Below are 288,358 nucleotides of genomic sequence, written 5' to 3'. Positions count from 1 at the left end.
GGGAGATTTTCAGACTGGGTTAATACTTTGTAAGGACAAGGTTATTTGGGTTGCCAACCTTAAGATTCATGATAATAATTTCTCTCCCATTGATATCCTAAGAAATACACTGTTAAGAGTCATTAACCCACCCTCTCTATTTGGCCTTTTCAATATATTGTTCTTTTGAGAACAATCCAGGAAATCCAAGTTCCCAGTGGCTCCGTTTTGCTGTGGCTTATGCATGAAGTACTTTAGAATCATACAATCATAGAATAGTTAGGGTGGAAAGGAACTTAAGATCATCTAGTTCCAATCCCCCTACCATAGGCAGGGACACCTCACACTAAACTGTGTCACCCAAGGCTTTGTCCAACCTGGCCTTGAAAACCACCAGGGATGGAGCATTCACAACCTCCCTGGGCAACCCATTCCAGTGCCTCACCACTTTCTTTTTCTTTAAAGAGAAAGTCATTACAAGTTGTTTTCTCCTGATTTTAAAGTACCTTCTGTTTTAAAAACATGCCTTTTCATGGCCAAGTAATTACACCATTAAGAAACCTGTATTCTTTTTCTTCCACTATTCCAGCCTAGAATGGTGATCCTTCAGAGAACTGACTTTCTTAGAAATGGTCTTGAACAAGTTTGTGTTATCGCAGATGCCATTATATGTACAGAGAACAGACCACCCTACTATAGTGCCCTTCAACATCCATGGAATAAACTTTATTAAAGTTTGAATAAGGGCACAGGCTTAAACCATAAACTCAGAAATAATGTGGCAATTCTAATTCAGGATGCTAAAATCTTTATCCATCGTCTTTCACCTCTGCTAATATATATGAAGATGTTTGGAACCCATAAAGGTTCCAAACCTAATTTAGCCAGAGATCCCAGAGTTGCCACTAAATCTGTAGCATAAAATTTTATTGAAGAACTGTGAATTGCATGCTCTTTCAATCCATCTCTTGCCTGCCACAAGAGAACCACATCCACACTCAAACAAGATGAGCTGAGAGCAGGAGTTGCACATACAGGGCAATTTTAAAGCTTTTATGGAAGAATTAAAGGTTAATTTGAAATATTAATTTGGGGGGTCTTGTGTGAATCATTAAGGCTGTGGGTCTGGGAGGAGAATGGTCAGATCAAGGCAAAGCATAAGACTTCTAAAAGGCACAAAGGACATGGATTTTTCCATCTTGCACATCTGTAATTAGTACTTACTTGGCATAGCTTTCTTCATGTGCAGTAAATGAGACACTGCCTATTTCCATTCAGGTCGATGCTTGCTGGCCTTGGTAACTTGCTGGCTTCCATCTGCTTTGCATTCTTTACTGCTGGGAGCCAGAGGATGACTGCTCTTGCTACAATACAGAGTACTCTTGAATGGAAAAAAAGAGAGGAAATATAGGTGAAAAACAGTGTTATGCAGGAGATGGAGTGTGGAGAAAACTGATGAAATAATCTGATTATTTTGTGTGATTTTTTTTTTATGTGGAGAAGTTGTCCTTCTGTTTGATAATAATATTGAACCTTGGGCATTGGCTGCATAGTTATGTATTACTAGTACAGAAAAATGTGGATTGTTATCCTCAGTGTACACCCATAATTTCAGTTTCTGCAGCTTCATATGTTCAACATTTTGTCAGATCTGGCACATGAATGCATTGATACATGAGTATAAGCTAGTTTATATTCCTAGATGAGGTTCTTATTTGCAGAATCCCAGGATAAGAGTTCTACAAAATGTCCAAGATTTTAATTTCCCTGTTATATGTGTCCTTGCCAAGGACATATCAGAAGCCACATAAGAGCATTCAACAATATATTACAGCTCCAAGGCTTTGAACTAAGATAAATCAAAGATAGATTTTAAATTTGAAAGTAATAAGTCCTTGTATTTGGCAAGTACGTGATACTTGGCAAGTGTAATATGTTGGGTGTTTTTCATTGGAGTGGGAGAGGACTGCATGTTTTTTCTGAAATCAGAATGCACTGTATATTGCTTCACTTAGAACAAATGAACTTTTTTTCCTGTTTAGCATCTTCAGAATTTGTTCCAATTCAGGAAGGTGCTCAAAGTTAAGCCTAGGAGTAAGAACATGAAGTCAGTAGAACTGCTTGTGTCCTCCAGCTAAGGAGCATGCTCAGGCATAATGATGAATTCAGACTTAAGTAAGCCTTAATTAGTTTCTAATACTGCTAACCACTTCCTAAGACAAGGAAGATTGAGTGCACTTTGGCTGGAAAGTTTCAAACTCAGCAGGAGCCAGGGTTATCTTGGCCTAGCCATGAATGTGCTAAGTAATTAGCCAGTTTCATGATGAAAGTTATTTATGTATTTATTTTGTATTTATTTATGTATTAATAATAATTTATTATTATCTTGCTTTAAATAAGGAGAGGAACAAGACTCCCAAGTTTGGAGTTACCCTGACATTGCTAATAGTACAAAATAAATTGTGAAGAAAAACAAAACGAGGAAAACCCCTTGTCCTGGGTTCAGCAGTAGCTGTCATTTTTCTCCTTCTTAGTAGCTGGTGCAGTGCTGTGTTTTTGACTTTCAGACTGGGAACAACGCTGATAACACCCATGTTTTTAGTTGTTGCCCAGTAATGTTTACTCTGACCAAGGACTTTCTGACTGTCATGATCTGCCAGGGAGGACTGGAAGCTGGGAGGAAGCAGAGACAGAACACCTGACCCAAACTAGCCAAAGAGGTATTCCATACCACAGCACGTCATGCCCAGTATATAAACTGGGGGCAGTTACCCAGAAAGGTTAGATCACAGCTCAGGTTGGGCTGGGTATCAGTCAGTAGGGGTGAGCGGTTGTATTCTCTTCCCTTGTTATTTTCCTTATCATTAGTGGTTTTGTGTTATACCTTAGTTACTGGACTGTTATCTCAACCCATGGGAATTACATTCTTCCGATTCTCCTCCCTATCCCTCCAGGAGGGGGGGAAGGAAAGGAAGGGAGTGAGTGAGCGGCTGCATGGTTCTGGGTTGCCAGCTGGGCTTAAACCACAACACCCCTAAAAGCAATGCAACCACATCAGCAGAAAGAATGAAGTAGCTTCCTTGTTGGTGAAGAATTCATTTAGGTCATCACATTATGCCTCTCTATCTATTTTTCTTGCAGATTAAACTGAATCAGTAGTTTAAATTCTGATTACTTAATGGAGGGAGTCGCTACATTTGTTTAGTGGAAAGGTGACGGAGACGGGAGGATGGGTTAACTTGGTTTTATCGACTTTGTTAATCATGTTTAGACAGTGTTGTAAATACACTACTGACACTAGTAGGAAATCAGGAAATGCAGAAAGTGGAGCCCTCTGCCTGCACAACTCCAGGACAGAGAAATTCTTTGTCTACACATGTAAAACTACACATGGAGAGAGGAGGCAATTTCAATGAATGGAAGGAGCAGAAAAATGGAAGATAATGACTGTGAATTTTAAGAACAACCTTCTAAGCAATTTTTTAACTGGATGCCAAACTAATTAAAAGTTAATGAAATAGTTTTTTATTAAAACATACCTATTTTTGCATGCTGAAGTCATTGCTTACTGAAGTCTTCTTTGCCATCTCCTCATTTTTCATTCTACAGGCTGGTAGGCAAACTGTAAGACCTCTGGCAGCTGCAAGCAGGCATGATACTTCTTGATTCTCGTCCACTTTATTCCTCTGCTATTGGGTTGTGCATTTTGTTGCTTTCAATATTCTCAAATACTTCCCCTAATAACGAAAACAAGAGTCAGAAAACCACTGAAATAAAAAATTCATTGACAAAAATTAATGTAAGTGAATAAAGTAAGGTAAAAATACAGTGCTACATAGACTTTAAATACAGAAGAAAGCAGCTGTCTAATGAATTTGCTTTGCCAAAGCCATTTAGCTTGTGTTTAAGAAGAGAGACAAACAATAAAAATAATTAATAGAAATAGATATTACTGGGGCTACTTAAGTAACAAAAACTAATGTGAATAAGTATTTGAGGGCATACAACATTTAATAATGGATACTTAAAGGGAACTTTATGTGTTCCAAGAGCTGCACTTACAGCAATTAATCCTTAGGACACCCCAGGGAGACAACTTGGTAAGAAGTAGTCTCCTGCTTGGTTTGCAGAAGGGGTTACAAGTCTGGGAACAAGCTGTCATTGTAATATGTTCAAGACTAAATAGCATTTTGATAGGAACAGCAGGGCAAGAACTCCTGAGGTTCTAGATTTCTGTTCTTCTTTCACATCATCAAAAGGGGCAGAACCAGAGTGAATGGGAGACAAGCACACACACTAGTCTTGTGTGCGTGCCTGGGCATTCTGTTGCCTGAGAGTATATCTCACACACTGAAGTAATATGGAAAAATGTCTTAAAAAATATTGGTATAACTGTCAGGCTGGAAATCCATAGTTTTTCTTCATGACTTTCAATGTGATGACCAATGGAAATTTAGGTAGATTTCACAAAGTAAAAAAAAAAAAAAAAAGTTAAATTATTTTCACAAATAAGAGAGAAGAGTCTTTGTTTGCTTACAAGAGTTGGCATGAATTGAAAACATCTCATATTTCCCCCTGGGCTTTAAGTATCAGTGTTTCATCAGAGCAATAGAGGATGGAAACAAAATAGAGAGAATGTGAAAAAGGACAAAAGAGAATACAATCAGAAAGGAGAGAAAAAGTAATTTAGCTAGTAATTTAAAATTCCCGTATCACATATATTCAAAATGCTCTCTGTTTTCCCCCAATGGACTCATATAAACAAGTCTTCATCTGCCTTACCAAGGTTACTGCCTTCACACAATAATTTTCTTTCCTTCAATTTAAAAACATTTTATTGGACACCCCAGTTATAGACAATTATTTTTATTATTATCATCAGGTAGGAGTAATAGACCAACGTGCCATTATAAAGACAACAACAAAATCATTCCTCCTTCAAACAACTTACATATTCTTTTTAATGGGATGTGTAAAATGTTATAATGATAATCATTTTGTATTACAGTGATTTTTCTGATTGAATGGTGGCAAGTACAGAATCTTCAAAGACAAGTTTTTTCTTCTAATTCTTACGTCTAAAATAACTAGAATTTTAAGGCAAGCTTAGTAGAGAACTAATATAGGTATAGTCATTTTTATTCAGTGACAATTAGTAGCATTTTTGTAAACTATTTTGTAAAATAGCTTATTTTGTAAAAATTATTTATTTTGTGAACAAAAACAAAAAAAGAGTTCTAGGACAAGTAAAAAGGAAAAATCTGATTTTGATACAGCTGAGCATCCTGAATACTAAAATCTAAATTATCCTGCTATGAATGTCAGTGGCATAAGCCCATGGACTTCAGCTTGCGCACTCATGTTGATTAAAATGATGCTTTACTGTTCCTGCACAGGAGTGATGGATTACAGGTTTTCTTGGGCAATATTCTTTATCAGATATGCTCAGACATTGCTTTTTGTATTCTGCCATTCCAGCTGATAATCCATTCCTGCAAGAAGGACAGAAAAAAGACCAACCATACTGTGAAGGCAAGAAGTGACTTTTGAAATCCAATAATGATTTAAAATATGGCCACTCACCACACTTTCCTCCTTAAAAAGAAAATATTATTATGGTTCCTGTCAGGCTATGGGCTACATGCAGCTTGAATCTATTCTGTAGTTCTATGGCTACTTCCCCTAGTTTACATTTCTACTAGTTTATGCTGCAAACCTTCTCATAGGAAGAAGCCAGTCATGATTTGCCCATATTAGCTCACAATTTACAATGCTACACATTACAGTGACAAGACCTTTGCCAGACAGATGGGGGAAAAGAAAAAAAAAAAAAAAAGAAGGACTCAAAGACTCAGAATGTCAGATTTTTCATAGCTTTAAAATAATTTTCAGAAAGAGAAACCAGAAAAACTAGTTAAGGAACACAGTATCTGTGTGAGGTGGCTTCAATTCTGATTAACTAGAGGCGAATTTGGGGGAGAAGAAGGGAAGAAATCTAACCCTTAGTAGTAAGGGATGAGAAACCCTCCTGCTTACTACAAATGTCCAAGTAGCCACCCTTGTGAGGAAGTAACTTCACAGATACATTTAAGAAAACCAAGAAGGAAAGTCTGCTGAGAGCAGAGAGAAACTCCTTCTAGGGAGACTATAGTTTTAATAAAGCTCAAAAAAGGTCCTATAGAAAGAGCTGCTTAAAAAAAACCCAGCCAACCAACCAACCAAACCAAAACCACCAAACAAAATAACAAATGAATAAAAAGTCTTATGAGGAAGAATGGGGTAGTCCCTCAGCACTCATCCTACCTGTGAGGCTAAGGCAGTGAAAGAGGGAGCTTTAGCAGAATTCATCCTTAACAAAGGAACAAAGAGGACCTATAAAAGGCAAAGACCCAAGAGCACATGGTATTGAGAGCAGCTGTACTAGCTGCTGTGTCCCCACACCGGGTAATTTGGAGCAAGCAGGAAGTTCTTGCAGTGCCAAGACTGATGCAGAACTGCATTTGTTTTGGCTTTTGTTTCAGGGTGAGGTTTTTGTGTTGGGTTTTTTTCTTCTTTTGGTTTGGTTTGGTTTGGTTTGGTTGGAGGTTTTGGGGTTTTTTGTTGGTTTTCTTTAATTTTGAGGTGCTTTTGGTGGTAAATGGGTCATGTGTGATTTTGTTTGGGTGTTTCTTTGGTGTTTTTTTTCTAACTTTTATGTTTTTAAATTCATATTTCAAGAAACTTATCTCATTTTCAGCCTGAACTGAATGTGATGATGAACACCCTCAGGTTGCTCATCTGAAATGCCTAGGGCTCATCACTAAGAAATTAGCCTGACTGCTTTCTTCCTTATGAAGCAACGCATCAAAATACAGTGAGGACTCAGGGGAGAAAGCATGGCTGAGAGAAGAGTTCCTGGAAGTGAGTATTCCCAGCAATCACTGGGATTTGTGGTTCACATCAAAAATATCCTGAAGAAGTGTGCAAGATTATAGACCTGCCTTCAGCAAGCAGAAACTAAGGAGAACTTTAATGTCTCTCTTTTTTTTGGGAGGGGGGAGAGGGTTCTTTTGATCCCAGCACTAATTCCTCTTGGTGAAGGGGCTAGATTTGTTGGGAAGTGTCAGAGCCATGAATCTTTGTAAATCTTTTTTTTTACCGGACTTCTTGTACCTCCAAGACAAATAAAATTCCTAAATAACGTGCTTAGTGCTGGTGTTAGCAACAGAAGTTCTAATCCTCCACTCACGTAAAGCTAAGTAAAAATAAGCTCAGCATGAGCAGGCCTGGGGGAGAGCTTATAGTGCTCCTGCATAAAACCTAGGCCCAGAGCTTCACATTCACTGTCGTTAGTTTCTGCAGCACTTCAGCAACATGTAATTCCTTATCCTGCAGGTGAAAGATATCTCTGGTGCCATTGCTGCTCTGTGGGTGATAAATCTCCACTCAAATATAATCCTGGGTCATGCCATATGACAGCTTCTTTACTTATTTGCATCACTGTAAGGCAGCCTGGCAATTACACAGAAAGTGTGTTTCCATGGCAACACAGGGAAACTGCAGCATCTAAAAAAAATTAAGACCGCAGAATTACTTAACATTTTATTCCCCAAAGACTTCAGTATTCTGAGTTTAAACTTTGAACGGAAAATCATAACAAATGGTGCCTATTTCATAAATAGTGCTTCCTACGCTTTTAGAAGTAATTGCTTCTTTTCATCAAAGCATTTTATATTTTCATCTTTGTGGAATTATTGAGTAGAGTTTAATGAGCAAAATACTCCTCTAATCCCCTGTCCAGATTATTTCTTTTTTTTGGCAACAAATACCACTTGATTATTACTCAAGTCAAATACAGTAATTACTTCAACACGGTTAATGCATAAGTCCCCTCACACACCTCCCACACAAATGACTGCAGGCAGCTCTGACAGCTCCTGCATCCTGGTAAAGCTCTGGAACAGTACAAAAGAATAGCTGAGATTTTACTTTTCATAGGATGGGAAGAGCCAAGCAGCCTGAAGGATGAGAAGGGACACAAAAAGGTGAGACAGATACAACCATCTAAGGCCCGACTCACAGGCTGCTACCCACTAACTCAAGAAAAAAAACACTCTGGCTTCTAGCATAAATCACAAGATTCCTTCTGGCTTAGTGGCTCGTTCAGAACTGAGGCTTAGCTATTCAAAGATGGCTTTATCACCCAGGCCATCCAGCTGCACTGCTTGTTAATGTTACGTGTCGCATGATTTGTGCTTTTAAACCTTCTAGTCGCATGTTGGTGATCAGGAAAGCAATGGACACTGTACTGTCTTCCATATCAATCTGCTACTTCAGATAATCTTGTAAATCTGGGGTTTGTTATAATTTAGTGTAAAGCCATTTCTGACATATCATTGCTATAAATAGTGACAGTACAATGAAGTAGACGTACAATATTAATGCAATTCAAACAGAAAACCAAGTATCACTATATGCAAGAGCATTTTCTCTTGTGCTATTACTTGTAAATTATTTCATCTCATGAACATGGTGTTGTGCCATGTAAAGACAAAAAATGTTTAGTGGCCTAAGAATGTTATATGCTTCTTTGAACAGAAATAATTATAAAGATATATGAAGCAAAGTTTTGTGACAGCTTTCTCAAAGAGGGTAGCCAGAGAGCTCAGTCTGAGCCTTTTTTTGACAAAAAAAAAAAAAAAAGGAAATATGTGACACAGATACAAAATTTTAGAGAAGTCCCTTAATGTAGAACTAATGCTCTATACCAAGGTAAATAGTCTGGGTTCAATTATGTTCTAAATTATTCAACACTGCTAGCAGGCTACTTTAAAATCTGATTTTGAAATTCATCCCTTCCACCTGTCCATCGGCATCGTCACCAGAAAAGCACACAACAGAAGTGCACTTCGGAAGATTAGGGTTTGAAAAATAAAAGTCTTGCTGTTCAGTGTCTCTGATCCACATTCCACACTAATTAACCTATATCTTTCAATTAAAACTAGACCTTGGCTCCTTGAGAAGAAGTTTAATTATGTTACTTATATTGCATTTTGAAATAGGTGATAGTCTTAAATTTACATTTTTGTTAACATCACTAACCAATATGATTTGCAGAGATATGGTTAGGAACAGAAATTTTAAAAATGTGAAAAGCATTTGCACAAATGAAAAATACAGAATTTAGCCATTGGGGCCCACCCAGTATTATCTGTTGCCTTAATATGTATGATAAATATTGAATACAAGAATTCAAAATAGTCCAACAGTGTTGAGTAAAATTCTAGAGCTTGAGGCCAAAAATACAATGGGAAATAAAGTACATCAGTAAAAAGTCAGAAATAAAATCAGATTATTTTATTAAAAAAAAATCAGGAAATGCTGGTTTTTATTCCAAACAATAGTTGCAATAAATAAGGACCAGAATACCAAGCATATCAAAAAGCAGAAGCAGCAGGAGGAAGAGTGATAGCACAAGGAGATACTTGATGTTGTCAGGGATTCTACTGACATATCAACTGAAGCAACAAACTGAGAGCTGTGAAAAGAAAGTGGTAAACAAGAAGCAGCAGCTCAATCATCAAGAAGCAGCAGCCAGCTAAATGGAAAAGACATACAGCTATCAGGAAGTCAACTGCTTGGAATAAAACAACTGCAAAAGAAAGTTGACCACCTGGAAGCAACAGCCAGTTGCATATACTTATTAAGTGGAAAAACCAGCAAGAGGGGAAGCCTGAAATGAAAGCTGTAGGAAGGTCTTGACCATGCTGCAGATATTACATTCACTAATTTAATTTTGACTACAGCCTCACATAGTTGCAATGGAGCTTTCACGATGAAATGGAACTGATTTTCAGGTGCTGAAACAGCTGTGTTCCTACTGGAGAAAATTAAGTATCGTCATAGGAACAGGATTACTTACCTCTCCTAGCTGCTTACCAATTTCTTATAAAAATGCTTAATTGAGTGATACTTCTCTTCATGGGACAGGATTCCTTTCACTCTATGGTAGTATTTCCCATCATGCCAAGCCCCAGATACAACTGGATGTCTAACTAAAGAGGAAGAGGAAGGAAATATGATGCAGTATCATTGGCATGGGACATGAGAAATCAAGCAGGTTCAATTCCCTGCCCTGTCACATACTTCTAAAGTAAACTTTTATAAGCTACTTTAGGCAAGTCTGCTCTTTCCAGCAGACCATGGCATGGCTTTCCTTTCCGCTGGGCTCTGCTAGTAACACACAAGCCTGCACTGGGATGCACACATGCTCCTGCAGTCACGTTGGAAGCTTTTCTACCTGTGAAATGAAAATAACGATCTTCCCTGTTCTATAAAGACATGATTTGTACAAAGATACAGATGGCAAAGACCTAGTTAAATATTAGGTCTGAATATCCTCTTTATTCACAGTGTGCAAGCTGTCTAGTTAAAAATCTAGAGGATATAGGTTGAAAGCCACCTCTACAGAAAACATAAGGCTGAATTCAGACTTGGTATAAACATAAGTTTCACACAATTTCTTTTCCTCCTTTTCATTTCACACCTTTTCAATAGCTGCAAACTATCATCAAAGCCCATCACAGCCAAAGTCATCTCTGAAGCCAAGCTATGCATTTTTTAACACCATTTTATCCTTTTCCATATGTCACTCCTTCTATTTCTGTTTCTCCTCCTCACCTGTAAGCCAATTATATATCTGGTAATTTGCTCTCCAGTAAAGTCTGACTCATCTGTAACTGCGTAAGGACAGAATCCATGATGAAATCTTTAGGCAAACCTGTTCAGAGGAAGAAAACTTCATATTTTCCTAAAGATATTTTTCCAAAGTGTTCCACTTCTAGGAAAAACCTCTCTAAATCCTGTGAAATTAACATAATAAATAATACAGCCCCTAATGCCAAACTTGCGTGTAAAGAAGCCTGTTTCTTGGCAGGTTTTCTTTCATGCAATATTCCCCTATGCACTTTGCTCCTTTTTAAAGGCACTCATGAGAGTGGTATGTTATATTTTACCATGTCTACAGTAACTACAGAATTATCTCTCTCATTTTAACATCCATCTTTCCACATTGGAGCCCTCATATTTTATTTTATTTTTTGTCTGTAAATCCAGTCTTTGACTCTAAATCAGTGTTCTCTCTGCCATTTACTTTGCCTGTTTGAAACTCATGAATATGCTTTACCTTTGCCATATGTTAACTTTAGCTGCTGAATTATTAGTCCCTAAAACAGCTTATTAAACATCTCCCACCTTGTTTGACATATTGTTATTTTTAATACATCTGGTAGTCTTTCAGCCCTTTTTCTGGAATAAGAGGCACTACTTTTGTTCAAGTAAATGTGAATTAATTTTTGTCAGCTGATTTCATAAGATGAGATAAAATTCTGAAATTAAATCCCAAGACATATGATGTGTTGCAGACTGTACGGTTTTCTGTTGAACTTCCAACACAGAAGGACAATTCAAAACATGCCTGATAAAAAACTTTTCTAAGAATCATGAGACTTCCTGCTCAAAATGGGTATACATATGTTTAGAGACGTTTTCCTTTACTATTCTATTATGCTTCTAGAAGCAGAAGTTAAATGTAAGAAAGTCACAGAGTGACTATCTCCCCTCCCCCTCTCCCTTTCCTCTCTATTCCCAAGTCACAAATCAGTACAGCTAGATGTGCTTTTTCTCCCACTTTTAACCAAGTGACAAGGGGCTGCTGCACCTTCTCCTGGCTGCAGAGTCTCTTCACTCCCTTACTCTGGGATCCCAGTGCCACATGCAAGCAGTGTCTGGTGTGCTCGTTCCTACAGTAGGAAGCAACAGATGCAGCTACTGAGGCAGAAAAAGAGGGAGAGATCAACACAAGCAGTTCATGCTCAGTCCACAACTTCAGTGTCTGAGGGTCACTTAAGGGCTCCTCAGAAACGGCTCAATACATATATTTGGTTAAGTGTTCCCTCAAAAACTGCATGCCATACATTCTCCAGAGCAGTATCTACCCCAGGTTCTGTCACTTCAAGTGTTTCCTCACTTGCTCCCTTGCCCTCACCTGCAGTAATTTCTCTTCTAATTTGCGTGTGCACATATGACAGTGAAATTTTGCAGGGAATCTCAATCTTTGCCATTTTCAATTCATAAATAATTCACTCCTTTTCATTTATTAATGAATTAATTTCTTGCTAAGGTTAAAGTTACATAAAAAGGAAAAAGACATAACTTTTCCCAGTGCATGAAGACCTCACATATGTCAATAAAGCAGCATGTTTTGGTGTCCTGCTGCCTAGAAGAGTCCAGAAACCATGACAATGAATAACGGAATCCACACATTTAAGGAAGTGAAGTGGGACCTGGCATTTGCTTTGGATTTTGTGTTTGCCTGTTATTTCTAAGCCCTGTAAGTCTGATTAGACTCTTTAGGGGAAAACAAAACCAAACCCCTCAACCATTCTTCTATAATCATCCTCAGAGAAAATCTTTTTCACAGCTTCTGAAGATGTGCCTCCCACCTTCACATCTGGGGATATTAAGTTATTTTCTGAGAACCATGAAAGGAATCATTTGCATTTGAATACGGAATACCTTTTATGATTGTTAACATCCTGAAACAGGGAACTCAGGATTTCAGGGGTCTAATTCAGCAATTACAAAAAGCCAAAGCAGACTGTATATCCCAGTGCAACTTCTCCCATGTTGGAGCAGCACGACTGTACAGGTTTAGCTCACTGAAATGCAGAGAAGAATCTGAATTCTTCCCTGTACTGTCACATCATTATGCTGAGCTACCTCGCTTCCTACACGTGACACATTGCAAGGTGAGGGGAAACGTGGATAAGTGAAGATAATCTGTCCATACTACTTGGAGAGAAGTTTTTGAATATTGCATGTTACTATGCACAGCTGCTAGATTATGATGGCTCCTGTTCTCCCTGCTCTCTTCTGCAACGACTGCATGTTACACTCCAAGTTCAGATTAGGCTCTCACTCTCCTTTCACTAACATTATGTTCTCATTTCTATGTTCTCTTAGAAAATAGGTCTTTAGCTCACTCGAATATGTGGCATGCACATTTCTAAAACAAAAAATAAGGTCAACCAAGGTCACCATTACTAATGGAGCCTATTCTAAAATTATGTAGCCCAGATGTTTCTTTTTATTTTTTTTTTTTTTAACAAATGTAGGGCAAGAATAAAGAGTACTTGAATTGACACATTAATATAGGAGGAAGACTATATGAACATGGAGTCAAAGTTATAATCAAAGCCTACTGCATAAGAGCAGACTGCTGCAGCAATGTTCAGAGTAGAGTATGATTCAAGCTGTGTATCCACATTTTGATTTCTTCGTTGGTTTGTTACTGAAGGCTTACATTGTATTTCGATATACAGACACACACATTAAGTTGTAAGGGAGACATCGCAGTCACTGTTGGTAAGGGAACAAGTTACTGGGTGCTGAAGTCCACATTTAAAATTAGAATTATATTAATATTTGAGGCAATTCATACTTATAATTGTCAATGAGTCTTTATTTGTATCTATGTAGATCAGGAAATCATTAACTGTGCCAAGATATTTGAAAGGAACTTAGTTATTCCAGTAGTGTTGAACTCAAGAAAGAATATAAGAAATAAATCGCTGTACGAAAGTCAACCACATAAAATTGCTATACCTTGTTTCCTACAACTTTTAGTAATTTGGGGGGAACCAACACACGTACAGCCAGCATTTTTTGCTAGTTTCCATGAAATTAGTATAGTGCAAAAATGTTTACAAATATGTAAAGGGTAGGTGTCAGGATGATGGAGCTAGGCTTTTTTCAGTGATATCCAGTGATAGGACAAGGGGCAATGGGTGTAAACTGGAACATAGGAAGTTCCACATTAACATCAGGAAGAACTTCTTTACTGTAAGAGTGACAGAGCACTGGAACAGGTTGCCCAGGGGGGTTGTGGAGTCTCCTACACTGGAGATATTCAAGGCCCGCCTGGACAAGTTCCTGTGTGATGTACTGTAGGTTACCCTGCTCTTGCGGGGGGGTTGGACTAGATGATCTTTTGAGGTCCCTTCCAACCCTTGGGATTCTGTGATTCTGTGATTCTGTAATAGACTGCATTAGAATATAGTTTCATGAGCAGGTTGCCTTCCCATATTTGCTGTCCAGAAAGAAAACAACTGAAGTTCTCTTTCCTTATATTCTTGTTCATGTCATACTCACATGCAGCCTCCTTGTAGCCTTCTGCTGAGGTACCTCTAGTTTTGTTCAGTCATTGCAACTGATTCAGCACCTTTATTTCATCTTGTATTTTAGGACAAGGCAAAAAAGGAGGCATGGAAATATCCACTGTCTGTATAGACCTAGCAGCAAAACCAAAAGGAAAAGTTAATACTTATGGCTCTTCTGAGAGCTTAAAAAAAACAGTCAAGAAGGCACAGCCTTTGTGTACCACATATCACTTAGGGTAATGGCAGCATTTTCCTGCCAAGTACTGTTTGTTACCAAAACAAAGTACAAGTACATAGTAGTTAAACAAATTTTATTGTTCCTAGATAGAAAGATTCCAATTCAAACTGAACAGTAGTGCTTTATCAGTTGTTACTGAAGCAATATTTTAATTTTTCTTCCATATATCAATTAAAAAGATTCCGTAGTGATTACTTAAAATGTTACTAGTTTATGTGGAAGCATTAAATGTGAAAATATGAAGTGTTAGCAGTTGAAGTGATAAGTAGAACAAGTCAGCATTTTATGTTTTCCACATATAAATCGTTTTATTGCATATATCTAATTAAGGCACTGTATCTGAAGAAACTATAATACATTTCCCATCCTGTTTTCATGGTAAGGCTGGTATACACTGGGAATGTAACATCTTTGCTTGAACCACTTCAGGGAGTTGCATGCATGCTGTATAACGAGAATAAAACATCATGTCAGATTTTGAAAATGACATTTATTTATGGCTTCACAATTCCAGGTCATTTACAGGGATCATTACTTCCACTTATCCTGCCAATTCTTTCGATAGTTTGATAGTCAATTAACAAGATTTCCAAAAGTATTAAAGCACAAGCTGTCTTAGTTTAAAATAGATGCCCATTTAAATACATTGATTAATTAAAAAAAAAAAAATAAAAAAAAAGAAAAAAATAAAAACCCAAACAAAAACCAATATGTATTTTAGTAGGGTTCATATTATAAAACTCAAGTGTATATTATTAACTTAGGATCGTGAGCTTTTTTTGTAAATAAATTCTCATATTCCTGGAATAACTATTAAATTCTATGAGAAAAAAGGGTTCTTCTAACTTAATAATCCTTATAATTTTAAGCTCAAATACCTTTGTTTGTTTGTTTGTATTTTGAAATAATGAACTGGAAGAGATACTTGGGAACAAAATATTAAACTCTAATACCTGCAGGAAGATGGGTCTAAATCTCTTGGACATTTTTCAGACAGCAGCTTGTCAAGAATTTTGTCATGAGCTTTATTTCATCTGAATAGCAGGAAAATTCATACAAGTTACCTTCATTTGCTTTGCATAGTTATTGGCTAGTTTAAAAAATTGACTTATTAGAGAGTTTTCCATCTTTAGGGACAAATTTTCCCTCTTTACAGCAATATGTGCAGAGCTGCTCTACTACAAGTATTAACCTTTCAGCATCTTCAGTCATGATACATTTTCCTACTCTTTTCCCAATAAGAATAATTCAGATTTTGAGTACTTTAATTAGTACTTACTTTCTCAGTACTAATGACTCTTAATTCAAGTGTAACTAAGAGCACTGAATTATCAGTACTAATAAACCCATATAAGTCTAACAGTGAAACTATCTCACATCATGTACTGCTCAGTGCTGTGCATTTTATTATTTAATCTGCATATGTCTACGAAAAGACTTATTTGCCTACAATGATCAAGAGGAACAAATGATGGTTCAAGATCATTAAACATATACAACTTTTTTTAGTAACTAGTAGTAAGAAAGACATATAAAGGGTAAATACCTGTATATGAATGTAAATTCAGGCAATGGTTACATTTTGGTTACCATCTTCCTGCAAAGTCAGGCAGAAGTGAAGTACTATTAATAACATCCTACCTTCTGTTACGTTCGCCACATGAGCTTAGAAAATCTTAGTTATGTTCAGGGTGGTTCTTTGTTAAAGGTGCCTCACATCCTAATGACTGGTATTTACCCCAGTCATGTTCTCAAGGAACTTCAAAGTACCAAACACAGTCCATTTCAAATGGAAATAGTTGGCTTTTTGAGAAATATCTTTGAAGTTTATCAGACTGCATTCATCCCAGAATCCCAGGTCTTTATAAACACTACTGAACATAGTACAGTGCTTTGTCAGGGCACAGAGGTATGGACAAATGAACCAAATACATCAATATCTCACACAAGTTTTCTTGTGAAAGGCCAAGAAGGGCTTTCTTCTGTTCTAGCCAGAGGACCAGAGTTTTGGTGACTGTTATAGTTAACTTTTATTCTTAGCTATTGTAATTATAAAAGACCGCTCTTTCATTCCTTCTGCACTGCCAGTTAGTAAAACAAGTAACCTCTCACTTGCATTTCTCTGAACAGGTTTCAAAAGCAGAATCTAGAGCCATGTGTTTGGCACCCCCATGGGAAGAGGACAATATCCAGGCCTGCTGTGCTCGGGAGGCACAGGCAGAAGGATGGGTGTCTGAACAGGCTGAGGAAAAGAGGTTCTTGTTGAATCTCCAGTAGTCAACAGAGGCATGGGATTTTGTGCTATTGGTGAGAAATCAAGCAACAGGAAGCCAAATGTTTAATCAAATAGCTAAACTGTATTCCAGCCCTGTAGGTACTCTTTATTTATTGCTTACTTTGAACCCCTTTCCTGATCCTTCTGAAAATTCCCTTCTACTCTGCTGTTGAGCTCACTCTGTTCTCAGTACACCTGTCACAGTAAGCAGTTGCTCTATTTGTGAAGGATAATTTCAGTTCATATTGGTGCATCTGGGAGAGATGATGCCCCAGACTCAAAGCTACAGAAGCATTTGCTGGGCATTGCATTGTGGAGGCATTTGTACGCATAGTGTTTTCCTCTTTCAACCAACTCCAAATCAGAAAAAGGGACTATTTCTGAAAAACAATAAAGCAAAAAAAGAAAACAAACTAAAAACAAAAAAAAACACCCCCCCCAAAAAAAAAAAAACAAAACCAACCAAAACCCAACAACCCCTAACTTACAAAACTGTATAAATTAATTTTAAGTCAAAGCCCTTTTGTGTCCCCAAAGTCTAGGCAACAACACTAGCATCTACTGTAACTAGGTCTGCAGTGAGTAGTTCAAGGGATTGAGGGGGACTGACAGCTCACTCTGGGCTAACGACCACTGAAGCTGAGTCTTTTTTTTCTACAACTGAAGCATTCCTATGGAAGCTCAAAATAACTGCACAAACTTTTGTCTTTTCTCCACTTGAAAAATATTTATTATTTGTTTAGAGCCCTCCAGGGCACTTTTGTGCTTTCTAAGATTTCAGTAGCATGCCATCATCAGCACAATGAGGCATATGTCATCCTCATAACAGATTTCCTTGCATTTGTGTTCCATTTAGGTAATTTATAACACAGTAAAAACAAAAAATCATATATGGTATGAGACTTCGAAAAAACAAAAAGACTTTGTTTAGACACAAGAGCAGTTCCCAAGATCTGAAGGACATTTCCAAATTAGTGGGTGCTTCTCTGTTCCAAAATCTGGCTATATTTTCACACATTGCCTAACTGATTCATAAGATGATAGTCACTAAGTTGATGAAATAGCCCTGAGTGATTAAAAAAGATCATACCAATTTTGTTAGCTAAAACACTGGCAACACTAAAATCATCAAAACTATTACATGCTTTGGAAAACAAATTTGTTTAAGCCTAAACCAGATTGCATATTCTATGATAATATAGTACTTTATGAGACAGTTGACTCCTTTCTCTCTTTACAATAAGCTCTAGGCTAAAAAGCTATTCTTCCACCATCCAATTTGTCCACACTCTTTCGTCACAAAAATAATCTTTCTTCTAGCAGTACATGTTAACTTTAATGCAAAGCATCTTACTGAGAAGAAATGCACTAACGTCTGATGGAATTTGGTACTCAATGTATATAGTACTAGGATGTACTCCTCTTTAGACACCTCTAAATTTGCTTATTTCAACATTCACAACATAATTTGAAAACATTAGTCACAGAATTATTTTTGTAGCTCTTCCATGAACTCTACTACTGTTTTAATATCACAGCAATACAAATCTGCGTTCCTAAACTTATGGGAACATATTCTTCATTGTATCACAAACTAGACTAACCTTAAAAGTCAGTGGTTTTGCATGATTTACATCACCACATCTGTGCTCCAACTACATTAGTGCTCAAAGTAGAGACAGACAGACAGCTGTGCAATTGCTCCATCAGCAGCACAAATCTTTTAAACTCAACACACTAAAATGGGTGTTTAAAGGCATGTTAAACTATTCAGTGGTGAATAGAATACTGAACGGAATGGGAGCGGCTGTTTGCTGATTAATGATGGGTGAGAGATAATATCCTATCCATGAAAACAGATGAATTTTTTAGGACTTGCATTGTTGTACTACTGCATCCTAATTCACAGCACCCAGCATTGCATTCAAAAAATCCCAAAACAACAACAACAATAAAAAAAAACCCAACGAAAACATAACTAGGCTGAATTCTGTAGGCCTTTGTCAGGCAAAAGCCATTGCTCAATTAAGGAGCACAGAATCTGGCACACAGACCTTGATAATTTGTCTCATACAGAACAGTGTATGGCTATCTAAAAAAAGAAAACTTGAAACTAACTAATTTTATTTTGTCTTCCTGTCTTGTAAAAAAGTGGCAGTATGAATGTTTGTATCCCTTCTATAAGTTCCACTTCTAATGTAAGTGTAAATATTGTGAAGAGACATAGAAAAGTTTGACTTTTTTGGAGTCCTGCTTACCATCTGTCTGCAATGATATCTCAAGGCAATGCATGATAGAGGCTAATTATGCACTGCAAAAATTATGCATTTTTTTTTTTACTAAGCTTCATGTTCAATTGATTGAATGTTCTCTTGCTGTCAGCATCAAGGAACTGTGGACATAAAAGAGCAAGAGACCCCATGAAACTATCTAGATTAATCTGCCTCTCAGAAATACATACGTACCACTTATCCTCCACTAGAATGACTCCACAGTCTGACTTTTCAGTTTCAAGATACATACAGTGAACAAACTACACTTGCTAATTTGATAAGCATTACATATTGCCTATTAAGCTTATTATTGCAAAAGTGGGCCATTACAGTAAATGGACAATTTACTTCTCTTTACAACATCAGCAGTGCCATTCCATGATTCCTGACTGTCATTAAACATAATTTCTAATTCTGATTTTAACATCTTTAAAGTCATAACCATAAATCTTCCTTAGGGAAAAATTCCTACTACTTGTAGACAAACCCAGATTTTTTTTTTTTTTTTGCTGGCTTTTATAGAAAAGAATGCCAGAAGAACAAGATTGTCTTCAAGTGAGAAAAAACTTCCCAGAAAAATCCCTGATGAGACATTAAATAAGGCAAAACCTAACAGATTATGAGCTTAAGCATAGCCTCATTTTAATATGAGATGGCCTTTTGATCAAAGTGGATTTGCTAGATCAAAACCCATTTAACTCCAGGGAGGTGCTAACTTTTTTTACTTATCTAACAAGATGAGCAAGCCCTGAGTTAGCAGAAAAGGTTGAGCTGATTTCTGCATACTTTGTACTGAAGCAAAATGAAGTCTGTAGCAAAATCACAGCTCTTGCAGGAGCAAGTTTCATAGTCTGACACCATTCATTAAGTCAGACCAATACCCATACCCAGAACTTTATCGTAGTGATAGCCTCATCACTCAGACCATTTCCAGCCTTTCACTATCAAATCTATCTGCCCCCTTAACAGTCTCTCTGAGCAATGCACAACAACAGTCACCTCCAATGAAACTCATTGCTACTTAGCTGCTGATAACATATATGTATTCTATTTTGTTCTTAAGTTTTCCAGTGAATCTATTCAGCTTGTAGATGATGGCCATGACCAAAATGGTGGATTATACACATGGATGAGGAAAATATAAAAATCCAAGTATTTTGGTCAAAGTTTGGAAACACTGCTGTAGCTTTTCTAGGAAAATTTCTGCACTTGTTCTTTAGCTATCTTTTGCAGGTCAGTCTCTTCTGAGAAAAGCACCTATTTTGATACAAAAGTTAGTCAAAAAGCACTTTTGCAGTGAGAGTGCTCAAGTGTAATTTTCCATCAACCATAATACTAACAAAACAAAACGGTTGAGGCTGAAATTCAAATTCCTGTTAGTGTGTACATTTTCTAGTTTGTTCTTTTACATTCTACTCTCTAAACCACTTTTACATGAAAGGCTGCATTTCAAGGATATAGTTGATGCAGGGGAGCTTAAAGTAAAAACTATTTACAAGCAAGGCTAAATCAGTCCTTACCTCATTAAAGGTCTGCTTCTGCAGCTGTTATGAAGTATCAGGGAAGGAAATCTTACACACTACATGAGGTACAATACTTCAGCACAAAAATGAGAAATGTTTGGTGGAGTCTTACTCCTGCATTTCCAATGTTTAATCAGACTTTTGATGTTAGTTTAGCATATTTTTCCTCTGCAATCCTTTTTGGTGCTTAATTACACCATCTAAAAATTGGTTGCATAATTTCATAGGTGAAATAACACCTTCAACAGAAAACAAACCTCAGAACTTCACTTTCATTGTTCACTGAAGTATGCCGATGAGAAAGGACAATATTCTGTTAGAACAGCAAGCCCATTTTTTGAGTGCGCTTCTCTTAGCTGGAACAATGTCCCAATAAACAGCAATAGATGTGAAGTCATTCTGGGATAGTTTTCTTCCCCATGTCAAATGAGCTATATAAATACTCATGGAGTGTTTCCACACATTCTTCAAGCCATAGTAATTTTTACAGAACTAAAGAAGTTTATCCAAAGACTCTAACAAGAAGATTGACTGGTTTCTCTTATTTCATACTAGATAGGGGGAAAAAAACAAAACAAGCCCACAACAAAACCACCAAACCACCAGGATTCATATTCTCTACTCTTGCACTAAATCACAGCTTCTCCTGTATTTTCTTGTCTCTCAGGCAATAAACATTTCCCAATGCCTTCACCAATACACACTACAGCTATGTTAAAAACTGAGCCCTTAAGATCAAAAATGGTTCAGTACTGTTTTTTTTTTTTCTACAAAATGTCAAGAAATGAAATGAGTTTGTTTCAGAAAGTAATTTTTCATCGCTCTCTAAGAATATTAATGGGAGTATTTGAAAAAATGTCACAATTCTTTTCTTGAATTTTCTTACCACTAACAATTCTGGTTTGGTTATCTGTGCCCAAGTCTCTTGCAATGGCATGGAAGGCAATGAAGAAGACTGAAATAGGGGTAGAAAGAAACCAAGTAATAAAAATGTAAGTGACTAAACAGAATACAGAAAGAAAACTTCAATTTCACACCATGTTCACAGAGCTTAAACAAAGAGGAAGCCACTACATTATCTACACCTAGGGTCTGGCCTTCAGGTCACTGCTGATCTACAGCTTACTAAACAACAAAATGTACAAGTCTTTTTCTTTTTTTTTTTTTTTTTATGACTTTCATAGTAGAGTACAAATAAATCTAAAGCTTCACAGTGATGCATGTGTGTTCAGAGCTTGGGTAACCACTGTCACGGATCATCGTAATTTCCTGCAGACACATCTATACTGAGCCTTGTCACTTGAGTCATGCAGAAATTTTACACTCCTTAGATTAATACATAAATAGATTTTATATTTTTTTCAGGCAAGAAAACAAAGATCAATGCCTAAGCGGGGGGAACTAAGTCAGCTACCCAGATGCTTGTGAAGGTTGCTGTGACCCTGAACGTAGAAGGGCACTAAGTAGAGGTTTCTCAGTAATATTTAGCAACATGAATACGACCTCCCTAATTTACCCTATCATCTGACCAAATTTTGAAGGTTCAGATAAATAAATAAACTGTGTAAATTCCTCCAGGCAACGAGCTGACACTGGAAATTCAAGTGAAGCTGGAGATTCAGTTCTACTTACTGCTTTGTGTTATGTTGCTGCAAATGTTAAAAACATGCTGAGTGCAGTGCACATTTTACCTGGGGATCTAAAAAAATGCCAAACCAAAGCCAAAACAACAAACCACAACAAAAACAACAGAATTCATAAACCCATGGATTTTAAAGTAATATATATATATATATATATATAAAATGATCTAGGCCAGCAGAAAATAAATGGTTTTAGAAAATACTTCATCTCCTTTTTAAGGTTTCAGAAAGTGAAGCAGTATCATACCTCCAATGCTACTCTTTTGAAACACTGAATTATGCTCATGTGAATGACACTCCTTGAAACTGGAGGTTTCTAACTTCAGCCTACATCTCCTGGATTCTGATGGAGACAGGACTGGAGAAGTGAACACTTTTGGTCTTGGAGCCCCTTTGATGGAGATTGGGATAATATTCTCAGCAATTTTATGTTTTCCTTTCTTCTTGGTCAGGTCACAGGCATTATTGAATTTTGCGTTGGGGGGGGAATACTTGTTTGTTTGGTGTTTGGGTTTTTTTGGCTTTGTTTGTTTGTTTGTGTTATATTACCCAGATGTATTGTTTTAACACTGTCATGGGTTTGTGGCTGAAGAAAAGTAGGTTAGAATTGAAAATACATATATATATGTTTACTGAGTCCCTTTAAAATGCCTAAATATATTCTGTCAAAACCTGTAAATTTGAAAACACTTAATTTTAACAGATAATTATAATAACACTTAATTTTAATAGATAATTCCTCACTTCTCTCTTTGCTACAATTGGTAACTTACCACACCATAAACAATGTAGATACCAATCATCCTGCTTCAGAATAGTGTTGGCTATTGAACCACTTGCCTCTGCATTATCATTTATAACCAATATTTAATAATAGCCATGTCTCTGACTGAAGCTCTTTTACTTCTCAGATATATCAGAGAATCTTTTGGTGTTTTTTAATCAAAGTAACCATTACCAGTACTTTATTATTTCTTTAAACAATGTCATCAGGCATCTATATGATCAACATTTACTATATATTCTATTGCAGTTATCATTTGCTTTCCATTATCTATGCAACATAAATAACCAGATCTCCTTTAGGTAGAATGTATTGTTTCCCAGTCTAAATTCCCATTCCCTAACTCTTTTTAAGGGTTTAGGAATGTCTCCGGGTGGTGTGCTTCACCACAGATGTGCTCATAGCTCTTTGGACTGGTCCCTACAAGGAAGCTGCATGCAGTTTCGTTACTTGGGTTTTGCTCATTTTTCCCAGAGGCAAACCAAAGAAAAACAAACAAACACAAAAAATATCCCCAAAGCAGCAGTGTCACCTTTCATGAAGCAGGAGTGGAGTTTCCCAGCTCCAGGCAATTAGATACCACTTCGGTGCTCCACCTCAGTACAAACAAAAGAAAGGATAGCAACAGCAAAGACCTCAGTAGGCCTTTTACCTAAAACTTCCCATTAAAGCACAGCTCTTCTGAGAGTCTGCTGTTTTGCTAATCCGTACAACACACATCAAGGCAGCATGACTGTAGGAGATAAAGGAAAGGATGCATGCAGTTAATCCTTATAATCAGAAAGGATATAAAGAACATTTTTCTTAGTTTGCTCTCAGACTTCTGGAGTGCTTAATGGCTCCTGTCTGGCAGACATACTAACTTTGAAATTATTGAGACAGATCTGACATTAATGTATAAAAGCATAATATTCTACCAAGGCAACCATATCAGTATAAATAGCTGTAAGGTAAGAAAAAAAAAAAACCTCATATTAACTTCAGTAGTGGATTATTTGGCTGTCTAAAATTGCTGTATTCAATCTTTGTACGTTACTTTCCTTACATTTTCTAGGGTAATGCAGCAATGAAAACAAGTATTCCCATGTAGAAAAACTACTCCATTTAAGACATGTAAGGAAATACTTCATTTTGTGGCATAAGTGTGGCAAAACTGTGGCATGTAAGAGGGAGGCAAGCTATTTTGCTCTGCTCCCTGGCTCAAGTCACATCAGGTAACAGTGAGTGCATGTACCACATGTCTGAGTTAATAGTTGTAATACCCTAAGAGCCCCAGTACATCTGTGTCTTCCTAATGTTGCCTTTCTATAACAGGCATCTGTTTTTGAAGGGATACTTACATGGCATGTAGAGCTATTGGTCTTAACATTAAGTATTGGCATTTGGAAAGGGCAAAAAACATTCGAATAGAGAGAGAGCAACTTAGAGAACACTTTAAGAAAAAAAGGAAGCTAAAAAGTATGAGTGTTGTGAACAATGAAATCTAGTGGGTAAGTCAGCATTTTCCACAAGTGATAAACAGTAATCAAGGAGTTAATAGTAAGTACAAAGTGTGTTATTTTCTGAAAGTATCCAATCAGCAGACTTCAATATTGATACCAAAAGTGATTATTTTGTTCATACAATTCCCATTATTTTGATCCCAATTTTGCCTTTACATTCAGTTGTAAGAAACCTTCCGGTGAATTTCATGGCTATAACACTTGAAGAGCAGCTGCTTTTCAAGCAATTATATTTTGATTGTTTTCTTAGTGACAAGAAATATTTAAACTAAATAAGGAAATTTATATATAATCTTTTTTCTGCTAACAGAAGCATACACCCTCTAAATCATGAACCCAAGTGTACTCAGTCTGAAGGAATACAAATGATCCTGGAAGGAGGTTTTGTAAATTTTGTACTGCTTTGAATCCTATACTTTTTTAAACAAGGTATTTTTTACTAAACACAAGGATGTGCAAAAAGCAGTACTATGAGTCATACCAAGTATGGAACATTTAGTAGAAGTTCTGTTACAACCAGTCTAGAAATGGTTATAAATCTAAAAGCTATTTGGTCAAAACACAATACAAGAATCATGTCTTCTCACATGACACATCACTCTCATGAAGGGAAGAGCAAGTTAGAGAAATAACTTGTCAAAAAATAGACTCATGCTTACACTTTAGAGGGGGAGCTGCCTGTATAAAAGGAGAATACTGTACAGATAGTAATCACAGAAACAGAAATGATACTGACGGTATATTTTATGAGCTATGTCATTTGGCTTTCTCATATTCATCCTTCTGGCTAAAAAAAAAAAAAAAAAAAAAAAACAAAAAAACCCCAAAAAACCCTGAACCATCAAATTATCTCACCTAGAATTTATCTCACAAGTCTACCTGCAGATACTTCGACTCTAAAAAACAAACCTTCATATAATTGCATAAACCCTTGGCTACATAAGTAGTAAAATATTGTATATACTAGTATAATGAGTCATAATTTATTGACAGGTTGTTCTCAATTATAAAGACTACTTCAGAATCACCTATGTTTTTAAAAACAGGCAGCGTGACAAATAAATAACTTTTTAAAAAGTAAAATTAAACCAGAAGTAAAACCAGAATTTTGTTACAGTGAATGAAGGTCATCTGTAAATGAGGGATAAATTCACACCCGAATTTATTTATTTTTTTAAGATCATGTATCGAGAAAGATAAAGAATAGATAAAAATGCAGAATAACTGAAATTTAATATTTCTGGTTAGGTTTCAAGAGTTTGTCTTACAGTAAATGTTTTTCCTCTCATTTTATGCAAAGTTCTTCCAGAAGTTGAGGAATCTATTTCACTGTGAGAAACCATTCCAATGGACAGTCACTTTTTAATAAGAATCTTTACTTATTTCAAGTTTTAGTAATTCTTCTTTCACAAGTCAGATACTGAACATCTATCAAAGTTTGCTGTAACTGCTATAAATAGACTTTTCAGCCCTTAAATTTCTCTTTGATAAGTTAAATAGACTGAGATTCTTCAGGAACTCATTAAAGGCCTATTTTCTAATTATTCTCTCCCTCTTTGTTTCTTTTCTGAACCTTCTCCAATATATTTTTTTCTTTTTGTAAATTACATACTTCAGAACTAAACACAGCGTTCTTTCAGTAATCTCATCAACACCAAATACAAAGGGAATATAGATATTAGCAAAAAGAAATAGTGCCAGCATCAAACACCATCATCCTGACACTGGTCCTCAAGCTCATGTATAGATTGTCAGTCGATGATGCACCCTGAAAAAACAATTTGACATACTTCCTATTTTTATTTTCCAAAACTTCTCCATAGATCTCAGCTCTCAGCACAACCTTTCCGTGCTGTCGTGCTCCCCAGTGCAGTTGCTGACCCTTCAAGTTGTCACTGACATCCCCTAGAGTACATTTTTGAAAACCACATGCTCTTCCCCTCCACGACCCTTTCATTCTTTCTCCCTGCTTTCCAGGAAAAGTTCATCTTTAGGGAGGAGTTGGCACAATTTAAGGGAAAAAAAAAAAAAAAACATGACAAAGCAATCTTAAAAATTAGATCTCTCTTATTGTACAACAGCTGCTTGCTTTTGCTAATCTGAGTCAAATGGACCACCAAGTGAAATGTTTTATGGATTGACTCACTTGAATAAGGAGCTATGACAACTGGGTATCAGTGGTGACACTGTTGAACAGTGAGAGGCGGACCATCAGAGCAATTTACTACCACTAGGCTGAGAATGCCAGCATGAAAGGAGATACCTCAGCAGCACCTTGCTCATTTCACCAGGTCAGAGGCAGCCTAAGTGTTCCCCAGCAAGAAGGACACATCATGCCTACACAAAGATGGTTGGTGCAGGAGAGTAAGCCAGGTCACCAGCAGCATGAATTTCCAGATGAAGTATGCAAGAGTGAGGACAGCCAGCAAATAACCACCTGAGACATCCACTGAAGTGGCCAAAAGGCCTGGAAATGTAGTCACCCGGTCAAAACTGTGTCCTTACAAGTTCACCAAAGAACACTCATATGTTTTGATGAGACCACCATAGACAATTCAAAGGCTGCACTCATTCTGGCGGCCAGCATTTCTGACGCTGGGGCTCTGTGAGGTCAGACAGACATACACACACTGTTACTCATCATGAGCAGCAGCAACTGTATTTTGGCAAAGTGTGTTCTTCAGCAGCTAACTTAGTACAATGGAGCAGTTATGGGACTCCTGCTTTGAGAAACCATATGCTTCTAATAAGCAGACACTACAAAGTACCAGAAATAAACCCTAGATTATTTTTTGAGAGAGATCTTTTTTCTTGCATTCATTTTTATTGATAACAAACACAATCTGTACAACATTTAGTACTGCTCTACCCCAGTGACCTGTGCAAGAATTAAAATGGCATTAATATTCTCCTTTTCCAGATGTAGAATACAGATTGCGAGGATCTTTTAAATTACATTTAAAAATATTCAAAAACTCTGTAAGAGAAAACTGCGCTTGGCTCACATAAACATTGTATCAGTTTTAGATTTTTTTAAGCTAGAACTTTTCTCTGTAGCAATTCCATATTGTCTGATTTTAGCATTTTCACATTAATATTAAATTACTAGCAAGAAATTCACACTTAATGTTTATATAACATCTTTTAATTTAGTATGGTGGCACTTGAACCCTTAACTGGTGTTTGCCAGCAAAGATGGTATGGATCAAATATCTATTGATTCCTTCTACACACCAGAGACAGAAGCTTTGGAGACACCCTGAAATTTAAGGGAAAATGTCATAAAACCTCCTGCAAGCGGAACCCTTCTGTGTATGAAACAAAAGCTTCTACAGAAAAGAAAAATAAATTTTACATCAATTCAGGGAATTAAACACCAATAAATCAGAGGTATTTGCATAAAAAATGAAGCACACACTTCCACAGCTTCAGCATTCTGAGTCTTCTGACTCAGTTTCCCTATTTATTGATGTGAATGTTCGGTACTGAAGGCCTCTTTAGTCCCATGATTCCCTCCCAGTTTCCAGAGATCCCCTGCACAATAGACATGGTCAGTGAAGCTACAGACCCTGGCACAACCTTACGTATGCTGCTTTTACCTCTCAGGGACTTGCTCTGTCACGAAGAGGTACCTTTATGTTGCTATGTGCCTGACTGTGTCACTGCCTGGCTGTGTCACTTGCTCCTGCACACTGTGCTTCTCACTTGTGGTCCTCTACCTTTAATACAGCCCTGGAAAGGCATTTTCATGCTCTCCAACTGTCTAGCAATCATTGCTTTACAAGCACTATTAACTCTGTGTCAACTCTTTTAACTCTTACTGCAATTCACTATGAATTTCATTCTGTCAAAAGCCCCAGAGCCTCTTTACCCGTCTCTGCATGTCCCTGCAGCACCTAACTCCCGTGCTCAGCAGTCCACGGCTGAGATTTGGTAATACAGAAACCTCACTCTCCCTGTATCAAATTCAAGTCATTTGTTGCTTATTCAGTCAGTAAGGTTACAACACCTCATTATCTCCATAAACAGAGATTAAAAACCGGTATTAACCAGATCAGCCGAGGCGTTTGCAGAGGCGCAGGGCCACGAGCCGTGCCAAGGCGGTCTGACTTCAGCTGGTCCCTTCCGCCGCTTTATCAATAGATGGCAGCAAGAAGCTCTTTCTCTCCTGAGCGTCGGAGAAGGAAGATAACACCCCGGTAGAAACACGGGACAAGCTTTCCAACAGAGTTCGGATACTACATGTTATCAGCCATGTACTGTGGCTTCTTCAGGAATGGCTAGTATACTCTGCAGCAGTGCAGAACTATGGAGATGACCCTTTAGTAGTGTCCTGACAGGTTTGCAGTACATCAAAAACATGTCAATGATAGGAATTAAAATACATTTTCCACATGTGCTTGTTTGTATCCTAAATGGTATGGGTTAAAAATCCTAAAATGAAGCATAATAATCAGTGAAAGCAATAGCTAAGTCACGTTAGAACATCATCTGCACAGAAACAAAGGCTGCAGAGGTTGTGAGACTTTGATAACAACTCACTACATAATTTGTCCAGTTTGTGTGTTTAGAAGCAAGATGCAATTTAGACTACATGAAAATTTAGATGTGTATTAAAAACAACATTTCCCTAGCAAAGATGGGTCTTTCGGGAGTCTTAAAATCACTTCATGCTTTCTTCTTGTGCTCAATTTGACTCATTTTTTTCTGGATCAAGCTTCCAACCTCCTGTTTTAACAATTCCTCTACTCAGACTACTACTTTCTGTTCTCAAAATATCTTTTTACTACAAAATAAACTTTCTTTCCCTATACACACCCCCCTTGTGCATCATTCTTTTTTTTTTTTTTCTATTTTCCCCTTCCTTCATTTTACATGACCTTAGAGTGAAAAAAATCTTCCAATAAAAGCATCTGTTTCCAGTCCCACATGTTGTAAATTCATTGCATTGGACAGGTCAGCACAGCTAGGCAACAAACTGGCAACCTCTGAACAATGCTCAAATTGGGAATAAATGTGCTCGAGTCTTTCTACTGCCACACAAAAAGAGGCACTCTATTGGGATTGCTTGGGACACAGTTTTTACTATGATATTTAACTATATCTGCTTGTATGTATAAATATTTAAGCTACAAAACTATTTAAGCAGACCATTAACATTGCTTTTCCACACAGAGGATGTTTCAACATCATTTCCTGAGCAAATAATTATCCAGTAATAAAGGAAACTATACCTTTTTTGAAGCATTCAGACAAAAATGTCTAAGAACATTGAATTTTATTGTTCATTTTCTATATTAAAAGGATTCAGAACATCGACCACAAGACCTTTCATTTCCTGAATCATGCTATACACTTAATAAAAGTAATTTTGCAAAAAGAAGTTGGTATTTTGCTATTCTATTCAGTAGCAGACCTATATCTTCTGCTTTAGGCCTGCCAAGTTCTGGAGCAACTAGCGGTTGCTTGTACAGATGCTGACTAAAAGTTTAAATGCAAAATCCGCAGCATCATTTCTGAATGTCCAAAATCAGCCTTAACATCAGCAACAACAGAGATAGTGCCGTGAACCCAGGAGGTTCACCTGCATACCCTATAAATTTCTCTCAGTCTTCCATATATCTAAACGGAAATGGCTACAAGTGCAGTGGCAGTTAGAACTGCATTAAATTCTAGCTTCTTATCAGTAGTGTCATACTGTCCATGTTAATTGGTACAGTAAGTTGAGCTGGAGGCAGACGGCTAGGTTTTGTGGAGGAAAGGTTGGGAAATACATGTGCTGGTCGGGCTAGGAGTGCCTCAGCACACCACGCAGCTCTCCCAGCAGTTTTAAGGAACCTTTTTCTTCCCTCCCCCTGTCCCCTTCCCTCAAAAATCCTGTTGCTGGGAATCCAGAGAGACGTTCTATCTTTGGGAAAAACCTGCCTTCAACACAGACTATGGCATTTTCACCTGCCAGCTTTATGGCCTCTTTTGACTTTGCTGACCACAATCTCTCAGAAGTCCTTCAGGGATTTTAAGCAAAACCAGGTAGTAACATTGTCATCTAGATTAAATTTATAGACAAGGCATCGGGCGTGTTTTACTTGCAGCCTTTTTGTTTCCAGTCTTTTTTGTAAAAGCCAAATATTCAGATTTACCCCAGAAGTCTTTCTTTGTTTTTATTATTGGCAGAACTAAACAAGTATTTTTGCAGGCATCCCAGAGCATGTTTAGCAAAGCTTCAGGTTGGGGAGCAGTTTCTGCCAAGTTATAAAGAGGCAAAGGATATTCAAGAGCTTAGGTGAAAAAGATTTCCCTGGAAGGGTGAAAAGCCAACATTTTTCCTGCAAAGTTCTGATAACAGAGATAACCCAGGACCCAAGGAGAGGTAAAACTCCCTCCTGCTTGTTGATTTATTCTCCTTTCTAAGGATCAGAGATCACTGCAGAGCGGTATGTCTGAGAAGGGATGGAGTTTTGAAGTTCATTTATGTTGTGCAATTTTATTTCAACTTAGTAAAAACGTGCAGAGGAGGGAAGCGACACCTACACTTTCAGCCAGAGGGTGGCCATAGATCTATTTCTGCTGCACTGGAAACTGCATCCCCCTCTCCTGTCACGATTATTTGCACATCTACTACCCAGTTAAAGTACAGTCACATCCTTGCTGTGTGGCAGCACCAGTCATGGGACTGCAGCATGGGGGAGCAGGCAGAAGAGCCAGCTTCTGAATTCCTTCTTGCAGGTCACAGATGTCACAGGATGCACATATGGTGCGTGTTAAAGAGGCATGCTTTTCACATGACATGGCTGGTCGCAGCAGAGAAAATGCTGCAGAGTGATGGAAAGCTGTCCTGGCAGAAAAGGACCCGGGGGTGTTCGTCAATAACTGGCTGAATATCACCCAGCTTGTGCCTAGGAGGCCAAAGGTGGACAAGACCATCTTGGCTTGTATCAGAAATAGTGCTGCTAACAGCACTAGGGCAGTGATTGTCCACTATATGCAGCACTGCCGAGGCTGCACCTCGAATCCTGTGTCAGTTTTGGGCCCCTCACTACAAGACAGATATTGAGGTGCTGGAGCATGTCCAAAGAAGAGCAATGAAACTGGTGAAGGTTCTAGAGCACAAGTCTTGAGGGAACTGGATTTGTTTAGCCTGGAGAAAAGGAGTCTGAGGGGAAAACTTACTGCTCTCTACAACTACCTAAAGGAGGTTATAGCAAGGTGGTGTCATTCTCTCTCAAGTAACAAGTCATAGAACAAGAAGAAATGGCCTCAAGTTTTACCAGAGGAGGTTTAGATTGAATATTAGGAAAAGCTGCTTCACTGAAAAAGTTGTCAAGCATTGGAACAGGCTGCTCAGGGAAGTGATGGAGTCACCATCCCTGAAGGTATCTAAAAGATGTGTAAATACGGTGCTTAGGGGCACCATTGTGTGGTGGACATGGCAATTCTGGCTTAACAGTTGGACTCGATCTTAAAGGTCTTTGCCAGCCTAAGCAATTTTATGATTCCATGAACTGAAATCTGCTTCTGACTGGCACAGCAGCATTTTGTCTCTGTGACCCCTCCCCAGATGCAAGAGTAGACTATAATCCTGAGCAGCACCCAGACAATGCAACAGGAGCATATTGTAAAGGGGAGGAATTTCCCTCTGAAGTGCATCTGGCACATGGGCCCTATCTCAGCTCATGCTAGTTTGATGAACAAATATTAGGAAAGTGATCTTTTATTTTTAACAGGCAATAGAAAGGAAATCAAAGTAACAGCAATGATGAACACAATGATAAGTCTTATCTGAAAGCTAATGCACTAAATAACATAGAGTTTATATGCTCCAGGAAAATATTTTCCATCATATAAGGTATTTTCTACACAAGTTAAAGACACCATTCTGCAAGCCACTAGCAAGCCCTGTTCTCGCGTACCACCCAGTTAAAAATCATTACATAGATGAAAACTGTTTTGTCATAATTTAAAAGTGGGCATCGGTGAACTATTTTCATTAGCACTTAAATCAAGGTAAATATTAAATGTCTTTACTTAAAAGATTCCATTCATGCAGTGATCTTGAAGCAAAGGATTAATTAATATTTTAAATATTTGTATTAACCAGATCTCATACCCACACAGACCAATCTCAGTACAATTCCCCTGCAAACTGCATCTGACTTTTTGACAGCAGCATTACACCAGATTCCCACTGCTTCTTTTACCTTCTTTCTGCTGTTTGCACTCTCACAGTTATCCACAGGACAATTTAAGGAGATACTGCCGTAAGTAGAAGGCATGGCCTTTCCCTGTGCAGTTCATACACAGCTTATTCCCATTTCACTTCATTTCACCATCAGAAGAGCGAGCACTGTGCCCATGAATCAGTTGGCTGTCACCTTCCATTGCCTCACATGTTTAAGCTATTGTAGCCCTCCCTCACCAAGTTACTGTGGGTCATGTGGCTAGTGATGCTTCCTGGACTCTCCCCATTACTCTGCTAGCATCAACCATGTCTTTTCTGCAGAAAGCCCTTTCAAAGGCTTTCAGAAATAAGAGATTTTATACCTAAATCTATTAATATTCTGTGGTCTTAGTTCCATTACACATTCACTTTTGAGTGTCCTATGGTTTATAAAGCCTTTTTTTTATTATTTAATGTAGAACCAAGAAGTTGTTTTACCATTGCCAGATTCTTCAATTCTTTAACCATGCATTTCAATTGAAAGTGAATAGTTTGGATTTTAAGCTAAATAAATAAATAAATAAATAAATAAATAGGGTTTTAGGCATTACAATGAATTGTATGATATACATAGCTTCCTTTTTCATCAGTTTTTTGCCTGGAGACAGCATGTGCAATTAACTTTGCAGAGTCATACAGGGCAGATATAGGAGGCTTTACAAGTCATCAAGTTTCACTTTATCTTCACTTCAGCTATTTTCACATAGCAATACCATCACATCTTGTTTATTCTGAGTTATGACTCTTTCTACAATTTCATAAATTTGTCTCTGCAAGGAAGCCAGAAAAAGAAAGATGCAATCAGTGGCAAGAGACAGAAGTTGGCTTCTCAGAAACATAGTGAAGATGATAGAAGAGAATGGAATTATCCCTGAAAAGAAAAAAAAAACAAAACAAAACACCCCCCCAAAAAAAAAAAAAACCAAACAAAAAAAAAACAAACAAAAAAAACCACAAACTGAACAACCAAAAAATCAAAAAAAAAAAAAAAAACCAAACCTGTGGAGAAGTGAAAATGTGTGTATCTGATAGATGTTGAAAAAAATTAAAGAAATATTATTAAAACCTCCCTGTTCAAGCAGTGAAGCAGGATCGAAAGGAAAATAATGATATTTTGGATCTATGAAGAAGGAACATTATCTGTGCAACATTCCATGAAGCAGCACAAAAAGGATATATTTACCAGTTCCAAACCACCACGTGACACTTCAAGAAAAAGTGTAAGGTCCTGGGTGAGAGGTAAAATGAGAATTTAGATGTCAAGATGGCAGTTTTATTTTGCAATATACATCTCTATTGACCCTATACAGAAATCCATGAGCGGCCCTGCTCACTGCTGTAATACCTAAAATTTTCCATCCAGTTTAGTGCTCTTAGCAAGACCTGCAGCATTGCTTTTTCTGAAGGCTTTCGGGTCTCTCCAAGATGCAATATTTCATTGCTACCTCTTGTATCCTTTAAAAAGAAGTGTGCACAGTCAATCCTGTTACCATTTTCTCGTTGTTTAGTACGTAACCAAGGTAAGTCTAGTCATTATAGACAGATTTTCCCTAGAACTTTATTCATAATGCTAAGAAAGTCTTATCTTTTTGTTGTGATTTCTTTGCCCTACAATGAGGGTGGATGTAAAACTGTACAATATGACTTCTACAAGGTTTTTCAAGGACCAAGAACATAACAATTACCTTTGCTTCTTGTAGCCCTACAGTAATTTCAACTCCATTATTTGGTTTACAGTAACCTTTTACATACAGAAAAAGCAAGGAAAGAAAAGAAAGAGAACCTTAGCAACTTCACTTTTTCTCCCTCCTTGTCTGGAAACCATAGAAACCAAACTGAAAGTACAGCCAAGAAGTTCGTCATTTGGCTATCTCTGGCTGATCTCCATGGAAACATTTCACTTTTTGTTGAAAGGAAAAATCTTCAAATCAGACAAATGGCCACAGTCTGATGGGTTATGACATCTTTGGGAAAAATTTAAAGAACAATGTCAATTGTTTCTGCTTTACATATTCCTATTACATTTCCATTTTATGCCATTTTTGCCTATTTTTGTTGTTATAATTACGGTGTTTCTTTCAGAGTTGTGTTATCAAATAAGACATTAAATTTGCAAAACAAAGTTATATCCTGCCTACAAACTAGGGTCTATTCACTCTGATATCAAATTTAGGTATCATTTGCTGTAAATTATATAGGTCATCCAGTGTCTTTATTTGCATGCTTTGCCTGGAAAATTGAATAGAGGTGTTGAATACATCATAACAGCTAAGACTGAGAGACAAAAAAACATTCAACACCAGCAAGTCACACCACTCAGACCTATTCTTTCAGGAACCCTGCAGACCCAGGAAGGTATTTCTGCCTGTTTCGCACCCTTTTACCTCTTAGGGTTGATTACAATTAAAATAAGCACTGGATGTCTGGGGGGGGGGGGGGGGGGGAATCTACAGAAGAGACAACTAATATGAGAGGCACTTCCACAGGACTTAAGGATTCTATTGAACCCATGGAAGTACCTGGGCACTTAAAGTACATGCCCATGAGAGGTCTTCTGACAGTGGGTGAAGTGCCTTGAGGCACTCCTACGGAGGCATCAGAGCTCTGGGCACCATCAGAAGGTAAGTGGAAGACTCCGCCTTTATAACTACATTTAGTAGTACATAGGTACCATCTACACTGTAGGTACCACCTACACTGGTAAGGTGTGGATAACCTCCTGAACTACAGATTCAGCAGTGAAAATTAGAAAGCTTTGCTACAAAATGGTCTGAGGTACTAAACCATAATTAAATTTATTGATCCTTAGACAGCCCCAAGTTACTGCTGCAGCCATTCTACTCCCATAAATTTTTATTTGCTTCCTTTGCAGGTAGTACACATGAAGCAGTTGAGAACAGGGTAATTTTTTTCTAACTTGTATACACAGAAGCTCCAGTCCCAGAAAGCATTTAGGCATCAAAGGAAGGAAAAATACTGGTACCATCTTAGCTCATACAGAAAAACTAAAAATCCACAGCCACTCTAACACTGTTAAAGAACTATTCTGTTTATCATTATATACAGCAAAACAAACTACAATATATATGGGATATGATTTGTGGTCTTAGAAAAACCTCTAGGTTTCTGGCTGAAATACAGTGAAAATATAATGAATATTGGTTCAAACATCAGTATTATTGCAGTAAGTGTCATTAGCTAATGCCTAGTTGTGACAGTTAATTATACTGCTCCTATCAGTGGCTTACCTGCAAAGAAATATGATGAATTCAATGGAAATATTACCAGCGATGAACAGACATCATCTGATTTCAGCTGCAGACAAACTGTCACTGAACAAAAGAGTGAAAATGTGCTGATGCTTCCTGAAATTTGAAAGAATGTTGGAAAGATTGTAATGAATTATACAGACAGAAGTAAACAGAGCAGGAAACTCAAAGAAGTCATGAAAGAACATTCATAAGAGAAAATGATAGGCAAGATATGACTCTGCTGAAGATTTTATCAAAGTAAAATAATAGTCCAGAACCAAGAGGAAGAAAAGGGTCACACTGCCTCAGTTAGAAGAAGTTACTTTATGAACATACAAATGAAGACTTGCATGAAAATGAATGGCAGAGTTTGGTCCAGATTATTGAAATCTGTTTAAGATTATTATAAAGATTAGTAAAAAGATTAAGAAGAACTATTGTAAATATTTTGACACCTTCTGGTTTCTCTGTACCTGTACATTTCTACGCTTACCACCTGTGAGATAAGTTGGAAGATGTCCTTTGTAGTAAAATGCCTCTAATATCAGAACACAATAAAGTAGAGCTGTGCAGAAGCAAATGTACAGGACTTGGCAGTATTAGGTTTATGGTTGGACTAATAGAATCACAGAATGGTTTGGGCTGGAAGGAACCTTAAAACTCACCTAGTTCCAACCCCTGCCACAGGCAGGGATACCTTCCACTAGACCAGGTTGCTCAAAGTCCTGCCCAACCTGGCCTTGAACACCTCCAGGGATGGGGAAGATGACACAATTTCTTAGGGCAACCCGTTCCAGTGTCCCACCACCTTCACAGTAAAGAACTTCTTTCTTACATCTAATCTAATCTACCCTGTTTCAGTTTTAAAGCCATTCCTCCTTGTCCTATCATTACCTGCCCCTGTAAAAAGTCCCTCTCCAGCTTTCTTGTAGGCCCCCTTTAGGTACTGGAAGCTGTTCAAAGGTCTCCCCAGAGCCTTCTTTTCTCTGGGCTGAACAAGCCCAACTCACTCAGCCTGTCTTCACAGGGGAGGTGGTCCAGTCCTCTGATCATCGTGGCCCTTCTCTGGGCTTACTCTAACAGCTCCATATCCTTCTTCTGTTGGGGGCCACAGAGCTGAATGCTGTGTTCCAGGTGGGGTCTGACAAGGGCAGAGTAGAGGAGGAGAATCACCTCTATTGACCTGCTGGTCACATAGATCTTAAAAGGTCTTTTACAACCTAAATGATTCCATGATAAAAGCAGATAACAGTGGCATAGGTTTTTGCCTTCACTGCACACAAGTGCGTTATGCTGTCAGTCCTTTACAATACTGCATCTGTAACCATATGGAAAGGTAGGGTGCGTGGTACTTTAACTCAACAGGTGTAAGAGACTTACGATTTCCAGCTTGATTCTGTTGAAGCTGGAGTTCAGCTGGTTGATTTTTAATTCTTTTTTTTAAATTGTTAGGAGTTTTGTGTGGATTTTTATTTCCAGGGTTTGAGGGGGTTTTAGCTTGATTTGGGGTTTGGGGGTTGTTTGTTTTGGTTTTATAACTGATGCTTGAGAACTCAAAATAATCTCAACAAATTTGTGAAATGATTGTGTGTAGGGGAAAAAAAGAAGATGTAATATTTTGTATTTGTGCTTAGAAGGGATCAGCTGCCCAAACACAAGAAAAAGAAGCCTTTCGGCTTAATAGTCCCCAACAATGTCAATCTTGAAAAGCTATCTTTGTGCCCTGAGGTACATTAAAGAAAAAAAATTAAAGGATATTTTGCAAGGCATCCAACATGTTCTTCTCAGTAATTGCAGATACTTAGTTTGGAGAAGAGAAAGCTAGCAGGAGGCTGAGCAGTCTTCTAATATGCAAAAGCTCCTAGTAAGAAGAGACTAATTTGTTTTCCATGACCATTGCAGGAAGGCCAAGGAGTGATGGACTTAAATTGACTCTATGGAGATTTGGGCTAGAGATCAAGAGAGAAATATTTCCAGTGCTAAGCATTGTGGTGGATCTTTGACTAGCAGTGGAGAAACCTCCCTCACCAGCAGCTTTTGAGAGCACATCCCAAACACCTGTCTGGAAATATTTATACATAATTGGTCCTGCTTGGGGCAGAGGAATTGGCCAAATCAGAGTTTTCCTGCTTCACTCTCGAGGCCAGAACCACAGTTCCCCACAGTAGCAACAAAGGCAGAGAGCAAACTCGCTTCCCTTCTTTAACTTGGAAAGCCAGAGAGGAACTTATCAGTTAGATGTAAAGCACTGGACAAATTATTTCTGTTGCAGCAGACTGGACAGCCTCCCCGTGTTCTTTAACCTTGTTTCCTACAGTTTTCAGTTAGAGCCTGAGAAACAGAGCATTTCAACTTTTTAGCATATGACAAAGCAATTACACTTTAAAACTTAAATTCTGATCTCAAAACAAGACTTTCTGGAATCAGATGAAAACTGATTTTGGTTAAACCAATTTAGAGAATCTTTAAGCATCCTACCTGGCCTAACAGTTAGAAAGTTTGGTTGTTGGTTTGGTTTTGGTTCTTTTGTGTTTGGTGGTTTCTTTGGTTGGTTTTTGTTGGTTTTGTTTGTTTGTTTTAAACAAAACCCCGCTCCAACGAAACTTCTTGTAGCAAGAATAAGGCATGCTGGAACATCTGCCAGGCCTTTGCCCATTCCCACCAGCAGAACAGGAGCCTGCACAAGCTCCCAGGACACTGCAAGTCCTTGAAGGCAGTAAATCTTTCTTCAGCAATAAAAAGTGAGGCATCAGAGATATGGGGCAACCATTAATTACTGTGCAATCCAAATAAAACACCCCTTCAAATGCCAATTTTTATAATATTTTATTTTTCTTAAAAGAATATGAATGTTCGTCACTACAGGATAGTTTTAGATAAGTATTTCCTGGATTTCTATATTTAGCAATCACACTTCTATTGGTTTTGCCTCAATCTAGACTACTTCGTGGCTACTAAGACCACCCTCACATTAACAGCTTCTTCTTTGCTTTCACACAAAAATATGAAAATTTCCCCTTGACTTCTCTTGGTGCAGCTTGTAATAGATCTGCATCTGGAAACACTATACCATATTCTTATACTACTTTTATAGCAGGAACTGCTAAGTACTTTGGCTCACTTACAAATTCCTCAATTCACCAAGATATAATTGTGCTGTGATTCATGCTTTTGCTAAATCTATGCAAGTTGTGGGCATGCTTATTAACATCACATTAAACCCTAGAACTAAAAAGATTAGCAAGCAGATTTCTTTTTTCTTGGACATTGACACTTAGCAGATAAATTACACTGTCAAAATGTTTAAAGAAAACAAAGCACAATTATGACAGATATGGTTTTATTTCACATACTGCTCTACTTTTACACAGAATCACAGAATAGTTAGGGTTGGAAAGGACCTTAAGATCATCTAATTCCAACCCCCCTGCCATGGGCAGGGACACCTCACACTAGACCATGTCACCCAAGAAGACTTTTAAGACTTTAGCAATAGCTGGAATTATGCTATATTTTGACATAGAACATTTGTTTATCTGTGGAACAGCATGAGACCAGCATAAATAACATTAAGTGCTCAATTCAGGAATTTATGGTGTTATTTCTTAATTTCAATAGAATTTCACACCCAGCATGTCATAAGCCTCTATAGTGACATATCGTAGCATAAACAGGCCGCAGTATGTCACCTTGCAATTGCTGTGGAGCTTATCGTATCTCTTTGAAGTACAACCACTGGGCCACAAATAAGCCCAGTGGCTTCATTTCAATTTTAAATTTTGCTCAGCTTCAGATTAAAATTACTGCCTTTTCTTCTGCCTTTTTCTGCTGACCGAAATCTCCTCCCAACACAGATATGCATCAGCTATGGTCAAATGGCCATTAGCTACACTGAAAAATGGTGTCCTCTTATTTCTTATTGCTAGGCAGATTTTTTTATTTTTGTTTTTGCACATGTTCAAATAGGTTTCACCCCGCAGATGGCTTTTTTATGCAAATTCTCTAAGGAGTGTCAGGGGGGAAATAGGGAACTCTCAGCCAGGGTAGAAGGGGTGAACTAAATTGGTAACAACACATGCCACTGACTTTAGCAAAACCTTGAAGTGTATTAAAGAGGTAAAGGATTTATCCTGTGCCTGTAGAATACTGTCACTGCAGCCTCTTAGGAATCAGTCCTGAAAACTTCCAGAGGAATTCTAGAGGGGCAGAAAAGTCTAGCAAGAAATAACAGCTTCAACATTCTTAATGGCTAATTTGGTAATGAAAATGTCTTACCAGGCCAGCTGACAGTGACTGTCTTCCTAAATAGCTTTTTTGTTTTGGGGTGTTGTGGTTTTTTTAACATCCTTTCTCAGCAAGATCAGTGCAAACAATTCTGCTGGATAAACTGTGCTTAGGGAAAACATTTTACTATAAGCATCAGCCATCATTAGAAATCTCTGTTAATATGATGACACAAGCCATCTCAGCTAAACAGTCTGTTGCATTTATCATCATTCATTTTATCACACGTATAAAACAGGTAAGAATAACATACTTATATCTAAAGCCAATAAGGAAATCTGCCTTATTAATGGTGCCTTGAGTTTATAATATATGTTAAGTTACTCTTACCTTTTTTACAAGTAAATCATATTACTTGCAATGTAATTAAAACCATCAGTGCTTCTAGTAATTAATCACTCATATTTAAGAGCTTTTTTTGCAGCCATTGATTCTTTTGATTGGTATGCACTGGAATACTTTTCAGATAAAGTGTAATTTAAAAAGTTTCAGCAAAGAACAAAGGAGCTGCAAAATACTTTTTGACATTTTTTTGTCAGAAAACTGTGACATCAAGACAACACAGATTTTCAGTGTCTGGTAGTAGGAACAGATCAAAACTCACAACTAATAAGGCAAAATTATATTGCATTCAGATTTTCAGCATATGTTCAACACATACACAAGAGAGACTTGCAGAGATTTTGGAGCTACCTTGCATAGGAATACAATTCATTTTAAAGTTACTCTGAAATAAGAGAGCTAGATCAGCACACCAAGCCAAAAACACTGAGACAAGTCTGGAGAGACACAGGAGCACATTTTCTGAGTTCCTGACCTGAGCAACCAGATACTATTGCTCACCAAATGCCAAAGGCAGAGGGAAGCCATGGCCACAGTGGTCCATAAGCTCAGACACAGAACCTGGGGCACAGAATCTGGCAGGGGAAAAGCAGGGGGCACAGAGACTAGCATTGAGCAGTGGTTGTTAGTTAAGGGTGAGGGAGACAACACCACACATGAGCTGCTGAAACAGCAAGCCTATCAGTCAGATTTCTGTCAAAGCATCTTTGCTTTCAGAAAGCCATTCATTCCTTTCAATAGCTTACTGCTGGTAAAACCAACAAGCCTAATGCTCAGAGCTGTATTATTCAACGTATGACCAGGATGAATTTCATCATTATAGCCATGGAACAATTCAAATACACTACTTAACAATCAAACTAAGAATTAGTAGGACTATAATGCCTTGATTAGTTTTCAAAAGACTTCAAAAACACAAACCCACATAAAAGTCCCTAGGTAGGTAATCTGCAGTTATCCAACAGCCTCTGCATTAAGAGAGAAACAACCCTTCTCCCCTCACACTCACCCAGTTAAACCTGTTTTTAAGCTAAACCTTACTAAGTAAATATCAAAAGCAAAGCAAAATACTGACCTGCATATTCACTTGCCAGTCAGACTGCATCAGAAGACTCAAAAGCTTCTGAGCAGCAAGTAAAGACAGAAGTCATTAACAGATTAAGAGTGAAAGGTAATTTTGTTTTGATCAAAGACAGATAAGGATGATTACCAACCTTCTGTTTGGGTTTTTCCCTCCCTGAGCAATTTGCCCATCCCAAACATCAGCCTCGTTCATTATGGTAATGGTTGTAATGCTTTGCAACTGTGAACATGGCAGAAGATTTTCATGACTTTTTTATTCTACAAATACTAATGTCAAAGAGGACACAAAAGACAACAATTTCTCGCTTTGTTTGTCACAATTTTCTTGTTAGCTACAGGGCTCAGTTTAATTACAGCTGCAAGCATTGGCTCAGCTGATTTCTTGCCTCTAGTAAGTCTGTAACAGTGTCTTCCTTGATCCAATGCTATCACTGGCAAAAGCACATGGCACTGAACTTGACATCATCATCCAACACCTACCCAAAGAAACCCAAGAAAGAGATTTATCAATGGGGTTTGTTTGATTTAAAAATAATGGCTGTAACCCAGAAGACTGACCTAATAGACTTTCTGAGGGAGTAGCTCATTAGGCTATTAATTAACAAATACACATCTCTCAGTCCCTGTGATTGTTGCAGTACTAGGCAATATGTATGAGCAAAAGAGATAATTAGAGGTGTTTTCTAGATTATCTTTTTAAGGCAGTCTAAACATTATTGCTTATGGAAGGGAGTGTGATACAGAACATGTCAAAACAAGAACTGCAACACCATTTAACCACTGTTTTTTTCTGCTTTCAGTTATTTAGAGTTGAGTTAGAGCTTTTACTTTCCATAAGCAGATAACAGCAAAACTCTGAACCAATAATATATTAATTTCTCCTGTACTGGAAATAATCTTTGCTCCTGTTATGACTCACTGCTAGTGCTGTGCTTTAAACAGATTTGAATAGACAATAAGCAGTTTCCTACATTGGTGAATGCAAATGAAGCACACACAAGGACATGGTACAGTGACTGTGTAAGGGCTATGGTAGCGCAGGTCTACTGTCAGAAGCTCTGTTTTGATCAGGTGTGGATGTAACTGTTGAAATCTAGTCATACCCATCAATCACAGGTAAAATCTGCAGTTATATATGGGCAAGAGAAACAATACTGACGCTTATCACTGCATTACTGATCACACCCACTTTAAAAATCTAGAAGTTATGACCATGATTATGAAGTTCTAATTAGGAATTATTATTATCCTTTATTATCACTTTAGATGTCCATTACTAGGAATGTAACTGATTTAGTCAAGTTTAAATTGACACTATGGTGCAAATATATAAAGTAAAATTATGCCCAGTTTAACACAGTTCATGGGAAAGAAAATAGGATTGGCATGCCTATATTTCTGGCCATAAAAAAAAAGAGGTTTCTGAGCCAGTTTTAGACAAGATGATGTACCTGGGGGAAATAAACTTAGTGGGCATGCATTTCATACCTCTTATAATGATAATATACACAAATGTAGGAGACTATATCTCTCTTGGGTGTTCACAGGGCCTCTTGGCTTTCCTTGAGATACCTTGGTGGGTTGGCCCTAGCTGGACACTAGGAGCCCACCAAAGCCATTCTATCACTCCTCTCCTCTGGTTGGACAGGGGACAGAAAATATAACAAAAGATTAACAGGTTGAGATAAGGACAGGGAGATCACTCACCAATTATCATCACAGGCAAAACAGACACTACTGGGGGAAATTAGTTTAATTTATTACTAATTAATTGAGGGTAGGGTAATAAGACAAATAAAAACATATCCCAAAACACCCTCCCCCATCCCTCCCTTCTTCCTAGGCTTAACTTTGCTTCTGAATTCTCTACCTTCTCCCCATCAACGGCACAGGAGGATGGAGAATGGGTGTTGTGGTCAGTCCATTACCTGCTGTTTCTGCTGCTCCATCCTCCTCAGGTGAAGAACGGCTCATGGTCTTCTCCTGTTCCAGTGTGAGATCCCTCCCACTGGAGACAGTCTGCCTTACCCATACTAATCACCACAGACTGCAGGGGAATCTCTGCTCAGGTGCCTGCAGAACTTCCTTCCCTCCTCCACTGACCTTGGTGTCTGCAGAGACTAGGAGCCACAAGTGGAGAACAAATCATTTCTGAGCAGGACAACTCATGAAATCTGGTTCCTTGTATATGGAGAAAGAAGCAGCCCATGCTTATGTGATTTCTGGGCTACCCCACACTGTACTGACAGATTGGTAAGCCAAAAGCAGGTAAAAGTCTAGAGCTCAGAAGCTACAGACTTTCTGTCAGAGCACTTCTCACCAGTTTCCTTCAAAACTAGGAGCAATTTCATATCTTTGAGATCTCCACCCTTCTTTTATGTCCAGATAAAAATGTTCAGCGGGCTGAAAAGTTACACCACTTTTTGGGAAGGGAGAGGAGAGAGTTACTATTAAAAACATTGTGGAAATGCACAGCTCAGAGTTTGGGCTTCTGGGTTACGAACTGGAACTACCGCCCACTTGGCAAAGAAGGTGAAGGTGATGTAGGTCAATTGCTGTTGGGGAATGCAGCTGAGCCACAGTGATGACAAACAGAGCAGCCCCCAGTGAGGGAAAATGACCACAAGTAACAGAAAAGGCTCAAAATAGTTTCCAGGATTCTACCCAAAACTGGAGTATTTCATGTTAGAGAACTGACACGACCACAGTGAAGCTTAAGGAAAGTATAAAAAAGAGAAGTTGTTCCAATTTGAGGAATAGTCAGCAAGAATCCCAAACTAGCATTAAATATGCCTGAGAACTGATCTAGGGGGAGGAAAAGAACTCTGGAAAAGAGTTACTGCTAAGATTCACCTCAACATCTAGCAAGTTATTTATCTGCAGTGTAAAAAAATGAGATTCCTGAATAGTATCTTAAACTCTAGAATCCATTAGGTTCTTGTTCCCATGTGATATGTAAGAGTAAGTCTTGAATGTTGCTTTTTGGAAGAGTATGGAAAGAGGTTGGAGATGAGAAGAAATAAGGACTAGAGGCTGAATTGTACTTAGCTCAGAGGGAAACCAAGAACAAGGCTTCTTATTTATGTGTCCTGCTGAATGAAGCATTTAAGGTAAAGACACCTGGATAAAAGATTGAAGATACTGCTGTAAAAAGTATTCATTTCCTATTTTCTCTCTTATTGCGTCACATGTCCTAGAAGATTGAAACACCCAGTTTGTTTTATATAGGCTAGCAAGACTCATTACTTTAAGTCGTTATTAACCTGAACCAAATACAATACACTGTCCAAAAGATGAAATTGTATGTGCACATTAATCCTTGAGAAAAGTGGCAGTCAATGATCCATGTTTTAGATTATTCAGAGATGGTGCACTACTCAGTAGTATAGTCACAGTATGTAGATGGTTTAAAATACTCTTAAATTATAAAATTTTGAATGCCTTTCCAAGCTTACTTTCCCTTAGGAGAGGCCAGAAGCTCTAGTACTCACGATTGGGTTGTGGAGCAGTGATATAAAAACTCCCACTTGCCAATGGTGTTCTGGTGCAAAATGGGTTCAGTCAACACAGCATTATCTCCCCTTTGTTTAGCTTGCTTTATGTGTCAGTTTCCTTCCCAGTCAATCCATCTGTTCATCTATCCATCCGTCCATCCATCCATACATCCAACATACATACATACCTTTTCTGAATACTCCTATACATTTTCTGAATACTCCTCAGGCCAGATATTTACAGGATGCAAATATCTCTGTGTGTACACAGCAGTTCAAATCATATCACTGCAGTCTCCCACTGTGTAATCTCAGAGTTAAGTTTATATTGAGTGTTTTCAGCTTGAGAGGGTAACTTTACCAGGCGCAAGGGCAAACCTCACAGCTTCCACCCTCATGCACACCCTGTGTTGTTTGGTCTGGCAACAGACAAAGAGTACTCATTGCAAGCATGTAACTAGGGCCCATGGCTAGCAAAAAAATAAAAAAATGAAATCAAAAAAACCCCAAACCAAATCAAACCAAACCAAAACACCCCCCACAAAATCCAAAACAATGAAAAGGCAATTCACACCAAACGAGACTGGGAAACAAAACTTGAAGGCTTTATTTCTGAAAATGATTTCATTAGGTAAATTGTAAGGTATATTACAATCTTTCAGTCTAATGTAGTTGTGAAATACACAATAAAACTAGGCTTGAATTTCAGAAGATTTTCATTTTTAATGGAAAAAATGTGTGATGATGTAACTATAAATGACATGTTACTATAAATGCTAGGCTTGACTAGCTGATTACATAATAACATTGCTCCAAGTGTTCATTTTGCACATGTATATAATCACAATAAATGCCACTCTGATGCCAAATTTCAAGAGACTAAGTTGCACAAATAAAAAACCAGGGTTTTGTGTCAGGTGGGATATGCAAAACTTATAGCTCTGCCAGAATACTCTACAGAAAAAGAATTTCACCCTATGACTTCACATGCAGAGAGAAAAAGGCACTAGGCATGATCTCAGCTGGAGTACAAGTTATTCACCTGTCCATTGACTGGTATGAAAGGGGAAGAAATGAATCAATAAATTCATGTAGTATAAAAAATAAAGTATGTTGAAGCTCTCTATGAAAATTATTCAATAAAATAAGGAATGTCAGTTGTGTATTCTGAAACACACCAAAAGATATTGCTCCATTTCAAAGGTAAAAGAGAAAACAAGTATACCTGTTAGAACTTCATGTGTCGTTTGAAAAGACCACTGCATCTATGAGTGACAAAGAAAAGCTCTCCCCAGATGTTTACACTGACATCCTGTACTGCAGATATAATAGAAATATGAGGAGTCTTTATAATTTTGACAGGTTACAAATCAACAGTATTCTGAGCAATAAATTAAAACTATGTCACAATTTCCTCTTTTCTGTCACTTGCAGAGAAAGCCTAAAGCAGTATGTCTTTTGAGGACTTCATTGGTTGTTTCTGACATACCCTGATGAGAAGCAATTGCAGGTCCTGTGCCTTCTTTCACAGCACTTTGTACTGTGGTTTTCAAAGTCAGACATTTCAGGGCTCCTCGTTTGTTATCTCTCAGCACCTTCCTGTTCACAGTTGCTGTCATTTCTTGCACACCTGCGGAAGAAGTTATTGAGACAGAAGAAAGAGCCAGCAATGTCCCTGAGAGGAGACTGGACTAAAAGCAACCCAACCCAAACTCATGAGAACCCCAGCATGATGAGGACCTAAGGCGGATTTCATGCATGCAGGTTTTTGTTTGTGTTAACTGCATCAAGTTATCTATAATAGTGTGCAAATTACTGCATATGCTGTGCTTTTGGATACCTCAGAAACTGCAGCTTCCCTGTGCTCCCAGATAGTAGACATGCAACAAAAGCATACTGAAAGTCCCAGGAGTTGGTGTGGCCAGTATTCACTGTGAGGCCTGGGATGTCCCACTGCATGGCTCTATACCTGCAAAAGGGAAGCAGTTGCCCATGCTCAGGAACCATGTCAGAAAAGTCCTGATCCTGAAAAGCCTGATTTTTCCTCAGGAAAGAATAAATCGTACACGTAATTGCAACTCAAAGAAATTTCAGTGGGGCTTATGTTAGGAGATATTTCACTGAGGGGCAAGGATTTTTTTCACTCTAAAATTTAAAGGCAGGGGGGAAACATGCAGGAGCTGGTTTGAGCACAAAAAGCCTCTACATTCTCCACTGAAGCAGTCTAGAAGTCAGACAAAATAAGCTATCAGAATAGGTCTCATGACCCATAAACACCACCCATTTCAGTGACTGGAAGTACAGATGTGACTGCAAGAGCAGACAGGTGGGCCTTTACTGCTCTGCTGTAAAAGAGATTGCATAGAAATCTCTGGCATTTCAGTTGATATAATACCACCTGGATTAAAATTTGATCACTTTACTGCCGATGGAAATATTACAACTAAGTGGTTTCACTGCCACCAATAAATGTGAGGACTTGCTATTTGGCAATAACAATGTTTTGAACCAAAAATGTTCATTTCTGCTGACCAGGAGCATTCAGGATTTCTAACTAAAAGACCATAAAACATAGGACTTGGAAATAACTGCAAAGACATTAAGCTTAACTCACATTTGCCCTTTGATTTCAGTACAGACCATGAGATATTGGGCAGTTTGAGGACAAAGAATATTCTAAACCTTGATACGACCTCCTTAGAAGAGAGAACATTTGCCAGCAATTTGTCTTTCAGATTTATGCTTGATCATATCAGTAGGTTAAACGTTAGTCATTTCATTCCAAGTAGGTGAGTAGTATCACACATTAATAGAGTAGGCGGGTGTGAAGTAAGTGCAGTGGAACAGGTTAATGGCATTGCTGACCTGAGAGAGATTGGAAACTGTCTCTGATACAAACAACAGGATTTCTGAGATATAATCAATTCACTCAAATTCTAAACATTAATGGTATTTTATTAGAAAGAAGCAGCTGAAATTAAACATATAATACTTCAGACAATGGAAATATATACACAGATACAAGTATTCTTAAATGTTAACATGGTTCCTGAGTCATTATGGCATTTCTTTTCCATTAGTCATCAAGAAGAAAATATTAAAAATACCACGGATGGGTATTTATATGGGTGGATTTACCCATCTGTCTAGCTAATCATAAGGAAACCGAGTTTCTCTGAGTCTCTGTAAGTGCGTGAATATACAAATACATATATGTTTTTATGTATGTTTGTCAAGTATTTATGATTGTCAAAGACTTTTCAGTTAGAAGAAGATATGATCAAACAAGTAACAATGGCTTGAAATCTTTGTTGTAACCAAGTGGGTTAAGTGAGGTAGGTAGAGGTTCATATATGCAGTGGTTTCTATAGTTACAGTATCTCTTTCTGTCCCTTTAATGAGGAACAAATCACTTTGTTCTCTGTCCAAGACATCCATATCTTGCTCGTTTGCCTCTTCGCCCACAACAAACAGTATTTCTTCCCCAAGGGAAGGCAGTAATCTACCAATATTCATGTTCCAGAGCAAAAGACTCCTTGACTAGCTAATCCCAAGCCCCTAGGGAAAAGATTTTCACAGAAGTGACAAGTTTACTACTGGGCAGGAATATGGCATGCCATGGCAGTGGATAACACTTCCCACCTCACCACAGCTATAAGAAACCCTAAAAGACTGCCAAGAAGGTACATATTTTACATTAGCACCTGTCATTGAATTAAATATCAGATATATTATTAAAAAAGGACTCAAATTCACAAGTATTGAAGGAACAGCTTGCTGCAAGATCCCAAAACTTAGTCGTTCCTAAGACTAAAGAAAGACACCCATAGGCTCTATAGTGCACACATGGTAGGTAGCTTTTCTCCCCACTCTGAAATTATGTCTTACAGCAGTAGCAGATGAATTGTGACCTAAATCCAGGAAGGGACTGAAGGCCTCACATCCAACAGTTAGGTTGCTGTGCTTCTCAAAATATCTGCCAGCTGCCTTTAGTACCTCCCTTCACAGATCTATCTATCTGGTTCTTTTCTTTAGGTAAAAAAGACAAGATTCAGGGGCATAAACATAGGTGCCAAATGCCCTCTTTGGGCACAGCTGAGTTTCTGAAGCCAAGTCTTGACCTGTCAATATCTCACCTTCCGGGCTGGTAGGCACAAATACCTCAGCACCCTGAGCAAGTGTTCTTCTACTCAAGGACCAACAATGGAAATTTAAGGCTGTCAAAATTTCACAGTACATTTTACCTCTCTAATGAGTAGGACACTCCCCAAAGAGGGGAAGGAGTCTGTTATCAAATGTCATAACTCGTGGGTAAGAGTCACCTGAAGAATCATAGAATGGTTTGGGTTGGAAGGGACCTTAAAGATCATCTAGTTCCAACTCCCTGCCATGACCAGGGACACCTTCCACCATAATGATCACTTTATTAGAATAATACAGTCAGCTAACTATTTAATACCACTTTCTGCTCACTTTCTATCCTGCTGCACTACAATTGATAAACGTCAGTGGCATTAGTCACATTTGACAGCGTATTTTACTGAGCATAAGCACAAGCTAAAACGTAACCCACAAAGGCAAATACAATTTAATGCCCCTAAACATCATGTACATCTATTACTTCTGTAAGCTACAACTTTCAATCTTTTCAGATGAACATGTAGCTAAGCTTAATGTTGAAGGAAATGAGCTATACTAAGCTTTATCATAGATTTTCCTCAATTTAACTGGCAAGCTGAAATTACCCATGCTTGCTCTTTGCCCCGGGTAAATGAGTTTTAAATTCACTGGGGATTCAAGTCTGTGTGTGAATATCTGCACACAGTCTGCATCTCAGAGTGCTCTTCCTGTTTTGAACCCATTGCCAGTTATCAGATAGATCTCAGAGTTGAATGTACTGTCATAAATACCATAAAGATGTTAAGCTATATATTGTTTTAATACCTTAAATATATTCTTAATACCTTTATACTCTTCATTATACCTTAGTATTTTTAATTAAGATTTTCATGAAGATACTGATTTCTTTAAAATATAGGTGTTCAGAAAGAGAAGATGAGTAAGTGCCAAAGTAAAGATTGTGTTGTGATTTCAATTTGTCTGTACAAGAGAATCCAGATACAAGACCTAAAAACTGGATTTCACTGGTTTCAACAACGAGCAACACTTTACTGAAATTCTAAAAAGCAAACAAAAATAAAAGTTATTTTATATTTGACATGGGGAAAGTACGGTTATTGGTTTAGCAAAGGTTTCTGACTTCTTTCAACAACTCCTTCCTATTTGGAGGAATACATTTAAATTTAGCATGCTAGCTCTTGGACATAAGAAATACCACCATAAAACCTGACAAAAACATGACTGAACTGTCATTGCAGAAAGTCATTGCAGTCTATGGGAGTTTTTGCACCCTTTGGGAGCAGCATCACAGGACAGAGCTTCAGGACAGTACACAGCCAAAAAGCTTCTCTCTGGTTTTACCTCCAGTTTTCTCATTCTTTGTTAAAAAAAAAAAACAAACAAACAACAAACACAACCAAACAACAACAACACCACCACCACACACACACAAAATAACCCTTCTCAGTATCATGCAGAACTAATACATATATATGCTAATATTGTGGAGGGTAAACTTAAGATTAGTCAGTTCAGTTTGGAGACCTGCTGATTGGTCCATTTTGGAGTGACAAATAAGATACATACCATAAGGTGTATTATAAATGCTGATGGGAGCTGAGTTGGGGAGACGTGATTGCTACACCTTTTCGGGGGGAGGGGGTTCCTTTTTTTTTATTTGCAAATGGTCTGCTTACATAACATTAAAAGGGAGGAAAGTATCATAGAATCATAGAATCATAGAATAGTTAGGGTTGGAAAGGACCTCAAGATCATCTAGTTCCAACCTCCCTGCCATGGACAGGGACACCTCTCACTAAACCATCCAACACAAGGCTTCATCCAACCTGGCCTTGAACACCGCCAGTGATGGAGCACTCACAACCTCCCTGGGCAACCGATTCCAGTGTCTCACCACCCTAACAGGAAACAATTTCCTCCTTATATCCAAAAAGTAGCTGATGAGAAAGAAATCCTATGCAAACAGGTGACAACTAAGGAGACACTTTGCTCTTTATAGAAATATTCTCTTAAAAGAGCATTTTCCTTTGTTAGCTGAAGATATTTCTTTTTTAGCAAATCAAGAAAATAGGAATGAAGAGTTTTTCAGACCAGCATGTGATATATGCATATTAGCCAAAGAGTGATAGACAGTTGCACAAGCACAAAAAGAAAAGATATTTTAAGAAAATTATAGCCCCATTAATTCCTGAAAAGGTTATTGTCTTTGAATATGCTCTCCCTTGTTCAAAGGCCCTCACTGATAGCTGCAATTACTTAAAACAATAGTAATTATTTTCCACACAAATTGACACAGATAGTGAACATGTTGATAAAGTAAGTGACATCCTTCTTATCCTAGGGTTAAGTTTTCTGTACCTGGTGAATTAGAAATACATTTGGTCCTACAGCAATATCTAAATTGTACCTGCTATTATACCTGTTTCCCTTGATTTTAATTATGTAAGAATATGAAGTCTAAACTGTGATAACAGTTATCTTTGCTACACCCTGCTGATACAAATTCCCCACTCTGGGAAGATGACATTTTGCTGAACGCTATTAACAAGGCAGCTTAGAAGTTCTCCCTCGAGCAGTAAGATACTTTCTAAGACCAGCAGTTGTTTATTTGCATATGAAAGACAAAAAGAAAAAATTTAAATAATCTCCAGAAGATCAATTATTTCATCACTGCAGTTCTACATGTGATTTGTCACATCATGTTAGCTTTTCCATGTTAAAATGTTATGCACAGCATAGCCATTTCTTCCCAACACATCCTTCTGCAAGGCAAAAGAACAAATTGTATATTTTAAACACTTCTGCTCTATTTAAAATAGAAAGTGGGTCACTGGGTTTGCAGATAATTTCATTCAGTTCTCAGTTGTCCTGTACTTCTTGTTATCAAGCTGAACATTAGATGCTACTAAATCAAATGGTATTATTTAATCACAGGTGCTAATGAACAGGCAACTGCATTGCAAGGCAGGCTGCTGGGAACAGCAAAAACTACTCACACCTGGCCCCCCTAACAAGCTAGAAGATTAATACAAATCACAGGCACATGTGGGCTCTTTTCATTCTTCCTTTCCCTGGTGAAAGAACTGTTGGTACAGCTAATCACCACAGCTAAGGTTATCCATTTCAAACACCAGCATTCGCACTCCTCTGACAGCAGGTCCAGAGTCATAGCTGCTAAGGGACAGGGTGACCTCCTCCTTTGTCCCTCTTCTATCCACAGGGACAGTGAGTTCCACAGCAGGGCAGTTAATAAAGACCAGTAGCATCACAGCTCAGAAGCTAGAAGGAAGTCTCCACTCCTATAATGAGCTAGACAGTGTTACAAAAATGGGGGTAATACTTGGTACCAAATTGAATATAGTCATTATTTCCTAAATAATAAGTCCAAGGTAAAGAATTTAGGTTTGTATTCAAACCTGAAAACTTCACAAGCATTGCCTAATATTTGCTGGAGTATCTAGTTTTGCTAGAAAAAGCTATGCCAATATTAGCAAAAAATGCATTAAATTATTCTGTATCAGTTAACTTCTTTTCCTTAGCATAAAAAGAAAAATACAAATTATGAGAATTAATTTGGGTTTAAAACTTACTGTGGGGTGATTTGGGGTTTGGAGGTTTTTGCACAGACATATACATCTTTATGCAAAGCCAGTAGAAATGGTAACTTAGAGTTTATCAGAACAAAAGTATTGTTCTTCAGTTTATTGCTATCTGGGTGTCCTGTGAGGTCATGTTTCTGTGATGTCAATATTGTCCAAGACAGCAATAAACTGGGTAGCTATTATGCTATATCATAGCTTCTTATGAGCTTTATTTTTGGCAATCTCAAACACAGCAAGAGGCTATGCCCAAGATTATTAAACTGAGGCAGGGGCAGTAAGGAGCTGCTAGTATAATAAAGACAGCTTCGTAACTTTACCTTTCAGCAGCTCTGAATGAGGAAAAGAAGTCAAACAAAACAAAACATGAAGCTCTTTCATGCTTGGCCAGATTTGGAATTAGGCGCTTTCATTCCTTTATTGATTCAGCACCTTTACACAATGCTCTTAGTTCAGCCTCAGTTTGTGAATATGTCGTTGGCTTCATAAATATGCAGCATTTTTCTAAAAGACTTTCTTTTTATAGCAAAGAATTTTTACATCATCTTCAAAGCTTACTTCTTCCTTCATTAGTCCTTTTTGTGAAATACTCCTTTTTACTTTCATCAGGATTTAATATAAATTAAAATTCTGTTTCAAATAAGTGCGAACAAGCTTATCTTGTACACAAAGGCCTATCAACTCTCCAGACTGTCTTTAAATTTAATGAGTCCTTACGCTTAATAGTGATTAAAGAAGTCATTTTTCTTTACCATTAGCAATCTGGGAAGATGGCTTTTCCTGCAAGGAAATTGCCTGGTCACTGCCAAACTGTCAGTTCAAGTGACCATAGATATTCTCTCCTCAGATCATTTATGTTGGACCACAGCTGGAATATCTGCTTAGACTGATACATCATATATATTTCACTACTCAAATAATGCTGAAAGGGAATTTTCTGGTGGTTTACATCAAGACAAATAACATTTGCACCTACACATCTTAGGAGACTTGGTTAAAGATCACCTATAGGTGATCTTCACTGCCTTAAGATGAAGCATATCTGAGAAAGCAATTTCATCACCTTTCAATTGTGTCTTTCTTAAAATTCGGAGATTATAGACAAGAAAATTATTTTAGGTAAGAAAATCATTGTCTTCTCTGAAGAACGATTTAAACTAAGGTCATAGTCATTTCCAGAGACTAGCAGAGGTTATGTTCTGCTCTACCTCACATGTAGATCACAGTGAAGCTTACATCAGTGGGGTAACTTTATTTAAACAAAGTCTCTGAATTCCCCTATGAAGAAAAATTTCATCAACTACTTACAGATGCTGCATGAGTTTTGGAGCTGTCCTGGCTTAGGTGGCTGCCAGAGCAAGGATATTCTATATTGCTATTTTTACAGTGGATGCCTCAGTAGATCTCATCTTAATCTTCCTGACAAAAATTTGACTCATTTCATCCAGATTCTCAGGAAGCCATGAATGGTATTATCACAGGAAGAAAGCCAAGTGCTCAGAATGGAGGTGGATCAAGCCAAAGTTAGACAAGAAACACACTTAGCTAGGAATGTAGATCTGCATTTGTCCATCAGGATTAGTCCTGTATTCTTCTGAGCAATATGACATGATTGTATATTTTAACTAAGTTAAACACATTAATTTTAATTATATACCACTGTCAAATGGTATGAAAAGCGATTTGAGGGAAGTGTACATTAGAAAAATAAAGTTTCAGAAGTAATCCTAAAACTGCCCATTACAGCTTCTTTGACTGATTAGCTTGGAGTTGCAGGAGCAATAAATGACCAATTTCCAAATACTCTTATTATTTCAGTCTGAAAAACATGCTTATCAAGCATAGAAAAGAATAGATTTTTATTCATAGTCTGATGTTTAGAGGAGTGTTACTTTCCCTGGGTGCAAACTATTTAAAAGGGGATTAGGGTATTGTTTTTCTGGAATAGGAAAAGTATAGACACCTGACTTTTTACAGGTAGTCTTCTGTTCCATTTACATTTGCTCAATATGAACTGAAATTAGTATTCTCAGTGTAAGCTGCAAACTATAACTTAATAGTGTTTGAAATCTATGACTTTTTTCACATGCTGTGGAGAAAGAAACAGCTCTATACAGTTCAAGGTATAAATAAATAAATAATGATATTATTTACTGACTATTTGCCTACTTTTGTAGAATTTGGAGAAGTTTAAAGAAAGCAAATCTGCGTTTCGTCAGTCATTGAATAGGAATTAAGGAAAAAAAAGAAAATTCATCAAAATCAGGATGAACTGAGTGAAAAATCTCATCAGTCACTTACCTTCTCTTTCATCTGATATTGACTCCTCAATGTATTAGATACTAATACAATTATCATATAGCTGTTATCTTTTAGCTTTGATCTGTCAGGGCCACACCAGCAGAGTTTCTGTCATGAGAAAGGCACTTAGCTCCCTAACTACACTAGTACTTTTACTCGAAATTCATCTTTCCTCACAGTAGGTGACCAAAATCCACTGATCATTCCCCAGGATGAAGTCTGACCACTGTCTCAGAGTGGTGCTATCAATCTCTTCTTATACCTAAACGCATCTAAGAATCAAATAGAACTAGGAGAGCCGACCATATGTTTTAATTTGCTTATCAAAGCTCTGAAAAGTTATTATATCAGCTAGACCACCCAAACAGTTTCTTTATCCATTTAGTACAGTTATGGAGAAGGAAGCTTTGGCACGACATAGTCCCACTCCAGGATGTGTTCCACTGGTACAAACATTTATTAGTCCTGCTTTTATCTGTAATTATCTGTGGCATGCCTAGAATAACAGCTGGTAGGGACTCCACTCTTATCCATTGCCACTCTTTGAAATTTGAGGTTTAGATCCATAAGTACCTTTGTTGGAAGAAACAGGTCCCCTGAATCCTGGAGCTTGCTACATTAGTCAAGCATCAGATTAAGAAACTAACATGAACAAATGAACTGAAGATCAGAACATGGTTTCGGTGGTTGCATACATCCTGACACTTCAGGCTACGTAACCAACATAAATGAGGTATAGTCTCACAGGGAAATGTATGTCTGGAATTATGTATGATTTTTGAGATGTCCCATGATGACATTTCAGCTGCTGAACACAAATTCCACAGTGAGGCTGAAATTATATTCTCACACTTCTTAGAGTTCTTTAATGAAAAAAAAAAACCAGCATTTTAAAGTTCCTAAAATCAGAGGCTGGAATCTCTTCCTGGTGGATGATGCTGACACAGCATAAATTAATACACCACAGCAGTATATAAGCCTATGAGCTTGTCATGAGCTTTTTGTCTTGATGGCTGAACAAGCAATTACTTAGTAGCACTGAAGATGAGATTAACCGAACTAAATTAGAAAAACACTCATATATTTAACTTCCATTCACCACCAATAATTGCCCATTAAATTTAAATTTGTTCGCATTCTGGATGATAAAGTAAAAATGTCCTTAGTGGAAGTATCTGACTACTTATCGGCTCAGAGGAAAAATTAGGCTATTTATGGAATGTTAATGCTCAAACTATCTAAAAAGAAAAGCACATATTAGTCTTTTACATATTAAGATTTCTCCTGTTTTACAAAAATGTGTAAGTTTAAAAGAAGAAAAAAATCTGCAAATGAAAATACCTACTAAATATGTAACAGTTTTATGCGCTAACCTGATCACAAAAGAGAAAAAAGTGATACAGCATTTGAGCTACCTCTATGTGAAGACACAAGGCCTCTAAATATAATTCAGCAATGTCTTTAGTTTTTAAAGTTAAGGATACACAATGAGCAAAAAACCAATTTGCAGTCAATATGCAGCATGTGATACCTGGAGATAAGTAACTAAGTTATAAAGCTATAAATACTCAAAAGCTCAGTAATGGTCTCACCCTAGACATCAAAAAGAGAAGTTCAAATTGCTTATTGCCACAGTGTGGTTTTGATCATGCTGTGATTAATCCAAACTCAGAATGATTTGTGTGACTTAGATGAAGGAGAACATCTACAAACCCAGAAAGAATTTGGAGATTGCTCCATGGAACACAAGGCCTTCTCCAGGCACCTCAAAACTTATTGTTCAAGCAGTGTGCCTGGCTGCTCTGTCAGTGGGTGGGATATTGTTTAGCTCGTTGGCGTGACAGTGGGCCCAACCTAATGAACCCTGACTTTCAGATTACTGAGAAATGAGGCCTTCCATACTCACTGCTTCATGGAACATTTTGTTGACTGTCATTCTCCCCAGGATTTTAGGTATCACATGAGCAAATCTAGTCAAGAACAAGGATTCGAGGGCTGTTCGGAAGGCAAAATGCTATAATGAGACTTAGGATGCTCTTGAATTCATAGAATCATAGAATGGTTTGGGTTGGAAGGGACATTGCAGCTCATCTTAGTTCCAACTCTCTGCCCTGGGCAGGAACACCTTCCCCTACACCAGGTTGCTCAAAGCCCCATCCAACTTGGCCTTGAACACTGTCAGGGGTGGAGCATCCACAGCTTCTCTGGGAAACCAGTTCTAGTGTCTCACCACCTTCATTGGACATGTCTTTTCTAAAGCTAGCCTCAAGAGCCATGAGTATCATGCAACACAAGACAGAAACTCCAGACAGGGACAAATGCAGGTAGTACTGCATTGCCCCAGGCATGCTGCTTTGCTGATATTCCTATAGTCCTCTTGATTCATGTGAGTATCTCTGCTTGGTGCTGCCATGTCACATGCTAGCACCTCTACCCTGGGGATTGAATACCCTGAGGCACAGGGTATTCAATCCCCAAAGGCAGAGATTGCCTTAAAACAGCTGGGATTTTTTAGAAGCACTGGAAGGGTTCAAATTTATATATACACTATATTTCACCAAGTATGACACAGCCACAGTATTTTTCTACTCTCTTCCCGCTATATACTAGTGCTAAGATTTTTTCAAGGGTGGTGAAGTCCATTGCAAATTTCCCATGGTAGGACAGCTTTACACTGGAAAAATTGAAAGCAGAGCATGTGGATCCTCCAAATTTAGCTTTTTAAATTAAAGCAATAAGCCATGACAAGCAGTGAATTTCCTGAATGGTTATTGCAGACTGTGGGGGGCATTAAGAGGTACAAGACAGAAAGCCAAATTGCTTTTTAAGCACTCAAGCACAGTGAAGCTCAACTGGAAATGAATTACCTGGAGTCTGTTATTGCTACTGTAACATGCAATTCAAGCATCTAAGCAAAACAAGACAAACTATGTTTTAAATAACAAATAATCTTAAAGAAACATAAACTAGGAGGAGTTCATAAATGCAAACATTCTGCAGAAGGCAGAAAACTTGCTAAATAGACTGTTCAAAACTACACTGTGCACCTTGGCCATTAGTTTACTGAGTACTGAAGAATGACAAGTGTTTCTAAGTAAAAATGTAAGTGCATATAATACTGGGGGAAAAAAATCATTGTAATTTCACTTAATGATGTATTTAGAAATTTTTTATGGGGCATTACTGATTACACACAAATTTTGTCCAAAGTTTCATGCACTTAAGTCTGGCTACCATTAAAATAACATAAAAACCAAGGTCATGACATTTTTGAAGTTTGCTGCTATATCCAGGCTATTCTTTATCCAAGTGGGTTGATGTTTTTAAGGGCTCTTCCTAGTTTCTAGCATCAAGCTAGGTGCTGCAAAGCCTAATTTCTAGGCAAGTAAGTGCATATTGTATCTTGACCCAAGCAGGTATTGATGTTCACAACCGTGAAGTTACCCAGCCTTTACAGTGACATGCTGAACATCTTGTAATGCTCGCCATGCTAGCACTCTGAAACATTTTTACTTTAGTTTAGAAACCTAAGCCAGCAATATCTAAAGCCACTGTCAGGTGAGTTTAAGTTGAAAGTTAAAGTTGGGAGAGGCCCTACGACCTCTGTGGATGAATAAAGCATCTAGAAGGTGGGAGATCTGTAGCAATTTCACTCTGAAGAGGGCAACTGATTTCTAGAGGAAATACTGCATCCACCAATGGCAGCCTCCTGCCTGGATTTTAGTTGAGCATTTCATTTGCATCCTGGTACACCAACCTCATCATGCATTAAGAAAGTGCATGCATTCTCACCGACAGTGATGGGAAATGGTCTCACCAGCAGAGGACCAGGATGGGGTGCATTGATTAATGACCTTCTTCTTCATGCCCAGGTAGAAACTCACATTCAGAAAGGTACAGTTAACATCTTTTTTGGCACCCTGCTACTGCTTATGAAATGGGGATCAGATCGGGGTTTCAGTGAGCCAGAGTTATCGTGGTATAGAATCATAGAATAGTCAGGGTTGGAAAGGACCTCAAGATCATCTAGTTCCAACCCCCCTGCCATGGACAGGGACACCTCACACTAAACCATCCCACCCAAGGCTTCGTCCAACCTGGCCTTGAACACTGCCAGGGATGGAGCATTCACAACCTCCCTGGCCAACCGATTCCAGTACCTCACCACCCTAACAGGAAAGAATTTCCTCCTTATATCCAATTTAAACTTCCCCTGTTTAAGTTTTAACCCGTTACCCCTTGTCCTGTCACTACAGTCCCTGATGAAGAGTCCCTCCCCAGCATCCCTATAGACCCCCTTCAGATACTGGAAGGCTGCTATGAGGTCTCCACGCAGCCTTCTCTTCTCCAGGCTGAACAGCCCCAACTTTCTCAGCCTGTCTTCATACGGGAGGTGCTCCAGTCCCCTGATCATCCTTGTGGCCCTCCTCTGGACTTGTTCCAGGAGTTCCATGTCCTTTTTATGTTGAGGACACCAGAACTGCACACAGCACTCCAGGTGAGGTCTCACAAGAGCAGAGTAGAGGGGCAGGATCACCTCTTTTGAGGTATACTTTAATATCTTTCTATATCTGAGTAATTGAATTGATTCTGCCCTCAGCACAAAATCTAGGAGTATTTTTCACTCATGTTGAAAATGAAAACAAAAAGGTGCAGAAAGTAAAATACCATTTTAGACTTGCTTTGGATTATATGAAAATAACATCCAAGATAAAAAGGAACTGTGGCTGGTATCTGGATAAAGGCTACTGGCAATCTATACATGAATGAATCTCACAGTTTAAAAAAAAAAACAGAAATGAATAAATCCTGAAATACATGGGAGAATAAAATACTACTCACAGATACGTCCATGCAAAAAGAAGAAACAGATAAAGAAAGGGACTTGCAAGGTTTACAAACCCAAGAGCAACTGAAGAAATGTAATGTCATTTTGCTATAATCTGTCCATTTTATCATATTCTAATTTATGCTATTTCCAGGTTAAAAGAAATAAAAATCACTCATTTAAATTCTTACCACTCTTAGATGAGCACCAAGGTTTTATGTAATCATCACATTAAACCCCTTCCCCCAGAATCAGACGAACAAAAGAAATGAAACCTTGGTTTTTTTTCTATGGAGGCTTTCCAGCAAATCTTCCTTTTAATGCTCTAATTTCAAAAAGAATCAGTTTGGGGAAGAAACAGAGATTAAAATCAGAAAGCCTTGTTTGGAAAAAGGAGAGTACAGCTGACTGACCGCATGCTCCAAAAGAAGTATTAAGAAATCAATTGGCTTTCCAGTTGGCTGAAGTGTGCGGTCATTATTTGTAGTACAAATACTACATTAGCTGAAGAGAGATCAGCAGCAAACTGACCCTAAACACTGGGGACAATTCTTTTTCCTTTCCAGCCAGTTTCTCTTTGCAATAATTAATGACTATCATTAGAGTAAATCCCTTTGGAGGGCAAAATGTGCATCATTTAGAAAAAACAACCAAAACTTTGGATTCTGAATAGGCCTGGCTTCTCAGTGCTCTGGGGTGCATTTCCCCCTCTTATTACTTCTATGTAGAAATGGAGAAGGTCTCAGTATAAGAAATGTGAGATTCAGTTTGTGGGAGATCAAAACTACAGTCTCAATAGAGCTCACCAAGTTCATCACCTGCAGTGTATTAATCATGAGTTCGACAACTGCAAACTGTTGACTTGAAGAATTCCCTAAAGAGTTCAGGTGTCTCCATCATACAAATTAATAGTGAGGGACTAGCTATTTTATTAATCTTCATTCATGTTATGCAGAATTTCTCTGATTGGAGAAAGGAAGACCTTTAACATCAGGAAGAGACAAGAAGACTTAGATGAAAAGTCTTTGTTACAAACTTTTTTTCCTACTTTCTGATAATATATTCAACATTCATCTGCTCTTGAGCTATTTAAAGATGGCAAATTGATAACACATTACAGCTGTAATGGGCCCCGTTTAGGTAAATATCCATGATCAGAGGGAGCCATTCATGCGTAGAAGGTTAATTCATTTCCAGTGCTCTTGGTAAAGATAATTTAGATGAACAGTTCATTCACAAACAGCTTAACTGATACACAAGCTTTGTAAAAACAGAGTGAACCCATTCATCTAGATAGTATTAATCTCTTTAGCAGCAAGTAATTTTGTGGGTATGGGCTAAAGCTGCAGAGTCTTAAGCACCTAATTGTCCTCACTGCTTTAATCAGGAGCATTTGCTTAAGCTGGGGGTGAAAAGCTCTCCACTCTCCATACTGGATTTAGACCTTACACACATTTCACCTTCTAGGAGGCTGCACTGATGTGGGGATGTCAGTCCCCTTTGCTGTAGCAGTTTTCCTGTACCTGGCACATTTGGGCCACCCTGTCCACACCTAGCCACTAGACTTAACAAGGCAATCCACATTTGCTCCCTCTCCTTGTCCCACTGACTAAGCAAAGAAAATGGAAAGCAAAACAAAGCTGTAACCTCTTTACCCCAGAACAACCTGGAACAGTGTCTCCCTGCACACAACAAATTGCGGGATCTGGGCTGCAGTGATTAGATATTTCTTTTATCACCTTCACAATATGATTTAAAAAGAAAAAGAAAAAAAACCAAAGGAAAGAAAAGAAAATGGTAAACACCTTTGAAGTCTTTTCCTGTCTTTTCTCTTAGCATTTGCAGTATCTCATTGCTCGGCAGCTAATTAGCGTCATGCTGGAAAGCAGTGCTGTGAGTCAGAGCTAGTGACAGGGAGGGGAGAGATCGGGAGGCTGGTTCAAGCACAAGCTCACCTTCCTCTGCAGCCTGACCACCTGGGAAGGGGAAGGGAGGAACCCGATTAAGAAAAAGCATCATGATTTCAGATTTATTGGCAGGCTACCGTAGTGATCGTGACACTCTCTGTGTTTCTCTCCCATCTTTTGCAATACTTTGCAAGCATGAATTTGAAGCCGAAATAATTACACAACATAATTAGACATTTATTTTAGCTCTGTGGGCCAACGTGTTGGCTGAGGATTTGCAAATGACGAAAACTGCAGCTGCCATGTTCAGCTTTGGGAGCAGCTCAGCTGCACTGTGTGTCATCAGTTCCCATCCTGCTCTCTTGTTTTAATTAGACTCTCTTGCAGGCAACAAATCAGACTGATATTCTTCCTAAATGCTGCAAGTGCCCAGAGCAAACTGTGAGTACTAAAGGAAAAACAAAGAGACAAACTAGATGTTTGTGCTCTTTAAGATAGAAGAGCTTTACAAACACAGCAAAAGCTATGAAAATAGTCATGTTCAAGAGAGAGGTGGCATACTACTATCACAGTAGTGTTACTTCAAAGTTGTCAGGCAGAGATACTCTCCATTAGATCAGGCTTGGTAGCTGATGCTCCTGGTGCAGGTCCTACCTCCAGTTCCTTTCCTTGACATTTCTTCCCACACCACATGTGTTGCTTGTGGTAACAGCCAGGATAGAAATGGAATGGCGTTAGGAATGTGTTGTCCATGCCTCCTTCCAGTCAGCTCAGAGAGTACCACAATTACTTTAATGTTAAAATCCCCAACTGTCTCCACAATTACTTTAATGTTAAAATCCCCAACTGTCTCAACTTTTCACCAAAAGCAAGGGATCAGGTCAACTGCATTTGGTTAAAGTCAGCATAAGAATATAATTTGCCCTTCTCTAAGTGGCATATACAGCACACTCCAGATTCTTCAAGAGAAACACCCTCCTCTGCTTTTATTCATCCCTCTTCTGCCCTCAAAAAAAACCAAAATCTCCACTAAAATGAAAAACCTGAATCTCTCTTCCTTCTCCAAGCTCATTCTCTTCTAGAAGAGGAAGCTTTTCAAACTTGTGACCTGTTTCCTACCACCTGTACTTTTCTTGTTGGCCAGCGGGATGTTCCGTGTTGTTTGTCAAAGGACCACTGCGCTTTGCAAGTTGCTCACATTTTCACCTTTCGTGATCTTCACCTTCCTGCACTCTCCCCAGCAAAATGCAGAATGCAGAGAGCGCCTTGTGCATGGCTGACCCCAGAGGGGACGGGGTGGAAGAAATGGCTGTAACAAGTAGATGAAAATACAACTTAGTGTGAAGTCCTAGCTCCCGCAATTTCTCATCAGCTGCAGGTGATCTGTAACTGTAGTAGGGAAGGGGAGACCCACAGCCTCCTGAAACCCCACGAAAGTTGAAAAAAGGTATGCTAGTATTACAATACTTGGTTACTTTATGCAATTTTTATGTTAGTACCAATGCTGTCAAAGATTCAAATGACAGCCCCCATCACTAGTAGATACCTGAATGGAGTAAGTCCAGATATCAAATGTAATCATTCCATTCCAGACTGCAGCCAGTATTTATAATTACACTATCAAAATATTTTAAGCACTCTAACAGCTACTTAGCTTCAGAAAGAGTTCCAGACATGATATGAAATGATCTGTTGTAGCTGGTCTCATTCTTTGAAAGAGGTGGAAATCTTTAATATTCTGGTGTTTATAACTTGGTTAAGTCATAAAAAGCACATTCCATTTTTCTCACTATTGTAATGAAAAATTCAAAAATATTCCCCCCCAAAAAAAAACAAAAATGTTTTAAACCATTCACAAATCAGCAGACCATTTTACATAAAGAACTGAACTGCAAGAGCCATACAGTTACAGTTACAGAATGAACTACAGATTTGAAGGACGATTATATAGCTGAGGCCCTGAGTGTGCATATAGAAATATCCTTTAATTTGAAATGAGCTTGATTGTGAAAACCAGCAGAGCAGTAGCATTTCTCCTGAGGTTGTGGAGGTAAACTGTTTTACCGAGGTAGGAATGAACCATGGCAGGGGAATAGGAAAAAGGAGTTAATGAAGATAAGCAAAAGAATGTCTCTGGCATGTCAACACTTGGTTTTAGGTACTCACATGAGTAGGGGCTGCTCATGTAAGTAATATCAATCGCATGATCCTGGCCCTGGAATATTAATATTCTAATATAATCCTAGTAAAGTGTAAAAGGTTGAATAACTATACCATCTGAGCTGGGACTGCCTGGATCTACAGTTGTCAAATTCACCATTATGGACATTCTTCCAATCTCCTTCAGTGAAAGCAAATGAAAAAATTATTCAAGTGTTGGGCCAGGCTAATATAAACTGAGGGAACAAACAGTGCTTGAACAACTGCCTGTTGACACACTGAAAAGCATATGTGTATTTGCCAAGGCAAGCAGCTCCTAGGGATTATGCTTTTCTCTGAATAGCTATCAGCTTGCTGCACATATCTGAGTTTACAGAAAGAGGTTTAAGAAAATGTGTTGAACTGCAAACAAAAATAGTACCAAGTGCAGGCAGAGCTCAAACAGCTGCATTGCAGTAGATGTTTGCTTTGAACATCGTGACAGAACAGCATTCAGCAAAGCTATCTAGTGCGTGTGTTCAAAAAGGATGCCAGGATGTTGTTAGTTCTTGTACTCCCACTGACTGGGATGACAAAGCCATGAACATAATTGTCAGGCACAAAGAAGTAAAGAACTGTGCCGAAGTGCTTCAAACGAAGGAACATAAAGATTTCTATGATCAGTTTACATCTGACTAGACTGGGGTGGAGGGACACAGCACAGGGAAGGGGAAGACAGAGGGAACAGACCAACAAGAGCACTAGAGACACACTGAAAGAGGAAGGACTGGCACTGCAGAAGGGAAAACTGCTGCACAGTAATGAAAATTAAGGATGAGGAATAGCTTATAGAAGAATGAAGAAAAACTAAATGTAAAAACAAATAAATAGAAAAAGCTTGTAAGGCCTTTGGGCCAAAGTGTATCTTTTCATGTATACATTATCAAACATGACTGAGACAGGGTCCCTGGGGTTACAGTTACATGGCACACATTGTCCACACTCCTGGCCCCAGGGTCTACCGGATCTCTTGCCAGACATCCCCTCTACTGAAATTAAGTCTTCTGAAAGAGCTTAGAATTAATCAGGTTGGTTGGTTGTATTTAAGTAAATGCTACAAGCTCAGGTTAACAGGTCATGATGTGTTGGAAATTACTGATCTGAGATGAAGATTAGATGTATTAAAGAAGAGGCAGGCAGGCCCCACAGCAGGATTTAGCCAACCAAATTTTTCCCAACGTAACTGCATTCAACAACTCTCAAAACCTGGAAGTGCTCAAAACCCTTTGGCACCACCTGAAGTCCTCATTGGCAGGTTTCTACTGTTCTGCAGGTCTGCTTCAGTCTGTGTAATTCAGCCTTTAGCTCTGACCCAAGTCTCAAGGGGATGCCAAAGTCTTGAAAAGAGCCCATTTCAACAGGTTTCATAATGCCCATAATTCACTCTGGATCAGCTACACTGCAAATGCTACTGTCTTTGAAACGTGCATGCCAGAGCAAAGCTTTCCAGCAAATGATCACCTTTTCAACATGCAGTTCGTGTTGCAGCAGAGCTTTTAGCTCAGGTACAACATGATCCCAGTGCAATTATACAGCTTCTTGATCAGAGGTGGTGAACATACAAGCAACAATACCTGCCCATTCAATTCTGAACAGGCATGTCTCTGACATTTTACTGGATACAACCTCTAAGCAACCTAAAAAATGCAAAAATATCTTTCTTTTTTTTGTTCTCATTTCTTGATTTTTTTTAATCCCATTTCATTTTTCTTTCAGAAACACTGAAATGAGAAAACTCACAACTTTACTCATATATTTGTGTATTATTTCAGTACAACTCTCTATTACTATTGTTATATTATTTCACTATATTATTTCTGTCTTAATACTGTATTAATACAATATGTAAAGTGTCATTAGCTCATCCTTATTTATTAAGCAAAAAGACCTTTATTTGTTTTAATTCCTTTTCAATGTCTGAGGTTGACTGCTTATAATTTTCTTTACCCACTCATTTTCTGACCTTCACAGTGTATTATTTAAATCATCAGCCTTTCCTCGACTTCTTGAAGGCACTCTAAATACTTCCCAAAATCCTTTCAGAGAGGTTTATGTGGAGATATTTTCTACAATATTTTGAATCCCAAGTTTCGTGATGTTTCCTTTCTTTTCTGAAGGAAATCCCAGGCATTATCTCCATATCAATTTCTGAGCTTCCTAGTTCAATTTGTCTTCAGTTTTCTTCACTCACTGTATTTCATAGTTTAGTCTGCAAATCAAACATCTTAATTATACACCTACTTTTGTTCTCACACAATTTAACTAGAACTGACAAATGTCAACTTAATCTAACAATGTTTTCTACTGCCAGAGCTTTTCTTACGTTTTTAGTGCTTACAATGCTACCTTTCTATACAAATTCATGTTCAACTGGGGACACACTGACTTACAATATTAGGAAACAGAGAGAAGTCAGATGAACAAGCCAGCAACTACCTACCTAGTAAACTCTACTTTCACCAACAGTTAAGATTTAGCACCCACTCCTAAACAAAGAATACACAAACACAACCCTCAGTCATAATAGTCTAAAATAATAAAAACATCCTAACCCAAAATATATACCATTTGTGTAGCAGTTGAACATATTTCCAAGAATACATGATACTAATGCACCAAAACTCTTCTTGTCCCGTATCCTAATACACAGCGATGGCAGTAGTGATGGCAGCAGGTAGTTAACAGCCACAATTCCAGTACCTCGCAGCTGTCGTTTGTTAAGCTAACAGGGTCCAGGTTTTTCCCCACCCCCAAACATTCATACCATTCATATTCATTTTTTACTGTCACACACAGCTTCAGTTAATCCCACTGCAACTTTTGCTTCTTGGCATCATATCTGCCTTGCACCACAACCTGCTCCATCGCTGTACTGCTAAAATAATTCAGAAAGGTGTGCAGGTGGAGGGCAGAACGAGAGAGCAGGACATTTTAACTGCACCTTTGAAAAGAAGAGAGAACATAATTTGAATTGACTAGGTGACATGCAGTTTTGGTCTTACCACTTGCCACTACATTACACATTACTTCAGCAAGGTAAAGCCGAGTTGCAACACAACTAAAAGCTAAAAACAATGTAGAAAATGTCATAGTCTAAGAAAAGCTTTTATAAAATCAGTATTTTTATATGAAAACCAAAATTGATTGGTTTACCTACAAATGACATAACCTCTCTATTTTTACCTAAGAAACTCCAATATACAGAGTCTGAATAGAATTAGAAAAAGTCTAGGCACATAAACTGCCAGTCACCAGACCACACTGTGTGATAAAGACAGTAGCAGGAGTCTTCATAATAAAGATGCAAACTCTTAAGAAAGGAGCTGTATTCAGAAAAATCAAAATAACGACTCAAAATAATATTTGATTCATTAAGGGCAATACATCCTATTTTTTCATCATGAATGGACCTGAAGAGATCAGCTAATCCAGACTCATACCATGGGAGTACTAACAACATTTAAACATTTCTGATACAGGCTTTTTAAGAAGAAAAAGCAATGACAAAAACTCCATGGCAGTCCTGTGCTGGGATACAATAGCAGTTAGCAGGGTTTTCCCAGTGTCAAAAGTCTCCCTCATTGGGTGAATGTCAACCCATAAGTTTGAGTTGGCAGTCACAATGCAGATGACCAAAAGGTAATCTTCTACATAGAGATGACCAAGACAGCATATGAAATCAACAATATGTAAACCCATGCTTAAAATCACTGAAATATATGATGGGGGTGGTTTAGTGTACTGGGCTACAGTATTCTCATAACCTGAACATCCCTGTTTTTCCCCAGTCATAGAAACACGGACCATCTTCTCAATTTTAAAGTTTGATATAAATAAGTTGTTAGTAAAAACACTCACTGATGGACATGGATCAGCAAGCACTGGGCTGTTTGACACTAACACCAAAGTGCCACAAATATTATAGAAGCTGATAAATGTGAAGGGGGTGCAGTAATTTAGGTCAGGGTAAGAGTCTGCTTCTAGTTCTGGCCTTGGAGCAACTTGTTTACTAACCCTATACCTTTTCAATAGTACTATCTTCACATTTCATGTTTTCAGCAGGTGTACACCTTTACTTACTCATTCTCAGTGTTTTAAAGGCCTCACATCAGGGATGTTATACAAGGACTGTCTTTATTGGCAATTGCTGAGCCAGGAAGCCTTCAAACGAAGAAAGGTATTGAGCATTCTTCCTGTAATAGCTTGAAGTCAACAGCATTCAGGGTTTGCTTTTTTTAGCCCTTAACATTTCCTGTTTGAGGATCAGAAAAGCTGTTCTCTCTATGTAATTGTTTCCTTAAATTGCTGTTTTCAATTTGCATAATGTATCATTTAAGTAAAGGTAAAGACGCATTTCATCTTGATAATTTCTGCCACAGCTGAGATTGTAAAATTGCTTCTTGTTAGAAGGAAATTTTTAAAAAGTGCAATCACTGCAACTTTCCAGATGGCAACTAACATATTTTTCAGTGTGCTGCAATAGTATGTTATAGATATGCCTGCTATTCAGTTCAAACTAGGAAGCATTTGCTCCAGCTGAGGTAACATTTTTGGTCATACTTTTCCATACTGTGTCACGCTTCTTGACATGTCATGATTTTTTGATTTCCAAAGCTCTAAACTTTACTTTTATATAAAAAAATCTCCAAAAATTTGGTTTATCTAATTCTAATTTCTTTGCTACTAAAGCTCATTCTTTTCTCCAGCCTCATTTAAGAATGCAATTCAATAGTTACAACGCCATTCTACATTATTAGTCCTTACCTCCTCCTAACTTAAATATTTTTCTACTATTAATAACAGGCATTGATAGTTACAGTATCCTATCCTTTAGGCTTATCCATAAGGTGTGATATACAAAACACCGAATTTCTCCTAAAGCAACATAGAGGTTCATGTCTGATACTTCTCTAAAATTAGTCTTTAATTTTAAAGTTGCTGAAAAAATAAATTTCATTATATTGAATAGTTTTGCACAGGTCAAAAGTCTATAAATATGAAGTTTTTTTGTTTGGGTTTAGTCCTACATTTATCTGAGTTTTTGACTCAGCCAGGCATATATAAGGCTTATAATTCATAAAGTCACTGCTTACCTGCTTAATTTGATTCAGTGCTGGGCAGGACTGGAAAGTTCAACAGCAGAAACAGACATTCAAGTATTTAAATTAAAATAAATAAATAAATAAATAAATCCATGACAAAGAACATACAGAATCATACTGGTTAAAAAATCCTGTTCCTTGACTTAGCTGAAACTGCAAATCAGATCCAGAGGTGTCTCCCTTTTTCTCAGGGAGAAGGAAACACTCTTAGTCACCCTAAAGCTCTTCACCTTCATCAGGAATCATTCTTATTTACCTGAACTCTCCCATTTTCTCTTTGAACTTCAAGGCAAGCAGGGTACATAGCCTTACTGTCTCTGCAATACAGTATCACAGAGCTGTGCAGATGATCAAAAAAAGATTTGTTCTTGATTCAGTCATTTTCCTTTTCTTAAATTTTGAATACTTTCCTTCTCTGTCACCTGTGAGTCTGCAATGCCTCATTTGAAATTCTTTAGACCAAGTTTATTAAAATAGGACATGCCCACCCCTACTCAGTGGTTGGTTTATTAATCCATCTTTTTCTATCAGAACTGGAAAAAATGTTTTTTTCATAGAAAATTGGAAAATCTGGGGTTTGTTGACCTGTAAACTGAGGTGCTTTAAAGATTTATTTTTGATCATTGTCTTTGTTTTTGAAGCTCAACTTTTTAACACTGAAGAACACACAAATCTGTGATTATTTCATTTTTTATTATATCTTTCTTGCTCAAAGAAAGCTCTATGAAGCTTTCCAATGCTTCTCTAACGTTTAATGACAATGACATGAACTCAAGCAACCTGCAAGGCAGCAAAGGCGGCACCTGCATACAAGGCAGCAAAATCAGGCACCTGCATACAAGGGCCAGAAGATTTCCTGTTTACTGTCTGACCTGAAAGACTACAAGTAATGAAGAGATTATCTAGAATATGTGCACTTTGGCCATGTGGTTGATGATTCATAGAGCTGGCACTGTATGTTTCGGTGGAATAAGATGTCGTACGTCTCAGGTATCTATATGCCACTGCTCGGATGTGATCACAGACTGTGAGGTTCACATGAGATTGCACCAGCAAGATCATTTACTTGTGATGTCTGAAACACTAAATGGCTTTATCTGAAAATAAGAGAATGTGTTAAGGTTATTTCCTAGAGAACAGAATGCATTTCCAAAGGATCTAATTGCAGTAATACATGTCAATTCATTTTGAAATACAGGTAATAAGGACATACAATGCACTAATGATAGCTAAATTTGTCCTTCAGCTAGGATTATTACAACCCAATGGGGTTTTCCTCTGCAACTGCTATTTAAAAATTCTGCTTTCAACACAGTTTGCCACATTCCTCCATACAGCTTCCGCTAAATGACCAGGTAAAATGACAGTCTCTTGAGGAACACAAGGACTCTTCTCTATCCCACCGCATTCTGTTGCGCCTATGTAATAGGTTAAACCTCCCCAGGACATTGGCCTTCTGCTGAGGCCAGCTGGCAGTGAACCAAGTAATGCCATTTACTCCTCTTGCCTTCCAGTGAGGGCAACTATGTACTGAGAAAGCTCTCACCGCGAACTCCCAGACTGCATCCAGAAACCTCCTGGCTAGCTGGTGCAAGCTAAAACAACTCCAGAGACTAGTTTAGGTACGTCTAGTACAAACACAATCAGGAAGAAACAAAAGTAAGAAAGAAATAAAACTATGTTTTTGTTTCACTGGCCAAACACTGGACTTCAGAGTATAATTATTGCACTGGGAGGTGACAACAAAAGTTACTAAATTAATATCTAAGTGGGGTTATTTCTTTTCCACACCAGGTATCTGAGCCAGGTTTATGTAGCTGCCTGAACAATTTAGTAATAAAATAATTTTTGACAAAATTAACATGAACAAATTGTTCTTGCATTCATTCATAACTCAGAAAACTCTTCATAAACCTTATTTACTTCACAGACAATTTCAGTCCTGATTAACTAGAGCATCCTTCTTCAGGAGAGCACTTGAGCATGTCTTCAAGTCCCACTGAAGTCAATTATTAGGTTAGTTGAGGAAATCAGTTTTGAAGCAAGATTGGGGAGGAGAGAAACAGAAGCAGGACATGGGAAAAAGCCTAACTGAAAAGAACCAGCAGGATTTGAGATTAAATCTGATGGCCTTGGACTACTGTACTTTGGCCTTTGTAGGCATCTGTACCTCACTTTTCAGTAGCTCCACCACAAATACAGTAGAAAATATCTTCTGTACTTCTCTAATTTCTTTGTAACTCACACAAAAAGTTTTATTCTATACAAGTTTTCCTAGAAAACTCTAAAAATAAAAATGTTAATAACACAACACAAAGTTATATGTAACCTGAACTAACTACGTATGAGGGCCACCTAAATTTAAGTACATAAATGTAATATGTATTAACTGAATACAGAAAAAACACAAAATAATGGTTACAGAGAAACACAACAACAATGTATTTGCAAAGGCATCCCTAATATTCATGGGGAAAATCCATGACAATGAATTAAGTACACAATTAAGTAATGATTTGGTTGATTTGCTCAATTTAGCACACCCCACTCCTATGATAATGGAAGTAAGAGCGGCTCACACTATGAATAGAATTTACTCAATGAATCTGACTTTAATGCGAACAAGGTAATGATAAATCAAGCTGCATGAAACCACAAGACAATGCTTAGGCTCATTCCTTCAACTCTTACTCTGAGCATCTGTAGCCTATGGCTGTCATAGGTCAGTTCTTCCCATCTGACAGAAGAACAAGACCACAGCATCCACTGGGACAGAGGCTGGATACATAACCAAGGATTTAATTTAGAGTTCAGTATAAGTCTTTACATAACCAAATTTAAACATTTTAGCAAGACTTGAATTCCATAGCATAATTGTTAGAGGGAAAAAAAAAATCCATAAAGCAGAGACCGCAAGACCTTAAATTACCTCAGAAAACAATTTTTTTATGTTTTTCAAATTATGTCAATATTATCTGAGAATTGCCTTTCCCTTCCATTCACTGCCCACCTTTACTTCCCTGTCACCTGCCCTTTTCTCTTCCTCCCTACTCCTAGAAAAAAATGCAGGAAGAAAGGCCTTCGCAATGGTATCAGCATGAAACAGAACCTGCTTGGGTTTAATTCAAACTCTATAATAGGTTTGGATGTTGGATTTCACTGAGGGGAACCTAAAAAGCTGTGATGACCAGCACTTAGCCCAGGTTTTTTAATCCAGAACTGTACAGGCACAGACCAATACAGTGTCATAATACAGGTACATAGTCAGGCCAATTTAACTTCTGACTGGCTACCTCTACCTTTACAAACTCTCTTTTTGAGCCAAGTATCAAAACCACCATAGCATTTAGCAACAAAGCTGGGGTGGAGCTCACAGGATGCTTGTGTCACTGGGGAAAAATAATTCTCCTATAGCTTGGTCTGTGTCCATATAACCCACATAACCCTTTGGCCTCATTGAGTCCAGTTCCCATATTTCAAGGCCATAAACTGCTTTATCAGCTGCCATTTTAGCAATATTTAGGGCCAAATCCAGCAACATTGGCAAGCACTGCAACACCTGTCTATTCGCACTCCACGTACAATGTCACCTGGGGCTAAGGCTCTCTGAGCACCTAGGTTCCCCAAACAAGGGATCCTGAAACACTGTGAAAAATGTGTCCAAAATTATCCCCTGAACTAGCAACTGAATTATGCACCTCTGTCACCTCCAGATCCTTGACAGGCTCCTAAAGCAAAACACCTTCTAGTATGCTCCAAGGAACACCATGAGGCTTCTTTGCTATAGTGGCCCACTGATTATGTTTACAGTTACTTTATGCCATCTGGGAACCTGCACCCATATACACCTTATAGGCAGGAGTCCTTGAAGGCCTCTTATGGGCAAGTGCTCTAAACATTAGCCTTGTAAAGAAATTATGTAAGTACCACCTCAGTCAGTAATCAGTTTAAAAATTACCCACCCAGTAGCTACAACACTGGGGAGCCCCAGTCGTTCATGTCATTTTGTCGTGCCTTCCTATGCTGTGAATGACACTTCAGAGTAGCTTTTTATTCAGCCTCTTGTCATCTGAAAAAGAAAATACTTTAATAAATTTTTAATTCATTTTCTGTAGTTCAAAATGAGTTTTTCTCATTTTCTCCACAGAGGAAACAGAAAAAGTCATAAAGGAAATATACCCAAAATTGTAATAAATACTAGTGAATACATTTGGACACATTTCCCAACCTAGAACACCTTTGTAATCTTATCCCTATGGCTTCACATCTGCTAGTTCTCCAGCAAGATTCCTTTCACACCATCCCTCATGGCAGCAACATAATTCCAGTCCAGAGGCTTTCATTAGCATTAAAGCAAGCTCAGCAATACAGATAAAACCTCTACTTTTCTCAAAGACTACCCTTCAGCATCGCTTTCCAACAAAGTTGAAAAACAAGCCTTTGATATATAATTTCTCTAAATCTTGCTGCCTTAATCACTTCAACTCCTACCTTTGTATTCCCTCACCTAATAACATCAGGTTGTCACCAGTTCCTTCCTGCTCCCAAACTGGGGCTACCCTTCACCCTGTCTCTTGAATTTCTCCAGCCTCACTCAGCTGTGCTCTTTCCCAGGGTAAAGTCAATGCAACTGCCTGTCTCTCTGTGCCTGTGCTGGCTGTCATCCTGACATGATACCTGCTAGAATAAGGCACAACAAGCCATGTGAGTTACATCCAGTCTATTCCCAGGTGTTCCTTCACTTATATCTGGAGCTGTCATCTGGTTGGTTTCCTAGATAATTTTACTCTTATCATCTTAGACTATCTAACAGGCTGAGCTGGCTTTACCTTTAATACATTCCAGGTCAGAGTCTGCTCATTAGATGAACAGCAATATTCTCCATTTGGGACCAGGACCTTTTATTCAAATAAGGACATACTTACCTGTTCCTTCTCCAGGATCATTCCAGCAGAGTATCCCAGAATACATTTATGAGACTAAGCCCTGCAGAAAGGAAGGAGGAAAAGGACAGAAGACAGTGGCAGGTAATGAGCCAAAACCTGACTTCCCCAACTGAGTCCTTCTCAATCGTACAGGTCCACAATGAAACTGCTCAGACAGCAAACACAGGCTCAATTTCCTTCTACTCAAACAGAACATATACATACAACAGAACTCTCATGCTGCTAACTACCAGGAACAGATCCTAGTGCTCTCAAGAAATACCAATCAGACCCAAACATATGAAGATGTATGAAAAATGAATTTAGGAGGTGCTTTGCACTAGCATAAAGCAAAATTCCTAGTTGCTTTCAGCATGGGACTATATTCTTTTTACAGGAAGATTTCTGACTTGCATAAAACCTGATTCTAGCATCCACTGAAGCCAATGGCAACTTTCCTTGGATGCTAAACAGGCCTCATGTGTAGCCTAACAGCAGAATTCCCTGCCTAATCAATACAAGTGCCATTAATAAAACATGGGATGTGGGGTAGCATCATGCCATAGAGCATTAAGTGGCAGCAGCAGCACATACGACTAATTTGTGCATCAGGCTTAAAAAGCACAGCCACAGCAGCCAGGAGAAAAGGACATAGAGTCTCCCAAATCTAGGAACTAGCTGTGGCTGTCAAACACAGCAGATTTCTTGGCATCAACATCTGTGCCTGAAGCAAGCAGCAATTACAGCACTTTGCAGTTCTGTAAGCCATTCTGACAGCTCTCATCTCAGCCTGCAAAAAGATTTGATGGTTCCAGCCACACTTAGCAGTAGAGGTGAGGGTGCCCCACTCCTTGTCTTGCACAGGCAACCACACACACCAAAATGATTTTTCCATACATCTCTCTCTACACATATTTATCACTAGGCATTTTTCATCCTTACTGAAACACAGGTTTTGCAAGTCTACGCCTTTAAATGCATGTAAGCTTTACCAGGCCCAAGCACAGAACATTAGAAAATCATTTTAAGTCACATAAAGAACCAGAGCAGCTGACAACTGGCCTGTTGTCAGATAAGGCAAGAAGTGTTGTTACATTACCTCGCAGCAATAAAAAATAAAATAAAATTTAAAAAGAGAATAAAGTGGGCACTGCTAGTATGTGTATTATTTGTTTCTGCTACTGGGAGAGGCATGGCAATTTATTTAGTTTTAAACTTGTTAACGTAACGACACATCTTGGCAATGATATAGCAGTAGACTGGTGTGCCATCTTAATACAATACAATATTATTCATCATATTGCTGATTAAACCCATCCCTTTTTCTGTCTTACATAAAGCATCAGGTTGATTGATTCATTTAGCTAACATCATCAATGTTCCAGCAATAACTGCAGGAGGATCCATCTCGAAGTTTACTATACTCCTTCTTTTTCCTGCTTCAGGCCACAATTAGAAAGACAACTGTTTAAGAACTCTCACGATTGTATTTTATTTGACATCAGCAATATACACTGGAGTATAATAGGAACAATTTTTTGCACAATCTTTCTTGCAAGATGGATTTATTTTCCAAATACATAGATGTTCATAATACAGGAAGGTAACACTTAAGCTGCACAATAGCAAAACAAGTTGACAGCTATCAAACCACCTTTTAAGTTTGTTAGTATAGTCAGGTGACCAGCATTGAATATATGCATTCAGACAATTTAGTTAACCTCTGTTTCTTCCAATCCTCCCAGCCACATTGTTCTATGCAACAAAAATGTGCACGAAGAATAGGGTAAAGAAATTCAACTCCAAGGTTCCCTTTGCTCTGATTTCCCTTCAGATTTTCCCCCATGTATGAGTTAATACGAAGGGATAAACATCAGAATTTAGCGTGGCACAGAAATTCTTGCAACATGCATCTAGGACAGGTCACATATTGCAGAAGTAGTAAGCCACTGACAGAGAAGATAGGGGATTTAGGACTTTTCCAAGAGGGTGTTAAAGAAGCATTTCTACTGTGCTGCCTTAGTGTGCATTTCCTGCATGCCACGGCTTTTACAGAAAACAAAATAAAAAAAATACTTCAAAAAGCTTCATATTTTTCACTGGGAATATTCCTTACAATTTCTTACAGTCTAAGCTTAAACCCAAATGCTTTGGTTGCAATGGACAGGGCTTCAAAGGAAAATAAAAGCTTACAGTCAATTAAAATACCAGTAAATACCATCTTCTTGTTTTATTTACTTTTTTTTTTTTTCCAGCTTAAAAACTCCCTTTTTCTTTTGGCTCCTCAGGTGGTATGGCTATTAAACTTTTAATTAGCACAGAAGTTAGCATCTCCTAGCCTGCCTCTCTGACCACTGGGAGTTCAGAGAGCAAGAAAAAGGATGTTCCACATCATTTGTTAGATGGACTGATTTTAACAGCTCAAAAAAGTTCTTCAGCAATTTGGAATATCAGAACTGGCAGGATTAGCAGAGCTCAAAAGCTGAAGGTGAGGAGAAACAGGAACTTGAGGCAACTATTAGGGAGCTTGTTTATTGTCAGCACGTAAACACTGTGCAGCCAGGTTTTCAACATACTGTTGAGGCTCTGTATTTTTGCTAGTGATGCAACACTCTTCACATGAATCCAAGTCAAATGGTCCCACAGAGTGAGTGGGCACTGCTAGTATACATCCAGAAAATCCAGAAACCAGGAAATCTTTTGTCTGCTCTAAAACTGACTTGTATTTCAAGTATCCAAAGTGTTTCTGACTCTGCGCTAACACAGAAAACTGCTGCTTCAGTACTCCAACCTTATGCATGCTGCACCTCACTGCTTGGCTATCAGGTTTTATCTGCCACCAGCATAGGGACATGCCCTCCCACTGCCCAGGCTCTACTGTCCACCCTGGTGATGCTCAGTGCAGAGAGAGCCTGCAGCCAAGCGCAAGGCATGTGAAACCCTCACCATACCATCCCAGTGGCTGCCACCCCCCACCTCGATGCAAGCTAAAAGAGCAAAGCCAAGAACAGGTCCAGAATGAATCCAAATGGTGCAAAAGTAGCAGGACATGCTGAAGTGTGTTTCTAGATTGTACACTTCAGGGTTTTTAAATAGCTGATGAGCAGCTCTTAAGCCTAATTCAAGTTTCATGTCTTACCTCAGCAGAACGGGTAATGGTCTCCAGCCTCAGCAGTTCTTACCCGCAACTGGGATTACCTTCTTCTGCTGAACAGGTTGCTCCATCAGGACTAAATTTAGACCTACAAAACCACATTCCTAACTCAGCAAGGCCAGCACTTACCAAGTGCCCTCCTGACTCGACTGATGAACTGAACCTAAAAATTCCTAGGTCTTGATGGAAAAGGCATTGCCTTCTGTACTCCCCCGCATGGCACAGCAGAGGGAAAACCTGAAAGTGTATAGGGAAACCGTTAACTCATGTACTTCATAATAACAATTGAAAGTATGAAGATCAAAGGAGGTCTGTTCTTTACTCACGTTTTCTCTTACCTGATTTCACCATATTTATGCATATGATATCCCAGTAGGAAGTGAGAAGTAGCCTTTTTAAATCTCTCTACAAAACTATCCCACCTTGTTTATGCACAATCATCTCATTCTCCAAAGGAAAAAAAAAAACAACCAAAAAACAATCCATATCCTTATGAAATGGCTACTGAATATCACACAACTAAGCACTTTTCTCACAATGGCATATATTAACTAGCTTATTAACTAGAAAACCCACATACACTCATGTCCTACCTTACTAAGTGAAATGGCTACAAATAAAATTCAGTGAAAAATTCAGCTTGATTTTCTCCTTCACAAAGACACAGCAGAATGGATAAATGAGCATCAAAGAGAAAACCCCTTTTCCAATGTTTAAGCTACAGGAGAAGTGGTAAGGGCATAATAACTATACCTACGAAAGACCAGTGACACAGTCTGCTTCTGGGAAGGCCTGCTAACTGCTGGCATGAGACTGTGGGTACTTGCCAGTTAGCAGCACTAAGCATGCTCTTTTTCATTACCACGTGTACTTGTCACTCCCACCACGCTCCATATCAGAAGATTTAACAGACACGCAAAGAGAAGACAAGACTGCAATACACCTTTGTCCTCCTTGGGGATGTTCAGTGTTGTTAGTGGGCATCAGCAGCACTGAGTTGAAGGAAGAGTCAGACTGAAGATCAGCTTCAGTCTGCTCTATTTTGTACTCTAAGAAAGCATTTTTCATCCCACCCCCAGTGACCCAAGGATGCTGACGCCCCATGGTACAGCTTAGATGCACAGCAACGTGGATGCACCCCGGCAGGCAGCAGCTGCTAGCTCACATCTCTCCAGTTTCCTAGTCACCGCATCAGAAACCTTAGGCCAGATTAACTGTGCTGATCCTCAGGCAGGATTCCCAGTTGGTGTTGAATTCCACATTGCACTCAGCTGGTGCCTAAGCTGCCTATTTGAAAAAGAGTTTAGCTGGCATTTTCATAAGTGGCTTAATCCAATTTAAGATCTGCAGTGTGTCTGAAAGAGGCAGTCTCCTCACTCTCCTTCCTCCCCTCTATTTCTGACCATAGATTCCTGCCTTTTCCCACGTCAGCAACATAAAAGCCTTCATGCGCTTAGTGGGTTACAAATGCATCTTTGCCTTTCATGGAATCCACACTGTGCAAGTGCTGATGTTGTGGATGTGCATTTTCAGACATATCTACCATAAATGCAGCTGCAGCCCACAAGCTGTAGTACTGACCAGATTATCAGAAATGCTAGGAAAAAACCTCCCATGAATTCAGGTACAGGAATGAAGTCTTCAGATTTAGTAGGAAGGCATGATACTTCCAAAACTGACTGTTGCTGTAAGGAAAGCTTTTTTCCCACATCTCACCCCCCCCGCCCCAACTGAATTAAAACAGAAGTAGCAATCTCTGTATTCAGTCTTTTAAACACAAAGCAAGTTAAATGCTAAAAGCTCTGAAGTGCTTCATTACTCTGAATATTAAGTTATTGAAACTTAAATATATGGAGTCCAAAAAGATAAAATTGTTACTCTTTACATCTCTGGTTGAGAAATGCTCTGGAACAGCGGGAAACAGTAACACTTGAAAAAACCACAATCTTCTTCCTTTACCATTTTGTCTCCTAATTCTTCTTGGCTGATGATGAAAATATCCTTTTTCAATGAAAACAACTTCAATGGAACACAAATGTTTCTAAGAGGACATTAGCAACTTATTTTCCTTATTACTTTCTCATTATATTTATAATGAAGAAATAATTATTTCTAGGCTGTTTCCTGCCAGATGCTGTTCTAGTACCTCTAATAGGACATATCTTAAAATAACTGCTTGGTAGCAAGAAACTAAATTTTTTGTCCTTACTCATGTTTTCCTTTCTCTTCCTTTTCTCTCTTTTCAAGTAACTTCATTGATTTGGGCTCTTTCATAAATTCTGGCCTGCTTATATTTTTTTCCTGCATTATTTGTTATTGAGGTAATTCATAAAATCACCTCTATGGGGGAAAAGTGACTACAGAGGGCATTGATGTTCAATAAAGGCAGAGAGTACCTCTGTTTTAATGCCAACAGAGCCAGGATGAGAATCCTCAGGCTTTTTCACACCAGCTCAAAACATCACTCCTCACCACTTCCTTTGTACCACCACTAAGACAAGGAACCAGATCAGAGAACTGATCCCGCTGGCAACTAACCAGCCAAAAGACCAGCCAAATCTGGCTTTTTAGCTAGACAAGTTATTTCAGCCAGCTCACCACAATCACACAAATACTTCTCCCCACACAACACAAGACAGCAAGGATGAAGGTGGCAGCACTATATTCAGATTCATCAGTAATATAGTTTTATGGTGGAGTAATCACAGTCTTAAAAAAAGCCCAAACCAGAAAATCCCCCATAGATTCTGCTAGCGATCTGTCTGGAACAGACTGCCTCAGTGGATGGTGGGACATAAGCCAGCTCCAATCCAGAAGCCTCTTAGAGCAACCTTGCCCCGAATCCTGCCCTGCTTAATATGCTTCACGAGCCCTTCAAATAAGGGTTAAGTATGCAAGGTCACAATTTTGCACAAGTGGATTCATTTTCCCATGAATATGCTGCTGGTATTGATTTGCAAAGGCATGCGTCAATGAAACAAAAGGATATTTTCATTGTAATTCTACAAGAACTCCAGTTATCTGAAACTCCTCAAATCTTCACCACAGTTCTGGTGCCAGAGAATGTTGCCAAAAATTAATAAAAAATGGTTCCATGTACCTATGGAATCATCTATTTATAAAAAGTATATTATTCAGTTGACAACCTCGTATATTCAAACTGAAAAAGAGATTTACAACCTTGCAAATGTATAGCAGACTATGAAGTTACTGTTAGTAATAAGGTTAACTATCTCATACTTTGAAAGCACTTTGTAAAAATACCTGTACATGTTCTTGACTTCTGAGTCCTCCATCATTGTGCATCTTTATATACCGTGGAGATGAGTCACCAGCACAAGATGATGAGGCAAAGCACAGCAGTACTCAACTGTATTTTGTAATGCACTGAGTTCAAGTCTGACTGAGTGCTGTCACCTGATTCTTCTATCAACCTCCAATTGAGTTTTTCCCATGGATGAAAACATATTCACAAATAATTATTATTTCCTTAAATTCTTCTCTATGCCATCGGATCATTCATAGAGTGCTATGTCAGTTAACAGCAACATGGATACAACATTCAAAAAAACACAGCACAAAGGTTGAAGGCGCTCAACAACAGCAAGACCACCAGCAGGAAATAACCTAGATTTTTGTGCTAGTTGAGGGTTAATTCAGTAGTTTGGTATTTTTGCTCAGGACCCTTTTCTTGAAAATACAGCTATGAAGATGATAATAAAAAAATAAAAAAATGAAAAAAAACCTACCTTACATGGTGCTTTCCAGCCAAAAAGGAAATCTTCCAAAACAAGACTGTTTGTAACTGCATCTTGAGCCTGCCTCCCTTACAATTCAGGGAATTCATATTACTTGAATGGATACATACATATGCATGCATCCAGGCTGCAATCACATTAGTATTTTAAATGCTAAAACTATGCTATTATATAAAAAGAGCATTCAATAGTTGATGGAAATTTGGATGGTTTTCTAAAAAGGAAATCTCCAAGGCTTTTTATTTTTCCTGCTGTTATTTTTGTTTTAAAGAAGCCATCACACTCTCAGTTTCTCTTGCACAAGAGAAATGAAAATAGAATATAACAAAAAAAAAAATGTAGTGAACTGAAGTGGATAGGGACTGGTTTGCTTTCAAGTCCTTTCTAGTGGAATAATATAAAAAGCATAAGTCTGAGATATATGTAGATGCGCTACGTTACGGTCTAGAAGGCCCTGCTAGTCAATTCTGAAGTAAATGCCTACTGCATTGTCTAATTCATGTGAAAACATGGTATGTTTTACAAATTCTACCAATTTTACAATAACTGCATTTTTCATTCCCTCCAGTTAAAACAACAGTACATAACAGCAAAGAGAGATCTTTATAGAGTCCTCTGTACTTCACACTACTCTCACTTGCTTGGAATGTGGCAAACACTTTCAGTCTGATTTACTCAGAACATGATGAAACTGCTCACCACACGTTTTATCCAAAAAGGCTACATTTTGACTCTGAGGGGAGACCTACAAATTAAGACTGTACAAATTAACGCATATCAGACTTTTCCAAAATGGTGCATTTTTCTGTTCAAAGTGTTCAGACTTCCTGTTCAAAGTGCATTGAAGTCAATGAGAAACACCTACTGATTTCAATGGATACCAGTACACATCCTTATAACAACATAAATATAAGTAACTTTCCTTGAAATCACACAGTGAAAGAAATATAAAGGCTTGGAAAAAATGGTGAGAAAAGATGCTATTGTCATTTAACTGGTTTCTTTTTTTTCCTGGATTTCTTTCTAGTTTTGGGGGATTGGGGATGTGGTTTATACTGACCCCCATGAAGCTATTTAGCTTTTGGATTTTCACTAAATAAGAAATCTTATTTATGGAGTTTTGCTCCTCCAACTTTATGCTGTATCACTTTATTCTTGTCAGGCTATGAAGAGAAGCCCCTCCTGTTCTCCCCACTTTCCGCTGACCTGCACAAACTTACTGCTACATACTTATTCAATGCTTCTACAACTTTGATTATCCTTGGCTTTATCAGAGGATATTATACTTCACCTAGGCTTCTCAACACCTCAGTTGCCATTTTCCTAATCTGTTATTCAATGTTGGGATTAAATAAAACCAAGAGCAAATTTTTGTCAGCTGCCTGTACTGCAATTCACAACAGTCAGTGCTAGCCATACAACACCTACCTATTTTAGTGCAGTCAAGCCTATTGACAAGTCCCAGGAAGACAAGAAAGAACTCAGCAAACCTTCTTTCTTCCTAAAACTTTCGGGTCAAGCAAAAGTTCTGGAGCATGGTGTGCAAAGTCCATCATCTACTCTGCTTTCTAAATAGATCTCTTGGAAGCTTTGGGGATTTGGAGGGTGAGTGTGCTACAGCAGAAACTGTGCTCCAACTTCCACATTGAGCAAGATACTCCTAGGAAATCTCTTGTAGCACCTATGGGAAAATGTCTCAGGTGGCCAATATGGTCATTTCTTCCATTCTGGCCTTCCCTCCGCTTCCAATAGAATAAGGAATATGGGAATGTTAGGCTTTGGATAAACTGGATATATATACACTGTATACTCTGATGTCCTCACATGGCACACAGACACCGTGCTAAAGCATAAGGTATACTTTAGCCAAATGATACAGAGGAGATAAGCAAGAAAATGAAAGGAGACAGAATTTTGTGCATATTGAAAAGCTGAGTTCATCTGCTTTTCTGTAGAAATACTGGTTATATCCAATTAAATACAGTTACTTGGTTTCCCCAATTTTTTTTGCGAGGCCCATCCTGAATGATGAAAATTATAAGATGCCAAAGGGTATGTTTGAACATTCTGTAATCAAACCTTTCAGCTCCTATTAACAGAAAAGCTCTAATCATATTCCTTATTACATTATTTACATCAATCATTGAATTATCTTATGGTCTACTTGCCTGATCACAGGGTAATGTAGACTGGATGACAAAAGAGTCTACAAAGTCTACTTGGTTTTCCCTTAGAAGACACTTGGAAGAAGAAATGTGCTACCAACATCCATTTGATGGAGATGAGCCCATTTTATAGGAGGAAAAACATAATCCAGTTCTGCCAGGTAAACCCATTTTATAGGAGGAGAAACATAATCCAGTTCTTCCAGTGAGCTTGAAGAGCTCAGGTCACCAAGGAGGGCTGGGGTCTAGGCTTGCCACCTTGCTTGGCTTTATATTTTTGTACTTGCAGTGAAAGCTGTTAATAGCAGGCTGATAGAAGTTTGACCTTGCTCACAATTGTCTATAAAATATACTTCAGTTCCCATGAAGGCAATCTCCCTCAACTTAGTTTTTAACTGGTTCTCTCAAATGGTTGTGCTAGTGGTTGGGGCTGCATCACTGCAATCCGTGGGAGTTTTGCTGTTGGTAACAATGTCTCCGAGGAAACAGCAGTCAGTGGAGATCTATCTCTGTTTCCTAGTAAGGTTTTTTGGCTTTCTATCCAGTTTCCTTTCCTGTTGATTGAGATGACTTATCTGAAGGGTTTGGTTAGTTTTAATCACTATGGTACTGTCAAAAAAGATTGTCTGACGTAGGCAATAGCAAATAATAAAAATAGCTCCTGCAGAGTTCATCTCACACAGACCCATCCCTAATTAATCATTTGGACACTGAAATGACACCTGCAACATTCTCCCTTAGGATTTTAGTTAGCAGTGTTGAGTATTTGAGCTACTACATTTAATACAGATTTTGTTTGTGCTTCTGAATGACACAGTATTCAGAACCTGCCAGTTTTACTGCAGGCTTTTCATTGTTTCTGATCACTCTACAAGGAGATTAAATATAATGAAGAGCAACTGTTAACAATAAATTCCTATTCACATTGTCCATAGGTACTTTGGAAAGCTAGTTACAATACTTTTTTTCATGTACTGTAACACAAAAATGTAGCACAGTACAATAAATTAGTCCTAGGCTCATAATTAGATCTTTTTTTCTAAAAGTCTCATTTTGAACATAGGCATTCAAATGTTGGAAGGAACTTCAGAAATAAACTGATGGGTTAAAAATGTATTTTCTTAGTGTCCTATCATTAAAATTTTCTTCCAAAATAGAAGGATATAAATATTTGGAATTTTTATTTTTTAATCCTTTTTTCTTCTTTATAAGTCTTTAAAATGAAATGGGAACTCGAATACAAATAGCACATTGAACCCTGAACCAGTGTTGATCCTACTGAACAATGCACTGAAAAAGCTGATTGTACAATCAGTATACAGGGATGGGTGGAAGGATGAGACAGCTGTTTCTAGTGAGTTGTTTGAAGTTCTGCCTGAGAGAAAGTATACTTGGGTTTTATCATGGAGGAAAACAGAGTCATTTCAGTAACTTAGGGTGCAAACACTAGGTTCAAAACACAGCAGGCCATCATTCTTCACATTAGAAATATTCTCTCATATGTGCAATTAGGATCAATAATTGCCAGACAAGTAGCTTTGTTTCTTCTGGCTCAACAAAATAAACAATCTCTTGTATACTATCTTCTATTCTGACAATCTGAAATAAAGCAATCAAATCAGGAAAGAAGCCTCTATAGCAACTAGAGATACAGCCAAAGATGCAAACTACTGCAATTAGACACCTTGCACAGGTGCTCCATTTTCAGTTCGGTGCTATGGCACGTGTTATGGTTTTCTGAAGAGTGTTGTAATCACAGACTTCTTCTAGATGCAAAACACAAAAAGGAAATGACTATACCTGGCCTTCTGAGAGCATCACTTCAGAGAACAGGCTAAGGTAACTGCTTATACCACTATATCATAATAAAGTCATGTAAGACATTCCCACATCCTTATCATTCTACCATTGACAGCCCAATGCTATACATGAAATAGCAGCCTGGGATCCATACTACATGCTGTAGGACACGTCTTGCAGTGTCTCAGGTCGTGCAAGTTAAAGGTCATATTCTCAGCCATGAACTGGCTAAATGGTTTGGAGAGACAGAAAGAGGCACAAAAATACAGTCACAATTTCATCATTACAGAGTCTTTTCACTCTGATTCTTCTCCCAGCATAGTCTAGGGCAGTCTCATGCATGCCCTCAAGTGCCCCAGATTCTTGTGGCCTCCATCAGTCACTTTATTATTACCTCAGCACAAAAATCACACAACATTTATCTGATCTGCCTCCAACATAAAACTTTGACCATAGGCCACCAACCTGCTATTCCAGGCAACTGAAGCCAAGGATTAGCCCAAACCCTTTAAAGGCACAGCCAAATCACAGCTGAGAATTTGGCCTTTGATTTTTACATGTCACCTGCACAGAAACACTAACTACTTGCCTAGCCAGATGGATCTGTACAAACATTTTCAGGTTTACTCCCAGCATATCTTCCACCCATTCTCATGAAAAGAACATTTCTAATTAGGATTTCTATCAGGTTTAACCAATTCAATTCTTTAATAAAGTTGCCTGCCTGCATATTGCAATTTGAGCCATTAAGAAAAGAACTTACTGATGCCACAGTTTAAGAGAAACAAATGGATCATAAACTTTTTATTCCTCAGGCTCCACCTAAAACCTTTATTTTCATATTTATGTCACAGCATTCCTTCACAAAAAGGTGTCTCTCATTCACTCAAAGATGTGCCATAGCCACGCTCATCAAAGCACAGGAAAATTTGTTTTGCTCGATTTTGAAGCCACTTTTATAAACGTGTTAAAAATTTAACTTCACACAAATATATATAAAGCGGGGGATTGGGGGGAGTGAAGGGAAGACTATGCGTTCAAAGGAAATCAGAGGAATGTGACTGAAAAATGGGGAGGGGGGTGTGATCCTAAACCCCAAAGCATCCAAAGATAGAACAAAAAATTCAAATAAAAAGTTGAACATTGTGGGCCTGGTCCTCATCTACCACAACTGACATAATTTAGGAATAAAGCCACTCAAGCTGGTCAACAAGATCAAAGAAGAATCAACACTTAAGATTACCTTACCAAACCAAAACCTCCAATTGTGAAAATTACATCAGATTTCAGATTTTACAAGGTTCACTCATTCTTATTTTGGAGTGAGAATTTCCCAGGTTGCAATGCAAAATAATGCTTAGTAAAAATATACGGAGCTCTACAACTCCTTTGCATAACTTTTCTGGAGTTGCACTCTCCCAGGCTGGACTCTCTTTTAATTTTCCACTGTTCATTTTCTTCCCCCCCTCCCCCCCCCCCCCCCATTCTGGCAATTTTAATCTAGCAGGGAAAGTCCTTTTTCTATCAAGCACTGTCAAAATATTCAGGACATGCACCTTGCACTCCAAGAATGCAATGCTCTGTCCAGACAGCAGTGCGGGGTGCCTCAGGGATCTGAAATAATCAACATGCGTATTCCTAGCAGTCAAGATGTGTTCCACTGCACAGCTGTGCACCTCTACCTTTTATTTGTTTTGGGTGCACGCTCCTCCCAAAGGCAAGTTCTGTGTAGCCAGAGTAGTCTGAAGAGAGTGATGGTTCACTGCTATCTGAAGGGAGGAAGATAAATCTGTTACCCATTACCCTGGTAGGAGTCAACTAATTATCCCCAATAACTCCAGCCTTTACAATGGGAAAGTAGCACACAGCTTTTATAAATAAGAATTATTGACCTTTTTTTAATAGTTTCAAAAGAAGAAACTCTGCATCAAATGTGAATATAATTTAGGAACTACTACATAGCAGCAAAACTACATTAGACTTTCCGATTTTTCCATGGTATCCTTGGATAGATACACCACCCAGTAGACCATGTTAAATGCTCCGAAGGTAACAGGAAATAAAATGCGTGCATATTTGTCTATCTTACTCGTGCCAGAATGGGAGGCAGGGGGAGCAGGTGGTGTGACAGCAGATGGCTTTGCAGATCCTCCTAACGTATTAGGTGTGGTGGTCTGAATCTGCTCCAGTCTAGATCCAAGCAAGCGCTGAATGGAAGGGGATCCAGCTGTGGCATGCTGGGATACAAATCCAGTTAAAATTGGGGTAGAAGGAGGAGCTGGAGGGGTAGCTCTTGCAGAAGATAATGTCTCTGATGCATTGATTCGTGTGAAAGGGTTGGGACTTGATGCAGAAAGGGAACGGGGTGTAATGTCAGAGGACCCCTGAGCTACAGAGGGAGGCTGGATGGAGCTATGCCTTGTGTCAATTCGGCTCCCACCATCAGCTTCGGACTGTACTGTGGCATTTGTTCTTTTCCTCACATTTGAGTTGGCATCTGTACTCTGCAAAGTTAAAAAACAAACAACCATACTAGTCATTCTTAAAATAAACATACAGAATCAGTGGAAACTTCATAATCAAGCACTATCAGAGTAATACTCACAAATATAACCACTAGCTCGATCCTGAAGCACAAAGATACCGCGTGCTCATGAAAACAGATTTATTAGCATATAAAGTGATAAATAAGAGTTCCTTTTACCTGTGGCTGGAATACCAGGGTGAAGACACCTGATGCATCATATTCCATGTGATGTGGTACCTATGTAAATTCAATATCATGAAGCTAAGGATTCTTGCATTAGAGTCCAGGGTTTTTTTTATTTCCAGGCTTATGCTCAGAACTAAATTCTCTGATGTTTACCTATTTTCTCATGATATAAAAACATTCTAGAGGCAACTTACCACCATGATGGTTTAGTTATGGCTTATATCTCCAGAAAAGAGAACTACCATATATAAGGAACTCCAGCCTGTCTTCTAGAGTAGATGCTATTAAAATGCAAGCATTTATAAAACCAAGTACCACATTGCAGCTCTTTCAGAAATAAAGACAGTGCTTTTTCACATCAAACATAGGTGATAAATTCTTCAGCTGTAATTGATGTAGTGAATAAACCAGTCTTTCAGCAACTACTCCTTTCCATTAATTAAACTAAGAAAAGTAAATTCTCCATCACTTGAGGTCTTCAGGCAAGTCTGGATGTCTTCTGAAAGATATACTTAAGCCAAATAGTACTTATTAAGCTGGATGAGAAACTGAAAGACAGATAAATAAGTACAGATGGAAAATCCATCAGAGTTTAATACTGACTTCTGAGAACGGGACGCAGGCTCTGCCATTCTTCTCTGTATCTAAGAGGAAGCCTATCATCTCTTGAACCTCCTTTTGGAAGGGTACCTGAAAAACACACTTTTGAACCTTTAGCCCTACACCTAAAATATTATATAAAACATATTTTTTTTAAATATAATACTTGAATATATTTTGGGCAAAGACTCACTGCTTTCCAAAAGACAAAGATATAATGCAGATAGAGTACTGTCCAGGTTTCAGCTTTAACCATGACAGATACATATACACAACAGCAGCAATACAGGTCTAAATACAGGGAGAACCAAATAATCACTTGTTATAGATTTAAAAAAAAATAAAAACAATAATAAAAAAAAATCATGTTTTGCACCTCTCTGATGATACCATTCCCAAGTATTGCTCTGCAACACAAGTACTGTGCCTTTGGCTCCCCTTCCTTTCACCCCTACCAGAGAACCCTGCCAAAGCTCACAGCACAAGGGAGAGGAAGTGGGCAATGATTTCTTTTCCCTCCTTCATCCAACAGCAATTCTCTCCAGGTAAGTGCCAGAGCAGTAATTGAGAACAACCCAGGTGTTACTCAAGGTACTAACACCATGAGAAGCGAGTAGTGAGAAGAGTACCAATCAGGTCTGTTTGCTGCATCAGTTGTGCTTTGCTGCTTTGATCAAAGAAACAGAGAGATGGAGCTGAGGAAAAAAATTTAAAAAATGATTTTTTAAAAAAATCAAATCACTTGACATGTCCAGTACTCTCACCATGGCCAGAATGCTGGTCCCAAACCCTGTTAATTGCAGTACAAATCAGTCATTGGCAAAACTGCTGGCCTGAATTTATCTGAAGCTGTCAAAGCTATATGCCAGTTCATGGCTGATGTATTTGCCAGCTCATGGTTGACAGATCAAAGAACCCCTCTTAAGTTTCACTTAGCTTTCCTTCCTGCATAGAAGCGTGTCAATCCCTTTTATTTATTTTTCTGCATCTGCAATCCAAAGAAGCAAAGGACTGGAATAAATGCCAGAGGAAACTGGATTTCCTGAAAGAAACACTAATTGTACTATCTGAAAGAGAAGCCTGAGTCACTCTTTGGGAAGTGCAAAAGTACACACAGGTGTGCAATTTGGATACTTCCACACTAGGGTTGTTCCACACTAGGTTTCAAAACTGCTAAATTGAAATTATAAAGCACAATCAGGACAGGAGTGCATTTACTAGAGACTTGGTAATACCTAGCAGAGTATTACATGTTACTTGAAGGCTTGCAAAGCTAAGCAGGTGCAAGTCATTAACGTTCACTGTCCAAAATAATAGTTCTGTGCTACGGAGAATATGGCACTAGAGTTTTACCTTTTACATGCAGCTCCTTGTTCAATTGGTTTTGCCCAGGTAAGATTCTCCCATCATAAAGTTCTCAAGCAGTGCCTGGTGAGTAAAGTCCTTGGGCTGGGAAAGGGGTTGCAAAGTAGATCTGCACTGTAACTAAGACATGTCTCACTTCCCTCCTGGTCTCTGCCTACATTAGACATGTAGCTTAGAGGAAGTGCCATTGCAGAAAAGTACCACACCTTCAGACACCCCAAGCCTATCCATAAAAAAGTGGTCCCAAGAGCAGAACAGAGAACTGAATGCAGTTCTCAGAGGCACCAATTCAATGCTCCTGCTCACTTGTACTGCGACCTGTTTTCAACAACCATCTCAGTGTATCATCAACCACAGACACTGGTAAGACAGACAGGTAACAGCCATGCTCATTCTCTCATCACAGTCATCTCCACTTCTTTAGTGGTAACTTTTTTCCATTGATAAGTTTGGATAACATTTCCTCTTCCCCCCACTTCGGCCACCATCTAAGTGCCCAAATGAGACCTGTTGCTATATTTAATCCACTACTGATATCCCATTACAGTGCTTATTCTAAAATAAAATTGCATATATATACACACATATACATATATATATTTTTATATATATATATATATATATATCTCACATCAAATGGTCAAAACATGTAACTGTCTAAAACCCTACAGGGCATTCTCTTTCTTGCCACTGATACACAAAGCTTCCAATATTTCAGGAATCTTAAGATTACGGAGAAACCCAGTTTCCTCGTAAGTATTACAGTGTACACATAAAGCCCAAATAGATAACATTGTAAGATAACACAACATACCACTGCATAACATGCCCTAAAAATATGGGTACTTACTTTTTTAATTCTCTTGAAACCACTTTTCATGCACTCAGAACATGGAAATTAGAAATGTTATTTCTAATGTGGTCTACAGAGAACATATCACTGCAACCTGTTTCTTCTTGCCTAATGTAATTGTCATAGCTTGGTTTTGTGTTCTTGAACTGAACCTTGCCCTTGAAACATACTGAAACATATAACACACTGGAAAAAACACATTCCATACAGAGATGCTACATTACGCATAGAAAGGCAGGAGCTTTGGCCAGTGCTATTACCATTAATACTCACTTTAACAGCGCTGGGAGCAACTTTAATATTGGAGATAGAAAATCTCCCGGGTCAGTATTCAGTTTCAATACCTTACACACTCCACAAGGCCCTGTCTAAGGGGAACACATTCAAACTCCCATCCCCAGTAAGTTTTGCAGAATCAGCATGCAGCAGCAAAACAAGAGGCAGTCAGCCTGCCTCACTGCTTCCTTTTTTAACACGGCAGCTGTACTGTTCCCACTGTGAATGGTGAGCACCCAGCTCTGTGCCCTGTCAAAGCTGAGCAGAGTGCACCCTCACTGCCAGGATAGCCTCTCCAGCATATTGCCCACCACCTTCCCTCATATAGCCTTTTCTTGTTCTTGCCTTATTCAAGCCTATATCATGACAATAGCTCACTCTCTGCCTTCAGGTCTCTCTCTTTTTAGGTTTGTCCAGTGAAAAGTTTCTAGCAAAAATTTTTGTCGGTGGTTGTATTCATATGATCCCTATATATTCCTCTATTCCTCTGTTATAAAGATAACTAATTTCTTCCTACATTAGTCTATTCCTTCTCTGTACTAATGCTATTGCACAACTCTACATCATTTGAAGATCAGTGCCAAGGTCACTAACAAAAAATATTAAACAAGTCTGATTCCACGGCCAAGCCTTAACAAACCAAATTCTATTCATATCAGCAGACATCAGGTTAAACAGTACATTGCAAAACATAACATTCAGTTTGTAATAAGCAAAACGTTCCATACGCATTTCAGCAATGCTGCATACCCCTAGTAAAAGGTTATTGTGATAATGGCAATCCAACCAACAAAATTATATGTATGTGTAAAGCACTTGCTGCCTCACAAAATTATTTTAGTCTTTTTAAAACAGCAAGAAACACGAACCTACTGGCTATCAGTAGCTTTTAGTTTGGAGGCACTGTATTGGGTTTGCGTGGCAAGGTTTCGGTAGCAGGGGGGTACAGGGGTGGCTTCTGTGAGAAGCTGCTAGAAGCTTCCCCTATGTGCAACAGAGCCAATGCCAGCTGGCTACAAGACAGACGCACTGCTGGCCAAAGCTGTGCCCATCAGTGGCAGTGGTAGTATCTCTGGGATAAGGTATTTAAAATGGGGAAACATTTACTGCACAAGAGCAACTTCAATCAGAGAGAGGAGTGAGAATGTGTGAGAGGAACAGCTCTGCAGACACCAAGGTCAGTGAAGAAGGAGGGGAGGAGGTGCTCCAGGTGCTGGAGCAGATTCTCCTGCAACCCGTGGTGCAGCCCATGGTGAGTCAGCCTGTGCCCCTGCAGCCATGGAGGTCCATAGTGGAGCAGAAACCCACCTGCAGTCCATGGAGGACCCCATGCCAGAGCAGGGGGACACCCAAAGGAAGCTGTAACCTCATGAGATGCCCATGCTGGCGCAGGTTTGCTGCAGGACTTGTGACACCGCAGAGGACCCATGCTGGAGCAGTCTCTTCCTAAAGGACTGCACCCTGTGGGAGGGATCCCATGCTGGAGCAGTGAAAGAATGTAAGGAGTCCTCCTCCTGAGGAGGAGGAGATAATGTGTGAACTGAACAACCCCCATTCCCCATCCCCCTGCATTGCTGGCAGGTAGGAGGTAGAGAATTAAGGAGTAAAGTTAAGCCTAGGAAGAAGGGAGGGATTTGGGAGGGTGTTTTAAGATTTGCTTTTATTTGTCTCATTGCCCTGCTCTGATTTGATTGGTAATAAATTAATTTCCCCAAGTTGACACTGTTTTGCCCATGGTGGTAATTGGCGACTGATCTCTCCCTGTACTTACCTTGACTCATAAGCTTTTCAGTATATTTTCTCTCCCCTGTCCAACTGAGGAGGGGAGTGATAGAGTGGCTTTGGTGGGCTCCTGGCATCCAGCCAGGGTCAACCCACCATAGGCACAAAACCAAGAAATAAAACATTAAAATCAAGTGGAAGTCAAATTATAGTGCAACCCAAGAAATGAAGGGATTATCCAACTAAAGATTCCTTTCTGAGTACAAGTCAGGAAACCACTCAATTATTCTGAGCCGACAGAGAGCTGCTGTGCTAGTCCAGATGGGACTCCACAGGAAGTACTGAGTCCATGTTTTTTATATTCTCACTCTAGATTGAGAAAGAATCTGATTTTCTGGAGGCATTTCAGTGAGATTTTTGGGAGACATTTAGAATGGTGTGGCTCAGGAATGCAAAATGGGAGCCTGGAAGCTACCGTAAAATGCAGCATATTCCAGCATGCAATGCCAGCCTTAATATATTTGGTAAAGATTGCCTTTCTATAAATACAACAACTTGCTGCTTACGTAAATGACGCCTCACCCTTCCTTTGAAATATCTATCGTTATGACTTGGTCCAACCAACTCCACACTTCACAAACACTACGAAATCAGAAGCTGCAAGTACTTTTCTTTGCTCTACCCTCCTTCAAGTGGAAACCTTGCTATTCATTCTGTTAGGAGACTTCAGCCTCTGAACCTTAACTGGCAGAAATACTATGGATAAAAGTTTCAAAATCCTGGGCAATCTGATGGCACAATTCCTGTCCATGCATAGACAAAGTTCTCAAGAGCTCTGATAATAATTTAAGAATATATTTTTTGCTTTAATTGTAGGACATCATCAGATAAAGCTCTGTGGTTGGTTGGGATATATTAATGCCAAGAATGTACAGCACTGATCTCCTATTTGATTTTTAACAGCCAAAATTTGCAACAGTGAAAGTTAAGTTTCAGCCTCCATGGAACTTTAAACATTTATCACCAAGATTCAGGGACACGGAAAAGTACAATATGCCAGAGGTAGATAGGGGACTGCACTAAGAAAGCCAATGAATTGACCAAACATAGCGAAATGCAGGCTCCAGTCTTTTTCAGAAGAGATTGATAATCCCACCTTCTTTCTATCCAAATTAATATTTCATTAGTCCATATAACTAAAAACAAAACCAAAACAAAACTCAAAAGTGAATACAAGAGATTTAGAAAGCTCTCATCCTATGCACACTTTACTATGGAGGCAGAGGGGGCATGGGATAGGAGGTTGAAAGTCTGTCAGATAAAATTCCATCATACAGCATGCCCTATACAAAACAGCTTTTGAAATATTTACTGTATTACAGAGCACAGAGATCTTTGTTAATTTTTGCATGGGTTTTAGCTTTAGAAGAACTGAAATAGGGAAAGATACATTTAGTACAAATTCTTCTTATTTAAAAAGTCATGATTCAAGATGCCCTTTTGCTAGTCCCAGAGCAGAATGTCCCTTTTATTTGGCATGAAGGTAGGATAACTAAACCAAACTCTTTGCAGGCATGTGTAAAATATAGTAATTAATGATGTATCCTTCCCTTGACAAGTGGATTCACTTTTGCAATTGACCATGTGCAATTGACCATGAATAATACAATGAAAGATGCTGTTACCATACTTCAGGATAAATCTACATGATTTATTGTCAAATACTGTGGCAGATTTGTGAAGCAAGTCTGATGGTCAACTTCTGTGACAGAATGCACAGAACAGAAAAGCCCCTACAATTAATCTATTGCCAAAAATCCATTTATAGATCATATGCTTTTCCATTTAAGCTCAACTTTGATAGATACGGCTGTTTACTACCGCATTAAAGTGATACACAAATATGATTCAATCTAAACTTTTCAATATTTAACAAGGTTTGCACACTATAAACAGCTGCTCACATAATGTGGAAATTCTGAAACTTTCTATAAGCCTATATAAGCTTTGACTTGAGAAACAAAAAATTAGGAACTGGATTGTTTTGTATGTATTACCAGTTTTTGACAAGCAAGCCAATTTTGCACTTCAATGAAGTCAAGACTGCAAATTTAGCAAAGTAGCATGCAGCAGCTGAGCTGAGATTCATAGGAAGGGGATCATCAGCACAGCAATATACAATACTGAACTTACAAAGTCAGTCATCTTGTTACAGAACAGAGAGCTGGTAACAACCACAGTGTGTATTCCCTATGATAAGGCCAACCCAGAATCTGTAAAACAAACAAGTAGCACTATTTAAAAGTCACATGCCAAGTTCTGGGGAGAATGCAGCAATGATAAAAGCGATTACCAGGCATCAGGTAACTTCATCTTAGGACTGTAATTTAAGAACATAAGCACAGCGAACACTGCAAGCTGTGAGAAATTCTTGTGTTGGTACAGACCTGTAGCACTCAATAGCATCTTTCTATAACCTGTTAGTGCTCAACATAACAGCTTTAAATCAGTCTCTGCAATTTTAAATTGCTTCATAGTTTTTATGATGGATACATCCTGTTGGGATGCAATTCAAATAAATGGTTGCTACCGCCTAAGCTAACAGACAGTAACGCTCAGCACTGAAAATCCCCTCCACAAGCTTCCTGGCCACTAGGAAGCTCAGCCATCATCAACTGCTGATAAACAGGTACACATTAAAACTAGAAACATGTATCCGCAATATATTTCAGAGGCATTCTTCTAATCCTCCTCAGCACTCTTTGAAAAATAGTTTGCCAGTCCTGAGATTAGATATATAGATGGTTCTGAAGACCTACACCAGTCTCATCCTGCAACAGACCTTCACAGCAACATTGTGCAAGGTCCAATGGCTGCTTTTGCACCATTTGTTTACTTAAACAGAGAGTTCATTGCTGCAAGTCAATAGATTTTCTAGGTCCTTAGCAGATTTTTGACACAGGATAATCACTAGTGCTCTCTCTCTCTGGGACAGAGGTAGTACAATATTTAAAGCAGTAACTTCTATTTTCTCAAGATAAATTCACAGCAGGATTTACAAGTCATAACACTACCATCTGGTACCAGTCTTAGTGAAAGAGAACTAATGCTTCGACATTCAGCATGCAGCTGTCAAAGCTGGAGACACGTGTCCTGGGAAGGATCACAGCCTAAATTACATGCTTTTGCAGAAGGAGCCATCCAACTGTACCCAGCGCTTTCAGCTCTGAGCTTTTTCCTGAAGCTAGATAGCTAAGTCACACTTTAGAAAGACACAAAAAGACTTTGTCAGTGACCAGGATGGGAACATTGGTTTGGTGATAGGAGACCTCTTCTGAAATCTGCCCTGACTGTCACAGGGATATCAAAAGAGGCGTTCCACATCTTACGCACTTTCCTACCAGGCTACTGGATATTCTACAACAAGCGGTCCTCATTCCTTGTCATAGATGTTGCAATCTGCCCATTTCAATCTCTCCCTCCCACTGCAGTGCATGCATAGACAAGCTTACTCCAAAATCCACTCCTCTCCTTTTCATTGTTAAATAATTTATATGGGGACAAGAGCAGCTTCAACAGGAGCTTAACGTCCCACAGACTACCTAGTAGTCTGGTTACTAACACAATTCTGCAAAACAGAAGGGTCAGGACTCAAGCCTGCTCAGACTCCCCCATAGGGTTTGTGGGAGGCTGTATCTAATAGCCATGCTGGCCATTCAGATGAAACAGCATAAGTATTTATCCACCTAAGATGTGTGGCAAACACTTTGGAAGCAGCAATTCTGTTCTGTAGATGCCTACCCAGGGAAATCTAGTAATGATGCTTTTTAGGTGCCTAATCACCATTTTGGATACTTAACCTCCCTGGGAAGAAAAAAAAAAAGAAAAAAATGAACACACAATCAACCAACCAAAAAACTCCACAACCAACCAAACCTGAAAAGGGTAGGGTACCACAAAGCAGTTTAGTAACTGCACAGAACAATTTTAATTGTTTACTAGAATAATCAAGCCTATAACAAAGAGGTGTTACTATAATGAAATGAAAAGGAAACAGTAAATAAAAAAAATGTATGCTTCAACGTTAATTTTGCAAGACTAAGATTAGAGCTTTCCATGGCAGCACCATTAAACCTACAGCAAGTCACAAGTTAGTACACAGGGAGGTCAGTGATGTGCTCTGTGAAAGCATAGGTTTCTTAAACTGAGAGATCTCAACTAATTCAAACAAAAATTCATGCAAAAATTGGAAGGCTTAAAGCTACCAAAAGTCTGGGATTACTTACTGTTTAGCAGCAACATGAAAATTGTTTGTGTGGTAATCTAGTAATATTTTCCTATTAAACTCTACCATAGCGGTTTTTGTCCTTACCATTCCTTCCGCAGAAAACAGTCTGTTCTTCTGGGAGGACATTAGATAGCCTGCCAAATTCACACCATATGACATTTACCAGGGAAGTAGCATGTTGTCATCAGTATAAATAATGCTGCTTGTCCCAAATCCTACTGAGTCACCATATTGCCGTGCTGCTAGCAAATGCACAAGTTGGAGGAGAAATCTACCATGGTTTACTATTATGCTGTACAGCCAGTCAATCAAAATCTTACTGCAATAGTACTAGAGATTTTGTTTTGCTTTACAGAGCCCTGGCATATGACCAAGTAAAAGCTCCACCTGCCACAAAATACAGAGAATTCTAGTTCATGGCTTCAGCAGTGCAAAGAGCAACGCAGATTACTTGGAGAGAAAGAAATGAGGGGAGAGAAACTATGAGAGCCAGTGCACCATCTGTGCTGCTCATATTGCAATCTGAATCATGCAATAGGAGGTAAGAGCAGCACTCCATTATATATGTTCTACTATTCAACATTTTTATTGATGACATGGACAGCGGGATTGAGTGCACCCACAGCAAGTTTGCCGATGACACCAAGCTGTGTGGTTCGGTTGATACGCTGGAGGGAAGGGATGCCATCCAGAGGAACCTTGACACGCTTGAGAGGTGGGCCACTGCCAACCTCATGAAGTTCAACAAGGCCAAGTGCAAGGTCCTACACCTGGGTCGGGGCAAGCACAATCACAGATACAGGCTGGGCAGAGAACGGATTAAGAGTAGCCCTGAGGAGAAGGACCTGGGGGTATCGGTCAATGAGAAACTGAACATAAGTCAGCTTCAGTGTGCGCTCACAGCCCAGAAAGCCAACCATATCCTGGGCTGCATCAAAAGGAGCGTGACCAGCAGGTTGAAGGAGGTGATCCTGCCCCTCTACTCTGCTCTCGTGAGACTCCACTTGGAGTATTGTGTGCCGTTCTAGGGCCCGAAACATCAAGGACTTGGACCTCTTGGAGCAAATCCAGAGGAAGGCCACAAAGATGCCAGAGGGCTGGAGCATCTCTCCCATGAGGACAGGCTGAGAGAGATGGGCTTGTTCAGCCTGGAGAAGAGAAGACTCTGGGGAGACCTTAGAGCAGCTTCCAGTGCCTAAAGGGGACCTACAGGAAATCTGGGGAGGGACTTTTTACAAGGGCATGTAGTGACAGGACAAGGGGGAATGGCTTTAAGCTGAAAGAGGGTAGATATAGGTTAGATATTAGGAATAAATTCTTTACTGTAAGGGTGCTAAGGCACTGGATCAGATTGTACAGAGAAGCTGGGGTTGCCCCACCCTTGGAAGTGTTCCCAGGTTGGATGGGGAGCGATGTGGTCTAGTAGAAGGTGTCACTGCCCATGGCAGGGGGATTGGAACTAGGCGATCTTTAAGGTCCCTTCCAACCAAATAACATTCTATGATTCTCTGACAGGCCTAAAAGTATACAACGTGAAAGACAAGTGAATTCAAGCTTATTAAAGAGACATAATTAGAAGAACCATTTTTTGAAAACTGGATGACAAATAAACCTATCCACCTGTATGATGCTTAAGAGCCATATGCTTGTATAGGGTTCTTAAGCACTGGTGTGCACAATTCTTGGAGATTTATTTATATCGTGACAACAACGAAAGAGCTGAAAGCAACATTGGGAGAATAAATCTACTACGAGAGGTCATGCGATAATCAGCTGTGGAGGTGCTCTGTCTATGAAAGGAAGAAGAACAGCTGATCAGGGACCAAAACCCTTCATTATTTTCTATATCTTTCAATTTTTGGTGACCTTAAAGCTGTAGTTAATTTTGCTTCAGTGGTTTGCTGAAAATGCCTTGAACACTCATTGCCTCATAGATTTTCCCAAGCCTCTCAATATTTATTTCTTCTGACTCCAGCCTTCCCAGTGTAAAAATGAAATCAGCTAGAAATCTGACACGCAGCTGTGAAACTCAATTGCAATTTGGTGTCATTGGGTTCACTAGTACTGAAAACTCTGTATGGAGGGGAAACAAAACTGAAATCTGAATATAAATACAGAAAAAGGTTTAAGCAGAAAATATGAAGAGCCTCTTACTCGAAGGCATCATTTCATACTAATGATCATAGGGAAAACTATGAACTCCCTGAAAATTTTCATTGTAAGGGATGCTGAGCAATCTGAAAATCTTACCCCTGTCACCATTCAGGTTTGTTCTGAAGTGGTGTTTCTGAAATGCTGCCACATATGTTTTGAGTCCTTAACATTTGCCTCTTAAATAAATAAATACATAATTAGATCAATAGCCCTATTGTAAACCTTGCTACTGACATTAGTATGAAAATAACAAGAACATGTACTGTTTATTCTAAGGACAAAACCATAAGGAATACCGTTTTTTTTGGAGCATGGCGGAGTTTTTTTTTCCAGTAGACCAGCACAACGGCACAGAATGGCATTTAAGCATATATTTAGAATTAAAGACACTAGAGTTTAGTATTTTCTAGAATAACCACATTATTCTAGAAAGCTTGACATTACTGAGCTTTGGTCTTCAAAATAAGAGCCTTATCCTAGCACTATTTAAATTAAGTCTTCCCGCAACTATAGTGAACACTGCCAGCTATTTGAGCATCAGATGAATAACAGCCAGGCATATCCCTCATATTCCCTTGCCTACTATTGTGGTAGCTCATTATAATACTTATAGAAAATTGAAGAGTAAGCAATTACCACACTTCCTAGCAAGGGCTGGAGAAAATAGCAGGATTTTTTGTTTAGTTATAAATCAGGTGTTGAAAATAAACTTCTGGGGTTTTATGCATATTAAAAAAAAACCCAACAAACAAACCAACACCCCAACAGACAAACAGAATCACCCCAAACAAAAAGCATTTCCATTTTCTTATATCAATAAGAAAAAAACCCCTCATTCCCCAACTTTGAACTGCAACACTTTTGTTCATTTTATCAACAGTCAGCCGTTCTTTACCTTCATTATAACTGAATTCTGGAACTCAATGTATTTTATAACGTGGTTGAGTCAGAATCTAATCCCAAACCTAATACTATGTTGCATACTTCCAGTAATTACTCTGCTCACTTTGCAGTAGGCAAATGTTTCTACTTCCAGTGTAAATTTATTCCACAACTCAGCCATGTTAAAGGTAGAGCAATATCGGGTTCTTGGAAAGAGACCAATTTTTTTTAATATAGCACTTTAATTTGTGCTATTTAGAAAGACATACAATGTGAAATATTAAGAAAACCATTGTAAATTGTACACCACACATGTATGCCTCAACTGTATTGTTTGAGCACATATTTAGCTTTATACACTGTGAATAGTGTCACTTGCTGGGTGGAACTGCCGAAGTCTAGAGAACTAAGTTTAAAAAAACCCAATAACAACAAAAAAGCAGCAATCGGGAAAAAAAATGGGAGCTGGGGAGGAAACACAACACAAAACATTGCACCTAGGCATCGTACTTAATAAGATATTTTAAGAACCAGTTTGTATTTATTCTATCTTCAGGTATCCAAACATTCAAAGTTCCCACTAAGTCATTGCCACCTTACCCTACGTAGTTATTAGCTCCCATCTTTCAAATAGCATTCGGTATGAAATGTGCTAGTTGCTTATGACTTGCATCCACTCCCATCCTACCTAACTTGATGCTAGCATATTATGACAGTAAATAATTGATAGCAAAAATGTTGACTAACAGAACAAGTGACAGAAAATTCTTCACATGTCAAAGACATTATTCATATGGCACAGCAGTCTCCCGTTGTATGGTCCTATCCTTACATCTGCATGAACTCTATAAGCATTTCTTGAACCTGAAGTCCTTCATTAGTATCTGAGTTTTAAATGTCACTGCCCTTAAAAAACCTGAACCATAATACCCAAGGCAGTGACGAAGCAGTGAAGCAGCGAAAAATTATTATTATATTTAAAAACGGAAATGTTGTTCCAACAGCAGGACTATTCAAGTCACACAGAGGAGGTAGGCTATGCATCCATATAAGTTCAGTAAGCAGACCATCACCTTGTGGTCCAAGTACCACCATTAAGATCTAGCTGCTCTTCAGGTAACTCCCTCCACATATGAGGGAAGAGTAAGCCCCACTTCTCTATTTGCTGGGACAGAGGAAGCTATTGTTTTACTAGTCCAAGATAGAAGCAAACAAAAAAAAAAAAAAAAAAAAAAGTGGTACTGCTCTAGATCTGGTACATTTATGCACCTCTCCATTACAGAATATGTCTACATAGTCAAAAAGAAGTTTTGGTTCAAAAGTTACTATTTCCACTTTCACTTACAGTCTAAGCGTTAGAAACAAGAGTGTATCTGCTGCTGTTTCAGCATTAATCAATTCTTGGGAGTAAGAACAGAAAAAAAAAGTCCAGCATACACATGCACTAAGAGAAGTATCCAGCCTATAGCCTCTGGATTGTACCCAGCCCATCAGAGCTATTTATCCAGCTGAACCCTTACTCTGGAAGTCAGGAGATGAGGCAGAGAGCTGGGCATGAGCTAGATTAATTGCTCCAGACAGATTACTCTAGACATCTGCTCACCAAAGGATCCCCATTTTCCTCCCCATCAGATCCCCATCAGATCACTTGAGCTCTGTCCATCATATGACCACAAAGCAAGCCACAGAAAATACATCTTGACTACATATAAATGCACATATGCATGTTGCCCACATGAAAATGTTTCTTGTAAATTTGTCAGGTACATGCCAATCACATATCATCCTACTAAGGAGAGGAGTGCACACCTACATGACAGTGAAGTCTGACCCTTCAGTTCCTCCATTAGATGCTATGTGGCTTACTCAAGACAACATGACACTTAACTGTCTTCAGAAAACAGAAGAGAAATTTGAGAGTTACAATCTACTTGTGACTGAGTTTAATGAAATTATTCCATTCAAAAGGGCCTTCTGAGTCTGAACTGTTTTTTTCCAAGTTTCACACTCTGTTAACAAACAGCTGAGGTTGAAGTTCATTTAACAGTGTTTAGGAGCCTGTATTTTGAAGACTACCGTTCAGTAGCATTCTTCATCTCCAAAACTGGGTAGGTATTAACTCTATCCCAGATGAAACCAGGACATCTTTAAAAATAAACTTCATATGAATACAGTGAAAAGGAAAAAGTGCAGAAGCATAAAAATAGACTCAGAAGTCCAATAACAAACTATAAATCATTCATTTCCATCACACACTGACTTGCACGACATTTCTGCTCTTACTAAAGGAAGTAGTTCAGAACATTAGGGACAGGTTCACAGAATCACTAGGGTGGAAGGGAGCTCTGGAGATCATCTAGTCCAACCCCCATGCTAAGGCAGTGCCACCTAGAGCAGGTTACACAGGAACATGTCCAGAAGGCTGTTGAATGTCCCCAGAGAGGGAGACTCCCCAACCTCCCTGGGCAGCCTGTTCCAGTGCTCTGACACCCTCAATGTAAAGAAATTCCTTCTAACCTGAAAGCATTTTAACTTGTTCCAAAGACAATAAAATCACATGAGACCATGGTGCAAGTCGTCTGTCTTGGCTTAGACAGACTCCAGTATGGTCTTACTGTGTGTGACAGAACAGATGAGTGAGGCTGTCAAAGTTCCTTGTGAACTCAAGGCAGACCTAAAGCAAGCTTGGACCCTACTCATGGGATGTCTACTACAGAACTGCACTCTTTATGGCACCATGTTGAATTTGTAGCAGAAAGTTATAGGCAACAAGAAAAAAGTTGAAATGAGGCAGGGAGAGGAGGAGGGTAAAGAGATGTTGAATAAGACCATGACTAAAACCAAATCAAGTGATAGAGGAGGACATCTGCATCTGCAGGTACTACAGGCTTGCTCCTGCCACCCCCAACCCACTAATTTTTTGTTGGAGTTAATACAGTTCAGATTACTTAGCTAGCCTCCAAAATTCATTTAATGCTTACTGTAATCAATACATTGATCCATCACCCATCATGAGGCTTCAAAAAATTAAATACATTACACAAATGAATAACCTAGAAAAGAATATAGTCCACATTTGCTATAGTAAAGATGTACTGGTTGTGATGAATATATAATATGAATTAATACATCCCAAATCATTTGATCATAACAAGAAGAGTTGCCTTTGATCCCAGACAACTGGAAAAGTGTTCCTGATCAAAAAGAAAACACCACAAAAAATTCTAATTAACGTGAGTAATATATGAACTGATTCAGTACAGAAAACCCACTTTAATTCTATGGTCAGAAATCAGTCACATATATTTTAAAAAAAGGACTTCCAATTACGTGCGATTTATTTAACCAGAACGTACTATTAATATACCTAATTTCTAGTACTATAGAACAGTAAAATCCCTATGTTCTATAGGGAAGCCAGTTTCACAGACAAACATGCTCCATCCCAAAAGCCCTCTAGGACAATCCAACCATGTTACTTGAGGAAAAAAAATAAATAAAATTAGAAATCAAGTGCATGTAACCACCCAGTGAATAATGCAGAAACAACAGCCCACAAAATTAAGCCCTTTAAAAGTATACTTTCACCTTGTTTGGTTTCCTTAACAGCCTCAGCTGCTCTGGATGTTTTATGTTTTCAGGGCACCTACACAGACAGGACTTCAACCATGAAAAGCCAGTGCAACCTTCTCTATGCCAGCTCAAGACAGGCAAAAGTACAAGACTACAAGGTGTAAGAGAGGGAGCTCTCCCCCTTCAATTTTAGAAGATCCAAAGCAGGTTGCAAATGGCGAGATATGCACCAGAAAAAAAAGTATGGTGTAGGTATTTGGGCATCTTTTTTCCCAATTTACACACACTTCCCCTGTGGGCTAAGTAAAAATTTTGAATTTTGGAATACTGACAAGTTTACCAGACTACTCGAAGTCTCTCTGAAGTTTCAAGTTTAATATAAAACTTTCCCTTGAGCTCTGGCAATTGTATTGCTAACAGAGTTGCTAATACAATAGTGGCAATGTACTACAGACTGTTTTTTTAAACATAAACTGGGTTAAAATTTCAAACCCTATCATTTAGCTATGGAGATGACACTTGTAAGAAACAATGCTTACAGATTACATGCTACAGGCAGGCTATTGTCCTACATTCTTTGCACCACAAACTCACAGGAAAACTGAGATTCTGTTATCTCTGGTAAATCAGCACAGATTAGACAGTAGATTAGACAGTATTAGTGCAAGTTTAGATTAGACAGTATATTAGACAGTATATGTGCAAGGAAAAAAAAAGTCAGATTCATAATAAGGTATAAGAAAATTCTAGATTAGTCTTTCATAGGCAAAACTAAACATTTTAAGAAAAGGACTATATTATACGTTAGGTTGGAAAGCAGAGACTAACACCCATATAAGCTTCTAACAAATTAGAACAAATTAGCTTCTGTTCTGTGCAGCAGGAGACTGGAACAGAAGTTATCCTTTACTTATGGAAAGGACTGCATGGTAGCTAAGTCATTATAACAGTATCCGTGATCTCACCATGTACTCCTGTCCTGGAACAGCAAAGACTCAAGTCTTAGCATAGGCATAATCGGAGAAAAAGCCATTAAAAAAACCAACAAACAAACCAGAACAAACCAACCATCAAACACACACAAGCATTCAACATAAAATCAACATTATTACTCACTCACATGCTTATAACATTAATGTGTAACCCTTCAAAAAGTAGATTTCTCCCTTGAGGGCTTTCAAAATCCCCAAATCTGTAAGCACATGACTACTTTTATCACAGAATAATTAATTAAGCAGTGGAATAGAACTATTCATTTCTCATTTTGCTAAGCTCTCAATTTGGATGTATTCTGTTGTTAAAAAAAAAAAAAAGAAAGAAAAAAGGGTGGGAGGCGGGGGTAGGGGAAGAAATGGAAAGAAGAGTTTTTCCAAAATATGTGCGCAAGTGGCTAAGCATGACACAAGACTGACACAGCAATTCTGACCATGAATCAAAACAATTTTGTTAAGCCTCTGTAGTTGCTACCTGAGAAAACTACTATTTTTTCCTTTTGTTTTACTCAAATCTTATAAATAAACCTAGGATGAAACTGTTCTTGTGCAATTTATATTCCTATGGACCCAAGTGAAACCTGACTATCACCAAAAGCAGTATTTATTAACCCTCCTCAGGAGTGCATGAGATACTAAACTGCATGCTGTACAATCAAGAAGCTCAACATAAACTAATGGCACTAATACCTCTTTGTACATGGCCAACTCCACGCTACCATAAACATACTTTTTCTTGTTCCCAGAGTGATGAGTTAACACACTCTTCAGGAGCATATCTATGCTTTTAAGCAGAAATGGGAGCTAACAGAACACCACAGCCAGGAGACTGAAAGCAGTAGCACTCTGTGGTAGGACAGCAAAGAAGAGAAAGAAAAATGGAAGTGGGAGGACAGCAGCTGAGCAGCAACAGCAAATGGAAGGGGTGGGAAGGCAAAAAAAAGAGCAGATGAATAGGAAAGGAGACAAATGAGATATGAAAGAGACAGAAGACAAAATTACCAAGAGTCAGTCTAAAACAGCAGTTCTTAAATTATGGCTCAGCCAAAGGAAACTACAAAGTCAGCCTGACAGGAAGAGTAAATTACATTGCTGCTGTCAGCATCTTACTTCTTGAGTGGTGCTGCCAGGAGTCAGCTATGGCTAGGAATTACTAGCCTACCACATGTCAGTGCAGGTGCTGCAGTGACTTTGTTAGCTAGGTGTCTCATGAAGAAAGGAAATTCTGAATATGCAATACACACAATGAAAGGAGAACTGTAATATCTAAGAAAGTGCACCAAGGGTATTACTGCAGTGACTTAGCCTATTTTAATTAGATACATTAGCTATGTAAAATATCATGCTTTCCTTGCAATATGTAATACTTTGGTGTATATAATCAGTCCAATCAGAATCAATGTGCAAAGGGAAAGAAAGTTTTCTAAAGATGCCCATCCTAACAGACCTTTGCTGAAACGCAACTAAATAACAGAAGAGACTGCAAGTATGGATGGACACATCCTTCTTCTCTCCTGAGTCAATCTAATAATGCAAGTAGGAATTAAGTTATGTTTTACAAGTTTTCATCACTTAATACAGTGTAGCATTAGCCTTCCATTAAGCTGACTTACTGCATCATTAGCTCAGAGGGAACCTGGAAGGAAGTTAAAGGCCTGGTTTTACCAAGAAACTGTACCAGAAAGATACAAAAAGTTAACACAGGCTGAAAACCTACCGTGAGTGTCTCTTCTGTACTTCTTTTTCTTTGTAGTGGAGCGACTGGAAATTCAAGAAGGGATTTTACCGTCTTCCTTTTGGCTTTTTCCATTTGAATATTAGTAAAATAGTTGACAGCAGCAAACTCAATAAGAGCAGAGAACACAAAGGCAAAGCAGACTGCTATGAACCAGTCCATGGCAGTAGCATAGGATACTTTTGGCAGTGAATGTCTTGCACTGATGCTCAGTGTCGTCATTGTCAACACTGTAGTTATTCCTTCAAAGAAATAAAGCAAACGCATTGCTGAATATGAGTAAAACAAAGTGAGAAAAGGCAAGCAGCTTCAAACGCTTTTAAATCACTCAGAAATCTCTCTGTTGCTTATGAAGAGTTCATTAGATTTAAGTCATGGCAATAATCACATATCTATAAGCAGCTATGCATACAAAACAGTTAACCAGATTTTTAAAGGAGGCATGGAAAGCCGTGACTTCAGCAGATTATCTACAGTTCAAATGAAGAAAACGTGGAAGCCTTCATTTTGCATCCTTTTTGTGTCAAGTTTGGTAGAATTTCTTAAAACAACTTGTTTTAAGAGATAAAATAACTTATTTTATAAACATCTGAACATAATTTATGTTGTTAAATCATGTCTGTGCTCCTCAGACTGCAACAAAACTATGATTTTTCCTGTAATGGGTTCAGAATGCCACCTATTAGTCTGTGTCTGTTCCTCTGATCTCATTTATAATCTAGGTGCCATTAAGTCATGCCAAATTATTTTGGTGCTAAGGAAAATTAGAATATTATGTTAGTAACTCTGTTAATTAAGAAACTATCACCTTATTTTTTAAACCCTTCTGTTACTACTCAACCAATGAAATTTAATTAGAATTTAATCTTCCAAAAAGAACAACTTTTTAATTAAAGTATACAGGCATGAACACTGAACTCAAAATATGCCCACTTCATGGGAATACTTCAAGTGCAAATACATGCTGTATAAAACCAAGGTATGGGGTGGGATTTTTTTTCCTTTTTCATCCAAATTATCCCATATCATGCAAACGTAATACCAAGAATATAGTGAACACTGCATAAGTCCTACCATGATAATGGCAAGAATGACTGACTACAAATGGAGATGTCTTTACTCTAATGAAAAGACTACTGTATCCAATTTTAATTCAAGATGAAATGCATATGCTCAGAAGAATTAAAAATAATTAAGAGCATGGTTTCCAACAGTATCTTCATATGCCGTATTCCTTAAGCAGTGGCATTGCATATGGGTAATCTAATATGAAAAAGTTTCACTTAGCCACTGCCATACAGAGAGCTGGACACAAAAAAAAACCCAGTCCTTCCTACTGAAGAATTAAAAAAAAAAAAAAGGAAAAAGTAATAGCCAGTTTGTGAAAGCACAAAGAATATCTCAGAGCAAACTCAGAGGGATAAAAACACAGATGCAAGCTCACAAAACCTTCTTCAGTGGGAAGGTGTTGAAAAACACATCACTAAAAATATTTAAGTCTGAGTTAAAAAAAAATAAAAAATGGAAAGTTGTTTTTTTTTTTTTTCTGGAAGAGACCCATTCCTGATTAGCCCTATCCTTACTCCTCCTACCTTTGTCCACTAAGCAAACAGCTTGTCTGAATTGTTTAAAGTCATTTGTTTAATAGATGTAATAAGATGAAGTGACTTGAATGCACAACCATTCCCCAAATAGAAGGAGAAGCAGGCAGGCCATAACAGTATCACAGTTTATTGCCATAGTCTTTATCAGTCAATGATTAAATCATTCTTCTGGGAGACCTACAGTTGCCACTGCAATTGCTCTTTAATATGTGCCACAGGGTTTTACAGGGTAGGAAATCAGACTCTGGTAAAAAAAATACTATATATACACATGAACTGCAAATGTGCAGAGCTAAATACTTGCAAGCTTCTGCAGTATCCGATGGAAAGATCTTTTTCTGGATAGCCTCTTCTCACAGTTCCACTAGAAAGCTGGTACTATAGCAGGTGTTCTGGCTTCACTCCTATCTCTTGCCTATCTTTTCTTCTAAGAAAACCTTTAGAAAACAAGGTCCCTGTTGGAATTTATCAGAAAACTTGAAAGATACTTTTTAGCCATACTTTAAGCCATTTGCTTTCAAAGGCATTTTAGAGAACTATCTGTAACTTAGTGGATGTCCAAACATTATTAATAGTATTTGTTTTCAGTGTGACATATGGATATAAGGATACATATTACATCTATTGCTCTATAATTTGTACATTTTCAATTATCACATTTTGTCTGTAAATACAGATGCTACCTTTCCAGTTCACTGTAATACTCCCTTCAAAAAAAGTTCCATTATTCAACATCCCTGCAAAGGCATGTGAAGTGATATACTACTTTGCCTACTGTAATGCTTGAGTTCTGAGCTAGTATGGTTCTTATTAGGTTTGCAGGTTATTTCTCCTATAACTAATCATTAACCTTGTTAATTTGTGATACTGAGCAGTGCTCTGACTCCACTTATGTTGTTTGAGCTGGCTGTCACGTAGAAACATTAATTCCCATCACTCCTGCCAGTATCTATCTATCTATAGAAAGGCTTTTTGTAGAACATTCTCTTCCTGATTAGTTCTGCTTTAGACTACAGTACATTATAAAGTCAAGACATTGCTCTATAAAGACTCCTTTTAAAATGTTTTTATCCTACTTCATTGTTAGGAATTGTACTTCCATTTAATGTCTTCTGCTTTGTCTTCCATCGAAGCTTTTTTGTTTTCATTTTCAGAGTCACTGTACCATCTCATTCAAGCTGTATTTTGATGAAGGCAATTTTAATATCTTGCTATCATTTTGCTTTTTGAATTCATTTTCATAATGGCAATGGCAGAAAGGAGAGAAAAGCATTAAACACGAAATTACACAAACAGGATCTAAGCCTTACTGATAGCAAGCTTTCATTAACGACACAGATATAAGAAGACAGATACCTCTCGCACACTCCCAATCAAATTGTTTTAAAATAAGCAATTACACTACTGTCCACTGAAGGATAAAATTGTTCTGGATGTGGACTAAGGACTTGACCGTATTACTCAGGTCTTCCCAGTTTTCTGGGATTCTACCCAAGCAGGTAGAATCCCCTGAGATATACAGCCATTTGCCACGGGCAACCATGACACCCCTCAGGTTATATATTCCAAGTTTCTCTTCAAATTCCAAGGATTCACAGAGCAACATCCTTCACACATTGACAGCAAAAATTTCTCTGAATTTATATGATTCCCTTGTTTCTGCACTAGTATGGAGGCAGTATACCCCAATGCACTAAAAAGGCCTATTCCAGTGAAAGTCAATAAAGCAGTACAAGAAAAAAGAAAAAAAGAAATAATTACCAAACACAGTTCTAGCTGGAACAGATTCCTTATTTATCCAAAATGAAACTTGAGAAAGGATCACGGTCATAATACATGGGATATAGGTTTGAATCATAAAATAACCCATTTTCCGTCTGAGGTGGAAGTAAACTGTCATAACAACATATTCACCTAGAAAAAATACGTAAGTAAAAGAAAATATTTTTCTGACTGTGCCGAAAATTTGTGTTCAGAATAACTGTTTCAGATTATCAACTAGTATTGTTTAAGGCGATGATATTCATACCACTTAACATGTACACAAAGATATGTTCCTTAAAGTCAAGAATGAAAGTTTTAAACAAATATCCTGGAAGTAGTAGATCCAGTGGCATTCAGAAGCTGATATCCAAAATACTATAAATGTACAGCTAATATTGGATTACATTTTATAGTATTAGCATGATTTTAAAAATTCTCTTAGCAGCTGTGCATGAAAAGAGCCCAAAGACACAGGCTACCTACCCACCATAGTATCCCTAACATTGTGGTACCTATCCACCAAATAAACAACAAGGATACACATTAAATGTTATGGAAGCATCTCAGCTTTTTACTAGTTTTATATGTCAGCACCACTATGATAATGAAACAAATGCAAAAATCACTGATAAGAATTAAAAATACTGTAACTTCATCTAAAATGTTAACATTCGTATTAAACAAAAAAATAATTGCTGATTCACCATAAACTGAACAAACTGTCTAAATAAAGCACTACAGAATGAGCATCTGGGGAACAGTAAGGAAATTCTGTTGTTAACTCATAATAATCAATATGCTGAGAAGTAAACTGCTAGTGTATTGCAAAATGCTGTTTTATCTTTGAGAAAAACATCCATAGAGCAATACATCAAATAAATTTGTTTTATCTGCTTCATGTTGACCATCTTACAACAGCCAAACTTGCTGATGTTTAGGAAATTATTCCAAATTTTAAAAACATTTTGGGAATATGCTTGTTTATCACCATACTGCTCATCAGTGATACTTCGCTCATTTCAGATGCCTGTAGTTGCCATTTGCTTTACTTCTCACAGCACAAATCAGCAGAAGTATCTATTGTGACTAATGCATTTGTGCCTATCCTTATCTGACTAGAGGGTTTTTATGGCTTTAATAACCCATTCTGTATGCTGTACTTCTATCTCGAGCTGTTTGCACCACCAAACAAAGGAAATCTTTTGCACATAATGTGGATACAGTACTGAGAAATTACTTCCTCACCCAGGCATCCTCTTGACTCTTCAAACTGCATTTTAAGCAGTGATTAAATGCTTATTTTGTCTCTTGGAGTAATGATCTCATTCTAGCTTTCTGAAAGACCATCGCAATCTACTGTAATGAATCTGCAAATGTAGATCTGAAGGACAGAAACCTAATTCAGATTTATGTCCTCAGCCCTTCATCTATATCCTATGACATTCAGTAAAACACCTTACAAGAAGGAAAGAAAGAGACTTTGGGCAATGTTACAGGGTTAGTTTTACCTCAAGTTGATTTTTACTGATGAGATTCCTACCTGTAATAGATTTAATGGTTTCAGTGGATACCGTATGCCCAAGAAGGTCATACTGAACTAAACTGGAAGACTCCTCAGGAACTTCCACTGACTTCTCAGGTCCTTTTGTCCAGGTATAAATCATTTCACTCTTTGGATAAGCATCTACAACACAGCATCAGTTTGTGTAAATAGGAAACTTCTTCTCATACCTTACGAAAAGCCCAATCCAAACCTACTGAAACAGTAAGACTCTCACAAACAACTTTAGAAGATACCCTTCATATTAAGTTAGCCCCAAAAGCTACCCTCAGAGGAGAATAAATATGGTAAATAAAGTCATATGTCAAGTGTCACACACAAATTCACTGTGAATGTGAAGTCTAAACATGAGTTCTTTCTGGATTAGCCCTTATCGGGTATGTAAAGTTTATCATTAAATTACTTCGAAATTTTTATCATTAAAATATACTCATTTATAAATAGAATATGTATAAGGAGGATACATTTTGGAGACTAGGTGCACATTTCTTTACGGAAAAGAATGATTATACTAAATAGTATAATATATTATATACTAAAAAATACAGTATACTAAAAACTTCAATATTTTAAACTTGTGTTTAAAATATTTGTCAGAACCGGAGGTCAGTAAAAAATAAAATCACAATAGCCCAAAAATAAGCACACCCAAAGAAACATTTTACATTTAATACAAAAGACGTAACTTAGGGCTAGCATTCAATCCGTACACAGCCCAAACTCCTGTTACAATTAAATTAAATCAGTCTTGCATTTGAAATGGCTACATCTTTTTTCAAGTTTCACTGAGGAAAATGTCAGGTTAGTGTCAAGCACAATTTCTGCTGGCTGGTGATTCTGCCTGAAGAAATATGCCTGTGGAGAAGCCCCCACTACTGAAGCTACTGTATAGAATAGCTGATACCAAGCCAGATCTGGCAGTGCTTGGTCTTCAGTCTCACCATAAAAGGGATGAAAACCTCATCAGAGCAGTGTATTTAAAGCCCCCTTTTGGTTGACTACCCAGCTGTGTAAGCTAAATTTATGCTAAGGAAATACTATAAGGAGCTTCCAGCCATTTCTAACCTCACCACTCTGGGGTCAAAGAAAACAGACTAATATCTCGGCACTGACCATGTTGGAGTGTAAAGCAGAGGTCCGTGACTGAGGAGGCTTAGAAGAGTGACCAGATAGTTAATGGCCAGATAGTTAATGTAGTGCACTAACCATCCCCAGGCAGTCTCAGAGGTCTCTGCTGTGAATTCAGATTAGGGAATCATAACTACCTTGGTTGTTAAGCAGTATGTCCCAAAATGTTCCTGCTAGTCAAAGTCTGGAGATTGTCCAAAAATCTTTGTCTGTCTTCAAAGCAGAAAAGGAAAGTTACCTGCACTAAGATTCTTCTCACCAATCTAAAAATTATCTAGTCTAAACTTGCCATGCAGAATCCTGTTACAGGCCAGGAGTAAAGATCAAATCTCTGCACATAACCTACATATCTACCATAGGATGTCAGTGCGCCTCCACTAACTGCAGAGAAAACCAAATAACCTCCTTCCCTAGGTGCCTTTCACCTGGCTGTTGTAAGTTGAGATGGATCCACCCTCATTTTCTTCTCCAAAAATCTCACACTTCACTGAATATCTCCCTAAGAACCAAGAACAACTAGGTATTTCAAGCAGCTATGTAGCCAGAATAGTGGGGTAGTAGCTGAATCACTGCCCAGTTTTCAATCCTCTGCCTGGGTTTAATTTTTGAGGCCCTAAATAAAATTCCCAAGGAAGTTAACAGGAGTTTTGTCTGCATAAGGATTGTGTATCAATATTCAGAAAGTTTAGTAATTGCTCAAAATCTATTTCTACTATTTAAATTCTGTAGTTACAAGAAATTTCATAATTGCAACTTACAACTCCCAAATTTGAGAGGACAAGCATGACCATCCATGGGAAAATCCACTAATCTCATGGGACACTCTGCACTTATTGTAAGCCTATAATGGAACAAATTAAATAGTCTCTGGTTGCCATTTTGTCTAGGCAGCATAACTTTTGCATACAATAATTGTAAGAAGCCAAACAAACAGATGAAATACCTCATGGTGTACAGGATGGTGCCATTTCTCATTATTCTGAAGAGTTTATTTGGGGCTGTCATATTATGTGCAACAGACTTTTTCCCATTCCTGAAGAAAGTGTCAGGAGTCCACACCTTCGAAACCATCAAATTGTTAAGTCTTAAAATTTCAATAGGGCCATCATATTTTAATCTTTTGTCTACCCATGTCTGACGGAAGAAGACATCCATTGTATATTCCTGTATTAAATTTGCAGAAAAACAAAGATCACATTTGCTTGTGTTTCCTGTAAATAAAGAAATCCCTCAGAAGCAAAGAAATCAGTAGTAAAGAAAATGCTAAGTCCACCATACAAACATATTTACACCAATTAAAGTGTGCTATGCACTCCTTAATAGCTTAATTTTCCACATTAGTCATATCAATAAATTGTTACACATATTTAATCACTAGGGAATAATTAATTAGGTTGCAGGAAGAGGGCAACTAAATTTGTAGTCAAGCATGTAACCAGAAACAAAATGATGTCTGACAATAAGTGTCAATAAATTCTTAAAAGAAAAGGCATCCGTGGATTTTCTGCTGCTGGCTAAATTAAAAATATCATGACAAACAATTACTTCCATTTTAAATTTAGGAAAGAAAATTTATTTCAACTCATGGAAAGTAAGCTTTTAACTGAGGAAAGCTAAATATTTCCTTTGCCGTGCTCCCAAAACATGGATAATAAATCATATATACTCTTACATATATATACATTGGTTTTAACTACATAAGTATCCCAGTAAATTCCTCAGAAAAGCTTCAAAGAAAACATGCAAACAACAACTACAGAACTGCAGACACAGGCACATCATGGGAAATCATATGTGAATGAATGGACAAAGGAATGCATTTCTCACCTTGGGAAGCTAAAGTATGTCACAAAAAAAAAAGTCATCATGTGGCATAGAAAAACCTTTAACTCCTTTCTAACTTACAGCTGTGATTTTGTTGTTAAGCCAATGTCTTCCGACTTCATTTGAAAATGTTCTGTATGACGTTACCTTTGAAACTACTTGTATGACCATATCTGTTCTCACCATCAAGGAGGAATGTCTACTAATGTAGTGCATCTCAGAATTATGTCTGTCTTCCATGGCTGCACCCCCCACTTTGGTTTACACTTCATCTATGAAAAGTCTTATCTAGTGTCATTTCTTGCTGGTGTAACTCATAAGGAGCAGTTTCTGTTATTAGCTTCTACGTGACAAATTTTGTAATATAAGATTTAAACTGTTTTCATTACACTGGGTACCAAAGTAACCCATCTCTAAAAAGACATTCTGATCATCCCCTGTACCAAGACTGCCACTCTTCACTGTTTCAACAAGTTTCATGAGTGCAGCCACATTCAGATCACATTGGGTCACTAATGGATACATTAACGAAATTACTCTATGATTCTATGATTCCAAAACCAGTTCCTGGATCCCTGACTAGCCTCGGCTGTAAACTTTCCTTTTGTCACTTTCTTACCTACCTTCAGTCCATGTTCTCAGTCCTGCCTTCTTCAATATAACTAATAATTTCCCATGCAGCACCATGTCAAATACTTCAATAAAACCTGAGATGCTGTGCAGCCCCCATTTTAGATTTGAGGCACACATTACTGGATTTCCCTGGGACCAGATTCTTGTACCCCTTGTCACACTGAACAGTATCATACTGTACATGACAACCACTGAAGAAGTAAGATGCATTTCAACATGAGCCTGCTGTCATGAATGTAGCCCTTGGAAAAAAAAATCTCTTCCTATCACATATCTTTCTACATGATAGCACCAAACCAGGTGCACCACAAAGTGCATGACAGTACTGTATGGCAAGAAAGTTACTGCCCCAAAACTGCCTTTCCCTTAAAGAAGTTCTGTTCAGCAGATATGGCTATGTTACTTCCATGGGATTTCTTGGATATTCATAGAAACTACTGTATGATTTAAGGTTATATCACTGGATTATAGAAGCTGATGAGCATTCTGCTGGATTTGACCTCGAATGCAGATGCTATTCAGGCACAAAAAACAGTACATGCAAATGTAACATTTCTGTGACTATTTCATGCATGTCACTTTGATGTTTAATTTCTGCAGACATTTATGAAAACTCTTATCAGTCAAACATTTGCTGAAAGTGATGCTAAAAGAGGCACAAGGTCAACAAAGAGTATTCATCTGAAATGAAAACATCAACAAGTATTTGTGAAATGATGTCATTATTATTCCCCTAAGAATAACACAAGCTTCAGAAAGGAAAAGCAATTTCAAAGATATTACACATTTTCCCCACAGCAGACTGACTTAGATGCTCCCCATAAGGCCTGATTCTGTCTACACCAGTCTGTTTTAAATCCTATGATCTGAATTCCTTAAGCCAACCAAAACTCAGTGAAAGTGTGACCAGAATCAGGCCTGATGTATCTAATTATAACCTGTAAATTAAGCTGTTACTAATCTTGCCTACTTTGCATGATTGACAGAACAGTACAGATGAAGCATCCCCCCCTTAGTGCAGTTAATGGTTTCTCAGAACCAGGAAATGGCATTTTAATCCCAGAAATACATACCATTTCTACATCAGAAACAGGTCCAAAACTGGTGACATATATATCTGTTTTGACTTCAGTAACAGGACCTAATGTATGAAAAGGAAGTGAGCAAGAAAATTTGAATTTTGCAGGTCAACAATTCCCATAAAGGATCCTGATGTGTGAACAGTTACTGCTTTGAGGGTTCTGTGGACAAGCAAGAGCAAAATGCAAACACAAGTCATTTCGGATAAGTCTCTAATAACAAGCACTGCTCAATTACCTTTACCACATGAGTAAATCAAAAGCAGAATTTCCATGCAAATCCCCATCCAGAAAACCAATGTTGACTCAACGGATAAGAAAACAGATGCCAAAGAATTAAAAGGCTCACTGAAAACACCACACTAATTAACAACAAGCACTTAATTCAGGAAATCCAGATTCTCAAAGGCATTTATTACTAACGTTTGGTCCTACTGGTAATAATGGGACTACACATATTAGCATGCCATGCACCGGGCAATTCAGTAATGCAGGATCAAGAATGGCACCCATATACTGAGATGTCCTTAAGAGCTTTAGTATTAACAATATAAATAAAAATTTGATATCTAAGCTTTTTTGAGGGTCTGAACCTAGGTGCACATGCTATTACAAAGCCTGTCATGAAAGAACTGGTGATAACCTCAGACACTGTTAAAAAAGAGTGCTCTGAGCAGTGGCCTTGCACTTTCACAGCTGGATATAGCATAGAAACCATCAGAGAAAGCAGATTCATTTTAACGTATCATTTTGTTTACTACAGGACAAAACACCCTGAAATTTCAGATGGACGTTCACTCTACAGTCCCCCTTAAGCCAAAGAACACATGCACTAACTAATTTCACTGGAATTTAGGTCTGTTCCCAATGTAAAAGGCTAGAAAGCTTCTAATCGTTACCAGTTATTATGATAACTCTGCAATCAAAGCATTAGCTAATGGTTTAGTTCAGATAATTAACTCACATCACAAACATATCTGTTTGGGGAAAAAAAAAAACACGTGATATACAAATTCATAACCACAGTTTCTAAACCCCTACAGCTCAAATTTCTACAGAGAATAATTGGCTTGAGTCTCCTAATTCAGGCATTATCATAGTATTTGCAATCTAAAAATGAAAGAATGACTTAAGACCATTAGTAGCTGTTTCTAAGAAAGAAAAAACAATATGAAAATAAAATACAGTTGACAGATGTCACCAAATCAAATGGTAAAAGAGAAAAAGAAATAAGCAACTGGAAAACAGGGAACCCATGCTTCTTGCACCTAGAACAAGTGTTAAACTGTGAAAAAAAAAAAAAAAGTAAAATAAAGCCATGTAAAATTATTTCAGTAAAAAGTTTGCAAGTTTCATAGAGAAGAACAGCTATGAATTTTTAAGCTAAATGTCAAAAACCAACTTTGCTGGAAGTTAACGGCTTCACAGAAAGACATTTTTATGAGATAAAATCTGAAGGAAATTCACCCACAAGAGTTGATGGCTCAATGGTACCTGGAAAGTCGAACAGCTTGGCATGACTGTCTTGAAGAGGTTTTAAGAAGAAACTCCCAAGTTCCAGATAACACACTTTCATACTGTGCTGTTTGTTTTGCAATGGGTTGCTCTCTAAACATGTCAAACAGAAGCTGTGCTCCTTCTACAAATAATGAAGTGGTCATTAGGTCAGGGAAATCCATGAGTGTTTAGACCACTCATTTTACTGATAACATAGTCCAGTGACATCTCCTGAATATAATTATTTCTGGAGAGCAGAAGAGCTCCAAGAGATTGGAAAAACTCATACTAGAGCAGTCGAGATACCAAAAGTGAAGACATTCTTCTGTATCATTAGAAAATAGGCAAGAAAAGGCCAATCATACTTGTACATAGAGACAGAAAAGATCCAATCATATTTGACCTCCCATAATCACAAGACTGTAATTTATCTAGGGTTGGTTTAAATATATAAATATTGATTTCATAAATATTTCAAGTTCAGATGAAATAAAAATTCTAGAAAAATGAAAAAGTCATTTTCCCATGTAGCTGTAATAAGAAAATGCAGGAATATTGTACTCAGTTCCTGAATCCCTTTCAGAAACTGCTTTATTTGTTAGTTCTAAGAAACTAAATATGAATATTCCTCAAACCTTTAACTGCCTTCCTCTGGCAATATCTTATTTTCTTTAGCTCAGAGAACACTGTGATTTTATAATCATATCAAATTGAGCAATGGGACAGATCTTTCCCACAGGCATGAGCTGCCTCTCCTCAGGCATTAATTTCTTTTGTTTTATTAAATGATTACAGCTTCATGAGTAATAAACGTTCAGAGGCTTTTTGCAAGTTCATTTTTTGGAGTTTCCCAGAAAGAAGGGGAGAGCTAAGATCAAGAAGTTATTTTCCAAACCAGCAAGTCAATAACTTAAATCTATCACAAAGCCTTTAGCAGGAGCACAAGACTAAAACTATGCTTGAGTTAATTCTTCAGTTAACTGCTATTCTGCTCTCAAACCTTTAGTTATTAGTAGGTCCTGTGAGAAAGAAGGAAGCAGGAATTCTCAGACAATAATGAAGCCAAAAAATAAGGTTTTAAAGTTTACTTTTGTTGCTTGCCTGACATGATGGCAGTACAATGACAAAGCTAATGTTAAAATCACAATTTAGGCCACTAGAAAATGGCAGATGAATGAGGATCTAGAAATATTTTGGGCATCATAACAGTTATTCATCTAGTACTGACATGCAAATCCTCACTTTGCATCCAAAACCTTGGTCAAACAGTAAAATGGTAGAAGTGATGACAGCAGCAAGGGACAGTGAAGCCTATTATCTCCCTAATTCTTTTTCTTCAACTGCAGCCCAGTTGTGCTCCACATCTTCCACCTGCATTGTCAGTTCATCACTGTTAAGGCCAAATCTTGTATTTTCTAGCACATCCCAGTACTTAATGCCAACCCAGGAGTACCTATGGCAACACCAAAACCTATCCCTTATCTTCTTGTTCTAGAAGAAAACATAACTCCAGTTGGTAACAATAGCAGGGGTACAAATAGTGAGTCATACTTCTTATTCTTTATCCTTTTTTTAAGTGTTATTAATTGTGGGAATTCCTGTCAACGAGGAGGTGATCTGCAGTCACCTAACCTACTTTTACTGGTGATTTAAGCAGCCCTCCAAAAGGAATGTGTTGCACCACTTAATCAACCCAGGCTCTGCAAGCAGAAGATCCTATTAGAATCCTTAACACTCTATTACTGGCAATAAAATGCAGTGAGTTGTAAGAAGGCCAATTAACTTTAAATATGACCATTTGGGCTTATCCTTCAATGGATGTTCAGAAAGTACCTATCAACCATAAATCTTCAGGAATGCTGAACAACTATTTATAACATGCTGGTGTGTATTTTTATGTCAATGAAATAGGAGGAGAGTCCTACACACTGCAGTGGGAACAGTTAAGTCTGAATCACTGCTTGCAAGATAATACACTTTAAAGAAGATCGGGCAGGATTAAAAGCAACCCCTGCAAAAAGCCAGAATAGTTCAGTGTTAGAGATGTTACATGTGGGCTGAAGAAGCGATGCCAGGCCCTAACCCTGTGAAGAGGTACCTAAGACAGCTCTCCCATGCATTTTATGCCACATAATGGGTTGAACTGCGGCACAGCTCCCAGTGAAAGACTTTGGGCTCCATTATCCCTGCGTCTCCATAGGCAACTGTCACTGCAGAAATCTCCACTGTATGTAAACAGTCAAATCCTGCACAGGCTTCCTCTATATTGCATATTTTGCCATCAAGAGTCACACAACCAATCAGGCACATTAGCAAACAAGCCTATACAAAGCTTTCAACACACGAAGTACAATTTAAATGCTAAGTGCAGTTATTTCTGCTATTATGAGATCAGTCCCAGGATACATAAACTACACAAAATTACATTACATCAGTTCTTACAGCTACATCTAACAACAACAACAACAAAAAAAAAAGTATTTGCTATAGATTTATTTTTTAAATATAACTACATGAGACAGATTTGGTGTTTCCTATTTCCAAATTCTTGTTGCCTGGACAGGATTAATCTCTTCTTTTTTTTTTTTTTTTTTTTTATAATTTTTTTTTCTTTCACTTAAAAAAAAAAAGCCATCATACGCAGTGTGTTCTCATTTCATTCTATCAGAAAGAACAGCTGAGGACACATACTATATGTAAGATTTCTGTTAAGAAGCCAGAACAACTAGATAGGGCATTTTAAAAAACTTAATTCAAACACATGGAATTCAAACATGTGGGCTACATTCTCTACCAAAAGACAAACACAGCAGCACAAAATAGCCTTTTTCTCTACATATGTTCATCCATCAGCATGTATGAACCCTGAAAATAAAAACCATACTTAGAGAAATGAGATTACTGTTCCTTTGCCTGTTCATCATCAATAATCTCTGCTAAGACAGCCAACAAGCTTGATACTGGTGCCAGTTTTCATGATGTGGACACCTGTCTACTAAGAATTGGACTAAGAATATCAAGAAGTTTTATATAGGTCACTGCACAACAGACAGATGGTAATGACTTCAAGCATTACTAACCTGGGCCAAATTCAAATCAGCCAACTACAGGTATCTAACACCATATCCTGTTAAGCCTGAGTCATCTACCCTCACCAGCTGAGGAAGACTGGACAACTGCCTGAAAAAAAGAAACAATCAGCTTCACTTTACAATGCTCACTTCAAGTCCATTTGTAATCTAAAAAAAAAAAAACCAAAATAAATTACAATATCCATTATGCTGGGCAATGGAACCTTGAAGGTCCACATGTATTGCTAATAAGAGCATAGAGTCACATAGATATTTTTATTTTCTCTAAAAACAGAAAATTGCCTTTGCTCTCCAAATTTATTCTGTGTTTATTTTTTGACTAAAGTCACTCCTCCTGCAGTAACAGGAAATGAAACTCTTCAGAAATGCTGTTCATCAGCTGAACGTCACACAGCCCAGAAGGGGCAGAGAACTCCTCTCCTTCCCTTCTTAGGGGAGACAATGGGCAACATATCCAATTCTACCAAGTACTCAGCTGCACTTTCACAAGATTATGAGAAAGAATATGAAAAGAGAAAGAAAAGAAGGAGGAAAATGAATTAACAGTCCTGTTCCTTCTAACTCACAAGCCAGTGTACGTGGCAATTTCAAAACAGAAAGCCATGGAGCTATCCCATTTCACTAACTGATAGTGAGACTTGCAGCTCATATCAGACTCTAGCTCACACAAATAAACAGAACCCAAGAGGACAGAGAATGCCAGCTTTCACCAACTGATGGACAACCACACAAGCAGTAAAATGCTGTGGGTGATACTGTCTGCTTCTTCAGAGCTGTCAGCGGGTTTTGCAGTCAACCTAAGAGTATTGGGCAGGAGGGCAGTCACACACCACCTTCTTTTTTTGGTCTGTCCATACAACTGGCTATTAAAAGCAAGATGCCAGAGATGAGATGTTCTCTAAAAGGCACAGTTCACTGAAATTAGCAGATACACAGCAGCACACAACGATGCTGCCCTCACCAGCTTCAGTCCCCCCATTCCTTCTTACTTCCCTTAGCGCAGGTTGAAGTGTAATGAGTTACTGTATCATGAGAGTTTCAAAGACACCATTACATTTTTTCAAACGACAAAGCTGTACAGGTTTGAATCACATCTCACAGGCCCTTCTTTATGTCAAGAGCTAGCTGCTCAGGTAAAGTCTGAAACTATGCAAGTGTTTAAAATGGCAAATCAGACCCAGGCCCTTTCACTTCAAGTAAATAATGCTAATTTTTATAAGTCTCTGGACTTCTACCACCAATTTGACACTAATCATCAGTAGAAAGGTAAAAATTTTTCAGAGAAAATCCAGGCTTTTGCAACTACCCATAGTTTTCCTTTGCATCATACTCAAAATTTTTAAAGCAGATGAAAACTGGAGCCAGGGTATAACTAGAAATGCTTTTACTTCAGAGTTTTATAGCTGAATCAAAACAGCACTGCAGTAGCACTCTTGAAGTTTTCCAGCAGGTAATGCTTTTAGTTAATTACTGAATCATTTAGGTTGGGAAAAAAACTTCCAAGATCATCCAGTCCAATTGTAAACCACTCTAAATCACACTACAAGTGGCTTCTGTAAACACCCCATTCTTATAAAGTGGTTTAGACCAGTAAACTGACATGCATTACAAATTGCATTCTGAAAGCCAGGATAAAGATATAATGGGGCATACAAGTGCAGGAAATGGAACTGATTTCATTTCCACCACACTAATTTTCAAACATCTTACATTATTACTTTATTCATTAGTCCCTAAATTCCTTCCCTCTACTGAAATTCAAAACTCTTGTGCATTTAAAGTCTTCCTGTCAGCAGCGAAGTTGGTTGTTTGGGGCTTTTTTTCTTCTTTCTTTCCTACAGGAAAATGCCTGTTCTGCTTCATTTCATCAAATTTCTAGGTGAAATCTCTTTGTTTCTCTCTTGCTTCTTTAGATTCTCTCTCCACCTGCCCAAACTTAAGTGGTCTTTAATAACCTGTTTCCTAAATCCTTCCGGATTTGTTTGTAAGACTATCAAAGCTCACAGTGCTTACTAAGTGTCAGCAAGTTCTCAGGTTTTCTTAAGTCCATAAAGTGAGTTTGTAATGCAAGGTGTCAATCCAAGGACACAGAGAACTCCATTCTTCTATTAACCCTCAATATATGCCATGCTTCTGCACGAAAAGTACTAAGACAAGCTTCTGCTGAGGTTCAAAACCCTCCCGAGAGGCCATTTCCATATTTGTAAGCATGCTCAGGTGATTCAACTTCTCTTCAGTAACTACCCAAAATGGTGCCAATTCACGATTGCATGGTGAATTTGGATTCAGTTGTAGGAAATCTCCAAAATCTTCCAAAGTCTTCTACTTCACTCTGCATGCAAAAAACCTTCATGAATTATTATTTGTAGAAACTCTGTAAGATGCCAGCAAAATTCAGAATTTGGCTACTTCCCCAAGTCTGATTTTAAACATCATTTGCGCCAGAATTGGAAATGTTTTCATTAATTTGAAGTTTAAAATCAGCATCAGTCAGACCTCTATGCAGCCTTTTGTTCTTAAAATAAAACCTTCGTTTCATTTCGAGCCACGTGAAAACTAGATGGTGAATCAGCCTCAAGAATAAAACAAAAATAAATATTCTGCTGTTCATCAGAAAGTGATGCAGTTTTAACATTATCAAAACACACTACACTTTCCACTTTTAAATATTCCCATCTCCTCTGATATTTTGTTTCCTATACTGTAAACTACTGAGTGACCCACTTCTAAGATATAAGTCCCATTTGTCATGAAGATTTATCAGGAAAAAAAACGGGAAAACTCGATTTGGATAGTGCATATTTTGATTACCAATCCATAGTCATTACTCTTGAGTTATGCCAAAAAATCAAATCTGACCAATTGCAGAAATGTCTTTCTTTGGTTGATTTTGGTTTGCTTTCTTTAAAAGTTGTTCTTGACAAATCAGGTGAAGGTAACTTTTGTGGTAAAGAGTTAGCGAGGCAAGCATCATTTTCAAAAACAAAGCATTTTTGCCCCACGTTTTACTTAGCAGTTATAAACTCAAAGATGAGTGGAAGAAGCCAGAAAAAACAAAATATCAATTTTGTGAGATATTCACCCAGAATTGTTTTTCCCAGGCTGAAATCTGATTTTTTTTTTTCCGTTCCTCTACCATTTACTTCAATATTCTCGTTATGAAAGTTCAAGGAGATATAATGAACTTTTTCTCCTTGTTAGCATTTTGCTGAAAGCCTGCAATACTTCTTGTGAAAAAGATCTTCTCTTGCAAAATATCCTGCAAAGAACAACTGTATTAAAATAAAAATCAACATAAACTGTAAATCATATTACATATTTAGTAGTTGTTTAATTTTGGAAATCTGATAATGCTCATAAAGCATCTTTGCTAGATGACTAATTAGTTGGCATTCAACCTAAAATAATGCCAAACATAGCACATCTCTTGTACGCTTGCAGAAGTGTCTGTAACCTCTTCACAGAGACTAAATTGCAAAAGGCTACCAGTTCCCAATGATTCCTCTGGGTGCTAATAAATTTAGCTTGCTTCTCACTTAAAGTGTTAGCTAACTTCTAGAAGGCCTCATTCTATACACTCAAAATAATAAAGAAGGTGATCACCAGTGTCAGGTGTTGTCCTTTAACAATCACGATCATGCATGCGAGAACTGTATATGGCATGGGGGAACGTGTTGGCACACATGACAGTGTAGATGGATCACGTGTATGAAGAAGGTACTTCCAGAGGAGGAAGAAAGTATATAGCAGCATAAACCTACACAAGGATCTCATTCAGTCCTGCATAGGAAGCAGTCTATAAAACTATAAGACACTTCATGCATCATAAGAAGGGCTGTAGCATTTGTTTAAATCTTAAAAAACAAACCAAAAAAAAAACAACCCAAAACTAAAACAAAAAAAAAAAAAAAAAAACAACCTCCCCCCCTAAAACCCACTTTTATTTCTGCATGTTTAATATCTCCATTACAGATTAGAAAATAAACTTTTATTTTGTCTAAATCTTAATGACTTTTAGTTTCAAGTCTCTACACAGCAACATCAAACCCAATAAAGAACTTCAAGTCTGGCTGCTTCTTCAGCAGCACAAAACTGCATCTTTACAGCCTGGGGCATGAAAGGGGCTCAACACACCCCCCCGCCCCGCATGCAGAGCATAGCTGAAGGCAAACTCAAGACTCCTAATACAGCAATCAGGTTTACTACTTCTAAATCAAAGAATCCGAGCAACTGCGGTAAAGATCGGTGTGTTCAGGCACCTGACCTCGGTTTTTTCCTAACTAGTGGAACAGAACCCATCAAAGACCTGACCTTTTAGGCTGATAAAAGTACATTTGTTTCTACTAGGACCCTGCCGGTGGCATTCAGGGATCAAAACTGCCAAGAACCAGAAGAACTGGGATGTTAGACAGGTCCCTCCATCTCCGTCAAGCCAACGCGCACCGGCTCCAGGGCTTTCCTATCCCCCAGCGCAGCAACCGTAGCCGCCCGAGCCCGGGCTGTGGGCAGCACAGCGGAGTGGGGGCTGAGGCCGGGACCGCCCCTGCGCGGCCCCCACAGCCGGGGCTGCTCAGCCTCCCCCCGCGCCTTCGGGGCCAGGAGCTGTCTCGCTGCCGGCCCTTCCCTGCCCGCAGGCTGCGAAAAGGGGAACGGGACAGGGGAGGCGACACACACGATTTCGGTCGGCAATGGATCGGTACGAGTGGCGAGTGCTGCACCCCCCCGACCCTGCCAGGCGCAACCCGCCCCTCCGCCGGCACCGCACCGCCACCGTACCCCCGAATCCCGGTCGCAGCCGGTTGTCATAGCCATCCAGGAGGCTGTTCAGGATGCTGGTGAAATTCTCCGGCCACAATTTCTCCTCTTTTTTGATCTGCCCTGGCGGCCCGGTGAGACTGCGAGGCAAAGAGGGAGCGGGTGAACGGAGCAGTCGGGACCCCAGTATCGGCCGCCCCGGGCCCCCCGCCGCTGCCCGGGGTACTCACCACGTCGCCAGGCACAGGTAGTGCAGGAAGGCGATGGAGAGACCCGAGGACATGGCGATGGCTGGCTCCTTGGCAGAAACCATCTTTGCATGCCATACTTCACGCCTGGGCACGTTAAACGCCTTGTCCGGGGCGGGGAAGGGGACGCGGGGGCCCGGTGGGGGTGGGCGGTGGCAGCCCCCGGCGGCCCTACATGCGCGGCGCCCCGGTTGCCAGGCGCCCGGCACGGGCGGAGGAGAGGCGCGTTTCCCCGCTCCGTTAACTCTCTCGGGGCAACAGGCGCCCGTGCCCGCCGCACCCCCCGGCTCGGCTCCGCTCCGCCCCGCCTGTGGACCAGCGCTCCGCCCCGTGGCGGAGGGCGCCCTCCGGGGCGCAAGACCCGCCCGTCCGGGGGCTGCTGGCGGCGCGGTGACCGCGAAGGACGCGTCTTCGTTTGCGCCCGTCATGTCTGCTCCCCGAGATGGGGGGATAGCACCAGGGAGGGGACGCGATTGATGCCCCAGCGAGAGGGGCTCGGGAGCAGGAGGGTCCCTGTGCTTCTCGGTGTGAGAGGAGCTGCGGGCAGAGGGAGGGGACAGGGAAAGAGAGAAGGAAGAGGAAAGGGAGAGGGAATGAAAAAGGGAAAGGGAGAAAAGGAAAAGGAGAGGGAAAGAACGGGGAGAAGAGAGGGGAAGAAAAGGAAAGGGGAGGGAGAAGGGAGAGGAGAGGAAGAGGGAGAGAGAGAGGGAAAGGGAAAGAAGATAGGGAGAGGACAGGGAGAAGAGACGATAAAGAGAGGGAAGGAGAGGAGAGGGAAAGGGAGAGAAAAGGAAGAGGAGAGGGAGGGGGAATAAGAGGAGGAAGGAGAGAAGAGGAAAAGGATTTGAAGAGGGGAGAGGGAGCTCCCAACTTGAAGGTTAAAACACAGCGCACCCAAAATGGATGGGAATGAGTAGGTTATCCCAGGTTTCTAAAAGCTAAAATGCCAGAATAAGGGAATGGTTTCACATTATATATCTTCTTTTTTTTTTTTTTTTTTTTTCATTCCTATAATTAGGAAACAAGATTTGGTGACCCAAATAATTTCCATTATGCAAGGTCCAAGGGATTCTGCAACAGTTACAGAAGTGTTCCTAGTCTGTCACAGCTGTTGGGATGGTTGGGTGGAGCAGGGAAGAGAGGGAAAAAGGAGGAGAAGGGGGGGCATCCCATACGCTATAGGTATTAGCAGTAAACAACTTACTTTTCTGATTGAGAGTGCTGTAGGTACAATTGTTTAGGGTTGGAAATCAATGTGCACATCAGTTTTAACGAGGATGGTGAAGTTCATCGTGCGGGAACACATACAGCTGGTATTGTAATTGACTCCAAGAGTACAGTACTGTCAATGCTGACACAGAAAGGCTTTATTCATTACTTGCTACAGTATCTTCAAGCATGAAAATGCCTGATTATCTCCAAAACTACTGTACACTTGAAGTACTTCAGAGCTTGTTCCAGCTAGGGTGACCTTTGCTGATTCCTTTGAAAAACAGTCAAAGCTGTGCTTGAAATCCATTTAGCTTGCTGATGCTGTTTATCTTTCAAAAACTCTGTCTATGCAGTAAGTTCTGCATCCAATTTTAAAAGCCCTGTTAAGGCCTCTGCAGATTACTAGTCTGCTTCCTGAGGTTTTGACAGGATCCTCATCTCCCAGCTGCCTTACTAGAATGATAAATGCTCTGCTAAAACCTCATGGAGCAGGCAGTCTGTCTAAGGACAGCATCCACAGTCCATGCACTACTTGCAAGCCTGCACAATGCAGATGGTAGGACATCACACCAAGGTCACTTCAGCTTTTGTGATAAGGCTCTGTGAGCAACCTCTTTAACTCCACACACAGGTGAAAACCAGCATGCCAGCGAGACACTACTGCCCTGGCTCCATTAGCAGTCTGATCAGGAGCGAAAGCAGGATGGATCAGCGGCTCTTCAGGAGTCTAATTTCACCACATCAGATAAGTTTGCCTGGGTTAATCAGCCACTTTTGATCTTCTATAACATGATGTAATTTGTTTTTCTGGACCAGTCTTCTGCTATAGCATGGACTATGCCAATGCAATACTGTCCTCCAGTTCTAAGAGTCCTTCTGTCCCTTTCAAGAAAAAGAGTAATGCCTCATTGCAGAACATTGAAAATACTTCTAAGTGAGGTTATCTGATCTAGGGATACCTCAGAAAAATTTTGCTGGCAGAAGCGAAACTCACATAACTAAAGCACGGGGAATAAATGGCAAGTGAGAACTGGGAAGAATCCTGCTGGCTACTCACAGACACAGAGCAAACCGTGGCTCTATAGAACTGCCACTTCTGACAGCTGCTGTGGAAGAAAGCCAACAGCACTCTGGCAGAGCCAGAGACACCTTTCGGTGTAGGTTGTTTTGTTACCTTCTGCATATGTATAGAAACCTGCACAAAATGAAATAGAAAAGTTGGGGGTGTTCAGCAGTAATGATCTCCCCACATGCATGTCGTGTGTTATTACTTGAGCTCCTCTCAAATCCATGCCTGGAGTCAAAAGGAACATGGATGTCATAGACCCATTAGCTCTGCTACAGGTAGAAATCAGATAAACTCACTCAGCCCCCTTCCAGCAATTTTAGGAACTGAGCTGGTGCTTGAATGATTCCTGGATTCTTTAGAAGAATATTATTGATACCTCTTGTCTCTTCAGTGCAGGTACATCAGTAAAGGTAACATCAGGTTACCTAAGAAGATGCTTGTATTGTTTTTTACGAGAAAAGGTAGACATAGTGCCCCTCTGTCACACCCTCCCTGACTTTGTATTGGTGTAGGGTCCAGGTTCCATCTGTGTGCATTTACTCCCTGCAAGTGCTAAAACTAAGTGAGAAATCACTTTTTCTAACTCTAGAAAATGAATTTAAACACTTCTCAAATTTGTCAATGGTTAATATCTCCCTTAGATCCAGACTATCAAGAACTCTGTAAGATTAATACCAAAACCAGAGATTATCATCCTGAAAAGCTGTGTCATTTGTATATTGCTCAAACTTTTACAAAACTAAGATTGAAGGAAGCATAAACCAGTTCAAAAAAGCAGTTACCAGTCCTGAAAGCCAGGTATATCACCTCTACTTGTTTATACATTCTGACGTGTGCATTGCCCTGGCTAATTTCAACATTTTTTGGAATTACATTTTAAGAGATATTCTGCTTCTTTTGTAATGTATTCATAGCATGGACATATACAGAAACTCCCAGGGTGCTTCTGTGTCACCAGCAGATACATGCTGACTATAAATATACCGCTTCATTGGCCTTTGATCACTTCAAAGAATTTCTGGGTTATAACATATCTCTAAAAGAGCCTGATGACTCTAAGAAGGATTTAGTGGTCACAGGCTGGATTGATGGTCCCTAAAAATGTTTGCTGAATTCAGCAGTTTCTCAGCTTCTCCAGCTTTTACCACCAATTCTTTCAAGATTTCTCTGAAGAAATCTCACCCATCGTGAACTATTGTAAGATGGGGACTATTTTTGCCCAGCTCCATATGCTCAGAAAACACTTGAATACCTTAAATAGATTTTCTAATTTATTTTTTTTTTTATTGCCCCTATGCTGGTGTATCCTCCTAATGATTTTTGATGAAGCAGACATTCTGGCCGTGCCTCAAAAGCAGTTTTATCCAAAGCTATGGATTTTCAAGGATAGCTCAATCATTTTTTATTTATCACAACACACAAAGAAGCAGAATTTTTTTCATCATTCTTCCCATTTCCACTTTACCTTCAGATTAAGGCAAAAGAAGGAAGTTGGTACCTTTCTTGTGGAAGGCATTATCTAACTTTTCCAGGTTTTTTTTGTAAACTATAGGGTCCACCAACATTACAGTTTATATGGGTAAATTACATGTTACATCCTTTTCCCCAGCACATTTCATTATTCAGCTGATTTTCACCCAAGTTACTCCTAGCACCAAATTCATGAAGTTAGCCAAGTGTAGATGGAAAAGACTAGGAAAATCTTTAATGCCCAATTATATATTGCATAGTTAAAGGCCTCTAACACTTAGAAAAGGGAAGATAAAACTGGGGTCACTGCCAAGCATCTAATAATGTTTCTTTATGTGACTAGCTAAGTCGTCGATTTCTTGGACTCTTTACGGTTTCTGCCCATATGAACAGAATTTCCTGGAGTCCTGATTAGATGGCTTGTCTTCACATATATCCTTTTTAAAGGTCAGGGGTTGAATATTCATTCTTTGGAAAATGTATACCTCAATCCTATTTTGGGTAGATGACCAAGAAAATATATGAATACCTTTTCTGAACAGCTAAATAGGTCTTTCATTCCCTTCCTTGCAGCCCCTCAAGGGTGCATGGGGTCTTTTGCTCCCTTCCTGCATCCACATGCAATAAAGAATGGTGGGAACCTATTAAAAACCACCACACCTGCCACTGGCTTTATCAAGACTTTGATCTGGAGCTCAGAAGAAGCCTGAACTACCTGTTCAGGGAAGAGCTGCATCAGTGAGGATGCCAGGATACTGTGGGCCTTGACTGAACCTCTAGCAATGTGCTTATGTTTAAGGAGCATAGATTTTGATCTACTGATTGCAGTCTCTCTGGGAGCAGTAAGATAAATGCTTAAGCTCTTTCTGACTCTTCTTCCAGTCCAGCTTTCCCCTCCCACTGTAGTTCCAGTAGTTTTCTTTCCAGCTTCTTATTTCAGTATCTGATTACAAAGTAGTTACCTCCAGGATGCAATTGCATTCACTGAAGCAAATATGTTACCAAACGCACTTCCTTCCTTCAAGAGCTTACAGACTAGATAGATAGACTAAGGACTGAATGCAAGAATAGTACTATTATTTCTGGTTTGCTGGGAACTCATGCAAAAAGCTGAAGTGGCAATACAACACCGTAACACCACATAAGAAATTTACAGCCCAACAGGAGTTTAATTCCAGGCTGCTGTTTCCCAGATCTACTCTCTAATCACCCCCTTAGCTGTCAGTTCAAAGCTCAGCATAAGCTCTGTGTAAAACTGAACCTAAAGCTGGCCCAGCTTTGCTTCACTTGCATGTCTGGAACTCCTACGAAACTGCAGGAACTGAAGCCGACATGCATTTATCTGTGTATTTTTTCCTCTGACATATGGTATTTACAAGACTGTCCTACAGTACCATGGTTATTTTAACACACATGTCATTGATTGCTTGAAATAAGACTAGAAAATCCTTTGAGTACCAAATATATATACATGCACACACATACATATTGCTATTACTGATTGCAATAGGATTCATGTGGATTCTTCTAGTGATTGACACATGGATGTTTAAGGAGGTAAACTGTGAGCTTCATATTTAAGGGGCCCTTGACACACTGCAACGGAAACATGTTTGTGGAAGCACTCACTGCAGAAACTGCCAGTCTGGGGCAAAAACTGTTTTTAGCAAGAAAGCCATAGAGAATTCGTATGTCTCCATGTTTCATTTCTCATCTAACTCTACCACTTCTCTAGTACACACACTCATATAATCAGGCACATCACTGACCCACGTCACACCTGCAGCAGGAGGCTTGTTGGGATGCAAGAGCCATCAGGGCAGATCACAGGCGCTTCCTTGGTAGCAGAGTGGGAAATAAAGCAGATCTCCTGATTTCTGTCTCTAAAATGGGCATCCCCAGGAAAATACTATAAAATCTCTTCATGCAGGGGGGAAATAGAGATTTTTTCTAGAAGCACTACAAGGCTATTTCTGTTTCATTGAGGTGAAGGACATGGAAGCTGGGGCTTTGAGGAGGAATCTGGGAAGCCAGTGACCTTGTACCCTGCCTTCCCCTATCAGGCTCCCAAGTTTAATGCAAAATGTATCAAAACCTTTGGCTGTCTTTGAGCAACAGTAGCAAACCACCTGCAGCTTTCAGAGGAGCCAGCAAGGTGGAGAGAAAGGCAGGGGGCTGAGGCAGGGGCAGTTTGTGGGGGCTGCTGTGGCTCAGAAGGAGGAGGGAGGAAGGCTGGGTGTTCCCATTTGTGGTCTCCCTCAGGTTCCTAATTTCAGGCACAGCCTCCTGCTCTGCCACCTCATTTGAAGACAGCTGCATCCCACTGCTGGCCCCTGCTCCCAGAGGGAACAAGAGAGCAGAAGTACCAACAAACTGCCTCCCTGGAAGGCTTCATGTTCCCGATCATTACATGTCTGTTAATCCCAGAAGTATAGGAGTCATGGGCAGATGCCTGCAGAATGAGTTAAATATGTCATGGGAGCCATAGGTCTGGCTCCCAAAGCACACTGAAGCCGTTGGTATCAGCTCCAGTGATTTTCTGCCTGCTTTCATGGTGCTTGGCTTGCCCAGGTCTTTCAAAGGCAGGAGGAACTTTATTTTTCTCTAAAAGAAGGAGAGTAAGAATTGGAAAGTCTATGGATTGTACAGCGGAGGAGGAAAATCCTGAACAATTGATTTTACAAGGTACTGCATACAGAACCCAATATCATGCAGGCAGCTAAGCAAAACTGAGAGTTCTGAATTTCATGACCCCTGTGGGTTTGACTGTTGATTCTCAAAAGTGTGGGGCTAGCAGTACTGAGGAGGCTTTGTTTACGCAGCTCTAACCTCATATTGCTGTGCTGGGGGGATTGGTGAGACATGCTCAGCACCACCTCTGCACTCACAGTGATGTTCAGTTAGGAAGAGACACTTGGCTTTGATCTGGTTCACTTCGCACCACTGCTCTCTTTGCTGGTGTCAAGCACACACATGAACAGAGAGACCTTCCTCACTACCTTGGGAGAGATATATCCTTTATATCATGACATTTAAGAAATACTAGGGCTCCAGAAGGAGCAAGGCATCCAGTTACCTAAAGGTGTTCTGCATCTACATTCTTACAAGGCATAGCTTGTATAGTTGTACACCAAATGTAGTCAAAAACCTTCTTTATAATGATAACATCTCTGTATTAAATATTAATATCAGCATTTATGTGTTATGTAGAAAATATTCCTTTTAAAACATTTCAGGATAAAACCAATCAGACTTATTTTATATGCAAATAGAGGTGCCAAGCAGACTTTTGCAGCAGCCCGGGGTCTGTAAACAGCTCAACAAATTGGCATTCAGATCTGTACTTGTACACTCTGGTTGTGTGTCTTTTGTGGAGTAAGTGTATAATCACAGTGGCAAATTTTGTCTTTACAAGCAGTCTGCTCTTCATTACCATCTGGTGGTTGTTGGATGGAGTGGCATTACATCTCAGAAAGCTACTGTGGGGAATTTTCGTATGGTCTACAGAGAGGAAAGGGTGCTGTAGCAGCAGCGGGCAGCACAAGGGGCTGGTTTTGTCTTACAGGCATTAATAAAGAAGCATCAGGCCCAGAAAACACTGACAATATGAGCAGGTGGAAAAAGAAAATAAAGAAGCATCTGATGGTACTTTAGCATTTCATCAAGTAATTTAAGGCATACCTAAATATCATTTGCAAGGAGCTGAGAACTGCTTGGAAGCATAGTGCCCTGTTCCGTCCCACTGACAGCAATGGAAGCTGAGACCATTTGGCAAGATATGTTGTTAACCACTGTTAATAACTAGTTCCTAGATCTCCTTCACTACATACCCAGAGAGGCATCTTACAAGTGATAACCGAGCAGGGGCCCTATGTCTTTGGTGGTAAGCAAGAAGATAATCCCTTTCTACAGCTATACAGGGAGCTAGCTCTCCTCTCACCCTGTTCATGCTCTCCACTTTATAGTCTCTTCCCTTCCCACCAAATGGTTTCATCAAAGGGAAACTGTGGGGTGTGATTCAGCTTGGAAGGAACTTTTAGAAGTCATTGGTCCAAGCTCCTGCTGAAAGCACAGCCAGCCTCAAAGTGTGATCTGTTAGCTCAAGACCTCTGAGGAGATCCTTACCCTTTTCAATCTTCTTGGAGTATTTTTAATGAATTCTTATACCAAGTGAAAGAAGTATAACTGATGCAGTACAATACCCTTTTGCTTTCACCTAAGTGTATGGATCAACAGATAATTGTTATACAGTGTCAAGCCCTAAGTATTTTGCAATAGAAATACAACCTCCTGGCCACAGTCACAGAGGGTGCTAGTCTGGATACACCATGTATCCAGGTTAATCTAGTGCAGCTACAATCATAGTGCATAAGACAATCTCCTGTCTTCTGTACTAGACTGAATTTTTCAAGTATAGCATGAAATAAAATAAATTCATTATTCCAATTAAAATATTCACAAAGCATAACAGACTTAAAAAGAGAAATAGTTTTATATCTCAGTTGCTTTTTACCTTGACAGAAGATATACTCTTCAATTCCTTTCTCAGCTCCACCACTGATTTCTGTGACTTTGGATAAGTCGTTTAGGTCTAATCTTCTCAACAAGTGTAGCTAATACTAAGTGCATGAACATATATGAAGGCTTTTACATGTAAGCATGACTCAGATCTTCTGGAGGTCAAATGCCCAAATCTACATTTAAAACTTTGATCTCCAGACCTCTGTGTGCTGTTTCGTAAATTTTAGTGGAGACTTACATATGATGCAGGGATATTTGAAGGTATTTATTAGTTCAAATGCACACAGTGCCTTAAAAATGTAGAGTATATAATTACTAATACTATCAAATAGGTCAGTATTTAACCAATACTCATGTCCTTGTTAGCTTAGACATGTTGTTGATTTTGTGTCTCATTTTGGACATTTAATACATAATCAGCTTTCTAAACATTTCTCTGCTGGACACAGGCATCAGAGTACATGAGATTAATGCTATCTGAGAAATAAACCCTCCTTAGCCAATACACTCTCTAATGCACAGGCCTCCATAGTCACCTCTTTGACCTCTTAGCCCATTTAAACACAAGAAATGAAGGACTTCCACTGCTGATGGTGAAAATGAATGGTGGAAAACCCAGGGGACAAAAAGGAAGCTGAATATTTTACAGAGACAAATACACGATTCCAGGAGGCAGACTTCACAAGATGAATGGTTTTAACAGGATGGATGAGGTCTGCACTCACAAGTGCTCTTTCTTATCTTGTGGAAAAACATCTGTGCCTTCCCTGTCTTATTACTCCAGAGGAATACATGCTCTTTTCCCTGCCGCATGGTTCAGCTCACAGCCCAAAAAGATAAAGTACAAATCTACCCTGACTTATGTACAATTTAGACACCAGGGTCATTTATGTCCTCTTCCAAAGCTCACTGAAGTAAACTAAAAACCTGCCACTCAATCCAGGGATTCTGGATCAGAACCAGAAAGCATTTTTCACTCTAAGTTCCTGACTGGGACTTTCTTGGGGTTTTCTCTATATTTATATTTTGTTTTCTTATAGCCTCATTGTTGTGGTTTGGTTTTTTTAAGTCCTATTATGTTCTAATTCCTCACCACATTCAGACAGGCATGTGATATTTTGCATTCATCAAAGGGGGATGGACAGGAATTTGACTTGGCTACCACTCTTGTGGCTGGCCCCTCAGACTGGTCTAACACAGAGACAATACTGAAACACATTTTGCAGACTCCTTTAAATTAAAACCTTGATAATGTCCAGAAGCAGAAGTAAAAGTTAAGCCCTAATGTGCTAGGTGAAAGGAGAGAAACTCTCTAATCCAAGGAACAAGTCACTTAAGGAGACACTTGGCAAGATGGCAGGGAAATGCTTCCAAATTATAAAATCAAGTATATTTTTTATATTTCTTCTTTTGGCCTCTTCTGCCCATGAAACTAAATCTTCTTTCTACCTCTTTCACTTCTGCCCAGAGCTGGTATTAGAAAATATCTGAAGCTAATACTACTAACCACATAAATGCTTGCAGCTGCCAAGGGGAGCAAGAGGATACTCCCTCATTCTTTATTTCACCTTTTACTGCTTCCTGAGCTTTCTAGTTCTGCTGATTGCCCTAAAAGAGGAGGCAAGATGGTTTTGCCCTCTGAGGTGGGTTTGAAGGCAGCCACAAACAGTTCGGTCTTTTCCAAAGTGCCTTAACAGTGAATAAACCAATACCCCCTGCTGTTCAACAATCCCTCCTGCTGGCCTCTCAAGAGTAGTCATCTCCAAGACAGCCTCTGTGCCCCTGTGTCACTGCAGTGGCAAGAGGTACCGACAGGGGCTAAAAAACTAGTAGCATCCCAGTTTTGTGATCTGGCTGAGGAACCTCTATCTCTACCTCATGTATTTACCAGTTATCTTTCTCTGTGTTCGATTTCTTTCTCTTCCAATTCTTATATTTGCACTTATTTTAGCCTTTATTTTAGGGCTCTTCTTCAACTATCTAAAAACAGCACAAATGATAGGGCGCAATCTATTTCTCAGTTTATGGACTGCTTTCAGTGACTTGCTGCCAGCCCACACAACATATATAAATCATGGATTTTAGACCTGCAGCCCTGCATCAGCTAAAGAGATAAGTAAAATTACTTCTTGTCTTACACCTCCCTGTTGACAAAGTGACTCCCAGCTGAAGAGATTCACCATGTGCTCTTTATTTCAGCAAGCAAGAAACATCCATCTCACTCTTCAAATGTGCTCTTGAGACAAGAAAGGAGTGTGCAAGCAGCTGTTGTGTAGGACTATTCAATTTGTTAAAATCATGCCCACTTTGTTTTCTCCCAGTGTAGGTATGACTATACATGGTGATATATATCTAAGGCTGTCATTTTCATGGCTGTAAATCTACTCAACAGAATTCCAGAGGAAATTGCCATCAGCAAAGAAATCGGCCTGGAAATTTTCAGTCTGGCAGTTGTTATATTTTGCTTGTTTTTGTAATAATCACTTTTAAATGTGAGAGATGAAATATTTTGCAAACATATTCTTGAAATACAATGCAAAATTTCCTCCTTGTCACCTTTGTCCCTGGAGGCAGCAGACAACCTTGATAATGAGTGGAAATACAATATGCCTACCTTTCCTAAGGCAGATGCAACCAGAGGATAAAGAACCATTTCTATATGCGATGACCCTTCTTGGCTCTGTTCTAGATTTTTCTCTTTAGGGCCTCACCATAAACAGGCATAACCTCTTAAAAAACACCATATACAGTCATAACCTCTTAAAAAACAAATACTACCCAATCTTAACCAAAACATCTGTTTCTTTTCTTAATGAACCTGGCTCTTTGAGGAATATGTGATTTGGAAGCTGCATCTCCAATGCACTGAGGATACTTTCAGTTTGATATAATTTTAAAACTGGAAGTACCTGCCAATGGGAAAGGCTCCCATTCAGCACCAGTTTTTATCCCAAATCAGACTTAAGTCAAATCCCAAAACTTGATCCAAAACTAGCTTTGAGGAAAAACTAATTAGGATCTTCAATCTCCCCAGCAATGTAACACAGCATATAAGCAGGGGCTACTGTAAATTACAGTCTCCATGGAAGAAATGCAAATCATAAGTAGGGGCAGAAAGTGATGTTACCACCCTTTAGAGTAACAAGATCACAAAATACTTAAAATTGGAAGGGGATGTTATCTAGCCTACCTCCTGCTCAACTGCAGAGCTGAGTTCCACTCCAGCTCTGAGTTGCACTAACCTCAAAGCTAGATCAGGTTGCTCAGGGCTTTGAAAGAAGTATCTCAATTCTAAATTTCTTGAGAGTAAATAATGCAGAAATCTATCTTTTCTCAAAGAAAAGTTCATTTGGATTGAGCATTTTCCTTCTTCTTCCTGACGATGGAATGCCTTGATCAACACGCTTATATGAAAATATACCCAGAAAAGTTGCTTTTGTGACTGAATTCAGCCATTCTTTCTCTGTTGCTAGAAGCAAACAAGCTAGGCTCTTCTTTGACTCACAGATTTTTAAGTGTACGTAGCAAGTGCATCCCTTCACTGAAATGGGACAAAGAGACACATTGCATTCTAGTGGCTCAGTGTGGTAAAATACTTCTGAGTATGAGCATACTACTCATATTTCTCTAGTCACTACTTTTAAAAGGACTTATTTAACCTGACAATTTAAATAGGGTTTTGCAGTGAGCTGCTTCAGAAAATAATGAAAAGGCAAGGCTGCAGAAAATGAACTCCATTTATCAGAAAAATAATTTCTGGGCCATTCTAGTAACAGTATTTCATTTCGTATGCCAAAAAAACCCCAAACCAAACAAACACACAAATAAAGACAGGACCAGGTCTAAAAAGCATAGAAGCAAAGGTCTCAATCCTGTAAATACATACACAATTTGCAATGGTAGGCATCAGCCTGTTCAAATCAAGGGAGCTGCTTGCAATGGAAAGGTATATTTGGCTTAATTTCTACACAATAATACATCAGGTATTAACTCTTTCTATCCTGCTTCTGACATCCCACCAGCACGGACAAACCTGAGTTGTTAAAAACTATATAAAAGGAAATACCTGAAATATCTTTTAATGGGAATCATAACAATATCACACTTCATGTCTCTGTTCTTAAAATAACTCCTTAAAAGTAGCCTCTGCAGTGCTGTCTACAACTGCCTTCATTTTTTCAGCAACATGTAAGACTACAGAATCCTTGTAGTTAATATGCGTCTATATAAATGCGTGCAAACTAAATGCTGCCTTCACCTTCTTCATGTCTATCCCAACACTTGTTGAATGTCTTCCTAACTGATTCTGGATGGTTTGTTCTCTAAAGCCAGGATTGTCTTTTTGACAATCATCTGTCACAAAGACCTTAATCTTTAACCTCTTGAGCTAGCATCAGAGGGAGAAGGAGCTTGTGAGTCTCCCATACCTGGGTTGAAGAACTCAGATCAGCAAAGCTGCTTCCTGCAGGTAGTGAGGAGGGGGGCAAAGAGAATCTACTGCTGGGGGCTGTCATTAGTCATGCAGTGCTGGACTCACATGCCTTGAGAGGTAGCAAATTCTGTAATGTTAAGAAAGGATGTTGGGTAAGTGGTGTAGACACAAGGCTGGGAGATAAAAAAAGGGATTTCAAATGAGTGTTACAGATGTCTATCTGACATGATTACAGACTCACTAAATTATTCTGGCTGCGGATATTATAGGACAAAAAGAATCCCATAGCTCTTATCATATATTCTCTTCTCACTTTGATTATTAAAGGTGATAACTTCAACTCACAGTTTTGATATTTACAGTTAATTCTTTAAAAGCACTGTCCTAAGTGGTTTACAGGCTCTTGAAAGAAATTAGAACCTGCACTAAGATCTTAATTGACAGCATAAAAAAGAAGGATAAAAATGGGGCACAAGGGCATGAGTTTTGAAGTGTACCTTTTTTATTTCCTGCAGGAAGGGTGAGGGTGCCAAGGCTTACTGAGAAACCTGATGGAAAGCAAAATGGCTGGGAAGATAAGGTGATCTGAGTGTGGGACAGCATCATGCTGCCTACAGATCCCACGACAAAGCACACATTCAGTGTGTTGCTCCACAGCTCTCTCAATCGCTTTTGCAGCTTGCCCAGTGTGCTGAAAGCCCATAAGCACACTATAAGTATCTCCAACTTGCCATTTGCTGCCATCCAAGAAGACTGCTCACAAGCTGTGTCTGAGTCAAGGGATTACTGTAGGTATAAAACAATACCATCATCACTAAGCAGATGAAATATGCTACCTATTTCTTTACCTGCCTCTTTTCTCTAAGTATAAATACTAACAGGGTTGGGTTTTTACCTGCACGGGTAGTCATTTCACAGTTCCTAGGTTTCATTTCATAGCTTTCAAACCCAAATCATTTACCTTAATTTTTAAAAATTTGAAAATTTGATCTAAAATTTCAAATATATCATATCAGTATGGTTATTGCAAATTATCACCTGCTCATTGCCAAGTAAGAAAAAATATACAGCCATCCTAATTCTCCTTTCTTATATTTCCTGGGGTGCATGCAGTATAAAAACTCACACAGCCAAGAAACCAGTGGGGCCCAGATACCTGACAACAAGTAATCCAAAGATCCCAAGCCTGGTTTCCTGTTCTATTATCTGTGCACACTCTTACACTGTAATGGAATTTCACTAAATAATGATGCTGCTTTCACACTTTACCCCAGTCCTGCTCCTGGCCTGTGGCTGGGGTACCTGCTCCTACAGTAGTTTTCCCTAGTGACTGGAAAACTGCAATTACAGTTGGACACTTAGATTAGGAGTATCCTGGGTCTGCAAGTCTCTATTTCAAATTACTCAAAGCAGTCAGTAATACAAGTATCAGCCTTTTCAGTCATCCCCTCCACATACAAAGTGCACAGTGTGAGGCACACAGCTCTCCTTCTCTAAGCATAATAACAAAGACATACCTTCCCCCACTCTAAGAAAGGACAAGTATCACTAGAGAAAGTTTGCAGTCACCACTTTCGCATTTTTCCCCCTAGCTTCATTAAATTTGTTGCCTTCCTTCCTACAGATCCTATCCAATGGAAAACAGGAATAATTCCCCTCCCCCCCCCCCCCCTTCTTTTTTTTTAAGTGATCTTGCTTTCTTTTTAATCATTCAGTATTGTCTGGGCAGGACATTATCCTTGTACTCTGTGCACTTTCTGATTCAAAATGAAAATGAGCACTGTGAAAAAGATCTTTAATAAACTGGAAACATTTCTTTGTGTAAGAAAATAAGGTTCCCTCCAGAAAGTTTATGCATAATGAAGGTGAAAAATTAATATGGAACTGGTCCAGGATGGTTTATGCATCATGCTTTGAGACTGTATTATATGCCTTGCTTCTAGTAAGCATTTGACACACCTCAGAGTATGAAAAAAAAAAAAAAGGAAAAATGAAGTCACGTCTACTATGTTAGAACCAGTGGATTTCAATTGTTTTAGTTTCCTAGTTCTTATAAATGTTTAATCAAGATGAAAATATTCTCAACCCAAAAGGTCTGACTTCCCTAAGACAGCCCAGAAAAAATATTTTTATAATCCTAGTAATAAGATATATGCCTATCTCATAGACCCTATAAATACTAAACCCAGCATAGAAATGAGTGGGAAAAGAATTTGGCATGATCATTAGCAATGTTTTCAAGAAGAGAGACTACTGAATAAGATATGTAAGAAAATAAACACAAGAAAAGAGAGTAAGAGCAAAAAATTGAAGCCACCACAGTGTCTGGTTGTCTTTAAAAATACTGTGAACTAGTGGCAAAAGCGTCCAGATTAACCTTCTAGGCTTTTAGGCACAAAGCAGCCTGACACCCAAAAGTACAAAACAGCACATCTACTTATGTGCCTAAATTCTGGGGTGCTTAGCAAGTCCCAACATGCCTAAAAGTCATGCTGGGTACCCATCAGGTTTCATTCAGCCTGAGAGAGTGAGCAAACACCACTGGAGTGGATGGAAAGACACACTGCTCTATTTTTAATCAAGTTTATTGACTGCAGAAGAAACTGCAGTTCGAACCACATTTGTAAATCACACCACCAGTTGTCTTCACCAACTGTAAAAGCTTTTAGAGAATGTTTATGCGTAATGGTGGTAATATTATGGCTTTGGAAGTTTGCTTCTGCCATGGTCACTCATTTTGGACATCACCTGTTCTTTGTAAAAGGGGTTGTTAAAGAGCTGCCAAAGAAAGAATTGTGTTGCAAGGAGTATTTTTATCGAAATTATGACAAGATTCTTCTGCATTGGTGGCCTGGAAAAGTATGCTATATTTTCCTATAAACAGATCTTCTGCAAAGAAAGCAGAACTTGAAGTTCTTGAACTTCAGATAAAAATACTGAGCATTTTAGTTGGTAACACATGGGAAAGTGGAAGCCCTGCTGGTAATAAGTTATCTTTTTTAGTCCTAGAAGCAACAGAAGACAGGTCCCAGACATGTTTCCACCACCCATCCAACGGAGCAAAAAGGAGCCTTACCACCCCTGCTGTAGCAGTGTAATGTCATGCAGCTCCTCCTTTCTGGGGTTACTACAGTACCATGTAAATCTCTTTGTTTCCAAGCCGCAGCTACTGAGGGACCTTTACAGTATTTGTCTCGACACAGCAGGATACTTGCTGTTTCAAGACCCTAGGTTATGTTAGAGCCCAGATCTCCCTAGTGCTCAAGCTGAACAAAATGGAGTTGGATTTCCACAGTGTGCCACTTTGGGGAAACAGTTATGGCTCAGTAACCATATTTTTAGGATGCTCAGTGGAGGAAGCTTGACACTGGTCTGCAGAAGACAGGACAGCACAGCTGGTAGAGCTCTCAGAAGAACCTGTTTGCTGAGGAGAACATCCTCACCCTCTGTGAAAGTACATATGTTGGGCTGAAGCATCCTGAAGAGCAGGAGACCTCCAGGGCAGGTTTAGCTCATGCCTCTTCCAATCAGATGACAAGCTCCGGAAATGCACCAGGGACAAGACTATACATAGTCCAAACCAAAGCTACCCTGAAATGTACAGAGAATGATGAATTCATATAGAATAAACCCTTGCAATTATGCCTTAAGACACATTTTGGCAAGCCATGGCAGCAGTCTCCATTCCACACAGGCATATCTGATTTTCACATGGATTATGACAAAATTAGAATTACCTACATGATATAATGCTGCATGCCACTAAAACCCAAAAGGAACTCTCACCCCATGGAATATTCTAATCCTGTGCTTCAGAGGAGCCTGGTAACTTTATCATGGCTATGCTTTCTTAAGTGCTATACCATATTATAATTGAAGACTATTAAAATATGCTAATCATGATTAGCAAATTTTAAAAACTCTTCCTAAACAGCAATGCTGAAGTACCATTAGTTGAGCTGGGAGATCACATTTGTCAGCAACTAAGGACTAAAATAGGAAGAAATCAAAGATTTGTTCACTATAAAAGTCCTCAAACCAACTGAAAATATTTATTACACTGCTATAAAACATCAATAAAATAATTCTTTTTATAAACTTGTACTATCATGGTTACGGGAAGTAGCTGTTAGGTTGAAAGACTCCTGTAGGAATGTGCTCCTTCTCCAAAAGGAACAAATCTGCGCAGAAACATGCATTGTTAAAATGATAAAAATTATCATTAGAATTTGTGTCACAAACTATCTATTTCAATACTCCTGCACTTTTCAAATATCATGGGGTATTTCAATCACAAAAGCACCCCCAGAAGTCTGCATGACACTGTAGGAGCCTCAAAACCATCAAATATATATCCCAAGGTCACTGCACTCAGGAGTGTATAGCACAGATGAGATGCGTTGAATTTTAAAGGGATAAATGTTACCTGTGCTGAGCTACTGTGCTGGGAAACAGACCAGCACCAGCAAAGTCATAAATGGCTCAAGGGGCCCCAGACAGTCAGGGTGTACTGCTCAGAGGAGTCAGTCATGGGAAACATGAGGTCAAGCTACATTAGGGCACCAATTCCTAGTCTTTAAAATAAAAAAGTCCCCTTTTGAACGCAAGATCAACTACTTTGGTTATAAAACAGCAACTAAAAAATCTGTTGCTGTCCCCTGCATGTGCCACAGCAGGTATTTGTGGGGCTGCCGCAGAGACAAACCTGCTCAAGCAGCAGCGCTCAGGTCGGTGTGTTAATGAATGGACGTTTGATGGATGGAGGGATGCGCCGTTAAGCCTTCAGAGCTGGACAAAGCATCAAAACGTGAAATTGCTTTCCACTTTGCCAATTCCCCGTCACATTATCGTTAACATCAGAGCCCATGTGTGAATTTTCACAGAGAAGTGTCCTCAATGATCATTTTCGCTTGAGGAGAAGTTCGGGCCCTTGCGGCAGTGGCTGCCCCGGGGACTCCCGGCCAGCCCGGCCAGCCCCTCAGCTTCGCTGCCCGCTGCGGCCCTGCCCTCAGCGCCCGCTCGGGCCCGATCCCGCCGGTGTCACCACACACGGTCAGTGGCGGGCAGCGGTGCGCTCCGCTCCGCGCATGCGTCCTGCAGTAAGGAATTGTTGCTCCGCTCCGCGCCAAGTTGCAGTCCGCGGCTCTTCCCCCGTAAGGCGGCGGCGGCGGGGCCGGAACCGAGATGGGGTGCGCGACGGCGGCGCGGCGGGATGGCTCGTGCACCCTGTTGCTGCCGCTGGTACTGGCTGTGGCGTGCGCGGCGCGCAGGTGAGTGCCGCCGGGCCGCGGAGGGGCGCGGGCATGGGGTTGCCCAGCCGCCTCCCTCACCTGCCTGTGCTCCTTCCGCCAGCGCCGACGGGCCCAGCAACATGTCCTACGTGAAGGAGACGGTGGACAGGCTGCTTCAGGGCTACGACATCCGCCTCCGGCCCGACTTCGGAGGTGAGGCGCCCGCGCTGCCCAGACCCCCACACAGACCCCCGAGCGCGTCCCTCCGCCTAACGGCGCCTCCCGCTCCCCCCGCAGGTCCGCCCGTGGATGTGGGCATGCGGATAGAGATCGCCAGCATCGACGTGGTCTCCGAAGTCAACATGGTAAGTGCTGCCCGCAGCGGCGGAGCCCGCCGCGCCACAGCGCCGCCTGTCGGCCGCGCCGCCCCTCCCCGCCCCTGCGGTGAGCGCCCCCGTGGGTGCGCCCAGCCGCGCCCGCAGCACAGTCCAGCGGGGACCGGCTGCGGAGGGGAAGCGAGCACCGAGCGGCAGCGGCCACCGTGACATAGCCAAGCACAGAGCGGTTGCTAGGAAAAGTTAGTTGAATTGTTGAGATAATGTTTGCATGCCTGAATGGGCACTCCAGAAGCGCTCCCTGCCTTCCTGATCAAAATACCTGCTGCAGGTCTGAGGTTTAGGTGCTGCTAGCAGTGGTTTGCCCTTTGTGTAGTCCACAGCTGTCTTCAGAAATGCTGGAGTTTCTTGAGCTGTATGAGCAGATGGACAGATGTGCTTTTCTTCCTGTTAAATGATTTAAAGAGTTTGACACTTCGCAAACTAGCGGTGTTGAGTAAAAGGTGCAAAAAAAAAAAGAAGAAAAAGCTTCTAGAAAATACTCTTTCTTGTAGAAGGAAAAAACCCCAACACTGCAGATTAAGTCCATGAGGTTGTTGCCTATCCAGCTGTCAAAATCAGAAAAGTCTCCTAGCTACAGGTGTGAAATCTAGCTGCATTTGATGCCAGTTCTGCTGCTGGAGGGAATGCTAACAGACATGCAAGCTTAAAGAGCAAAAATATATCTGTATAGTGTTTGCCTCGTTTGACAGCCTTTTCCCAGAAGAAAACAAACAAACAAAAAATAAATCTGGTACATGTTTGAATATTTACAAAATCATCTTGAATTAGAATGCACCATGGGTGTTTTTCTCTCACTCTCTTACGTTTGGTCTCATGAGGGGAACACCTGTTTAGTTAAAAGTTAGTTAAAAGAAGCTAGAAACCTTACATTTCCATCCCGATCACTTTATTTCACTCAGAAAGAAGTGATACTTGCCCATACAAAGTAATTTACCCTGGAGTGGGGATTTTTCCATGGTATATTAGTTGTCATTAAAACAATCTCATCAGAGGTTGTTCCCATCCTTTTTTTTTTTTTCTGTTTGTTATCTATATACAGTTCCTGTTTGTGTGTAACTGATATATTTGCTTATGAATATGCTTGGCAGGATGGGGAGGAAAGGAGATTTGTCACACTACTGTAGCACACCAGGCTCTGCAGAGTGTTAATACCACACAAGACAACATTTTTTAAGTTTCAGCTCCTGGAGTTCTTGTTACTGTATTGTGCTTTCAGGGAGGCACATGGTAGGGACTGTGCATATGAGGCAGAGAAAACAGAACATTAGACCTTGTCAGAACAGTCGAAGAGCAAACCTCTTCCAACTCCAACCAGTTTCTGCCACCCTGTAATGGGATTGCTGCTTCTACAAAGTGGTACACCCTGGGAAAGCCAAACACAGGAAACACTATTGCAAAAATACCTACCCTGAAATGTCCAGAACTTACCTTGTAAAGTCTCAACACCTGAAACACTGTTAATTTGGAGGAAAATGGGTGTGGGAGTTTCCAATGGCAATGTCACTGCGGGGCATTAACTGCATTGCACCAGCTCACAGCATTTCTGCTAATCTTTGATGGATCCAGCATGCAAATCCCTCCTCCATTCCAGTGCTTTCACAGCCCCTTGGAAACTGTAATTTGAACTTTATGGGTTTTAATCAAGGGAATTTACATGCTAGCTGGATTATTTGGCTAATCTCTGCTTGCAAGGGGCAGCTTGACTAAGACTGGTCAAAAAATACATTTTCTTTTCATAAAATGTCACATCTCTCACAGTGGAACAAAGCAACTATTCCCAGGTACAGGCAATTGAAAAAACATTCTGAATCAGTCTGAAAGGAGCTTTCCTATATTGCAGGTGCTTAGCTGTACATACCCATGTCTAGCATGTTTTTTGTTGCATGGTCTTTATTGTGTTGCTAAAGACTGTTACATAGTCTTTTGGACAACAAACAGTAATTTCATGTCTTTGCAGAAATGGGGGGACTAATATCTCATCTTAAGAAAAAAATTTCTACCTAGTAAAATAATGCTTTATTCTGACTTTTTTTTTTTTTTTTTTCTGAGAATCACAGCCTTGAGATGCTTAATGTTGCAGCAACCTGTGAATCATTCACCTTCTCTCCTTTCATTTTAAACTACTGGCTTGTAGATTACTTTTTGTTTAGTAAAAGCTACCATTCTGTGGCGTCAGAGCCAGAAATGTCTACAAAAAGATGCTGGTTTATAGCTTCTGTTATCTATGGGGCAGTTTTGCTGCTGAAGGAACTTGTAACATGAGCAGAGAGAGCAACACCTTCATACTGGGAGCTCCTCCTGGCAAGAGAGTCTGGTTGGACTCCACCAGAGCTCTGTTAAGTCTTGCCCGAGCAGTATTGGAGGGAGTTGTCTTATCCCTAGGCTCTCCTCAGGCACATGGAACCTTATTTCCAGAATGACAGAGGCAGCTATTCCAATTCCTGGTACCCAGAGGCAGGATTAAATTTTCTACTCACATCTCAGTACTTAAACAAGAGCAAAGATTAAAATAATTATACACACACACACACACACACACATATATATATATATAATACACCTAGCCTATGAAGGAGGTGTACCTCTTTGGTGTATTAGCTGAGAATTTGTAATGTAGGATGTCTGCCAAGTCAACAGGCTGATCTCCATGAGTAAATCCAGTTGAAGTATAGACAGCAGAGCTATTGTGAATTCTGTGAACACCATCAGTAATAACTGCTCATGCAGCTTGTCTGGTTGTAGTGGCTTCTTCAAATATAGTTAAATGTTGTGAAATACTTTACTAATAAATGAATCAAGACTTGCACAGCCTTGAAGTCAACCTTTCTGTTATTGCTCCTGAGTACTTGGCCCTCATCTGTCCAGCTCTTCAAACTGTATTGTTTTATAGCTGCCTGTTAGTTCAATAATACTGTAGTGAGTGGCTATAGCAACTTTTACAGAAGGATTATTTGAAGCTCTCATTATTGTAACTCTCCCATTTGGCATCAGATATATTGTCATATATTGATTTTTTGCAGGTAATAAGCTGAAGAGCTTGTCAGACATCAAACAAGCAGCAGAAGTAGAATGTAAAAGCCCTAATGACCGTTGCCTGGTTCTTACTGTACTTTCTTCTGAATACCATAAATTTTAATCTGTTCCCTTGAGATATTCACATTCTTACTACACTGACTGCAAGCATTCACTTCCAAAAATACAAAATGACCCTTTGCTTTGTCTTAGTTAATGGTTGTTCAGCTACCTTTCATCCAGGACAGGTTTCTTTAGAAGTGTATCAGACATTTACGTGAATATAGAGAGTTCATTAAGAACCATGCTACAACTATTAAGCTGCTGTGATGTGAATTATCTGGTTTACTCTGATACCTTTACGTGGTTAACAGAAGGCGCTGCTTGTGCATCAAGAATAAAGAATATTCATGATTCATGAAAAAGCATGATTCATGGTAACTACTGCCAAGCTTCAGGGCAAGCAAACAAATAGCATATTGGTGCATCTACTAGGAAACAGTCAAGAAGTAGCTGGACTCTGCAAAGAAAATACACATGCAGTACATGAGATAATTTTCTTTAAAATGCTCCTCCTGAGCAGGTGGTCAAACCTTCATACTAGGGAAAAGATAGCTGTACATGTTCTAAAATTTTGAAAACTAGGGTACACGATAAAAAACCTCTTAAAATGCAATTGAAAGAGACACCACTTTTTTTTTTTTTTTTTTTTTTTCAAAAAGCCCGTTATTGTAGAGTGGAAACAGTGTTCCTAACCTACCATACTGATTACGCTGATGATGTACACTTGTTTTGTATGATAGCACATTGAAAGCTTTGTGTCCCAGCAAAAAAGAGGGTAAAGAAAACACAGAATATACAATTCTTCTGTTTCTGTGCACCCCAATTCACTTTTACTCAAGGCTCTTACATTTATCTGATCTCACAAATAAGTCACAAATCTTGCAGAGAAGCAGGATCTCATCTGTTGCCTACTGTTTAAAACTCACTAGCTGGTTCTCAAGATCTCTCCTTAAGTAGTTTCTTATATGCTGCCAACATCCCAACCTGTTGAATAACATCTTTTTGCACCAGAAAAAATTTAGTTTAGCTTAAGGCACTTACTTTCTGTGTCCTTTTGAGAAAACAAATAATTAAACAAGCTGCATAGATTTTTTTTTTGTCCATTTCACATGACACCACCCTCTCAGATTGTGTCTCAATCCTTCTAGCCCATATGATTATATATAAGAAATTGGACATAGAGACAGCCATTATCTTCTGGTGCATCTTTGACACCATGGCTTATGCTGAATGATGAAGTCGTGTTTGAAGCACAGAGTAGAGTTGCATGTCACATTTGATCCTTTACTCTCTCATGACTGCAGATTATTATTGGTTTGGAGAATGAAATTTCTCCCACAGTGCTTAAAGCTCCACTGCCTATGTTATCAGAGACCTTTTTCTACTACACCTGTTTATCTTTACCTGGAAGCAATATAGTATTTCTCTTTTTCCCTTTTTTCTTGCTTCAGGGCTGCTCCCAGGCCTGCTGCTGAAACACTGGCTTACATTACAGGTTGAATCCAAGAGAAATGTGTTTTCTGGTATACTAGAAGTTTACAGATATGTTACTTTATAGACTTACAAACAGTTCCATGTCTGAAGGCTTGCCTATATTAGTTAGTTCAGAGCATCTTTCTTTGTTCAGTTTGGGTAGTGAACAGTTCTGCAAGTGTGGAAAAATGATGAGCAAACCTGTGTTTTCGCACCACATGAGGATTAGACTTTTGTTGGGTTGTATAAACAGTAATAAAGAAGAACGTCTGCATCCACAGCTGCATGAACAGGAGCACAGCCAGTAGGCTGAGGGAGCTGGTTATCTCTATTTAGGACTTGCTAGATGACATCTAGGTTCTGTGTACAGGAGAGAAGCAGAATGCCCAGGGAGGCTCTACAGTCTCCATCCTTGGTGGTCTGCAAGACCTGACTAGATCAAGCTGTGAGCAACCTGGTCTAACTTCATAGCCAAATTTTTCTATTTTATAAAGTAATAATTGGTTAACACATCCAGGAGGCAGAGCTCCCATTAACATTAATAAATATTCACTGATATTCCGCTGTGCCTACTCTCAAGAGTTCCGAGACAGTTACACAAGGTGAATTTGACAGAATAAATACACAGAAAAGTTTTCAAATTTACCTATAAATCCAAAGCAAGGGTATAGATGCCTCCAGGGCCTAAAGGAATAGAAGGGTTTCACCTTACTTTAGGGCTGATGCCAGCCCAGGTGACTGTGGCATCCTGCGCTGGTAGGTTTCTAGTCAAAAAGTTAAATCTGTGGGTTTAAACATTCAGGCTGAGTGAGGCTTAGAACCAAGGCACTGAAAGTTTGCCCATTAATCCTGGCAGGCCAGTGCTCATACATTGGACTCCAATTTTAGGAATGATAGACTTTCATGTATGGGTGCAGGTTACCTTAAGGCACTTTCTGTAGGCTGAGGGAGGCTTAAGATCTTTAAGAGATCTTTTATAGAGTTTCACATTTGTTTTGTTCTTTTTCCCTTGCTGAGAATTTAGCATGGTGGCTGTTGTGAATCTCAGTGTAGGAAACAGTCTGCACTAGGGAACCAAGTCAGCATTATGAACCCCATCGTGTACCCCTTTGCATCAGAGCAGCCAAGTCAATTTTTTTTTTAATCTTAAGTCTGGTTCCTGGAGAATTATAAAGTAAAACTGCTTCAGCTCAGCCAGTGAGGCAATAAAAGTGATTAGGGTAGTCACAATAACAATAAATGGTCCTTGGTCTAAATATATTTGCCTGAAGATATTCATGCAGATTAAACTGATTTTTAAAAGTGACATAAAACTCAATAATTGTTAATAAAAATTTGCTTAGCTGTATTGCAGAAGAAAGAAGTACTTTTCTGTTACATGGAAGCTCTTCTGAAGAGCATGAAGGACATGCAAAAGTACTTGAATTTTAATAAGAATGTTCAGCAACTGATTTTACTTTTTTTCTCAGCAAATACAGAAAAACTAATCAAGCAGTAAAACATAAAGGTCAGATCATTTCATCATTGTCTATTCCAAACAGGAGTAATTATGTTAAAGAGTGAAACACGGAATGAATGTATAAACAGGCAGCTTGAGGTTAAATGATTGGATTGCTGTTACTGGATGTTTTCTTGGGGTTTTTCTCATTGCTCTTCAACAAAATTAACAGGTAGGCAAAAAGAATAAAGCAGTAACTTAAATGTTGTTTGATATGATCCAGAAAGTGGATATATCTTGATTTTTCAAAAGTTAAGAGTAAACTGAGAGTAGCTTCAGGGTTGATAAAAGCTGTAGTCCAGATCTTCCTTTTAGCCTGACAAGCACACTACTTCCCTGATTTCAAGGTTTAAACAAACTAGATATGAATGCCCTTCATAAAAAAGGTGTCATTCTTTTATCTGATGTTAAACTCACAGTTTCCTACAAGGGCAAGCTGACTCCCTCAATTATTTCTCTTTCGAGCCACTGCGGGTGGCTTGCCCTCAATTTCCAGCTTGTCTCAAGAGCTGATAAGCTCAGTTCTGACCTGTGTACTTTACCTTTTAGCCCAGATTTTACACCTGACACCACCGGCCATCCTGACACATCTGTAGTCCAGCCATATAATGTAACTTGTGCAGAGTTTGTATTTCTGAAGACAAGAAATAAAGTGGTCACATTTCCCATTTGTTTAAAATATTTTCTGACAATAGCATGAGATGACAAAGGACAGAAAATGAAGAGTCATTTTAATTTTTAACATAGGGGTTTTTTTGTAAGCTGCTGCTTACCTTCTTGTTTCTCCTGAGCATGGAGTCAAGAAAAGGATCCGAAACAACTGCAGGTCTGAAATATGATGGTATTACTGTGATGAATTGTCAAAAATCTGTTCCACTGGAGTAAGTGACCACCTGCAAAGGAAAAGACCATGTTTTCTTAATCATGCCCTAAACCACTTCCCCAGCCAGGTCTGGTTCCTGAAACCTACAGTTAATTGTATCACTGTGGTAAGCAGTGGTGCATATGAAATGGGAGGGGTGACACCTTCCCCCTGTTTAGTGGAAGCTTTAGCACCCAGTTTGGGGTGTCTGGGGTTTCACTTAAATAAGGAGCATAGCTGTAGTGAGATACGCTTTTCAGTTAGGTGGATGAGAAAATCCAAGGTTTTCCCCAGCTCTGCGTTCTTGTGGACTGGCACCAAACAACATCAACTGCTCTGTTATCACCTTAAACTTGCAGCTTCTGGTCTTCTAGTGTGCACAAACCCCCCGGTTCAATGGCACAAACCTTTTGAAACATTCAGGGTCCCAAATTCTTCAATATTGGAAAAGTCAATGATTCACACAAAAGACCCATTCCCCCAAACTAACTGCATTTGAAATCTATAAAATATAATTTTAATTTCTTCTAGGAACATGAAACATGTTTCTTTTCTTGCGTGTGACAGGGGAAGGGCTTAATTAAAAGCTTTCTCCTTCATTTTCTCCTATTGTATTGCCTTTTTACTTCTGATTCTGGATGGGAGAGAATATCAGAATTTTCCAAACTAAGCATTTTTCTTCATAAAAAGGTTTAAGGAATGCATTTCAAGTGTCTGCAGAACTTGTTTGGGTTTTTTTCTGTTATTTTTTATTTATTTTTTTTTAATCAGCTTTATTTTGTACTCTATAGCCTGAAAAGTATTCCTTAACTCCCCTAGGCTGTGTTTATAAATTCTTTAGCAGCTGCAGTTCAGTACAGACTAGGAGTTGAAGCTGTGCAACCAAGAGTTGCAACAGTCACACCACCAGTTCTCCCTGTAGTGGGAAAAGATCCCAGCCTCAGGGGAGGAACAGTAACAAGCTCCAAAGCTAGTACCAGAAAGACTTGTTCCTGTTCACAGGATGCCAGGTACTCTGGGACAACAGTTGAAACTGTTGAAGCAAACCCAGAGATTGCCATCATTCAGAAGTATCTCCAGCTGATGTGTTTTATTGATCACTGTATTCTAAACAGCAGCTGCCTGGAAGAGTTCTCTGGGGTCTTCCATCCATCTAAGTGTGCTGTATTTTGAAGCATCAGTAAAGCCTGAAAAAAACAACTATAAGGGATTCTAGCAGGTGATGGAAGAGTCCAAGGTGGCTACCAGAAAGATTTTGTACTTTAATGCTCTTTGAGATTCCCTTTTATCCTGTAAAAAAAAAAAAAAAATTCAGGATCTCAATGTACACACTACCATTCTTCTAGAATTCCTCTTCCCCCGTATACAATACTGCCTGTAACTCTGGCAGTGCTCCAGAAAGCATATTAAAATGAAATTATTTCCACCCCAAAGGATAAACTATTGCAAATATGTTCGCAAGGAAATCTGTAGTAGCATTCACTGCATAATCTAGCTTAATAACACCAGATAATGCAGTTTGGTTTATTTTTTTCTTTAAGCAGTAGCTCTGTATTAAGATTTACATGGGCTGAAGAAGGTAGATTAAATTACTTGCCTATCAACATTTATGATGCCCTCTTAAGATTAAAACACTGCTTTTGGCCGAAGCAGTGTCAGACGGAGGTTTGCTCCATCCTCTGCTGGGGTAAATCCTTAAATGTTTCGTGTTATGTCATGAACAAAGGAAAGGTAATTTAAAATGCACAGACAGCTCCTAGAAAGCTGCATTATCACACACGCGTCCACCCTGTAGCGAGATTGAGTTGTAAAGCTTTAAGTGTTCGTGATAGAGTGCGTACTTTCAAAGCAAAAATTAATGATTTTAGACTGCCAAACTTAATTAAAGGTTGGAATAAATGTTCTCCATTAAAATTCATCAATCCATTTGGCTGAGATGGAAGAATTTCAGTCATGTCTTTTTTAATTGCCTGTAGAAAGAACAAGAGATAGCAAAGTTAAAACTGTTGTAACAGATACATGCTGTCTAAATATTATTCAGGAACTTAATCATATTAAAAGAGGAGTGAAATTTATTCCCCAGCATATTTTAAGCTGAAGAGACTTAAGTTTAGCTGAAGTAACGTGAGTAGCAGTCAGCTGCAGGTAGATATGTTCCTGCCTGTGTATTTTGGGAACTTCTAGGCTGTATTAATTCCCACAAAGTGCTGAGGACTCTGGTCCCATGGAAGCAGACTAGATGCTGATAGTCCAGCTGGTTTCAATGAGCCTGTGCGTGGATGAAGTTTCTCACCAGTGAAATTAAGTACATATTAGCTTTATCTGCTCAACAGTTTACTCAGCAGTTTGCAGAAGCAATCCAGCTCTGCGGTTTACATCAGTTTTAAGCCATTGTTTCCTGATAATTTTCTGTCATTACTCACCAGCATGACAGAATAACCAAGGTGGGGGCGATGCCCTCCCAACCTTCCATGATGATTTATCCTTTTTTTAGCCAATTTTTTTTGTAAACTGTTCATTGCTCAAAACAATACACTGGTCAAGGAGAGAAATGGATGCGGTTCAGAGGCTTCATACATATATTGCATTTCACAAGCAGTGCAGCCTTGTCACTAGTTTCTTGTGAAAGAAACAAAACATGGAATTAACAGCCACCTGTAAAGTCTGGGTTTATTTTGTCTGCTGTGCCAGAAACAGCTAGGGGGAAAAAAGTAACCTGCAAAACTTCAATAACATGCTGAGAATCAAATCTGCTATTGCAGACTTCACAGCTTGTTCAATGCTCCATGGATTCTTAAACTAATGGGGAGCAGATACAGTGTCATTATGCTATCAATTGGAAATGAATCTTGAATGTAGATCTTTTCAGTCTCCACTGTCAAGTGAAATGAGTTTGTTTTCCAGAAGCACAATGGGGATATGGATTTCTGAGCTCTTGAGGAGCATTTATATTCCAGATATCCCATTCTTTTTTCTTTTAATTACTCCTGGTAGAAACTCAGAGTAAGCACAGAGCAGAGAATTAGAAGGACTAGCATATTTCAGGAAAATATAAAGATAAACATAATAAAATAGTAACCTTATAACTCACAGGAGTCATCCTGGCGCTTCTCAACAATGTGACATGGTCTAACAGAGCAAGTTGCTCTTTGAGGAAGTTCTTGACCTGGATCAATTCAGTGAGCCAATTTCAAATAGGAAACTAAAAATTCTAGAGTGAGACCTCATTCTGGAGCATCTCATCCAATGGACATTTTATTATGCCAATATTGAAAATATACCATAATGCAATGCTTTCACTGTTCCCTTCCCAGAAACTTACAATCCTAAATGCAGTTTAAACTGTTCTGCCCTTTAGATAACATCAGGGAAATACCACTGCCAGTGACAAAATAGGGAAATGTGGTCCATGACCAGTTCAGCCACTGTCACCCTCTGGATTTGATCTCCTCAATCTCTCACTTGAACATGGATGTTTTGAATCATAGCAGCCCTCCAGTATCTGAGGGGGGCCTATAAGGATGCTGGGGAGGGACTCTTCATTAGAGACTGTTGTGGTAGGGCAAGGAGTAAGGGGTTCAAACTTAAACAGGGGAAGTTCAGATTAGATACAGGGAAAAAGTTCTTTACTGTGAGGGTGGTGAGGCACTGGAATGGGTTGCCCAAGGAATGCTCCCTCCCTGGCGGTGTTCAAGGCTGGGTTGAATGGAGCCTTGGGTGACATGGTTTAGTGCGACGTGCCCCTGCCAATGACAGAGGGGTTGGAACTAAATGATCTTAAGGTCCTTTCTCACCCTAACTGTTCTATGATTCTATACCATCATTGTTGGTCTCTGGCCATTTTACAGTGTGACATTGGTACAATATCATTACACCACTCACTATGAAACACCATGGTTTTTGATTTAGTTTAGTGCCTTCAAAGAACTTGTAAGCGCTCCAGTTAGTTAAAGAACAGACATTAAATACATACCATAAATTACTTATTATGAGGTATTAATATTAATTCTTCATCTCATCATTAAGAGTGAGTGCAGCACTGGCAAAAAGCAGCAGAGCCATCAGTGGTGTCCTCAGTGTCAGGTGTTTACTTTTTACATCTGCAGAAGCCAGAAGCAATTAAAATCGTAGGTCAACTCCTGAACTGCTTTCTTCTCTCGGAGAGTAACACAGAACAAAGGACCATCCAGAAACACTGCTGATTAAGTTGTCCAATTTAAAGGTCGTTTTTCTTTCTCAAAAGGAAAGAGAAAATTGACTTATTTTTGTTTTTTAAATTAGTTTACAAGTCACTTTTTCTCTTGAGGTAATAACACTCCTGTTTATACCTACTGTTCTCCTGCGGCAAGGTAGCTGTTAAGCTACTGTCTTATTGGAAACAAATACATTTTTTTTAAAGATTAAATATTAATCTGCAGATGATTCAAACATGTATTATTCAGGCAAGTTTATTACATGAGTTTATTGCAGGACCTGATGGTTTCAATGACTTCTGCACAGCTTGTATTCAGAAATCCAGGAAACAGTGGAGCTCCAGATCACAGAGAACAGGCACAAAGGGAGCTGCTGACAACAACCTGTTGTGCCAGGAAGCAACGTCAGCACCTGACTCCGCAAGAGAGGACTGCTGGTTCAGCAGGGACCCTGCTGATCTCACTGCTACTCTGCAGGGTCCATCAGGTCAAGCTGCTGTCATGACAAATGGCTAATTCTTATCATCCTATTTAAAGCAGGAATACTGTGGTTTAAATTAGTTTTTATAGGACTACGCAAAACTTTTTACAGTGCAGTCAGCATTTTTTCTAAGTTTCAGGGTTGCTGTATTTCCAAAGATGTTTGATGGGCTAGAAGGGAACTTGAACTAAAGCAGGTAGATATATATTCCTTACTTGTTGCGGATTTTTTTCTCATCCCCATGATTACAGTGATGGAGAGTTCAGTACAACATTGAGGGAAAGGGATTAAAAAGTATTTAGCTCTGTACTTAAAACATTATGAATCCAATAAACTGGTTACAATGCATAATATTGCACTTATTAGTCAGTATTTACATGCCTTTCAGTTACAGAAGTGATCACTATAACACATCGCAATATCCAAGAACTCTGGAGCACAAATCTGGACAAACTTTAGGCAAAAGTAAGCCAAACCTCATTTGGAACCAAGACACTTTGATTGAAATACTTTAGTCTGCTAATACTCAGCTATATCCATGTGCTCCGGAGTCACAGAATCATAGAAATTCTGTAGAAGAAAAACGTTTGAAACCTAGATAGGGAAAAAAGCGTTCCTATTTATTAGTTATTCTTCCACTGAATATTGGCTTCAAGGGGCTCTTCTGGAGTACATGGAGCATAGAAGTGCTCAGCCCACACTGTCCTTTGGTTAGGTTCCACTGCAGTCAGTGAGGATGCATCAGTAATGAATCAAACCAAACTTACTCAAGCTGCAGTAATTGCATTTTCTTGCAAAATGCTACCTGTAACATTAATAAAATCAAAGCAAACCAAACTGTTCTTAACACACAGAGACATCAAGGAAAATCTTTTCAAAATGCTGAATTTTTATGCTAAAGTTTTTGAGATTTCAGTAGCAAAATGCAAACAAAAATGAGCAAGTGAAAAAAAAAAAAAAGAAGCCTGTTACCCTCCCAGGAGTATATTCTCTGTTATTTCAGTCTTGGCTTGCAGACGACTTGGTTTTTCTTACAAGCTTTTCTACAATTTCCCTGCCACTGTATTCGTCCATCCTGCTCTAATGGTTAAATGTTGGTATAAGAAGCTATCAGTCTTTCTGACAGTAATCTGAGATCTCAGTCTCCTTAGTCTACATTGAGCCAGCCTCAGTGGAAACAAAATGAATGTGAACAGCTACTTTTTTGTTATTCACACCCACAGCTATGTTATCAGAATGGATATGAGAATGAATCACTTCTGTGCTCTGTAGGTATGAGTGCTCAGCTACCTTTGATTGTATTTGTATATTTGTCTTTAAATTAAGAAATCAGAATAGGTCCATAATAGGAGCTTTGAATTTTATGCTGAATTGTGGAAATATGTGGGTGTTAGCACTTCTTCCTCACAGCGATCATGACACTCATTGTAGTGGCAGAACAAACCTGCAAGGGGAAGTCCCTTTTCCAAAGGAAAAGGCAGTGATTCAGCTGGCTTGGGGCAAGCTCAGAAAGTGTTTTGGAGGTGGGTACAGAAACCTTAGATTTCACTCTGTGTTCAGTAGGAGATAAGTTCCTGCGGCAGTTCTATATTGTTGCATTATAGAAATTAAAACAAGTCTCAGGGGAGAGATCTGAGGTGGAACCAAGTGGTCAGTTTCTGTTCCTTAAACAAATTTGTTCTTTTTTCTGCATGACTGTAGACACACAGCAATTCCTCTGGCTCTCAGTTCCTCCTGTGTTACAATTCCTACTAGACAGGATATTATGGGAATTAATTGCATTGAATGGGTGCTCATTTGGACAGCGGGCAAATTTCTGCACACTCAGATGGACAGAAAAGGCATAGAGCTTGTAGCTAAAGAAGAGTATATCCCCTGTGACCAGTAATTTCAGCACAGCATCATGGCTTATGACCCAGCTGGTCTGTTCCTACATCTCTACAACAGTATTCCTACAGTACTGACAGGAATTTATTTCTTGCTTATCTAGTGAGAAATCCCAAGACAGCACAAGATGTTGCATGGTAATTACATTTTCCTCAGTGGGATTACTGAATGACATACTGTGATATATCAAGAGGCAACTGTGAATTTGAGTCAGCACCGTAGATTTTGCCCAGTACAGTAGGTTTCCAGATGAACATAGTGTGACTGTAAGAATAAAGGGAAGTTTCTGAATACCTCATAGCATTATGCACACTCTTGTCAGCATTAGCTTTCAAAACACGCATGGTTCTGGGCTGGCTTGGGAAAATTTCATGTATTCATTATTTACTCAGCTTACACATTCACTTTACTATTTAAGGATGTATTGTTTGCAGAATGGATTCAGAAGGTAACAGTGATATTCATTTGTTAGAAGAATCAGTCATGTCAAAATCAAAACTTACTTTCTGTTTACTCTCTGATGACACTAAATGCCTATTTCTTGAGAGTAACAGAACAGGTAAGCAACGTGCATGACTATTCTGTAAACAGGCTATTTAATCGCATTAAATTTCAGATCATTATTTGCCCAGTTTTTGGAACATGAGAACAACATGCAGCAGCAGATTGGCTCTGCTAGTTGTTAAAGAGATGGGCAGATTTTCACTTTTATCCCTCCATGGTTGCATTGCCTTCTGCAAGAAATGGTACTTGGGGAGGAAGAATTGATAGGCACTGACACAAATTCTGTTCTTTGTCTCACATATCTACCAAGGCAGTTAACATGAAATTCCCTTCTGTGGAAAATTTTTCTGTGGAGATAATTTCATTTTAATGTAGGTATTTCTGGACGAGTTTTAGTGCACCATAACAACCTGTAGCCTTCATGCAACGTGTGCAACTTATCAAGTGGAAGAAGTCTTCCCTGACTGGTCATTCCCATTTCTGGAATGGACACCTACTTCACCGAGTTCTCTGTCAGTGCCATGCCCAGTATGCTATTAAAAAAATTAAAAAAATAATTGTCCATAGCAACTCTGCATTGGAGTTTCAGCTCTTTTGGCCTCTTGGTTATGTTTTATGTTGGGAGCAACACTTTTAAAGTGAGTCATCCCTGCAGTGCACAAGAAGACCATAGTCAGCTTTAGTTCCTGGGTAGATGAGCAGGTCACGTACTTCAATTCCAAAACAATGCTGTTGATGTGCTGTAATGAAGGCTGAGTATGGTAGTGGCATATATCTTCAGATGCTATCAGTCTGCTCACCAGGGAGGTAATGCAGGTTGCTTAAAGTACCACAGAGGGAAGTTTCCCTCTACCCTCTAAATACTTTGGTTGAAGAATCCTACTCTCTCTATCCATTAATGCTATCATACATAGCCTATGCAGATATTTCTCCAAGATTAGAAAGACAGGCAGTGTGAAGACCTTGATAAAGATTTTCTATTTTTTTTTTTAGTTCTTGATTTATAATCTGCTACTCCTTAAATTCAAAACAAGGAGCACTTTTCCCCCCAGCAATCCTTAGCCTCTCGCTTCAAGCATCATCAGACCAGTTGCACAAAATAATTTAGATTGTTATGGTGTGGTTTGGAGGGTAAAATTTCTCCTCTCTTGGCCATACCTTTGCTGTAAAGACCCGTCAAAGGCAACAGAAAGTGATATGGCTGGTGTGTGCCAACTAGAAATTTCCATGCATTTGGCAGTAATTCCCTGGATAACTGGGTAAACTGGTGTTACAGCTATATAAAAATATTGCATGAGTAACAAGACCTAAGCTAGGACAAGATATTTAGATCCATTGCAAAAACTGCTACATTTGTTAAGAGAACATTGTAGAAATTAGCATGAAATGAGAGAAGTTACCTTACCTAGTTCATCCACTTGAGTGAGGAGAATCCTATCCTGTATTGTGTATTTTCTGTGCTTACGTCAAACTAGTCTGAAAGACTCCAGGAACAAAAATCAGATCATTTCTGAGCAGTCCTTCCGTATCTCGGTCAGGGTGTTCCACTTGTACATTATTTCTCCTGTATCCACTTTATTACTTCATATCACACTTCCTTGCACATAAAGAAAAGTTATTTTGTGTCTTTTTGTCTTGCATCTCAATCCTTTTTTTTCCTTCAGGTTTCCTCTCAGATAATACCCTTAAACTCAAATAAGCCTTCTCACGGGGGTCACTTACGGAAACACTGGTACATCCTGTCAGTAACCGAGTTTTGTATTACTTCCAGGATACTCAACACCTTGCAAAGTTATGGCATAAATAGCTGTTGAACAACAGTTAAGGGAAGAACAGTAAATGATTTATACTAAATTCCTCTGTGAAAGAGCTAGGAGTGAACAGCTTCAAGATGCTTTAGCACACAAGATGCTTTATTAGCATAAATTATTTCTAATCAAGTTCTTAGATACTCCACCTGAGGCAAGTTTTCAACCAGTTATTGAGATAAGGCTTAAGATACAAGGCTTTGACCACTCATCCTGGGCATTATTACAGACCTGAAACAAACTCCTGGAGAGGTGGTGTATTTCCCACAGTAAGACTTCTAGTAGATAGGCAACTTCTGTATTGCTTCCATATCAGTGCCACAAATGAATTTTCATGCAGGACTGAATGAAAATATGTTACAAGAAGATGAGTAAATGCACATTTTCTAATGTTTTTAATCCAGCTCGTTTTTTCAGGGTTGGATTTTCCATTGAATATGCAGCAGTAGGCAATTACCAAATGATTTTTTATTTTTTTTTCAGATTCAGAATCTTTTGACACATGAGATATACATGATGGGACAGCAAGCTGAGGGTTCACTGGGTGTCTGATTCATTATCATGGAGGTGAGCAAACCAAGCACCTGCATGGCAGATGAGAAGGGAGACTTCTGGCAGACAGTAGGAAGATGCCCAGCTGGAATTTAGTTATAGACTTGCTGAAATTGGCCTGCACTTTGGGAGTCACTTTGGATGGCATTCAGTTGTTTTTAGCTAGTTCCAGGGGGAAAATTATTATATTTTAAAATGGCACTGGAAACAACGAAAGCAAATGGTAAGTAAGCCTTTAGTCCAAACAGCAAGGCATAGCTTAGACCCAGATCAAAACCAGTGCTTAAACTGAAACAAAACAGTCTTCTCTCCAGCATATTTCTCAGTTTTCTGAGGGTGGCTGGTATGTTTCTCTAAAGTGGATTATAAGCATCAATCAAGAACATGTTTCTTACCTTATCAAGGGGTGATACAATATCTTGATAGCAGACATGGGCAATTAATTTCTCAGGGTTTTTGTAGCTTTTATACATCCAGTCTTATTGACAGTTGCATTCACAGAGTCAAATGTTGAAAGCATATCAGAGGATCAGCAAAATGTATTTCAGAAATGATCAACAGAAAACGTATGTACATTTTTGTGGTGGTATTCTTTCTTTATTTCTTTCTGGTTTTGCTTTATTTTCGTATGTATGTAACACTTGTATCTTAAGCCTTATCTCAATGGCTGGTTGAAAACTTGCCTCAGGTGGAGTAACAAACCTAGGGCGGGCCAGAATGGAATACAAATACTAGACAGTGTATTGTCTCCCCGAGGGCCCCGGATTTCTATAGCCCCAGAAGGAGTCAGGACAAAGGAGGAGTTTGCTTTGGTAGATGAGGATTGGGTTAGGGATCAGCTATGCAAACTGGACATCTGTAAATCGATGGGTCCGGATGGAATGCACCCACGGGTGCTGAGGGAGCTGGCGGAGGTCATTGCTAGGCCACTCTCCATCATCTTTGGTAAGTCGTGGGAAACGGGCGAGGTGCCTGAGGATTGGCGGATGGCAAAGGTCACACCAATCTATAAGAAGGGCAAGAAGGAGGACCCGGGTAATTATAGACCGGTCAGCCTTACCTCCATCCCTGGAAAGATGATGGAACAACTTATTCTTGACTCCATCACTAGGTATATCAAGGATGAGGGGGTCATTAAGAACAGCCAACATGGTTTTATGAAGGGGAAGTCATGTATGACCAACCTTATAGCCTTCTATGAGGAAGTGACTAGGTGGAGGGATGATGGTAGAGCGGTAGATGTAATTTTTCTTGATTTCAGTAAGGCATTTGATACTGTCTCCCACAGCATCCTCATAGATAAGCTAAGGAAGTGTGGGCTTGACGATCAAGTAGTGAGGTGGATCGAGAACTGGTTGAAAGGAAGAAGGCAGAGAGTTGTGGTCAATGGCGCAGAATCTAGCTGGAGGTCTGTGACTAGTGGAGTTCCTCAGGGGTCGGTGCTGGGACCGGTGCTGTTTAATATTTTCATCAATGACCTGGATGAGGGAACTGAGTGCACCCTCAGCAAGTTTGCTGATGACACAAAACTGGGAGGAGTGGCTGACACACCAGAGGACTGTGCTGCCATTCAGCGAGACCTGGACAGGCTGGAGAGTTGGGCGGGGAGAAACTTGATGAAATTTAACAAGGGCAAGTGTAGAGTCTTGCATCTGGGGAAGAACAACCCCATGTACCAGTACAGGTTGGGGGTTGACCTGCTGGAAAGTAGTGAAGGGGAAAGGGACCTGGGGGTCCTGGTGGATAGGAGGATGACCATGAGCCAGCAATGTGCTCTTGTGGCCAAGAAGGCAAATGGCATCTTAGGGTGCATTAGAAAGGGAGTGGTTAGTAGGTCAAGAGAGGTTCTCCTCCCCCTCTACTCAGCCTTGGTGAGGCCGCATCTGGAATATTGCGTCCAGTTCTGGGCCCCTCTGTTCAAGAAGGACAGGGAATTGCTTGAAGGAGTCCAGCGCAGAGCCACAAGGATGATTAGGGGAGTGGAACATCTCCCTTATGAGGAGAGGCTGAGGGAGCTGGGTCTCTTTAGCTTGCAAAAGAGGAGACTGAGGGGTGACCTCATCAATGTTTACAAATATGTAAAGGGTAGGTGTCAGGATGATGGAGCTAGGCTTTTTTCAGTGATATCCAGTGATAGGACAAGGGGCAATGGGTGTAAACTGGAACATAGGAAGTTCCACGTTAACATCAGGAAGAACTTCTTTACTGTAAGAGTGACAGAGCACTGGAACAGGTTGCCCAGGGGGGTTGTGGAGTCTCCTGCACTGGAGATATTCAAGGCCCGCCTGGACAAGTTCCTGTGTGATGTACTGTAGGTTACCCTGCTCTTGCAGGGGGGTTGGACTAGATGATCTTTTTAGGTCCCTTCCAACCCTTGGGATTCTGTGATTCTGTGATTCTGTATACAATCTCTCATAGTAAAATCAAAGTTTAAAAAATTAACTACATTTTTCATTGAAGTGAAAGATGGTTTCTGAGCATAGATATCTCTCAGAAGATGCAAAGTTAAAACCTAAATGCAAAACGATGGCCTTTTCATCCATCTCTGTTAACAGATTAAATCTGTATTATGTGGACATCTGCAGGCACAATATAATCTAAAGAGGAATACAAAATGCAGGATCAACTTATGTTAAAAAAAAAAATCTAATTTAAGTTAGTTTTCTTTCCTCACTTCAAGTTGTTTTTACTTTATGAAATGTTTTACTGTCTAATGTTTAGCTGAATGGGAAAGGGTGGCCAAGAAAATTTCCCTTTCAAAAGAGAACATGTCACTGTCTCATGGCTCCCATCTCTTGCTGTATCAGCAAATGATAAAAAGCCAGAACTAGTGTTTCAAAAACTAGTACTGAGGCATTCAGCTCAGGTAGCTTCATAGCCAGGAGGATTTTGGTAGAAGTATGGTGAGGAAAACACCATACCAAAAATGCTGCATATATTCATTCATTTATTTAGTGGTGAGCAGCAACTTAAAAGGTGAACAAAAGGCTTAAATTATTCTGAGGACTGGGGAATGGAATGGGATAATCTAAAGCATCAGTTTATTCTCTATTACTAAATAGATATGGGAAAAGCAAAACTCACAAAAATTGTCCCAGAGATGAGAACCAACGCTGTAGCGCTCCACCATGATTGTGAGCAGATGTTAGCTTTGGAACGGAAACAAATTCACAACTCTATAGCTTTCTTGCTCTAGAAAATCTTTTATAAACAGGCAGTTCCAACTTCTTGTTTTGTAAACCAGAAGGAGCAACAACTGAACACGGTATTAAGCAGAGTGTTACAAGAACTACTCTTGCTTTGCTACTATTTCTACATACAGATACAAGATTAAAAAATAAATGTAAAAGTGACACTAATCAAAGTACTGTGATTCAGTTTCTATCTAATCAAAATACTGTGAACTCGGGTCTTCTTTTGCAGCGTTCATGGTAAAAAACGATGGGATTCCCACTGTGGACTAAATAGCAAATGATGAAGTAATGCAGTATGGAAATCCAAGTTTTGTCCTGCAGGTTTTATATACCACTCTTCCTGTACCTGTGGCAGCCATTGTTTCTTTAGCATGGCTTGAAATGGCTGTTATTAGTTATATCACAGGATCCTCTGAAGCCTTCTTCACTTGGAATTTCCTGCTTACAAACTGTCAGTGTATGAAAATCTGTTGCAAAAAATACTCCAAAACCCATGAATCTATCCCTTGCCTCCCACAATAGCTATTTGCAAATGTAAGAATACAACAGTTGACCAGCAGCAGGAGAACTGAGAGTGCGTTGCACGAATTCCCCAAGCAACACAAACCAAACAAACGGTCTTGAAAAAAAATCACTGCCAAAAGAGCTAAGAATGGCTAGCCACATTATTTAAACATTTGCTTAGACAGAATGATGGGTCAGGCAGAGAAATGTTAGGTCAGAATAAGAAACTGCACAGGACAGCAATCAAGCTGAAAGTTTAGATATTAGGAAAAAATTCTTCACTGTGAGGGTGGTGAGGCAGTGGCACAGGTTGCCCAGAGAAGTTGTGGGTGCCCCATCCCCGGAAGTATTCAAGACCAGGCTGGGTGGGGCTTGGAGCAACCTGGTCTAATGGAAGATGTCCCTGCCCATGGCAGAGGGGTTGAAACTAGATGATCTTTAACATCCCTTCCAATCAAACTATTCTAGGATTCTATTATATGTAAAGTTGTTAGGGATCTTATAAAAGTCAGTATTGTTCTTCCTTGAACAAGGATTAGAATGATGATTGCTCTGTGGGGCATATTTCTACCTCTGTTTATGTTTTGTTAAGTGACTGATTTTCTTCCAATATTTTCAAGTCATGGAAGAGCTTCTTGGCTCATAATTCAAGTTACCAGTCACTAGAGAATTCATTTTTGTTCAAACAGGTTGGGGGGGGGGAAGAAAAAATGATGAAGAGGATTATTTTATGAAGGAAAAACGCCTAATAAAGATGCATTTTTCTATACAAATTTTCTTCTGTCCAGTTGACTATAAGCCTGAGAGAATTATGTTAACAGTATTTACTGGACTTACACACATGAGCAAAAAATTACTTGATTGTTATGGAGCCTTCAAGTCTCTGAATGTTTTGTCTTTTCTCTAAAGTTTATGGAATCTGTAAACCAATTACAGAACAGAAAGAAAACAGTAGGGTTTTTTGTTTTTACTGAGTCCAGCAGATTTGTCAAACCAGTGATATGATTTGCTTCTATGGTAGACTGCAGAGGCAACTGTTTATTATTTTCTTTTCCATTCACTATTCACTTTGGAATGGAACCAGCTGGAAGCAATAGCAAATTAAAAGTGCCTCCTCAATTAGACCAAGGGAAGGCTGTCCAATGTAGGCAGAGAAGAGCAAGATCTGTTGGTAAAGCATTTAGTTACACTGTTGTCTTGCATTTACTGTTCAGTAGGACATTTCCTCTAGCAAGTTCTTCCTGTGTAGACTATTATTTGGTTGCTTCAGAATATTAGAAAGTACAGAATGATGAAAAGCTGGAGGGAAGGGCATGAAACGGATTCAGAATTGCTTATAATTAGTGTAATTTTGGTCATTTCAGAAACACAGGGCCTCCCTATCTCTACATTGGTGTATATCTGTTTCTCCCCCCTCCCCTTTTTATGCTGTTCTTTGTCAAACAGTAGAGAAGGTTTCATCCACTATTTTTGCTCACCTTACAAAAAGCTCTGCCACTCTATTACAGTGGTATTGGAAGGTTAGTTGTAAAGAAAAAACACAATGTTTTTAACTCTTCAGTAGTCCAATAAATGCATAAATATTGCTCTAACTTCAGTTTCTCAGGGACATCAAGGTGATGTATTTGACAGACAAACATACATAGCTCACCAAGAAAATAAATGGTGACCATCTTATGGGGTGCATGTTTTTAAGATTATATAGAGAGATTAAACTTTCCATAAAAAAAGAAGCCTGGTTTTCACCACTGTGTTGAAAGAGCCATGTGTCAGGTTCTCCAGATGCATCATGGTCTCAGGGATGTTCACCTGTGACTGGTGGTTCTTTGCTGTGCAGGATACCATCTGTCAGTAATCATTCCAGAGGGCAGTCATTAGGTTCAACATTTGCTTTGTGTTCATGTCTGAGGAAATAGGTTATTGTCAATAAATTTGCCATTGGCGAAAGAGCACAGAACATATTTTTCAGTATCTGTACAGATCTTCTGAAAACATGTAATCCACCTGCATCAATTCTTCTGGCAAGCAACACACAAGTGCTGTTCTACATTAAAGCCATCAGCATCTTTTAATACCTTTGATAATCAAAGATGGGATTATTAAAAGGTGGCAGTGATCCTTTTCAGTAACTAAACTCGTATGTTAAAAGGTGACAAGGAGCATTTGCTCATGTCTTAGCTGTTTTGCTTTGGGGGCGTGTAGAAGGAACCACTCTCTTCTCTGTTCAGTGTGCTATTCAAAAATAACTAAAAATTTAGCACAAATAGGTGAGAAATGGAAGGACACTGTTTTCTCAACCAATTCAGAGTCTCTGTCACTCACATAGTGTTTGGACTATAGCCCAGACAGAGGGTCGCAACAGCAAAGAATGGATCACAAACAGAAGGAACCGTAATCCCATTCCCAGTCCCATTCCAGTGTTTACAACATCAGCAGGGCTTAATTCTTACACATAAATCAACAATAACTCCACTTACACAAGGGAGTTATACCAAAACCAGAGAAATTCAGATCAGGCTTAAACTCTGTAGTGACAGAATACTGGCTTCTGTAGCATTCTGAGGGCTTACATAGTGCTGATGCTATTGTGATGATGGTGTTTTATCAATACAGCTATTAAACACCAGGAAGAAATGAATAAACTACTTGATAAGCTTGGGACACAGCTTTTCTTTTACTGAAAAGACTTCTAAAGAAGCTATAGAACAGGATCGGTGCTTTAAAATTCATAGCCCAGTTACAATGGCATGACTTAAGGTATTAATCTGTCTGCCCCCCCAAACAGTGATTTCAGGTATATGTCTTAAACCTCAAAAATATCCTTTGTTAAAAAGAGAAGGATTTTTTTTTTTAATTAATCACATTAACCATTCAACTGCATTTCTGAAAACCATTAGAGACTTTAAACAGAAATTTTACGACTGAATGAAAAATAATTTCATACTGCCTTGAATAAAGAGAAAGGCAAAAAAAAGGAAGTGATTAGAGGCTGAAATTTATATTTCAAGTTTTAGTTGGATGTTGGTTGTATTGTAAACGCCTCAGATTCATCATGTTCACACTGCCAAGAATTACTCTAATGTAGTAGATTAGAATTGCTCTGTTACTGTTGGCTGCCAGCAGTAATTCTATTAATTCAAAGAGCTAATGACATTTACTAGTATTGCCATGCTGTTTTATTGCATCTTTGAAAATAGATGGGAATACTTAGTGGTGTGTCATTCTAAACAGGCTAAATTTAGAGCCCTGTTCTGCACTCTTTCCAGTCTATTTTGTGATACCAGTTTGAATAGCAGCTATTTTAGTCTAATTTGCAATGGTGCAGTTGAGTAGGTGAATGGCACCTGCACTCCTGAATTACATGTTTTGCATCATATGTGGAGAATGTGAGGTGTCCGAGATGATACTCCATCACAGGATGAGCCATAAGGTAATCATCAAGCTAATACCTTTCCAGGCTTGCCTTTTCATACCACGAAGATACTGGTTTGAATCTAGAAGCAGGGAAGCCGGATCTTTCAGCATTGTGCCCAAAATAATTAGTCCAGACCCAGTAGCAATGACTAATTTGGGCTTGGCATCCACAAATACAGCTGTACCATTTCTATTTCAGAACATCCATGGGTCAGAAGCAGTTTAAGTTGCCCACACCAAGACCTGCAGCATGACACACATGCACCAAATTAAAGCAGGAGGTCGGCTCACTAAGCAGAATCAGCCTAACCTAGTCAGATGGAAGTCATCATCCTAACTCTGAATGCTCACGGTGTCAGCATCCAAGGAAGATGTTTTTCACAGAAGAGAAAGGCACAGTACTGTTTGCCTTTCACTTGACTGCCTATGGGCAGTCATGCAAAATAGTTTCCCTGTTCCAGAGTAACCAATTTCACACCTTCTTGAGGAGCGATCTAAACAAGGCTGCTGTGATGTGAGGCTAAGTTGCTTCTGTAGAAGCTGTTACATGTTTTTGAGTAAGAAAACATGAGGAGAAACCTATCTGGGGTCCAGCCCTACCCTAGTAAATGCCTAATATTATATACACTGTTTTCAGACAAAAGTATTTGTGTGTGTAGCACTGGTGGGAATTCTCTTTCCCTAGGAGTTAGGCAGAAATCCAGGGAAGTTAGAAAATGGCAATGTATGAAAACTCAAAGTTTAAAAGGTCTGTCTTTACCTCAGCAAGAAACTAGGACAGGACTGATGCTTCTTCCCCTATCTAGAAATCTTACATAGGTCTGTGCACATACCTGTATTACTAATTTTCAGTACAAAGCATTTACATGGCCACATTTTCAACAGAGGCAAGAATAACAGAGAAACTAAATAATAAAGATTTCTTAAAAAATATATGTATAATAATATATTAGTCATCAGGAATCCATACAGTGAACTTTTAAACCCTTGCTAGAAAGAGAAAAGAAACCTGATTACAAGATTGTTTGGGTAGCTGAAATCCCTCTGTACCAAATGTGCACAGACAAACACATTTCACACAACTAATCTCTTAATATGAAGTCCGTCCTCAAACAAAAGTGCTAAAATCTAACAGCAGTACAGCAGTAGCCACCAGGAATGTAAACTGGAACGTGTCTGGCAGTAACCAACTTGTTACCTTTCTCCAGTCTTGTAGCAGATTCATCACTGAAATACACAGCATGTGTAATTCCAGCTGAAATACACACTCAGCAACACTGCATGAGCTGGCTGTACTGGGAATTACAGGCTGGAGCACCTGCAGCATCCTGCTCCTTTGTGGCTGCATGTGCTAAAAAAAAGAGTGGACACAGGAAGTTAGTAACTCCCTCCAAGTCAGGATTCCATAGAAACTGCAACAGGAAATGATTCCCAAGTGTTGGTGCTACGAATGGGAGAATAGCCGTTACTCCCTACTGGCTTGTAGTTCCAAGACAGTGCAGGTTAAAAGAGAGTTTTGAGGGCTACAGTCAGTGATGGTGAAGGCACAAGCGAAATAAGAGATTACCTAAAGTAAGCGAGTGCTGGACACAGCCAATTTGTAGGGGTAAGCACAGGAGGTAAATCCTGTTGGTCTCAAGGCAGTGACCCCAGCTCTGTGCTAGGTTCAGGCTGTCTCTTTAGGGCAGTTCATTCAGGTGCCTTCCTCACCCACCTCTGAATGCGTGTGCCTATTGCAGCACATCCCAGTGCTCGTGCTGAAGGAAAAGGCTGCACATGTAAAGCTGCCTTGGTGGGCAGAATGGGGGGAGGCAGAGGCAGCTGGCTACCTTCTCACCTTCCAACAGACAGCAGGACAAGGGCTAGCTACACGAGCTCAATATTAGCAAGGGAAGCAGCAGCTTTATATGCAACTGAATACACAGACACAGCATCAGGAAAGGGAGCTCCTTCAGCCTTTGCTCCCAGCCCACATAGGTAGATGGTTCCTGACAGAGCCACACTCTTGTGGCTGTGAAACTGAATTTTGTCAAAATGAGGAAGTTATTTTATCTTCTCCTCAAGGCAGTAATATTTAATTGTGCTTGCACAGATACAAAACCTGCAGCCAACTCAGTATGTGGGCAGATGCAAAACAGCTCATGATGCATCTTCCATGTACTTTTCACAGCAGAAGGCTATAGATCTTGACACAGCATGCATTGCCACAAGGAGAATCTGCTTGCTATGTCAAACATTTCCTCCACAATTAACAAGACGTGACTCCAAGGTACTGAACATGTAAGACCAAGGAGCAGTTACGTATCAAATATGCTTAAATATCCTATGCTTAAATTTCCCTACAGCCTACCCTGTAACTCCAGAGGTCTTCTCACACAGTCTTTGGCTGGTATAAGGGTTAGCCCTGAAGGAACAAGAAGCCTGTACAAATACTCTCAAATCCATCCTAGAATAACTTCAGTCTCCCAAAGAGAATGTTGCAAGAGAATCAAGAGCATGAACTGATCTTGCTGTCTGTTATCCCCAGAAAGCAGCATCTCACTGCAGGGTTAGGCTTGGTCTCAAAAAGAGAATTTGCTGCAGCTATTGATGATGTAAAACTAGCCTTATTTTTTAAATAAGCTCTTTTTCATTTTCCTGCTACCTGACAAAACCCTTTCAGATTATCAAAGGGAAATTTTGAAGTCCAAAGATGTATAAACAAAACTACTCACCTACTGTGAGTGTTGTGTTCTACCAAGGTGGAAATTTTCAGGCCAAAGCACTGCCCCCTAGCTGTTAGGAATCTGATCCAAATCAGTAATCTAAGATCACTTGTACTGTCATCAGAGAAAGACATGTCTGACCAGCAGGTTATCAGTTAATTCATCACCATTCTAAAATGTGTAAGATGGCTGTAAAAGTTGTGATGAAAGGTTCTCCTACTGCAAGTGAAACGACAGCTCACATAAAATAAAAGGTGATTTAGTAAAGGGGGGGATTTACATGAGATAATGAGGAAGGGAAAGAAAATGGAATGGAGAATGTACAGCAAAATGTCTCAACAAGCCAGGGTAATTCAGTCAGTCTCAAATGTTACATGACATTTTTTCCCCACTCCCAACTCAAAGCCTATTTGGAGATCCTCTCCAGTTCCGCACTTGTCACCTTGAAATGGCGTGACAGAAACACACTGATGTGCATTTAAACACACACCCACATGCAGAGTGGTCCCACTTACGTAAGAGTGTAAAGCAGTTAAAGCCTCTTGTAAAGAAATAGTGTTATGTATTTCAGATAATTTCATGGCTCCTTGTTCACATCAATAAAGCATCACTAAAGCCATCTTTCATGTGGAGTTTAAAAGATGTTCATATGAATGTAATTAAAATGGACAACATGAGCTTTAGAACAGTTACTGTAAGAACACAGGTGGTATAAAGAGGGTATAAAGATGAATGACCTTCAGGGGTTTTTCCTCATGTGTTAATGCTGACTATATGAAATGCTTGAGCCATCCATATAAAAGCCAATGAAATAATTACTAGTTTTACTACAATAAGCACAGAAGAATTGTTACCAAGCAGATCATTTTCAATAGCCATTAGTTCATCACAGCATCATGGAGCTTACTTCAGATTTCAGTGAACTGTGTTTTCTAAAAGAGATAGGGGAAAAGAGGAGGACAGAGCAATTAATAAACACTGCTCCCGATCTCCCTAGCCCTCATCCTGTTTAAAATGTTACCATTCATTATTAGCTTCTTTATTATCTCTCTTCTATTTATACCCATCCCTCACATCCCTCCTTACAGCCCCAGCCTCAGTGTGCCCAGCCAGACCCATCCTTGTGGTGGGAGGGGGCATTTCATCCCAGGGCCTCAAGTCCCTTTGGCCACATTGCTGCAGCCAGGGGATGGACAGGAGCACAACGTGGTTCCTCCCTGCCCTTAATGCAGGGAGTGCTTTGCATGCACTTGATTTCTCAAGCATGAAAACAGAGTAAAAGGAAGATGGAACAAATCCCACTCATTTCAGGTGTTGTCATGCTTAATTTGTAGACTTTATTTGTGTAATTAAGTCATAGAAGCACTAGGTCTTAAGGGCACCTGGTGCTGTCAGGCTTGCGCTGCTGAGTAAAGAGAAACATAAATCCTGCGTGCATTTCAAATTAAAATTACTGTCAGCTGAAGAAAACTTCCTCATGCATAGCTTATGGGGCTGAAACTTGAAGGAATGGTTGCAGTTAAGAGATCCATCATAGCATGGCTTACAAAAAAAGCAGAAACAACTTTATGTAACAAAACTGCTTATGTCACACAAAAAAAGGATTATATTAATGGCATTATATTTGATAGGTAAAAATGTGCCTTGGTGCTCTCCATACTTAAGTAAATGTTAATGATGCAAGTGGCAGCACTTCATTTTTGTTGATAAGCCTCAAAACAAGGACGTATGGCCATTTCTGCTTGAAAAAGTCTGATTCTCCGAGTCAAGTCTGGCTGGATTGAATAGACTATGTGTGTATGTGTTGTCACAGGGGGTTTCTTTAAAATAGTTTAATCAATGAATTAAGCAGTTTCTAGAGAGAAAACAACAATAAAATTTCCATGTAAGAAACATACAATTTGCTCTGAGCTTGTTTTCTTTTATGTTACCTAGGACTTCATAATGGATTTGACTAGAACTAATACTATTCCAAGAATCTTCTTTAGGTCCATCCATCTGACAGGTCTCTCTCCTTTTTCTGTCAAGATCTTCTGGATGCTCAGCAATGAGTGTTTCTAAGTCACTTTTTAAGGATTTTGCTCTCTTTCAGTATAGTTCACTGGGCCAAAAGAAGCATTTCTAACTAGTTTATCCCTCTCCTGTGAATGAGAGCAGCTTCCCCAAGATGATCATATGTTGTTATCTAACCTTTAGCTAGCAGTGAGGTCACTCTGCCCAAACGGGTTTATCTTGGATCCAGCTTCTGTCCTCAGGTGGAGCAATAACAGCTGATAGACAATGCACGAAAGAAAATCAGATGACAAACCAGGTGTATCCAACTCAAAACAAGTGAGTTCAGCATTTAAAGGCTTCAATTGATGAGCAATGGCTTCAGCCACCTCCCCAGCTTCTTAAATACTTCCTTTTTCTTCTACCATTGCTATGACCCCTCTACCTTCTTTTCCTGCCGTGCCCTCTTTTTTCCTTTTTTCCCCACTATGATGTCCCTTCACAGACAGCTTGGCATCTTGATTCATTTGCACACTGGCTGGCTGGCCAGTATGCTGAAAAGCACAGCGTGCGTCTTAAGCAGCTGACTGCTTTCATATGCCACATATTGTGCATAACATTGCATAAAAGGTAAGATTTATTAAATGTTTAACTGGAAATCAGACAATCAATTAATCAAACTCTGCCATTCAGAGCCATTTCCAGAATGAGTGCTCTGCTTACTTCTTGCCAAGTATTCGAGCTGATTAATTGAGTTGACTGACTAATTAAACTGATCCACTGTCTTAGGTACTCTGATCAAGTGAAGGGCAAGGGAGAAAGTACCAAAGAGAGACCACAGCCTTCTTTATACAGAGCAAAAACGCACGTGCAAGACATAAATCAAACAGTAGGTGGAAGCTCTGACTCAAAGACTTTAGATCACAAGACTTAGTATTTGGATAAAGGAAAAAGTGAGCCAAAAGAAAAGTGTGTGGGAATCCAGCTTGTATGAAAGAGCAGTTTTTTCTGTCAAGTCCCCATCATGCTGGGTACACAATTTAAAATGAGTGGTCTTGATGACAATTTACCACCTGCCATGGCCAGATTGAAAGACTATGTGTCATCATAAAGGGGTTGAAGAAATTGTCTGTAGGAACTCTTCCACAGTTAGAAGAGGTAATAGAATAAAGGGGAAGGAGGGAGTGAGATGACCCCAAAAACAAGGTATCAGCTAAGGATGGCCCTGCAGCTCTGGTAACAGAGGCTGATTTGAATTGTTGAGATCACTCTGTGTGTATTTAGGACACTTTCTTCATATGTTATTGTGAGCTTTTAATGCTGGGATGTTAGGAATTGGCATGGATAGATATTTAGTAATTTAAAATGAAAGTATCAAAAAAATATGTTAACTTTCTTCCTGCCTCTTATCAAGTATTATCCTAACAATAAGATAATGCTGCTATGCATATTCACACAATCCCAGAGGAGCCTAAGAAGGTCACATAATTAATTTCTTTGGATGCTCTAAGTCAGGGTTAGTGGTGGTGAAATGCCTGTGCCACACATTCGCCTAGTGTTCGCCTTCAGTTAGAAACTGCCAGTGCCTGATTCCGTGTAACATCCTGAAGCAACTGATGCAAAACAAAAACAAACAAAACAAAAATGTACCCTTAGTATTAGAAAAGCTTTTCCCTTACTGAAATCTACCTCGCTGCAGGCTAAGCGCATCATGTCTAGACTTAGTCACTGAAGTCAGAAGCAGCCTTTCACGTGTTTGATTTGACTGATACCACACCCCACCTATGTCTTCTGTATACCATGTTAGATACAAGATGTTGAAGATTCTCTTTACACATCTCCACTACACATAAGACCTTTTTTCCTTTCTGCAGCAGACTGACATTAGCCCATATTAATTTTGTGAACCACACACCCTTTTGTTCAGAGCTGTTATCTATTCCCTGTCCCGTATTTTCACGTTCAATATTCCTGTTGCGTACAGAAAGGAATTTGAATGCATCCTTAACTGAATCACGTCCCACTTTTTCAGACTGTTTCTTGAGTTTATCAGGATCTCAACCTAAAGACAGGACAGCTAAAGGAAGAAGACAGAACAGAAATCACTTTCCTTGAAGTGACATACCTTCAACATTGCATGGTCAGGGTAGTTATCCACCATTTTCCTACTCAAAACAGCAACAGCTGTACTCAGAGCCAGTATACTCAAGAATAATCCCATTGATTAAACTGAGAGAAAAAGAATACAACATGTACTTGTCAAAATAGGTTTGAAATCACTTTTACTGGCTTCTGTAGCTTGAGCTGCTTAAAACATGGGCCAAAGTCTGGATGGAACCAAGAAAGGCAACTCACCATAACTGTCCAGGTCATCTGTTTTGGGAAGAACAACTTAACATAATAATTACCTCTCATGATACGAAGTCAAAAATGTTGATTTGTATGCAGCACAGAGTACTGGTCTGGTTTAAACTTCCCAGTCAAGGGGCAGCCTGCAAAATGCATTAATAGTATATCTTTCCTGTCCTTACAGTCATTGCTGCAAAAAGAAGAGGATTACAATTCTTCATCACAAAATGTGTTCAAGGTAGAAATCACTGCTATTGTGACAGGCTTGTGTATCACCCTGTCCATACAACCTTCTTACAGAAGGTGACAATTTCCAGTGAAATTTTCTCTCATAGAAAAAATGCTGAGAACCCACAAAAAAAAAGCCAGAATAGGACCTTAGTCTTCTCAGTGTCTCTTATACTCAGTTTACAAGTTCCAGTTAATATCAAGTCACTTAAGCATGAGCAATTCACAGACCAGAATATTTTACTGCCACAGTTGGTGTCTTCAAAATGCGAAATTCTTTTTTTAATGGCATCTTCTTTTGGGATGTGATGTCTGGGAGCTTCTATAGGGAAAGCTTAGCTTGTTGAACTACTTGAACTATAACGGAACCCAAGAGTCATAGTACATCAAATTGAAGTAACTACTTACTGAAGCAAGAGATGCCACACTCCATCTGCTTATAATAGAATGAATGGAAAGCAATTAAAATGGTAATGAAGGAATCAGCACATAATTTTTTCCGTCTAATATTTAGGATAATCATAGAATCAGAGAATAGTTTGAGTTGGAAAAGACCTTAAGGTCATCCAGTTCCAACCCCCTGCCATGGGCAGGGACATCTCACACTAGAGCAGGTTGCTCCAAGCCCCGTCCAGCCTGGCCTTGAACACTGGCAGGGATGGAGCATTTACCACTTAGCTCTGGGCAACCTGTTCCAGCGCCTCACCACCCTCATGTCCAACTCCCTTTTTACAGTACAACAGTGTACACATCTCTGTCCAGAATCAAATCCCACATCTGAGAACTCTATAGAGGTATAGGAAGGCAGCATTTGTCCAAAATTAAGATTATCTGTACTTAATAATTTTGCTACTGAGCCTGAGTAAAGGTTCTTCACCTTAAGACAGTGAAGTTACAGCTCATAATCATATCTTGAAACTTAAAATGGAAAGCAGCTTTTAGGCATGGGAATATACGAGGATCATTGTCCATTCTTTCTCAATCTATACAAGAACGAAGGAGGAGGGCTGAGTAACAGCTCCCACAGACGCTTCTTCATCTCAGAATCCAAGCAGGTTGGTAACTTAACACAAAGAACTAATCCACTGTCCTTGCCTTGCTGTGCAAGCAGGTAGGGCAAGAATAATCTGGGCTGTCATGATTTAATACCTGCCAAGAATACTACTGCTCAGAAGATATATTTGCAGTACTGCCCAGTGCAAAATTTGTGAAGACCAACCATGGTGTATACATGACATCCACGACAGGATGGATTTGTAAAAGACAGCTCTGAGAAGTTGCTAGGTGACAGTGTCTTGTCCCCACAACTGCTGAGCAGTGATGATCTGTGCTCATGATGCAATGCTGCAGCCTAATGTCCTTGCTCAAAATTTCGGTGTATACAGGGTTTAAACCAAAAACAGATCTGAGCTGATCACTAATTTACAGAATGTCTCCTTTGCCAGCTTTCCAACAGTCTGCCTGATCCATCACTCTCATACCAAACACAGCTGTTCACATTTCTGGGAAATCACCACCTGTTTCTGAATGTCCACTCTTTGTGTGAGACCACAAAGGAAATTTTACAGCTCACCCCTCTGCCTAGCTTCATTAAGAGAAGGCATGACATACAATCTTGCATTCAATGAATCCATTCAGTATGGTGTCAGCTCCCAGTCAAAATAAGTATTACAGCAGCAGATACAGGAAAGTAACTTCAAAGTTTATGGACCATCTGAGAAAAAACTCTGCAACAGAGCTCTCAGAAGACCTGAAACAGCCCAGGGGGAAAAAAAGGTGGTAGCACCAAAACAGATCCAACTAAAAGGCAAATTCCCAACAGCCCATCATAAATAATAAAAAGCACCTGCTGCAGACATAACATCACTTGAGTCTGTATGATTGACTGTGACAGCCAAGGAACTCTGACATTGACAATAGCTTTTCTTGGGCTTTATTTTTTCCTAAGCATGATAACATGGCTTACCCGTTGGCTTGCTTCATTTCACTGTGGCATTTTGTCCTTCCTCTTGTTTTTAAGAGTAGAGTAAGCAATACATTATGTATCATTGTCTTCCCAAGTTAGAATTTCAAGGCTAAGAAGTCACCCTCTGGGGAGTGAGCTGCTATGGGAGCTCCCAGGGCCCTTATGTCAGGGGTTGAAACAAGGTCTCTGAAGGAACAGATCAGCTGCCCCATTGTTCACTGTAATGCTTTATTCTCCAACAGGGCAGGCAAAAGCTATGAAAAACTGGCTGCAAGAGCCAGGGGAAAAGAAATAGCCCTAACTTACTATGCAGAGAACTCTGACAGGCCACATATCTTCGGTCAGATCCATTATAGTGGGAAACAAAACTGTATCTCAGGTTGATACTTAGAGTGATCCCAGACTGCTCGACACTGGTGTCAGCATCCTGCTAGTAGCAGTTTCAGTCTGTTCCAGCCAGAAGTTATTAGCTTAATAAATTCTGTTCAGCCAGAAGCCAAGTGTTCTCAAAAACATAGCTCTTTGGAAGTAAAGTAACCACCCTAATTTTCTGCTGGTGTTTTTCAGTGTATTGCCCTAAGCATTTGTTGTACTATCTAGCTGTAATGGTTCCACACTGAAGATTCTCTAAAGGCCAGCAAAGAGTTTTCAGAGTTACCTTACACCCTTTGCAACAAGTGCTGCAATTCAAATGCATCTGAAACCTCCCGCATTCATCTTACAGACACTCTCCAAGTAGGCCAGAGACTTAATTTTCACCAAGATAAAAACTTCACAGCCATTAGTTGCCATGATTTCATAGAAGCACTCCTCTACCCAGGACACACTGTGCCTGACCCTCTCAAGCCAGAGCCTTGCATCTCTACCAGGATTGTCCTGCTCAGGTAATTCATCACATCCTACTGCTGCTTTGTGAACCTGGTTTATTAAAATCTCTTCATAACAATGAAGTAAAAGGTAATGGCATGTCTGACAGCTACTAAACCATAATATTTCCTTGAAATTTTTGTTAAGTTCCACTTCTTTCAGGCATGAAATTGATTCAGTGACTGGCTAGCCCCTTCCCCCCTGCAAATTCTCTTTTCAGTGCAGTGAATTTCAGCATCTTTCCAAACACACCCAGACATTCATAAATACTCTCTTTACCATGGGATCTCTCCAGTTCTTCAGAGTACACAAGAGCTTTCAACTTTACCAAATGCAGCTTCCTTGGATGTCAGATCTTTACAATCAGCAGCACCCAGTCAAAGTCTTTAAGGACATGCTGAGCTGTTCCTTCACTGCATTATTGTAGCACCACTAACCTGCATAGCACATTCCCCCTTTCCAGTGATCAATACCTTGGTCATCTGTCCACCAAGCATTTGCACACCAACCACACCTTTGCCTCCTAGATGAAATGTAGTATATTTTAAAAGCTCTTATTACATGGCTTAGAAATCTCCTGTCTCTGATGGTGCATGAATCTGTTCCTTCTAGCTACAAAGGATCCTATCTTGACTGAAAAAATACCCTCAACAGATTTTTCTATCTGAACCTTTTTCAGGGGTGATATTGGAGGCAAAAGGAAGAGGTCAAAGAGAACAGGGACTTCTCTTATATCCATCACAGCTGTAGATTTCCTGTGATTCTTGCTGCTGCCATAGTGCTCTTTTTTCATTATTGTATTACATGGACTGTCATCAGCTGCCACTCTTGGGTCAGGTTCAGCTGTGAGCTATTTGAGACACTAGTCTTGAAATGACCTGTATGTAACCAGGTATTTCACTTAACACAGCTGCGCACTGTACTATGCAATTCCCTGTTTCTCTTTTGAAAACTATTCTGTAGACATTTCAAATCCAAAAGAAAATTCCCGTATGTCCTACTGTTCACTAAATGTTACACATTAAAGCCTTCTTCAGTGACCACTACTGGCATCTCTAGACTTTTCTCGTTACACAAAAAGTGATTAAGTAACATCACTTTGATATGACTCGCTTGACTAGTACTAGATTTATTCTTCCTTGTACTCATTTCAATGTCAGACTACTCAGTACAGTTCTTTATTACCACAGATCTTTACCCATTAGCCTTGCTAGAAACCACCACAGACCCAACACTTCAGAATATAAATCATTTGCCTTGCGTATTAACATAATCCACATGGGAAAAAAATGCTACTCATTTCATAATTTTTAATCTGTTTGAAATAACTGTGATGTCTATGATTTTTAAGTAAATAGAAAAATCTAATTAAGCTCCCTTTCAGTATGAGTTGAATTCATATCATACTATTGTTTGGAGCTGTTTGTCTCTGTATCCAATCCACTTCAGAATGAATCACCTAAAGGCTTCCTAGACACATACATAAATGCTTATTTTTAAACAGCCTGTGTTACAAGGCACAGCAACAGAGCATTACTTGCAACAGCCGTCAATACCAGAAACAAAATTGCTATGCAGATTGCAATAATTTCCCCAAACCACAGAGGTCAAAGCAAAGAGGTCAGAACTCTAGGAGCTGCCTTGGCTAGTGAAGCTTCTCACATGCCCAGTGTATTCCCTTCAGTGAATGTCTCTGCCACTGAAATACTGAACTAGAGTCTTCATAAAGTGCAAAAGTGTGCCTGGGGTGGGGAGGGGGGCAGAGGGGAAGGCAAGTCTCACAGGTAGAAATTTCACTGACATTAAACAAACAAAAACACTTGCAAAATAAGGTGTCAGGATTTTCCAGTTCTAAATAATGCATGCCTGAAATTTCCCTTGGTCATAATAGACTCCTGTTAATATCCTATGTGAGACTGCAGTCCCCAGAGCAGGTCACATTCTTGTTCATTTGCCTGCTTTTATCACTTCTCAGCAGGCTGTGATATGAAGAAAAAAGGTGTATGGAATATTACTGTTCACAAGATGTTTCTGCTTTATCCCCTCTCTTTTAAAACTGGTTGTTAGTTCACACATTAACACTAATTGCAGCAGCAAAGGTAGCAGCAGAGGTATCAGATGTGGAAAGCCAATTCTCTACAATAACTAAGTCCCAAAACATTTAGAGCTTTATAGGGTAATAAGGCAGAAAGCAGCTAATGCAGCATGCAGTGTGCTCACAGAATGTGTGAAGCAGTACAGCTTAGATGAACCCATTCAAACCTAATTCACCTTTTGGGTGATCTCAGTAGTAAATGGTTCCATCTACTGCATAAACATGTATTGGTGAAGGGTGATTACGTAAGTCTGAAAGGCCAAATTCCCCTCAGTAGCCAATGTAGCTGCAGAAACATACAGGATTTAAACCACTTAAAAACTGCAGACTTCTAACAGACTATACACTGATAAAAATAACGGAACTGTTGGGGTTGGAAGGCACCTCTGGAGGTTATCCTGTCCAACCTCTCTGCTCAAGCAGGGCCACTGAAAGCACGCTGTGGAGGATCGTGCCCAGATGGTTTGCAAATCTCTCCAAGGATGAAAAGTCTCCGTGACCTCTCTTGGCAATCTGTATGAGGAAAAAAAGTGTTTCTTGATGCTTATGAGGAGCCTCCTGTGTTTCAGTTTGTGCCCATTGACTCTTTTCCTGTCACTGGGCACCACTGAAAAGAACCTGTCTCCATCCTCTTTGCACCCTGTCTTCAGATATTTATATCCATTCATGCGATCTACCTGAGCCTTCTCCAGGCTAAACAGTCTCAGCTGTCATGGTCTTTCCCCACAGGAGAGACGCCCTGTCCCTTTGTCATCTTTGTGGCCCTTTCGATGAGCTCTCTCCAGTAGCTCTATGTACATCTTCTGCTGAGAAGCCCAGAAGAGAACACATGACTCCAGTTATGGTCTCACTAGTGCTGATTAGAGGGGAAGGCTCACCTCCCTCAACCTGCTGGCAATACTTTGTCTAACACAGCCCAAGATACTGTTTGCTGCCTTTGCAACAAGGACACATAGCTGGTTCATGTTCAGCTTGATGTCCACCAGGACACTCAGGTCCTATTCTACCAATCTGCTATTCAGCTGAGTATCCTCCAGCTTATACTGGTGCAGGGGGTTAATCCTCCCAGGTGCAGGTCTTCGCACTTCTCCTCACAGAAGTTAATGAGTCAATTCTCCTCATCCAGCCAATGCTTCATCACTTTCTCTATGAGGATCTTAAGGAAGAATGTCAAGTTTTACCGAAGTCTAGGTAGACAGTATCTACTGCACTTGTCTTATGCTTATTCCCATGTTTCCGATTCCTTCTATGCCAATCTGAGAGCAAAGCATAGACTACCCCCTTAGCTATAGGATAGCTGAACAAAGCCCACAAAAATAATGAGGTAGTCATCACCCAGGGGGTCTACCTGATCACAGTCTTCCAACATCCTTGTCTGTGTTTTCCTTTTGTTACAGTGCAATATGGTACCTCTACATTTTTAGGATTCCTGACACCTTGTTCCTGTTGGCCTCTTAGAATAATGAGCATCCAGGCTTTTCAGACCTTTTGACAACATGTCCTCCTTCTATAGAGGCATTCATCAGTTCAAACCAAAAGGTGTCACTGTCAGTTATCAAAACACATTTATGTGCATATATATATTTCCTTCTGTGATTTGCATTAAGGAACTACAAATTTCTTAACCAAATGTTAATACCCTGCTGCAGGGTAGCTGCAGGGAGTGTTTTAAGTAAAAGATACTAATTGAGAGTAGCTGCTGTATCCAAACTACTTTAAAGGATGAAAACAATCCAAAAAATTGCTTGAGATTGCAAGTGTACCAGAAATCCAAGCAGAAATGTACTAAAACCCTGTGAGCCTTTGGAGAAGCCACATGCTTGCAGATCCCCAGGCAATGACAAATGGAGTTTGCTAAAAAAAAAAGGAACAAACCAAAACCAAGTATTTCAGAAAGGGCAGTGAATACACAGACACCATTTCTAGTACCAAGGGCTATAGCTTTCCAAAGGATTCAGCTGGTATATCATAGTAGGTGGTAGATTATCAGGATGCCTTCAGTATTTGAGTACCAGTCCCTCATTTCTAGGCCAAGGATGCTGAGCAGTGTTCTGCTTTATCTCTGGTTTGCAAAGTCTACACATTCCCACTTGAAACAAGTCTTGCAAAATTAGCAGCAAAGGAAACATTATACTGATTTATTTTTTCGTTTCTGTTCCTTTCTGCTTCTCAAATTGCTGCTGCAAAGAAAGGTAAAAGCACTTTCAAAAGACATATCGCTTCTCACATACAGCTATTTGGACATTTCATTCCTTACACCAATTATAGTGTGACATCTTATATATCACAGTATAATAACAGTAGTTCTTTAAAGACTGCAATCAATTAAGCCTCAGAAGAGCCATGTAAAATAAACAAGATATATTATTTTACAGGTGAGTGAAGCGAGGCATAGAAAAGGTAGGACCAAGAAGAAACATGAGAAATACTTAGTATGAGCACAACACAAATACTGTAAGTGTCCACTTCTTGATTCTAACAGCTTATTGAATTGCAAAAAGATATTCAAAATGTGTAACAGGACCAGTTTTGAATAGTCAGTTATAAAAACCCAAGCCCCCCCCCATTCCCCTTTTTCTCCGCCCTTCAGAGCTTAGTATGTATCTTGAAAGTCTGGGTTTGTAGTGTCTGAAGACACCCGGTATAGATGGCTTCTGAATGAAGGTCATTCAGAAACTAAAAATAATTAATTTCTGAAACTGCTTATAGTAGAGGATGACAGATGGATCAGCCTTACCTGTCACCTGCACAGTTCATCTGAGTATTCTCATGACATATTTTAGCAGCAATACATCTATTCTAAGGCTACCCTGTCTTGCAACACAAGCCACTGAAAGCCGGAAAGGAATCATAATGTTATAAATAAGTACCATGGCAACAAAAATTCTGGTATGGCTAAATAGCACATATAAAGTAGAACAGTAAAACATGGCATGGTGGATGCTGCTACCAGTAAACCATATTTTTTAAAATCCTGACAGCATTTTAGAGCTACAATTATTTTCATAACAGAAGGAATTGAGTTATATTACTTGGCAATAGCATTAGTATAAAGCACAAAAATAAGGGTGGATTTTAATGAAGGTGGTGACCACAGATCCCATATATTTTATGCACAGTGCATCTCGAACTCATGAGTCCAGGATCACTATACCCAAGTTCAAAGGCCACCAACTTAAGTAGAATCATAGAATTGTTAGGGTTGGAAAGGACCTTAAGATCATGTAGTTCCAACCCCCCTGCCATGGGCAGGGACACCTCACACTAAACCATCCCACGCAAGGCTTCGTCCAACCTGGCCTTGAACGCTGCCAGGGATGGAGCACTCACAACTTCCCTGGGCAACCCATTCCAGTGCCTCGCCACCCTAACAGGAAAGAATTTCCTCCTTATATCCAATCTAAACTTCCCTTGTTATGTTTTAATCCTTTACCTCTTGTCCTATCACTACAGTCCCTGACAAAGAGTCCCTCCCCAGCATCCCTATAGGCCCCCTTCAGATACTGGAAGGCTGCTATGAGGTCTCCACGCAGCCTTCTCTTCTCCAGCCTGAACAGCCCCAACTTCCTCAGCCTATTTTCATACGGGAGGTGCTCCAGTCCCCTGATCATCCTCGTGGCCCTCCTCTGCACTTCTTCCAACAGTTCTGTGTCCTTTTTATGTTGAGGACACCAGAACTGCACACAATACTCCAGGTGAGGTCTCACGAGAGCAGAGTAGAGGGGCAGGATCACCTCCTTTGACCTGTTGGTCACGCTCCTTTTGATGCAGCCCAGGATACGGTTGGCTTTCTGGGCTGCGAGTGCACACTGAAGCCGGCTCATGTTCATTTTCTCATCAACAAACACCCCCAAGTCCTTATCCACAGGTCTGCTCTGAATCTCTTCTCTGCCCAACCTGTAGCTGTGCCTGGGATTGCTCCTACCAAGGTCCAGGACCTTGCACTTGGCATGGTTGAACTTCATAAGGTTGGCATCAGCCCACCTTACAAGTGTGTCGAGGTCCCTCTGGATGGCATCCCTTCCCTCCAGCATATCAACCAAACCACACAGCTTGGTGTCATCGGCAAACTTGCTGAGGGCGCACTCAATCCCACTGTCCATGTCTGCGACAAAGATGTTAAACAAGACCGGTCCCAACACCGATCCCTGAGGAACACCATTCATTACTGGTCTCCAGCCGGACATCGAGCCATTGACCACAACTCTTTGTGTGCGGCCGTCCAGCCAGTTCTTTATCCACCGAGTGGTCCATCCATCAAATTGATGTCTCTCCAATTTAGAGACAAGGATGTTGTGTGGGACAGTGTCAAACCCTTTGCACAAGTCCAGGTAGATGACATCAACTGCTTTACCCTTGTCCATCAGTTCTGTAGCCCCATCATAGAAGGCCACCAAATTGGTCAGGCAGGATTTCCCCTTAGTGAAGCCATGCTGGCTGTCACCAAGCACCTTGTTGGTTTTCATGTGCCTTAGCATGCCATCCAGGAGAATCTGCTCCAAGGTTTTGCCAGGCACAGAGGTGAGACTGACTGGTCTGTAGATCCCTGGGTCATCCATTTTCCCCTTCTTGAAAATGGGGGTTATATTTCCCTTTTTCAGTCGTCAGGATCTTCACCTGACTGCCATGATTTTTCAAATACGATGGCCAGTGGCTTAGCAACTTCATTCGCCAGCTCCTTCAGGACCCGCGGATGGATTTCATCAGGTCCCATGGACTTCTATACGTTCATCTTCTTAAGATGGTCTCAGACCAGATCCTCTCCTACAGTGGGCCCAAGGTCTTCATTCTCACACTCCCTGCGTCTGCCTTCCAAGACTTGGGTGGTGCGGTCAGAGCCTTTGCCAGTGAAGACCGAGGCAAAGAAGTCATTCAGAACCTCAGCCTTCTCCAAATCCTGTGTAGCCAGTTCTCCCGAAAGCTTCCTCAGGGGGCCTATTTTGTCCCTAGTCTGTTTTTTGTTTGCTACGTACCTGTAGAATCCCTTCCTGTTATCCTTAACATCCCTTCCTGTTATCCTTAACATCCCTGGCTAGGTTTAATTCTAACTGGGCCTTAGCTTTCCTAACCTGGTCCCTAGCTTCCCCGACAACATCCCTGTATTCTTCCCAGGCCGCCTGTCCTTGCTTCCACTTTTTATAAGCCTCTTTTTTCATTTGAATTTTCCTCAGCAGCTCCTTATCCATCCAAGGAGGTCTCCTGGCCCTCCTGCTGCACTTCCTTGTAGCCCTCACTTGTCAAATATCACAGTTATCACATGGTGTTCCTCTGCCACAGCATCTCAGGCTCCCTCCAGATGAACCTCTTGACAGCTCATTTTCTAAGGAACTCACTAGATCTTTCAACAGACAGCCCATAATCTGGAAACAATGTATTCACCTGTGCCAGTGCCTCCAGTCTGCCTTTGCCAGGCAGCCCAGGCAGAGAATAAGAAAACCTCAAATAGAAGAAAAATATCAGAGTTGGGAAGAAGAAGTGCTCACCATGTTGCACAAAAATGCGTTAACTAACCAATAAAGGAGGAGATAAAGAAGCACTGTAAGAATTCATCATGATACTCAAAGAATATTTTCAACACGTCACATTGACAATAGGTACAACAGATTACCATTAGAAAAATGACATCCCCTAAGGACCAACAGCAGGAAACATTAGTCACCTATTTCAACTTCTCTCTGAACTAATCTTCTCATATGCAATACTTAAGGGCTTTTTATCTGAACCCGTTAGAAAGACTCAGTGTATATTAACTTCTTAAAAATAAGGGTTAACAATAAAAACTTCCAAAATATTGCAGGACCAGTGCAAAGACACACAGCTAAAGCTAGGGAAAAGTAGTTTTGAGAAATAAGAAATTTCCAAAAGCATGACATTTTAGGGAAACATAGCTAGTAACCCACCTTTAGCTGAGTAATACAAGACATTTCCTTAAGTGATCCAATAGGTACCAATATTTTCATTAGCAAGTGCCCAAAATTCTGCTATTCCTGAAATGCTATCACTGGGTTGTCAAATGCCTCCTTGGTTGTCATCTCATGCCTGTGGTCCTTTAAAGGACTCACACACAAGATATTCCCCATTGTTTTGAATGTTCAGGTGGCATGCATCACACCAAACCTCCCTGACAGCTTGAAAGAAGGAAACTGAATCAAGCCTCTAGTATAAGAGATGTTGATTAACAGGTGTGTGCACACTTGAGCACAAACTAAAGGCCTGTGCACATCCCAAAAAATGGTAAGCAGATTGTTCAGAAACAGACTCTAAGGGCTGCCCAACAGGTAAGGTGGAACAGGCAGATAATTCAGTTTCAAGGCTGCCTCACTACAGAAATGGAGAGGCAGCTACCAGATCCACAGTTCCCAGTCAGGAGTCCTCATCATCACTCCACTGGCCTCACAGGACTTAATAAGATGGCTTAATGAGAAGGTACAGAGGGTGTCTGTCTATGGGCTCACCACAAGCTCATTAAATCCTCTCCCCCTGTTTCTCTATTGCGCACACTCTTCAGTCTTAACAAAGCTCAGCCTGTGTGCTAGGGAGCTGCAATGCTAAGCCTATGGAAACCAAAGCACCCAGACAGCAGAGGGTCACCTGAAGAGACTGTTTAGAGAGTTTGTCTTCCTTGATACATCTTGCCACTCACTGTTCTTAGAGAAGATGACACCCTGGCAGCACTGACTGCTCTCAGCACATCTATCTAATTACTGTGGCTGAGTCACCCTTTTTTGGGCCAAGTACCAAATTAAATTACATGCAGTGATTATATAAAACAAAGCAGGGGAGCTTAAATGGAGACTTATTTCTTGCGAAAAATTTTACAGAGTTTTTAAAATCACAGTGAAACGACTTCAGATTCTCACATGTTCTGTTCTCTGTTGAAATAGATGCACAATTTTTCAAAAAGTGCTAGAACCCACAGATCTGCTTTTTAGGACTGTTTCAGAACCTGGCAGGTATCTGGGTCTGTGTATGGCTTTTAAAGTCCTGGGTGGAATTGTAGAATCATTAATGGTCCATGGAGTTAAGGCAAAAATAGCTGATACTGTAGCAAAAGTCTGCACAAAGCCCCATAGTATGTCAATGAAAAGACATTTAAAGAAAACAAATCTCCATCAGGACATTTTTGAGGGATTATTTTTCTACTTTCCTTTTCCAAACCACAGAAGCCTTAGAGAGATTACCCCAGAAGAGATAGCTGGTATCGTGTCAGATTCCTGATGTAATTGCCCAGAGTTTTGTTCTGAAAAGACTCCTTTGTAGAAAGAAATAATGACATCAGTATAACTGGACTGAATCTAAACTAAAAATGCCTGTCTCAGTTGTATGATAATCAAAGGATTAGCAACATCATATGCTGCAAAACAGCCAAATTAAGTGTTCATACTTAGAGTGTGCCAATTTAGTTTTTGTGCATCTTTTTAATTTCCTACTTTTCTGAAAACTATTTCCCCATGTCCTTGGCAGAATGGTTATGAGCCCATTCCAAAGACAGTTATTCACAGGGATTTGACTCAAATCTCTGTAGACAGCTTTAGTGCAGAGCAAAGTTCAGTTACAAAACAGTTGTTTTAACATCTGCCACCATTCAGATGAGGCTGTTGTAAAAGTCTTAACAGTGTCATGTAGCCCTTTTAGACTTTGTCATCTAGTTTTATAGGTGGTCCTTTCTAAACTCCTTCCTATTTGTGTACTTGTTCATTATAGGGCTGAAGTTCATTCTTTCAATGACGCTACCAGGAGTTTGGACAGCACGAGTATAAACCCAAGATTTTAGTGAAGAGGAACATCCCCTTAATCAGTTAATAGTTATCAAAACCTCACCAATGAAGTCCTTGGTGAGTCTAAGTTTCCTTCCAGTAGGCGTGTTCACGAAGAATAGCTTACTACGAGATGAAGTGTACATGTGGTAACACACAGTTCTGATGCCCTTATGTCTTAGTTTCCCAAGAGGACCACATAGCACCTGTCACTACTGCAGGCACGTGGAAGGGCAAATCTCTTGAGTGATGGGGGAAGGACCACCTGTAGATTAACAGCAATTTCTCCCCGTTCTCCTGGAGTTGTAAAGAACCATAGAGAGATAATAAAGTTATCCTTCCATACCAGTCATTGGACCAGAAACAACATGTAAGGTTAATATGCTGAAACTTCTACAGATTGTTCTCACAGGGACTCAGTAACAGCCAGGACTTCTACTTATTTGTCTGTGGCATAGCTGTTTCTTAAAGGCATGCTTCATCTCAGGTGGCTGCATAACTCTCTTATTTCAGGCCTGCTTCCCCCACCTACATACATATATGATTTTAATCAGGCTGTAGGCGAGCAAGGGACAAAAACTTGTCTTTCCTTTGGTGGGTTGTTGAAAATATACATGAAACAGGAAAAAACAGAATTCTCAAGCCATGTAGTTGAAGAGGCAATTTGTCCTACGAGTGCCAGAGGCTGAAGTTAATGAAATGCAAACTAAGGACAATAAATCAAGCTGGCATGTGCTGAACACAAATGAAAAAAACAGTTTGCCATAATAAGCCTTATTATACTCTTTGACTTTAATATAAAAAAACTAAATGACAGCTACTTTTGTAACAATCAGCATCAACACAAGATGGTTTTAACTTTTTAAAGTTCCAGAAAAAGTGCGTACTCTTCTCCCTGAATCTCAGAAAGCATTTGTTGCCCAGCACCACCCCAGCATCCACTGGGATCAAAGTGAAGGAGCAATTACCATAACACTTCCGTGGCTCCCAGACAGCCAACCAAGAAGTCCCTGAAGGAGCACACCAAGAAATAGCTTGGTATAAACTCAACAACAGCAACTGGAAGAAACACGGTACAGAGGTAGAGCTAGCTATCTTGGGCATGTATTTATTAATTGTATTCAGCAGAGGAAGAGTAAGCATGGAGATGTGGAAGTGGTAAAAGCATGATAAAGGAAAAAGTCAACATTTACTACTTTTTTAGCTTATGACTGGATTTTTTCTTAAATAACGGTATTTAAAAAAGAAAATATTACCCACAGAATAATTTGTGTGTTGTCAAAGAAAAGTAGAACCCTTACCCAAAGCTCTGAAACATTACAAAACAAATATGTGATTTGGACTCCTGGAATACCATAGAGAACCTAAAAACCATGAAAACGGTAACTCATTTCCTCCAGGAAACCACAAAGCTGCTCAGTTAGAATAATCTGCTTCCATTACTTATGGTATTCATCAAATATAGATATGTTTGCCCATCTTCTGTTGATCAAAATGCAAAAATACTCAAGACTACTCACATAATGAAGTCCAAGCCTGAAGCTGCTCCCCTCACTGTGACAATGAGACTTTGGGGTGTGCTAGCAAAACAGGCTGGGGTCGTGTCCCTGCACTAAGGGCTGTTCCCAGAGTAACCCTTCTTATAGCACACTCTCCAACAGATCACAGATGTGCCAGTGAGTTGCACAGACCTGCCTGAGGGGCACAGGCACCCCGTTCCTCACCCCGCTTTCCAGACCCACAAATGGGCTTTGCCACCAGCTCATGCTGCAAGAAGATCACGATGACCCACCGCTTCTCCAGCTCACCTGGGGCTTCCTCCGAAAGGAAGCTTGTGGATGTGGGTAAATGAAAGCCACTGGCTGTTCCAGTAGGTCCTATGGCTGGGATGACTGGTAGATCAGGACTAATGAGAGTACAGCAGAAAACACCTGCTTTGTGTAGATTGAACCAGAGACAGTATGGCACAAGTAGGCAAAATTTCAGGTCCCTGCACATTAGGGGTCAGGAGACGAGTACTTGCTCCTCAAGTTTCACCTACAAGTCCACTGGGGACCAGGGCACTTGCTGTGGACTCCGTTATGCATATCCATAATAATGTTTCCTGTTAAGATGACACTGGAATTAAATTAGAAGCACATAAAAAGCAGGGTTAAACATGACATCAATTTGACTTAAGGCAAAATTGATGGAAATAAAATATTTTCTACTTTCATACTCAAGAGAAATTACAATTATCCAGTAAAGCAAACACTCCTAATGAATGTTGGATCCAGGGAGGAAAAGTGAGTTTGGAACATAAACTGGAAACCTCTTGAGGTTCCCTTGAGTTCCGTAAGCTGTTGTGTATTAAGAAAACTAAAACAGTATGTTAAAGTAGTCCTCATACTTTAGAAGTCCAGTCATGTGTCCACTGATGGGAAAGAAATCCTATGTCAAGCTGATCTGGAAGTTTTTGGGTTCAGTGAAGCTTTCATCAGGGAAGGATTAGCTGAATAGCAAAACACTTGCCCTTCTGCTCAATAGAACAAAATAATATTCCTTATGGATTCATTTTAAATGAAGTTAACTTTGACCCATCACTTCTCTGTAGGATTACTTCTTCCTTCATCTTCTAAAACAGCTACTATCAAGTCTGTTCCAAAACAAATTATATAAATGGATTTGTCACAACCTGGATTTTCACACTGGTTATTTCTGTAGTCAGTAGACAATAATGTCTATGATAAAGGAATATTTTTATATTAACATAGTAAAAGGCTGAAAATGCAAGTAAAAGACTATAAGGGAGGAATTTAGGAAAAAATAAAAAGTGAAAATAAAAGGAATTCTGAAGAAATTAAATTCTTAGGGTCAAAAAGGGTAAAGAATCTTTATTTTGGTAGTAATCCTACTACTCATTGCAGAAATATCTGTGGCAAGCATATAATATATTGAGAAAACACTGAAAATTCTCTTTTTCTTCATGTGTGATACACTCTTAAAGAGGGACATTTTTAGTATTTGCACTATGCTTTAGGATAAAATACTATACCACAGTGGAACTGATAAGGTGGGCTGTTGTGGGGTGGGGGAGAAATGCCATTTCACTCCAAAGCAGAGCCCCTCTGAATACTATCTTTGTAAACACTTTCCCATGATGGAAGTTAATTTGAAGTTTTCCTTTGTAAGATAACAGCAGATCCTTCTAGTCTGTCCAGAACCAGTCAGTTCACAAGTGAACTTCATTACATAAAAGGCATCAGTAAATTCCAGGAATTCAGGCCAATGATTTCAAAATTCACGTGATCAGAATAGTCAAAGCAGTATGCACAGGCTTTTTAAGTTACCAGAAATACAGCAAAAGAAACATCAAGAGTATTTCTCTGAATTCTATACAATTCTCCTATTTCCTTTAAAGGTCCTTAAGGGCATAAGTCTGTGCTTACCTCACACAATTTCTCTGGAACAAAACATACAGGAAATTTTGCTTCTTTCATTTTGCATTGTCTGTACGTACAAATTATAAGTTTTCTTTCAGTAGTGCTTGATAACTGGTGAACCTGGACCGCCCACTTTAGAGTGGGCTGATTAACTCTGCCTTGATTGCAAAGTAGGGTTTTGAAAGTTCAATATATACAAAAAGGAGTAGCAAATAAACATATATTTAACTTGCTAGACAAACAGAAACACAGAAAGCTCACAACAATGATCAGGTGGCTAACTTGCATAATCAACAAGATTTAGTGTTGGATTCTCCAATAATATCCCCAAAAGTAGACTTATTTGTGTCTCTCAGCAGGCATTTTCAAAACTGCCTCCTTACTATAGAACAAAGAGCTACATATGGCCACACGCAGTTGAAAGTGGCAGCTAAAGGAAGGATTAGAGGTTCCCTTAATTAAAACATTGATCCAGTCTGGCATCAAAAGCCAAATTTAGATTTCGGCATCTGTGAGATATAAGAGTCGTCTTTATTAGATCAGGAAGGTTGCCTAGAGCTGATATCACCAGCCGTTATAAATTAACGTATTTGTCAGAAAACAACATCGATTTCCAAAGGCGGTCACCACCTGTCCTTACCAGTTTTTCTGTGGAAAGCTGGTACAGTGCTCAAGGATCTGCGTGAATCCCATGTTAAGTCTCTTATACTAATAATTTTCTGGTTTTACTGCTGGCTATATTACATAAATCTTCCCACTGAACTTCAGAGGTTTGCAGACCCCCCCCCAGAGTGGATAAGACAGAGCTCTCTAGCCCAATTCTGCTGGGCATGGTAAAGTTCATAAAGATACTTAGTTACTTGCTCATCAGAAATAGTACCACGTGTCAAGAAAAGGGCCCTGACATAGGTAGCACTGAGTCTAAATTTGGTTAAGGAAAAAAAGGAATAACTTGCTCAGTGGTTTATGATTGAGTGGCAGCAGACAAATGCTTTGTTCTAAATCAAAGCTGAATATTCCTCCAGACAGCAGAGTGTAAAATCAAAAAGAAAGTTACAGACAGTACCTGAAGAAACTCTTGTCAAAGTTCAGTAGATCAAAACGTGTGTTCGTGTCAATGTCCCTGGGGTGCACATTAGAGCTTGCAAAGCTCTGACAGAGCAATTCACTATTTTAGACTAACAGCTTATAAAACCCAAGAGGCTCATAAAAAATTCTCATAAGACACTGACACCTTCCTAAATTTACAATAATTCTTCTGATGTTTCTCCTTTAATTTCTTCTAGATTTTCCCAGGACTGAAATAAGATCTCCCTTTTTTTCTGCAATGCCATCTTCCTCTTTCCCAGCATCTCCATGAGCAGTTTTGCTTCCAATCTGAGTTTTCTCTCTTTGTCCCCATACAAATGTTATATTGACATAACTAACAAACTCTTCTGTAGCCTTTGTCTGCAATCTAATTGTAGAAGCTCTATAAGCCTGTGCAAAAGCTAAGCTGCCCATTGACCTAACCGAAGCAGTGATTGTAGACAAATTCAAGAGGAAGGGTGTATTACATTCAGAATTTGTACAGGTTCCAATTTTACTCCGATTCCTTTAATGGCTTTACAGCATACGTTCAGGAGATGAAGAGAGCTAGGTTTGAACAAAAAGTATCTTGTTAGTTATAGCTACACTAAACAACCACATCAAAGTAAAAAATGATGTTAAAGAATATTGGCAAACAGATGAGAAAGTAATGCAAACAGTATCTTAGTCCCTGTGGTTTCTATAATGATCCTTTATGATAATATCAGAGTGTCATCTACTAGGGAAAGGTGTCCTCTTCATTAAAGAAATATGATACACCTTACACAGGGAAAAGAAAGGGAAATGAGCTAGTATTCCAAAACCAAATGTTAGATCTTCCCCTATCTAAGCTTGCAGATGATTATGAAAATCTTAGCTGGAAGGCAATTCTTACACCAGGATATACACTGAAACATTCCTACAGACTTACTTTATTTCTGTGGTATGTACCTAAACCCTGGCAAGAAAGAAATATTATTCGCAAACGCCAGTTAAATAAAATGCTGAATACATTCTTAGATCTCAGTAAGCAGGCAGGTACAAAACTTAAGTCCAAACATTTCTTTGCTAGAAGCATACTGGCAAAGGATGTTTTTCGTTCCTTCCCCTCCTCTACCCGCCCTTTCCTCCCCAGTTTTGTTCACACTTGGGAATATGACAAGAATCTAAACCAAATTAAAATATGTCTGACTTTTAATAGCTGTTACTCAAAGTGACTCAAAGCTTTCACTATTATTTTCTTAAGAACTTAATCACAGTAAAATGTTCAAAATTAATTCTTTGTGAGGTCTATTCCTGTCATTCATCTACTGAGACATGATGGAATTTCATGGTGAAAGAAATTAATCCTCAGTATTATTTCCCAACTCACCTTAAGGAAAAAAGAAAAATATCATAGAAATACACACATGCTATTACTAGAACGTTACAAGGTAAACTGACAGGGGAGATTTAGATTAGACATTAAGAAGAAATTCTTTACTGTGAGGTGGGCCCAGAGAAGCTGCCCATCTCTGGCAGTGTTCAAGGCCAGGTTGGATGGGGCTTTGAGCAACCTGGTCTACTGGAAGGTGTCCCTGCTCATGTCACAGGGGTTAGAACTGGATGAGCTTCACGGTCCTTTCTAACCCAAACCATTCTGTGATTCTATGAAAATAATCCAGGGGATTATCTCAGAAAAATACTTTATGTGAATGAAAATAATTTTCTGGGTTACCTTTACATGAACGGGATACAGATGTTCTTTACCAGCTGAAGGTTTAAAATCACTGACCCAACCCATGTCTGTGAGACCTTTCCCTTCACCTGTAAATCGCAAAAGCCCTCTGGTACACGTATTTAAAGATAAGCATTTTAGTCAAAATTTCAAGTATAAACTCAGTGGAGCAAAAGATATTTTAGAGAAAATTACAAGACACTTGAAACATTTAACCACAGGTTGTCTTACAGTCACATGTAATTCTACTTTAACAGGATCTAAACACTGAGAAATTTCCTGTTCAAAAAAGAATGTTAAAACATCAAACATAAATATGTAAAAAGGAATTAAAAGTCAGTATCATCATGCAGTATCTATAACAATCAGCTCTAACGAAGTTTTCAATTCAGTACATATGAGCTTTTTGTATTTAACTTACACAGGTCATGGAGATAGGATGAGAGACAGGGAGCACACACTGGTACATGAGAAATGCTGAGAATGTAAGGATAAAGATTTTCCCTGTGGGGGTGATGAAGCACCAGAATAGGTTGCCCAGGGAGATTGTGGAGTTCCCATCCTTGGACATATTCAAAACTCAACTGGAACAGGCTCCACGAAACCTGATCTAGCTGGACATCCTGTCAGCTGGAGGTTTGAACTTGCCTCCAACCTGCATGATTCTGTTATTCTTATGTAAATCCTGCAGGCATAGCTTAGAAAGAGACTGAACATCCGCGTGCTATGAATCATTTAGGTGAAACTCTGGGAAGGTCTCTCAGAACAGAAACATTTGTAAAAGTTATGAATTCTTCTCACATTTACGAGATCCTCAACCTCTCTAGCATCAAATATACAGCATCAGCAGCCTGATAGATTGATTTTTGAGACTGTATTTTAAAGTATGTTCATCTATAGTTATGATAAAATTGTTAAAAAGAATGTGAGGTGTAATTTGCTTAAAAACATTTTAGAGGAATTTTCATTTCATCAAGAAAATCAAAGGGTTTTGGTTAACAAACCAACAAAAAACAGGCAAACCCTGAACACCCTATTCTTCCTTCTGATGCTTTCCAATTCTCTCCCCCCACATCCTGCTGTAGCAAGTGAGCAGCTGTATGGGGCTTAGTTGCCAGCTGGGGTTAAACCACAAAACTGTTCTTGCACCGATTTCCATCTTCTAACCAATTTAAATCACGCAATCAAAGATGTTCTGACAAACAGCAGATAGTTGACATCCACATTTCTTTTATCTAGGAAATCAGTTATTAGAGAATAAATAAGAAGTGACATGGTCTGCTGTTGCTGAGCACATGTTGCATTTTATTGCATCACCAGCTGTTTCTATTTCTGTTCCTTGAGGTCTTACAAAAAGAAAAAACCAAGTAACATCATTTTTAAGGTTCCTCTGAGCAAAACAAAGCAAAAATCTCCAGGGCAAATAAAAAAGGAGTTAACAATTACTCATCTCAGGCCTCAGATACAAATTAAGCTTCATCTTAAAACCATATATCCTTTTGAACATCCTCAGTCTAAAAACAATGGCAGCAGCTGGTTCCTAGTTCATGCAACAAAACAAAACAACCCCAAACAAACAAAAAATACCATGGTAAATACATACCAGCTGCTTGAGATGCAGTTGACTTACAGTCGTAATGTTCAAAGTCTTCCTCTCTGGAGAAAATTCTACATCCAGTATTATATTTATTATATTTGGGGAAAAGAAAAAAAACCCAACAACCTAATTATGAATCATTAAATGGAAGGTTGCTTACAGTAAAACATTATAAGACTGAAATTTCCTCAGATTCAAAAAAAATTAATATCAAAAGAAAAAAATATCATACATCTTTGGGAAAATGTGGTGTGCTGTTGACAGCCATAACATAGAAGAACATTACAATGGGATTTGATTAAAGATTTGATTAAAAATTCTAATTCTCCATTTCATTAAGAAAAAAAAATCTAGAAAACAGGTATTACAGGATAATGAGCCCTTCAAGATTAGCAAGTAGTGCCATTCTGAGAACGTAATAAAGAAACACATTGTCACATTTTCTGATACAGAGTCACTTGATTTGCACTAGTTGTTATACTCATGCTTGAAATTCATTTTCTGGGGAGCTCTAAGCCACCTTTTCCCATCCATTAAGCATAAAGAAAACCTTATACAACCATGTATTGACCTGAAATCCAAAGTGGTCCAGATTAGATATTCCCAATCCAAATTAACTCCTATGCTTGAGCCACAGCTAGAAGAGACATGTGCCAGTATAAAAGCATTATTTTTTCAGATTTTTCCTGTTAGGCTTGGCCCTGAACAGAACCCCCAGTACTGCTCTAACAGCACACAGGCAACTATGTTCCTCTAAACAGCTTCCATTTCAGCAAGAACAGTGGCATTTGAAATCAGCCACAAAATTAAGTGAATTACCAATCATGGCAGGACCAGTAAAAATCAGTGTAGTTTCCAGCCCCACAGAGGTTCAGTAGTTTGAAACAACTGACAATCAAGCACAGATCTGCATTCAGATTTCAGTTCCATGAGAAACTTAAGCCCGAATCTAATTTTGCACACAAGCCACCCTGTTGGAGTCAATTAGTATACTTCATGTCATACAACGGCTGGACGTCTCAGCAAATCTCCCTGCATGATTCTGGTCTTGGGTTGTTAATTTGGCTTATGGATGCATACCTGTCTACTAGAGAAAACTGTGGTAAGTCAGCAATTTTCTGCCATCCATAAACAATTGGTTTGTATTAGTTACTAACTGGGGTGAGAAACCTTAACACAGGAAATGCCAACTATCTGGGCCATAAATTTATCTGCTGTAGGTCTCTGAAACTCTGGTGCTTCACAATGTTCATAGCTCTCAATCTAAAAATGGCCCACAATGATATTTGCAGCTGGGAATGAACCAAGCTTCAATCATTCCCTTTGGCTGACAGTGTTGACACAGGCTGCTAACCAGGTGGTGATTAAATCTTAGATTTCTGACTTTCAAAACACAACAGTGCTTTGAGCTCTGTTTTAAACTAGTGTGTATTCTTTCACTTCTTATGTAAGCAACCAATTTGTAATAGCAGATCACTGTCTTGCAAGAAAAGCTTTGCAATGGAATTATCTAAAACTGTTGATGTCTGCTTTAACAGTTGCAAACATGATCCCAAATGTCTGTAATGTCTCTCCCAAATGTCTGTAGTGTAAATATATATTACATATATATTATGCTATAAGCAGGAAGACTTAAATCTTGGACTCGTGTTAGGACCGGATGCTGTAACTATAGCGATTTCTCCTTAAGCTGCTAGACTTCCACTTGCCATAAAATAGAGAAGGAAAAGCCTTGGGGAGAGATTTAAACATTTCACCCAGTATTGAACTGACACCTACTGCTGAACATACATTGATGTTGTAGAAAATAAGTATGCTTATGACAAGCAATCTTTGCCTACAGAATTTGAAGAACGAATACAGTTTAAATAAAAATAAAAAAACTGACTGAGGATAAAGGAACTGGAATTGTTCCGGTGAATAAAAAAAAAAAAAGAAAAGAGAGAACTAAAAGCAGTCTTCCCACACAGAGCACTTATCTTCCACCTAACAGATTCCCCATCACAGAAAAGCTTTTCCCAAGCACCATGCTGGTGATGTAGGAGAGGGTGTCTGATAAACAAAACCCAAGTGCTGGGCAGGGATTAAGCTTTCTTAGCTGCCCCCCTGAGATGAGACATAAATCAAAAGAGTATTATCCATGCCACAAAACTGTGGCATCTACCTTTACAGCCAGCAACATACAATACTTCACTAAGCCTACCAAATTTCATTTTGCTACAGCCAAAACAAAGCTCTTCTCCCATCCTGCCCCTGCATATTCTCAGTAAGATTACATATGCTGAATTAACTATATCCATGTTTCTTGCAGAAGGTCCAGAGTGCTCTCTCATCTGCAGCTATTTTACTGCTAGATACAGACAAATGTTTGCCCGTTTTGTCGTATCTGTAATCCAGGAGAGACCCGAGAGTTAACATTCATCTGGTTGCCTTAGAGCAACAAAGCTGTCATGCTGCCAAAGACTTGAGGTCCATTTAGACTCTTCTCTCCAGTGATGACCAACATCAGATACTGCATAAAGAGGCACAAAAATCCTCCAGTACACAGAAGTGGAATAATCTCCCCACCGCATTATTTTCCATTCTGACCCACAAGAGGGAAGTTATTTTACCCTGAATCATGCTAGTTTATATTCCTCTCAAGATTTATTTACAACACAGTTTCCTAAGCCTGTTTTAACACATGCAAATTAGGTGTCAGCCTCACTTCTATCATTAAAAATAGCAAACTGAAAAGCATACCAGGAAAGTAATCATTTTCAGTCATTTTAATCTATGAGAAACTACAGGAGATCTCTCTCCCCAGGAACACTTAAGTGGTGGAGTGAGACCTGCTGCTGGTCCTGTGGGGTTCAGAGTAGCTGGGAAAGGAGACAGGACTATCAATTTCTGATGATCTGCTAACACAAATTGCTAGAGCAAGCTGCTCAAGTCCCAGAGTCACTATCTGATTTCCTGTTCCGAAGAAAATGGATTACTGCATCTGGCAAGTTTGCTGTAGGGTGTGTCAGAAAGCCAGTCTGGTGAAAGGAATGAAATACGAGGGTGAGAGTTAGCAAAGAGAGGCAGAGCTGTCCCTAGTTACTTCCTAAACACCATTCTCCACTCCATCCATTTGCTTTATGATGACTGTCTGTGAAGAGTCAATCTCTAGGGAACAGATGCTCATATTATCCTGAGGTACCTAGAGATTTGTAATCAGATGAACGCAAGCAGGAAGATAAATCATTGGTAGTTCAGTTAGTTTATTACTGTAACAAATACAAAAGCCATTCCTGCTATAAATAAATGAAAAATTAAACTTCCACTCAGATACAACTGATGCGTCTGGGAAGCCCTGTGACTAGCCAGAATTTTCTCTCTACACATTCAGTGTCTACTGATGCAAACCTATTAATTCTGTATGTATTTAATCATGGTTTATGTGACTGGATAAGGCAAATAACAGGCAATATATGGAAAAGTTTCATTCCACTAAAGCCATACTTCACTGCATCTACACTATAGAATCATGAACCTTAATTGAAGCCGTTTGCCATATTGCTTCAAAGTTGCTGCCTGGCATGGAGCCACATCCGACTTTGTGCTGGATCATGACATCACCTGTAAGGGCCTTATCCCTGAGTAGAAGTCACCAGGCAGAGACATTTAATCATACTGAAGAGTAGTGAGACTGACCACCATCACCACAAAGAAAGACCTCACTGTCATCTCGATCACTGTGTTCATGCCATGAACAACAGCATTAGTCACCCCTGCCATACACCGGAATTTCCAAACAGCTGGTCTCCTGTCACAGTTCAGTTTCTTACTGTCATTCCCTCCTTGCCAAAAACCATCTTTGTAGGTGGCAGGAGAAGAGCTACATCTGTCCCATAAGAAGTGCTGCTTCACTGGCATTGGTTTCCATTCATGTCCACAAACACCTAATTTATCAGTGTTATTTTCAGAAAAGCCAAGCACCTCTGGACCTCTGCATTTCATTCTCCTCTGATGCTAGTGTCTTGCATTGGTTCTGTAATAAATTAAGCCAATAAATCCTATAAAAAACATAGTTGGAAAAACGTTTTTTTTTTTTAGCTTTAAATGATAGCAGCACAGACCTAGGCTTCACATAGTTTGGCCAGCAGCATGTGGAACATTTCTGATTAAACATAAGTGTATTTTAGTGGAAAATGAGTCATTCTACTCAGTGGAGGTATAAAGGAAAAGTGGCCATATTTTTAGAAGAAGGAATAAATGCACAGGCACAATCTGAAATGCTTGTTTCACTCCTGAAAAGACATTGAATTGCTATTCGTCTATGGGATGGAAATTGTCTGATTTGCAAAGCAGTGAAAACTTACCAGTAACAAGCAGTTGTTTGCTTTTATATCAATTAAAAAAAATCATGAGGACTTTTAGCTGACATGGTTGACACTGCAATGACTCCAGAAATTAAGGCCCTAGAAGAGAACATTGCGGGGCCAGCAAAACCCATGGATTTAAGATCCCTCAGCCCTCAGTAGCCCCTCTAGCCTGTATCATGTTGGCCACTATAAACTAGAGACACACCAACCTATATGCCTTATGTGTCGTTGATCATTACATGCGGGCCTGTGTGAGGTATTTTAATTTCACCCTTCATACTGTGACACAGCTGTCCCTAAAGAACACCAACAGAAGTGGTGTGCAAGGGCGCTGCTACATTTACTTCTGCTGGCATCTCAGGGTGGACCAAGAAAACAAATATTTTAGAAGGAGGGGAGGGGAAAAACCAAAAAAAGACCCAATGAACCAACACCACACTTCTCTCAGTAAGGCTTCCAGTCTGCTCTTCTCAAAGGTCAAGCTTCACAACAGTGCGTCAGTGTTCAGTAGTAAGGTACACAGCTGAAGGGTCATATTGGATTTCCTTGCCTTCTCAAATGTTTTGGATACTATTTCTTTTTTCTTTTTTTTCTCTAGTTAATAAATAAGAGCAAAGAAAGGCAAGATAATACTGAAACAGCTGACTGGCTGCTGAGCTCTTGCTGTGTCTCAGTGCTGTGAGAACACTAATAAACTTACACAGCCAATGTAAGATAGCAGGTAGGCCACTAGATACCAACCCACAGACTTGGTGTCACTGTCATTTGACAAGTGCTGGTTCACTCCCAGCAACAGAATCATAGAATCATAGAATAGTCAGGGTTGGAAAGGACCTTAAGATCATGTAGTTCCAACCCCCCTGCCATGGGCAGGGACACCTCACACTAAACCATCTCACCCAAGGCTTCGTCCAGCCTGGCCTTGAACACCACCAGGGATGGAGCATTCACAGCTTCCCTGGGCAACCGATTCCAGTGTCTCACCACCCTTAGAGTAAAGAACTTCTTCCTTATATCCAATCTAAACTTCCCCTGTTTAAGTTTTAACCCGTTACCCCTTGTCCTATCTCTACAGTCCCTGATGAAGAGTCCCTCCCCAGCATCCCTATAGGCCCCCTTCAGGTACTGGAAGGCTGCTATGAGGTCCCCACGCAGCCTTCTCTTCTCCAGGCTGAACAGCCCCAACTTTCTCAGCCTGTCTTCATACGGGAGGTGCTCCAGTCCCCTGATCATCCTCGTGGCCCTCCTCTGGACTTGTTCCAACAGTTCCATGGCCTTTTTGTGTTGAGGACATCAGAACTGTAGATCTGAGCTGTTTCTTGTCACTCGACCTGAAGCTGTAGAACGGTTTTAGGCACCTAATAAACGAGGTCTCTGCTGTACTGCATGAATGGCACCACACTGCGGACTCATTCTGGTTCATTCTGGCCTTCCACAACTAGCAAACATGAAAAATGCAATGGCATTTGTATTGGTCAAGGATGGTGGTAAGTGTGCTCTATGGAAGTCTTAAGGGCTTCTAGAAGTCCTTTAGTTTTTCTTTCCTGTCCTTTCCTGCCCCAGCTTGAGTAGCCATGGTGGGGATGTGATCAGGGAATTTATATATCTCCAAAACCACCACACCAAAATCGTAATGGGCAGGGTTCATTTCTAACCTAGATTGATTCCCTCCACTTCCTATTTATTCAAATGTGTGCTGGCACACAGGAAGGGATGGAAGTAGTAGCCGTCTTGGACTTCAGTGAGGTGAAAGCCTTCTGAAACTTCAGTCCCAGAGAGAGGTTTTATTGCCATTGTGGGATTTCTTAATATAAAATGTCATTTGCAAGAACATACTTTCCCAGATTTTCAGTATATTGGTGCCAATCTCAACTTTCTGCACTAAGCTACTCAGTTCTCCAAATAATTACTATTTTTATAGTCTCCCTAGTTACATATTTTGTAGGAAAGAGAGCCTGGACTTCCATATCCCAATCAGTCCTCACGAGTATTATTCACATGCCTTCAAACTGACGATTTGCTCTTGCTTGGGTTTTTTTTTTTTTCCATCTCCCATAAAATTCCTACACATACTATAAAATGTTTTGAAATGTGAATTCCCGTGAAACTGGCAATGGCACTGGATTTGTAGGGTTCTAATCAGATTAATCATTTTAAATTGGCAAACTCAATTAGTTATCCAATTGGTTACGGTAATAGTAGGATAAAAATAAAACAGGGTCCTGTATTATCGGCACTCTAAAAATACCCTGGATTCTGGTCTAAGGATTTAGAGTCAATGATCATGAACATGCATCTAAAGGCAAACTGATTCCCCTCAAAAGCCAAAAGCAAGCTTTCCACAGAAAATTTGCATCAGTGTTGCAAATTCATCAACTGTGTTAGACTGTCATGTAAACAGCTTAATATTGAAATTATGCAGCTCATGAGAATTCACATGGGGAAGCTTTTTCTCAAGCTGCCTTTTGTAGAAATATCCAGATGCAAAGCAAGTATTTACAGCATGCTCGGTTTGCAATGACCACGAGATGATAGCGTTCAGGATCTGGAGGACAGCTAGAGAGGTGAGCAGCAGAGTTAGAACTCTGGGCTTTAGGACAGTACAATATAGTGGAAAAGGACCTGGGGGGGCTGACTGACAGATGATTGAATATGAAGCAGCAGTGTGCCAGGTGGCCAAGGCAGCCAGCGCCATCCTGGCTTATATCAGCAATAGTGTGGCCAGCAGGGCCAGGGCAGTGATCATCCCTCTGTACTCGGCACTGGTGAGGCCACATCTCAAATACTGTGTTTAGTTCTGGACCCCTCACTGCAAGAAGGACACTGAGGTGCTGGAGCAGGTTGGTTAAGCAGCAGCAGCTGAATTCAAGCCACCATGTGCACTCTCATCATATTTAAACTTCATGCTAACCTACACTGGTAGGAGTGTGGTCAGCACAGAGGGAAGTTATTGACCTCTTATATTCTGTAATGATATGGCTGCACTTAAAACAGTGTCCTGCATTTCTTTCCTCCCCCTCTTCAAGAGAGATACTGAGAAACTGGAAATGGTCCAGTGGAGAGGTATCAACAAGTCCGGGGCTTAAAGCATGTAACCTATCAGGAGAGACAAGGGAGCTTGCTTTGCTTAGCCTGGCAAAGAGAAGAGGCAAGGGAAAACCCCATTGTAGTCTACATCAGGAGAGACAAGGGAGCTTGCTTTGCTTAGCGGGGCAAAGAGAAGAGGCAAGGGAAAACCCCATTGTAGTCTACAACTGCCTGAAGGGAAGATGACAGTCAGACCACTCCCAGTAGTGGCAGATGATACAATGAAAGGCAACAACTACTAATTGCCCCTTGGGAGGCTCAGGGTGGATGCCAAGACAGACTTTTTCACCAGAAAGGCAGTGCAGCACTGGAAAAGGCTGACCATAGTGGCTGTGGAATTCCCATCCTTGAGGGTCTTTCAAGGTTTGCCAGAGAAAGTGGTGCCTGACTCAAGACAGGGTTGGTGACAGTCCTGCTTCAAACAGGAAACTGGGCTGGAAATTCCTGGAAGACCTTCCAACCCACATGTCAGTAGTTTCATCGCACTATGACAATGTCACTACTGCCCTTAGTGTTACCAGCTCCAAATGCAAAATAATTCCAGTTTGTGAGTTATTATAAAGCAGAAATGTCATGATGCTCCTCTATCCCCGGTTTTCAGATACAGCACAAAACCTTACCATCCTTCACCTGAAAGTACCGGGAGACAGCTTGGCCTTATGATTTATGAGTTAGAATTATGTAAACCAGTCAACAAAAATGCCAATATGGTAAAAATATCTCCAGCCATGTAGCAGTCTTCATCATCATCACCATTTTACACAATGTAATTCAAGCATAAGCATCATGAACAATGAAACAAAGTAGTCCTGAGCAAGTCAGGGAAAAAAAAAAAAAAAAAACAAGAAAAAAAAACAAACCCCCCCCCCCCCAAACCAACACAAAAACACAGACACCACCCAAAACATCCAAACAAAAACCCCCAAACATGAAACAGTAGTTACAGGCAAAGAAAAAAAGCAACCAACAAAAATACCAAATCACAAACAGACAAAAAGTTAAGAAACCCCCAGTGAGGTATACGCCAGTCTAAAGATCTTGCAGCTAAGTTATTACTTTTTCTGTTCCAGGGAGAACCACTGACTCACTGCATGTCACTTTGACCTCCATGTCCTTCTCTCGAAACTAAAGCAAACTGATGCAGTAGAGTGACAACTGAGAACTAGGCAGAAGGAATCAAATAGACGTCAATCACCAGACCCACAGAAATAGAAATAGCTCCTACCTAATCTGTAGTAAATTGTTACAAAATATATTACATATATATGCATGTTAAGGCATGAAAAAATAATAAAAATCAGTAATTACAGTTAGCCTCATATGAAGATATATGTAACTTCCCTCCTACATTTTTTGAGCATCTTCTGGAACAGAGATTGGCCATAGCTTGCTATCTGATTTCTGACTCATAAGGTTTGCTTAACATAAGTGCCTGCACAACACATAATTAAGGGTCATGGGCCTTTTACTGTACATGCTCAGCTAGCTTGTCCTGCAACTCCACTTTTATACTGCTGACATTCTTGTGCTAGTGTTCTCTTCAACTTTCTGCCCAGTGCTTCTTAGGTTCCTGGTACTGTTATCACTTACACAATAGCATTCAAGACAAAATGCAGCAAACTTACGGAATCATAGAATCAGCCAGGTCAGAAAAGACCTTTAAGATCATCCAGTCCAACTATTCCCCCAGTACTGCCAAGGCCACCACTAACCCATGGCACTGAGGGCCTTGTCTACATGGTGTGTGAACACTTACTTGCAGGGACGATGACTCCAGCACTGCCCTGGCCAGCCTGTTCCAATGCCTGATCTCCCTCTGGGGAAGGAATTGTTCCTCATCTCCATCGAAACCTCCTCTGGTGAAGCTTGAGGCCATTTACTCTTGTCCTGTCCCTTGTTCCTTGGGAGCAGAGACCAGCCCCCTTCTGGCTTCATCCTGCTGTCAGGCAGTTGTAGGGCGCGATAAGGTCCCCCCTGAGCCTTCTCTTCTCCAGAATAAACCCCCTCAGGTCCAACTTCTCCATCTGCTCCTAAGCTAGCAATTGGTTCAGCTTCACCTGCAGTGCTGTGCACTGACACCATGAGGAATTCTTCTGAGATCTTAGCACTGTGGTGTTCTCCTTAGACATTCAGTGCGCTTCATAATGGTCTCAAAGTTTACCCCTGCTGAACTAGCTGGGAATTACAAAGTTCAAAAAAAGAAATAATCAAGTGCTTTAGAAACAACCATTCTTAGCAAAAAAAGCTGCTTTGCAATTACCTTGCTTATAGGTTGCAAGGGAAGCGTGGTTTAATTCTCTGCTCTTCCACAATGTTTTGCCTTCACAGGAACTTTCAAGTGCTGCATCCTTCCAATGTATCTTTCTTCTTAGTTTGCCTTACTTCTCTCATTGCATTCAATGTGGTAGACCCTCAGACCTCATCTATGCCCACCTCATTAGGATTCAGTCCTCTAGTCAGTGAGGAGCCACCTCCATGTAGCCCATGCAAGAACCTGGGAAGTAGTTTCCTCCCAAATGCCCAGTCCCAGTCCTGTGCATTGGTGCTTCCAGTCCAAGATGGTTGAAGTGTTTTGAAACATAAGTTAAAGCCCGAAGTTTCTTTTCCTTGTAGTGCTTACTCCACATGCTTTACAGAGAGCATGAGAACAGCACTACTTAGGCACACTATCACAGTACTTAAGTGTCATGCCACCATTCCCTTTCAGACCTGCATATTATCAGACAAGTTTCTTGCACAACTTGCAAGAGGAGAAACCTAGAATATCCTTGACTTTAGCACAAAGCAGCATATAATACGTAGAATACCTTTGCACTGCTACTGCTAATACCTGGATGTGAACACTAACTGGAGTCCTCAGATACAGACAGACAGGTATGGATCACCTGGACAACTTGGGTTTGGTTGGGTTCTTTGTCAAAAACTTGCTTTCAGTTGCTTCACAGAGAGAAGTGTCTAAAGAGAAAACATGTTTGTCTCATTGCTATCTACATTTGCTCTTAAAAGATGTATCTAGACATGGATTAACATATGTTCGTCTGTGGGCTACTTGCCAGAGATAAGCTTTTCTGTTCCTTTGTTTTCCCTTCAGTTACTCTTTAATCAACCCCAGGTACTCTTACTGGAGCCAAAATATAAAAGATGCTTACTTACTGCCTGTAAAAAATATACACACATTGACCACAGTTACCCTTCATACCAGTACATTTGTATTTGTTTACGCCAGCATTCCTTACAATGTCATCTTAAACACATGCCATATTTTTCCTGTTCTCCACTCCTCCCCTCAAGCATCTTTATAGCAGTGTTACCATCTATACCGAAAAGAGAACCAGTTTCAAAAGCAAAATAGAATAGCATGGGAAGGAATAGTTGTCATTCTTATTTCCTACAGGTACAAAAAGCAGTTTACAGATCTTTCATGGAATATGAATCATACCATGAACATGTTCTGGTTCTTACATTGTCAATTAGCATAGCACTTACACCAGACAATAGTATTAACTTGCACTGTGAGCAATGTTATACTGGTGTATTCCATTGCTACCCCAGACTGTGGGTTACATGGCTGGAATTTTTGAGTGCAGCTGGAAATGCTACAGTGGTTTTCAAGCTTTCTGAAAGGAGCTTCTAGCATGCAGTGAGAATAACAACAACATATCCGTAAGGCTGCCTTACCTGCTACCTTACTTTCCTGCTAAGTAAAGTAAGACCACTCCTAATCAAAGCAATCCATGCTAGTATTTAGTATGTTAGTATTTAACAATATCATCTCTTTTCTTCCTATACAAAGGACAAGTGGCACATTGAGACCTCACAGGTTAGCAAGGCTCAAATGAGAGGGGAAAAAAAGCAGAGGGCAACACAATACATTATTGATCCAAAGCTCAGAAGTCCTTACTCTTCTTCTCCCAAAGAGGCAAATTTAAGGATAAAACACAAGATAAAATTGGGATTTTGCCCACCTCTGTGTTAAAGAACACCAAGTCAATGAAACAAAATTATTGTAACCCATTTAAGTGTCAGAAGCAGTAATAAATATTTCTTCTAAACATATGTCCTGGGTTCAGCAGTAGCAGTTATTTTTCTCCTTCTTAGTAGCTAGTGCAGTGCTATGTTTTCATTTTTTGGCCTGGGAAGAGAGCTGATAACGCCGATGTTTTCAGTTGCTGCTCAGATGTTTGGTCTGGCCAAGGACTTTGTGAGTCTCATGCTCTGCTAGGAAGGAGGGGAGGCCAGGAGAAAGCAAAGAGGACACCTGACCTAAACTAGCCAAAGAGGTATTCCATACCACAGCACATCATGCACAGGATGTAACTGGGAGTGACCTGGAAGGGCTGGGAGGACTGCAGGGTTGGACGAGGTATTGGTCGGTACTCCGCTGGGGGGAGTGGGGCAAGTTATCTGTTGGCTGGTGCTGAGGTGTTGTATTCTCTTCTGTTATTATTTCCTTTATCATTATTATTATTGGCGGTAGCAGCAGTGATTTGTGTTATACCTTAGTTACTAAACTGTTCTTATCTCAACCCGTGGGAGTTGCATTCTTTTCGATTCTCCTCTCCGTCCCTCCAGGAGCAGAGGGAGGGCAAGAAGTGGGGGGAGTGAGTGAACGAGCTTTTGTGGTCGGGTTTAAACCACGACAACATAATTACTAAACACCGAACAAGATGCAACAAAACACATAGTATGCTGTTGTAACTGAGAAATGTTTTGCCTTTTGGTTTGTTTTTTCAATAATGATTGAAGACACTGGATGTAATTCTAATCCCACTGCAGTTAAGGGGACTTCTGCCTTGACTGCAAAGAGTAATATTGGATCCCAATACAGTAATGATGAGTGCCTTCATTTCCAAAACGCTTCCCTTATAATGAGTCTAATTTTGTTCCTGGCTATGCTTTAAGCAATAAAGAGTGTCATCAATACAGCTATGCAGGCTCCTGCCAGATCTCTGCTTCTTTCTGTAAGACACAACTGTGATGCCACATAATTGTGAAGTTATAAATGCCAGCAAAGTTTATGAAACATTTCCCTAGAGAATTGTCAGCACATTTCAAAAACAGAAATGCAAGGCACTTCAATAGCAACTGCAGCGACCAAGTAGATCAAACAAAATAATAATACCTTGCACAACTTTTTCTCCTACAGAAATCTCACATCTACAAATTATTTGCAATTTACTGACAGAAAACATGATTTCTGCAAAACTGAAGCTTGCTGTGGGTAAATTTTGTTTCCCCTGACAGAAGTGTAGTTCATGAGAACCACAGCCTCCTGTGAATCAGGCCAGTGCACTGAATAATTTGAGTCCCTCTGCCTGCCACTATTACGCACAGAAGAGGGGAACTGCAGAGCATATGCTGCATCAGTCTTCACTGAAAACAAAGCCAAAATGAACACTGAGCTATATCCATAGAAAGGAAGGCCAATACAGTTCACCCACTAGTGTGCATATCGCTAACTCCCTGGCTTCCTTGCCTGGCTGGACTGCAGACTTAGTGAAGAGATGTAGCTGTCCTGGCATTTTTATAGAAGAGCATAAACAGAACCACTATTTTCTTCCTCCTTAACTTCAGTTACAATATTTTCTCCTAATTTCTGTGCAGTATCTCAAATTCAGCATCAAATGTGTATTCGAAATTACAAAGGATTTAAAAAAAAAAAAAAAAAAAAAAAAAAGAAACCACCCCAAAAAACAAACAAAAATACCCCAAACCGAACCAAAACCCAACAACAAAACCCACGAAAAACAAAGTCCCACAAGCCACAAGCAACCAATCAGAAGGAACTCAATACACACCAGAAACCACAATCTCACACTCAAAAAACCCAAACTGCACATCACCAATTGTATTCTCTTATCTTAAAATTACTCTTTTGCAGGTGAGGGTACAGATCTTCCCAAGAAGTACCAAAAATAGGACAGCTAACTTGCCAAACAAATGCCAACAGCTTCTTCTGATGTATTAGCATGCTTACAACATATGAAGAGGTATTCATCTTTACAGTTTCCAAATTCAGCACTTTCCGTTGTCTCAAAACGCTGCTCTTCCTGTTCTTTTTAGTATCAGATAAACACAGAAAATAACGTTGCCCAATTAATAACAGCTTGCAGTCACAGCAGGATTTATATATATTGCTGTTCTACATTTATGGCCTTATTAGAGTCGATATTAATATTTGCTCCATATTTAATTTTAAATTGCAATTTCAGTTATGTTTGTCTGATTCAGTTATACTCTATTTGAATTGCAGTGTATCTCATTTTCTGCAGCACTGCCAGATATTTGATTATTGGGTGGTTCCCAAGGATATAATTTTAATTTAAGGTCTTTGGGGTAAACAGTATGCATCTCACAACTACCAATATGCACTGTTGTCTATTAGAAGTATACTGTGTTTCACCTATTTGTTTTGCTGCACAGTGCCTTCATGCACAAACTCATCTAGAGATCTAACATTTGACAATGATTTGAACTAGAACAGCTAAATAGTCACAAAATACCCTTCCATTTACTAACTTGCTAAGAACTGAATACACAGGGTTAATTTTTAGGTGGTAAGACTTTTGGCGTGTGCTTTGACGTTGGTTATTACTTAAATATATCACAATGTGCTAAACTGTTTTCAATACATGCAGTGATAGCAGAACTTAGTATAAAACATATACGTCTAGAATTGCAACCGCTAGTGGAGTAGATATGTAAACTCAAGTTTTATGCCACCAGAGTCCATAGTTCAACTGATAAGCATGGTGAAGTACCAGTTCTGTGTATCCTAGAAGGTAGAAGGTTAGATTATAATACAACAAAGTATTCCTCTTTATATTCTGCTGTGCTGGACTTGTAAACCACACAGTGGAAATTACCAGCGAGTCCTAATTATCTTGCTTTTCTAATGCATCTCTGCTGGTTTCAGAGAGCTACAGAGGTTTTGGTGAAGGAGGGGGGGAGGCAAGAATCCTTTACTATCCTCACATCATCTATACATATTGCACAAAAAAGATTAGAGAATAAAATATTTGAAATAAAAATTTAATTTAGTATTGTATGGGAACTCTCCAGTCTGTTACTTACTGGAACTATAAATTGTTCTAACTAAATACAATGTGCATCAGTGATCCATTCATTTATTTCTTTAACTACAAGAAATTTATATTACTCAAGTGAACTGTGAAGCTTGGTACCAATATTTATTTCTGAGACTGCTTAAATTCAGATTAAGAAATAATTTGCCATGTTGAGGAATAATAAGCTAGCTTCTCTTACTCACATTTTCACAGAATCTCTCTTACCTAGGACTAGTGTGTATTAGTTTTCACAACCTAATGCACCATATTACAACACTGGTACACAGATTGGCTTATATATTGTAGAATACATGCTCACTTACACATTTCCAGTTTGATACAAAGAAATAAGAAATTTGCACAATTACTAAGGGAAAAAAAAAACAACATCTCATGCTAACAAATCAGAATTCATCACATTAAAAAAAGAAACAGAAAAAAAAAATCATACACACAAAACTAGCTTTATCAGTGGTTCTCAGACATTTAACACTAGGAAGGTTGACTACGCTCTGGAAAAGCAGGGAGGCACTTGCAGAAAACCTAGACAGCTCTATTAAATCAACTGAAATATCATGATTTTTCAGCAGCATTACAGCTTTTTCCTTTATCATAGGAAGTACAGTTCAGCAAAACAATATTCGGTGTGCTTCTAAAAAAAAAGTAAAATATTTTTAAAACAATGCATTTAAGAGAGCAGTTACCTGCAGAACCAGATTCTCTTTTTAATTTTACACTGGGCCCCGACCTTTTAAGCTCATGATTAGAAATTCTTAAGTACAAAAGTTAAACAGTCTGATTTTTTTTTCATATCTAGACTAATGCTGGAAACCTTGGGAAGCTGCCATAAAAAGCTAAAAATATTCTGTAGCCAATAACTACTATAGATATGAAAGATTTTTCATACACTCTAGAGCTTGAAACTACAAAATCCCCAGCAAATTTTACAGGATTGAAGGCAAGTAGTCATTAAATCTTCATTTCACTCACACCACTGTAAAATATAAACAACATAGTGCAGAACCCTCCAATATGAGACTAGCCGTATGGTTTCCTGGCATCTCATTCTTCACTGATGAAATGTAAAAAAGGTAAGGCTGTACTTCTTTAAAAAAATTCTAAAAATGTGTAACTATATAATTTGGATTATTATAGCTTAGATACATTTGTTTTTCATTAAAATAACCTATAACTATGCTTTTTAAAATAAGCATTTACAGCAACAGGGACTCTCATAATTATGACATACTCTTCATTTGCCTCATTAAAATATTGGATGAGTAACTTCCCCATGTTCTGGGGAATGGGAGAAAACAGTTCATTTTCTGAGTTAAGAAACAGTAAGATTCCTTTAGAATGAAGCTCAGTTTTTTTATCCCCATCACACTTGTCGGTTTGCCACGTAATTCTACATGCTATAGCACAATTGCAAGGAAGGAGATCTCTGTACCATAGCATTACCAACAGCAGTGTTCTGTATATAACAGAACTGGATGAAGTAAAATTTCTTGTGCAAACTACAGTGCTAAAAATAGCAACTCTTTTTTTTTTTTCTAGTAGCCATATCCAACAGACAGAGTTTCTTTTTCTTTCACTTGATCACATCCTCTAAGATCTCCTCTAGCTTTTCTTGCCTAATCTTTAAGAACCATCACATAGGCACCGCTCTCAATTGTTAGCTTTTTTTCCGGGACAACGTGACAGTTCTACAAAAGCAGCTCTCAGACCTAGGGAAAATACAAAAGAAAGCAGGAAGGAAAAAAGATAATTATGTATAATTGGAATTTCTATTCCATCTGTGCAGCAGACAGCATAGGCTCTGCTGAATCAGGTGGATGACGTAGAGGATACCAAGTTAAGCACTGAGGATTTAACTTGTATGAGCCGTGTATGAAAGCTTTTCTACCTGAAGTTGCTTGAAATAAGGCAAGCTAGGACAGAGATACAACATATGAAAACTGCACCAGAATAGTGTTGGTTTGGTTTGGTTTTAATTTGTATTTTTTTCTCATTCATTTCCCATGTGGTCTCAGAGTCTGTATATGTGTAAGAGGAATAAAGGACAGGGATTTAATTTCTGTAAGTGCCTGCTTCTAACCCAACTCTATTCAAATTGTACATTCAAAGGCTTGCCTCCTTGGGTTCATCATTCTCCGTACCGCTATTTAAATTATAAATCACCTATTCAGCAGAGTACAGAATATACCCTATTGCAACACTATGAAGTTCTATGCTTCACCAGCATGGTCTGAAAAGCAAAAGAAGCTGACCTGATCTCCTCCTAGTTACTTGGGTCAGGAAAAAAAACACCAACAAAAACTTATGCCTTTGGCATGCCACCCCTTGGCTCTGTCGTTTGTAACTGTCTTCTTTCAGGCCTGGAAAATGACGTATATGTGAAAACCTTGCAAATCAGTTCTCACAATGGGCATAATTGTCCTATTGTATGTGACCACCGATCAAGTCATGGAATTTCCTCCATACAAAACAACGACTGCAGGTCCAATATTTTCATTAACTTCTTTTACCAATAACTGTATAGTTTATGACTCTGCCAGATGCAACATTTCAGACAAAGTGTTTTTGAAAGGTAACAACTCTGCTTTGATTTCATGGGAACGATTAAGTCTTAAGAGGCCACCGAAGATGAAGAGAGCAAATCACATCAGGCAGCTTTTATGCTCTCTATTTCTTCACAAATTACAGTCCAGGCTAGGATTTTTGAGGATGACTGATGCAAGGCTTTCACATAAAAGAAAATCTTAACCCTAACTAATTCTTTTAATAATATCTATAATTTTGTTGCACTTACACTCTAAAAAATGTGTGACAAAATGACCTACCACTTGAAAAGAAGGCCATGGGAGGACATGGGGAAAACTAATAGTCTGCGTACATTCCAATCATCTTTTAAAAAGTACATCAGCTACAAAGTACATGGGCTTTTCCACTTCAAAAAAACCTGACTACCTTTAGAAATCACCGAATTCCCAGAAAGACAGACATAAGAGAGTAAATCAGGCCAGAAGCCTGTTAGAAAAATTTCTTTTCAGACTAATGAAAGCTGAAGGACTGCACAAATTGTATTTTATCTGAGCTACAGAGTGATAGTCATGAGAAGAGGTTCATTTTCTATGTGGTAACATCTGATTGCTAAGGACAGAGAACATCCTATTCCCCAGACGCAGGTAAAATGTGCCTATCTAAGGTCATTACATCTGGCAACTCCAGCAGATGCAGAATGGGAAGTTGTCTGTTATACATTCTGAGGTCTGATTTGCTCTGCCTCAGGAGGTCTAGGGGCTGCTGGCCTTTCTGGGTTGTGTGGGGAAACTTTCAGAATGAAGGGAGGAAACATCAAAAGAAAGTCCTCAGTGCATGCAATGGTATTTGGCAGATGTCAGATAAACCCTACTTTTTTCAAACAAAATTAAAAATCAGACACCCACGATGATGCTAGTGTGATCCACAGGCTGGAGACCCAAATGCACCATGTACTCCCTCTGGCTCAAGAGGCTTTGAAAGCCTGTGAAAGTTTCCAATTGGCAATAGTGCGAAGTTTGACATTAATATGAACACGCCAAGACTTACAGTCATGGTTAATGACAACAATATCTTAATGACCTTTAAACTTCTTATTGCTACTGATACTTAGTTATTGAGTGTTATCTAAACATAAACTTCTGTTAAACTAATCAGTATGCAAAATACAAAAAGCCACTCTTATTTCTTCCTTAGGACTACACCCTGACCATGTACTTCCAGCAGTCCTGGAGGGATAAAAGACTCTCTTACTCTGGAATACCTTTGAACCTAACTCTGGACAACAGAGTGGCTGATCAGCTCTGGGTGCCGGACACGTATTTCCAAAACGACAAGAAGTCATTTGTCCATGGGGTGACAGTGAAAAACCGAATGATTCGACTCCATCCAGATGGGACAGTACTTTATGGCCTACGGTACGTTGGGTTTTTTAATCAGCTATGTGGCTGTCCTGGCAGAATGAAAGCCATTATTGGTAAGTGCAGGTAGTACCAACGCTGCCCTCTTCTCCTTTTTCCTGGTTTCTGAGTGCAGCTTAATGAGTCAGACTCTATCCAGACTGGCACAATACACTCAAGAATTTTCCTCAGGACATCAAAACTACCTTTGGTAACTAGCAAAGCCCAATACCTCTCTTTCTTTCAGTTCTTTTGAGCATGTTAGCACTAGCGATGAGTTCTTTGTTATGGTTCTCACCTAGTAATTGATCACAGCCTAGAGCAACATTCCTTCCTTCTGAATTTCTCCAGCAGTTCTTTAGAACAATATAAAATGTAAAACTGGGAGTCATCTGAAGAAATGTGACCAACATTTGGTAGAGAGTAAAAAGAAGGCATTTGTAAATTTACATGAATTATTTAAAGATTATCTATATGCCTGGGTACAGGTTCTTTAATCTGCCTTGGTTTATTATAACTGCCTCTTCATGCCACAACTGCTTCTTCGTACAGTGCAACCTATATTCACCTGTGTAAATACAAATATATTCTAAAATCTGAACAGGCACAATCTAATGATAAGGTCCAGAAGTGTAAAATTAAAACTAAACCAAGCTATTGCCCCTCTACTCTGCTCTTGTGAGACCTCACCTGGAGTATTGTCTGCAGTTCTGGTGTCCTCAACATAAAAAGGACATGGAACTGATGGAACAAGTCCAGAGGAGGGCCACGAGGATGATCAGGGGACTGGAGCACCTCCCGTATGAAGACAGGCTGAGGAAGTTGGGGCTGTTCAGCCTGGAGAAGAGAAGGCTGCATGGAGACCTCATAGCAGCCTTCCAGTACCTGAAGGGGGCCTATAGGGATGCTGGGGAGGGACTCTTTGTCAGGGACTGTAGTGACAGGACAAGGGGTAATGGGTTAAAAGTTAAACAGGGGAAGTTTAGATTGGATATAAGGAGGAAATTCTTTCCTGTTAGGGTGGTGAGGCACTGGAATCGGTTGCCCAGGGAGGTTGTGAGTGCTCCATCCCTGGCGGTGTTCAAAGCCAGGTTGGATGAAGCCTTGTGTTGGATGGTTTAGTGAGAGGTGTCCCTGTCCATGGCAGGGGGGTTGGAACTAGATGATCTTGAGGTCCTTTCCAACCCTAACCATTCTATGATTCTATGATTCTATTTGTTATGTTAAGATTGCTGCCGAGCCTGAGCAGGCTTTGCATTAATTTTTAAAAAGTTAAGGTAGTTTTGCTTAGGGAAAAAAAAAAAAAAAGAAATAAAAACGCAACTGCCTGAAACAGCCTTGGATCACTGTCAACAATGAAAATTATGTCCAGAGAACATAAACCTGAACGCATACTTCAGTTAAACGGAAGAAAGAAAAAGTAATAAAGCAGAAAACCTAACTGAAATACTTTAAAATCGTACCTAAGATAGGGTTGGGAAAAAAAGAAACTGCTGCAGCAATTCAAAATGAAAATAAAGTTTGGAGAAAGATAACTCAGAGCTTGCTGAAAATAGGACTTTGAAATTACCTCTTGGCCTATAAAAATATAACCTTTATAACACAACACTACCCATGCATTCAAAGCCTTCCAACCCATAAATTCAAGCTTGACAAGAAACAAAAAATAATATAAAAATTATTATTTTGGTTCATTATGCTTTCCTTTGAACTTGTTAGATTCGCTGGTAATGCATCAATTGCTACCAATGATCTCACAGGCATTTTGATACAGCCAGATATGTACTGGTGCAGAAAAACTGTTACTCCAGTTGTGAAAAATAAAACAAAGAACCCGTGAGGAAATAGCTAATAGACTACGGGCTGTCATTATCATCTGCTAGAAGGAGCATTTGAAAAATACATCTTTCCCATTGCCTTCAGACCTTCTATAGTTCCTTTAGATCAAACTGATTAATGAAAATCAACTTAGCAGAGCAGTTATCATTAGAGGATTTTGGGGCATGAAAAGTTTTAGAACTTATATATATATATATATATATATATATATATATATATACACTTATTTTTTCTTGATGCCAGGAACCAAATTTATTTACATTCCAGGATTTGCGTGGTGACAACATGCATTAGAGCCAAGCAGTCCCACACAAGCAGTTGTAAACAGTATAAACTACACCTAGAAATGTGTATCACGCAAGTGCTTCCATGCACATGCCATACATCTGTTATTAATAATGGTCTTCTGAAAAAATAGCAAAAGAAGCTGGGACACACCTGGTGAATCTGTTGCAGGTCTTCTCATGTGCTTCATCAACAAAGCACCAGCCTAGCTGGGAAGCTGTGACTCTGCCCAAGCATAATGCCTTTGCTCTTCATCTCAGAGGTGGTCAGGCAAACCTCCAATGCAGCAGAAAAGATGGTCACCTTCACATAACAAGGTTGCTAGTTCACATGATTAAATAACCATTCACACTTGAACTGGATAAGCAGCAGCTATGCAACTGCAACAGCTGCAGCTCTTCAACTTAATACCCTATCCAATACCTCACTGCTTTCAGTAGGAAAACCAAACCAAACCAAACCCCAAACAGAAACAAACCCACACTAAAATAAAGTGCAGTCTATATTCCACACACTTGCAGTCTAGTACTGCAGTGGCGAAGCTAACAAACAAGCAGAAGAAAGAATGAATTTAAGGGACACTGAAGCAGGTTTCATACAGCAGACCACAATTATTGCACTAAGTCTGCATCTATCAATGGTCACTTTCCTCACAGTAATAAATGTGTTTCTGTCACTTTACACATTACCTTTAGATCATACAAACAGCAATTTCTTCATATACCAGATAACACATACAGCTCATAAGAAATAAAACATGAGAAAATACAGCAGAAAATGTTCTCAGGTAAAATTCCGCATTGCCTGTTAGAAATTTTACAACAGCTCCAATCTTAGTCTAAAAAGTAGAGAAGAAACTTTGCAACAGATCAGCTTGTGTTTAGCCTCTATGCAGCAGAGAGCATGAAAACAGCATCACCAAACATCTCTTTTTCGCTTTTAGTACTGAAGACAGATCATTGACCTGGCACTACCTGAACAAGACAGACAACACCAATTATGCTGCAGAACAGTATGTGAGTTCCTAGCAAAATAGGCAGGGCCTTAAACCATCTCTCAAGGATGATTTAAATGCTTGCTTTTCCCAATGCCTCTAATTCCCCACACATTTTTCTATTTTCATTCCAGACTTAATGCTTCCTTTCAGGCTCAGATATGAAATTTTACTGGCGTCTTTAAACACAAATTGAAACAATCATAGCAGTTCTAAATAACCTGCTTTGCTTGTATCCATGTACTTGGCAGTTTGGCATTAATGCAATGTTCAGTTTCAGAACTGAAGAAAAATAAACCAAGGTTAATCTTCTGGCTTTACAGATGAATAAACAAGGGAAACTTGCACTGAATATGGTGGACTGGTTTTAGATCATATAACAAAGCATTATCACACTTCAGGATGTCTCTGTCCTAATATTTCTGTGATGAAACAACCAGTCCCTTTAGCTACTTTTTCCTGTAACTTTCAGGTGCTGTTTCCACACAGTTTAAAGAATGATGTGTGCATAAACTTGTGCAGACACAGAATATTCCTAAACCTTCTGGCTTGTAAAATAGTGCATTGCTGTCATGTCTTATTGAAAATGCTACTTCTCTTAATTATTCACAGTAGTGAATAATGCATAGCATTACTAAGTAACTCTTTCATCCTATTGCCCAAGCAACTAAATACACAAACATGTTTAACTCCACGTTAATATTTCCATTTAACTCCATTTCAGATATGCCAGGAAAGTTGAGTGTCACTGTTAAGTATTATGGACTTGTCGTGGTTTAACCCCCGCTGGCAACTGAGTCCTGCTCAGCCACTCACACACCCATCCACTGGGATGGGGCAGAGAACTGGTAGGGTAAAAGTGGGAAAACTCCTGGTTTAAGACAGTTTAATATAGAAAGCAAAAGATGCTCATGCAAGCAAAGCAAAACAAGGAATTCATTCACCATTCCCCATCAGCCATTTCCAGGAGAGCAATGCTCCATCACATGTAACAGTCGGGAAGGCAAATGCCATCTCCAAATGTCCTCTTCTCCCTTCTTCTTCTCCCCAGTCTTATATGCTGAGCATGATGCTCTATGGTATGGAATATTCCTGTGGTCAGTTGGGGTCAGCTGTGCTCCCTTCCAGCATCTTGTGCACCTCCTACCTCACTGGCACAGCATGAGAAACTAAAAAGTCCTTGACTTCGAGTAAGCACTGCTTAGCAACAAATAAAACATCAGTGTGTTATCAACATTATTCTCAGAATAAAGCTGAAACACAGCACTGTACCAGCTACTAGGGAAGAAAACTATCCCAGCCAAAACCAGGACAGCTATCATTATTTTCTGTGGTGTAGCCACATGCTTCCTAAGAGAGGAAAAATCCCTTGAAGTCAATATGCAAACCTGCAGCACTGTAAGGCTGGTGTCTGAGACAGCTCTAGCTTGGTCCCAGTACAGCTGGCAGAATACTGTATTCTTCGTTATTCTTCCCCCCATTTTTAATAAGTCATCAAATCCCATCAGCTATAACCCTTTTGGCACTAGCAGCGTGTCTAATGCCTCATTACTTTCATTGCTTTTTCAGGTAAGATTCTCTAGAAATATCTCCCAAAGATCTAGATTCTCAAACCAACACATGTTCTTTCTTTTGCTTGCCTTTTGTCCCTCTTTCCCAGGTAAGATGCTAGACATGTAATTTGTCTTTAAGATATTTAAGGACAATTTAATAATTTATTATACTGAATTGCATATTAAAATTCTTATGTCATGATGTTGAGTATGGAAGTTCTGATTTAAATCATCCTTTCCTAGTATTTTTCTGCTGTCTGAATTCTGAGCATTTCATTAGCAGGGCAATGGCAACTTGTTGCTTCTTAAGTGTCTGTTCTGTTTATTTTGAGGCAATGTCATGTTAATATCAGCAGAAATTCATTTGGTGTTGGTAAAAGAAGCAGATCCTTCAAAAGGATTAGTTGTTAAGAAGTGCAACATGCCTTCAGTGATACCTTTACGTAGATTTCCCTCCCTTCCAATGTTCACACACCAACCCATCTTTCATCAGAGCAGGTGTTCATTTATTTAAAAGCAGGGAGTAATATCATGACAAGGAGTGAAGATCTGGTTTGAAGCGTGGAAAGTTTGGGGTTAGCAAGACCACACATTTTTAGACCCCTGCAGCACAGGATGCTACTTTGCTGGGCACTGCAAGGGGACAGGGGGCAGAATGATCTTTGTCTTCAACATAAGGACTTACTTCACCACTTACATAAAGAAGGTATTCTGTGGCATACATTGTCAGACAACATTGTCAGATACACCCATCTACCTCAAACCAATTCAAAACCATGAATTGAGCCATGCAACATTGGATTTACTAAGTACTTATTCATATGATATCCATGGAAGCCATTCTAGCATACCCTTAAAGTGGAATACAAGAAAAGCTATATTTCAATGCAGAATGCTTTGGTTTTAAATATAATCTTAAAAGTAAATTTGAGTGTAAACTTCCCTTCCTGACTCTCTTTCAGTGATATATCTGAGTGTTAATAAAGAATTTAATAGCTACCAGTTTACATCTTTTAGTGTGGTGAAAATTTACTGCTTTATGGATTGGTTTTGTATTGCCATGATTTGGGGCTATGAAGTTTTGGGTTTCCTCCAAACACCTTGATGGATTTTATTAAAGAGTTGAAGTATTTTGAGGACATCCCATCATGGCAACAAGCAGCCTACTTAACACTGGTACTTAAAAGATTGTCCTCACCTGTGTTACTAAACAGATCCAGCCAAAAAAAAAAACCAAAAAACAGAAACTGCAGTCATTCTAAGTGATAAAACCCCATCTCATCTAACTGAAATATAAAGCTACTTTTTATTTCACTCTACAGACAAATACAGAACAACTTATAAAAGATTCTTTTATCAAGCATAGAGTAGTTTTGGAAATGATACAAAACCCTATTTCTTCCATGTTAACAATGCCAGAAGATGCAGCAGGCATCTTAAAAAAAGTAGTAGTGTCATACTGGAGTAAAACATCCAGGGAGGGGCAAGACACCAGATTACAACTGACACAGAAGACACTGCTTTTCCTGCTTGGTATTTCCATATGTGGTTGTATGTGAACCACATTGCAGTATTAAGGCTATAAGAACCAATTTGGGACTTCTTTTATGTTTTTGAAACCCGAAGATATACAAGAACTTTGCGAAAGCAAGTCAATCAAATATTTGTCATTTCTTCTATGTTCCAAAAGATTTGTGTCTCTGAAGGTCAGTTTTCAGGATTCACAGGCAAATGAATACATTCCTCAATGTACAGCTAGTGAGAGGTACAGATGGGGGAAGCATTTCACATGTGCATTGTGAATGCCAGTTCAGCCTGCCACAGGTCACGCTGGACCTGCTGCAAACTTTTTCCCGATAGACTATGTTTAAACAAGCAATCACGCCTGACGGGCAGCCAGCATGGTCCGTCGTCAAGGGAGATGCACTGCTAGGACCAATTCTTTAATCAGAAGGGAAAAAAACAAAAGATGAAGAGAACACAGAAAATTGATCCTGAGGCTGATGGATTTTCCTTTTAGTTCTTCCTGCTGCTTGCAGACTGAATTGTCTGTAGCCCTCTGTCAATCCTACTGCCATCTCCTCTTCCTACTTCATAGCCTTGGGCATAGCATGGCTGGTGCAAGGAGATCATAGAATCATCTAAATTGGAAAAGACCTGTAAGATAGTTGAGTCAAACCATTAACCCAGCACTGCCAGTCCGCCACTAAACCGTGACCCTCAGCACTTTATCTACACATCTTTTTTCAATACCTCCACGGATGGTGACTCAGCCACATCTCCAGGCGTTTGTTCCAATGCCTGACAACCTTTTTGGTGAAGAATGGGGTTGTTGTGACTTAAGTGTAGGGCCCCACACTGGGCCTTGTTGTACCTCATACAGTTGGCCTTAGCTCATCAATCCAGCCTGCTCAGATCCCTCCGTAAAGCCTTCCTACCCTTCAGCAGATCAAAACTCCTGCCCAGTTTGGCGTCATCTGCAAACTTACAGAGGTTACACTTGATCCTCTGGTCCAGGTCATTGATAAAGATATGTAAACAGAACTAGCCCCAGTACTGAGCGCTGGGCAGCTGCCAGCTGGCTGTAACTCCATTCATCATCACCCTTTGGGCTCTGCCATCCAGCCAGTTTTTACCCAGTAAAGAGCACACCATGAGCAGCCAGTTTGTCCTGGAGAATGCTATGGGAAACAGTGTCAAAGGCTTTATTAAAGTCTAGGTAGACAACATCCATGTCCTTTCCCTCATCCACTAAGCAGGTCACTTCATCACAGAAGGAGATTAGGTTAGTCAAGCAGGGCCTGCCTCTAAAAATACCCATGCTGACTGGGCCTGGTCACCAGGTTGTCCTGCACACACTGCGTGATGGCACTCAAGATGATCTGCTCCGTAAGCTTACCCAGCACCAAGGTCAGACTGACAGGCCTGTAGTTCCCCAGACCCTCCTTTAAGCCCTTGCTAGATGAGTGATCAATGACCAGTACCTTAATTCACTGGGGAGAAGGCAGTCAGTAACAATAGTCTATGCATGGAAGATGGTATGTGTGGCCAAAATACAGCTGCATTTATTAACCAGGCTTCAGTAGCTGTAGAGAAAGGGCTATTTCTTACCCTTAGCAATTACCAGAGGGGAAAAAAGATCCAAAGTTCACTTATGCTCTCTCATGCTTGACCAAGGACTCCTCCAGCCTGCATGCTTATGAAGTCAAAACAGAGAACATTCACCTGGCTGCTGCGGCACCCTTAATATCTGGTGTTGCCATAAGCAAAAATGCATTTCCAGGATTGTTCTTAACATGTGCAAAAACAATTAATTTGACACAGTCCATCTCATGTCATTTGCCACACGCTGCAGTTAATTTGGCAGAGGTTGCAATCTGGTTTGTAGAATACATCCTGAGAAAATAAAGAAATATATAATGTCAATACAGCTACATTCTGCAATTTATTGCATGAGGCACAGTAGCACTCAAGCGGGCACTGGCATACCAAGATACAGCTTATTTGTCACACAGAAGGTGAGGGATGGGCTTGTCTAAATAATGCTGAAAGCCCAAGGAGACAGTAGAGGTGTAGTCTGTCTCGTAACTATGAAAGAACAGTGAAGGAGCGCCAGGGAGTGAGACGCTCTCAACATCACTCATTTTTTACTGAATGAGTGAGAAAATCAACTGAAGAACAGATACATGCTCTATCTGAGGAGGAAAAGTGTGGAACAGAAGAGAACCCTGCAGAAATTAAATTTGCTTGCTTTGTTTGACAGATGTAAAGAAAGGTGTATTTATGTTCAGGCACCAAACAAAAATAGCAAAAATAAAGAAAATTTAACCCAGCCACACCTAAGCTTACGAAAAGAACACTGCAGTCCTCTAGTCCAAACAGGAAGTACTCTGTGATTTATTGGTTTTAATGGTTGTCTCCCTCCTAGGCTGGGTGTCCCTTGCAGCTGTCTCACTTGCTAACAGCAGGCAACACAGCAGAAGCAGCACAAAGCTTTACTTCCGCACTGGGCCTATTGCATTTCAGAAACATTTCTTCAGGTCCAGCCAGACTTTTCTGCAGCATAGATGTTGAAGCCCATGTTTACACTCTGTCAGCTCCTCCCCAGGTGTGAACATTTCTCCCCAAAACTGCCTCCTCCAGCTCCTCCCAGGGCTCTTTGTGCCCAGCCTGTCCACCTAATGTACTAAGATTGGAAAGGACAGAGTGCTACAGGATGTTAAGGATGATGAATCAGTGCGAGACCAGCACTTTTAGTCCATTTGCTGCATGAAGCTCAATTCATCATTGTTTTACTTCTCTAGTATTTAAGTTGGCCACTAATGGGAAACTATGTACCAAGTTGCTCTATGACCCGTCCCTGGAGGCTGCTGTGTACTTCACTGCTTAACGCTGCAGGTGGAAATCAGAGACACCCTCAGTTCAGGCACATCCTCATTCTGGAGAGGATGGATTTGTAACCTTTTTACTAAGTTCATGTAATGCTGTATATACAGTGCAATGCAATCTCACCACTACTTCACTCACAGATCTGTTACACACAATGTAACATACCAGTCAATACAGGGTTTTATCATTTCTTTAACATCATTTGATGAAGAATACACAGGCTAAGATGATTGTAGTAATTTATAACTGAAAGCACACAGACAAAACTGAGGAAATTTAAGTGAGTAAAGCTCTTAAACGTACGGGGCATCTCTTCTGTATACCTTTACTACCGCAGATAAACCAGAAAACCTGCAGCTGCTTATAGGCTTCTATGTGCAAACAAAAAAATACTGCTTCTGAAACACTGAGGTTTTATTCAGTGTCAAGCACGAAATGGAGCATCCCAGGCCTGATAATATGAAATGGTAAATTGGTAGTTAATAAATAGCACAAATGGAAAAAAAAAGAAAACTATAAAACCAAAAATGAAAAAAGGTAGGGTCATCTCTGGCTGCCAGGGCAGGGTAAGACATCCTAGGTATAACTCAGAGACAGGTTTGCTGTCTTCCTTTAGTATGAATGTCCTCAAACAGCCAGGGGAAGCCACCACCTGCGCATCCCAAAAGGAGATGCTCTCCTCATCACTGACAGCATGCAAACAGAAATCCCTCCAGTGGCATGCACCATGAATCTCCCCTACCTCTTACCCCCATAAAACAGCAGATGTGGCAGAAACACCTAGCTCTGTGGAAAGCAACTTTTCATAAACTCCTACTGAATTCATATAATTCCCTGTGTTTGATTTGAAACTTCTTCCTCCAGTTGCAGCCAACTTATTTTTTATTACATTATCACACAGAATTTTTTTTATGTTAAAATAATCTACAAAAGGTGGGGAAAAACTGCAGGTTGGATGAGTCCTGTAGAGAAAGCATAAAAATACCCCAACAAACACACAAGTACTTAACATGGACTCAGCTTTAAATATGCGAGCAGTGGCTCTTTAATCAGTAGTTAAGTACATAAGCAGTCTGGTAGAATCAGAAGAACTAGGCTTGAATTTAAGCACAAGCTTTCGATGCTGCAATTAGTTATGGCCATCAAACACAGCACTTTGAAGAACTGAATTATAAGCATTTTGTAGAGCAAAGCCTACTAGGCTTTATTCAAAGACCACTTAATCAAGCAGATTCTAGATCAAACTTAGATTACTGAAATTGTCACCTATTTAAATGTCTTGTTAAAATACTACTTACCCACATGAATACTATCCAAAGAACAATACAAAAATTTAGGCAACAGTTAACAAACATTTCACTTTAAAGTTGAAGGACATTGCAAAGTGTGGATTACATATCTTCCATACAGCACATCATCTCTTACTGTTTTGGTTTAACTTGGTTTTGGATCAGTTTCTTCTCTATTATACAGACTATGTTCTGCATACAAAATCTGAGCAAGTCCTGCCTTTCGTATTAGAAGTGGAAATTTCTTCCAATGGAATTACAACTCTGCAACTGTCAACCTAATCTGTACCCAAAATGTACTTCTAAATATAATTGCTTTCTAAAAATAAGTAAACAGTAAAAAAGAAGGAAAGAACTCCATTCACACCAAAGCTCATCTTTAGTACATTTAAACAATTCTATTACTTATAGATGCCTCAAACACATTGGGAGACAGAAATTAAGTAAAAAAAAAAAAGAAAATATAATGGCAGAGATTAATACCAAAGTACATTTGATCAAGCAGAATTTCAAATAAATTTGCATACCACCTAAGAATCACTTCAATCAATAACAGCGTGGGCAATTTTTCAAGAGTATGTCTTTCTTTACTTGTCTTTGCAGGGTCGGTATCAGATGAGAAAGGAGCTTTTGTATGTTTACCATCCCAGCTTTCTCCTCTCACAAGCCATAAAAGCTCATGCCTGATAACCTGTTAGGTGCACAGATGTCTTAGACTTGAACAATAAGAAAGAAAATCCAAGTTTTTCACAAGTGACCTATGTGACTCCTACTCTGTCAGCATGGCCAGTTGCATACTCACCATTGCATTAGCACATATTTTATCTTCATACTCCAGTTTTGCCCAGGGGGGTTGTGGAGTCTCCTACACTGGAGATATTCAAGGCCCGCCTGGACAAGTTCCTGTGTGATGTACTGTAGGTTACCCTGCTCTTGCAGGGGGGTTGGACTAGATGATCTTTTTAGGTCCCTTCCAACCCTTGGGATTCTGTGATTCTGTGAAGTTAGTGCTCAAGTTTGAATAACTTCATAATATTTGCTTTTTCCCTGAAATGCTAGACTTTTAACACATTTCTTGCTGTTCATATTTGGGCAAGAAGCACCAAATGGACATACACGTTGCATCGCTTCTATTTTGGAAATAAAAGGGCAAAAGCTTTTCTAAAAACTGCTGCAATTTAACTTACAGAGCTGATGTGTATTGTTAGCAGTACAGATTATTTAGTACATGCTTTTATATAATGCTATGTACAGGTACATAACAGTACAGATCCATGCTGAATCCTGATAGGTTAATATATTTTAGTACATTTCGTATCAGCATATGTTTGGTATACCACAGTTCGTGTGTTTTCCAGGTCTTGAAGTTCATTAAAAAGCCATTTGATAAAAAGCAAATCCATTTCTTTCTAATAATAAAAGATTCAAAGGGACAGTAATTAAAGTTGTACTTTGCTGCAGATTTCCAATTTGCACACTATTAATTTTGAGCATGCTGAGAATAATTATTATTGAGGGAGAAAGCGTAAGTTCATAGCTGCTCAAAACCAACCTCACTCTCATTTAGTTTAGATTGGTGCTGACTTGTGACGTCAGTGAAGTACCTGTTCAACCAAAATTAGAGGGGCTATGGGTGGGGAATAAGTCTGCACCTTTTTATACAGTAAAAGCATCATGCATTTAAATTAAGGTCCTAAAGGAGGCTATATTTTACCAGACCCGCACCAAACTGATGAATGCACTTAGATCCACAAGGAGGGGAAGAGAGGAGAGTGTCTTAATGTCAGTATTCTCTCTAAGAAACAAGAACTGTTCTAATGAACACTACGCTAAAGCTGCTAAAATCCTGAACAAATGCTGGGACAGCCCATTCAACTAATGACACACAAACTGGAAAAGGAAAATTAATAAAAGGTGCCAGACTGTGGGGGCTGCTGCTTCTCAAACACAACCCCTTTGCTCGCTAAGCTCAGTTTATCAGCCCATACCTGCTCTCTGCCACACCACATAAAATGCTGGCTTGTACCATATCAAGTATTTAAAGGTATCGGCATCAAGAGTAACCCCACCTTGATTAATTCACTAAGGCAATCAAACACAGTGGTTTTAAGTAATTTTAAAACAGATTAAAAACTGGGGTTTGAGTACAATGTTAAGATGCAAATAATCATGCATTTAAAAGAAAATGTTTTCAGGTAATGTATTTTCTCCTTAACCCTCACTCTTTTACAATTATCTCCACTTAAAAAGAGGATTAGCCTTTTTTCTCAACTATCAGTGGCCTACTTTAGAAGTAGCAATAGTTACTTTAGAAGTAGTAATAGTTACTTTAGAAGTAGCAATAGTAGTAGATTGATACTTTAGAAGTAGCAATCTAGAAAACAGCCAAACCCTTGAGTATAATAAACTGTAAAAGTACTTACTCTATAAAATACAATAGTACATTCCTTTAATTGGCATCTTTGCTATATATCAGCATACATGGTCTCATAATTGCTAGGCCAAAATAACCTCATTTTAAGAGGCAAGATGTGTGACAGCTCTAACATTTTCAGTTAAAAAGCTATTAATAAAGTGAGATTACCAAATATTCCTATAGCACTGGTAATATAATCCCACCTGAAACTGCAGGTCTGACTTCATGTTAGACTAAGAAGTCAACCTGAGCAGACATAAGGAGGTAGGTACTTCAAATACAAATTTTGTAGTTTTGGATGGCACATTCGATTGGGTTACAAATACACAAACAAAAAACATAAACAAACACGCAAAAAGCCCAAAACAACCAAACAGAAAACGCCCATACAGGTCCTTCCTAGAGTGAGGTCAGTAAGAGCATGCACTTCTCTTTGAAAAGACAGCTAAAGACAAATCAAAACAGGTACAAATTATTTGAACTTACTTTTTGCAAAACTGCATTTTCCACACATGAAAACTCTCCAGTTTTTCGTATTCATGAAAAAAAATGAATTTTTCAAACCCATATGCATAATAGGCTTGATACAACAAGGCACCAGACATCTTCCAAAAAGATACATATACATCCTCTTATATTACCGTAATTTCCATACATCAGACAGAAAAGTTTGTCATCTAAGAAGGTAAGTTACATACAAAGGGTAAGCTGACATCTCCCATGCACCATGGCACAGGCAGAAGAAATCTGGGGATGTTTAGACCCCTTGGCTTTTCTCAGGCCTGGGAAATTTAAGTGTCTGATGCATGCCGCTGATGTCTCTTTTAGCAGAGCCACGCTAGCCACCTCTAAGAGCATGGTCACAAGAGACTGCAGCTGCAGCATTTTTCATAATCCTTAGATAGATGGATCTGTAAACTACAAAAGACAGTGTGATCAAGTGGTTCTACTGGAAACATAAATCTAGTTCCAGTCCTGTTCCTAATACATTTGTGTAAATGAAGAACCCAGAAAGTAAATCTGGGATGGAATTCTTAATATTTTTTATTTTATCAGCTGATGTGGGATGTTTTAAACTTGCTCTCAGGTTTTATGACAAACATTTTTACCAAGGAAAGGCCGTATCTCGTAAGACTATTTGTTTTTTGGTAAAATGAGAGACGGTATTAAAAAGCTTTTAAAAGGCCTCCCAGTTTTCCATTTAAATTGCCCATACGCCCACAGTGCTGCATTTATGAGTTTTAGTATGTGCTGATCAAGGAGCAGAAAGAAAAACATTGCACAGGCTTATTTTATTGGTAAGGATTTAGTTCAAATAATGTCTTAACCCATTTCCCATTATTTTCTTTTGTCAGAAAACATCTGTGGAACACACCTGTGGAGTCCAATTAAAAAAAAAAAAAGGCAAAAATAAAAACCCCAAACCTCGATTTGTGTTTTATTAGCTCATAAGCTGTACTACAAGAGATATTACCTGAAGAAATGTAGAAATGTTTCTGAAGAAATACCTTCGATGAATCTCTAGTTGCATATTTTACAAATGGGGGGAAAGAATAAAAAAATTGTCAAACTCTTTCCTAAGAAATATTCCATTGACCCCAGCTGGATTCATTTGAAATACAGTTGGCTAATGGCTGACTTGTCTCCAACTATCGAGTTTTTCACTGGAGGAAAAAAAGCACTAATTTTATAGCTGGTTTGTATATTTTTAGAGCAGGTTTCTAGGATGGTATATCAAGTTTGCATTTTTTAAATTATTTTATTACATGGGACTGATAATTCTGCTCTTAATAATGCAGTTAGTGCTGCCTCTTCTTGATACACGATACACAATCTGTTTGCAGAACATTACTAAAATGCATAAGGATTCCAAGCTCCCTCTTGGATGTTAGACGGTGTTAACTGGCACAAGACCTATAGCAGCCAGATTTGTGAAAGATCCAAGGGAAAAAACTCAGCTTTTCACCATCTACCTTTGGATCCAAGGAATAGCAATTCCCGCTGAAACACACCAAGATGAGCCAAAAGACTTTAGCAACTAAAATATTCCTTGAAGAAATGCTTAAAAATTAAAATAGTAATTAATCTCAAATTCTAGCAAGTTTTAAAGCACACAGCTATCATCCGAGTGTGGGCAACCCGTGTGCATTGAGCAGTGAAGATTTCTCAGTGTTACCTGGGAGCCCCCTGCTGGGACTGCCTTTAGAAAAGAAGCAAAGAGAAGAGATTTGCTTTGGGGGTATGTTACAGGTGTTTCAGTAATTACTGAAACCATCCTTAAAGTGACTGAATGCTTACTTTCTCATAAGAAAATCATTACACGGGAGAAAAACATTTTTTCTCTGCGTAACAAATGCTTGGCATTAGTTAAATTCTTAAAATATTTTAAAATATTCCTAATTCTTGGAAATGCCTGAAGATTCAAGCAGACAGCCTGTGCGCTAGATATAAAGGTGCTAAACCAGCAGGTAATCTGTGTGGCTATCATTAAAGATGCTGTAAACGAAATTAGATTTATACAATTTGATTAACAAAAACAACCCCAACAGGCAACAACAGCCAAGACAAAACAAAAACAAAACCAAAACTTACTAAGACTTTCAGGAGTGCAAGAAAAGAAAAAAGCCAAAATTAATCTATTTTAAGGAAGAATAACATTTTTATTGCACCAACTAATTTAACTGCAAAAAGTAAGATAAGCTTTCAGGAAAGTTTTCAGGCACAAAAGTTCCCATTCAGGTCAAACCAAAGCAAGAAATTTCAGGTAAGGGACATTTTAGAACAATTGCTCTGAACTCACAGATCTATCAGAATGTTCTTTCCTGACAAAACCCATATAAAATATTCATCTCATACTGTGGTGGCTACCTCCTCTGTTCCACCAAGTACAGACTTGAAACAAGTTCAGAGCTCTGTGCAATTAAACTACCTGAAGTTAAAAGCAGCAGCTTTTTTCACAAGTATTTTATACCTGTATCATTTTGCTCTTCCCATTACGAATGGTACTGCCATAAAGCTTAGTTTCCAGATATATCTTTAAGGATGTTTTGTAGGTCTCCCATAAGCTCAAGATTGAGATGTCAGTGGTGGAGTGCCTGCTTCACTGGAAATGTTTTCTCAACGGCAATGGGAGTTTCTGTCTTTTATGAGCACTGAGTTGATGGCTGTTTGATATATATATGAGCTTTCATTCACTAGTGATCTTTTATTCCATTTCTAATTCCTTTTTTCTATTATTTCTTAATGGCAAAATGTCAGGTTTATTTTTAAGAGTCCAGTGAAAATATCAAAGCCTTTTCTTAAAAAAAAATAAAAATCAAAGGTCTACATGCCCACAAGATTATAAGTAAAGCTCCTTGAATACTGCACAGAGCTGTCCATAAATTTTCACCCACATGGGGAATAAGTCAATTTTCTGCTATACTCAGTCACCTGCATGAAATTTTATCAGTATAAGCAAGGTATTGTTTGCCAAATTGAAGAGCTATTAGCATACTCAAAGAGACAGCCCTGGCCATAGCAAAAGGAGTTGAAAGATCTAAGGAAATAAAACTTATCATAGTTCTTCCCACTATGCCAGGCATGCACTGATTTTGTGTAAATGTAACAGTAAGTAAAATCTATGTGTAAATAATCCTCCTTCCAAAGCAGCCTAAAATTAGGCCCAGGAAAATGTATTAAACTAGTAGAAGCTGCAATGTATGAAGTTTAAAATACAGCATTTCCAAACCCATTTCTGAATCCCTCTCCTGGAAAGGTTGTCAGCTCCTTTCTTCAATACAAAAATAAAGTGTCCGTTCAAGGAAAAGAAATCATTTTATGAAATCACTGAGTGACTGGTATGGAATTTGAATACAGTGTGATAGCTCCTATAGTGAGCCACTTACAGCCCGCAGGAGAAGGCAAAAAAAGGGCAAGCAGCATTAAGCCTGTCCACCCACAGAACTCACACTCAAATGACTTTGAAACCAAAAAAAAAGAATAAATCCAAAGTGCAGTTTTTTCCTCCCTATAAATTACATATTTATTTTGCAACTAGGTCTGCTGGGGGTAAGAGAGGAACCACTGGTCTCTGAAGTAAGCCACATTGCTATTTGAAAAACTAGAGTTCATGATAATCCACTAAGCAGTCATCAAAGCTGTAGATTATTAGAGCACCTTTTCTTTAGGCTTGCCCAAACATGAAGTCTTAGCAATAACATGTTATTTAGCTACTAAACATGAGAACACTAGCAAAAGTTTTATAGAGGATGGAAAGTGGAAGAATGAGAGTTTCAAAACATTAGAGGTTGGCATGATGTCTTTCATGCTTTCAACATTTTCATTAGCATCTTGATGAAAAAATGCCCATGTAATTTATTATGGTTTCCATCATTAAAACATTTCAGCGGAAAGCTTCTGTACTATGAAATCCAGAAGAAAATACAATAGAAGACTCAAGCAGCAGCATCTTACTCTATTTCACTTTTGTCTCACAATAAAAAACCAACAACCAAAAACCAAGTAAAATTACCCAGCCACTTCTTGGGGCTCCAAGAAGCCACACAACACAGCAAGGTTGTGACAAAACAGCCCAAAGTGAGAATCAAACATCCTAAATAACCTGATTTTATCAGAAAATTCTCCTTAAAGAGTCAGACAACTTGAGCAGAAAATAAATCTGCTTGTATAAGCTTCAATCTCAATTCAGTACTTTAACATTATAGTAAAAAACATCTCTACCATTTGAGGAGATTTTTGCTTATTCTGTCCTCATGAGCACTGCATAAATAAAGGCACAGAAGCATTAAACAGAGTCATGTCGTGCTCTTAAAGCTAAGGATGGAAGAAACAAGCACAATAACAGATACTGACTGTGAGGGATTATATGTCAACTATTTGCAGAAATAAATGCAGATGTGTTTCTTGGAGAGAACAAAAGCCTGCAGACTCCAAGCTTGCAGAACATTAAAGCTTATCAAGGTAGGAGGAGAAAGGTGACAAGAAGGCCTGATATAGGTCAACAGCAGAGGCTCAGCAAGGAAACTCAAAAGTGCATAAATATTACCTGTGCTGATGTCTAAGGAAGCCAAGTCATGTGCTCAATCAGCTCGTGGCTTTGGTTCATAAAATACATTTATTTTGCTTATTTCATAAAGGCTTTTATGATCTCTGTGGGAAGAACCAATAGCTAATACATCCCCACATTCATATAACATCCAGCTTCCTTACATTTCACAAGTGCATGTGAAATGCATCTTGCCAAAAGTATTTGCACCACCATTCCGAATACAGCTAACAGTCTTGATTTTAGTGAAAAATCACCTGTTGTGTAGCCAGCCTTTCTATACAAGTATCCTAAATGCAGTTCTACAGTCAAAATGAGTATGTAAGATATCATGAGATTCCATTCATACCTCTTCCTGAATTTCAGATACAAATTCGCACAGTCTTCATTACAACCTCCCAGCCTTATAAAATGCTAACTATCAAACAATATGCCTATACTGCATGTTAAAGCATCGAATGGGCAACCTGAACTTTAGGTACTTACTTGGAGCTTTTACTCTTCTACATAAACAGGTCCACCTCTCCAAGTCTCTTGTATTGCATCCATTTGAAACATGTGCTCTGGCAAGGAGAAATCAGAATAGCTAGTGGATTTGAATACCTAACTTGGTTGACCAGACAATCTTATGAAACTTTTAAAAGCATGCTTTGGAATAAAAAATGAAATTTAAATAATTAGAGAAAAAAATCAAAGAGACAAAATATGGTGCTCCAATATATGAGGAAAGCATTTATGGAAGTACATTATCTATAGGACATATGTATTTCTTTAAATTATGAAATATATATTTAGTTCATGAAATAACACTCTTTATAACAAGCCATGTACTCTGTTTATGAGGGATGTCCAGGTTACAGAGGAGCAGTGACAGATGTACATTCAAGATGCTATACAACTATACAGCAGTGTGCTGGATCACTGGTACACACAGCTTTCAGTGAATATAAGATAGCACTAAGTATTATTTACAATTAAAAAGACATTTCATTTTTAATATAAATGAAGTCTAAAAACAAATAAACCAGGACAAAGCATCAATGGAGCAAGTTGTTCTCTCTCCTGTTAAAATACAAATAGAGTTAAACAAGCGAATATATATATACTGCTCTAGAACAGCTTACAATGTTTATGCCTTTTTCTTTCCCATAAAACATTTCTGGCATACACAACTGCTACCCACCTTGTAAAACAACTACTGCTACTGAAAGACAAAAACAGTGGAAACATTCCCTCCCCACCACCACCACATTCAAATACAAAATACCCATACCGCACCAGTTCAAAATTATCAATATTGGGTTTAATTATCTCATCTTTTAGGACAAAAAATATTTCTTTGGCACAAACCCAATTTTCAAAGAAATCTGCATATGACTCATCAGTGCTGGCAGTCAGGAGAAACTAAATGCTCTAAGTATAATTAAGCTTCTCACTCTCTGGGGCTTGTCAGCGTGCTCTATCTTATGCAAACCCAGCTGAACTGGGTGAAAAGGACAAGCTCAAATTAAATTCACACAGATAAACCCACATATGTACACTTACATTCTCTCCTAAACTAAACTGTGCCGATTTAAGATCTCTCCCAGTCTACTCCCATCACCATTTCTCTGCTAGAGATTACAGCTCTCTCGTAGATGCTAACTAAGGTTACTTTGGTGAGCACTTCCTCATCTATTTTGGTCGCTATGAGCTAGTTACCACCTTACCCAATTTAACTACCAGCTAACAAAAATAGATTCACAAAGACTGTTCAAGGTGTTTCCACATCAGTAGCTCTGTTGGTAATAATAATGGATTTTAATTTTCAGGGAATGGAGATAAACTAGAAAATGGTAACCTCTTCATTTAGTGCTAATGCAGCTGGGAAAGGACATGCGTCTACTCAACAAGGACAGAGAAAAATTTTTCACCCAGCAAAAGAAGTACTGAAGGGCGATGTACTTGTCCAGAAAGGGGAAAAACATTAGGGAAAAGTGCTGTTTAAGCCGCAGGACAATACTATCTCAAAGGCAAAGGGGTACACACCAGCCATAAATCAATTCAGACTGCTAATCAGAGGGCTATCAGAAACAATACGGTTCCCCAAAAACTTGCTATTAAATATTTTGCTCTACTACTCTCAAGTATTTTAAGAAACATGTTGATCAGGTTAGGAAAGAAACATTATGAGGCAGTAATTACAGTAGTACAAACAACAACCCAAAGATCCTTTCTTTCCCACTGTGTCCCAAATCTTGTTTTCTAATTAAAATGAAGACAGGGTATAACTTTTACTGCTATGCTTAACTGAATCAGCAGTGCAATTCACAAAGAAAAATAAGGCGTAAGTACTACAGAAAAGCTGTATTGGAATAAACTGGGGACAGCAGAATGTTTCTGTTATTTCAATGTTATAATTAATTTATGCTCATTCAAAAAGTTATAGGAATTAATAAGATGTAACTAGAAATCTCTTTGAAGTAATGCATGCCTTAAACTGATTCACTGTCACAGAATCAGTCTTGGGCCTCATGCTATAAAAGCATTAATTTCTTCTCAGATTTATTTTGTTTTCCAATTAAGATTCAGTGACAGGGCATGATCATCAACCAGTTTCCTACACAAAAGTCACACCAGCATTCCTCCCATGTCAGGGGTGTGCAAAAAGGCAATCCGATTTCTTCGGTCACTCTTTACTCTGCCGGGAGGGTCAGCATTTTGGCAAAGATCCTCTCATTAAGGTCCTAGTGCAAGAGTTTCATTTTACTTTCAGTTCTCCACAAAAATTAGTCACTGTACATGGTAGATTAACCAAGCTCAGCTTCAGATGCACTCACATTTCCTGGCAACATATGTTTTGAGACATAATTATACTGCCAGCTTCACTGACTGGAATTATTAGCTTTCACGTTCAACCACCTATTTGGAACAAATGAGGTGTGCTTACTCTCTGGTCAGGATGGGAGAACATGGGAAAACATTAAATACAAGAGACCTAAGAAAAACCTTCAGAAATCAATCACACTCTAGAATAAGAATTGCTTGGATGGTCTGTAAAGGCTTGATAATTTAAGATTTTCTCTGTAAGTGGTAAAATCATATTTTAGTGAGTATTAGATCTTAGAGTCAGTTACAAACATGAAGTATTACAATGGCATATTGTAAGAAGCCATTTCATCCTGCTATTGCAATCTTTCCTAGGTGATACATGTCATTAATAGATTTTGTAGGTGAGCCCATTATAAAGAAATGTGACCATAAAACTAACCACAGATTCAAGTGGAAGCCTCTTTTCCTTTGCATCACCGTTCCTCCTGTCTCTTACCCATCATTCTTTTCTCCACAGGACCCCCTATAGAAAATGCTGCTTTCCCTCTCTGTTGCACACTCCTAGGAGCAGGGACTATAGTTTCAAACAACATAGAAACATGAAGTCCTAAAAATCTCAAGTCACATTTCTCTGTAATTAATTAGTTATTATATTCCTCTTCCTTGTCCCTTCCTCCCAGACAGAACCTTGGACTGGCCAGGCACCCATTTCCACAAAACCCACAGAAGTTCAGCACTTACCTACCTTCTCTGCTATATTTTTTCCAAGCCATCTCCCCTCTCAGTTCTTGGTTCCAGAAGAAGATAGACATGGAGCCGAACGCAACCAACAAAAAGAGGCAAATACCTCCCCAGATGTTCCTAATTGCTCTCTCAGAGCCCTGCCCTTTCTGCTGGCCCACACAGGTGTTGGTCAGTAATAGTAGCAGCATAACAGAGTCAGAGGACATACCAGTTCAAAACTGTTCTGTTTCTCACATGTGTTTTGCAAAATCAAAACAAGATTAAGCTTCTCAACTATGAAGGAGTTTCCATGTCACGCATGAAAGCTTGTAACACCTCATTTCTCTTCATCTAAAACCACTAGATCTCTATGTTTCTCAGCCAAGTTTGTTTAATACCAAAGCCACTGTTTTAGCCCATTTTTCCAGTGCATAGGTAAAGCTACAACCACTGGAAAAGGAGCAGACTCCCCCATCTTGGAAAACCCAACAGGCCAGGCATCAGAAGGCGGCAAGAAATATGGAAACAAGAAATCCTTGATTTCTTGAAAACAAGAGATCCATTTCTTGGAAACAAGAGATCCTTGCTTCCCTCCTGTGACTGCAGACTTCTGTTTGAGATGCACTAATATAGGTAATGCGACATGTAGTAGCTACATGAGAAACCCCAGTTCCTGAAGAGTCACACAGCACCTACAGGAAAATGACAGCACTGTCTTCCAGCCTCACCCCTGCTTCCAAAATCCAGAAAGATCTTCCTTGGTTACAAGAAAGATAAATAGCAATGGGTCAATATGAAGTATGTCCAATCCCAGAAACAATCTGTTCTTCACCAGTTGTTTTGACCAAGCACATCCCAAAGCCTTCCAATTACAAACCAGCCTGGGTGTGGATGATACTGCCTAGATTCTTTTTCTGCCAAAGAAGGGGAGACATCTGAACATGTATATGTCTTTCTTTCACACACACACAACACATAGCTTGGTGCATGGTTTGGTTTTATTTTGGAATAAATAATAACAAAACAAGCAACCCAAAAGATGGAGATACCAGATGACACTAACATCACTGCTACCACCTAGCAAACCTCTATTCCCTCCTGAGTGGGATATTTCAGTCTGTACTTCCATCTAGGAACTTCAGTAGTAACATCGGTCTTCCCGTATTTAGTCACGTTTAGAAGGTTTGTATAGAGATACTTAAAGAGTTACAAATTTAGCACCATTTTTTAAATTTTAAAACCCAGTTATCTGACTTTACTTCCCTCTTGGACCTTCCTTTATGCTAAGCACATCCCATCTAGCTCGCTCGCTTTCTCTTTTGGCTTGCAACATACTTGCACTGTCAAGCTAAATTACTTTTTGCAGTAAATTTCAGCTCCAGCTCTCAGGCACTTTTTATTGAAGCATCTTGTTTGCCCTGGTATAGTTATAGTTCTCTTTGGATTTATATTATAAAATTTATTTTCATGGGTTCATAGCTGTGCCGTAAAAATTCTCATTGCACTGAAATTTGGCTTACAAGCACCAAAGAAAGAGAGCTTTTTTGCTAATATTTAAGAAGTTACATTAGAACATTTTAGTGATTTTTTCTTTTTTTTTTCCTATTTCTAGATCTTTACAAGTGGATATTATTGTGTTAGGTTATGCTTTGCACTGTTAGGCACTTGCATATCTCTACATTCAAAGACTGGGTTCATTGTGAACCCCTCGTGTTCAGGGATAAATATAGAATCATAGAATCATAAAATAGTTTGGGTTGGAAGGGACCTTCAAAGGTCATCTAGTCCAACTCCCAATATCCCAATACCCATTAAGCTAGTGGTTTTAATATACTCATCTTTCTTTTACTGACTCAACAACTTACCTTCATATCACCAGCTTCTAGCCCAACTCAAATTTTAAAATACACTGAGCATGATAGCGTAGTGATAGGTTTCAATGGGGATCACTGAATAAACTTAAAATTAACATAATGCAGACAGGGAAGGAGTGTAACGAACCCTTCCCATCAGGTTCACCTTGACACCTGACATGCCATAGCCTGGCCCACCCACACCAACCAGAAATTGCTGAACCTGGGGTCCTTAAAGGAAGACAGCAAGTGACCTTTTCCAGCAAACAGACCTTCATCATTATAAACCAAAATAAATAAAAATAGCAAATACAAAAATACAGTCTGTAAGAGGGTAAAAAGCAATGAACAGCAGATGGATAACATGTTTCAAACTCAAAGTCAGTTCAGTCCAGCAAAAGAATATTTACATATCATTAAATAGATGGTAGCACAGAGCTGAATCTCATACTGTAGTCTTTAATAGTTCACTCAGCCTGAACGTCTGGAATTGCCAGAGATAAAGATACAGCGCTGTAGCTCTTGTGGTTTGTAGCATGCATTAGTTATTTACACCTGCTCCAACTCAGCACAAAATGCCAGTGACTCAGTCTGACACCATCATAAGCTTGCTTACAAAGGCATAAATGAATCTACAAATGCACAAGTCCAAGAGCTCTCCTTTTTAATTTTGCACATATTGCCATTGTGTATATCTAAAAAAGAACTAAGTTTTGGGGGTTTTTTTAGGTATTTTGTAACTATGACCACATCTCATCTGTCTACATGATCCAGTGGCTCAGGCTTTTAAAAAAAAATCGTTACCATACACACTAAAGATGTTACAATGCACTGCACCCACTTCTACTTGCCTTTCAAAACTTCAGGTCACATGTAACTCAGCAGAAACACTCATAACTAGAGCTCTAAAGACCCAACAGTGCCACCATTTGTGCACAGGTCCAACAGACTAGATCAAGTATTCGGAACAGAAAACATTTCCTGGGCATGCAGGAGTGAAATATCATGGATACATGTTCCTCTTTTGCAACCAGTCTTGCTTGTACTACTGTAATTCCTGTAGAAGTGTGGACTATTTCCACCCATTTTCTAGAGTGTATTAGACCATGTGAAGGAAGTTAGACCTTGCTTCCCTGAGAAACACTACCCCAAACTCATTTATTGCACATGCAGGCTGCCCATATAAATGTGCTGGGTGAGTTAGAAAGAAAGGATTCAGGGAATGACAAATAGCCTGAGATGGACTACAAAGTGGTGAGGAGTAGGCTTCCACTTAAGTTGTTAACTTGGTCACAGGTCAGAACATTAAAAATTCTGACAAAAGGCCAGGCCTAAGGCCCATTAGCCTGTTATCCCCAACAATTAATAAGGGCAAGTAGCTTGAGAAGAGCTTAAGATTATTTCTGATTTCTTGCTTTACCTTGCCCTCACCACCAAACTACCAGGTATTCTTAGAGAACTCATGAGTTTTAGTAAGTGAAAAAGGCACAAAAGCAATGTAAGAAACTAGTGCCTGGGTTATGTTAAAGAATATTAATTGAAGCAAACTAAAATTGCAAGACTAGGCACATGCTTACTGTAAGCCAACATCCTCTGCATCAGAGCTGGTAACTGTCTGGACATATAAAAAACCCACCTGCAATTCATTCTTTCTCTCAGATGGATGTCACACTGTGCACTAAATCAGTGGCTTGCCCTTGCCTAAGACATAGTGAGCATACCCCACAGGATTAGGCTGTACTACCATGATTGATGGGAAAGATTATTTAATAATAGCATTTTGACTCTTCCAGGACTTCCGTCTGAAAGAAAGCTCAAGCAACTTACCAGCAATAGGTTGACCTTGGCAATTCATATGGTGCATAACACTGACAATGGAATAACATGACAAAATTCATTGTGTGTGAGCACTGCCTTCATCAGTCCTTCATCATCAATACTCTCTTCAGAGGTGGTGCCATCTTTGGGGCCCAGCAGTGAGCATAACTGATGAAATGATCCATGATAAACCAACCTGACACATTTTTCCTGTCCTCATCTTTGTGTGACTTAACAGGTCACTTTACCCAATATAAGAGAGGTTGTTGTGCCCTTCTTGAGCAAGACCTGGTTCTCAGCTGCTTACAGCTTTATCTCTTTGAAAGTTATATTTCTGTGTACACATCTTCCTCAACACACTTTTTATTTTTTCATGTTTATGCAACTCTACTGTTTCTCTGAACAACATTAAAGGGAAATGTGTGTCGTACTTGCTAACCTAAATCCATACAAAAGCTTTCCTTATAAACTTGAGTGTTATCTCAAAATATGTAGTCCACAGCAGTGACCTAGGTGTTGACAGCTTGCCTCCTTAGAGTCAAAGATATAAAAATAAAACAAATTAAAAAGTATCCAAAATATAACTAAATTTTACAAATAGCCAGATTATAATAATTTCCAATCTAAAAAAAAATGTTTTCTACATGCTGATGTACTCATATCTAACACTAATTATCTACTTTTACTCTATCTAGCTCAGGACCCAATATTCCACTTTTCTCTCAGCTTCTAATGAGATCAATGAAAATGTTATTATTTATTCACCTGTTGGCCCTTCCCAATTTTACTAACACTTGTAACTTCTTTTTAATAGGATTTGACCAGACAAGCAATACACAGACTGTCAAACATAGATTTCCCAAGTACACACTACATTATATAATATACACACTACCAACTCAAATAATGCTAATGCTCAAATGTACATCCTGTAAATCGTCTCTTTCAAACACTACAAGTTGGGCATGTTTGCAGATTCAGAGCTGACATTTTCTGCCAGGATCAAGCACTCAGGCTTTGCTTGGAAATTTACAGTGTTAACAGGCTGGACAAGTGTAAACCTTGTGCATGGCATGGACAGAATAGAAAATGCCAATTAAATGCACTTTTTTTTTTTCTGCTGTCAAATGTACGTTTTTTATGCCTTCATCTGTTCCTTCAATAACTCTCCCTAACAGACATCCCATTAAATCTTAAACATCAAGGTTCTTCACAGTTCCAGAAAAATTATGCAAATCACACCAGGGATATGGGACTGGGTTCTGATGTCAAGCAGTTGCTATGGGATTAAGTTCCCTGATACCACTGAAGTTAAATTAACACTGATTTCATAAAATCAGTGTTTTACCTGGGATATGAAAGCCTATTTCCAGTGTGTACTGGAGTTCCAGCCCTGCAGTGGTTAAGAGAAGCATGGTAATTCTTTATTTGATTTCAAGTTTTTATTTTGCTTTAAAGCAAAAAAAAAGTCCATCCCATTTCATAACTTCATATACATTTATAGTTTATGCTCTGTTGACTGAGAGAAAAAAGAATGAACATATTAAAATTTGATACCTGTCCTCCAAATGAAGGAAACATTTCACAACAGAATTTGCATTGCTTACCTCTGATCATCTCCACATTTTGGTGTCATTGCTGTCTTAAACATTGCTTCTATTTCTATCTCAAGAATTGAGGCACAGCTTTTTGACAGCATTTTGATGAAACGCTCTCAGTACTGAACTGTAACTCCACTTCCCATATTCATTCTGAACTTACTTTAGCTGCTTACTGAGGACTTAACCCAAAGTATTCTTCATCATTCATTCCTACAAGACCTGCTGCCCTGCAGAGAAACCTTTGACGGTATTACCTAAGGAAGTCAGTTTTGTACATACGGGACATCACTGTTTTCTTTCATATAATTTTTGGCTAAAAATAACTTGACTATACAGTAAGAATACAGTATTCAGACAGTCAGACATCAAAACAAAAGCTAAGCAGTGGATCACATAACTTGAACTCCAAGCCAAATAAAACAAAAAACCAAAACCAGTTAATTCTGCCTTTTTTGCAAATGTTATTTATCCTGCCTGTTAACAATGCAGACTTCACGCCATTTCAGTATGTCTGAGTACTGACATGAAGCAAATGAAGCTCCATAATGATATGTTTCCACCAAATTGCTTGTCTTCTTTTTAATCCCATTTTTATAATTTGTTTATATTTTTTCAGTTTTTGTAAGTTATATGTTAGATTCAAATGAATCTGAAGAGTGCAAGGATCACAGGGTAAAAGGCAGTGTACAGACAAAACAAATTAGCTGCAATACTGGAACTTAAAACACATTTTAAGAATGGAAAGCCTGGAAGAAGCATATCCTACTCTGAGATATAAATAGCTCTGCTTCAAGTGTCAGATTAGTCCTCCACTTAAACTTTTACAGAGCCTCATGATATTTCACCATTTCCACAAGCTACTTGTGCCCAGGGACTTTCAGGACTAATCCTCCTGAACACAGATTTATTGCAGCTTTGCCCTATCTTCAGACTGTTCCATTCCCCTTCCTGCCATTACAGCCTTTGATGTATTCTGCATTTGAATGTCTTCATTTTTAAGCTTCTGGTGCATGTGCAAGCCATCAGTTATTGCCTGCACTGAGGGACTGCAGCCAGTAACAGGTTTGGGATTTTATTCTACTTATAATAAAAGACCAGATTTTTTTTTTTTTTTTTAATTGAGACAGCAATCTGAGTTTAATTTATGTCCTTAAGCAAGTTTTGTGGTTATCCAGAGCATAACACCATTAAAAATTTTACACAGCTGAGATCTACCATGAGAGACAGAAATGCTCGAAAAGCAGATTTATGAACTACAGGTAATGAATGTTGATGGATCCTAGAGCACTCCTACCGAACTTACAAGTAGCTGTTTCCCAGAAAGACTAAGATTCCCAATAAAGTGCTTCCAGCTTTAGGAGGCACCACACTGTGTTAGTAGGTTGCTGACTCCCTCTCCTTCCACCTGCCTTTTCACATTCACACTGGACACACATCAGGCTCAGCTGGAAAAATCCTTGGGCAAATGCTGCTTGTCAGCCCCCCTGCTCGGGACACTGTACTGCTTCCACAGTTGTGGGTCTACAAGTGAGGCAGGATCCTTTCTCCTGCTGCTGGAAACCACAAACTCCAAGCTTCTTGACAGCCACCCTCCACCACCTGCTAGACAGTAGTCTCCAGTTGTCCTTTGCATCTCGTGTTGTGCAGCTTTCATCTCTGCAAACTTCAGCTAAAACCCTGTCGTTCCCCTCTTCCCTGAAAGCAACTGCTTGCTATTGCAGCAGGGAGCCACAGTAGCATTCAGCACTGCTGCTAAGGGGTTAAAAGAGTCATGAGATGGAAAGCTGCTCACCGCCACCACCTTTGACTTTCCCCAAGGTATGTAGACTGGCCCTATAGGGAATGCAAAGCAGAGCTGAGGGAAGCAGAGAATATAGATCAAGTGCTTCTGTTTTACCTTTCCTTGCAGCATACAAGGAGTGATTCAACAAGGATGAAAGATGAAAAATTATCAATTGACAAGCTAGGTAGGTTTGTATCACTTACTGCAACCAGAAATCAGTACTAGAGCTTTTATTACCTTTCTTCTGCATACTACTAATACTTCCAGACCTCACGCCCAATTAGCAATGCAGTGTCTTAGTCACACATACACTCATTTTTGTTCTTAGATTATAGTAGTGATGAGTCACACCAAACTAACCAGTGCACCAAATTCTGCACAAATTGAGAGAAGAAAATACAGTTGTCAGAATTACAGGAAAAAAAATACATAGAATATTTAGATCTCAGGTATGCAACAATTGCATAATTTACTGCTGCACAAATAATTTGCACTGACGTTATAAAGTGCAACAAATTACTATTTCTTATGTAGCTTATGTGGGATATGCAAAACTGCAGAGGTCAGCAGTACAGATATGCTGGCTTTTAGGAAATAGCTGGTCACTGTAACTCCGTGGTCTAGGATACACTATGTCAGCTTCTACTTCTGGATACACATGAATGAATCTGGTTGATATAGATGAACTAAATTACCATAAAGGCCAACTTATTAATTGGGAACAAAACACTGCTCTATGAAGCCTTCATTTAAAAGCATTTAACTGTGACTAATGTTAGTATACTGTTATGTGTGATGTTAAGCATTCCTAAGTAGCCATCTGACAAATGATTATTGCACATCTTCTCAGTAAGGTATATTTGGTACATGGCTGAATTAAATGAGGTCCTACCTCTGCTGATGCCCCTGACCTTTCCTATGATAAATGCAATACCTGTTAAGACATATGCAAATCAGCCTAAGGAAAAGCATAAATATACCATTTCCACGGTACTTTACAGTATTCTAGAGTAGTTCCATGGACTCGCTAGATGTTCCTTATACACAGCTAGAGAGATGGATTTTGTAGACTTAGGATAATTTGAAGAATGTCACAGTAATGAAGCATGTGGCATTTTTTTTTCTTTGAATTATGTCAGTTCTGTGACAGCAAACATTATGATGCTAATACAGATGTAAGTGTGCTTGGCTTTTAGCACATCAAAAATAAAATTTCTAGATGCATTCCTATAGCATTAATTGACACATAACTGGAGGACCAGGACCAAATCCAGATCAAGAAAATAGGTTATTTGCATTTCTCAGGTAGGAATTGCTGGGGGAGAGAGAGAACAATAAAATTGCAAGCCAAGTTTGCCCATTCACAACTACAGAAGTCTTATAAGGATTTAAGAACACTTCTATCACAAAAAAAGGCAAATACAGGTGATAACTTACTGGTCTGAGTTTGAACGCACCACTGTGAGTGTCTTTCTTAAACGGATCTTTAAAAGAATCTGTAATTTGACCATTGTCCTCACATAGTCACTTAACCTTTCTCCCAAGGTTTATGGGCTTAACAGCAGGTATTTGCTTAGATGCTCTGTGATTTACAGTGCAAGAGGAGGAGAGGAACAGACTTCTAAAAAGGCTTAGGCTATGAAGAATATCTTCAGGGACCGAATATCAGCTCACATGCCCTCTAGAAGGAGCAAAGTTCTGGAAGATCCCAATGCTACTCTCAATGTTCATCAAGTAACCACCATATAATATTATATTTCACAAGTGTTTGATAGCATCCTGCCACTTTTAAGAGGTAATGTACAATTATCACAGTTAATGATAAACTGCTTATGAAACCATAAAAATAATCAGATATTCCCAATATTTCCACAGCATGAATGAAAATGCACCTACCTATCAAACAAAATTTAAACAGCAGTAGGTAACAACAAAATGAACAAAGAAACTTGTCAGCAGTCCAAGTTCTAAATAAAATATTTTGCAGAACAGTTTGAAGATGTCTAAATTAAGGGCATTAAAAATAAGATGTCCAAGTAGAAATTTCACTGAATGTTCTTCAAAACACTGAACACTTTAGCACATGAAGTTTTCAGTCAAAATTCTGTTTTACAGTATTTAGCATATGCCAGGATGCTTTATACTATAACCAGTATATTGTGCTGTGTAAATTATTTCACCATGTTTTACAAGATATGTAAAGCCTGTGTGCCAGGAATCCATGTGCATAACCAGTCTGTATTTAAACAAACAGAAAAGCCACTATACAAAATTGTGCCTTCTCAAACAAGTAAAATGTGGTTTCAAATCTGATTATTTTTTTCACCCTCCTCTTTCAGGATCACTACAACAGCTGCTTGCATGATGGATCTACGCAGATATCCTCTGGATGAACAAAACTGCACACTAGAAATTGAAAGCTGTAAGTTATTGGAGGGAGAGGGTTGACCGAATGACAACTGTGGATTGAAAGACATTCACAGTTCAGGCAAAACAGGAGCAAGTTGTTTAAATACTGTGTGTCCAGTGAGCTTGCACACTGAACATACCTAATATATTTCCATAATACACCAGCCAAAATATCTTTAATTCACAATACTGGTTGATCCAACATTGAAAGATGTCTTTCAAAATCTCTTGTAAATGAAGGGAGAAGAGTATTTCTTGATGGTTAGATCAGAGGACAGCAACTGAGCACTGTCTATCTTCAGTGCATAATCACCACAGAACTTGAATTAATTGCTTCACCTCAGTGCATTCAAATCTAACCACAAGATTAAAAACTACTCCACATAGTGGCGGCAGGATTGATCAATTGCTTTTACCAAACACTTGGAGCTTATAAAAGGAAACAACTTGCTCCTTCAGCACCAAGGTCAGTGACAGCTTTGTCAGCGTCTTCCATGAGCACAGGATCAAGGCGTCGTTGTCTTTATATTTTGTATAATGCTAGCATTTAGAGAAATGCCTATCTAAGTTTTTTAAAAAAATTCTGACTGTGTCATTGGTCAAACCAGCGGCTGCCACTGACCACAGAGCACTGCCTGAACAATCTGGTTAAGACTACATAAAGTCCAAGGCAAAATAATGCATACTTTTCCTAAGAATTTCCATTTTTCACATTACAACTGTTGCACTGTCAGAGCTAAGCAATATTTTCTTGTAATAATACTTGTCTCTAAAGTATGAGGTTTTAGGAAAGATTAACAGATTTCCCCAAATACTGAAGCTTGGTTCAATTTACTGATGAGAGAGAAAAATCTTAGTATTTGAACCTCTGCTTTGATGGATAGTTTGGAGTGTTAAACAAACAGAGAACCAAGCTGATCCAGGATTAACCAAAATAATTTCCTCATACCTATGTCATCAACAAAAGTGATGGCTTTCATTGTTTGTAGCACATCCCATTCAAGGAACTGACAGCTCTCACAAGCCCAGTAAGTACAGTATCCTTCTGCAGAAACTCATCAGATTTTGCTGTGGACTGAAAAGAGGTTAAATTGCTCATAACCCCTCGGCATCAATTTTCAAAAGCATTCCATTAGTCTTCAGTTGCTTAGATTTGACAAAAACATTTCCACAGTGTCAAAACAGTGGAATATTCATGAAAAAGGTATCTAATATCATTGCAACACAAATATAAAATAAAAAAGTCTAAGCCAAAGCTGAAGTCACTTTGAATCTTAAAAAATGTATTGGGAAAAAAATCAGTTTATTCTGGAGTGCAGAGGTTTTCATCACTTGTTTATACATAAATGTAATATATCTCAAAGTATCTGTGAGGTGGTGACTATCAGGCACTGAAAAAAGCATATAGTCAGTCTAGAGCACTGATGAGACACAAGATGGGCTCTCAGCCCGATGTTTATACTTGTTTATAATTTATATTTGATGGCAGCAGAAAGATGCCTTACTTAAAACACACCTTCAAAATTACTTTCCATAATGAAGTATTTTGGGCTTTTTTAAGTGCATAAGCAATATCAGCCTTAATATAAGTCAGTGGAGCTTCAGCTTTTCACTTGGATTTTAAATTGTTTGGTAAGAAACTGGAAATGTTTTCCAAAAAATTATTTGCTTTTGCTCCTTTTCCCGGGATGTCATTTTATAGTGATTTTAGAGATTCTTTGCCAGGTTGAAAACAACAAACCTTTTATTTCACCAGCAAAAGATTTCAGTCAAGTAAACATTCACAGCAGGCTTAATGAAAATTTATTAGAGGACATTGTCTGAACAGAACCTGCCCATTTATTTCTTTAGAGATTCAAAAATAATGGGGTTTATTTTTAAAATCCTAGTGTTTTGGCACTGCAGGCAGACGTCTCGGAAAGAGTAGCAGAGAGACAGTATCGTCAAGGTTCCCTGTGAAGCACTTCAATATCTGCAGTCCTGAGTCAGCGCACTAGCTTATTCTCTCTTCGCTGTTCAACATGCACATGGATGCCTCTGGAAGGACATACTGGTTATGCACCATATTAAATCACCTCAACAGATGCAGTAGCATGGCAAGCTGGGCCAAGTCGATATACATGTAATGAATACTTGTGTTAGGGCAACATGGATTAACTTTCCCTGTGCACCTGCTTTCAGTTAGCCTGTCCATATCCACATTGCTCTGAGTGACTGGAGCACCCCAAACCCACACCCCTGTGTATGAAAACATTTTCTTCTCATTCCTGAGAAGCAGAGGCAGTAGGCAATTGTAACTTCACTTTCCAGTGCTTCCCATCACACTACTGATCTCCCCAGTTACTTTCTACTAGTGCAAAACTCTTTCAGAGTCTCATAGTTCACCACCTCACAGGACCTACAGAGATGCTCCTTAAGCTGCGTGGCTGTCATACTCACCCTAGGGCTTTGCAGTTCCCTGACGTTTTTGGCACAAAATAGTTTTCTTGATGTTGCCTGCTGCTGCTTGGCTCATCTTATGGCTTAAACTTATTAAGATGTGCAATAGATGCATTTGGAGAATAAGTCATATCTTGATTTTTCAAAATAAAAGTGCATAACACACCTCTTAACTAACTTTTCTATCCACTCAGCAGAAGAAATCAATATACCTACAGTACTACAGTAATCAAAATGGAAGACTTCCTACTGAAGTTGCCTTCATACTGAATTCATACCTGAATTTATTTGCTTGGAGAGAGTTGATTTGAAGTCTCCAGTCCAGTCATGACTAAAGCTGATCAAAGTACATGAGCATTTATCAGCTAGCAGCCCAAATAATGAAACCAGACTGACACTTTTCTGGCTCATACTTCTTTATCCATAAATGAAGCTTTGTAGGGATGAATGCTCAATGGGAATGGACTTAGTAATATCACTTAGGCTTCATCAAGAATCAAAATTAGCATCTGACAGAATAAGCAATTAAAATGCTAACACAATCAGGGATGAGAGAACACAATGTCACCCATGTAGCCAGTCACACATCCCCAGAAGAAAATTGCTTTTCAGATCTTTTGAGCACTTGCTATGCATAATTCATGTCTCGAAAGATGGATATGTCGATATATTAATACTTATTAAGTCGATCCAAAGAAATCAATAAAATATTTATTCACAGTTTGCCAAGAGGTCAAAATTGGCAGAGTGCAGTACTACTCATGGGTATTTAGATCAGTTCTACTAACAACTGAATGATTTTCCAAAAGGACTAATACACTAAGCTGCTACCTAGCTCTCAACAGCACATCATCTGGAATAGACATAACAGGTCTGATCTTCAGCTAGTGAAAATTGGCATGGCTCCATTTTTGTCAATTAAGCCACCAGAACTCACACTGAGAATCTTTTCTATCTGCTTTTTTATTAGGTGTTTCGAATCTTTGTTCCAAGTGGATGGCTCTTTCCTCAGCCCACCCTTTAAATTAGATCTGATCAGCAGAAACACAGTAAATTAACTCAGAAATCAAGATACATGGTCATGAGGAATGTTCAATGCCTGTAGAAAATGCACACAACAATTTGGATTTTGAGCAAAAGACAAAGGGTGAATAATAAAACAAGTCAAAGGTCTGTATAGGCATGTAAAACACCTATCCTGCATTTAAGCAGGAGTAGTTACTAAAATTATCTCCCCTCTCCTGCAGATGTAAATGCATGGCTAGCATGGAGGTGCATACCTGCAGGTGCAATCACAAGCAGTGTGATTGTGCAATAGAAATAGCAAACAAAAGCTGAACAGCTAAACCAATACTGAGACACTAGACCATGACAAAGATGAATCATATGATTTTACACCATTGTTAAACTCCCCTAAAAAAAATGAACTTTATGAGCTTTATGTTTTTCTAATCCCATGCACAAGGACACTAGGGCTGCTGAGGGGTTTCCTGATTTCCTGAATAGCATCCTTTGGAAAGCATGTTGGTTAACAGATTTTACACATGGATTCACAAGTACTATATGCTGCTCCATCCTGTCTTGTCTTTGAAGCCCTGCCCACTTCCTCAATGCAGTCTTGCTTATTTACCCAGGGTCAGCCTGTGGCTGGACTGTGCATGGATGTGAGCTCAGAAAGCTGCTGCAGACACAGCTCACTCTCCCTCCCCCGCTCCCCCTCAAGGTGAGAGCTGCAGGATCTCCATCCCTAAGGGGTGGCAGGAAGGTGGCATCAGAGCGAGTCCTCTCCCAGTTCCAGGGTGCTTCCTCACCTCTAAACCAAGCAAGCTGGAGAGACATTTTCCCCTCCAAAAGCTCAGTTCTCCCCAGTGCATCCATAACTGCACAGCCCTGTGGCAATGTCAGAGCTCACCAACACTGTGGCACACATAACCTGGCCCTCTCTTTGAGTTCCCCAGTGTTTTTAAGTGAAACTTATTCCTACTGCAGAAGGGGCATGCCTCAAAGGAACCAGGCAGTTCCACAGGTGAATGGCTCTTAAGCTACTCAAAGAACAGATGAACATAGCACTGCTTGTGAACAGAAAGGCAGTGAGTCATTACACCTTTCAGGGATGCTGTGGAAATTAGCCAAAGAAAATCCCTGAAAATCTAAAGTGATAAGAATTGTTCCTAATAATATTTACCATTGAGTAATTTAAGGTATTGCAAATAGCAGCAAAACAGCTGTGCTACACAGGAATGAGAAAAGAGCACAAAGAATCAAACACTGCCCTGTTATCAAACTTCTCCAGCAGAGCAGCCAATGCAGGGATAATACATGCCTATACTGAGCCAGCAGATTGTTTTCATTACAAAATTACATTTCCAGCTTTCCTGAAGCTATCTTACCTGACTGCAGCAGCTATGTATGCACTTCTGCCAACCAGAGAAATGTATACATTTAGGAGAGGGAGAACATTTTGGCTGCACATGTTCCTTCACATGCATTTTCAGAGCTTTGCTCAAGCAGTTCACCTTATTTCAAATTCCGCAGTGCCAAACGGGGAGACCATATCAGAGGCTTTACACCCGTTTCAGTGTCCAATACTATGATAGCCACTGGAAACTTCTGTGCATAAAATCAAGGGATTTTATAACCAGAACTGCTTCATCAGCAGAGACGGGATCTGTAACAATCCATTTCTCACAGATTAGCATATATGGGGACAGAGAAGACTTAATACTTGGCTGGAGGTTACCCAGATTGCTTGGCACTCTCACGTGAGCTCTGATGGACGTCAGCTTGGCAATTTAAGGTGTTAAATCCCCCAGCTGTTAGTTCTGCTGTACCAGGTAGCCTCTGGCAAGGGATACAACTGCTATGACAATTCACAACCCAGTGCCTTGGCACAAGCTCACTGTCCCTGGCAGCGGCTGCGGTAGGCTCTGGTCCAGCATGGGTGAGATGCAGATACACATCTAAGCTGATAAAGGAGCAGACAGCAGGAGGAGACAAACAGCCAGGGACAGTAGCACCAAACTGCTACAGCTAATTCACTCAGTGCTTATTTGTCAGAGATTTCTGACCGCACACAGCTGTCCCACTCTAGCATCCCTCATTACAAATACAAGTGCTGGTCTCACTGCATCACCTAGAAGATAAGACGGGATACTGTTACTACTCTAATACTCTTTGTCTCTTTTAAATCACCAATATCACAATCATGGCATGATCTTGTGGACTAAGATTACACCTGGCTTTTACTCAGAGGAAAAAAAAAAAAAATATATATGTTTTGATAGCACCACTCTGACAATAAATTAAGTCCCCATTTGGGGTTTCTCTTCCAGCATCCTCCAAACTTAAGTGAAATATGTTTCACTGTCACAGGAGTCACAGGGAGGGCCAGGCTGAGCTCCAATTTGGCAAAGTTATTTACTTATTGTCAAGCTACTACGTGTTTTAAAACAGGTCTGAGCAGATTATCAGAACTGTCCCTTTGGTCTCAAAAATCTGCATCTCTATGACAACCGTAATACTGCAGCATGATTCAGAGATCAACACTGCAACACTGAACCATGCCTTAGCCTTGTCAACAGCACTCTTAGAAACCACTTCACTTGTGTGGGTGAGCTGAACAAGCCAAAGGAAACCTAAACAGGGTGAGATGGGGAAAAGAGGAAGATTTATTTAGTCAGCTGCGGTATAGAAAATGGCAATTCTGCCTTGGATCCATTGGTTTTATGTCTGTCTCTGCTTCAAATAGAAATAGACCTAACAATAAATGTATGCAATGCTTTGATGAAAGTGCAACCAACTTAAAGTGATATTACAGTGAATCAATAAAATACTCCACTTGAACCTCCACATAGTTTGTTCCCAGAAATAACAACAACTGTGTTCATACCTAAACATTCATTATCACCTCTGTTGGCACAGAGTGGTCTGACAGAATTAGATTTGAACAGATTTATCACAGCTCCCTGCTCGAGACAAGATTGCATTGATCCATGGTATGATTGCATTTGAACTACCAAGGATGTAAGAACCTACACTTCAAACAAAAAGGGCCACTTTTTTAGGGATGAAAAACCTCTCTTAAATCCAAGCTTTCCCAGACAGCTTTTTCTTTTCCTGTCTGCAGGCACCAGATATCTAGTAATTTATTCATGCCTGGCAATAAAAATTCACTAATGATTACGACTGTGCTGGTATCTGAGGCAGCAGGAGCTTTAAGCTAGATTCACTCATGTCTTTTCCCTAAGTATCCAAGCCCACTAAAAGGGCATCTTTTCTCATCCTGCTTCTTCTCACCAGGCATATCACATTGCTTCCAGAAAGCATAATTTCTCCCCTCCCAAAGGAGCTCATCACTCAGAGTATTCTAAAAACCAGTTGTAAGGCCGCTTCCAGATAAAAACAAAAAGGCTGGAAGGACACTCAACTCTACGCCTTTTTTAAGAGGTACCATCTTTCTGATGCACCTAATGAAGGCCCTCACAGTTGCTTAGGCTCTGCCACATCTGCAAATGAAGAGCTTCTCTGACTCACCCCCGTCAGACTCCTGCCGCTCCCCTAGGAGATATGTCAGCCATAAAGTCATGTCCCAGCATGTGCCACTTCCCACAAGCCCTGCAAACCCAGGGTGGGGGGAACCTCATTTTCTGCACTTTGTCTTGTCTCTGGTTATTACAGGGTAGCACTAGGAATAAGAGCTCTCTTCTGCTTTCAGCCAATTCCTTTAACTGCTCTAAAATACATACTCAGCCTTAAAATTCTCTCAAACTTGGTGGACCATGAAGAGAGACAGCAAGGTATCTGTTCCAAAACTCAGATCACTCAGTGGGAGCTTTCTGAGATCATTAACCATCTGAATGCAAAAGGCAGTAAAGTTCCTGGCAGCCCATTCTGAGTTAATCTACCATTTTTACCAGTTATATGATACAAGGTTCTTAGCATTTCATCCAATGCACAGCATCCACAATTCACCAGTGTGCAGGTGGATTTCCATCCATGCCTTCTGTACTCCCATTGCTGCCCTCTCTATGACACGCACGAAATGTCTTATTTCACAAGGGCTCCACCATGGATCAAATGCCATATTCAATCAACTAGCTCCCACAGATCCTAGCAAAAAACAGTTAACACCAGAAAAACAGGAAAGCACACTTTATCACAGCACACTCACAAAACAAGCAAGACAGCACCACTGGAAATAATCCCAGTAAGTGCAGGAATGGAGATCAGCATACATAGGCTGCTGGTGTGATCCCATATACTGCCCACTGGGACCGCAAAGTGACTTCTCTCTGGACCACACCTTTTGCTGTTTGAAACACACTTTAATAATTTCTAAAGCCACTCAGATAATACATCCTAGGTCACTCCATATAGCCTAAGCAGAATACCCACACTGAGCTTGTAGCACTGCAAATTCACTCTCAGAAGCATCACCCCTGGAGACTCTGCAGGCACACAGCAATCTGTAGATGCACATTAACTTCTGACATAGCTGAAATGCCATCCTTCTGAGCTGCACAGAACATGCTGGCAGCAAAACAGGAGTGGCTTTAAAGTTACAGCATGAGCATCCACAGCAGCAGATTTAAACATCACAGGCACAGAAAGACTACCACAGAGCTATAAAGCTGAGCAAGATTTCAGATACTCTGAGAGGCAGATTCACAAATAGCTTGTTGATACTGAAACTGAGAAATTAGCCAAGTATGTTTCTTTCTTTTTTCCACAACAAAATTTAAAATGTATTTTTGGCTCAGTTTAAGTCATTCCTTACCACTCGTATTTTAAGTCAGTCACTACGCTAAAATAATTCATTCTTCACAGTACACTAGTGTTAAGCCACAGCTACTGCTCTGTTTCCACACTTTGGAAAGATTTCTTTCCACAGAAGACCATAAACCAGTTATTTTACTTTCACAATGTATTTTTACACTGCATACAAATTTAGAAATTACTCAGATGCTGACAGTATAGTCTATATGACTTTCCCTTTTCAGTTCCAAAAAGACAGATAGCTTGTTTCTATATGGATGCATTAATTTTAATAGCAAATACTTGACACTTGAACACAGAAAGCTAGCCAAGTCACCTATCTGGTATATCTTAAGCACTCTTCTCTAGCGCAGAGAGGAATGCAGAGTTATTCTTGCCACCTCAGTAGCCTCAAAGGTACCAATACAGAGTTCAGACTGTCCCCTGGTGACAGGAAGAGGCAGGAAAGCTGGGGCTGAGTCACTTCCAGGCACAGCCTCACCGGGTCTCAGCCTTCAGCCTCCAACCTCTGACAGTCCCTAGGTGAGGGGAACAGCAAAAGGCGATGCTGGGCTTGCTCTTCAAAAACCAGGGTTCTTTTAGAGGAGAGGCTGATGTCTCTGGAAACAGCTGTGCTCTTAAATGAATATGCATTTCTGCAGATGGAACAGCAGGAAAAATAATCTGTGCACCTGGTCACATCACATTTCTGAAAGAGTTGGCATATTATGTTTTGAGAAAATGCAGTTGTCCTAGGACATTACAGCTGTAAGTGCAGTTTATGTATTTTCTTGTCTTCTGATAAGGTGTAGATTACTGTGTAAAATAAAGAAAGCCCAGAACAAATTGGAAAATGTTGGTAGTTGGATTCACTTCAATTTGTGAGAATGAAGCCTTGCACCAAAAGCATCTGAGTTTACAGATATCATAAATCTTGAGAAATTCTCTGTTCACTGCCTATCTACCTTAGGTCTTGATCTATACCTATAGCTCCTAGACACTGCAGTAATACAAATAACCAAAACATAATGCCTCAAGTCTCAATGTGGAAAGACTTGTCTGACCTGGCACAGCATTAATATGAAGTAGAATTATCAAGGGGGCCTTTCACGTCCTTATAACAATGTCATAAATTACAAAACTGTATTTTTCAGGCAAGGTTTTTTCCCTAGTGAAATAAATGGATTCAGTGATACGTAATGATTTTGGCAAAATATTCATGCAGAAAAGAATTCTAGAAAGAGTCAACATTTCACTTTCAAAAGTCCAAATCATTGATATTTTTGCTCAAAATTAATTTTGTTTAGAAAAACACTTTTTAAATTCAATTATTCTTAATTTGGCCTGAATTAAAATGTTCATGTAGCTCAATATAACTTTACATCTTTCTACAGTTGTTCATGAATTGAAAATTCAGCTGCTTACATAGTCAGAACAGTGAGTGACACCACCATGAAAACCTCACTCTCATTGGTTTTCTAAAAAGCCCAAGTACAGTGGCCCCGTAGTTGTGTCCATATTTACCCCTGAAAAATTTACACTCCTGAATTAAGTAATTAGAATTCTAAAAGGGAACATCTCAGACAAGGGAATATAATATTGCACAGAAATATGAGGTGTACTTGCATAAGCCATACCAGCATAAGTAAGAAACACATGATGTCCTGATTCATCTGCAGGCTGAGTCCTGTTGAAATCAGAGACCCTATTGCCTTAAATGAGAGCAGGTTTTGGCCTGACAGGCTGCAGTACAAACCAGATGGACCTGGATTTCAGATGCCTTTTTCACCAAGTACAACAGCTGCATCTAAAACTGGGGGAGTCTGCCTGGCAACAAAATGAGAGCACTTAGGAGTAGATCTTAATTAGTGAAATGAAATAAGTGCTCAAGGGAAAGATGTGTTTACAATACGAGCAGACAAAACTATGTACCATGCAATATTGACTGAACTAAATTAATTGAATGCTAAGCAGCTGGACCTCTGTTGCTGATGTTTACATAATGTGCTTATAAATAGTGTTGTTATCTTTTTAACTTTGTAAAGCAACTCCAGTCAGAAAAAACACTGAGGACTATGTCTCAGACTGGGATAGCCATCTATTGTACAGCACCTCCCGATGAGAAAGAAGGAGGAGGAAACTGAGGAGTGAAAAGAGTGATTTGCATCAGAGTTATAAACTACATGAAATGTGCTCCCAACAGCACAGCAGGCATTACCTTGGTCTGGATCATGTGAAGGTGCAGAAGTCCTTTAAGTTAGCAAAGTAAGGGACTGCAACACTGGGCTTCCAAGAGATCAGGTCTTGACACACAGAGGTCTCTTATTCTGAGCCAGGCACTCTCAGACTGTGCTGCCCAGGACTGGAATAGAAACAGTCTGTGGTCTGCATTTTGCTGCTTCTGAAAATTGATGCTTTCCCCTCCTCATCAAAACAGAGGGGAATGAAGGTTAGAAGATAAAGAGTGGAGGTGGAAAGCAAGCAAACCTCACCAGAAGGGGTCAGGAGCTTTGGTTCAACTTGCTGCAGATTGAGGTATAGCTGGTATCCAGTGTAAGTGTCCATTCAGAAGGAAGAGAAAGGGAGAAGGAGGAAGCTCAAAACAGATTCAGAAAAAGGGCATCTCAGAATGAAAGCAAGAGAAGATTGGGGTTTCTTGCACTAGCTACTGAAAAGAAACAATCCCCTGTTCCCAGCTCTGAATTCTCAAGGGCAGTCTAGTAGCAGCAACCAGAGAACCTGGATGTAAGGCAAAGAACTATTGGGGTTAATCTTCTCATGCATAGCCTCTGCCCTGAGCGATATTGACTAGTCTTTAGACAAAACAATGATGGTGTGACTTCAGAACTTTGCTGGTTTTAACCCCACAAGAGAAGGGGATTCAAGCAAGAAATATAGAAGCAGTTCAACAAACAGATCCTCAGCAGTTGCAACTGAAGTAACTAAAGTACCATTTTAAAACTTCATGCTTCAGAGCCACTCAAATTAGATAATGAGAAACTAGCTGCAGGTCTGTAGAAATTGATGTATGATGGCTGTACTCATCAGGGCTGGTCTGCTAATAGCATTGTATACATGTTCCAATTACGCAAGAATCTAGTTTACACAAGAAGACACTGATCAGGAGCACATGCTCAAAATGTGATTTGTTAAAACGTTAAAAAAGCAGTATCATTGCTGTTAATTTTGACAGAATAGGTCATGAAAATGTCTCAGGTCCAAAGTTAAATCACTGGCACTGCTCATCACTGAGTTTCTATGGCCAGGTTGCTTAGTACTACACAAAATATGTGGGCATGAACAATGTTTTCTAATCCCAATTTAATTTACATGAATTACACAAAGATGGGTAGAGTCAGAGGCTCTCAACATCAGGCTAAAAATCATCACTCCAATGATGAAATAAAAATATGAGTTGTAAAGGTGAAAGACATGAGACGGCAAATCAGGCTGCAGTTGAATGTGTCAGACCTTTTACTGCTGTACTGTCTCAGAACAAACATCTATCTCACGCATCATCTTGTCTCTCACAGTGGCCAGAAGCACATATCTATGAAACCAGAACAAAGCATAAGATACACATGCTGCTATTTCCCCAGTATACTCCTCCAATAAGTGTTCTGCACTTTGCTACCTCAAGTCAGAAATTGTATCACTGTGTTTGATAACCTGGATGGATTTTTATTCTGTGAATATAAGATTCTACATACACAGATTTACGCTTCTGAACAAGCAAAAAATTCTGACACATCACCTTGTGCAATGAGTTCTGCAGTTTATCTGTACATTGTATTCCTTTTTATTTCTTTCAAACTAGCCACTAGACATACAGTTTGTTACCTCCATGGTCTGGAAGCATGAGGGATTGTGAATAAATCATGTCCTGTTCAAGCTCACCATGGGAACTTCGGATCTTCGAGACTTTCATCATAACATTCCCTCAGCCACCTTACCTCCAGATTGAAGAATCCTGACTCAGTCAGTCCTTCCTTCAATGGAAGCAAATCTATCCTTAATCCTTTATCTCTGTGGCTGTTCTATGTAGCCTACTCAGTACAGCTATTTTGGGGAAAGAAAGAAAACTGCACATAAAAGTCAAGAAATAGCCATTAGTTGTAGAGCATATGAAAATGCAAAGAAATATTTTTGCATTTGCCTTCCTTTCCTTTCCTAATAATTCCTTGGTTTGGGTTTTTTCTCCTAGCTAATGAGAATGAAACTCACACTACTGAACAGGAAAAAAAAAATTAAAATATCAGTATGCTTTATAAGAGCTACTCTTGCACATGAAAGCTATACAAGATAAAATATATCGATGTGTATTTCTGGTTGTGCACTGTGTTATATCTATTTTAGGCTCATTAGGTCCTTTGACATCACTGGCATAATCCAGTAGAAAGAGACAAATAAACCAGCAAGGCATTTTCAGTACAAGTGTGACTACTTATCCACAAACCTTTCAACATTTCCATCCACTGGGACTAGAGTGATAGTGAGAAGTCCTGCTGCGTTAGCCATTAAAGAGATATTAAGCAAAACAAAACAACTCCTTTCCCAAAGGACTTTCAACCTGCTATCAAGTCTCACTGGCAAATGACATTTAAAAAGTTAAAGGGGCAAAAAATAATAACAATGATAACAGGTAACAATGCACCAATATTAAAGGTGTTTGCACAGTAAGGCAAGGCTATAATTCACTCTCTGAACAAGATTAGTATGTTGCAAGAGTGACTTTATGCTGTAATAACATTCATTTTCTGCTTCTAATGGATAGGAAATGATGTCTCCAACTGGGATGAAACAGATTGCCCCATATGTTAAATTTATTTTTATTTGAAAATCCTTCTTAAGTAACTGACAATTTGTAGTACTCCAGCAGTCTAACCGAGTCATCATTTGGGTCAGTATTGCTTAGGCTAATTCTGACTCATATCCCCAGTTACAATTTGCCATATGCCTATAGGAAGTATTTCTCAGTCGAAAACAAAAGTAACTTAGAAAAACAAACACGCACTTAAACAGGGAGACTTTTCAAGCAATTCTGTCACCTTAATGTCAACTAGTGACATCGCTTTCAAAAATATCTTCAGGTCTGTTGTGCCTCATTCACGTGTTGGGTTTAAGCTGAAATAGTACTATAGATTTACCACTGTGTGGACCCCCTCTGTGATGTGCAGGGGAAATGCGTTAGGTTCCTGTTCGAATACAGCCATAGGAATGATAACTGTGTGAAACAAGAAAAATTGTATTGCAAGAATACACTTAGCAATGAAGACTAAGTTGTTAGGAAAGGGATGATCCAGTAGTAATGGAAAAGGTTGGGTTCTAGCCTCATGTCCTTACACACGGCCAAACGAGTTGGGGCACACACAGTGGAAATATTCTTTTGAAATGCCCTATTTACACCCAGATCCCTAGATCTGGGTGTAACAGAGACCCTGTTACCAGGTGTTTCAGAGCTGCCTACCCTGGAGAATCAGAAGGAAAATGGGGCTTCATTTGGACCTCTCTGTGGAATTTGGTAACAGTGGTAGAACCATGACTTTTCTTGTTAAGTGAATGTAATACAGAACTTTATTTATCTCAGAAGTGTTTGAGATGGTGAGTGCTGAAGTGAAAAAGAAAACAGCCTGGTGACATTAACATCTAATGCACTGTTAACCTCAGCTATAGCACGATGTCAGCAACATTTCTAAAATATCTTTTTTTCTGGGAACAGGAAGATTTATACATAACCTATTTCTTGCCAGGCTTGAATCTAGTTACTTTATAAATCTGTGGTATTTCTGCATGCGTTCTCACTTAAACTCCCAGCTGCTGGTCTAGAAGGAAAAGAAAAAAAGAAGTGTTGGCACATCAAGGGCTGTATTGTCATTTCTAGACAATATTTTCTAGGAAGCAGAAGTTTAGAATCTAGAACTTAGAATCACAGAATTACTTAAGTTGGAAAAGACCTTTAAATCATCAAGTCCAACCATTACCCCAGGACTGCCAACACCACCACTAAACCATGTCACTGAGGGCCTTATCCATACAGGTTTTGAACACTTCCAGGGATGGGGATTCCACTGCTTCCCTGGGCAGCCTGTTCAATACCTGATCACCCTCTGGTGAAGAAATTTTCCCTAATGTCCAATCTAACACCACCACCACCACCACACACCCCCCACACACCCCCCCTCCACCTCCAGTGCATCTTGAGGCCATTTTCTGTTGTCCTACTGCTTGTTACTTGGGAGAAGAGACCAACCCACCTCACTACAACCTCTTGTCAGGCAGTTGTAGAGAGCAGTGAGGTCCCCCTGAGCTTTCTCTTCTCCAGACTAAACACCCCCAATTCCCTCAGCCGTTCCTCGTCACACTTGTGCTCCAGACCCTTCACCAGCTTTGTTGCCCTTTTCTGGACCCGCTCCAGCCCCTCAATGTCTCTCCTGTAGTGAGGGGCCCAGAACTGAACACAGGATTCGAGATGTGGCCTCACCAGTGCCCAGTGCAAGGGTACGATCACTGCCCTGCCTGCTGGCTGCACTATTGCTGATACAGGCCAGGATGCTGTTGGCTTTCTTGGCTGCCTGGGCAAAAACTGGATCATGTTCAGCAGTCATCAGTCAGCACCCCCAGGTCGTTTCCTGCTGAGCAGCTTTCCAGCCACTCTTCCCCAAGCCTGGAGTGATGTATGGGGTTGTTGTGACTCAAATGCAGGACCCAGCACTTTGCCTCATTGAACCTCATACCGCTAGCCACAGCCCAAAGGTTTTGAAGATGGAAAAGAATATACCAAGCAAACAATGGCTTAAATAGATCAAATCATTTTCATGGGACCTTTATTAATAAAATAATAATAATTAAAAAATCACTTATTATTTAGGTCAACAAAATCACAGGCAGAAATCCTGGGAAAATTATTTTGTTAAAGGGAGCTAACCTGCTAGGGATGCCAGCCCAGCCATCAGGCCACGTTTGCTCCAGAAGTATCGAGCACTTAGTAATCCCAAGGCACCCTCCCTGTGAAGCCCCGCTATTAAACTCCGACGCCTACGCGGAGCGGCTCCGCGCCCGGCACCACCGCCCCGCCCCGAGCCCTGACTCTCCGCTAACGCGTGCCACTCGCCGTCCTGCCCGGATTAGGCGAGCGGCGGAAGCCCCCCCCGTCGAGGTGGCCCGTATCGGGCAGGGTGAGCCCCGTGCCGAGGCCCTAAGGGGCAGGCAGGCAGCGCTCGGGCCACGCCTGGCGGCGGAGCGTGGGGGCCCCCCGGTGGCCGTCGGGGGTAAGGACAATGACAGTCGGGGCTGGGGGGGCCTAGCCCCTCTCTCCCCGTGCTCCCTCCGAGCCGCCGGCGTGAGCCCTGGGAGCGGCGCTGGAGCTCGGCCACAGCCGGCTCCCTCTCGGAGAGGCTGGCTTTTAGGGAACGGGAGTAACTGAATCAGATAAACTCATGTTGTTAAATCAGTTCAATGTTTATTAGTGGAAATCATTCTAGACTTTGCAGCTGAAGTTGCGACCATTCCTCACAGCTATTCTGAACATTATTGGAGTATTTCAGGTTCCCAGTATCTGACTTCTATGAAATCTGTGTTCAGACATCACCACCCGGTTGCAAGTACTGATAACCTCTGTCACAACAGCAAAAACATTCCCTTAAAGCAGTGACATGGATATGTATGTAGATGGAAAAGGATCACATGGAAAAAAAGCTGTTGAGGGAATACCTGGTCAGTACACATAAGTCCAGGCAACAAATCAGCATATTAGCACTGGCCACTGCACAGACCAGACCCACTTTCTCTATCACTGAAGTAGCTTTCTTCCACTGTATATGTTAAGGCATACACTGCCAAAAACGGGTTTATCATGGCCTGCTGGCCAGAAGCTAGTGCTGCTCCACACTGAATGTGTCTTCATTTATATCACTGTCACTCCTCACTTGAAGGCACAGTTCACTTCAAATAGGAGTGATCTGTCCTCTGCTAACTCTGTGCAGAGCTGAGATCAGTTCCAGTCCTTAAACTGCAGCCACTGCCTTCCTCTCAAGTGTGCTAGTTTGGAAAGCAAAAGGCAATGTCAACACCTTTGGAACAGGAGGGCCTCCGAGCCCTGCACCTGTAAGTCACCGTCAGATGTGAGACCAACACCTCTCTCACACAACTACAGCAATGTGCAAAGCACATAACAGAGGGCATCACACAACAAAAATGGTATGCCAGCAGGAAGCAGACTGCCTGGCGAGAGTTAACACCTTGTTAGTGTCTGGCAGAGTTATTACAATGACTGTCAAGGAACTTGTGATTGTACTGAGGTTCTCTCTATACAAAATCACAGGAAGATATTCCATCTCAATTAGTCTTCTAAAAAGAGAGCTAATAAAGTGAATCCTCCTGATTGATTGACAAACATCACTGTCCCTTTCTCACTATTTCCCCCAGCTTTAACTGGAGTAAATTCAAATAACAAATCAGCATATTAGAAAGAACGGTAGCTCATGCTAGTTCTATTTTTTGTTGTATTTGGAAGTCTTTCTTAAACTTGTTAAGGTTAAAGGCATGGCCTGTCAGCCATGATAGCTTGTCATCAGCTGAAATCTTCCGCTTGCTTTTGATCAAGTGACTTTGTAACCTTGTAGTTCTATTTTTCATTTAGTAGTAGCCAGGGTCATAGAAGCCTTTCCGAGACTAATGAAAAGCACATTTGGCTACACTACAAAACTCCCATAATTCACTTTTGTGAAGGCCCAGCATGACCACACGCTGCACCAGTCACATGCTGCAGTCGTTCTGCAGGAAGTTGTGCCCATTTTCTTTCTGAAATCTGCCCTGTGGTATCCCAGGTGTTTATTTGGTACCACTGCGGTTTTAACAACTAAGCCTACAATAATTCACCTCTGGGGAAGGGAATTTTATCTGCAATAAAGTGCCCAAACCGCCCCCTCTTTCATCAAGAAGGCAGGGGGACTGCAGAGTGGCTGGCAGGGGCTGCCTGAAGAGACAGCAAATAAAGTCAGTGTCTGCAAGCCAATACAGCAAGTATCTGTGTGGCATCTAGTTAGTGCTGCACCTTTTTTATTCTAGATTCTAAAGATAAAATAGCTATGAGTGTTACCTCACGTAGAGATTATCTGTGTGCTTACACATAATCAATGCCATTTCTGCATGACAGTTTACCATTTCCTGTGGTTTGACCTATCTTTTGAGAAAGAGAAAAGATTCAAGAGAGGTGTTTTATAATACAGATTTGAAAAAAATGAAGTTTAACACTTCCCTGACAGTCTTAGTCTTGTCCCTTTAAACAGCCTTAGCAGTCTTCATTCTTCCTGCAATCATTCTGCATTACACCCTACATGCTGGCCCCTGGGTTTTGTCCATGATGCCTTTAAAGCAGCTGCTGAAATCCCACTACCAAGCAGCTACCTTGACCTTTTGCAGCGAAAAGCTTATGGCTTCTACCTGGAAGGAAAGAAAACCAGCCATGTAGAGAGCCCTGTGTGACAGCCCTGGGATGGTTCCTTTCAAACAAATCAGCATACATATTGGGAAGCAGAGTTTTAATTAAACAGTAGTGAACCATATTAAACAGGCTACTGTGGTTTTGGGAGCAATTCTGATAGTTAGCAAACCATGGCACTGAGCAGCTCACAAATAAGCTATGTGAACAGTTAATCTTGTGCAGCCCATCACTGTGTGTTTGAGTCAAAAGATAGCTGTTCAATAACTGTAGGCTTTCCAAGCAGTCCCTTCAGCCTGGCAGCAAGTTTTAAAAGCTTCTCTGATTGTCACCAGGGAAACTATGGACATGTTCTGCATGCGGTCAGCCTTCCAGAGATGAGTTGTTACCAGGCATTACCATAGGCAAAGACATCTCAAGACTCATTTCCCTTCCTAGAAAGTGCATTATTGGTGCATATGAAAGGATAAGTTCCCAGCTCTGTAGAGGCTTCTGATGGTTGGTTCAGCTGGCAGAACTACTGCCAAGTTTTTTAAAGCTTTGGGTTCAAACACGTTTTTATTTGATCTGTGCTATATGATTTAAACCTGAATAAATCAAACACCTGAAGGAAAAGTCTAAAAATAGATGAGATGCTGTTTGCTCGTTTGGTAGATAACTGGAGAAGGTAGTAAAATGCAATATATTTGAATCAGTTTAAATATTAGTTCAAAAGCATCACCAATTGTGAGGTGGGTTTTTTTGAAACTCATTCATTCTTGAGTTTAAGTTTTCAAAAAATGGTAACAGTAATGTTAACATTGCCAGTGGTAGAATGGGAAAATAACTTTTAATTACATGGTAATTATGATGATATATGATAATAAAATTATCAATGTCACTGATAAAAGGAAAAAGAAAGGTGCTAGTTTTGAAGTCAGTTGGAAATAGTTCTGTAATAACAGATCAATGATGCCATGGTCTAATTAAAAAATAAAATGCTGCATGAATATCAAAGGGACATCTACAGCTCTAACAGACATTGTCAGGCATTAGTACAGGCACCTGGGTTCTTCTAGAATCACCTTTGCCTCCACTGGCTCCAAACTCTGTATTTTGTCACAGTGTTCGTAGGAAATGAAATGCAAATCTGGGAACTGAACCTAGTTTTACTCTCAGAGCTCCTCCTCTAGAGACTTTAAAAGTTTTGCTGATGTTATACCAGTTTGTAGGTCAACTGAGCAACTCAAGCCTGAATGAAAAGTAGTAGTATTAGAGCTAGCTAAAAATTGACTTTTAATCTTATATTCTGTCCTTGTTTTCCGTCTTCTCCTTTTTCACACCTAGAAGCTTCCCCTGAGTACAGAGGAGGCTATGTGGTTTCTGTACAACAGAAATGTCACGCAACAGGAGGCTGAATTCCTGATAACAGCAGCTCATTCCAACTTTAACTAGAACTATTTAAGCCAAGTAATAAAATAAAAAGAAGAATCAATAACCCAATCGTGCCTCTGTTGCAGATGGATACACTACTGATGATATTGAATTTTACTGGAATGGAGGAGAGTCAGCAGTAACAGGAGTTGATAACATTGAACTCCCACAATTTTCCATCGTTGATTACAAGATGGTATCAAAGAGAGTGGAATTTACAACAGGTGAGAACTGGCTAGTTAAAAAAGCTTCACCCTCTTCCCCAGCCCAGAAATATCAGTGTCTAACTTTGTTAGGCATTAGTCATTACATGACTTCTTTCTTTCAGGCGCATATCCTCGATTATCACTGAGCTTCCGGCTTAAAAGAAATATTGGATACTTCATTTTGCAAACCTATATGCCTTCCACACTCATTACAATTCTGTCCTGGGTATCTTTTTGGATCAATTATGATGCCTCTGCAGCCAGAGTTGCTCTAGGTAACTTCAAAATCACTGAACTACATAGATACTTTTTGTCTTTGAATACAGTGCCACCAAATACAGCCAGCTGGTAGCAGCAGCATTAATTGTGATCTTACACATGCAGCACAGGGTCTTCATTGTCAGGAAGGTGTCACCTTGCCTACATCTGAAGTTCTTGCTCTGTAGTTAGGATGGGATCCTGACTGGTTTCCAATTGCCATAATGGTCTTCAGATCAGGCCAAAAATATCTTGCTTTCAAACTGAAGCATAAAGGTCTAATTCAGGTATTTATGACATGGTGCATCAACATTTCATTGATGTTAGAAAGCGTCCTTTCAGGCCAAATGTGTGTCTGGAATGAATAGACAAGATCCTACTGAAGTGAGTGGAGATACACCAGCTTACAACAAATAAGCCTGGTTTACCTACTTATTTGGTTCTCTCCCATACCATGTATCTTCCTACAAGTTTCCTTAATAACCAAGATCTTAGTATCATAAAATCATAGAATCATAGAATAGTTAGGGTTGGAAAGGACCTTAAGATCATCTAGTGCTTCTGCCATTATCTGCTCTCTAAGACAGATAGGCTTTTCAAATGATAATGCCAGAAAGCCATTTTGTTCCACCTCTATTTCCACCTCTCTGTAAATTCAACTCATTACACCTGTGCCTACAGCTATTATCTCAATGCATTAATGACCTAGAAAGAATCATGCAATGGTGGATGACACAGTGATATGGAAATTATTTACTTCACTTGAAAGCACCTCTTTAACAGGAAGAGCTGTTTTGATACAGGCGTATATATCACTTTCTCTTCATCAAAGACCATCACTTTATCATAAAGCTTCCCTTTCTCCTTTCAATCCTCTGTTTTCAGTCAAAGGCTAGATACTTATTCAAGTTCCCCGGAACAATGCAAGCCACCCTATGGGCTCAAGCAGGGCTACTGGTTTAAGTAAAGTGAGAAGCATTTCCTCACATAGAAAGAACAGTGATCAACTCTTTGCTATTCAGGTCAGGTAATACCACATTCCCTAGCACAGTTATTGTTAAAATTAAGGCAAGATGTACCAAGATAGCTTGGGTTTTTGAAGGCTATTTCATTCACCCTTTATTGCATGGAAATCCAAAGAAGGTGATATTAGCAGGCCTGCAAGGATATCTTCATTTCCAGTCCTGCAAAATACATTCCCTTGGCTGTTTAGAATCTGATCACGTAAGCCTTAGAAGAGCATGAGAAGTGCACAGCAGGGGGCAATGCTTCCATTACACCTTTCATGCTCATTTCACATTCTTGTTAGTCAATGGCTTTTTCCTCCTTTCACAGGAATTACAACTGTGCTGACCATGACCACCATCAGCACCCACCTCAGGGAGACCTTGCCAAAGATTCCCTACGTAAAGGCAATAGATATTTACCTGATGGGATGCTTTGTGTTTGTGTTCCTGGCCTTGCTGGAATATGCCTTTGTAAACTATATATTCTTTGGGAAAGGACCCCAACGTCAAAAAAAGGCAGGAAGGAGAGCAGGACATGCTATAGGCAAAAAGAGCAGACTGGAAACAAATAGAGTCCAGGTAAAATGTTTAAGCTAATTTTTCAAACATTATTTCTGCTGTGACAGTGTTGATGTATATAATAGTAGAGATAGATGTAATTTAAACACGTATGTAAAAGCATTTCAGATTGTCTAGAGAAAAACAATATTTTAAGGAGATTACACCAGCATACGGTTTATTCCATCTTCAACTGAAAACAGGGTAAGAAACTACAGAAAATGCAAATGAATGGTCAGAACAAGCATTTCTTTGCAGCATGGGAGAAATACAAGGGGTACGAAGAAGTTAAATATTTACAATTTCAACTGTATATTTCTTTGCTGTAGAAGGTGGTATAGAAGAGATGTTTATTATATAGTTCCTCTTTACACACAGAAACTTCACCAAAAAATAGAAAACAAAGACAGACGCTGTTGCTTCAGTGAGTCTTGATTGAGGCCCACACCACTGAGCTTCCAGGAATATAAGGAGCATGCTGCTAGGTTCTAACAGTTTTCACAGATGTCAGGATTTTTCCCTCAGGCTAAATTCAAGCAGGCCACAACTACCTCCGATTAAAAAACAAGCCAAACTCTGGAAAGTAATATTATGGACACTTTTTTCACTAGGAAGATTTACTAGTACATCACTGAGCACTTGCAAACTTTTATAAAACTCTTCCATTTTTTCCCAGTTTTTCAGAAATAAACACTTCCCTCAGGTGTATTTTGCCCAGTCTGACTCAGAGGAAAATACATCCCCTAATGAGCCCCAAATTTGCTTCTGTTCTCTACTTTTCTCACAACACATTACATCCAAGTATGAATGAGATCTTACCCAGGATGTCCTAGAAACTCCTCTATTATTGTGGCCTGGGGCAATAACATTTGGACAAAACTATATCGAACCTTGTGTTCAGCTGGAAGAACGAGACTGACACATAAAACTCTGACTAAAGGTAAGACTTCAGCTTGATGGATGTTTGCAATTTCACATACATGCCAGGAAGACCATTTCAGAAACTATGATACTTTATTAATTCTAGGGTTGTGTTCTTTGTGTCCCAGCAGCCACACCACTACAACCAAGCATCATTAACTGAGTCGTCATGTCTTCAGTCTCAGTGAACTCAAGAGCCCATTAAAAGCCCTTTCCTGCATTTGCCTCCTGTCCCAGTGTGTAGGAGATGCTTTATTATAGTGGGTGCATGAATTCAGTTCAGGCTTGAAGCAGTCTCTAAGATCCCACAAAGTATTGTCCTCCACAGAGCAAAGGAGATAAGCCACCCTGTTATGGGTTGTTGTGTGCAGACACTATCTATCCATTTCTGTGGAAGTTAAGGAAGGGAAAAAAAAAAAAGCAAAACACACAAACTCTAACCAGCCACCTCAACAGCTCTGGAGATAACCCAGCCTAAGTAAGAAGAAGCACAGCAAGGATTCATGATGGAGAGGGAAGCAACACTTCTTCAGAGGTCAGCCTTGGCTACCTGAGCCCTAGTGCACAGAACTAAGGATGAGAAAGTGTGAAGGATAGGATGCAGGTAAGCTCTTTTTCCTACACATTTGGAGACTTCTTTTAACTAAAAAAAAAAGCCTTAACTTGTGACTAAAAGCTTCTGTCTAAATGCTACACTGATGAAGATTATGCTGAGACCAGTACTCAGAATGGGATGGAAAGTATTTACAACCACACTTTAACTTTTCAGAGCACCATGTGCACACACCAGCATTTTTCTGTCAGAAAACAGAAGGCATACATGCTTTGTACCAGGATTTGTAAGGGTTCGCACTTTAGACTGAAATTCCATTCTGAGGCTGTGAATGCTTCAAGTGAACTGACTGCTTTTTGCCTGTACAGTGCAAGTTTGTGATTTTAGATACACATATATTTATAACCATACACATAGACACACACATGTGAATGGATATCAATGGATTTTGCTATCCCACTGGACATAACATTGATGTGGGGCCCAGTGAGCATTAATTTTACTCAGCATGGAAGTGCAGATGTCCAACAGCTGTATTTCTACCTTCAGCAGGAGGAATGCATTTGACCAGAGCAGTGGGACATGGTAAGGTTATGAGACCTCTAATGAAGACAGCTCCCAGCCCCCCTCCTTCATATTTGGAGAATTTCCACTGGTGGTATGATATCTGTACGGGAACAGGGGAAAGATTTTTTTGAGCACAAAGGAAGTACAGCTGTAAGTATATACAGCTATAGGGTAACTTTTTCCTTTTACTCTTGACCCATACTATTTATCCTTTCAGGGACCTCTAAACAATAGAAGATACGTAACAGTGCTTCTTCTCCTTGTGCCAGGTGAAGATATTTCTTGTTGCCATCTGACATACATGACTAAAAGAATTCAAATTCCTTCATCAGATAACAAAAGCTGCAGATGTGAGCAACACTCAGCAGACTGTGATACTCACACAGTATAGAGAAGACCAGGTGGAAAAGGAAACCATACTGCTGTTTCGCATGTGGCTGCTCTTGCTCTGCAGTCTGAAGAAGGTGGAAATAAAGCCTCTCCAGTTTCATAATTTATGCCATTTTAATTTTTAATATATAAAAAAAAAAGATTTGTAGTAAACAAGCTTTCCGTTTCTCTGAATAAAGCATAAAGACTATCTATATCTCCTTGTCCATTTTTCGAAGCTAGGTACCACTGAGGAAACTTAGGCGGCAAAAAAAATATTTTGATAGTCTATGTATATAACTACTTCTGTTTCCCCAGACAATTACAATGCAAATAATCATTACACAGAAGATGGCTCTTCAGCATGAGAGAGAGAGGATGCAATCATAATGTGAGTGGGAAAGTGACTGAGCCATCAAGGGGTTCATAAATGGCAACACAAAGCAGGTGATGGATGGTCTCTTCTCTCCCAGTTCTGCAGAGCATCACATCTTCCTTTCAACCTTTTGTGAACCACAAAACACCTGGAATGGAAAGCAGAGACCAGCCACTGGCTTCAAGGAAAACATGTGATCTTCCAGTATGGTGGCTACTACTGTTTTCTCCTGCTGAAAGGAGAAAAAGGAGTGAGCATATAATCACACAGCCAGCTCAACCTTCAAGTAAATCCACACCTGAATAAGTACACCCATGCTGAGCATAACCTGTTTGTTTGCAGATCAGATTGTGGTAAAACTACTGTATTTGTTCCAACAAGACAGCTCGTATGAGTAACATGGCCCTGAATCTTTCATATTAAAAGAAAGGATGGTTTTGTATTGAGACTAAAGAAAAGTTCTTAACCTTTTATCTCCCACCAGTCAACATAAAAAAAAGTAGAAAGTAGGTAGGTAAAAACCCATTCTAGACAGCACTAAGTATTTGGGGCTCATCCTCTGTCAAGGAATGCCAGTATGATTTTACCCTAAAGCTGACTGACTACTTTTTATACGGTTAACACAAGACTATTGGGTTAGGGTTATTTTATTACTTTAATTATTTTACACTTACAATATCATTTGATGCTCCTAAGCAGGATTTGCATTTTCTAAGTAAACATGCAAGCCAGATTATTATTACTTTTTAGGATTTTTCCTGAGCACACATCAAAGCTTTTCCATCACTGATGAAGATTAATATCTGTGCTGATCTAGGCTTTAGGTAGGTTCACTGCAAATGAAGAATTAAAAATCTACAAACTCAATAGAGCTACAAACATCATTACAAGAAGCACCACCACATAAATGCATCTGAAGAATATTTAAACTACGATAATTATAGCAGATGACTAGCATGTCAGCTTTAGATGCTTTAACATCCTCCTCACATATTCTTCATGGTATGTTCAAAAGACAAAAAAAACCCAAAAAACAAATTCTTCAGCTTTCTACAAACATAGGCAAAATTTATGCATTGTACAAACAAGGCAAAGTGTATACATACGTTCATGTCTAGCCACATTTATTCTTGGAATATCTGTTAAGCAAGAAATCCTGTTTTCATCTGAGCAATGGTCAGTTTATGTAATAAAATTTAGGGCATTCCAGTTAAAGAACAATAGGGTGGTATTTGAAAGAATAAATGCGTTGTTTCTGAAGAAGGAAAAAGGGTTTGATGTGGCCCATCTTTCCTACCTATAAGTGGGACTGACATACCCTATTCCCAAGCAGACAATCAGCTAGGGCCCTGAAAATCAGTAGAGTCTTGTCTCTTTCACTCCCATTTTTTTGACATGCCATCCAACACAAATGTGTCAAAGACCATGTAGAACTGCAGTACATTTCTGACATGGGGAAAGAGCCTCACCACTGTGACATGGAGTGGAATGAGTTAAAGCCTACTGGATGTTTCTGATGCACAGAACCAACAGCAAGACCCAGGTAACCTCATATTGAGTACGGGCAGAAAGATTTTAAGAGAGAGAATTTACAGCCTTTGCTGTGTGCGTATTTTCTGTTAATTCATTCTAGCATTAACATAAAGAAAACTAATAACAAGTCTCTGTCGGGTATCCCTTAACAATTTGTACATTTTCCAGATTCCAGACGTGGGAACTGTTAGAATTCCTATGCTTCAGTAACAAAACCTCAGCTGCACAACTTTTAAGAATATTTTGGAATGAGCTTCAATAAATTCTGAAAGTGTTTTTAACAATGTGGGAAATTTCATGTTGCAAAAGCAGAGAATTTGACCCACGTACATAAGAGCCTTTATATTTTTCTGAGCTACTTCATTCAAGATCAGTGTAAGGTTCTTTGCTCTGAATTGCAATGACTGCAATTCAAAGACTGGATTGCTTCATGATGTATACAAATCATCCTGCCTAAAATTATTTAAATAAAACTCTTTCTAAAATATATCAGGTTCATTCATAAGACTTAAAGTGGGAATTCATACACTGCTTGGCTTACAACAGTCAGGGCATATTAGTTTAAGATACATCCCCTCGAATTTAGATTGTAGGCAGTTATGAGTTGTCTTCACAAAAAAGAAGCCATAATAACTGTTTAATGATGCTTGCACTGCTGTTACTACAGTTATAACACTAAAGTCAATTAGATTAAACATTAGGTTATATAATCAAAGACAGCTCAAAGAGCTGGAGAAAAAATGGGAAAATACTGGAAAACATTGACCTACCAAAACTTCTGAGGATTAAAAAATGCCTCTTTACATGGAGATTGTTGCTTTTTCCACATAAAATGTCAGAACTTATGAGTAATGAACAGTCCCATATTTATGGCAGTCCTCTAGAGAGTAGGAAACCCTAGCTTAGACCTTCCTTCTGCTTAAATTTGAAGTCGTGAGCTAAAAATTATAAACTGGGTAGCCCGCATCTCAAGTAAGGATTGCAAACATCATACTGATTTATGACCAGCTGGCCTCTCTAACCCAGAATATGCAAGCTTTTCCTACCAAAACAGTGGTGGGAAAAGGGATGTTCCCACTGAATGCTTATTCCAACATACACAGAATCAATTGCTAAACCAGACTAGTGCATTTTATATGTGTGGTGATTTATTACTCCATTTAGAAGACTTTTTTTCCCCTCACAGTTCTCCAGGGTGGCATTTGTACAAATAGCCCCTTCACTTCTTTGTTTTCAGTTAGTAAGTGCTCAGTTTGGCACCGTGTAAATACACCAGCAGTCATCACACAACATTTTCTCCTTCTGGCGATGGGAAGGAACAACTTCCATGCTGCCAGGTGGAACCAAGGTTTCTCTGGCTTCCAGCTTTCCTCTGCAGCAGTCCCCAAAGACTGGATTTCCCCATGTGCTCTGCTTGGAGTTTTTTTCTTGAGCATACTTCAGAACTGCTGTAGATTATTATATAATTTCCTAGCTCTGCTATGTCTTACTATAAATTTCAAGTTCAGTGTGAACAAAGCATTGCGTATCAGTGGTGCTTCACAAGACTATACGTTGTCAGTAATTACTTTTTCCTTGGTATAAAGGCATTGCCAGACAGCCTTGGCACAGACTGTAATATACTTAGTGTAGGTCCAACACCACAGTTTACAACACACAGTTTTAATACTCAAGTCTGAAGTCAAAGTCTTTGAAATTTCATTTAAAAGGTCTGTGTCCTAATGTGTATTTCCCTCATATGAGCTACAGCGGACATTTAAATATCTGGGAATTTGAAACATCTAGGAAGTGTCTATTGGAGAAATCAGGAGTCATTCTGGAAACACCAAAGACGCTTTCTAAAAGAGGTTTTACTACAAACAAGCAGAAAACTAAAGAATAGTGAAATGTGAACACTTCATAGTAATGTAGCTATTAACGGTTAGTTACATTCGTATGTGAAAAATGCAATGATATTAAAATATTGTTTCTATACACAGATCATTGTTTGTGCTGGACATGTATAGACCGGTTGCAGTTTTCAGTTCTTTGCTTAGGCACATAAAACAGTGCCCGAACTAATAGCACAAATGGAGTGATAAGAATATCTGAAACAACTGCTTCTGGTACCGACATATAAAAATGCAACTGAATATAGGATTTTATTAGGTAAAATGGATTATTCTACCTGCATACGGGCAAGTTAATGGTGTGCTGTTGTGAGTAGTGATTTCCATCTCTGTAGTACAGCAAACTTCCAGAATTCATTCTCATCAGAAGCATTTTACAATAATTGATAAAATGCACATGTACCTACATGCTCTTCATACAATGAACCCATTGTTACACAGCAGGTTTTGAAACTAACTTACAGCACTAAAACTGTATAGAAGTGTATAAAATGGGAAGAGACAGCAACATTTAATTTTCACCTTGAGTATTTGAAAGCTTCAGGTCACCAGACATTAAAAAAAAATATCAGTATTTCATAAAGACCATGATCTAACTTAAAGATAAAATTAGAAAAGTCTTACTTTACAGGGGATGAGATAACTAGCTGAATTAAAAGGTCCCAGTCCAAGGAACCAGGTCAGGATGGAAGCTACTTTAGATGCTTAATAGCTAATTTCACACTAGTCAGGAAAGTGTATTCAGTATCTTTTCACCTTTAATGCTGTACAAGACACAACTGTCACTACAGCCGCAGAAGCACCTCAGCAGTAGAGCCAGAAGGTACCTGTCAGCCTGGGAAACACCTTAGGCTGACTGAGGAACTTGTCTAATTCACATTCCTTCCTTGACACAGGTTGATCCTCATGGAAGCATGCTTCTTAACCCACTTGAAATACGAAATGACATCAGCTGCTCAGACGTGTCCACGAGCCTCCATGACATCCACGCCACCACGTACACATACAACAGTGCCAACCTGCAGTACAGAAGAGCCACTTCCAGCAGAGACCTCTGCAGTAGGAGTGCTCTGGATAAGCACAGGCTTCATAAGAAAGGACATTTACGAAGGAGGTCATCCCAGATCAAAGTCAAAATCCCTGATTTAACTGATGTTAACTTGATAGACAAATGGTCCAGAATGGTCTTTCCCATCACATTTATTTTTTTCAATGTTGTTTACTGGCTGTATTATGTACACTGATCTATGCAATAACATTACCACAGACTACATAATTAGACTTGTTGGACTTGTTACTTTTCTTTCTCAACTTTATTAACCGAAGAACTGCAGTAGCCATGTTACACGCTCAAGGTAAGACCCAGCTATTGAATACTAGATTTAAGCTTTAAAAAACAAAAGAAAATTAAAACAACCCACAACCCAAATCCAGCCATCCAGCCTCATCACATTCAGAATAGTATACATCTGTTCTTTAAGAGCATCTTCAGCCAAAGCACTATGCCTCAACGTTTACAAAGTGTCTGCACATCACCTTTGATCCTTCTGTACCCACTTTCATCTGTTTAAGTGAATTAAAAATTAGTCCCACTATATTTCTTGTCACATATTGGCAGCCCACAACAGCATGCTTCCAAACAACACAGTAAAGTAACTCAAAGAAGTAGTCATGTCACAGTCTTTCAGCATTTAGTGTATAGAAATTTGAGGAAATAACTGTTTGAAAGATTATAACTGTTACATAATGCATCATTTCAATGTTAATAGTTACATTGGGAAGAATTTCCAAAGCATCTGAGAAGTATCACTCAAGGAGGAGTTAATATTTTCAGAGAGGTGGGGATCTTCAAAAGAAAGAAAGAGTAGCAGAGACAAATCTCACAGTTCCCAACTAAGGAATCAGCTGGTTGGATCTAACTGGAATTTTGTTATTTCCACGAAGTAGCTGAGTTGAAATTGATGAGAACAATTGTGCCATCTGCAATTCTGTATTAAAAAGTAAAAACCAAACGTGTTCATTCCTAGAAGCAACTACTGAGGGATACCACAGGCCAAGAGTGGCCACTTTTCCTGTGGCTGGCAACTGCAACACATTCTCCCAAAAGTTGGCAGATGTCTGTGAACAGACCTGAGATTTCTGCATACCATTTGCTACAGATTTCCTTACATTGCTGAGAAACAAAGAGATATGGCTGAGCCTTACAGCATGTTGGTGATGCCAGGTGCACTGCTCTTGTGGAGCTGCCTCTCCCAACCCGACTGCTTTATCACTTGACAACTCCAGGCAAGGAGCCACAGGCAAACTATTAGCAAAGTCCGTGCAACTGAGAACCAATAGGTCAGTCACCTCCTACCTGTATCAAATCCCTTTCTCTATTGCCAGGTTTTTCCTAATAGAGTTTACACCATGTTCCCTAACATAGCATTTTCTTGAAGCACAACTATTAACAGTTAGATTTTGTTTTGTACTGAAAATGTTTCATACTTTTAGGAGACAAGCCAACATATGTAACTCTCTAGCTAATTGTCATCAATACCAGCTAATACAGAAAGAAACATTGATGAGGACAGCAGGCAGCAATACACAAAGTTAGGAGTTAACAGGGAATACAGACAAGCGATGTGGAAAGCTTCTTCATCAGTTCCTCATTGCCTGGCAGTAAGGTCAACAGATGACCTTATTCAGCTGACACTACAGCTTTTTAATCAGAATGTAATAACAAATGAAACACTCCTACATGTTAATGTTCATCACATCCTGCAAGACCTAGACCTCCTAACAGATCAGGACCTGCCACCCCCGCCCTTTGTGCAGCAGACTTCTGCAGAAACAGTCTGGAATGATAAATCACCAGATAAGAAAGGGTTTAAATTGCTCATTATAAGGTCCCTTCCAACCCTAACCATTCTATGATTACAAACAATATAAGGCTGCAAACCACCCATTTGATATTGCTAATCTAGGGGGGTCCTTGAGACTATCAGTTTTATTGTGGGCTCGAAAGTCCCAGTCTCATCCCAAGTTCCGTGGAGCAGTGAAGTAGACTCCTAGCATCTGCAGACACATAGTTTTTAGTGTATGGATCATCCAACCGCTTTGTTCACAAATGTTAGGCAGGTGGGCTAAAAGCACTTACCTTGTACCATTTCAAACAAAAAAAAAAAAAAGAAAAAGGGGGGTATGGAGTAGGGGAACGGTCATTAACAAACCTAGAACAGTGCAAATGCAAAATTCCACAAAGAACAGCATGCTCCAAAATAGCAGGGTCTGCCACTGTGCATCAAGAGTCCTTCAACACATGCCACCGATACAAACCCCAGCCGTGCTACCAGTTTTGAACGGCACACACCAAGCCCTGGCTGCATCAAGAGCTGGAAGCCATGATCCTGAGTGAGGAAGCTGCTGCCAGCCCTTGGCAGGAAGTTTTGCACCAGGGGCTAATAAGCCAATCACGTAATAAGGTAAGAGAGCCCCTTAATGCAGGCTGGCAATACCTTAGCCCAGAGCCAGCATCCTGCTGAGGTTCTATCCACACACTTAACCACTAACTCTCATAAAGAAAACAGAATTTGGCATACAAGCTTGCAAGGCACATTGGATTGAAACTAAACCCACTTTCAAAGCCTCAAAAGGGAATTAAAACCAAAACTTGTGAACAGGGTATATAATCATAACTAGCACATAATCCCTCTTTAAACTACTTTTAGAAAAAAAGCCGAAGAAAACGTTTCTCACTTGAGAGCAATAGCTTGGCAGCAAGGAAAAGGCAGCGGTTATTAGAGGCACAGGATGGAAAAATGTGTCTATTTATGTAGATTGCCATCTGGAGCTAGAAATTAGTACTAAAGAAACACAACCTCTTCCCATCAACATATTGGAACGATTTGTCTAGCTTTTAGCAAGAAAGGTGAAATACACAGTAATGCTAAGCTCTGCCACTGTTGTACTTTAGTAGTTAGTTTGCCTGCCCTTAGGAGCCAGACTTCATGATCAACACAGATAAGGTCCTATTGCTAATTAGGTTTTTGCTAAACCTGCTTACAGTCTGAGTAGGTGCCTCACACAATTTGCACTAGGTGTCCTTCTTAGCTAGGTTTCCCAATTATACAAGCTTCTACTGTTCTAGACTGCAATACAGTTGTCTCCCAACAGTACTTGAATCCCTTGGCAATTTCAACCAAAAGGTAATAGAATAGTAAGGATCTATGACATGCTACATGCTTACAAGTTTCAACAAAGCAGCTAGCTGAGCAAAGGACAGAGCTCAGGTTAATCCAACTCTCTTGTGTGGCAGAAAGGGACTTGAATCCCAACTTCATTAGTCACAAAAAATTAGTATTTTAAATATCACAGAAATATTTCTGACAACATTCCTCTGCTTTATGCTACCATCAAACAGCACAGAAATTGCCACTTTGGAGTCACCTTGTTCACCCTTATACAAAATGTTTCAGCCCCTTGTACTGCAAGTGAAGGATTCCTTGAGATAAACAATGAGGAAAATCATCCAGGGCTGGGGCCACGTTCTACCAGCTGCTTGTTTCCCATCACTGATGAACCTCTGTCCCTTCTCGTGAATTCTCGTGCTGAGGATACGTTCCTAAAATTGCCTTTAGTCAAAAAAAGGGCTGTGTTTTACCTGTTGTGTACAAAAATATTTTTAAATTGTTTCGGCATTACAAAGCATAAAACCCCGACACCAGTTGATTGCACAAGTATATTTCTCCCTGCCCCCATGGGCAACCATCCTGTAGCCCAAAGAAGGCAGGAGATCACAGAATATTGAATTTCAGCATGTAATAATACCAAAATGCACATGCACAGGGTGAAAGAATTAAGAGACAAATGAGAAATATGGCATTTCTTAGAGGAAGAGCATGTGACTTTGGTCTACTTACGGTCTTGGAGTGCAAAGTGATCTCTATATTGTCTGCTCCTTGGTGTGACTATTTCTTTATAACTTTGTAAGCAATTTTGAGTCTGCAAGTTTTATAAAAACATCACCTCTTGTCCTGTGCTGGTACCACTCTAAGAAATGGCCTCGTACTCACGCATTTTTATTCTTAGCAAACTACAATTGCATTTGAGTATCATTACCAACAAGGACATAAAATAATTACATGACAGCAGAAGCACATCATCTCTCCAGAGATGGTCTCTGACCAATAATGTCTTAACTCATCACTGGCTATTTGTAGTCTCCCACAAAAGTATAAAATACCAAACACACTGCCAAAAATGCTCAGAAAGATGGTTCCTTTGGTAGATGATGCATTTCAGTGAGAACATCAGCAACCTTGTTTGCACCTGTGAACATACCAGTTTCCTTGCTTCCATCTCTGAATCATCATTTGCTGTTTTGATCTAGCTGACAACATATTACCTCATTTTTTCAGATTTTCAGAGGCAACTAACTTTGAATATTGTTTGCTGCAGCACACAGCAGCTTTACAAATCAAAGCCAGCAAATCATCGTTTCAAGAAACAGCTGAACAAGACTTTGGCATAAGTAAAGAATTCAGGATTGAATTTTACAAAGGCAGATAACAGCAGTTCTTGTCAATGCTTGTTCTGGCTCCCATTTAAATCAGTACCAACAGAAATATGGGAGATCCCACGGAAAAAATAAATAAATAAATAAATAATGTTATTTGATCTGTATAATGCTAGAAATCCTTCCCTGAACACAGTCTACCACCAAAGCAGTCCCTGTGGACCTGTAGTAGTTCCCAGCTAGAAAAAAAAACACACCTTCCAGTGCCTTTCATTACAGTATTAGTCGAACTAACCGGATGCTAAAAAATTGCCAAAGCCTTCTTCTACACTGGACTCACACGGGAGCAAGGGCATATAAAGAGCACTTTTGAGTAAAATTCCCAACCGTAGACAATGTGAAGGGTTGAACATCTTATATAAAGCAACTAGACCTACAGGAAAGGCAAAAGTAGCATCAAGACAAATATGTCTATGAATTAAATAAATACACCTGATCAATTCATTCCTTACACTATTAAAAAATAGCATGCTCCCGAACTCACCACTGGACAAGCCACAGTAACTCTTTCCAGAATTTTTATAAAGCTAAAATCAATTCCAACCTGAATTTTTTAGCTTGAATTTGGTACCACTTATGTAAGGTCTTCAGCTATCATCAGATCCATTATCAAATTCCAGTTGTTTATGTACAGTCAAGATGATGATCAATCCCTGTTAGAGACTGCAGTCTTTTCAGTGCAACACATTTTCCAGTCTTCCATTCTTATGACTGTTTACTCCCTTCTCCACTTTTTCAGATTTTGAATTGCTGCCACTGAACAAGATGCACATCTCACTAAATGTACCAGTATGAAATAAAAATCAAAACAGACTATATTTAATACACACACTTTTTTTTTTTAAATCTTCTGACCCACAGAACTTCTGTCCTAGTTTTAATATTAGAAACTTATATTTAGGTTTCCTATGCCTGAAGCCTGTTAAAATATTTTTCATAGATGCCTTTCTACAACCAAGCTTCTTGTCCTCTTCCTCTTCTCTGAAGCCCAATTTTTTTGTAGGGACATATTTTACACTTTGCTTACATGAAAACCTATGTCATAACAAAACACAGTGGAAGGAACTCAAGACCCTGATTTCAGAACTATGGAGAAGTAAGTCATCAATACTTTGCCTTTTTTATATATACAAGGCATACATAAAATTTACATACATGAAGTGTGTATTTTACACTTGATGAGAAGCACAATTAGTATTTATGTAAGTATTACAGATAAATAGCTTTTTACATATGCAATAATGGTTCAACAAATAGTAAAAACTGTAAAATTTCTGGTGTATTCTTCTTGTGTTACAGATTCTAACTTTTGTTACATACTACAACCAAAACTCAATCTCATTTCAGAAGTTTAGACGAGGATTTACCAGTTATGTGCTCTATTAAGTAGGCTGGGAATATCCTTTTCACAGTTTACATAGGTCAGCTCCTCTCCAGCACTGCACCCCCTTTTGAAAACATGAACGTATTGTCGTGGTTTAAGCCCAGCCAGTAACTCAGAGCCACGCAGCCATTCGCTCACTTCCCCTTCCTCTTCCAACCCCCGCTCCTGGAGGGATGAGGAGGAGAATCAAGACTGCAACTCCCACAGGTTGAGACAAGAACCATCCAGTAACTAAGGTGTAACACAAAACCACTACTGCTACCACCAAAAATACAAATAATGATAAGGGGAATAACAAGGGAAGAGAATACAACCACTCACCACCGACAAACTGATAACCAGCCTGACCCAACCAGCGATCTAGCCCTTCCAGGGAACTCCACCCAGTTTCTATACTGGGCATGACGTGCTGTGGTATGGAATACCCCTTTGGCCAGTCTGGGTCAGGTGTCCTGTCTCTGCTTTCTTTCAGCTTCCCCTCGTCCCTGGTAGAGCATGAGATTCAAAAAGTCCTTGGTCGGAGTAAACATTACTGAGCAACAACTAAAAACCTTCAGTGTTACCAGCGTTGTTCCCAGGCTGAAACTCAAAAAACACAGCACTGCACCAGCTACTAAGGAGAAAAATGACTGCTACTGCTGAACCCAGGACACATATTTAAGTGAAAACCCATCAACTAAAATTAAAAAAAAAAAAAAAAAAAAAAAGACAAAAACTAAACCCCAAACTTTACTTTTGAGCAAAGCCCCCATTGCTTTTTACACAACTTCTGAGCACTGAAGAGGCTGCCTAGAGATTTTGTGGTGTCTCCATCCTTGGGAGATATTCAAAAGCCGCCCGGACATAGTCTTGTGCAGCCTGCTTTAGGTGACCCTGCCTGATCAGGGTTGTCGAACAAGATAACCTCCAGAGGTCCCTTCTGACCTCAACTAACATGTGATTCTATACAGCTTTGGTTTGTAAAGCTGATTTTTCCCAGCATCTAAGAAGATTCAGTTTAGTGATTAATAAATCAAGAAATAACTTAACTGCAATTATCCACACAAAACCAAGTGTTTATTTACTATTTACAAGTATAAACAGATTAATGCTACAAGTACTCTGTCATGTTCTTCATGATCATGGCACCTTAGATAAGGACAACATATTATGCAAGTAAGCCTTGGTTTTATTAGGCACCTGTACATGGCACATCATAAGTGATGCTTTCCCATAGTTCTAGACATCTTTAGTACTAAAAGCAATTGCACATTGGATTTTTCTATTTTTGGTCAAACAGATACAAGATTCTATTATTTTTATCGAAAGATTAGTTGCTTATTTGGGCACAAGTCGTAACAGCCTTCTCACTTCAGTACTTTACATTATCAGCTTCTGGCTTTTCAGAGAACATTTACCTCCTCCCCCCCAAAGTCAATCAGGGAACCATCGCCATCAGATACTGTGAATGAGCTGAATTCCATCATTTCAGTTGCAAGACAACCTTCAAAAAGAAGAAATAAGATTAAAGTTGGACAAGACCAGAACTTAAGCAGTTTAGGAAATACAGCTTTGTGCTTTCTGTTACAGTATGACATGTGTCTGTATAAGCATGCCTTTCCTCTGGAAAACACACCACCCCTCTCTCAGCTGTCTTTTACAGTCTCACACAACCCTCACTTCCAACAACTTTCTTTAGCATTTAATACATGAAAATCATTCCTCAGCTCCCTGTAATCAAAAAGCAGAATGGTAATTACCAGGTCCAGTGAGATTCCTTCCACACAAAGTAGAACTGAGGGACCATTCCTAGAGCGAATTCCTCCTTGTGCGCACATAAAACTAAGGAGATTACAACATCCCACAGTTTCCATACAGACCTTCAAGCAGAACAAAACTCGTGTGGAGACTGAAGTCTCTCCCAGAAGAATCTCTGTTTGCATAGTGCAGAGTTCACAACAAGCTACTAATTTTGTTTAGTTTTGGAGAAAAAAAAATCCAGGGGAAAGAAAGCTGTTAGCTCTCATTCCACAAGACCATCACCTGTATCTGGACTAACACATTTATCTCACTAGGAACTGTGTAGTTGGTCAGAAGTCTCTCATCAGCTTCATTAAAGCAACAGATAGACATAATTTTAGTGTATTTTGTAATTCAAAATATTAACAGTGCTATTGTAACTTAGTTTTAACTTTATGAGCTATAAAACTATTATTTTCAGTTGTCACAAACTGACAGTTTTTCCTAAATGCTGTAGCTGGAATCTGTAGAACATCACATTACATAAAACATCTAAATAAACCCCTTACTTGCTAAATGTCATGAAGCAACTAGAAGCTGCTAATTTCTAGAACATGTTGATATAATACTTCCACATCCATCCTGCAACATGTCAGAGAATTCCATCTCTCAGATAATACACAATAAATATTTAAGAGATTTTCAGATTAAAAAAAAAAAAAACCAAAAAACAACAAAACAATTTTCCTTTTTAACAGAGCCAGAATTAATACTGAAAGGTAACTGAACAAGGAGGGACTCCAAGATTCAGTTATCACCAGGGCGCAAGTCAGATGACACTTCCCCCAGCAATTTTTCTTCAAATTATCACTTCTTTTAGTCTTTTCTATTAAGAAATCTGAAACACTCCAATTAAAGTTTCAAATTATTTTTCTTCCTGGGTTACTGTAATGGAATCTTTGTAGCTTTCCTCCTGATTTACTATGCCATGGAAATTAAAGCGCAAGGTTTCAGCCAAACAACTCTCCCATATACATTCCCAACCACTGAAATTTTGTGATGCTGGGTGAACCCTGGAGTTCTCTCCAATCATTCAAAATCAACTCTCATCTGACATTTGTCATTTTATTTTATTCTCCTCCTATTCTCCCAAGACTTTAAGGTGTTCTGAACAGTCTACAATGTGTATCAGGATTCTAATTACATCTTAAAAAAAAATAAAAATAAAAATAATCTACAATCAACTGTGGTAGATTACCCCTGAAGTCCACCCAAGATAGTCTTCCTTGTGTATGACTTTCTGTAACTCTAATTGCCAATGTTGGGTTTATGTTGGGTTTTCATCAAGATAGCCAAAACAATGTGGCTGGTATCTACTACAGGCCACTGTATCAACGGAAGCCTATTGACAAAGCCTGTTTATTCCAGCTACAGGAGGCATCACCCCATCCCTGGAAACATTCAAGGTCAGCTAGACCAGGCTCTGAGCCACCTGATCTAGTTAAAGATGTCCCTGCTCATTGCAGAGGGACTGGATTAGATGACTATTAAAGGTCCCTTCCAACTCAAACTATTCTATTATCCTATGAATTTCAGTTAAACTCAGTACATGAGAAGTCAGGAAAAAAAGATGGTATCAGTAAAAACTACCTTATTAGCGGCTTCCAGTGAGTTTATTAGGTTCTGCAACTCCTCCTTATTCATCTCTATAGACACTGGTTTAATTTCACCATTTTCTCTCACATCCAAATCAAGATTGAGAAGTGGCATCTGAAGCATGGAGATCTTATCACTGGAAAGAGCAAGCTATGCAGATTGATGAAACAACAATAACAACATGTAAGGTGGAAGCATTCAGTTTTCAGTCTTTCACAGCATCACATCTGCACTTTATATTGAATGTGTGCTACCACAAAGAATAAACATCAGCATGACAAAATTAACTTCTCGTAAGTCATCTCTGCAGGTTTGGTTTTGTGGTTTTGTCATGTGTCTTCCCCCCACTCCCCCGCTGGGAATTTTGATTGTTTATACCAAGAACACACTGAAATACTAAGCCCCCTGTTCATAGCAATACATTTGTCAAAACAATTTGTTAAAAGTACTGGTCTGCTATATTTTTGCATTCCAGGTGAAAAGAGACGATACATTTGATCATGGCTCTTTAAAAATGAAGTAGATGAAATCTGAAGTCGTTGTATTCATATAGTTCTGGTAAACAACAAGTAAGAAAAGTCTTACAGAAGGGGCAGTTGAGAGAAAGAAGACACCTTTGTGCATTTTGCAACTCTCTCTACAGCTCATAAAACACTGTCAAATATTCTATTGGACAAGCACTGATGAAGAGGATCACGTAACAACAGTGCTTTCTTTTTTGTTCACTATGATACTCACTCTAGTATAACTAAGGCTTATTAAATATATTAAAATCAAAGATTAGTTAGTAATACAGTAGATATTCTACACACCCATCTTATTTATTTGAGATCAGAATGTGATACAGCAGAGGAGACAATGAGACAATGTCCTTGGTAGGATTCAACTATTGTAAACTAAAAAAATCCACAGTGATTTAATGCAAAATGAATAGTTCGAACATGTACCAGAAATCTCCATTACAAAAAAAATTTAAAACTTTCAGAAGACAATGCTAAGTGAAACACAATCCCCCCCCAATGGTTCACATAAGTCTAGCCTCTATTTCTGTCAGCACAAAATGCAGTTAGTAAGAGAACAATCCCCTAATAACAGTTCATCTGAAACACACTAGAATGCCATACTTGCTCTTGCAGAATCTTGTCTACTGTAGGCATTGTTCTTTGATTTCCAAAGCTGTTTCCTGCACAAACTGTTTAACACTCTTGTTGAAACGGGAAAGCATTTAACAGCTCTACAAATCTGTTTCACAGCTCTCATGGACTAACTAAAAATATAAACAGTATGTAATGTTGTTAAGTCTTTGATACAGTTTAATTTAAAGCAGCTGTCTTCATAAACCCAAACTGTAGGCAACACAGTCATCATTGGTTTATTATCAAAGTAAGTCTAATGATAAATAATTTCGAACTAATTAATAGTTTATTGCAGGAATCTAAAAATCTGAAAAAGTCAGGGAAGCACATCCTGAATCAGTGTTCTACTCCTGAAATTAAACAAATATTTCTTCTTCCTTTGACTAAAAATACTGTCTTTTTTTCAGGCCTCAAAACCAAAACTTTCAGGTGTTCCTGAATAATGCTCAATTTCCTTTTAGAAAAGAGATTGGTATTGCAGCTTTGAAAGAAGGGGGGCGGAATTTTACTTTTACAGTTCATACAAATTTCAGGCAGGTATTCAACATGTTACCATGAACACGTTTTTCTGATACCTATGAAAATCTAACCATTCTCCAGAATAAGCAGGCCTAAGGGATCTGTATCAACATTTATTTTCTTGCAGAACACTTCTTTCAAACAACATCAAGGCAACACTCTCACCTTTAACTGCCAATCAAAATCCTGCAGCTGGGCAGAAGAGATTGCGTTTACTCTTTCCACTAGTGCATTCCTGATTTCTTCCTTTCTGCCTTTTAGACATTTTGTGATTGCTTCTTGATAGCTTGAATTTAATTCATTTATCTGCTGAGCAGCCTACAAAAATAAAAATTGTGATTGCTTAAATTATGAACCACAGAAATAACATGTATCACCTGTAACAGCTGTGCTCCGTAGATACCCAAGCTTCTACCCAAATAATCGTTATATTGGACTCCATAGTCTCTTATAATCCCCTCAGTGACTGTTCTTTGATAGTTAAGAGTTGGTATTTTCCACAGCAAGGTATATAAAGAAAGTTATTTTCTTGTCATTTACATTATGAAAGACCAAAGAATGGAGGCTTGAGTGGCCTTCTTAGATGCCACCATAAAACCAAAACAAAACAAAAAATCACACAGACAATCCATGTTTAGCTCTGAAGGTTTCTGAAAGATCATAGCGGAGACAAAATACACTAGCTTAGCTGGAAAAGACACAATTATGTACAGACTTTCCAATGGCTACACAAGTATTTTTCTTTGATCTAGCTACTATCAGGTAGCCAAAACAGGAACAACATGCAAAAGATGGGAATTAAGATTTTTGATAATGGAACAAGTTTTTCCAAAGCTTTTACACACTGGAATGCCCTGAATATAGTCCCCGTCCTACATGGTGCTCCATTCACAGTCTAGATTTTTTTACCATCATCTGCATACAGTCAATACTTTAAAACACTTCAATGCAGTAGTAATGAACCAATAAAGCCCAAAAGAGTGTGAATGGGTTTTATTACTGATGAACAGTAACGACAGGTTACAGATTTTAAGGAAAACAGATTTGGTGACACGAGAAATCAGTGTCAATTTAATTTATTCTTTGAAGTCTTTGCAGTGTATCTCTAAAGGCAGCTCACCTACCTATTTAACTTAATCTGCTACTATTCAAGTGCTACATAATAAAAATACCTTAGGACTAAATAAACTACAAGACTAATCACTCCAGTATTCTGTCTGTCAAAGTCAAGCCCAATCAGTTATGAGCCCTTACCTCTTCATCAGATATGTTTTTGCCAACTGCAGTTTTGAAATATGTCCCCGTTTCTTCTAAAACCTCCATCCACTCCAACAAGCTCCAGATATTGCCATAATCTTGGTATCGAGGATATGCACGGCCACACATGCCATCAACTATTTTATGAAGAAACTGAAACAATGTGATATATAACTTAAGAACATAATTTTATCACTGATAACCTACACCAGATATGAGACTTGATAAGGAAATTCACTTACAACCCCTCCCTTGGCTGGGTATTGTCTCAATCCCTGAGCACAGCCAGAGGACATTCTATAGTCATAAAGAGGTTGTCCCAGAATATTAACTGTCCCTCACAAAGTTTGGCAATATAAATCACAATGCGATTCAGATTCACCCTGGACTTAATAGTTTTGTGTACAACTGTAACATACTGCTGAGCAGCAGTGCTGCCACACCAAAGGGCACCTCAGTCATTTCCCCACCGGGACTGTTGGGATGAAAAGCACAATTCAAAAGCTCTGAGCTCTAAGCTTGTGCCTGCGGATCTCTCTGGTCTCCCAAACCACTGTCCTCTAGCACTAATGCTCTTCTACACTCCTATCTTCCTGGCTTGCTATAGTAATCTTTCTTTGAGCACAGCAGAGAGGCAAACCCAGCCGGCCGCACTGGAGAGACCGGAGCTCCCGCACATAGGCCATACCCCTCAGCGCCTGCGTTCGGACAGCGGAAGCCCTGCGCTGTGAAGAGCTCAAGGGTACTTCTAATCATCTAACAGCAGAGCAAGCGCAGAAACACCCGATGGGTGCACGTCCGGCTCGTTCCGAGCCTGTACGTTCCCCTTCGCTTTGCAGAGGGCCCCGAGGTGCGCTAAGAGGCAAGTTGCCGGTCCGCGGGCCCAGCCTCCCTCGTAAGTACCAGAGAGAGGCTCCTCCGCCCCGCCGCGACCGTCACTGGGATGTACGCGCCTGCTCCCGCCGAGCCCCACCCTCTTCCCAAGTTCGCTTCACGACAGGAACCGCCCAGGGCCGCTGCTTAACGGTCAGCAGCCGCCCTGCCGGGCGGGGAGCAAGGCTGGCTACTGAAGCGGGGAGCAAGGCTGGCTCAGAAGCGCCGGGGCCCGCTGCTGCCCGCCCGGGGTCGCGGGGAACCCACCTCGAGGGCCCCTCCCGGCGGCAGCTTCTCCAGCAGCCGCAGCATCTCCCAACCTTCCCGCACCGCCCCGGGCGGGGCACGTGACCGGGCCGCGAGCACGCGCTTCCTCTTCCCGTTCGGCGGCGGCGCGCTTGCGCACGGGCAAACTTCTACTCAGCTCGCAGGTTCGAGCCTCGGTCTCGGCGCAGCCGGGGTCGCTTGGGGGGTTAGTGAGGGAAGTGGCCGTTCTGTGCAGCCTGCAGTTACGTGGCGAATGAAGTCGTACTCCCAAAGTTGTACCGTCTTTTGTATGCACTATAAACTGGTTTTATATTCTGCCTGCTTTACAGCTCTGTCTTTTTGGTCTCAACAGGGTACCTTTCCTGCTGGTGTCAGGGCGGGAAGTTCAAGGCTTACAGCAGGTGACACATTCTCTGACATTAAACGAAATTGAGGACATTAGGGGAAGTACTAGCTACAGAGTCCATGCTGCTGGTACAGTGTCTACCGCAAACAACTCGTTTCTTGTTTCTCCTTTGCCAGAGGGGGGTTCAGTACTAACCAGCCTGTGGAGGAGGCTTATGGAAGAGGTTTTAGCATTAGCAATGACCTTGCCGTACCTTAACTTGAACTGAACGTGAATGTGAAGAAGGAAAGATGCCTTGACCGCTTGTACAAGAAAACCTGTATGAATTCAAGTCCCAACAAGAAACTGATATACCTGTAGGCAGACCTTATTTCACTGAAATCCATAGGCTAATTCACAGTTATGTGTATGTAAATAGAAGACTGTGACATAAGAATATGAAGGCAGCTACAAGTCTTTACTTGTGGAAATAAGATCTGAAGGAAACCCCAGTGGGGATAAGTGAGCTTGCAGCACTTGTTCTCCAAAGACAGGTATGTGGCCTTGTAGGAACAGTGTGGTGTGGGGGAGTTCTGGAGAAGAAACAGGTAGGGAAGAACTGACTTCACGATTTGCTGACTGTAAACTTTCTGATCTGCCTGATTTCTCTCACGGTTTGCTACGGCGAGTAGATTGGATTTTTAATAATGGCTTTGGAAAATGTATTAAATTTTATTATGGCGAAATTACATGAAGCTACTGTTAAATTCATTAATAGCTGAAAATGAAAATAAATATTATATTATTTTCAATAATAATTTACTCTATTTCCCTAGAATTAGCTTTGTCAGATAATTGGGAACCTATCCAGTTTCTTCTCATCGTACTATGTTGCACACTGCAAAATATAGCACCAGGGGGAGCTTCTGCTCCAAACAAAAGAAACTCAAAGACAACAGGAGAAATATAAAGACAATCCAGACCTGGAAATAAATAAATTACAGGGAATAAGGAGAAAGGTAACAAGTCTTCTACTCACTTGTTCTAAGTGATCAAACAAGTGACAAATGCGAGAGAGCAAACGTAACACATGAAAGACAAGAACACATAAAAGAGGAACACACTCGCTCTGACAGAATCTCAGTGAACACTTTCAAAGCAGCTTAATCTTTGCAGGTCTGAAGAACAAAAGACTTTCATTTTTCATAGATGTGTAGTTTAGAATAATACTTTGGATTCAGCCTACTGACATATGAAAAGCAAAACCAGACTGCAAAAGGAAACCACGGCTGAGTAAGCTAAGTGCATGTTTTAGAGCCCATGTACAACTACGAAGTAGGACATACAAAGCCGGCCTTTAGCAGTTCAGAGTTTGTTTGGACTTGCATTGTTTGGAGCCACCATCAAGTCTGAGGTCTTAAAAATACCTGCTCTTCATGCTTCTGTACCACAGAAGCAACAAGCCACTCCACCCCTCTGAAGCTAAGCTGTGAAGTAACCACAAAATCAGAGACAAGGAGGGAAGCTTTGACAACAGTTAAGTAGGTAGACAAGAGACTCCAGAGCAGCAAGAAAAGAAGCAGCTTTATGAGAGAGAAAAGTGGAGCGAACGTTGTATTATATTCTTCACATTGCTGCTGACTTAGGGTTTTGCTTGCTTTTACAGATAACCCACAAACTAAACTGCACTAATTAAACCAATTTTAAAAGGAATCCTTTTCTTGTACTTGGTTTTGGAAGAATGGCAGTAATTGACAACTGGAAAGTAATTTAATAATCAGAGGTTCTTAATATTATAGCAGTATAACGGTGTTTTACTTTGCTCTAAATATCTGCAGTTGGGAAGAGCAGCTGAGTACTAGTGTAACTGTTCTCCCAAGAACTATAAAATTGGCATGTCAATATAAATAATAGATAGCTGTGTATTTTACCAACATGGAGGGAGCAGTAAGTGGGCTTTTTAAATGCAGATGAAACATGAGGTTGCAGTTCAGATTATGGTGAGCTAAATGCAGGTTGCCATGGAAAAGGGAGATCCCACTGGTTCTCTAACCACTGTTGCCAGCTCTGCTTCCTCTCGCCATCCCTCACACCAGCACTAGGGTGCCTGGGCTGCAGGATGAAACTGCAACTGATATGGCTGAAAACTGTTATTTTTGCACAGATTTGTTTTTTCATGGGTTAGATTTCAGCCAGGTTGGAACAGAGCACCACTTCTAACAGAAGGGACCTTTGTTGCTGAGACCGAGAGGGAGGACAAAACTACCCCTTCTGGCAATCCACAC

General features: G+C 39.4%; 3 protein-coding genes and 3 long non-coding RNA genes across 16 annotated transcripts; 2 read left to right on the top strand and 4 right to left on the bottom strand.

Annotated features, from left to right (window-relative positions):
* The first annotated feature begins 6,422 nt into the window (after nt 1-6,422).
* On the top strand, nt 6,423-16,665 carry LOC136007388 (uncharacterized). The gene is made up of 3 exons (XR_010609675.1): nt 6,423-6,501; nt 6,716-6,879; nt 16,546-16,665. It is a non-coding gene; the product is annotated as an uncharacterized LOC136007388 (long non-coding RNA).
* Nucleotides 14,734-41,645, bottom strand: LOC136007387 (uncharacterized). Of its 2 annotated transcripts, none has more exons than XR_010609674.1 (5): nt 41,586-41,645; nt 35,882-35,965; nt 15,962-16,012; nt 15,369-15,449; nt 14,734-14,859 (listed from the first exon to the last, which is right to left on the bottom strand). It is a non-coding gene; the product is annotated as an uncharacterized LOC136007387 (long non-coding RNA). The 2 variants fall into 2 exon arrangements; XR_010609673.1 differs by having other exon boundaries at nt 35,882-35,998; nt 41,586-41,610.
* A 44,838-nt stretch (nt 41,646-86,483) lies between these two features.
* LOC136007385 (gamma-aminobutyric acid receptor subunit alpha-4) lies at nt 86,484-125,530 on the bottom strand. 3 transcript variants are annotated; one of them, XM_065665278.1, is made up of 10 exons: nt 125,286-125,530; nt 125,077-125,195; nt 115,706-115,773; nt 113,119-113,339; nt 112,934-113,016; nt 111,027-111,170; nt 109,484-109,636; nt 106,101-106,360; nt 87,670-87,729; nt 86,484-87,469 (listed from the first exon to the last, which is right to left on the bottom strand). In XM_065665278.1, the coding sequence occupies exons 1-10, from the start codon at nt 125,366-125,368 to the stop codon at nt 86,936-86,938; spliced, it is 1,725 nt and encodes a 574-aa protein (XP_065521350.1). In that variant the 5' UTR covers nt 125,369-125,530; the 3' UTR covers nt 86,484-86,935. The 3 variants fall into 3 exon arrangements, with proteins under 3 accessions (XP_065521350.1, XP_065521351.1, XP_065521352.1); XM_065665279.1 differs by lacking the exon at nt 87,670-87,729; XM_065665280.1 differs by lacking the exons at nt 86,484-87,469; nt 87,670-87,729 and adding an exon at nt 104,345-104,370.
* Nucleotides 125,531-143,070: 17,540 nt separating this feature from the next.
* Nucleotides 143,071-272,624, top strand: GABRB1 (gamma-aminobutyric acid type A receptor subunit beta1). Of its 5 annotated transcripts, XR_010616599.1 has the most exons (11): nt 143,071-143,277; nt 143,360-143,451; nt 143,536-143,603; nt 213,086-213,306; nt 244,029-244,111; nt 263,230-263,367; nt 263,472-263,624; nt 264,943-265,193; nt 266,222-266,697; nt 267,196-267,363; nt 267,483-267,793. XR_010616599.1 is itself a non-coding variant. In XM_065697863.1 (9 exons), exons 1-9 carry the CDS (start codon nt 143,192-143,194, stop codon nt 272,622-272,624), a joined length of 1,440 nt encoding a protein of 479 aa, XP_065553935.1. In that variant the 5' UTR covers nt 143,071-143,191. The 5 variants fall into 5 exon arrangements, 4 of the variants coding, with proteins under 4 accessions (XP_065553935.1, XP_065553956.1, XP_065553945.1 ...); XM_065697863.1 differs by lacking the exons at nt 266,222-266,697; nt 267,196-267,363; nt 267,483-267,793 and adding an exon at nt 272,277-272,624; XM_065697884.1 differs by lacking the exons at nt 267,196-267,363; nt 267,483-267,793 and having other exon boundaries at nt 266,550-267,122.
* On the bottom strand, nt 218,429-234,753 carry LOC136023448 (uncharacterized). 2 transcript variants are annotated; one of them, XR_010616603.1, is made up of 3 exons: nt 234,653-234,753; nt 231,587-231,663; nt 218,429-220,116 (listed from the first exon to the last, which is right to left on the bottom strand). It is a non-coding gene; the product is annotated as an uncharacterized LOC136023448 (long non-coding RNA). The 2 variants fall into 2 exon arrangements; XR_010616601.1 differs by having other exon boundaries at nt 234,657-234,753.
* A 6,731-nt stretch (nt 272,625-279,355) lies between the features above and the next one.
* On the bottom strand, nt 279,356-285,863 carry COMMD8 (COMM domain containing 8). 3 transcript variants are annotated; one of them, XM_065697842.1, is made up of 5 exons: nt 285,749-285,857; nt 284,606-284,761; nt 283,517-283,669; nt 281,691-281,846; nt 279,356-279,804 (listed from the first exon to the last, which is right to left on the bottom strand). In XM_065697842.1, exons 1-5 carry the CDS (start codon nt 285,791-285,793, stop codon nt 279,784-279,786), a joined length of 531 nt encoding a protein of 176 aa, XP_065553914.1. In that variant the 5' UTR covers nt 285,794-285,857; the 3' UTR covers nt 279,356-279,783. The 3 variants fall into 3 exon arrangements, with proteins under 3 accessions (XP_065553914.1, XP_065553923.1, XP_065553908.1); XM_065697851.1 differs by lacking the exon at nt 285,749-285,857 and adding an exon at nt 285,297-285,471; XM_065697836.1 differs by lacking the exon at nt 279,356-279,804 and having other exon boundaries at nt 279,812-281,846; nt 285,749-285,863.
* Nucleotides 285,864-288,358: the final 2,495 nt, after the last annotated feature.

The sequence above is a fragment of the Lathamus discolor genome, chromosome 1 (genome assembly GCF_037157495.1).
Source record: "Lathamus discolor isolate bLatDis1 chromosome 1, bLatDis1.hap1, whole genome shotgun sequence".
Classification (NCBI taxonomy): Eukaryota; Metazoa; Chordata; class Aves; order Psittaciformes; family Psittacidae; genus Lathamus; species Lathamus discolor.
This window is presented reverse-complemented; position numbering and strand designations above follow the sequence as displayed.

Coding starts and splice junctions, on each gene's coding strand:
- LOC136007385 (XM_065665278.1), bottom strand. CDS start 125,368: ATGGTTTCTGCCAAGGAGCCAGCCATCGCCATGTCCTCGGGTCTCTCC. Junction 113,340..115,705: donor CTGTTTCTGATGTAGAAATG/GTATGTATTTCT, acceptor AATTTAATACAG/GAATATACAATGGATGTCTT. Junction 106,361..109,483: donor TCCAGCTAGAACTGTGTTTG/GTAATTATTTCT, acceptor ATTTCTTTGAAG/GAATAACTACAGTGTTGACA.
- GABRB1 (XM_065697863.1), top strand. CDS start 143,192: ATGGGGTGCGCGACGGCGGCGCGGCGGGATGGCTCGTGCACCCTGTTG. Junction 143,452..143,535: donor CCTCCGGCCCGACTTCGGAG/GTGAGGCGCCCG, acceptor CTCCCCCCGCAG/GTCCGCCCGTGGATGTGGGC. Junction 265,194..272,276: donor TGGAAACAAATAGAGTCCAG/GTAAAATGTTTA, acceptor TCCTTGACACAG/GTTGATCCTCATGGAAGCAT.
- COMMD8 (XM_065697836.1), bottom strand. CDS start 285,793: ATGCTGCGGCTGCTGGAGAAGCTGCCGCCGGGAGGGGCCCTCGAG. Junction 284,762..285,748: donor CGCCGGGAGGGGCCCTCGAG/GTGGGTTCCCCG, acceptor ACATTGTTTCAG/TTTCTTCATAAAATAGTTGA. Junction 281,847..283,516: donor ATTTTGATTGGCAGTTAAAG/GTGAGAGTGTTG, acceptor CAATCTGCATAG/CTTGCTCTTTCCAGTGATAA.